Consider the following 288,358-nt stretch of genomic DNA (forward strand, 5'->3'; position numbering starts at 1 on the left):
AGCAATAGCTCTAAAATGTCTCTTAACAAAAAAAGTGATCTTCAGCTTTAAAAGCATCTTGCCAGATATTCAAAGTGATTTAAGAGTACAGGAAAGGCTTCAGACCGCTTAAATCACTTGGGGCAACCCAGCTGCTTATATTCAGTGGCACTTAACCAGGTAGTACCACTGATTATCGTCTCTGACCAGCCATTTCAAAAGTGGGAAGGTCAGGGGCAGTACAGGGAGCAGACTTGGGGAGGAACAGGCAGTTACGTGACCCGCACAGCTAAACAGGTGAATTGAGGACTGCTAAAAAACTATCCAAAACTTGGCTGGTTAGTTATGCAGGTGCCGGCATTGGCCATCACCTACATAGGGTTAAAGTGCTCCTCAGCCTCTCCTCAGCTCTTGTCCCCATTGACCCTGCTGGATAACCAGAAACTCCAGGTAGGCCAAGGCTGCTGAGAGACAAAGGAGGGCCCTGGGAAAACAATCTTCAGGGCCCTGCTGCTGCTGCCCCCCCCCCCATTCCCCCCCCCCTGCAGCAGTGAACAACAGAGAGTGCTCTGCCAGCTAGAGGTCCTTAACTTCATGTTTCTGCATCCTGCCTCCAGTGAAGTAACTTCTTGTTTCTGCATAGGCAGGATGCGGCAGGAAGGACCTGTGGCCAACAGAGAAGTCTCTTGATTGCTGGTGCTGGGCTGGGCCCAGGGAATCTTGACCCCCCTGTCCCCTTCTCGGCAGCCCTGAGGTGGGCTCAGGGTGCCTATCCTGAGTGGTGAGGGGCTTGAATGCAGTACTTGAGGTGAGGTTGCATGGAGCAATACAGAGGTATTATAATATTCTTGGTCTTATTTTGCATCCCTTTCCTAATAATTTCTACCATCCTGTTTGCTTTTTTTTATCCGCTGCCACACACTGAGCAGAAGATTTCCGAGTATTGTCTGCAATGGCACCTATATCTTTTTCTTGAGTGCTGACTCCTAAGGTGTACCCTAGCATCAGGTAACTATGATTCAGATTATTCTTCCCAATGTGCATCAATTTGCAAATTTCATCTGCCATTTGGATGCCCAGTCTTCCAGTTTCTTAAAATCTTCCTGCAATTTTTCACAATCCTCATCTGTTTCTGAAATTTAACAGATCTATAATGGATGCAATTTTCTCAGGCAAAATATTCCAAATACATAGGGTAAACATTGAAAAAGCTCTGTTAGGGGGTTGCCTGCTAATAGTAGTACTACTACTACTTATCATTTCTACAGCGCTACTAGACGTACGCAGCGCTGTACACTTGAACATGAAGAGACAGTCCCTGCTCAACAGAGCTTGCAATCAAATTAGGACAAACAGGCCAAACAAGAGATAAGGGACCATTAAAGTGAGGATGATAAAATAAGGGTTCTGAACAAGAGTTAGGAGTTAAAAGTAACATAAAAAAGGTGAGCTTTTAGCTTAGATAGGCCTTTTACTAACGTAAAGGTATTCAAATGTCATGACAGAACCCAGGATTTTACTGCATAAGGATGTAATAATGAAAACAGAGGACATAAACCTACATGCGATCATTTGCACGCAAAGCCCCTGTGTTCTAAAAAAAAATCTTGTGCATATGCACTGCAGATATCCTGAATCAGGCCAGCTGAGAATCTCCAAGAACTGGGGTTGAAATTGAAAACAGCTGGTAGCTGACTAGGCGCTCTCGTTTACACTGCAATACCCTCCCCAGGCCAGGAGGTGGAGCTGTGACAGGACCCTCTACTTCGGGAAAGTGTGCGTGTCGCCTTCTCGACGCTCTTTGAATCCGTGGCTCCTATAGCCCGTTTAGTCCTCCCAGCGGCCATGGCCATTCCCGGCATTCCCCATGAGCAGCGGCTTCTCATCATGGCGGACCCACGGGAAAAGGCGCTGCAGGATTACCGCAAGAAGCTGCTGGAGCATAAGGAGATCGACGGCCGGCTAAAGGAGCGTGAGTCTGCGCGCAGGCAGATGGGCTTAGCCTCCGCTAGTATAAAGAGAGGCGTTGACAGTCGACCCTCTCCTCGCCGCCGCTTCCTGCCGGGTCGCGCAGGTCGCTGTGTCATGCCGGGCCGGCAGGCTGCGGTGGAGAGAGGAGCGAGGCCCTGCTGAGGTCACTGCCAGTTCTGAATTTTCCAGCTGGGGTGCACGGGCAGAGCTTCCTGCAGCGGTCCATAGGACCGGGTCGTTGTCTCCGTTCCTCTAGTACTGGTGTATTTTCAGTGCGTTACACCGTTTTTGGGACACACTCGGAACAAGTTTGGTGTTTTCCCTGGTTCGGATCAGAATTAGAGTAAAGCGGAACAAGTAGGATGTTTCATAAATAGGGTTTTAGTACAGCAAGTCTTGACACAAATTGGACCATATGAACTAAGCATTTTCCTCATAAAGCGCAAAATGGAGAGGAAAAAAAAGCCCTTTTGAGTAGCCCTTTCGGCTACTCTTCTTTGAACCTGTAAAAGCCGACTGAGATTTATGATGTGGCAATTAAACTAACAAATTGAGCGCTGTGACCTTACCAGTGCACCCTGATTGGTCTTAGAAACCGAGTAATAACACTCCAGTAAATTTTTTGACACAGTATTATAAAACGTGTATGAAACAAAATCACACAAGGTCCCTTCTTCAGATGTCTGACCTATATGATCTTGAAGCTTACAACAAACTCCCAAAGACGAGTTTGTTCCAAGACCAACAAAACTCCTAAAAAGACTCCATACAATAAAGAAGAAATTATGTTGAGAACACACTCACTTTGAGAATATTTAATCAAGAATTCTATAGTATTCTAATTCATCTTCTCTGCACCCAATGTTATAAATCTTTGTGAATTGTCATATGATGTTGTGTTAATTTTTCCGTTTTAGCCCCTTTAATCATTAGACACAACTGCGTTAGCCAGCACAAAATCAAAGAGCAGATTGAATTAAAAAAAAACAGTCTAGTAGACTGGATGCATTCAAATTCCAGTGGTACTTTTATTAGCAACAAAAGTAGAGGGGTACAAAACTGTGCCCGACTTGGCCAAGTTTCATTTGACTAAAGGGCTGCCTCAGGGGCTCTCAATTTGTTACACTCCCTCACATATTCCTGGCAGAAATGGTCAAGATGGCACAGTTTTCTATCCCTCTATGTCTGTTGCTAGTAAAAGTACCATTGGAATTTGATTGGATCTTGTCTACTGAACTGAAATTTTTTTAAAAAATTCGCTCTGCTCTTGATATTGTGCAGGTCTGAATCTTGTGAATCAACTGCCTATGTGTTTCTTAGGACATCTGTGTTAACTACTGCATTATTGTATGTAGTAGTGAAATAGTTCTGTTTTTATTTTAGTAAGAGAACAACTAAAAGAGCTGACCAAACAGTATGAAAAATCTGAGAATGATCTTAAGGCTTTGCAAAGCGTTGGCCAGGTAGGAATGATTGTTTTATTTAAGAACCTAAGACACCATACTGGGTCAGATCAGTGGCTTATTGAGCCCAGCATCCTGCCTCCAATGTGAATTGCTCACAGGAAGTATGTGACCAATTTTAAAATGTTATTTATTTTGCTTGTTTTCACCACAGTTTCCTGCAAAAATTTCCACAACTTAATTCTGTGCAGACTAGTCTTTGTACTTTTGGAACGAGTGAAAAATCGATTTACTTCTATTCGTTCTGCACCACTCAGGGTTTTGTAGACCTCAATCATATCTCCCATCATCCTTCTCTTTTCCAAGTTGAAGAGCCATAACCTCTTTAGCCTTTTCTCATATAAGAGGAGTTCCATCCCCTTTATCATTTCGGCTACTCTTCTTTGAACCTTTTCTAATTCTGCTCTATCTTTTTTGAGATACGGTGACCAAAACTGAACGCAATACTCAAGGTACGGTCACACCGTGGAGCGATACAGAGGCATTATAGTATTTTCAGTCTTATTCACCATCCCTTTCCTAATAATGCCTAGCATCCCGTTTGCTTTTTTGGCCACAGCCGCACACTGAGCAAAAGATTTCAGCATATTATTTACGACGACTCCTAGATCTTTTTCTTGAGTGCTGACCACCAAGGTGGGCCCTAGCATCAGGTAACTATGATTCGGATTATTCTTTCCAATGTGCATCACCTTGCATTTGTTCATATTAAATTTCATCTGCCATTTGGATGCCCAGTCTTCCAATTTCCAAAGGTCTTCCTGCAATATTTCACAGTCCACACATGTTTTAACAACCATAAATAGTGTTGTGTCTGCAAATTTAATCATGTTACTCGTTCTGATTTCCATATCATTTATAAATATGTTAAATAGCACTGGTCCCAGTACAGATCCCTCTGGGACTCTACTGTTTTCCCTCCGGAGTGGAGGAGTAGCCTAGTGTTTAGTGCAGTGGACTTTGATCCTGGGGAACTGAGTTCAATTCCCACTGCAGCACCTTGTGACTCTGGGCAAGCCACTTAACCCTCCATTGCCCCTGGTAGAAAATAAGTACCTGAATATATGTAAACTGCTTTGAATGTAGTTGCAAAAACCTCAGAAAGGCAGTATGTCAAGTCCCATTTCCCTTTCCCTCCATTGAGAGAAAATCTGGATACACTGCCTCAACCGGCTCACCTTTATCCATATGTTTATTCACGCCTTCAAACAAATGAAGCTAATTGGTGAGGCAAGACTTCCCTTGCTGACTCTGTCCCATTAAACCATGTTCGTCTATGTGTTCCATAATTTTATTCTTTATATTAGTTTCCACTATTTTGCCCAGCACCGACATCGGGCTTACTGGTCTATAGTTTCCCAGATACCCCTAGAACCCTTTTTAAAAATCAGCGTTACATTGGCCACCCTCCAATCTTCAGGTACTAGGAACGATTTTAATGACAGGTTACATATTACTAACAGCAGATCAGCAGTTTCATGCTTGAGTTCTTTGAGTACCCTTGGATGTATGCCATCAGGTCCAGGTGATTTACTACTCTTTAACTTGTCAGTTTGGCTCATTACATCTTTCAGGTTCACCAAGATTTCTTTGTTCTTCCGCATCATCACCCTTGAAAACCATTTCTGGTACAGGCAGATCTCTTGCATCTTCTTTCAGTTTCTCTCTGTAATGGCCTTGTTCTCCTTGAGTGCCCCTTTTGCTTCTTCGTGCTCTAACGGTCCCACAGATTCCCTCGCAGGCCTTCTGCTTCTTATTGTGAATTTTAGCCTCTGTGACAAGTTTCTCTTCGTATTCTCTTTTAGCCTTATTTATTATTGCTTTGCATCTGACTTTCCAGTGCTTATGTTGCTTCTTATTTTCTTCATTTGGGTCCTTTTTCCATTCTTTGAAGGACAATCTTTTGGCCGTAATGTCCTCTTTTACTTCACCTTTTAACCATGCTGGCTGTCATTTTCTCTTCTTTCCACCTTTGCAAATACGATGATATTTTTGAATAACATCCACACCTGATTTGATGTCCTAACCTTTGCAGCTGATCCTTTTAGTTTCTTTTTAACCATTTTCCTCATTTTATTATAGTTGTCCTTTTGAAAATTAAATGCAGCTACAGTAGATTTATGTTTTTTCAGGTTCATCTCAGATAGTAGCTCAAACTTGATCATGTTATGAACACTTTCCCAGGGGACCCAATATTGCCACATCTCACACTATGCCACTCATGCCACCAAGGACCACATCAAAAATGTCTCCCCCTCTTGTCAGTCTTTATAACATCTAGAAATTTTATCTCCCTGGAACTCCCTGATCTTTCATTTATCCAGTCAATATTGGGGTAATTGAAATCACTAAATAACTTACATAAGTAATGCCACACTGGGAAAAGACCAAGGGTCCATCGAGCCCAGCATCCTGTCCACGACAGTGGCCAACCCAGGCCAAGGGCACCTGGCAAGCTTCCCAAATGTACAAACATTCTATACATGTTCCTGGAATTTTGGATTTTTCCCACTTCCATTTAGTAGCGGTTTATGGACTTGACCTTTAGGAAACCGTCTAACCCCTTTTTAAACTCTGCCAAGCTAACCGCCTTCACCACGTTCTCCGGCAACGAATTCCAGAGTTTAATTATGCGTTGGGTGAAGAAAACTTTTCTCCGATTTGTTTTAAATTTACTACACTGTAGTTTCATCGCATGCCCCCTAGTCCTATCAAGAAAAATCAGACAGGATTAGAGAAGGAAAAATATCAGTACTTAAAGACAAAATTACCTTTCTTCTATTCAAGGTATGTCTTACTGCCTTGCAATCCCCCAAAAAAGGTGGGGGAAAAAGACCTAAAAAACAAAAGGACTTTAAAACAAATAGCCACAGCTGATAGTAATGAAAAGCTCCCCTTCAATCATTGGTCAAAAAACCCCTCCACAATTATAATAATTACAAAAGATTGCAAACAACAAACAGAGCAACCAAATGAATAGGTAAAAAAAAAGGGGGCCAGTCAACGAACGTTTTCAGCAACCAAATAAATAGGCAAAAAAGGGGCAAGTCAATGAAAGTTTTCAGCAATACAGTTCAGCATATCAACAGTAATGGCAATAATACAGCTATTAAAAACTTTTTTGGTTGCTGCTATCTGTTTCATGTGGGATGTTTATTTTATTTGACTCAATTCTCTCTTTAACATATAGTGACTCGATTCTCTCTTTAACATATCGTTCAACCTCCCTCCAATTTGATCCTCTCATTGCGAAACAGTTTGTACCCTGTTAAGTGTCCCATTGATAGTCCTATTTCCACCAAGTCTCTGAGATGCCTATTATATCTACCTCATTGTTTAGTGCTATATATGCTAACTTTCCCATCTTATTTTTAGTCTTCTAGCATTTCTGTACAGGTACTTCAAATTCTGTTTTTTTCCTTTGATCTACGAGCTGCATAAGAGTTGATGGGGTTAATGTGCTTAGTGAGAGAGCAGGATAAAGGATACACACATGACTTACTTTCAGCACTGTTGAAATATTTCAACTGGGATTCTCCTAAATGTCCTGTTTCAGTAGTATCCTTCAAGGATATGCCACACAAACCATGTGCTCCTGGGCAACTGTCGGCTCTCCCCCCCCCACCCAATTCTAGTTTAAAAGCTGCTCTATTTCCTTTTTAAAAGCGCCAGCAGTCTGGTTCCATCCCGGTTAAGGTGGAGCCCTTCATTTTGGAACAGTCTTCCCATTTCCTAGAATGTCGCCCAGTTCCTAACAAATCTAAATCCCTCATCCCTGTACCATTGACTCAACCACGCATTGAGACTCATTGTGATATTTTTAGTTTTATTTTAATTTCCTTTTCAAATAATTCCCAACATTCTATTTGCTTTTCAGGTTGCTGTGGATTTCAATGTATTGCCTATAATAACTTGTGCTGTTTCTTGAGCAGTAGCTCCTAATGTGAAACCCAAAGCTGGGATTATTTTTCTCTGCATCTCATTTGTAGTGTTCAAAATTAAGGGGGCCTTTTACAGAGCCTCACTAGCATATTGGCTGGCAGTAAATGCTGACGTGCTCGTAGGAATATAATGGGCATCTCAGCATTTACCTCTTTTACCACGAGCTAAAAACACTAGCGTGGCTTTATAAAAGACCAAGATTCTCATTCCCCAGTCTTATAAGATTATCCTGTAGTTTTTATGGTCTGTTAAAATTTTAACTTTAAATCACCTCGAGGCATAATTTCAAAGCACTTAGACTTATAAAGTTGCATAACAACCTATGTAACTTTGTAAATCTAAGTTCTTTGAAAAATACACCTTTGTGTCACTTTACTCATCAGTATATTTTTTAAGATAATCACATATGTTAAGCTACGCTGCTGTTAGGGTGAATACCTGGGACAACTCCATTTTTTAAAATCTCTACCTTTTAGGAAAACTCACTTTCTTATTTTTTTTTAACCAGATATTGATCCATAATAGGACATTACCTCCTATCCCATGGCCTTTAATTTCCCTAAGAGACTTGTTGATCAACCAGGAGAGTAGGGGCTGCCCTTAGATGCTGTGGGAGGAAAGTGATTGTTGCCCTTAAGTGAACTCCAAACTGTAAGATTACTACGTAACCAGGAAATGGGATGGGACTTGATATACCATCTTTCTGTGGTTACAATCAAAGCAGTTTGCATATTATGTACAGGTACTTATTTTGTACCCGGGGCAATGGAGGGTTAACTGACTTGCCCAGAGTCATAAGGAGCTGCAGTGGGAATCAAACCCATCTTATTAACGTTGGACTGTATTTCATTTATTTGTCAAAATGTCTATGCTGATTATTTGAATTACTCTAGAGCTCTTGCTATCTCCCCACCTAACTTGCTGCCTAGATGGATTTAGTTCTAATTGTGTTTTTGTCCTTGGACCATGTGACTTCCCTTTCCCTCCCTGTCTTGGCTAGCTCTGAAATTAGAGCATTGCTCCTTGACCATTCTCCTGGTTGTAGATATTTCTCTGCTTTCAGCTGTACCTTCTTTGCTAACATTATGTTCTATGGATTCTCCTGCACCTCTTAATTCCTGTAAAAGTTAGTCTGGTTTAAAAGATACACCACATGAATTGTGTGGCTTGCTTAAAATTGTGTTCCTTAGTGTTCCACAGATCAATCCAGAGATGAGTGGGTTATGCCCTTCTACCAGCAGGTGGAGATAGAGTACCCCAGAGGTTACTATACTTGGACCCATGCATCTGCCTTAACCTCAGTATTCTCTATTACCTCAGCAGATGGATGGACATATCCTGTGCAGCTCTCTGGATGAGCTTTGCTCCTGAGCTGTTCCCATCAGGTTTAGTTGAGCTGGGGGTATTGGCTGGGCTTGGCCACTTTGGGGTACACTTGTTGGTGCCAGGTCCCTCCCCTACCCCTTCCCTGCCTCTTTCCTTACAGCATGATCTGATTCTGCTAACTGGCTCTCAGGCCTCCTAGGCTCCTTGCCGCATCTCGGTTTGTGGATCAGGATTACAAGCTACCCTGCTGTATTAGGGGTTTCTCTTTCACACGCTCCCAAGTGGTACAGGCAGAATGCTCCATTCCCAGCTGACAACTTAGATCTTGCTCTCTCTCTCTTGCAGGTCCTTTTCTGGATGCAGCTGGATACATTCCCTTGCCTGGCACCTTTGTGTTTGCACCTTGCTGCTCGTGGGTTCTGGTCCTGTGTACCTTTCCAGCGTGGGTTTAGGTGCCGCATGAGATTTCACGCAGGCAGTGGATTGTCTGCTTCCTTCTTTAGGGCGCTGTGGTGCACGCTAGGTGACGGAGAGTATTTCTAGGTACATGGGATTTGCGTTGCAAACCGTACGAGGAGAGACTTGCCAACCTGAACATGTATAGCTTGAAGGAAAGGAGAAACAGGGGTGACATACAGACTTGTAAATATTTGAAAAGTATTAATCCGCATTCAAACCTTTTTCGGGAGACGGGAAGGTGGTAGAATTAGAGGACATGAATTGAGTTTGCAGGGGGACAGACTCAGGAGTAAAGTCAGGAAGTATTTTTTCACTGAGAGGGTGGTGGATATGTGGAATGCCCTCCCGCGGGAGGTGGTGGAGATGAAAACGGTAATGGAATTCAAACATGCGTGGGATAACCACAAAGGAATCCTGTTTAGAAAGAATGGATCTATGGAATCTTAGCGGACATTGGGTGGCGACGCTGGTATTTAGAGAATAAAACCGGTGCAGGGCAGACTTCTGCGGTCTGTGTCCTGAGAAAGGTAGGGACAAATCAAACTCGGATACACATATAAAGTATTACCATGTAAAATGAGTTAATCTTGTTGGGAAGACTGGATGGACCGTTCAGGTCTTTATCTGTCGTCATTTACTATGTTACTATAAGTATTTCCACACTGGGACAGACCAAAGGTCCATCAAGCCCAGCATCCTGTTTCCAACAGTGGCCAATCCAGGTCACAAATACCTGGCAAGATCCTGAAACAAATTCAGTACATTTTATGCTGCTTATCCAGAAATAGCAGTGGATTTTCCCCAAGTTTATGGACTTTTCCTTTAGGAAGCCATCCAGACCTTTTTTTAAACCCCCCTAAGTTAACCTCCTTTACCACATTCTCTGGCAATGAATTCGAGTTTAATTACACGTTGAGTGAAGAAACATTTTCTCAGATTCATTTTAAATGTACTACTTCCATATCATCATGCTGATCAATCCATAGACTGGTGGGTTGTGTCCATCTACCAGCAGGTGGAGATAGCAATCCTTTTGCCTCCCTATATGTGGTCATGTGCTGCCGGAAACTCCTCAGTATGTTCTCTATCTCAGCAGGTGGTGGTCACACACAGCAGCAGCTCTGGCTAGGTCTCCAAACCTAATCTTTAGGTTTTGTTGAGTACCTGGGGTTGAGGGCTCTTCTTGAGCAAGTGCAAACCTGGTGGTGCCAGGTCCCTCCTTTTCTCCCCCCTCCCGCTGGCTCCGTTTAAAAAAAAAAAAAATAAATTTTGGACGTCCTTTAAGGGCGTTTATATCAGCGTTTATTGCAGCTGCTCACTGGGACACCAGTTCGTTACAGCTCGGAGCGAGAAGCAGGTAATTTTACCTTTTTATAGCGGGCAGGGGGTTCCCCGTTCGGTCTCCACGTGGCTTATGGCGTCGGAGGGCGAGGGCGCGAAGATTCGCTCCCCGGACCGCGTGTGTGCGTCTAGCGGGGATGCGGGGGTTTTCAAAGCCTGAATCGCCTTTGTTGGGCATCAGTTTGGAGTCCGGTCAGTGTCCTGGTTCTTCCTCCGGTGCGGCGGTTTTTCCCGCCATAAGCGCCCATCCCCCGCTGCTCGCCCACTCCATGTTGGCCAGCCACTCTGCTCGGACGGCTTCTTCTTGGGCCGCCCTCGAGCTGGGAGACGTTAATGCTATGGTTGCCCTTGATCCGGGCGACAGCAAGAAAGCGGCGAAAGTTAAGCGCCGTTCTTCCCACGCGGCTCCTTCTCGGAGTTTCGCGCCGGACGACATTTTGGATGCGCAGCATGTTTCTCCCCCGCTCTTGCGAGCACCGGTTGAGGGTGCGTCTAGGGCCGTGGCCCAGGCGACAGAAGTGCACAGTCTAGGGGGTTTCTCCCCTGAGTTCTTTTTGCTGCTGCATCAGGCTTTTCTTATGATAAACGCTGCCCCGGCTCTCCCCTCTGATCAAGGGGCTGAGGCCTCCGGAAGCAAACGCCCTCGGGTGGACTTCCAGGCCCTAGAGGACTCGGTCTCCTCTAATGTAGATGAGGGCAGCGTATCTGAGTTCTCCCAACGGTCCTTTGGGGATTCCTTGGAGGAGACGGATTCCCGCTCAGATGGAGCGGATGAACCCTCTGCAGCACGGATCTTTCGCTCAGAGGATTTGCCCAACCTGTTGTTGCAGGCCATGAGCATTTTGAAGAGTTCCTCTCCGGAGGACGTCTCTCCCTCAGCCTCTGTTGGCTCTGCCATTATGCGGGGGACTAAGCGCCCGCCTAGAACCTTCCACGTGCATGATTGCACACATTGATTTCGGCTCAATGGGATTTCCCAGAAGCGAGCCTTAAAGTGGCTAGGGCTATGTCCCGCCTCTATCCTCTGCCTGAAGGTGAACCGGAGGCCTTTCTTGGGCCTACCGTAGATTCTTTAAACACTGCGGTGACTAAGAAAACGGCGTTGCCGGTGGAAGGTGGCACGGCCCTAAAGGACGCCCAAGACAGGAGTTTGGAGGCGGCTTTAAAGTCATCCTGCGAGGCGGCTGCTTTAAGTTCACAGGCCTCAATTTGTGGCTCCTATGTGGCCAGGGCATGCCGGACGCTTGCGCAGCGGGCTTCCCCCTCGGATCCTTCCTTGAGGGCTGATTGGCCAGCCCTCGAATCAGGCTTGGCCTACTTGGCAGGCTGGCTGTATGATGTCTTGAGAGCCTTGGCTAAAGGTATGGCTCAGACAGTCTCTGCACGGCGGTGGCTTTGGCTGAAGCATTGGTCTGCTGACCACGCCTCTTAAGTCTCGCCTGGCTAAGTTGCCTTTTAAAGGCAAGCTGCTCTTTGGGGTCGAGCTGGACAAGATTGTGACTGATCTCGGCACGTCTAAGGGCAAGAGGTTACCGGAGGTCAGGGCTCGGGCCAATGGTGCCCGCCCTGGTTCCTCCAAAGGATGGTTTCAGGAAGCCCGTCGGTATTTCCCGGGCAAGTCGAGCTCCTCTGCCCCCTCTTTCATCAAAAGGAATTTCTCCCCCAAGCAGCATTCCTTTCGCAGAGACCGCCGTCCCGGAGGTGCCTCCTCCGGTCCTCCCCCAGGGTCTCATACCCTACGACGGGGCGCTGGTCCATGGCCCAGAGCAGATTGGAGGACGCCTATCCTCATTTCTGGGCGAGTGGACCAGGGTAACTTCGGATGCTTGGGTGCTGGAAGTCATCAGAGACGGCTACAAGCTAGAGTTCTGCCGACCCTTAAGAATCGGGTTTGTGCACTCTCCCTGCAAGTCTCCGGTCAAGCTGTGGCAGTGCAGCAAACTTTGGACAATCTGATCCGCCTGGGTGCGGTCGTTCTGGTGCCAGAAGATCCTCTGGCAAGGGACGTTACTCCATTTACTTTGTGGTACCTAAGAAAGGAGGTTTTGTCCGGCCTATCCTCGACCTCAAGGGGTCAATCGGGCTTTGGAAGTTCGGCACTTCCGAATGGAGACTCTCTGCTCTGTTATAGCGGCAGTACAGGCAGGGGAGTTCCTGGCATCCTTGGACATCAAGGAAGCTTACTTGCATATTCCCATCTGGCCTCCTCATCAACGCTTTCCGCGTTTTGCAGTTCTGAGGACACTCCCAGTTCAGAGCCCTCCCTTTCGGGTTGACTACTGCTCCGCGGACATTCTCCAAGTTATGGTGGTCATCGCGGCCTTCCTACGCAAGAAAGGAGTACAAGTCCATCCTTATCTGGATAACTGGTTGATCCGAGCCCCCTCTTATGCAGAGTGCGGCAGAGCTGTAGACCGGGTGATTGCTCTTTTGAGTTCCCTGGGGTGGATCATCAACTGGGAGAAAAGCCAGCTGCGCCCGACTCAGTCCCTGGAGTATCTGGGAGTTCGATTCGACCCCCAAGTGGGCAGAGTGTTCCTGCCAGACAATCGGATTGTCAAGCTTCAGGCTCAGGTGAACAAGTTCCTAGCAGCCTCTTCTCTTCGGGCTCGGGACTATGGGCAGCTGTTGGGCTCTATGACGGCCACGATGGAAGTAGTGCCCTGGGTCAGGGCCCATATGAGACCTATACAGCTCTCTCTGCTGCAGCGATGGACTCCAGCTTCGGAGGATTATGCTATGCGCCTTTCCTTGGATCCAGCAGTGCGCAAGGCGCTGAGCTGGTGGCTGAGGCCAGACAAGCCGCCCGCAGGAATGCCTCTTGTGACCCCGGAGTGGGTTTTTCGTCACGGCGGACGCTTCTTTATGGGGCTGGGGAGCCCACTGCTTGGGAAGGACAGCGCAGGGGCTCTGGTCCCCTGCAGAGGCAGAGTGGTCTTTCAACCTCCCGGAACTCAGAACCATTCGGTTGGCGCCTTTGGAGTTTCTCCCGGGCCTGGCGCTGAAGCCAGTACGGGTTCTGTCGGACAATGCCACGGCTGTGGCCTATGTCAATCACCGGGGAGGTACCAGGAGCGCCCCTCTAGCCAAGGAGGCCATGAAGCTATGCCTGTGGGCGGAAGCAACCTGGAACAGCTGTCGGCGGCCCACATTGCAGGAGTCATGAATATTGCTCAGGCGTTCTTGGACATCACGAAGCGCTGGGGCCAGCCGAGCCTAGATTTGATGGCGTCTTCAGCCAATTGCCAAGTGCCGCACTTTTTCAGCAGAGGACGGGACCCTCGATCTCTGGGAGTAGATGCTCTTCTCCCACAGTGGCCGACACAGGAGCTCCTCTTTGTGTTCCCGCCTTGGCCCATGTTGGGCAGGGTGCTAGGCCGGGTGGCAAAGCATCCGGGCCGGATAATCCTGGTGAGTCCGGATTGGCCCAGACGTCCCTGGTATGTGGACTTGATCAGGCTCTAAGTGGACGGACCTCTGTAGATGCCAGCGGAGCGGGGCCTGTTGCATCAGGGTCCCGTGGTGATGGAGGATCCCTCCCCCTTTGGTCTTACGGCCTGGCTATTGAGCGGCAGCGTCGGCGCAAGCAGAGCTTCTCAGACAAGGTCATCGCCACTATGCTCAGAGCGAGGAAGCGCTCTACTTCTTTTTTTTTTTTTTTTTTTTTTTTTTTAAATTTATTTATTTATATGATTTCAATATTACAAACAAACAATCATTTGTAAGGAAATACAGAGAAATTATATAAACGAAAAATACATCTATGTAAGAAGAAACATTTGTATTTACTCTTCCTCAGACCACCATATGGGGGGGGGAGAGTGGTTTTGTAAGTACAACTCAGGGAGTATGTAACAATAAAGTAACTATATAATCTAAAGGTAGTCCTGATCTTCATCCCTATACATCATCGCTGAGAATTATTCAAACCATTTAACTAGAAAGTTTTTTAGAGTCCAGAAACGTCTTTAATTGAAGTGGATCAAAAAATACATATTTAATTCCAGATAGGCGAATTAGGCATTTACAAGGATAGGCCAGCATAAATGTTGCTCCCAATCCTTTAACATCATTCCTCAATTGTAAAAACTGTTTCCTCCTTTGTTGTGTAATCTTTGCTACATCTGGATACATCCAGACTCTTTGGCCACAAAATAATTTGGAGGAATATTTAAAGTAAAGTTTCATCAATAAATTTATATCTTGTTCAAAGACCAAGGTCAAGATTAAAGTTCCTCTTGTTGTAACATCTCCCATGGAATCTTCCAAGATAGCAGTTAAGTTCTGAGTATCAATATCCAATGCACCCTTCGCTGATTCAGAAACATCTCTCTCTTTTAAAACATTTGGCAGATAATACACTCTATTACAAGGGGGCATATCTGTTGAGGAAAAATTCAATATTTCTAGAAGATACTTCTTAAGAAAATCGCGAGGTGTCATAGTTGGCAGCATTGGAAAATTTAGCAATCTCAAAGTTAGTCTTCGATTATAATTTTCTAATTGCTCCAACTTTCGAGCCGAAATTATTTTATCTTTAACCAAAGTGTCCGTTAAACTTTTAATGGAGTTAACATCCATTTCCAATTGCCCAATCTGTTTAGTGTGTTCTTGCTTTATATTATCTAAGGAATCTGACATAACCGTCAGTTTACTCACAACAGTAGCCATTTGCTTAGTTGAATTTGCCACCTCAACCGTCAGCTTCTGGACTGCTTGCCAAATAACTTCCAACGACGCCTCCTTGAGCATTTCCTGCTCCTCGATGTTTCCAACCGCCCCTCCAGAAGGTGAATCGCCAAGCAGGCCCAAACTCGACACATCGGACGCCGCCTGGTCTGCCCCATCAAATCTGGAAGCGGCTGGGCAGGGAGGCGGTCTCAGCGTAGGCGGCGAGAGAGTTGTATCCAACCCCTGAGTCGATGCCGCTCCCTCGACATCGCTCAATGCAGGGCACGCCAATCCTCGTTCAGGAGGTAAGCACCTTACAAACCGATCAAGTGTTAGCTGGGCAGGAGACGATGTTAAAGGAAGCGGCGATTGCCCCCTTGTTGTCCCCTTTCTCTTGGTATGCGGCATATCGAAATTTAGGGGATAAAAAAAGCTGAATCAGGTAAATACCCGCTAACAGAGAAAGTGTTGTAGGTCTAGCTAGGACGCCATCTTGCCACCCCGGAAGCGCTCTACTTCTACTGATTACGCCAGGGTTTGGCGTACCTTTGCATCGTGGTGTGAGGCAGGCTCACTTTCTCCCTTCACTGCTCCAATTTCATCAGTGTTGGCGTTCCTGCAAGAAGGTCTGGAAAAAGGCCTGTCGCTCAGTTCCCTTAAGGTCCAGGTAGCGGCTCTTGCTTGCTTCAGGGGTCACCTGAAGGGTGTTTCCCTGGCATTGCAGCCAGATGTGGTGCGCTTTCTCAAGGGAGTTATTCACCTGCGCCCTCCTCTGCACGCAGTGGTACCTGAGTGGAATCTCAATCTGGTGCTAAGAGCCTTGCAGAAGCCGCCTTGTGAACCCTTGTCAAGGGCATCTCTGAAAGAATTGATGTTGAAAGCAGTCTTTTGGTGGCTATCGCTTCAGCCAGAAGAGTTTCAGAGCTCCAGGCGCTATCATGTCGAGAGCCCTTTCTGCAGTTCACTGAGGCAGGAGTGTCTATTCGCACAGTGCCTTCCTTCCTGCCCAAGATTGGTCCTTGCTTCCATGTGAATCAGCAGCTCTGTCTACCCTCCTTTCGTAGGGGGACTACCCAGAGGAGTACTCTGCTCTCAAATATTTAGATGTGAGACGAGTCATCATCAGATACTTGGAAGTGACCAATGACTCCGGAAGTCGGATCATCTGTTTGTGCTGTTCGCAGGTCCTCGTAAGGGTCTGCAGGCTGCCAAGCCTACAGTAGCATGATGGGTCAAGGAACCCTTTGCAGCGGCTTATGTGGCCGCAGGGAAGGTGCCGCCTATCCAGCTGAAGGCTCACTCCACTAGAGCACATGCGGCCTCGATGGCAGAGGCCGAGTCCGTCTCCTTGGAAGAGATTTGTAGGGCGGCAACTTGGGCATCGGCTCATACCTTCTCCAGACATTACCGCTTGACTGTGGCTGCTCGGGCTGAGGCCCGGTTTGGAGCTTCAGTGTTGCGGTCAGGGATTTCTGTGTCCCGCCCTGGGTGAGTACTGCTTCGGTACTAGAGAGTTGCACGGGGACAGAAATCTTACCCATCCCCGCCCGTCCCCGCTGGAATCTTACCCGTCCCCACCCATCCCCGCAAAAATTTAAACCATCCCAACCCATCCCCACCCGTCCCCGCAAGAATTTAACCCATCCCCACCCATCCCCGTAAGAATGTAACCCATGCCCACCCATCCCCATAAGAATTTAATGGTACATAAAAGAAAATTCCAGTCAGCTCCCTCAGTCTCTCTCTGGATTTGAGACACAGCACTGTAGGCAAGGAAGGAATGGAAGTTGGAACTTGGAACACTCTGGTGCGCACATGTAAGATTTGTCTCTGATTCACTGGCAGTGTGTGCTGAGAGGTCGCCACATGCACGCGCCAGTAGGTCAGGTGACATCTGATTCTCGTGCCTGTGTCAGAGCTGAGGTCTGTGCACCAGCCTGGGAGCAAAGAGGATTAATAGTAACATAGTATGTGACAGTAAATAGACCTGAACGGTCCATCCACTCTGCCCAATAGTCACACTCATGATCAATTCATCATTAAATCAACAAGTGTGATATTATATACTTGATTATGGTCTTTCTTTCGTGTTTCTGGAACAAAGACCACAGAAGTCTATCTGGCCCCATCCTTATGTTCCAACTGCTGGAGTTGCCATCGAAGCCCACTCCAGCCTATTCATGTTCTCATTTGTGGGACACAGACCATAAAAGTCTGTCCAGCACTGTCCTCATGTTCCAGCCCATCCTACACCAGATTGCCATGTATAAGACACAGACCATACAAGTCTGCCAGGTATCAGCCCTAGTTCATCACAGCCAGAGTCGCCATCTAAGTGTCACTTGACACATCCACACACATGCAGCCATTTAAGGTTAGGTTTTTTATAACTTCCATTTTCTAATTAGAGATCCTTTGTGTTCATCCCATGCCTTTTTGAATTCCGTCATCATTTGTGACTCTACCACCTCCTTAATGGAAGACTTTTCACATTTATGCTGTTAAAGCAAGGAGGAGGAGGAGGAGACAGCACTCAAAGAAATTGGTATTCGGTAGATGAGAGGCTGGTGCAGGTGGAGCTTACAATTCCACGGGAAGCCCACAGAACTGGTTCCATCCCCGCGGGAATCCCGCAGGAACTGACTCCGTCCCCACGGGAACCCCGCAGAACAGCTTCCATCCCCGTGGGAACCCCGCAGGAACTGCCTCCGTCCCTGCGGGAATCCCGCGGGTTCCGCAGGATTCCCGCGGGGACGGAAGCCGTGCAGCTCTCTATTCGGTACATCCCACCAGTCTGTGGATTGATCAGCATGATGATATGGAAGGTAAAATTATGTATCATACCTGATAATTTTCTTTCCATTAATCATAGCCGATCAATCCATAGCCCCTCCCAGATATCTGTACTGTTTATATTCTGGTTGCATTTCAGGTTCAAGTTTAGTCTTCAGTTCCTGTTCAGGAGGACTTCGTGTTCAAGTTTTTTCAATTGGATTCTTCAGGAGTTGAGACGATCTTGTGTTACAGTGAGCTGCTGCATTCCTCTCCCCCCCCCCCCCCCCCCCCCCCCGTTTTACGGGGCTGGATTGATACCTAAATTCTGCCGGCGCTCCCTCCCGCTTTGTGCGGCTGTAGGGCAGCTTTGTACCCCTCCCGCTTCGGCGGTGTTAGGGTCAGTCAGCTCCTCCCGCGGTTGCGGTTGCAGGATAAGCCAGATCCCCCCGCATCGGCGGGTGTGGTGTCCCTCCCCCGCTCCGCGGGGATGAGCTGGGTTAATTCCCCTCCCCCGTTTCGGCGGTGGTGAGCTGGGCAGAGTGTCCCTTTGTGGGTGTAATTCTCTAAGTGCTGAGTCCTGCAGATGGAGCTTTGATATCGACATACTGAGGAGTTTCCAGCAGCACATGACCACATATAGGGAGGCAAAAGGATGGCTCTCTATCTCCACCTGCTGGTAGATGGACACAACCCACCAGTCTATGGATTGATCAGCTATGATTAATGGAAAGAAAATCGTCAGGTATGATACATAATTTTACCTTTGTAGCTTCATTGCATGCCCCCTTGTCCTAGTATCTTTGGAAAGAGTAAACAAACGATTCACATCTACCCGTTCCACTTATGTTATAGACCTCTTTTCATAGCTCCCTCAACTGTCTTTTCTCCAAGCTGAAGAGCTTCATGTTTCCTCATAGGGAAGTCGTCCCATCCCCTTTATTATTTTCGTCACCATTCTCTTTACCTTTTTCTAATTCCACTACATCTTTTGTTTTGTTTTGTTTTTGAGATACGGCGACCAGAATTGAACACAATATTCAAGGTGCGGTCGCACCATGGACTGATACAAAGGCATTATAACATGCTCACTTTTGTTTTCCATTTCTTTCCTAATAATACCTAACATTCTATTTGCTTTCTTAGCCACCGCAGCACACTGAGCAGAAGGTTTCAACATATCATCAACAATGACATCGAGATCCCTTTCTTGGTCGGTGACTCCTAACGTGGAACCTTGCAATGACGTAGCTATAATTCGGGTTCCTCTTTCCCACATGCATCACTTTGCACTTGCTCACGTTAAACGTCATCTGCCATTTAGATGCCCAGTCTCCCAGTCTTGTAAGGTCCTCTTGTAATTTTTCACAATCCTCCTGCGATTTAACGACTTTGAATAACTTTGTGTCATCAACAAATTAATTACCTCACTAGTTACTCCCACCTCTAGATCATTTAGAAATATGTTAAAAAGCAGCGGTCCCAGCACAGACCCCTGGGGAACCCAACTATCTACCCTTCTCCATTCAGAATACTGACCATTTAATCCTACTCTCTGTTTTCTATCCTTTAGCCAGTTTTTAATCCACAATAGGATCTCTGAATCGGCTTCCCGGTGGTCTTTTGTCGTCGGCCTCTTCTCTCTCGTGACCATGTTCTGAGTAGCCTTGGGCGTGCTTTCCCTGTTCCCTTGTGTCCTTTTCTGGGTTTTCCTGTGTGGAAGCAGCTTTGGTTGTTCATTGATGGCCATCTGTCCGCGGTGTACCTGTCTTTAGAGATTGTGGTGTCCCGCCCTAATTGTGGACTGCTCTAGTGCATCCCACTCGTCTCTGGATTGATCTGTGGGATCCTATGGAAGGTAAAATTAGTCCTTACCTGATGATTTTCTTTCCATTAGTCCCAACAGATCAATCCAGAGGCTCGCACTTTGTTGATCTTGGTTGACTATTTTTTTTTCCTCACTCTTGTTAGGTTCCTTAAAAAAGAAGAAACTTTAACAAAGCATCAGGCTACAGTTTACCACTTCGGATATTTCTCTCCCGCAGGAGCGGTGGAGGAGGAGCCTTGTTGGGCTTTATAAAGGCAGGAGATGACTTGTATGTTGGATTTATGCTTCATCTTCCATTGCTTTGGTATTGACAATACTGAGGTTAAGGTGGATGCACAGGGCTGCATATAGTAACCTCTGAGGTTCTCTCTGTCTCCACATGCTGGTAGAGAGACATAACCCACTCATCTCTGGATTGATCTGTTGGAACTAATGGAAAGAAAATCATCAGGGAAGAACTAATTTTACCTTATGACTTATGTCAGCACCTTCCCCCTCCTCACTTACCTGCAACAATCTCACTGGGGACTTATCAAATGTCAACCGGCTTATCCTTTTTTGTTGCTTTATTTATAGTTACAAGGTTTTCTAATAATAAAGCAGTTGCTGTTGAGCAAATGGGTACAATGAGTGGATTTCATGCCTTGTTATAGGGGTTAAGATGTAATTGTACTATTTTTGTGACCAATGTTTTTGCTGTATAATAGTTTGTACATGTAATCTGTTAACAGTAGCAATTTTTAAAGATCTATTATCACTGTTTATAAATATAGTATGTTTTTCTTTCTTAGATTGTCGGTGAGGTTCTTAAACAGTTAACAGAGGAGAAATGTAAGTAAGAGTTTTATGTGATATATCTAATATTCATGTCTAACTTTCTATTAACTTTACAAACCATACTACTGTTTATCTGCTGAAATATCTTACCTTGAGACTGGATTTGGAAAATTCACATTACCATGCACATTGTTTCAGTTCTTGCCCCAGGAATGCCTCTCAAGTACAGGTGAAAGAATGCACATGTGGCCTAAATTCTATATATGGAGCTGATAAAATTTCACGATAGGTGCTATTCTATAAAAGGTGCTCAGAGTGGGCTACTGTTTATAGAAGAGCGTTGTGTGCTGGGATCAGCACCCAATTTTAGGCACAAGGATTTACACCAAGTAAAACCTGATGAAAATTCTCACACCTAAATTGCGCATGGATCTCCTTTATTCTATAAGACTGCGTGTAAATTCCAGGATCTGCCCATGTTCCTCCCATGGCCATGCCCCCTTTTTGGATCCACACATGCATTTTACGCGTGAATCCCGGCATCTAAAAATGTGCATTCAAATTTTAATGCCAGTTAGCTCTGAGGATTAGCGCCCAATTATCAGCATTTATTGGCGCATTCAATTAAATTGTGTTTGCAAATTGGGTATGTGTCCATATTTGTGCAGTTTTGAGCGCCATATACAGAATTAGGCCAGTAATGTGTATAACTTGTAACCTGCCTTCAGGGGAGTGGAGGAGTAGCCTAATAGGGCAGTGGGCCTTGCCACTGCTTCACTCACAGAAATGGCTTTTTTATGTGAAAACATGTTTACTGAGTTACCAACAAAATCATACAATGATAGACTTGAATACGTGTTGAGCTATACATCAAACAGACAAAAACCCTTCTCCCAAGACCCCCCCCCCAATTTAGAACAGGTGAAGCAACACAACAGCATCAAAACACATTCTAAAGTAAACACAGAAAAAACAAACTCAAGTTTCTAATTATTTGGCACAACTGAACAAACCCATGTACTAAGGGTGTCCAGAAAAGGAGTCCATAATTTAAGAAATTGTCTCTTGAGCACTCGACTTTGAGTATCTATTGAAAGTCTGTCCATCCACAATAATTCATTCATATGACTCCACCACTGGGCCAGAGGAGTCTCCGCATGAATCCATTGTAGCAGAAGGCAATCAAGAGCTTTACGCAGAAGGAGACCCTTCACGAATCATGGTAACATCATCAAGTAAGCAAGTCTGAGACATAATCTGCCAAGAACAGCGATACATTCACTCCAGATGAGAACAAATAAGCTTGAGATGGGTAGATACATATGTACAGGTGGAACTTATAGTGTAGTTCCTGTAATTGAACACACTCTACTAATTGTGAGGCAGATGCAAACTCTGTAAAAGTTATTAATGTCCTGGTAACTGAAATCGGTAATCCAAGGGGCCACCACTTTGTATGTTTAAATCACTTTTATAAGTCATATAACAAAGAACAAGAATGTACATTATATCAAAGCTGTGACAAGTTACAGCACAGCATCAATAAAGCTAAATTGTCCCCTCCCCTACAAATCCCCCTCCCCAACCCACAGTGGCCCCCACAAACCTATCTGGAACAGCAAAAATAACAAATGTCTAAATGGTGTCGGAGAAAATTAAAGAGCTAAATTCAAGACTGTACTGTGCGCTCTGTCATAGTGTTACAGAATCATTCTCAGACCCTCTGAAAGTGACAACCTTCCAGTGAGGCAATGTCAGTAACGCTCAGTTTCTGCATGTGTAGAAAAGAAAACATTTGTTGCCTCCACAGGGACAAGGAGGGAGGATCTGGAGAAAGCCAGTGGAGAAGTATCACTTGCTCAAGGTCATAAAGATTGCATGAGCCCAAAAACATGAGAGTCCAGGCAAAAAAGATTTAGTAAGACCATACTATCCAAACAGAATCTCAGAAGTACAGCGTAATAGTGAGCAACAAAGTCAATCAAAGTTTGCCAAAAGATGAGAACTCCAGGGCAGAGCGAAAACATATGCCCCAATGACACTCCAGGGCGGGAACACCTCGGACAAGCATCCAGTGTAGAGAAGCCCACCGAGGAGAAATATATAGTCGCAAGACAAATTTGTACTGTTGCTCCCAAAGTTGCATATTAGGTGTGATATTATGAATTCCAAACAGAACGGCTTGCACACAAGCATCATCGAGGGTAATCGTTAAGTCAGTAGTCCACAAGGCAGTAAGACAAGCAAAGTCAATGTCTGGCATTGTATCCAAGAGAAAACAGTGATGGTAAGTCAGCGGGACTACTTGTTGAGAAGCCAAAGAGCACAGAGTTTCCTGTACATCCACACACAGCTGCTTCTGAGGTAGGAAACGAATGTAGTGTTTAAATTGTAGATAATCAAAATAGTCCTGAGTTGACAATTGGTATTGCGTTCATAATTCCGAGAGGGTGAAGTTGACCTTCATCTGTAAGGACGTGAAACAAGTATTTAATGCACTTTGTCCCCCAATCATGAAAAGTCTTGGAGTCACTTCCTGGAGGAAAATCTGGATTCTGTTGCGATTGCCAAAAAAGGAGTCGCTGCAGCAGAGAAATGGTGTCTACGACAGCCAACGCCAAATGGAGCACAGTCATTGGTAGAATAAGCCACAGTGGCAAATCAAAGGGGGAAGCGGATGCCTTGTGGTGTGGAGAATGCAGCTGAAATGCACAGAAGAGGGATATTGTGCTCCAAATACGTGGCTGAGAAATACACTATCCCCCAGTGCCAATCGTTTATATGTCTCGGTCCAAAAGCCACGATGAGATATCGCAAGTTAAGTAAGCCCAGACCACAATCTAGCCTGTCTACCATTCCAAAGGTATGATTGAATCCGATGATGAATCTGTCGCTCATCACTAATGGTAAGGAACAAAGGTAACGTTTGAAAAACACGATACTAGGATCAAGTATCATGCTAATTAAGCTTATGCCACCAATAAGAGATACTGTATATGCCCTCCAAAGGTATAATTTACTACCAATATTCTGCAACAGTAGTATGATATTACAAGAGTATAAGTCAGCCAAATTAGCAAGTACTTATCTGGTCAGTGGAAAAAGTGCCATGCCAATTATGGCGCAGAGTGTCAGTTAACGCCAAGGCCTTGGACTCGGTCAGGTTCAGACAAAAGCCAGACAAGTCCCTATAGGTATGAACCACCTGTATCAGAACATGTAAAGAATCAGGCAAGTTGGTGAGGGTAAGCATAATATCAGCAAAGACTAGCACTTCAATGATTGGTGTACTCACTGGGACCCCTGAAATCTCCCCCATCTTCCGAATAGTGCACAACAAGGGCTCCAAATACAGTAGAAAAAGTAATGGGGAAGGGGGCACCCCTGCGTAGTACCACAGCAGATCGGGAAAGATTTTGTTTTGATCCCATTAATCAACAGCGCACTGCCTGTTGTGCAGAGTATAAAATGTGCACTGCCTGGCCATACCACCCCTGCAAGCCCACTTAGGAGAAAACCTGGAAGAGAAAAGACCAAAGCACTTTGTCGAAGGCCTTCTCTGAATCCAGGCTCACCAACGTAGCCGCGACCCTCCTGACCCTGAATAAATCATGGCCAGGATTAAGCGGCAGACATTAAGTACGGATTGGTGTCCCTTAAAGCCCACTTGATCTGGTCCCACCAGCTGAGACAAATTCACAGCCAGTCTTTCTGCCAGTATCCTAGAGAGTTTTTGTGTCAACGTTAAGGAAATAGGACGATAGGAGTCTGGCAATTCAGCTGGCTTGCCCAGTTTTGGAATCAAACTAATAAGAGTTGTATTCTCAAAAGTGGGAAAGAAGCTGTCCGCCACCACTTGATTAAAGTAGAGAAGCAATGACATCATCTTATAAAATTCTGACCCATACCCTCCGGGCCCGGTGTCTTGCACAAAGGAGAAGCCTTGACGACCTGCTGCTCCTTCGCCTGCAAAGATTTGTTCAACTCGGAGACCTGGTCTACACTAAAGTGAGGTATCCCAAATTTTTCCAAATAAGTGGTTATTTCCTGAGATCAGGTAGGTACCCCACCCCCCCCCCCCCCCCCCCCCCCGACAAACATCGTAGATAAGAATCCATACATGATATCTGAAAGTTCTGCTGCCCTGGATGTCAAAGTACCATCTATGTTTTTTAAAGTTAGGATATGTCTGCCTCGACCTGTAAGCTTAATGACCCTTGCCAGCATATTCCCCGGTTTATTACCAAACACATGAAAATGATGTTTCTGGTATACTAAAATATGGGTAATGTGCTTATGAAGCAAGGTATTAAGAGCCACTTATGTGGAATCAAATGCTTCACAAGTGTCATTGGTGGGATGTCTGATAAAAGCCACCCTGGCCCTCCGAAGCTGACCCTGTAACTGAATGATACCCTAGGAGATTCGCTTTTCTTTTCTTTTTTAATTTGTAAAATTTTTTATTAACATATCGGAACAACATCTGGAGACAAATACTCCTTGGAAATTTCAAAAACAGCAACATTCAAGCAATATCGCATCCAAATTTCCCCCCCCCCCCCCACCCTTCCTCATCCGCATCTTATACCCCAGGTTTATTGCTCCCTTAATCATCTTTCCAAAACTCTGCTAAGTGTAGCCACTCTTCCGCATTCGGATTATAATGACCCCTGCGTCTGTCCGTCAGTTTTTCCAGTCCCATCATTAGCTGAAGTTTACCCTTCCAATCTTGCCCTGTTGGTCCCAACGTCTGCTTCCATTTCGATGCTATAGTTGTTTTTGATGCCGCCAGGCCCATTCGTGTAATTCTACTTTGCCATTTCTTCTCACCCTTTTTTCTATAACCTAGTAAACACCATTTGGGTTCACAAGAAAATTGGATTCCCACCGCTAGTGATATGTAACCCGTAACTACCTCCCAAAATTCCTGTATCTTCGGGCATTCCCACCATATATGAAAATGTGTTCCTTTCCCCTCCTCACACCTCCAACAGGTATCTGAGGTATTAGGATACATAGCCTTTATTCGGTCTGGAGTATAGTACCAGCGACTCAGGACCTTATAGGCATTTTCTTTAATTAGGACACACACTGATGCCTTTTTCACCTCTTTGCAAATGTTCCTCCATTGCCCCTCATTAAATTCCATTTTAAGATCTTGTTCCCAAGCCCTCATAAGAAAGCTTTACCATCCCAGAGCCCCTTATGTGCTCGTATAGCTTTGAGATTCCTTTCCCACCCTCTCCTATTCCTCCCCATAAATTTTCGAACTTCTCACTCTCCAACCTTTTATCTTTGAACCACTTTTCTTTGCTCATGTAATTCTTTACTTGTAAGTACGCATATAGGTCAGTCTGTGGAAGATTATATTCTTGTTGTAGTTTTCAAAGCTCTTAAGATTCCCCTCTTCTATGAGCTCATGAAATCTTATCAGCCCTTTATCAAACCACGTTGCGAATGTGTTATTCTCCCGCCCACCAGGGAATCCTGGTTCTTGAGTTATCCAGGCATAGGTGGAACGGGTCTGCGACCCCCCTCAAATTCTTCTTAAGTTTCCCCCATATTGTAAGTAAGTGGGACATAAAGGGGTTCAGGGTAAGGGATCTATACATGTTATCTGGGGCAGACTCCCACAACAAAGCATCTAGATTTCCCTCCTGGACAAAAATCTGTTCAAATCTCGTTACGGGAGATAGATCTACACTACTCCAAACCCCAATTTGCCTGAGTTGCGCCGCCCAATAGTACCAGGTAATATTTGGCATGCCTCTTCCTCCCTGCTCTATCGTCTTCCACATTATTTTCTTTGATAATCGAGCTGGGTGACCTTCCCATACAAACTCCCCCAGCTCTGTTTGCATTTTCTGTAACTCCCCCTTAGGAACAGCAATTGGGAGAGTCTGAAAGAGGAAGAGTAACCTTGGTAGTATATTCATTTTTACAGCCGCTATGCGGCCCCACCACGATAACCATCCCTTCTTCCATTGGATTAGATCTCTCCTGATTGCCGCTATAAGCAGTACACAATTCAACTGGTATAGTGTATTAAGATCACTTGGGATATGTATACCTAGGTAACGAAAACTTCTGTCGGTCCAACGGAACACGAATCTTTTCATTTGTTCCACCTCCTGCTCTGTTGCTATTATACCCATAAGTTCCGATTTATCAAAATTTACTGTGAACCTGGACATACTTCCAAACATATTTAATTGTCTAATAAGCACTGGCAGGGTACTCCCTGGGGAACCTATATAAAATAATAGATCTGCAAATAAGGCTAATTTGTGTTCTTGCCCCCCCCCCCCCCCCCCATCCGAACCCCCTTTTATGTCTTTAAGCCCCCGGATTTGTTGAGCCAAAGGCTCAACAGAGATGGCAAACAATAACGGGGATAGGGGACACCCCTGTCTTGTTCCTCTTTGTATATTAAATATGCCAGACCATCCCCCATTTACAGTGGGGGAAATAAGTATTTGATCCCTTGCTGATTTTGTAAGTTTGCCCACTGACAAAGACATGAGCAGCCCATAATTGAAGGGTAGGTTATTGGTAACAGTGAGAGATAGCACATCACAAATTAAATCCGGAAAATCACATTGTGGAAAGTATATGAATTTATTTGCATTCTGCAGAGGGAAATAAGTATTTGATCCCCCACCAACCAGTAAGAGATCTGGCCCCTACAGACCAGGTAGATGCTCCAAATCAACTCGTTACCTGCATGACAGACAGCTGTCGGCAATGGTCACCTGTATGAAAGACACCTGTCCACAGACTCAGTGAATCAGTCAGACTCTAACCTCTACAAAATGGCCAAGAGCAAGGAGCTGTCTAAGGATGTCAGGGACAAGATCATACACCTGCACAAGGCTGGAATGGGCTACAAAACCATCAGTAAGACGCTGGGCGAGAAGGAGACAACTGTTGGTGCCATAGTAAGAAAATGGAAGAAGTACAAAATGACTGTCAATCGACAAAGATCTGGGGCTCCACGCAAAATCTCACCTCGTGGGGTATCCTTGATCATGAGGAAGGTTAGAAATCAGCCTACAACTACAAGGGGGGAACTTGTCAATGATCTCAAGGCAGCTGGGACCACTGTCACCACGAAAACCATTGGTAACACATTACGACATAACGGATTGCAATCCTGCAGTGCCCGCAAGGTCCCCCTGCTCCGGAAGGCACATGTGACGGCCCGTCTGAAGTTTGCCAGTGAACACCTGGATGATGCCGAGAGTGATTGGGAGAAGGTGCTGTGGTCAGATGAGACAAAAATTGAGCTCTTTGGCATGAACTCAACTCGCCGTGTTTGGAGGAAGAGAAATGCTGCCTATGACCCAAAGAACACCGTCCCCACTGTCAAGCATGGAGGTGGAAATGTTATGTTTTGGGGGTGTTTCTCTGCTAAGGGCACAGGACTACTTCACCGCATCAATGGGAGAATGGATGGGGCCATGTACCGTACAATTCTGAGTGACAACCTCCTTCCCTCCGCCAGGGCCTTAAAAATGGGTCGTGGCTGGGTCTTCCAGCACGACAATGACCCAAAACATACAGCCAAGGCAACAAAGGAGTGGCTCAGGAAGAAGCACATTAGGGTCATGGAGTGGCCTAGCCAGTCACCAGACCTTAATCCCATTGAAAACTTATGGAGGGAGCTGAAGCTGCGAGTTGCCAAGCGACAGCCCAGAACTCTTAATGATTTAGAGATGATCTGCAAAGAGGAGTGGACCAAAATTCCTCCTGACATGTGTGCAAACCTCATCATCAACTACAGAAGACGTCTGACCGCTGTGCTTGCCAACAAGGGTTTTGCCACCAAGTATTAGGTCTTGTTTGCCAGAGGGATTAAATACTTATTTCCCTCTGCAGAATGCAAATAAATTCATATACTTTCCACAATGTGATTTTCCGGATTTAATTTGTGATGTGCTATCTCTCACTGTTACCAATAACCTACCCTTCAATTATGGGCTGCTCATGTCTTTGTCAGTGGGCAAACTTACAAAATCAGCAAGGGATCAAATACTTATTTCCCCCACTGTACCTTAATTCTTGCCACTGGGTGTTCATATAGCCCTTTCACCCATCCCACGAAAGGTCTACCCAGCCCCATTTCTAACATTACTTCCCATAGGTATTCCCATTCCACTCTATCAAACGCCTTTTCTGCGTCTATTGTGAGAAGTGTCAGAGTCCCCTCTTCTCTGCGCTCCCCAAATCAGGTTAAGAGTTCGTCTAATGTTATTCGCCACTTGCCTTTGACGTATAAAGCCAGATTGATCTTCATGAATAAGAGAAGGCAATATCTCGCTCAATCTATCCGCCATAAGTTTAGCTAGAATTTTTACGTCTACATTCAGCAAGGATATCGGGCGATAAGAGCCACATAATGTTGGATCTCTCCCAGGTTTTAGGAGGACCGATATCCCGGCTTCATGCATGCTTGGTGGTAGGCCCTTTTCTACAAAACAAGCATTGCCCAATCTTACCAACAGTGGCCCTAGCTCTTGATGAAAGAGCTTATAGTATTTGGCCGTGAACCCATCCATCCCAGGGGATTTCCCTCCTTTCAGCCCTTTGATAACTTTTACTACTTCCTTCAAGGTCACAGTGGCTTCAATTTTCTCCCTCTGTTGGGCCGTTACCCTCCGCAAACCCAGGCTCTGTAGGAATTCTCTGATTTCCCCTTTGGAGGCTGTGGATTCCGTGCTATATAAAGTCTTATAAAACTTTACAAATTGCTTTCTAATTTCCCCATCTTGGTGAAACATCAAATCCTTTGGCCCCTTTATTTTAGTAATCGTGTTTCGGACCCTTCTATCCTTTAGCCCTCTGGCTAGCATTGCGCTCGCTTTATTGCTGAATTCAAATAATCTCTGTTGTAGCAACTGCCTGTGGAATTCCATTGCTCTCAGCTGAATTTTTTGCAGCTCTCCCCTCCACTTTTTAAGCTCCAGTAGCTGCTGGGGTTTACCCTCCCTCTGATGTAGTGCTTCCAGTCTCGCCAAGTTACGCTGCACTTCCATCTCATGGGCTGCCCTCTTCTTTTTCAGATATGCTCCTTTACGTATGAGCAACCCCCTCACAACCGCTTTAAGGGCGTCCCACAGGGTCCCCTCTGACACTTCCCCTGTATCATTTATTTCTAAGTACTCTTTAATGGTGGACCGTACTTCTTGGCAGTCCTCGACCTTATCTAAGAGGGATTCATTTAATCTCCAAATTTGACTTCCCCCCTGTTCCCCTAACCCATCTAGCTTCACCCATACCGGTGCATGATCAGAGGCATGGATATTTTCAATTTCTGCTTCTCGCACTTCCCCCCCACTCATTCCTGCTTCCCCAAATGGCATCTATTCTCGCATATGTCCCCTGTACGTGTGCATAGTGTGTAAATTGTCATCGACCCGGATGTTTCAAACGCCATATATCAATCAGATCTAATTCTCTCATCAATCTGTGAAATTGTCGCCCATTATATCCACCCCCTCCCTTCTGACTGATGGAGTGATCCAGTAACCCCACTGAATGGTTAAAGTCCTCCCCCCCCCCCCCATCAACACCCCCACCCCCACAAAAGGGAGCAATTCTTCCCGAAATGAATCAAAGTATTTTCCCTGATCCACATTAGGAGCATATACATTGATAAGTGTAATATTTCGACCATTCAGTTGCCCTTTAATTGCCAGGCATCTCCCCTCTCTGTCCTTGTAAACTGCTTCTTTATTAAACTTCAAATGGTCCCTCATATATATCGATATAAACTACCACAAGGGAACACTTTGTAACTATCCCACCAAATATATAGCATAAAACTTTATAGGAATAGATATTCTTTTAAGTTTTAAGTCTTATCAAATTACTCTTTATTAACACAATTATTAACACATCATTATTTAAAATTCACACTTTTATAGTCCATTTCAGTTGTATTTAAGATCTTCCAAAGTTCACAACACAACACAACACACCCTCTTAGTGTTTTAATTTTTTGTCCATAGATTCTTTGTACAAACAATTCCTTTCTTGCAGCTCTTCACCAACGGCGTCCTCAGGAGCTGTCTATTCATCGCATAAGCACAGCGATATATCATTCAAATTCATCCATTGTGTATAGGACAACTGCAATGGAATAAGCAGATTTTACAATAAGCAGGTTTTACATCCAGCTTCTCTTGACACTGTCTCTCAGATAGGAGATCCATTCAAAGGATTCATCCCGCACACATCCAGTCAAACAGAAACAAACAAGCCCCCTCTTGGTGACCCCAGGCTTCTGTGGGCTTTCTCCAGTTCTATGGGCTCTTGTTCTTGCTGCCCTTCCCCGTTAGGGTCTTGCTGGAATAAAAAGGTGCAAATTTCTTTTACTACCTTTTCTGGATCTTTATACTGATCTTCTTCTGGAATGCCCCGAAATTGCAAATTACACCTTCTTGTGCGATTTTCCAGGTCCTCCAGCGCTATTTCCAGGTCTGCTCTTGTTGTTCAGCTTTAAGAGCTCCCTGGAGTTCTTTCACCTCCGCCATTGCAGCCTCCGTTTTTTCTTCATTTTCAGCCACTCGATTTCCAATTTCTTTTATTTCTTCATGCAGCTCCGTTACCGCTGTTTGGATACTTCTACGAGTTGCTACCAGTTCAGTTTTAAGGTCTTTGAACCAGCGCACAGAGTCCCGTTTGCTCAGCTCCGTTTCACTCTCCATTTGTTCTTCGGGATCTGGGTCTGAGTCACTCTCTTCGGCGGCCATCTTTGCACCGCGTGTCCGGAGGCTCGATCGTTTACTCGCACTGGGCGCATCTGCCCCGAATTTGAATTTCGCCAGCTTTTTCTTCGCTGCCATCGTTCCGATGTTCTCTCTTTTGTTTTGGTGAGTAAATTCTACAATTTAGCGCAGCGGAAGCTTCTATTCTGCTCCGAAGAAAGCAGAGCTCTCAAATTAAGCTGCCATCTCTAGGGCTGACGTCACTTCCTCCCTCAAGATTCGCTTTTCATGCACTGGCATAAGCAATAACATCGCCCTGCAGCACTGCCTTAGCAATGGGTCAAAGCAAAGAAGGATTAGACGCATGCTGCCCATTAAACAAGAGAAACTCCTCCCATTTGACCTCAAGGTTGCTATATAAGTAAGCTGGAAAACCCCAACCCTTCCGCTGATAAGAGGTTGGTTTCCAATGAAACCCAGATCATGTTGTGGTCAGACACTTCCAACAGGACCTGTGGTGGCAACATGGACCAAAGGGAATAAGGACCCCACTCACCAAACTATAATTTAATCTGGACCAACTGTCATGCTCTCTACAATGCTGAGTGAAGTCCCTCTCACCTGGGTGCAGCAACCGCCATGGATCCAACAATTGTAGAAATGTGCAGATACGCTATAACAGTGTTGCATTGCACCTAGAATGAGGAGTCACAGGTCAGGACCTGTTGAGCTCAGGTTCCATTATTAAATTAAAGCCCCCATCAGCAAGCAGAAATTGGTCAGCATATGCTGCACAGAGTCTTGCCAGTTTCCGGTAAAATATGGAATCATGGACATTGGGCCCATAGACCACAAGTAGCATTAAAACAGTGCCTTGAACATTAAGTTTAAGCATTAAGAGTCTTCCAGCATCATCTTTATACAGAGGGACCACCTCAAAGGACAAGTTTTTATGGATAAGAACAGCTACCCTGCCCTTACTCCCTGTGGCTGAGGAATAAAAAATTTGACCCGCCCATAGATGCTATAATTTCTCATGCTCTACACAGTCTTGTTTCTTGGAGGCAGGTGACTTGTGTACCCTGGCGGTTCAAGGCTGCTAAAACCTTTGCCTGCTTCACAGGAGAGGAGATGTCTCCTACATTCCACGAAAAGATCTTATTCCTTAGCGTCCCTCCGGACTGGACCAGGATTGGACTGATGGTCCGGTCCGGAGGGACTAAAGGAAAGCAAATTAGCAGGTAAGATCTAATTTCTCCTTTACTCTGGAGGCATCCCTCAGTAGGGTATACATTTACAGCATAACAAACAAGGAAACAATAAAATGAGAGCTGACCCGGGGTGCCCATCCTCCACCCCAGGACAAACAGCACCCTCCTGACACCCAAACAATAGTTTAGCAAATTCCAGAATTTGCTGTTCCAGTAAATAGTACCTTCCCAATCCAAACAACCCCCCCCCCCCCCCCCCCCCAAAAAAAAAAAAAAATGAAAACACCTCATCCCCACTAATCCAGACTGGCATCTAGTTCATTGGGCATCAATCTGAGAGACATGATGTAATGTCATCAGACCTCTCAACTTCCCACCCCATCCAGCCCTCTAAAATGGAGGTAGTAGTAATAGTACTGCAGGCCAGAAAGGCTAGACAAAAGTCAACAAATAACAGTAAATGGGGATCATCAAAGTCCGATTCCTCAAAAGTCACGTGGAAATTTCTAAGTAAGCCAGAAGCATAATGGTGAAGCTGTAGACAGGAACACTGTGGGAGAGCGTAAATGCGTTGTAGGTCGTTATAAGAGAGGAGGACTGGGTCTCTCTCTCCATCTTCATCCACTACATGTTGGAGCTTTCTTCAGGCCTCAAGCAAACCAGTCTTTAAAACATGCATCCATCTGGCCAGGAAGAAAATCATCATTCCCAATAAAGGTAAATATCAGGATCACCCAGGTGGAAGACCAAAGTGTTGCCAAAAATGATACCAATTCCATTGCAGTGCTTTTCAGTAGCACATGTTTTAAAGATGGAGGAAGTGCTATAGCACAGGTGTGGATCAAGTAAGCTGAAGATAATCGGGCACACAATTGACTGTCATAAGCAATGTCACAGTAGAAGGAGGTGTGAAAGATCCAATCTCTGACTTGTCTCATGACAGTCAATATTATACATTTTTAATTTTAGCAACCTCAGTCCTCCCTCTCAGTAGGACAAACATAGCTGTGATGGAGGAGCCCGGGGGCATTTGGAATGCCACAAAAATGTGCAACGGGTGCCATTCCAATGCTTCATATCCCTATCTTGTATAATCAATGGTAAATGCTGGAGGACATACATCCATTTTGGTGACACTATAATTTTTAACAAGTGGATTCTACACTGTAGGGAAACCGGCAGACAATTCCAATATTCACAGAGCTTTCGAGTCTTCTCTAAAAGTGGGAAAATATTAATATGATACAGCAGAGGAAAAGAGGTTTTAATGATCCTGTATAAGTCGTTGGTGAGGCCCCACCTGGAGTATTGTGTTCAGTTTTGGAGGCTGTATCTTGCTAAGGATGTAAAAAGAATTGAAGCGGTGCAAAGAAAAGCTACAAGAATGGTATGGGATTTGCGTTACAAGACATATGAGGAGAGACTTGCTGACCTGAACATGTATACCCTGAAGGAAAGGAGAAACAGGGGTGATATGATACAGACTTTCTAATATTTGAAAGGTATTAATCTGCAAACGAACCTTTTCCGGAGATGGGAAGGCGGTAGAACTACTAGAGGACATGAAATGAGATTGAAGGGGGCAGACTCAAGAAAAATGTCGGGAAGTACTTTTTCGCGGAGAAAGTGGTGGATATGTGGAATGCCCTCCCGCGGGAGGTGGTGGAGATGAAAACGGTAACAGATTTCAAACATGCGTGGGATAAACATAAAGAAATGTTGTTCAGAAGGAATGGATCCTCAGAAGTTCAGCTGAGATTGGGTGGCAGAGCCGGTGGTGGGAGGCAGGGCTAGTGCTGGGCAGACTTCTACGGTCTGTGCCCTGAAAATGGCAGATACAAATCAAGGTAAGATATGCACAAAAAGTAGCACATATGAGTTTATCTTGTTGGGCAGACTGGATGGACCGTGCAAGTCTTTTTCTTCCGTCATCTACTATGTTACTAGAGTGGGAATAAAAAGGCTCAAATATTTTTTATAATGGCATGCCCAATGCAGGGGGAAAATACCCCGCCAGCAAGCTGGTAGATTCGCCCTGTAAGCTGAGGGCCTCAGATTTATCAACGTTAATCCACAACCCTGAGACCTGACCAAACTCTAACAGTAAAACAAGGGCACAGGGGAGGGAGACCTCTGGCTCAGCGAATGCTGCCAGTAAATCATCTACAAATAATGCCAAAGTAAACGTGTGCGAAGCCACTGGTATTTCTGCTGTGGTGGACTCCCACAGGAGCTGACAAGCCAGAGGCTCTATGTAGAGCACACACAAAATAGGAGATGGGGACAACCCTGTCAAGTACCTGCTGCACCTCGAAAGGCGCAGAGGGGACTCCATTCAGGAGAGCCTGTGCCCAGGGCTCGCAATAAAGGAGATGCACCATAGCTAGAATATTCCTCTCAAAACCAAATGTGTATAAGGTCTTCCACTGGTAAGGCCAGGAAACTCAACGTGGAAATTTAAAAAGAGTAAGACCTTTCTTCCCAAGGATCGTCTTCTGTAACCTGGTACAATCAATGGTACTGAGCCATCTAGACTATTGCAACGCACTCAATGCTGGCTGCAAAGAGCAAATAATCAAGAAACTTCAGACAGCCCAGAACACTGCAGCTAGACTCGTATTCAGTAAAACAAAATATGAAAGTGCCAAACCCTTATGAGAAAAGCTACACTGGCTCCCACTTAAAGAACGCATCACGTTCAAAATATGTACCCTAGTTCACAAAATCATTCACGGAAATGCCCCAGCCTACATGTCAGACCTGATAGACTTACCACCCAGGAACGCTAAAAAATCATCCCGCACGTTCCTCAATCTTCATTTCCCCAACTGTAACGGTCTAAAATATAAACTAACGCATGCGTCAACCTTCTTCTACTTGAGCACACAATTCTGGAACGCGCTACCGCTCAACTTATGTTTAATAATTTTTATTGATGACATCGCACAAACAGGAAATAATACAATCTTCTAATCTCAGTACAATGTGTATATCTATAACCACCTTGAGTCAGATCTACACTTGTCTATGCATCATCACATTTAACATTTTCCAGAACTACCCATCCCCTCCCCTTCCTAAATTATTAGCAAAATATAATGTCTTTGCATGGAAGTACATCTTGACCTTGAAATGTGCACAAGCAATAAATCGTATTTCCCATGTGACAGTCCCCCCCTACCCCCCTCCCCTGCCCCTTGTGAGCTGCTTAGATATTCAAGATATAGCTGCGACCTCTAGAAGGCAAGGTCAGCCACAACGGTTCCCATTGCATGCGAAATTTCTCGCCCGATTCAGTATCCAGGGAGTGGACACCGCATCTCTCAAGTTTCATCTGATAAAGTAACTGTGTTCTCCAGTAGACCACTGGAGGTTTCGAGTCAGACAGCCAAAACTTCAAAATGGTGGAGATCCCATATAGTGTCGCCAAACACACAAAACGCCTGAACCCCTGGGGTGGCGATCCCGAAAATTTATATTTATAAAACAATAAGAGGGGATCGCAGACCACGGTGCACCCCCACATTTGTTGTAATGTTTGAGTGATCTCACCCCAGAATTCCATTACTAAGGGACACAGCCAAAACATATGACCAATACTGGCCTCCCCTCTACCACACCTGGGACAAGTCCCATCACAAGATTCTATCATACGTGCAGCCCTCTTAGGAGGTATATATGTTCTTAATAAAAATCTGTATAGTCTCTCGCGCTGTATGATCGACACTTGCAACCCATACAGTTTTTTTATAAAGTCCTTGCATATGTCGGTCGTGATTACAGCTTCCAGGTCTGTTGACCAATCTCGGGCCAAGCGCACATAGTCTATTTCAGAGGTGGAATCCTTTAATTGTTGATGATGGAACCTGAGGGGAACTGATAACTGGGCACCCAGTGAGTATGTTTCCTTCAGAATGTCTATTACATCCTCTGTTAGGTCAGTCCACTTCAGGGATGCTATGTAATGTTTCAACTGAAGATGTGCAAAATAATTACCTCCCTGTATCCCAAATTCCTCCACCAGTGTCTGAAGGTTTTTTATTTTCCCCTCTTCATCAACTACATGTGACAAATAAAGGATACCCCGCGCTGCCCATTGTCTGAAGACGCTATTCCCCTGTCCTGGTGGAAAGTCTGGGTTGTTCATAATAGGCAGTAGAGGAGTGGTTTTTGCCGTAAAGTAATGTTTCCTACACACCCACCGCCAAGTGTTTCTAAGGGATTGCAACAGGGGGTGCTTCTGAAACGCTCGTCTAGGTAATCGATTACCTGAGTGTAATAAATAACTGAAATGTATCTCCGGAAAGATAGAAGTCTCGACTTCAGTGACAGAGAACTCTTGGGTACCCCGATACCAATCGTTAATATGACGCATCGCACTGGCAATTGCTAAATTCCGCACGCTCAGGAGTCCTATCCCCCCCTGCTCCCTCGGGGTTGTGATCACTGTCATCGGCAATCTGGGGCGTTTCCCTTTCCACAATAACCTCTGAATCTGCCTATCCAAGGCTTTTTCATCTTTTCCTTTCAAGTACAAGGGTAGCTGCTGAAAAAGGTAGAGCCATTTCGGGGCTATAAGCATATTAAAGAGAGCAATACGCCCCCATAGAGATAATGGTAAGGTTTGCCACAAAGATAATCTGTGTTTCGTACTTTCCATCATTGGACCTACATTAATTCTGTACAGGGAGGACATGTCCCGTGGGATCATTATTCCTAAATACTTTAAAGCCTGGTCTGCCCATTGCAACGGAAAGGTTCCCTGCCACCTCTCGCGAACATCGTCATCCACTGCTAAGGCACAAGACTTCTGCAGGTTTAAAGAGAAGCCCGATATCTCACCATACTCTTTCAGAATCTCTAGGGCTCTTTGCAGTGAGGGCCGGGGGTCACGCAAAACCAAAAGGATATCATCTGCATACGCTAAGGTTTTGACCTCCGCCCCTCTCAACTGTACTCCTATAATCTCCCCAGATCCATTTAAGAGCCGTATCAGGGGTTCCAATGATAGATCAAATAGGAACGGGGACAAAGGACACCCCTGCCTCGTTCCTCGCTTGACGGGGAACCACTCCGATCTATTTCCATTTGCTATGATCTGTGCCCCCAATCCTGCATAAAGCGCCCTAATAATTTGCATGGCTTCTCCCGGGAGTCCCACCCATTCCAGTAATTGTAGCAGGTATCCCCAATTGACATGGTCAAATGCCTTAGAGGCGTCAAGGCTCACTAGCACGAGGGGGTCATTGTTGCTTTTACAAGATGCCATGGCAAGGAGGATCTTTCGAATGTGTGAAACCGAGTGGCGCTTGGGTACAAATCCCACTTGTGCAGGGCCTACCAAAGCTGGAATATGTTCTGCCAATCTGTTGGCCAGAATCTTGGCAAGTAGTTTAATATCTACATTGATGAGCGATATTGGGCGGTAGGAATCAGGATCAGTTGCCACTTTCCCAGGCTTTGGTAGCAACGTGACTAGGGCCGTATTTTCATGTTTCGGGAACTCCCCTCTCTCTGTCACTTCCTGAAAATAATCTAGCAAAATCGGAATGAGGTCCAATTGTAATGTTTTATAAAACTCTCCGGAAAAACCGTCAACCCCTGGCGCCGAATTATGTTTCAAACCACCGATAGCCTTCTGTAGTTCTCTTGATTGTATCGGCTGAGCTAATTGCTCCTGAGCTTCTGGTGTTAACTTTGGCATCTCTGCCCTATGTATGAGTGCCTCTACTACTTGTTGTGGGGGCGGACCCGTTGAATTATATAGGTCCTGAAAATGTGCCTGTACAATTTGCAAAATGTCAGTTCTATTCCTAAGCTCACCCTCTTTATTCCTCAAGGCCGTAATGGTACGGTTCCCGGTCCATGGCCGGACCAATTTTGCCAATATACTCCCTTGCCTATTGCCGTGTTTGTGTAATCTGTACTTTTGATATATTATGCCTCTTTGGGTCTGCTCGTGTATTAGTGAATTTAATGTAGCCTGGAGAGCCTCGTAATTGTCTCTGTTAACTTGAGTCGGGGAATTTAAGTATGTGCGCTTGGCCCCCCCCAGCCGATCTGATAAATTAATAATACTGGCTGCTATTTTCCGTCGTCTCGCTGCTACATATGAGATAACTTCCCCCCTCATCACCGCTTTTGCTGTGCACCAAAACAAAGTCGGGTCAGATTTATGCTGTTGGTTATGTAAAGAAAACTCCTCCCATTTTTGGTGTAAAAATTTCACAAAAGCCTCATCTTTAATTAAGTAATTGGGGAATCTCCATGTCCTAGCTGCCCGACTTCCTGCGTGATCTGTCAACTGAAACCACACTGGGGAGTGGTCTGAAATCAGTTCTTGCTCTATGCCAGCTGCTGTTACATTTGAGAAAAGCGGACCTGATATAAACAAATAATCTAACCGGGCCCAAGTCCCATGAGCCCGAGATCGGTGAGTGTAATCCCTTACCTCAGGATATAGGGACCTCCAAACATCTACCATCCCAATATCCGTGATGAACGATGAAAGGATCCCTCGGTCCCCATAATTCCCAGCCTCGGCCTTCCGACTGCCTGTGCAGTCCATACTTGGGTTCATCAGTGTGTTCATATCCCCAGTGATTATTAGATTCTTATCCCTATAAGGTAACAGGACCCGCAATAGCTCTGAAAAGAAATTTAGGGTGGAGGGGGTGGGTGCATATACAGATAACAGGAATATTTCAGACCCCTGTAGGTTTAGCTTGACTAACAGGTAGCGCCCATTATCATCCCGTATTATAACCTCAGATGTACAGACCAGGTGTTTACGGTATAAGATCGCTACTCCTCCTTTCCTCTTACCGGATGACACATAGTCTACTTGTCCCACCCAGTCTCTCTGTAATTTCTGATGTTCTATGTCAGAGAGCCTTGTCTCTTGTATGCAGGCAATGTCCACTCCCATCCTCTTCAAATGTGTTAGGATCTTCCTCCTTTTTATTGGGGAGGAAATTCCCCCCACATTCCATGTAACTATTTTATAGTTAGAAGAGCCAACACACAAATTGTTCCATCAGTAGAACCTTAGTTATATATAAGACAGTGCCAGGGCCCCAGCCCTTCCCCGGCACCCACTTGCTCTTTTTTACCGTTATCTTAGGGAACCTATCTCTTCCCCACCTGGTTAAGATTTCGCAGCTTATCGCCCCATGTTCATAATTATGGCAGCCCACATTCCCACCCGACCCCCCACCCACCCCAAGCCCTTTTCCTTGTCCCAACGTAACTTGTTCTAAACCTTTGTTGCCTCCCCCTTTATGCCCCTTGTCATAGTTATAAGTGAGTGACTCCAATTTGTCGTCACCAGGGTCACCTTTCTGCAAGGGTCCCTACTCCCCTTTAACCTCCTTACTTACTTCAACTTTCAAAACTCAATATTAAACCGTTTTCCAATTGTTTATACTTAGTAGTCAAGTCTACCAATTATTAGGAACAGTATGTCCCAACAGATAAGTCCAGTTAGTCTCATACCAGATCATAGTTCAAGGAACCTCCTCTTGTTGGCCCAATTCTCTGTTTATGTAATCCATGGCCAATTTCTCAGATGTAAAGGAGCTCCACTTCCCGTCTTTCTGGATTTTAAGAATCGCTGGATATGTCAGGGCAAAACGAATTTTCTTCTCTGCCAGCACCGAGCATGCCGGATGGAACCGTCGTCTCTTTTCTTGCAGGCCTGCAGAGTAGTCCGGGAAAATTAAAATTCGCCCACCGTCGTATTGTAGAGTGTCCCTTTTTGATTTAAATCCTTGCATGATCTCTTCTTTGTGGATATAGTTGTGGATTTTTATGATGACCACACGGGGTTTTTGTTTCTCTGCTTGTAATCTCCCCAGCCTGTGGGCTCTCTCAATGCAAAACCCCCCACTGCTGTCCGATAGAGCAAATTCTTGCTGCAGCCACTTTTCCAGGAGGGGACCCAAACTTTTCTCGGCAATCGATTCGGGGATACCGACCAGCCTCAGGTTTGAGCGTCGTGCTCTATTTTCAAGATCTTCCATTTTCTCTGCTTGCAACCTGAGTTGTTGTTCCATTTCCGCCATTCGCGGCTGGTGAACGTTGCACGTGTCCTCTATAGTCAATACCCTTTGTTCTAGTTCATGGGTTCGTTTGGATAGCTCCGCCACGTTCGCGTCCATCTTCCCCAGCTGATTTGCCAGCGATTGGAATCTCGGTTCCAGGGCCTCCACCACCGCCGTGGTCAACTGAGTAAGTTGCCGTTCTGAAAATTCTTCCCGCCCGCCGTCCGCCATCTTGGGCTCCGCGGGTGAGAGTGGTAACTTTCCCTTCTCCACCTTTACACTTCGTTTGGATGTTCCAGCCGGCATGGGGACCAAGAAATGTTCCATACACGCTCCGAAGTTCAGGGTCTTACTTTAAGTCCGGTTTTGCTGCTGTGTTCAGGTATTTATCATGAAATAAGAGGAGCGGGGACCCGGAGCTCAGCCTCTATGCTGTTACCGCTCCCAGCGCATCACGTGACCCCCTACCGCTCAACTTAAAAAACACCCTATGAACTAACTAACTTCCGCAAACTACTGAAGACCCATCTCTTTAACAAGGCATACCACAAAGATCAACAAATGTGAACTCCTATACATATATCCAGAATTGCCTTACGATATTTGCTTGTTAAACCACCATCATGCTTTATCATTATGATGTTACCCAAGATCATTATTTAATACTAAATGTCTATTTTCTTACATATTTCCACTATTCATGATGTATTGTAAGCCACATTGAGCCTGCAAAGAGGTGGGAAAATGTGGGATACAAATGCAATAAAATAAATAAATATGATCAAAGACCTTTTCTATATTAAAATTTACCAATATGGCATCCCATCCCATCGTCTGTATAGCAGAAATAGTACCCAACAGTTTGCGCACATTGCTCACCACATTGCACCCTTTGACAAACCCGGCCTAGTGAGAAGCAATCAGATGGGGCAAAATACCAGATAATTGGGTAGCCAAAATTTTTGCATAAGCTATCAACACAATACAAGTGAAATATTTATTTTATTTGTTAGAATATATTGATCACCTTTTATGAAAAGGTTCACCCCAAGTGGAGTACAATAGGTATAGCATGACGTAAAACGTATTGTTAACAGCATAACAGTAAATTGAACTTAGAAACAGGAAAATTAAATAATAGGAATAACTAAATGTGTATATTTGACACTATTATAACAGCACAGTAGAACAATCATAAAAAGAAATATGATAAATGCCAGGGTGCAAATGATATAAAAGGGAAGATAGAAGAACATTCATTTAACACAGATATGGTACTTAATGATGTTTGCACAATAAAGCCCTTAATTGATAAAGAACTGGAGCATTTCATATGACATAGATATGATAAACATGGCACATCTTATAGATACACAGTATAAAATTAAAATGAGATAGGTATGATGATCATAGTGTTAGTACAATTCAATGAAACATCTTAATAGGCAGCCGAGAGAGTAGGTGCAGTTATGACGGACAAGATGGGTGGAACAAAGTTGGGATAAATAAATGGGTGGCTACAGTGAAAGTAAATTATACGTACAGTTGAATCTACAAGATTATTTATACAGGCAGATGTATGTGTTTTTTGAAACATTACCCAAGAAAAGCAGACACCTTTTCTGAGGCAGGTGTAATTGTATGTTTGTGCTGGTAGGAGTAGCCGCATGTGTGAATATTTCATAAAATATTCACATAAGTGCCAATCCTGCCTCCAGGAATGCATACACATGTATCATGTAAAAGTAGATGCTGTGGCTTTTCTCATGTCTGCTTTATGCGTGCCTATACATTGCTGTTCTATAGGTCGTCTTGTATAAAATTACTTCCTGTATTTGTAAAGTGAAACAATTTTCTTTTTAATGTTTTTTTTTTTTCTAGTCATTGTAAAAGCAACAAATGGACCAAGATATGTTGTTGGCTGTCGTCGACAGGTAACTGTTCACTAACATATTAAAACAGTGGCTCCAACAGGGAGGGAGGGGGGGAGGGTGGGGGAATGGGAAGTGTAGGTTAAGTTTGGGGGGGGGGGGGGGAAGATAAAGGGTGGGTTGGGGGTTGGGAGAGGGAGGGAGGGATTTTATTACAGGGCTTCTCCATGTTGATATACAAAATTCAAAAATGCTGCATGTTAGTTAGCAAACTGTTGTATAGTTATATCAAGGTTTGATGTATGTTATATGCAGAGCCCTGTAGGACAATGTTTATTCTGCTGCAGTATCAATAAAAATCGTTTAAACATAAAACAGTGGCTCCCAAACTTGGTCCTGGAGGCACCCCAGCCAGTCAGGTTTTCAGGATACCCCCAATGAATATTCATGAGAGAGATTTGCATGCACTGCCTCCACTGCATGCAAATCTACCTCATGAATATTCATTGTGGATATCCTGGAAACCTGACTGGCTGGGATGCCTTCAGGACCAGGTTTGGGAACCACTGTATTAAAACGTTTTCCTTTATGTTGCTTTCCGTTTAATTGTGGTTATGCTCTTCCTTGCTTAGTTTTATTGGAAGCTACACAAGGTACATATAGTGGGTCTTTTACTAAAGTGCGCTAGCATTTTTATCTCGTGCTAAACGCCAAGACGCTCATTATATTCCTGCGGGAGTCTTGGTGTTTAGCGCCAGCTGATTTTTAGCATGAGCTAAAAATGCCAGTGCACCTTAGTAAAAGACCCCCATAATAAATTGTAAACAAAGATGATATGCAATAGATCTATTTACAAAACTTATAGCCCACGTTTTCTACAGATCTAAGCAGAGTACAAATAACAAAACCACTAAATTGTAAAACACAGTTTCATGTAAATTAACATATCATCTGACTGCCTCTGCGTAAAAGGACTATAATTTGTTTTTGTGAGCTATCTGTATACAGAAAGGAAAAATTGTTTTCAAACCACGGTGGCATGAGTGGTTTCTATTACACCTGTGAATATTGGTTTAATCATGTCTTGATAAAAAAAATATGACTGTGCTGCAGCCATAAAATCTAGGATTGCCAATTGTACTTGCTCATTATGCCAAAAAAGCTTTTTGCAGGAAGATTTTAATTTTGACAAAAGCCTTGCTTGTCTCTGTTCTTATTCTCTTTTAAAATCTTCTATTTTTAGCTTGATAAAAGTAAACTGAAACCTGGGACTAGAGTTGCTCTGGATATGACAACTCTTACTATCATGAGGTGGGTATTTATCACAGTGTGGTTTAATTTCTGTTCTTTGTCAGGGCACTAAGGGACCCTTTTACCAGACTGCGGTAAAATGTGGCCTTAGCGTGTCCTTAAGCATGTCAAGGACGCTAAGGCCATTTTTACCACCAGGGTAAAATGGCCAATTTTGCTATATTCCGCATTGATGGCCATGCACCAGTTTTCCCATTAGCACATGAGCCCTACCACCACCTGTTTTGTAGGCAGTAGGGGCTCATGCGCTAAACCTGTGCTAATCAGGTTTAGCGAGTGGAGGAGTGGCCTAGTGGAATCAAATGCATTTATTTGGAATAATACCTAATGCATATCCTGATATGCATTAGGATTCCTAATGCATATCAGTTCAGTTGGAAGTAGTAGAAAAGTGGAACTAGATTTTTGGAATAACTGTTCTCATCTCAGTACCAGTGTATATGATATACTTATATACACTTTTGATAGTTTGTACCCCTGACGCAGCCTGAGGGCGAAACGTGACCACGTCGGGTATTATTCCAAATAAATGCATTTGATTCCACTGCTTTGTTGTTTTTTATCTTAAGGCTTATATTAAATTAGAGCTCACCTGTGTTCAGTATTAGTAGTTAAACAAATTGAATACCCATGGATGGAGTATATGTTGTATGAAGTGAATCTAAAGAAGAGGTCTAAATATGCTGAATCATGAAGCCACCAAAGAACATTGGAATAAAGTTATTAAAACCACAAATTGAGGGAAGGCTAAAAAAACATTTCAGTGTGAGTACCCCGTGGACCAGTGTCAGGCTTATTCTAAAGTAGAAACAGGCACCACTAAGATAATTTGGCCATTCCTTTTAAAGTCGGTATCCATGGATTAAGGAAACTGGTTCATGCTGCACAGAATGTGCTTGAATGGTTTAGCTCTTCAGTTTGGTGTTACTTTCTAGTTCTTGAATTAGTGATAAAAATCAAACATAAACGGCGAGTGACCGTACTCACTGCAAATGCGCAGTAGAGACTTCCCTCTCTGTCCCGCCCCCGCGTCAATACGTGATGACGGGGGGGGGGGGGGGCGGGACAGAGAGAGAAACTGCGCCGCCGACGTTGCTACCGCTTCCCCCCCCCCCCCCCACTCGGAGTTGCCGCCGCCACCCCTCCACCCGGCCCGGGCCCTCTCTTCCCTTCTGAACTTACAGATCCATTTGCCAAACGCAGCAACGCACATCAGCTGAGCTGCAGTGAGCCCTTCCTTCTTTGCCTGTGGCCCCGCCCTTCTGTGATGTAACGTCAGCGAGGGCGGGACACACACAGGCAGAGAAGGAAGGGGCAGCTCAGCTGATGTGCGTTGCTGCTTTCGGCGAATGGATCTGTAAGTTCAGAAGTGAAGAGAGGGCCCGGACCAGGTGGAGGGGTGGCGGCGGCGACGACTTCGAGGGTGGGGGAGCGGTGGCGACTTCGTGGGGGGGAGGGGAGCGGTGGTGACCGCGGGGGGAGGAAAACCTCTATACCAGCCCGTTTTTACGGGCTCAACGGCTAGTACAGTAGAAATGGGAGAGAAGATTGTAGTCCATGCTCAGAACTGTAAATCTGAGGTTTCACTGATTAGTATTTAATTTTTCTAATATCCAGGTTTTTACTGTAAGATCTTCAGTATAATTGTCACCATCTGTGATTACAATTGGACAAATATTGTAAAATATTCCCACATTTTTGATGGTTTGCAGTTATGATTGTGATGATCTGTTTTGTTTATTCTATCAATAGAAGATAACAGGCAGCAATTGATCCTGGATTCCCAGAGTTCACTTTTTTTTTTTTTTTGTTAGGAGTTAGATTGGTTTTTGAATATTTTGGCAGTAAGTATATGTTTAAACCATGTAGACCTATCGCTAGAGCTGTCCTGCAGTCCACAGTGCCCTTCTTGGCACTAGTGTAACTAGCTTGAGTGTGGGTTCTCACTATAGGCCTTCCTTGAAAGTTACCACAATTGCTATACTAGATGACTGGCTATTCTGGTTCTCAAGTCTGTTTTGTAAATACTAATCTCTAGATATCTTATTTTTTTATATCTCAAAATAACAATTCTTCAGGTATTTACCAAGGGAAGTGGACCCACTGGTTTACAATATGTCTCATGAGGATCCTGGAAATGTTTCCTATTCTGAGATCGGGGGCCTTTCAGAGCAAATCCGAGAGCTCAGGGAGGTACGGTATCTTTAGTGTCAGAAGAAACCCAGCTATATGTTGGTGCTTTATAAATCACCTTGGGCATTTAAATAGTCTTTTCCAAACAGAATGTTTTTCTTTACTGGGCAACGTATTGAAACGGTATTGTGCCTCTATTTTTGCTTTGTATTTCGAGCTGAACAAGGCTATTGTTATTAAGAAGTGATACCACAACCTTTCTTGGTTGAGGATAGATTGAGGGAAATTGTTGGAAAGAATAATTGGTCTTCTAATGGAGTGGAGGAGTAGCCTAATGGTTACTGCAGTAGTCTGGGGAACCAGGTTTGATTCCCACTACAGCTCCCATGTGACTCTGGGCAAGTCACTTAACCCTGCATTCCTTGTCAGCACTCCAGACCAGTCCAGCTGCTGATGTGTGGGTTATGCACGCCTACCAGCAGATGGAGACTGAACACAATTTCTGAGACCTGTATAATAGCCTTGTGCCAACTCATAGCTATCCAGTATGTTCTCAGTAGGCCTGAAGGGGAAGTAGTTTCTTTGGGTACATATTTTCTTAGGTTGGAGATCTCCTTCCTTAGTTTGGGGGGGGGGAGGGGGAGTGTTTTTTAGCACTGGTATTTTTTTTTTCCTGTCCTCTCTCTGGGACTACTGGTAAGGGGTGTAAAACCGGGTGGCTGGGTCCTTCCCCGTGGAGGAGTGGCCTAGTGGTTAGCGTGGTGGACTTTGGTCCTGGGGAACTGGGTTCGATTCCCACGGCAGGCACAGGCAGCTCCTTGTGACTCTGGGCAAGTCACTTAACCCTCCATTGCCCCAGGTACAAATAAGTACCTGTATATAATATGTAAGCCGCATTGAACCTGCTATGAGTGGGAAAGCGCGGGATACAAATGTAATAAAAATAAAAAGTTACCCCCGACTGCCGGAATGATTTTAGTTCCTCAGCCCCGGTTTCACCAGGTGCCTTGAGAGACATTCCGCGCATTGCAACTTCTGATTGGGGGGGGGGGGGGGGGGGGGAGACATCCTTACATAAGAATAGCCATACTGGGTCAGACCAATGGTCCATCTAGCCCAGTATCATGTTTCCAACAGTGGCCAAGCCAGGTCACAAGTACCTGGCATAAACCCATATTGTGCAACACTCCATGCTACCAATCCCTGGGCAAGCAGTGGCTTCCCCCCATGTCTGTCTCAATAGCAGACTATAGACTCTTCCTCCAGTAACTTGTCCAAACCTTTTTTTTTTTTTAAACCCAGATATGCTAACTGCTGTGACCACATCCTCTAGCAACAAGTTCCAGAGCTTAACTATTCGTTGAGTGAAAAAATATTTCCTCCTGTTTGTTTTAAAAGTGTTTCCATGTAACTTCCTTGAGTGTCCCCTGGTCTTTGATTCACTTCTTCTTGTTCTACACCACTCGAGATTTTATACACCTCAATCATGTCTCCCCTCAGCCATCTCTTTTCCAAGCTGAAGAGCACTAACCTCTTTAGCCTTTCCTCATATGAGAGGAGGTCCATCCCCTTTATCGTTTTGGTCACTGTTCTTTGAACCTTTTCTAATTCCGCTATATTTTTTGAGGTACAGTGACCAGAACTGAATGCAGTACTCAAGGTGAGGTCGCACTATGGAGTGATACAGAGGCATTATAAGTCTTATTTACCATCCCTTTTCTAATAATTCCTAGCATCCTGTTTGCTTTTTTGACCGCCCCCACACACTGGGCAGAAGATTTCAGTGTATTGTTTATGACAACACCTAGATCTTTTTCTTGGATGCTGACTCCCAAGGTGGATCCTAGCATCGGGTAATGATTCTGATTATTCTTCCCAATGTACATCACTTTACATTTGTCCTAATTAAATTTCATCTGTCATTTTGATGCCCAGTCTTCCAATTTCCTAAGGTCTTCCTGCAATTTTTCACAGTCCGCATGTTTTAACAACCTTGATTTAGTTTTGTACATCTGCAAATTTAATCGCCTCACTTATCATTCCAATTTCCAGATAATTTATAAATGTTAAACACCAGTCCCAGTACAGATCCCTGTGGCACTATTTACCCTCCTCCATTGTCCAAGTAACATAGTAGATGATGGCAGATAGAGACCTGTATGGTCCATCCAGTCTGCCCAATGAGATAAACTCATTACATATGGTATGAAGTGATACATGTGTATACTTGATATTGATTTATCCTTGATATTTTTAGGGCATAGACCGTAGAAGTCTACCCGGCACTGGCCTTTTTCTAAAATTTCTAAAGTTGTTGTCAAACCCACTGAATAGCTCCACTCCAGCCCATCCAAATCTATTCAGCCTCGATCAAGGCACAGATAATAGAAGTCTGCCCAGCAACAGCTTTCCTACTTAATCCTCTCCTAAGCTTCTTTGGATCCGATCCTTCTAAACAGGATTCCTTTGTCCCAAGCATTTTTTAATTCCGTTACCATTTTAATTTCTACCATCTCCCGCGGGAGGGCATTCCAAGTCTCTACCACCCTCTCGTTGAAAAAATACTTCCTGACATTATTCCTGAGTCCGACCCCCTTTCAACCTCAATTCACTGGTGAAGCACTTGTTGGAGCATCTGGGCTGAGTGGTCAATTTGGCCAAGAATCACCTGCTTCTGTGACAGTTCCTTGAGTACCTGGGGGTCTGGTTCGACACCCTGGTCCGGGAGGGTGTTTCTTCAATTGGCCAAGTCAGGAAGTTGTAGTCTCAGATTCGACATCTGTCGTTCCAGGCTCCTCAGGCCCGCAAGAACTTGCAGGTGCTGGATTCCTTGTGAGCCTCGCTGGATGTGGTCCAGTTGTCACAGGTACCCATGCAGCCCCTGCAGCAGGCTCTGCTGTCACTATGGTTGTCGCAGCTGAACGTGCAACTGTCGCTCAGGGAAGTGGTGAGGCGCAGTTTGCCCTGGTAGTTGGACTCCAGCAACTTGATTTTGCGGCATAAGCCTGGAGGTGTCGAACTGGATGGTAGTCACTACGGATGCCAGTCTCTCGGGTTAGGGGGCCCATTGCCTCAGTTGTGTGGCACAAGGTCCCTGAACAGCAGAGGAGAGTCGGTAGTCCAACTGATTGGAGACCAGAGCAATCTTTCTTGTTCTGCGGGTCTTCCAGGAGCTGCTGACAGGCCATGCTCTCTGACAATTCCACGGCAGTGGCATACATGAACCATCAGGGAGCACCAGAAGTGCTCAGATAGCGTGAGAGGCTTTGGCACTGATAGCTTGGGCGGAGCTTCATCTTCTAGATCTTTCCACAGCACATGTTGCGGAGTCTGACAACTTTCAGGCAGATTTCTTGAGCCAGCTCACGCTGGGCCCCGCCGAATGGAGTCTAGGTCAAGAGGCCTTCGACGCCATAGTGCGGCCTTCGACGCCATAGTGCAGGCATGAGGCTGCCTAGTGGTTGACCTGATGGCGTCTGTGGGCAATGCCACAGTGCCCCGCTTCATCAGTCATGAGGGACCTTCTCACTGAGGGGTAGATGCATTGGTGCAGCCGTGGCCAACGCAGGGTCTGCTGTACGTGTTCCCTCCTTGGCCACTAACAGGCCGGGTAATTCACTGAATAGAGTGGCATCCCGGGTCGGTGATCTTGATCGCACTGGACTAGTCTTGTTGGCCGTGGTATGGGGATCTGATCTGCCTGGCAGCAGGCCCTCTGCTTCCTCTTTGGGGTGTAGATTGGCTTCTGCTTCAGGGGCTGGTAGTCATGCCGGACCTGTCCATTCTCGCTTACGTCCTGGTTCTTGAGGGGGTGTGCTTGCGGAAGAAAAGATTATCTTTGGTGGTGGATGACGCTATGTTGAAGTCTTGCAGCAGATCTACCTCCCTTGCTTATGTGAGTGTGGAGAATTTTTGAGGCATGGGACCAAGACCGGGGAGGGGGGGGGGGGGGGGTTGCCCTTTTAAAGCTTCGGTAGCAGAGATTTTGGCTTTTCTTCAAGGGGGTCTGGAGAAAAGTTTGGCTTTGTCTTCTCTGAAGGTGCAGGTTGCGGCTTTGGTTTGTTTTCGGGGTCCTGTGGGAGGTAAATCCTTGTCCTCACTGGTGGTGTTGCCTTGATCTCTGCTCCTTTCGAGCCCCTTTTGTCTTCCTCTCTCAAGGATCTGACGTTGCATGATGGCCTTTTTGGTGGTGATTTCATCCGCGTGTAGGATTTCTGAGTTGCAGGGAGCTTTTTCTGCAGGTGTCTAAGGAAAAGGTGGTGTTTTTTTTTTTTGTTTTTTTTTGTTGCCCAAACTGATTTGGAGTTTGCATTTAAATCTGTCTGTGTCACTGCAGGTTCTGGGTGACCCAAAGGGGGATAAGGATCAGATGTCTATTTCACCTGGATGTCTGGCGACTGTTGTTGGCGTACTTGCAGAAGACAGAGACGTTTTGGAAATCCAACCGTTTGCCCTCTTTGGGGGGGGGGGGGCACAGCAAGGGCGCAGCAGCATTCAAAGTATCGGTAGGCTGCTGGCTCAAGGAGGCAATCTCTTCCGTGTTCCTTCTCAAAGGATGCCCTGTTCTTCAGTTGCTTAAAGAACATTCAACTAGGGGGACGGCGGCTTCGTGGGCTGAAAGCTGTTTGATTCTGGCACTAGATATTTGTAGGGTGGCGGTTTGGTCTTGCATGTATTCTTTCATTTCTCATTACAGGATCGATGCCCAGGCAAAATAGGATGGGGTGCTTTCTGCAGGGTTCCACAGTGCCTGGCCATAGCCTGGTTACTACTTTAGTACGTCCTACACATCAGCAGCTGGAGCGGTCCGGAGGGTCGACAAGGAAGGAGAAATTAGGCCTTACCTGCTAATTTTCTTTCCTTTAGGCCCTCCAGACAGTCCAGCACCCACCAGTGCGTTCTGCATTGCTTTCTGGGAGGTAACTTCTGCCTTGATTTCACATCTATTTCAGGGGACTTACTTGGGGTAAGGCTGTACATAGTTTCTTACAACGGTTGCTGTTGTATTTGGTTAAAAGGGGGGGGGAGGGATTTAGCCAAGTTGATGTATGCTTGTGGCTTTTGAGACTTTGGGGAATGGCAAAGTTTCTGTGGGGAGAGAAGACTTTTATTTCTGGGTTTGTTACATACTGGCTAGCTTTGAGGTGGTATAAGGCTATTACACTGGTCTCAGAAATTGTATTTTTAGACTGCATATGCTGTTAAGCAAGTATAACCAATGCGTCAGCAGCTGAACCGGTCTGGAGGGCCTAAAGGAAAGAAAATAGCAGGTAAGGCCTTATTTCTCCTTGCCTCAGGTACAAACTAAGTACCTGTTTGTAACATGTAAACTGCTTTGATTATAACCACAGAAAGGCAGTATATCAAGTCCTCTCTCCTTTCTTTTCCCTTCTAGATTAGTATAATAAGTAGCATTTTATTAATGGACCCTTTTTTAGTACAGCTTAGTGCATGCTAACGAACAGCATGCTCTATGTGCCATGTAGCCTATAGGTATAATATAGAATACACAGCATTTTGCGCACACTAATGTCCATTAGCACATGCTGAGCTTTAGTAAAAGGGCCCCTAAGATATTTGAACATTACAATTTAAAATGAAATCAAGCGAGAACATATATTTAAAAAAAAAAAAAAGAATTGCTTTTAAAAATGTGAAGTCTACATATCTGAAAGAGGGAAAAACAAGAAGAAGAAAATTGTAAAAGTAGAAAGAAAATTCAGGGACATATTAACTTGCATGCATAGGGAGCTTAACCTATATTTTCTGGTAATTGTCTATTTTTTTTTTTATTTATAGTTTTAAACATTTACATTTATAAGATTCACTTATAAACAGAAAAATGGCAGGTAATACTTTGTTCTAAAATACAAAGAAAATTCAAACGTAAAACGCTAAGAGGAAAATAATGGCAGCCTTCTTAGACCACAATCAGAGAATTATGGGGTTGAGTTCGTAAGAGGAGATTGTATAAGAAAAATAAAGAAAAGATACAAAAAACGGAATCCTAAGATTACATTTCTAGCATACGGCCTGGCCTATCACCCGAATATTCTAATATTTTCTCCGACAATTTTATTAATATACAGTCTATTTAGTGATGATCTTAGCATCAATAAAGATCCGTAATTGAGCTGGATCAAAAAATATATATTTGTTACCCTGAAATTTCACACAACATTTACAAGGATACGTCAGCAAAAATGAGGCTCCCATGGTAATTGTCTAATTTTGTGGAGAGAAGAAAAGTCTACTTGAAAACATATCTAAGAGGAAAATTTGATATTTTCTGAATGCATTTTCAGATTTGCTTAAACTCTCTTTAATGCTTTGCCTATGGTTTAATGTATATAATTCCAATTAGAAAAAAATATGCCTGAACAGTACAAATCTATGTTTTGTATATGTGGTAGTATTTCTCTGAAGCAGCAATCAGCGAAATGGGGGTCTTATCTACATTTTTGAATGTAAATTTGAAGCTCTAAGCATTGGAGCTTTAAAAACCAATTTGGAGTTTAAAGATCGGTGATTATGAACTAAGAGCATTACAGCAAAAGCTGGAGTTAAGTGCCTTTTATATCATTTAGGCAATTTTATTTATTTGCACTTAAGTTTGACCCTATCTTTTTTGTTTCTGTCTGTTAATGTATCTTATGCAGAGGTTGTGAAAAGAATGGGGAAGGCAGTGTAGTTGCTCGTCTCAATTTTGAAACCAATCAGTTTGAGAATTTTAAAGTTAGAATAAGTAATTTCTATTTTTTTCTGTTGTCACCAATGTACAGGACCAATTAGTTTCTTTCTTTGCAGGTTATCGAACTTCCTCTTACAAATCCAGAGTTGTTCCAGCGTGTGGGAATTATACCTCCAAAAGGCTGCCTTCTCTATGGCCCTCCAGGTAGGTTTCTGTCCTTGGTTAAAATGTTGCTTTTGTTTGAGATAAATGAGTAGAAGCTTTTGGGAGCGCCAGGATAGAGTATTGGACACCCCTGTCTTTGTGCGCCCACTAGGGATGGAGAAAGTACATGCATATAATATACAGAAACCACTTAGTTTGTACTTCAGAAAGGTGGTATATGAAATCCATGACCTTTGAATTATCTCCCAAACTACGAGTGGTCTTGAAGAATGTTGAGGAAATCTGATTTCCTGCTTACAATATTTCTAAGATACTTTGTAGATCATACGATGCATTTCACCCGAGAGCACCTACAAGTAGAAAAGACCCTTTTTATAGAGGGAGACTTATTTCCAGACTGTATAGTATTATCATGGATATCTGGGCTACTTATCCATTTGTGAACCAGGAGCAGTGGCAAACAGTCCTGGGAGGGCAACAGATTTAGGAATATACTTCTAAAAGTACATATTTTGCTAAACTTAGTTGCTGTGCAAACAAAAATTTTACATAGAGCTCATTTCCCGCTCTTCCAGAGGGGGTTCTGGTGCGAATGGGGAGCGTGGACTGTACATTTTTAAATCTCTCAAGTCCTTCCTGTAACTTTCCTGTATGAATGGAGTTCCCCCCCCCCCCCTTATATCTTTCAACTTAGCTATTGTAAACTGCTCAGATGGAACCCAATGGGCAGTATAACAGATAACAAATAAACTTGGAAATACAAAAATCTCCTTGCTCTGTTGGAGAGGCTGTGGGCTTCTTTTTTTTCTTTTTCTTTTTTTTTTTGGAAGAAAATTCAGGGGCTTATCACCATAATTATAGGAACACCTCTCCAATGTGCCACTTATGTGTAGGTTAAGGAGGGGTCTATACATCCATCTGAAAACACCTTTAAGCTTACCGAACAACTGCTGATAGCTGAAAACACATTTTTGGACTAAGAGAATACCTTATTGGACTACTTTATTTTTTATAATTTTTGTTTATTTAATACAGTATTTTTACAGGATGGTGTGGCGAAACAGGGAACTTTCATACTTGTGATTTATAATGTTGCCTTATGACACTTTTTCCCTTTCATGGTATTTTCCCTATTTGGCCAGCATGTGGTATCTGTCCTCGGCGCTATAGCTGTAGCAGAGGTTTGTTTTCCTTATAGCTTACCTTCCCTAAAGAAAAGGGGAAAACCCTTGAGGGGAAGAGTACTCTGCAGTGCTGTTGGTTAAACACCCTTAGGGCTAATGCTGTATACCCTGATTAGCACTGTAGCCCAAGATCTAGCCCAGAAGGTGCTGTAATTCTCTAGTCTCAGTGGGAGCATGGAGAGGGTAGATCTCTTGTCACGGAACACCTATCACCCACCTGGGGTCATCCCGGCACCCACTTTAGAGGGTCTATCCCCAACACAGCTCAGGTCTGCCTGCACCTGCTGCTTGTGCTTTACACTTGCAACCTTCTCCCACTGACTGGGTCCTAACCGCCTCTGGGCAAATCTGTTCTCAGAATATTCCCCAGTGATTTCTAGGATACTGGGGGTCGCACTCCCAGTGGTCCCACAGTTCCTAGAAAGCACTCGCAGACCCAACACACAAAGCATCAGGATTCTTAATCAGTCCAGGACATCAGAGCCAATAAATAATTGTTTATTCTCATAAAAATATTGAACAGTGAACTATAAAAACAGATGGAAAATAACTGGCAAATAACGGGTAACTGAATAAGAATCAATTATAAAACTATCTAAACATTTTGTCACTACCTGGGTAGTGCCCTCCCTGTCCATTATTTCCAAACGGAATTTAAGCTTCTGGGCCAATCAGAGCCCAGAACAACATTTTTAAAAAGTAGCTGACCACATCACTTTAGGTTACTTCCTCTCTGTGTTAAACTAAAGAAGAAATAGTCATTTCTCTGTAACAGCTTTACATGTAAAACATGCACCACCTGCTGGCCAAACTAGAGAAATACACTTAATGAAATACTATAATTCACATGCTGGAAAACCCACTATTTTGCCACACCTCTGCAGTGAGACGCTGTTCAAATCCTGTGAGCAGTTACTTTTCTTGATCTCCCCAGGTATTATTTAGGTAGTAATAAAATGTTGTTAGCTTTAATACTGAATCCTTGCTATTTTACCTGTTACTGTTAGCTGTTTAAAACTTTTTCTATTCACTGTTCTATTTTTGTATTATAATAAACTTACTAGTTTATTAGCACTGTTGTCCTGGGCTAAGAATCCTGGCAATTTGTGTTCTCAGTCTGGGAGTGTGTTCTGGGAACTGTGGGACCCCCTGGGATTGTGGTCCCAGTGTCCCTAGAAACCACCGGGGAAATAATTTGCGGGTGGGAGACTCGCCCAGAGGCAAGCAGGACCCAGCAGGGATGCTAGGGGTAGCACTCTGGTGTTAACGTGACAGATGGAAAAGTAGGAAGAGTAAGCTAAGTATCGCATTTCTTTTTTTTTTTTTTTTAATCGTTTATTTATAATTTTTCATTCCATATCATCAAGCTGATCAATCCATAGACTGGTGGGTTGTGTCCATCTACCAGCAGGTGGAGATAGAGAGCAAACTTTTGCCTCCCTATATGTGGTCATGTGCTGCCGGAAACTCCCCAGTATGTTCTCTATCTCAGCAGGTGGTGGTCACACACAGCAGCAGCTCTGGCTAGGCCTCCAAGCCTAATCCTTAGGTTTTGTTGAGGCCTGGGGTTGAGGGCTCTTTTGAGCAAGTGCAAACCTGGTGGTGCCAGGTCCCTCCTTTTCTCCCCCCTCCCGCTGGCTCCGTTTAAAAAAAAAAAAAAAAATTTTTAAACGTCTTTAAAGGCGTTTAATTCGACGTTTCTTTAAACGTTCATTGCAGCTACTCACTGGGACACCAGTTCGTTACAGCTCGGAGCGGCAAGCAGGTAATTTTACCTTTTTATAGCGGGCAGGGGGTTCCCCGATTCTTCTCCTCGTGGCATATGGCGTCGGAGGGCGAGGGCGCAAAGGGTCGCTCCCCGGATCGCTGGAGCGCTTCTAGAGGGGATGCGGGGGTTTTACAACCTGATTCGCCCTTGAGGGTGACAGTTTAGTGACCGATGAATGTCCCGGTCGTTCCTCTGGCGTGGCGGTTTTTTCCCGCCATAAACGCCCATCCCCCGCTCCTCGCCTCCGCCATCTTGGCCGGCCACGCGGCTCGGACGGCTTCTTCGTGGGCCGCCCTTGAGGTTGGAGACATTAATGCCATGAACGCCTTTAATTTGGGCGACGGCACAAGCGGCTAAAGTTAAGCGCCGTTCTTCCCGCGCGGCTCCTTCGCGGAGTTTCGCGCCGGACGCCATTTTGGATGCGCAGCATGTCTCTCCCCCGCTATTGCAAGCGCCGGTTGAGAGTGCGTCTAGGGCTGTTGCCCAGGCTGCGGAAGTGCACAGTCTGGGGGGTTTCTCCCCCGAGTTTGTTTTGCTGCTGCATCAGGCTTTCCTCATGCAAAACGCTGCCCCTGCTCCCTCTTCTGATAAAGAGGTTGAGGTTCCCAGAGGTAAACGCCCTCGGGTTGATTTCCAGGCCTTAGAGGACTTTGTCTCCTCCAATGTAGATGAGGGCAGCGTGTCTGAGGTCTCCCAACGGTCCTTTGCGGATTCCTTGGAGGAGATAGATCCCCTGCTCGGATGGAGCGGATGACCCCTCTGCAGCGCGGCTTTTTAGCCCAGAGGATTTGCCCAACCTGTTTTTACAGGCCATGGACACTTTGAAGATTTCCTCTCCGGAGGACGTCTCTCCCTCAGCCCCTGTTGGCTCTGCCATTATGCTGGGGACGAAGCGCCCGCCTAGATCCTTCCACGTGCATGATGCCATGCACACCTTAATTGCGGCTCAATGGGATGTCCCGGAAACGAGCCTTAAAGTGGCTAGGGCTATGTCCCGCCTCTATCCTTTGGCTGTGAGTGAACGTGAGGCCTATCTGTGGCCTACCGTGGATTCTTTAATCACTGCGGTGACTAAGAAAACGGCGTTGCCGGTGGAAGGTGGCACGGCCCTAAAGGACGCCCAAGACAGAAGATTGGAGGCGGCCTTAAGGTCGTCCTTTGAGGCAGCTGCTTTAAGTTTGCAGGCCTCAGTTTGCGGCTCCTATGTGGCCAGGGCGTGCCTGACTATGGTGCAGCGGGCTTCCCCCTCGGATCTTTCCTTGAGGGCTGATTGGCCGGCCCTGGAATCGGGCTTAGCCTATTTGGCAGACTTGCTGTATGATGTCTTGAGAGCCTCAGCTAAAGGCATGGCTCAGACAGTCTCTGCGCGGCGGTGGCTTTGGCTGAAACATTGGTATGCTGACCACGCCTCTAAATCCCGCCTGGCTAGATTGCCTTTTAAAGGCAAGCTGCTCTTTGGGGTCGAGCTGGACAAAATCGTGACCGATCTCGGCACGTCTAAGGGCAAGAAATTACCAGAGGTCAGGGCTCGGGCTAGTACTCGTCCCGGTACCTCCAGAGGACGGTTGCTGGAAGCCCGTCGGTACCGCCCGGGCAAGTCGGGTTCCTCTGCCCCCTCTTCCTTCAAGAGGAATTTCTCCCCCAAGCAGCATTCCTTTCGCAGAGACCGCCGTCCCGGAGGTGCTCCCTCCGGTCCTCCCCCAGGGTCTCGTACCCAATGACGGGGCCTTGGTCCACGCCCCAGTGCAGATTGGAGGACGGCTGTCCTCGTTTCTGGGCGAGTGGACCACTATAACTTCAGACGCGTGGGTGCTGGAAGTCATCAGAGACGGCTACAAGCTAGAGTTCTGCCAACCCTTAAGAGACGGGTTTGTACTCTCTCCCTGCAAGTCTCCGGTCAAGCTGTGGCAGTGCAGCAGACCTTGGACAACCTGATCCGCCTGGGTGCGGTCGTTCCGGTGCCAAAAAATCAGATTGGCAAGGGACGTTACTCCATTTACTTTGTGGTTCCAAAGAAAGGAGGTTCTGTCCGGCCTATCCTCGACCTCAAAGGGGTCAATCGGGCCTGGAAAGTGAGGCACTTTCGCATGGAGACTCTCCGCTCTGTTATAGCGGCAGTGAAGGCAGGAGAGTTCTTGGCTTCCTTGGACATCAAGGAAGCGTACCTGCATATTCCCATCTGGCCTCCTCTCCAACGCTTTCTGCGTTTTACAGTCCTGAGACGACACTTCCAGTTCAGAGCCCTCCCTTTCGGGTTGGCTACTGCTCCGCGGACCTTTTCCAAAGTAATGGGGGTCATAGCGGCCTTCCTGCTAAAGGAAGGAGTACAAGTCCATCCTTATCTGGACGACTGGTTGATCCGAGCCCCCTCTTATGCAGAGTGCGGCAAAGCTATGGACCGGGTAGTTGCTCTTGTGAGCTCCCTGGGATGGATCATCAACTGGAAGAAGAGCCAGCTGCGCCCGACTCAGTCCCTGGAGTATCTGGGAGTTCGATTCGACACCCAGTGGGCAGAGTGTTCCTGCCAGACAATCGGATTGTCAAGCTTCAGGCTCAGGTGGACTAGTTCCTAGTAGCCTCTCCTATTCGGGCTTGGGACTACGTGCAGCTGTTGGGCTCTATGACGGCCACGATGGAAGTGGTGCCCTGGGCCAGGGCTCATATGAGACCACTACAGCTATCTCTGCTGCTGCGCTGGACTCCGATGTCGGAGGATTATGCTGTGCGCCTTCCCGTGGACCCAGCAGTGCGCAAGGCGCTGAGCTGGTGGACGCAGACAGACAAGTTGTCTGCAGGATTGCCTCTGGTGACCCCGGAGTGGATTGTCGTCACGACAGACGCCTCTTTGATGGGCTGGGGAGCCCACTGCTTGGGAAGGACAGCACAGGGGCTCTAGTCTCCTGCAGAGGCAAGTGGTCTATCAACCTCCTGGAACTCAGAGCCATTCGGTTGGTGTTATTGGAGTTCATCCCGGTACTGGTGTTGTAGCCTGTACGGGTCCTGTCGGACAATGCCACGGCTGTGGCCTATATCAACCGCCAGGGAGGTACCAAGAGCGCCCCTCTAGCCAAGGAGGCTATGAGTCTTTGCCAGTGGGCGGAAGCGAACCTGGAGCAGCTTTCAGCGGCCCACATTGCCGGAGTCATGAATGTCAAGGCGGACTTTCTCAGTCGCCATACCTTGGAGCCCGGAGAGTGGCAACTATCTGCTCAGGCGTTCTTGGACATCACGAAGCGCTGGGGCCAGCCGAGCCTAGATCTGATGGCGTCATCGGCCAATTGCCAAGTGCCGCGCTTTTTCAGCAGAGGACGGGACCCTCGATCCCTGGGAGTAGATGCTCTTCTCCAACAGTGGCCGACACAAGAGCTCCTCTATGTGTTCCCGCCCTGGCCCATGTTGGGCAGGGTGCTAGACCGGGTGGCAAAGCATCCCGGCAGGGTAATCCTGGTGGGTCCGGATTGGCCCAGACGTCCCTGGTATGCGGACTTGATCAGGCTCTCAGTCGACGATCCTCTGCGGCTGTCAGTGGAGCAGGGCCTGTTACATCAGGGTCCCGTGGGTGATGGAGGATCCCTCTCCCTTTGGTCTTACGGCCTGGCTATTGAGCGGCAGCGTCTGAGGAAGAAGGGCTTCTCAGACAAGGTCATCGCCACTATGCTGAGAGCGAGGAAGCGCTCTACTTCTACTGCTTACGCCAGGGTTTGGCGTATCTTTGCAGCATGGTGTGAAGCAGGCTCACTTTCTCCCTTCACTGCTCCAATTTCTTCAGTGTTGGCGTTCCTGCAAGAAGGTCTGGAGAAAGGCCTGTCGCTCAGTTCCCTTAAAGTCCAGGTAGCGGCTCTGGCTTGCTTCAGGGGCCGCCTGAAGGGTGCTTCCCTGGCTTCGCAGCCAGATGTGGTGCGCTTTCTCAAGGGAGTTAATCACCTGCGCCCTCCTCTGCACTCAGTGGTGCCTGCGTGGAATCTCAACCTGGTGCTAAGAGCATTGCAGAAGCCGCCTTTTGAACCCTTGTCGAGGGCATCTCTGAAAGACCTGACGTTGAAAGCAGTCTTTTTGGTGGCTATCACTTCAGCCAGAAGAGTTTCCGAGCTCCAGGCGCTCTCATGTCGAGAGCCTTTTCTGCAGTTCACTGAGGCAGGAGTGACTATTCGCACAGTGCCTTCCTTCCTGCCCAAGATTGTTTCTCGCTTCCATGTGAATCAGCAGCTCTGTCTCCCTTCCTTTCGTAGGGAGGACTACCCAGAGGAGTACTCTGCTCTTAAATATCTGGATGTGAGACGAGTCATCTTCAGATACTTGGAAGTGACCAATGATTTCCGGAAATCGGATCATCTGTTTGTCCTGTTTGCAGGTCCTCGTAAGGGTCTGCAGGCTGCTAAGCCTACAGTGGCAAGATGGGTCCAGGAAGCCATTGCAGCGGCTTATGTGGCCGCGGGGAAGGTGCCGCCTATCCAGCTGGAGGCTCACTCCACGAGAGCTCAGGCGGCCTCGATGGCAGAGGCCGGATCCGTCTCCTTGGAAGAGATATGCAAGGCGGCAACTTGGGCTTCGGCTCATACATTCTCCAAGCATTACCGTTTGACTGTGGCTGCACGGGCGGAGGCCCGGTTTGGAGCTTCAGTGTTGAGGTCAGGGATTTCAATGTCCCGCCCTGGGTGAGTACTGCTTCGGTACATCCCACCAGTCTATGGATTGATCAGCTTGATGATATGGAAGGTAAAATTATGTATAATCATACCTGATAATTTTCTTTCCATTAATCATAGCTGATCAATCCATAGCCCCTCCCAGATATCTGTTCTGTTTTTATTCTGGTTGCATTTCAGGTTCAAGTTTAGTCTTCAGTTATTTCAGAAAGACTTCGTGTTCAAGTTCTTTCACTTGGATTCTTCAAGAGTTGAGACGAGTTTGTGTTACAGTGAGCTGCTGCATTCCTCTCCCCTCCGTTTTACGGGGCTGGATTGAGACATAAATTCTGCCGGCACTCCCTCCCGCTTCGTGCGGCTGTAGGGCAGCTTTGTACCCCTCCCGCTTCGGCGGTGTTAGGGTCAGTCAGCTCCTCCCGCGGTTGCGGTTGCAGGATAAGCCAGATCCCCCCGCATCGGCGGGTGTGGTGTCCCTCCCCCGCTCCGCGGGGATGAGCTGGACGGATTCCCCTCCCCCACTTGTGTGGGGATGAGCTGGGTTAATTCCCCTCCCCCGTTTCGGCGGTGGTGAGCTGGGCAGAGTGTCCCTTCGTGGGTGTAATTCTCTTAAGTGCTGAGTCCTGCGGATGGAGCTTTGATATCGACATACTGAGGAGTTTCCGGCAGCACATGACCACATATAGGGAGGCAAAAGTTTGCTCTCTATCTCCACCTGCTGGTAGATGGACACAACCCACCAGTCTATGGATTGATCAGCTATGATTAATGGAAAGAAAATTATCAGGTATGATTATACATAATTTTACCTTTTACAAGGGTCACTTGCAAACAGTAATACAGATATGACTGTACATTAATACAATATTAGAGGAAAACAATCTCAACTAGATAAATGGATTATATACAATCTCTCTTTCTTAGACCACAAAATAAATAGGGAGAGTGAAGCAAGACTAGGAGATCAATTAAATAGTAAACAAAGAAAACATGGTATTAACCTGATTATCCCCAGTTATTATTTATCTGAATCATTATTCTGCATTGATCGTCTGGTTGGCTTTTTCAAACTCAAAACGGTGTATAGTCAATTTATTTCGTTGGAAACATACTTATTGTCCAATATTAGTGGAAATAATACACCTGATTTCATTTTTTTCTCTTTTAAAACCAGAAATTATTTAACAATACAAACACTTGAGTCTCTAATCCAATTCCCACTGATTAAAGTAATCCCAGTTTCACAGGCTTCACTCCTTTTGAATTAATATACTAAGAGGAATCATTTCAGAGGAAAAAAGTCATACCCGGAACTCAGGGAAAACAGCAATCTCAATATTAATAATCTGTAATAATATTCATTTTGTTCAAATATTTCTGGTCTATTATCATTTTCAAAATCTTAACCATTTCCTACTCCTGTAGAACTTCATTTGCAGTATCGCATTACTTTTAAAATAAAATTTGCAGAATCTGGCATGGGACTGCAGCAGAGAAGTTAGGACCTTGAGTATAAGTTAAACCTTTGAGCATTGTTCTTGCCATATGTGCATCAGTATATATTTGTCTTATACAACAGATGTCTCCGAAGAATTTATTTGCAAGAAATACAGCAGATGTAGAGTGCTTTGTATCTTGTTAGTGTTCTGCTCCACTGTAGCAGAGGGGTCTTTTTGCCCTCATAGTTCTAGGTCATAAACTGGCAGCACCAAATGGGATTTTTAAAGTTTATCCCATTGAGTAGGTTTATTTCTGCCATACTACCCTTTTAATTATCAGTAAACCTTTCAGACACTATTGAAATCAGACTGTGGCGTTTTGCCTTTCTGTTTAAATGTTTGTACTGCACATTTGTGGAAGATGACCTGATTTTGTTTTTATTAAAAGGTACAGGAAAAACTCTGTTGGCAAGAGCTGTTGCTAGTCAGTTGGACTGCAATTTCCTAAAGGTAAAAACGGCCTTATTTTCACAACAAAATCAAATTTGTGTTAAAGGGATTTTCAATAGTGGAGGGGGTTAAGAAAGCTATTTTATTTTTGACAATATATTGTTTTTTTTCCCCCCTCCCAAACAGGTTGTGTCTAGCTCTATCGTAGACAAGTACATTGGTGAAAGTGCTCGACTGATTCGAGAAATGTTTAACTATGCCAGGGATCACCAGCCATGCATCATTTTCATGGATGAAATAGATGCTATCGGTATGAATCCTAACTTCTCTTTTAGACATATGCAAACCACTATTCAAGGATACAGATAAACAGGTGTGCCCAAAAGTTACTCATGGATTTAGAAAACAATTTAAAAGCAGCTGGTAGGAGTTATTTTGGGCATCTGTAAAACAGATAAGACAGGTTGAGCCATCTGTGTGGAGTAGCAACTCTTGACACACAGTTCAAACCAACTGTATACATTGACCCCCTCTCTGTATGGCCGCTTAAGCAGTCTAAAATCCACATCTTCAAGTTTGGGTTTTGGCTTTGTGGGGAGGGGAGGGTTGGGGATCGGGAGGGATTTATTCTGGATCTCTGGTTTGCAATGTTGTGGTTGACCAACCACGTTTTGTGATATTATGTTTTTCTTATTAATATTCAAAAATAGTTATGAAAAAAATAAAATCCACATCTTCTGTCTACCCTGAAACATATGATTAAAAATAGACCAGATGCTCCTTATGACCATGGGAAAGTCACTTCACTCACCATTGTCTCAGTTACAAGCTTAGAGTATAAGTTCTGTAGGGACAGGGACTGACTTCTACCGTAAGCTAAATCCAAATGAATAGTTCTTAGTATAGGTTCTTGTGCCTGTGAATAGCCTGGCTGTAAAAGCTGGATAGGCTGGGACGGAGGGGAGGAAAGATACATGCACTGTACTGTTCCTGAAATATGTTATACAGACAGAAGAGCAGGAACCTTCGCAGTCTCACAGACAAACCAAGCACAGCATTTGGCCAAAAGAGAATTGCTACAAGATCCTTAGGTGTGACTTGTCACCGTATTCTTTTTACTTGCTTTGTTAGTAGTATCTAGCATTACTATTTTCAAGGTTAGCTAGCAGTTTAAACATCTGCTAGAAGACTCCTTAAGCCAGCCATTCATACAGACCACTAAGCACCTTCATGATAATCTGTTTAAAAGCCACATTCTTAGTATGGTAACTATAATGTCATAAGCAAACATAAGGGTACCCTGGGGAAGAGATTTTTACATAATGAGGCATCCCTCATGTAAGGCGTAAAGGAGTGGCCTGATGTTTAGTTCAGTGGTTGCGGACCTGGGGAAACTGGGTTCGATTCCCACTTCTGCCTAATGGTTGAGACCCTGGGTTCAATTCCCTGTGCAGGTCCGTGTGACCTTGGGCAAGTCATTTAGCCCTCCATTGCCCCAGATACAATGTAATACTAGATTGTGAGCCCATTAAGGACATTGCCAGTACCTGTAATAAAATTTTAAACTGCTTAGGGCTAGGTGATATATAAATAAATAAAAAATAAATCCCCTTTTAATATTTTAAAATATCTACACAAGGGGAAGGAGAAAAGTGGGAGGGGTTTTCATATACATATTTGTCTTCAGTTTGCTCGGTTGTATGATGCAATTTTGAGTGTAATAAATATTCTGTAAACTAAGCCGCTAACTCGCGACAGGATTGTGAAAAATTACAGAAGGACCTTACGAGACTGGGAGACTGGGCGGCTAGATGGCAGATGACGTTTAATGTGAGCAAGTGCAAGGTGATGCATGTGGGAAAAAAGAACCCGAATTATAGCTACGTCATGCAAGGTTCCATGTTAGGAGTTACGAACCAAGAAAGGGATCTGGGTGTCGTCGTCGATAATACACTGAAACCTTTTGCTCAGTGTGCTGCTGCAGCTCGGAAAGCGAATAGAATGTTGGGTATTATTAGGAAAGGTATGGAAAACAGGTGTGAGGATGTTATAATGCCGTTATATCGCTCCATGGTGCAACCGCACCTTGAGTATTGTGTTCAGTTCTGGTCGCCGCATCTCAAGAAAGATATAGTGGATTCTCCGAGGACAAGCAGGCTGCTTGTTCTCACGACTGGGTGACGTCCGCGGCAGCCCCCACCAACCGGAAAAAAGCTTCGCGGGACGGTCGGCACGCAGGGCACGCCCACCGCGCATGCGCGGCCGTCTTCCCGCCCGTGCGCAACCGCTCCCGCCAGTTCCTTTTTTTCCGCGTCTGGAGAGAGTCGTGCCTCACCGCTCTCTCTGATTCAGCCGCCAGATTTTCGATCGCGTTTACGCCGATCGGGCTTTTCGTTGTTATTTCGGTTTAGTTACCGTCCGGTTTCTTTTAAAAAAAAAAAAAAAAAAAAGAAACCCTGCGCGTGTGGAGCACGCGCTCCCTTTTTTCCCTCGCTTCCAGCGGGGACGCTGCATTGCGGCCTAGTGGCCGCACGGTCGTTTTCCTTTTTCGTGGTGTGATTTCAGCCACCATTGACGACTTTGACTTCGCCGACGCGATTTTTCCGTCGATGTCCTCGAAGGTCCCGAGTGGATTTAAAAAGTGTGGTCGCTGCGGCCGGCCGATCTCGCAGACCGACACCCACGCTTGGTGCCTCCAGTGCCTCGGGCCGGAGCACAATATCAAGTCGTGTTCTCTGTGTCTCGGTCTCCGGAAACGGACTCAGGTTGCGAGGCAAGTTCTGCGGGACCGTCTTTTTGGAACTTGCGCCGGCCCCTCGACGTCGACCTCGAAGGCATCGGTATCGACGCCCGGCCCTTCGGTACCGGTATCGATGCCCGAGACATCGGCACCGATGGCAGCGACCCCAGGAGCACAGGTCCCGTCGGCCAGCCGGTCCTCCGGTGAGAGTGGGGGTGAGAGGCCGCGTGGGCAGTCGGCCCCGGTCACTCCCTCAACTCGTGGGCCACGGGACCGAACCCTGTCTGACCCGGTACCTCGAGACCGAGGGGGATCGACCTCCTCCTCCTCCATGCCTTCCAGCGCCGGTGACGGGCATCGTAAGAAAGATAAGAAGCATCGTCACCGGTCGCCCTCGGTGCATCCGGATATCGGAGAGGAGGCGACGCCGAAGCGTCATAGTCGAGAGGAGAGGTCTCCGTCGGTTGTGGAGGTACCGACGCGTCGGGGTTCCGGCACCTCGGTGCCGTCTCCTGGCCCCCAGCAGCTTCTGGCGCCGACACCCCTACCGGCCCCACCGCCTTTCCCGGCAGCGGGCCTGGACGAGTGCCTCAGAGCCATCCTTCCGGGGATCCTGGAAGGGCTGATGCGCCAGGCTGTGCCGGCGCCGGGGGTGCTTGCGCCCTCGGCGCCGATGACTGTGGCGCCGGCGAGCTCTAGCCCGGCGCCGGGGCCGTCGACACCGCCGCCGCTTGCGGTGCCGGTCTCGACCGCCACGCAGGTGGAGTCCCCGTCGACTTCGATGGAGGGAGCTCCGTCCCCGCCGGCGCGGGAGTCCACCGCTCGACGACACCGAGACCTTGGTGCCTCGACGTCGAGCCGGGCCCGGTTCAGGACTCAGCTACATGAGCTTATGTCCGACACCGAGGATGAGGACTCGTGGGGGGAAGAGGAGGACCCTAGATATTTCTCCTCAGAGGAGTCTACGGGCCTTCCCTCGGACCCCACGCCTTCACCGGAGAGGAAACTCTCACCTCCTGAGAGTCTCTCCTTTGCCTCCTTTGTGCGGGATATGTCTATTAGCATTCCCTTCCCCGTGGTCTCTGTGGAAGAGCCGAGGGCCGAGATGCTCGAGGTCCTCGACTATCCATCACCACCTAGAGAGTCCTCCACGGTGCCGCTGCACAATGTCCTTAAGGAGACGCTGCTTCGGAACTGGGTGCGACCATTAACTAACCCCACCATTCCCAAGAAAGCAGAGTCCCAGTACAGGATCCACTCCGACCCAGAGCTAATGCGGCCACAATTGCCCCATGACTCAGCGGTCGTGGATTCTGCTCTCAAGAGGGCACGGAGTTCGAGGGATACCGCCTCGGCGCCCCCGGGGCGGGAGTCTCGCACTCTGGACTCGTTTGGGAGGAAGGCCTACCAATCCTCCATGCTCGTGACCTGCATCCAATCATACCTGCTCTATATGAGCATTCACATGCGGACCTATGTGCAGCAACTGGCGGACCTGGTCGAGAAGCTCCCGCCGGAGCAGTCCAGGCCTTATCAGGAGGTGGTCAGGCAGCTGAAGGCGTGCAGAAAGTTCCTGTCCAGGGGTATCTATGACACCTGTGACGTGGCATCTCGTGCTGCGGCCCAAGGTATAGTGATGCGCAGGCTCTCATGGCTGCGTGCCTCTGACCTGGACAACCGCACCCAGCAGAGACTGGCCGACGTCCCTTGCCGGGGGGATAACATTTTTGGTGAGAAGGTCGAGCAGATGGTGGACCAACTGCATCAGCGGGAAACCGCTCTCGACAAGCTCTCCCACCGGGCGCCTTCAGCATCCACCTCCACAGGTGGACGTTTTTCCCGGGCCCGGCAGGCTGCACCCTATTCTTTTGCGAAGCGTAGGTACAACCAGCCGGCCCGAAGGCCTCGTCAGGCACAGGGACAGCCCCAGCGCGCTCGTTCTCGTCAACAGCGTGCGCCTAAGCAGCCCCCTGCGCCTCCACAGCAAAAGCCGGGGACGGGCTTTTGACTGGATCCACGGGAACATAGCCGCCCTACAAGTGTCCGTACCGGACGATCTGCCGGTCGGAGGGAGGTTAAAATTTTTTCACCAATGGTGGCCTCTCATAACCTCCGACCAGTGGGTTCTCCAAATAGTGCGGTGCGGATATGCCCTGAATTTGGCCTCCCTGCCTCCAAATTGTCCTCCGGGAGCTCAGTCTTTCAGCTCCCATCACAAGCAGGTACTTGCAGAGGAACTCTCCGCCCTTCTCAGCGCCAATGCGGTCGAGCCCGTACCACCCGGGCAGGAAGGGCAGGGATTCTATTCCAGGTACTTCCTTGTGGAAAAGAAAACAGGGGGGATGCGTCCCATCCTAGACCTGAGAGGCCTGAACAAATTCCTGGTCAAAGAAAAGTTCAGGATGCTTTCCTTGGGCACCCTTCTGCCAATGATTCAGAAAAACGATTGGCTATGTTCCCTGGATTTAAAGGACGCATATACTCACATACCGATACTGCCAGCTCACAGACAGTATCTCAGATTCCGCCTGGGCGCACGGCACTTTCAGTATTGTGTGCTGCCCTTTGGGCTCGCCTCTGCCCCACGAGTGTTTACCAAGTGCCTCGTGGTGGTAGCGGCCTACCTACGCAAGCTGGGAGTGCACGTGTTCCCATATCTCGACGATTGGCTGGTCAAGAACACCTCGGAGGCAGGAGCCCTCCGGTCCATGCAGTGCACTATTCAGCTTCTGGAGCTGCTGGGGTTTGTGATAAATTACCCAAAGTCCCATCTCCAGCCATCCCAGTCTCTGGAATTCATAGGAGCTCTGCTGAATACCCAGACGGCTCAGGCCTACCTTCCCGAAGCGAGGGCCACCAATCTCCTGGCCCTGGCTTCGCAGACCAGAGCGTCTCAGCAGATCACAGCTCGGCAGATGTTGAGACTTCTAGGTCATATGGCCTCCACAGTTCATGTGACTCCCATGGCTCGTCTTCACATGAGATCTGCTCAATGGACCCTAGCTTCTCAGTGGTTCCAAGCCACCGGGAATCTAGAAGATGTCATCCGCCTCTCCACCAGTTGCCGCACTTCACTGCTCTGGTGGACCATCCGGACCAATTTGACACTGGGACGTCCATTTCAAATTCCACAGCCCACGAAAGTGTTGACGACGGATGCATCTCGCCTGGGGTGGGGAGCTCATGTCGATGGGCTTCACACCCAGGGTCTGTGGTCCCTCCAGGAAAAGGATCTGCAGATCAACCTCCTGGAGCTCCGAGCGATCTGGAACATAAGTACATAAGTACATAAGTAGTGCCTTACTGGGAAAGACCAAAGGTCCATCTAGCCCAGCATCCTGTCACCGACAGTGGCCAATCCAGGTCAAGGGCACCTGGCACGCTCCCCAAACGTAAAAACATTCCAGACAAGTGGAACGCACTGAAGGCTTTCAGAGATCGGCTGTCCTGCCAAATTATCCAAATTCGGACAGACAATCAGGTTGCAATGTATTACGTCAACAAGCAGGGGGGCACCGGTTCTCGCCCCCTGTGTCAGGAGGCCGTCGGGATGTGGCGTTGGGCGTGTCGGTTCGGCATGCTCCTCCAAGCCACGTACCTGGCAGGCGTAAACAACAGTCTGGCCGACAGACTGAGCAGAGTCATGCAACCGCACGAGTGGTCGCTCCATTCCAGAGTGGTACGCAAGATCTTCCGAGAGTGGGGCAACCCCTCGGTGGATCTTTTCGCCTCTCAGACCAACCACAAGCTGCCTCTGTTCTGTTCCAGACTTCAGACACACGGCAGGCTAGCGTCAGATGCCTTTCTCCTTCATTGGGGGACCGGCCTCCTGTATGCTTATCCTCCCATACCTTTGGTGGGGAAGACCTTACTGAAGCTCAAGCAAGACCGCGGCGCCATGATTCTGATAGCGCCCTTTTGGCCCCGTCAGATCTGGTTCCCTCTTCTTCTGGAGTTGTCCTCAGAAGAACCGTGGAGATTGGAGTGTTTTCCGACTCTCATTTCGCAGAACGACGGAGCGTTGCTGCACCCCAACCTTCAATCCCTGGCTCTCACGGCCTGGATGTTGAGGGCGTAGACTTCGCTGCGTTGGGTCTGTCTGAGGGTGTCTCCCGGGTCTTGCTTGCCTCTAGGAAGGATTCCACTAAAAAGAGTTACTTTTTCAAGTGGAGGAGGTTTGTCGTTTGGTGTGAGAGCAAGGCCCTAGAACCTCGTTCTTGCCCTGCACAGAACCTGCTTGAATACCTTCTGCACTTATCAGAGTCTGGCCTCAAGACCAACTCAGTAAGGAATCACCTTAGTGCGATTAGTGCTTACCATTATCGTGTGGAAGGTAAAGCCATCTCTGGAGAGCCTTTAGTCGTTCGATTCATGAGAGGCTTGCTTTTGTCAAAGCCCCCTATCAAGCCTCCTGCAGTGTCATGGGATCTCAACGTCGTCCTCACCCAGCTGATGAAACCTCCTTTTGAGCCACTGAATTCCTGCCATCTGAAGTACTTGACCTGGAAGGTCATTTTCTTGGTGGCAGTTACTTCAGCTCGTAGGGTCAGTGAGCTTCAAGCCCTGGTAGCTCATGCTCCGTATACCAAATTTCATCATAACAGAGTAGTGCTCCGCACCCACCCAAAGTTCCTGCCGAAGGTGGTGTCGGAGTTCCATCTTAACCAGTCAATTGTCTTGCCAACATTCTTCCCCAGGCCGCATACCCGCCCTGCTGAACGTCAGTTGCACACATTGGACTGCAAGAGAGCATTGGCCTTCTACTTGGAGCGGACACAGCCCCACAGACAGTCCGCCCAATTGTTTGTTTCTTTCGACCCTAACAGGCTAGGGGTCGCTGTCGGGAAACGCACCATCTCCAATTGGCTAGCAGATTGCATTTCCTTCACTTACGCCCAGGCTGGGCTGGCTCTTGAGGGTCATGTCACGGCTCATAGTGTCAGAGCCATGGCAGCGTCAGTGGCCCACTTGAAGTCAGCCACTATTGAAGAGATTTGCAAGGCTGCGACGTGGTCTTCTGTCCACACATTCACATCACATTACTGCCTCCAGCAGGATACCTGACGCGACAGTCGGTTCGGGCAGTCGGTGCTGCAGAATCTGTTTGGGGTGTAAATCCAACTCCACCCTCCAGGACCCGAATTTATTCTGGTCAGGCTGCACTCTCAGTTAGTTGTTCTTCGTAGGTCAATTTCTGTTGTACCCTCGCCGTTGCGAGGTTCAATTGACCTGGGTTCTTGTTTTGAGTGAGCCTGAGAGCTAGGGATACCCCAGTCGTGAGAACAAGCAGCCTGCTTGTCCTCGGAGAAAGTGAATGATACATACCTGTAGCAGGTGTTCTCCGAGGACAGCAGGCTGATTGTTCTCACCTACCCTCCCTCCTCCCCTTTGGAGTTGTGTGTTTCATCTTTTGCTAGTCATTCAACTGGCGGGAGCGGTCGCGCACGGGCGGGAAGACGGCCGCGCATGCGCGGTGGGCGTGCCCTGCGTGCCGACCGTCCCGCGAAGCTTTTTTCCGGTTGGTGGGGGCTGCCGCGGACGTCACCCAGTCGTGAGAACAATCAGCCTGCTGTCCTCGGAGAACACCTGCTACAGGTATGTATCATTCACTATTGGAAAAGGTGCAGCGAAGGGCGACTAAAATGATAGCGGGGATGGGACGACTTTCCTATGAAGAAAGACTAAGGAGGCTAGGGCTTTTCAGCTTGGAGAAGAGACGGCTGAGGGGAGACATGATAGAGGTATATAAAATAATGAGTGGAGTGGAACAGGTGGATGTGAAGCATCTGTTCACGCTTTCCAAAAATACTAGGACTAGGGGGCATGCGATGAAACTACAGTGTAGTAAATTTAAAACAAATCGGAGAAAATATTTCTTCACCCAACGCATAATTAAACTTTGGAATTAATTGCCGGAGAACATGGTGAAGGCGGTTAGCTTAGCAGAGTTTAAAACGGGGTTAGATGGTTTCCTAAAGGACAAGTCCATAAACTGCTACTAAATGGACTTGGGAAAAATCCATAATTCTAGGAATAACACGTATAGAATGTTTGTACGTTTGGGAAGCTTGCCAGGTGCCCTTGGCCTAGATTGGCCGCTGTTGTGGACAGGATGCTGGGCTCGATGGACCCTTGGTCTTTTCCCAGTGTGGCATTACTTATGTACGATACTTTTGATGCAGCACACAGGATTTCTGCTCAGATTTCTGCATGTCTCTGACTTGGACCTGGCGGTCCAGCTGAGGTTTGCAGACCCCACTTGCTGGGGTGAAAGAGAAGGTGGAAGAGGTCGCAGACCTCATTAAGAAACACACTGATACCATCGACACTCTCTCCCATTGAGTGCCTTCTGCACCCTCCTCATCTAGGAGGTTTTTGGCAAGTTGAAGATGGGTCCATATTATTCTCAAGACATAGGTACACTCTTTCTCACCCTGCTCAGCCCCAGTGCGCTCATCCTCATCAACAGTGTGTGCTTAATCCTCAGCTGGCTCCCCAGTCAAAACAGGGGTGAGTTTTTGACTGGCTCCAGCAGAGCATAGCTGCAGTCAAAGTAACTACCAGATGATCTGCTGGTAGGAGGGAGACCCCCCCCCCCCCCCAAGAAAGGTGGCCTCTTGTAACCTCCGACTGGTGGGTTCTTCAAATAGTCTGTCTCGTTTATGCCCTCTGTTGGCGAAAGAGACCACCAAATTGCTCCCTGCCCTGAGAGCAACCTTCAGCTCTCTTCACAAAGAAATACGTGCAGAAGAAAACTCTGCCCTTCTAAAGGCCCGTGCGGTCAAGTCCATTCCACCAGGAGAAAAAGGGAAGGGATTCTATTCTATGTGCCAAAGAAGAATTTTTTTTTTTTGGGGGGGGGGGGGGGATCTATCCATCTTAGACCTCGGGGTCCTGAACAAATTCTTGCTCAAAGAAATTTCAGGATGGTTTCCCTGGGCACCCTTCTTCCAGTGATTCGTAAACAAGATTTGTTATGTTCCTGGATTTAAAGGAAGCTTACACACACATCCTGATACTTCCAGGCCACAGGAGGTATCTCAGATTTCGAGTGGGAACACATTATGTAAAGTACCGTGTTTTGCCATTTGGCTTCACATCAGCTCCCAGGGTTTTCACAAAATGTCTATCAGTACTTGCAGCGTTGCTACGCAGACTGGGAGTCCATGTGTTGCCCTACCTGGATGGTTGACTGGTGAAGACCACAACAAAGGACAGTGCTCAGGAGTCTATGCAGAAAACTATTCAGGTGCTAGAGCTACTAGGGATCATTTTAAACTACCCCAAATTCCATGTGATGCTTGTTCAACAACTGGAGTTCATTGGAGACCTGCTAGATACAAAGCAGGCGCGAGCAGTTCTCCTGGTGCCGAGAGCGGGCACTCTAGTTGCTCTCACCACTCAGTTCTGTGCCAGCCAGCAGGTCATGGCTCTGCAGATGTTGAGGTTGTTAGGCTGCATGGCCTCCACTATGCATGTCACTTCTTGGCACGTGTCCACATGAGAACTTCCCAGTGGACCCTAGCTTCCCAGTGGAGTCAAGCCTCCAGGAACCTAGCAGATATCAACTGAGTGACACTGGAGTTGGTTCAGTCCCTACTGTGGTGGACAATTTGATCCAGTTTGATGATGGGACTTCCATTTCAAGTTCCTCAGTCCCAGAAGGTGCTGACAACAGATGCATGAAACCTGGGATGGGGAGCTCACTTAGATGGGCTTCACATTCAGGGTTCACATTTAGGGTTCATGGTTAGCTGAGAAGACAGATCTTCCAATCAACCTTCCAGAGCTATGAGCAATCTGGAACTCTCTAAAGGCTTTCAGAGATTGTGTTCAAACAAATTGTGTTCATTCAAACAGACAATCAGGTTGTGATCTATTACACCAACAAGCAGGGGGGTACTGGATCATGCCCTGTGTGTCGGGAGGCCGTCTGGATGTGGCAATGGGCTGTCCAGAAGGGATAGAGCCATATACCTGGCGGGCAGATCCAACAGCCTGGCCAAAATTGTGCAGGGTCATGCAACCACACGAGTGGTCACTCAGCATGGGCATTGCCATGAGATTTTCTGAGAGTGGGGCACCCTTGGTGGATCTCTTTGTCACTCCTTACAATCACAAAGTCCTTCAGTACTGTTCCAGGCTCAGAGCACATGACAGACTAGCATCAGATCCCTCCTCCATTGGGAGAATGGCCTTTGTATGCATATCCTCCCATTCCTCTCATGGGGAGGGCTTTGCTGAAACTCAAGCAAGCCCAGGGAACCATGATCCTGATAGCCCCATATTGGCCCAGGCAAATCTGGTTCCCTCTTCTTCTGGAGTTATCCTCCAAAGAACATTGGAGATTAGTGGTTTTGTTTTACCCTCATAACACAGAACAAGATCTCTTTTCTGCTTCCCAACTTTGTCTCTGGCCCTCACAACCTGGATGTTGAGAGCCTAGAATTTGCATCCTTGCATCTTCCACAGGGTGTCACCAAGGTTTTGCTGGCTTCCAGGAAAGATTTCACTAAGAGGTGTTATTTTTTCCAAATGGAGAAGGTTTGCCGTGTAGTGTGAATGCAAGTCCTTAGATCCTCTTTATTGCCTTCCACAGACCCTGCTTGAATACCCTTCTGCATATGAGTCTGGTCTTAAGACCAACTCTGTAAGGGTTCACCTCTGGGAAATTAGTGCTAACCATCACTGTGTGGAAGATAAACCCATCTCTGGACAGCCTATAATGAAACCTCCACCTGTGTCATGGGACCTCGACTTCATCTTCACCCGGCTGATGAAATTCCTTTTCAGCCACTTGATTCCTGTCCACTGAAGTACTTGGCCTGGAAGGACTTGTTTTTGGTGGCAGTTATTTCAGCTCACAGGGTCAGTGAGCTTCTGCCTTAGTAGTGGATCCACCTTTATACAAAATTTCATCGTAAAGTAGTTCTCCGCACACACCCTGAGTTCTTGCCTAAGGTAGTGTCTGAGTTCAATTTAAATCAGTCTATCATCCTTCCAACATTTTTTCTCAAACCTCATGTCCATCCTGGCGAAAGCGCTCGGCACACTTTGGATTGCAAGCGAGCACTGGCCTTTTACCTGGAGCAGACTAGACTCTATACACAGTCCACCCAGTTTTTTTGTTTCTTTTAATCTCAAATAGGATGTGGGTCACCATCAGGAAACGCAGAATCTCCAATTGGCTGGCAGATTGCATTTCTTTAACTTATGGCCAAGCCGGGCTGTCTCTTGACGGTCATGTCAAGGCTCATAATGTCAGATCCATGGGGGCGTTGATAGCCCATTTGAAGATATACACCATGCTGCAAATGTGGTCTTCAGTCCACACATTCACATTCCACTATTGCCTTGAGCAAGATACCTGCTGTGACAGTCTGTTTGGACAGACAGTCCTGCAGAATTTGTTTGAGGTCTAGAATCAAACTCCACCCTCCTTGGACTGTTCTATTCTGTTCACGCTGCACTTTCACAACCAGTACGTATATAGTTTCAGGTTAATTGAATTTTGAACTGTGTGATTTCTTTTTTTTTTTTTTTTTTTGTAATTTATATATTTTATTGAAAACACAATATCACAACTGCGTTATATCATAACGTAACACTCCATTTCTCATAATAATATAACAATGCTTCTCTATATTTTATACATTTTCTCCCTCCCCTCCCTCCTCCCTCTCCCTCCCTCTCCTCCCCCTCCCCCCCCCCTTCTTTTAATCCTCAGGATTTTATATCAACTTCTTCTTATTCCGTATCTTTCAAGAGTACTTGTAATTGTGTCCATTCTTTTGCTTCAGAATTGTATCTCCCTATTCTTTTGTCTGTTAATTTATCCAACTCTATGAGCTCCCTTAATTTAACTTTCCAATCAGTCTTTGTGGGCCCCAATTTACTTTTCCAATGGCGTGCTATACCCGTTTTCGCTGCTGCTAGCCCTATCCGTTTTACTCTTTGTTGCCATTTTTGCCCTCTGTGGTTTCCCCACCCTAGTAAGCACCATTTAGGTTCATGAGGAAAGGGAATCTCCAAGACCATTGATAATTCGTTCACAATGTCTTTCCAATACTCTTGTATCTGGCTACATTCCCACCATATATGGTAGAATGTACCTTTCTCTTTCCCACACCTCCAGCATTCCGCAGAGGCTCCTGGGTATATTTTATTAATTTTTTCTGGTGTATAGTACCATCTACTTAGTATCTTGTATGCATTTTCTTTGATCAGCACACAAACTGATGTTTTCTTAACTTCGGTACACACCCTCCTCCATTCGGTCTCACTTAATGTCTGTCCCATGTCTTTTTCCCATGCTTCCATAAAAGCATGTTTTCTAAAAATTTGGCCCCGAAGGTGCCCATATACCTTGGAGATTCCCCTGCCTGACACATCAATTTCTCCCCATATATTTTCGAATTTCTCATGATCTACTGGTGGGTGTTTTGTCCATTTTTCTGTTATAATAAAGTGTTGGACTTGCAAGTATGCGTATTTATCTGTCTCTTGTAATTCATATTTCTCTTGGAGTTCTTCAAATGCCCATATGCGACCTCCGTCCATTAAGTCACGAAATCTGATCAGACCCTTCTGAAACCATGTGGAGAAGACCCTTGATTCTTTCCCCGCTGGGAATCCCTCCTCCTGTGTGATCCACGCATATGAGGATCTCTGTTGTGTCCCCCTTAATTTCTTTTTTAAGGTACCCCAAAGTGTTAGTAGATGTGTTATAAACGGGTTTAGAGTCAGTTTCCCATAACTTTGTTCAGGAAGGGAGGCCCACAGAAGACCCTCCAAATATCCCTCTCTGACAAACACTTGTTCTAATGTGGTTATATGTGACAAGTCTACCTTACACCATTCTGCTATTTGTGTGATTTGTCCTGCCCAGTAATACCATTGCATGTTTGGCATTTCTCTTCCTCCTTCCTGTACTCTTCCCCACATTATCCTCTTGGGTAACCTGGCCGGCTTTCTCCCCCAGGTAAATTTCCCTAATTCTGATTGCAATCTTGTCAACTCTCTGGTCGGTACTGGGATGGGTAATGTCTGAAACAAAAATAGAAGTCTTGGCAGGATATTCATTTTTATTACTGCTATTCGTCCCCACCACGACAGCCATCCTGACCCCCATCTATTCAAATCCCTCCTCACTGAACTAAGCAGGGGTTCATAATTCCAAGCATATAGATTCTGTAAATCTTTGGGAATTTTTATTCCTAGATACCGGAAACCCAGTTCCGTTATTTTAAAATTGCACCTTTCCTTTAGGTAATTACTCTCTGCCTCTGTTATTGTAATTCCCATTATTTCAGATTTGTCGTAATTTACTTTAAATCCTGCTTGTCTCCCATATACTTCAAGTTCCTTAACTATGACAGGTAGAGTGTGCATCGGTTGGCCCACGTAAAATAGGATGTCATCAGCGAATAACGCTATTTTATGTTCCTTTCCACCTAGTTTTATTCCCCTCACCTCCTTCATAGTTCGAATTTTCTGTGCCAGGGGTTCAATAGACAACGCGAACAATAGGGGCGATAGCGGGCATCCCTGACGTGTACCCCTCTGGATATGGAAAATTTCAGAGTATCCCCCATTAATCTTTAATCTTGCAGTCGGTGATGTATATAGCCCTTTTATCCATTCTATAAATGGTATTCCCATTCCCATTACCCTCATTACCTCCCATAGATATTCCCACTCCACTCTGTCGAACGCTTTCTCAGCGTCTATTGCTAACAGCGTCAGCGAGTCTCCTCTTCTTTGCGCCCCCCAAATAATATTCAATGTCCGTCTGATGTTATCAGCAACCTTTCTATTTAATATAAAACCAGATTGATCTGGGTGTATAAGTTTTGGCATTATATGGGCTAGGCGGTCGGCCATGACCTTTGCAAGTATCTTAACATCTATATTTAATAGTGATATAGGTCTATATGATCCACAACATGTTGGGTCCCTTCCTGGTTTAGGTAATACTGTTATACCCGCTATTTTCATGCTATTAGGTAGCCCATTTCCTCCAAAGTTTGCATTTCCAACTCTCACCAATATTGGGGCTAATTCCCTTCCAAATACTTTATAAAATTTCCCCGTGTATCCATCCAAACCCGGTGCCTTGCCTCCTTTTAGCCCCTTGATTACCTCTAGTACTTCCTGCAACGTTATGGACTTCTCTAGCTCTAATTTCTGAGCCTCCGTTACCTTGTGGAGTCCTAGATCTCTTAATTGACTTTGTATGTCTTCTTTGGGGATTTTTTCCCCTGGCGCGTATAATTTAGAGTAATATTGCACAAAGGCTTTCCTAATATCTTTATCTTGATATACCAATCTATCCCCTTGTGTTTTTAGTTTAGTGATTAAGCTCCTTGTCTGTTTTTGTCTTAAACTGCGTGCCAGTATGGTCCCCGCTTTGTTACTAAATTCAAAAAATTTTTGTTTCATCAGGGTTCTATGGAATTCCATCGTACTCATCTGTATTTTCCGGAGTTCCCCTCTGCATTGTATTAGGTCTCTGAGCGTTTTTGCATCTCCCTGTAGTTGGTGTTGTGATTCTAATTGTGTTAATTTTTGCCTAATTGTCAATTCTGTTGCTTCTCTTTTTTTTTTTTTTGTAGGTGCCTTTTGCTATCAGATGCCCTCTAATTACAGCTTTTAGGGCATCCCATAATGTACCTTCCGATACATCTCCCCTGTCATTATTTTGGAGGTATTCTATTATCCTCATTCGTATGTCTTGACAATCTTTCTCCGCAGCTATCAGGGATTCATTTAGTCTCCACATCGTTTCCTTTCTCTCTATCTCTATTTTCCCCACCAGTACCCATACTGGTGCGTGGTCTGATGTCTGTATATTTTCTATGTCTGAGTCTTTCATGTCCCCCCATATTGATCTGCTCCCCCAAATCGCATCTATCCTTGAGTATGATTTTTGGGCATGAGAATAAAAAGAATATGTTTTTTGACCTGGGTGTTGCATCCTCCATATATCTACCAGATCTAAATCCTTCATTAATTTAAGAAATTTCCCCCTATGTGTTCTCGGTCCTCCTCCTTTCCCCTGTGAATGGTCCAGTCTAGAGGCAGTCATGTTGTAGTCCCCTCCCATAATTATCTGTCCCCTTACAAATTTACTTAGGCCTAAGCCTAGTTTTGTGAAAAATGTTCCCTGTCCCTCATTTGGTGCATATACATTGATAAATGTGATCAAGTGATTTCCTACCCTTCCTTTAATTGCTAAGCTTCTCCCATCTTCCCCTTTGTATATATCTTCTTGTACAAATCTTAACTGTTCATTAATGTAAATTGCCAATCCTCCCGTCTTCCCTCCCTTGGGATCCGCCAGCTTAGTTCCCTGCCCCAGTGTTTTATAGCTAATCAAGTGCTCATCTCGCCTTTGTATATGGGTTTCCTGAAGCATTATCACATCCCATTTTAATCTTTTCAGTTCTTTAAGAACTATGCTTCTTTTCCCGGGATTATTCAAACCGTTAACGTTCCAAGATCCTACTTTTATTCCCCTCCCTCCCCTTTCCCTTCCCTCCCCCCCTCTTTTCCCTGCCCCCCCAGTGGGCTCCTGTTTTTGGCCCTGGACTCTTCTGGCCAGTGCTACCCTGGAGGAAGTGCATCTGTGCCAGACGGCTGCCCCCACATATTTACATCATCAGTTCCCTCCCCCTCCCCCATTTACATTTCCCTATTCCCCCACACCAAGCATATTGCAACAATTAACCAGCACCATAGTTCTCTCGGAGTATATTACCACAGTTCCATTTAGTTGACCTCTGGTTAATTTCTCAGTCTTTTCCTCTTATTTCTCCCTCAAATCTGGCTTTGTCCGGGGATCTGTTTTTCTTCTCTCTTCCAATTTTCTGCCACCTTTGATTTTCCGGGGTCTGTTGTCTTTGTTGTCGTCTTTGTTCTCCTTCTTTATCTTGTGGAATGTCCGTGCAGCCCATGTCTCTCAGGCTTTTCCATGCGCCTTCCACCGTCTGGATTCGCCTCGACTTGGTGCCCACTGTTACCAGAATTCCTCTTGGGTACAGCCACCGGTATCTCAGTCCTGCTTTTTGCAAATACATTGTGATATCCTTAAGTTCTCTCCGTGCTTGCAGGGTTTTTTTCGCCAAATCCTGGAAGATTTGTATTTTATTATTTTCCCATGTAATCTCTTTCATGGCCCGAGCCTTGCGCCACACTGCCTCTTTGGTGTTATAGTCATGGAAGCATGCTATTATATCTCTAGGCCCCTCAGCCCTCTGTGGCCCTAATGTCCGGTGAGCTCTGTCAATTCTATATTTGTCCGGATTGGCTGAGTCCTCGCTTTCACTCTCCAGATCCATAATAGCTGCACAGATTGCTCTTATTATTTTGGATGCGTCTTTGTATGACTCTACCTCTGGTACCCCTTTGAATCTCAGATTGCATCGTCTAGACCTGTTTTCCAGGTCTTCTAGTTGCATTTCCAGGGCTTCTCTGCATTGATTTTCTTTTTTTATTGCTTGCTGCAGTTCTTTTATCTCCTCCTCTGCACCGTCCACTCTCTCCTCAGTCTCCGCCACTCGTTTCCCCATATCTCTCAATTCCTCCCGCAGCTCTCCTATTGCCGCCTGTATCCCTTTTCTTGTATTCACCATTTCCGCTTTAAGCTCTTGGAACCAGCGTGTAACATCCATTTTATCTGTTTCCGAGTTTTCGTCTACCATTTCCTCGTGCTCCGGGTCAGATTCGGAAACTCCGTCCGCCATTTTGAAATTTCGCGACGCTACTTTCGCGCCCGCGCTTTTCCCTATTCCAGGGTTTTCGGCGGCGTACTTGAATTTAGCTAGTTTCTTCCGAGCTGCCATTACTTCTGGTGTTTAGATTCCTGCTTGGTGGGGATTTTCGCCGCGTTTTCGGGGAGGTGGAGGCTCCTTTTACTTCTGGCTCTTCAGAGCTCTCTTGTTAGGCAGCCATTCGACAGCGCTGACGTCACTTCCTCCTACTGTGTGATTTCTTATTGTCCTAATATTGTTGTTTTCGGTGAGCCTGCTAGCTAGGAATTCCCACGTATGAGAATCAACTGGGCCTGCTTGTCCTTGGAGAAAGTGAAGATACTTGCATGTAGCAGATATTCTCCGAGGACAATAGGCCATTAATTCTCACATACCCTCTCACTTCCCCTTGGAGTTGTCTTCTATTGCTATATTACTGTATTGATGGTCATACGTGATGGGAGCTTCCGTGAGCTCTTAAAGCTGTATTATACTAGGCAGTGTTCCACACCGTGGATGACATCACCCACATGTGAGAATTAATGGCCTGCTGTCCTCGGAGAATACCTGCTATAGGTAAGTATCTTCGCTCACTGTATAAAATTTGATCAATTCGTTTTTTGTTTTTTGTGTGTTTTATTGTTACCCACTTTGGGTTAAGGTGGGATACAAATGTAAAAATAAATAAGAGGACTGTAGTGTTACCTCTCTAAAGGTCTTTGGTGAAATCTCACCTTGAGTAGGATATGCAGTTCTGGAAACTCCCATGACGCAGGCAGAGGTTTGACAGGGAGCTTTGTCAAAAGCAAACCTCTCATGAAGATTCAAAGAAGGGCCCACCAGAGGAAACAAAGGGAAAGGAAAGAAGGTGATGGGACTTGATTATACTGCCTTTCTGTGGTTACAATCAAACCAGTGTACATATTATATACAATTACATTTTTGTACCTGGTGCAATAGAGAGTTAAGTGACTTGCCCAGAGTCACAAGGAGCAGCAGTGGGAATTGAACCTGGTTTTCAGGCCACTGCACTATCCATTGGCTACTCCTCTACTCCAGACAAGGTTCATAAAGAATGTGAGAATACTTGGACTTTTTTTTTTTTTTTTTTTTGCCAAAATGTCCAAATCACTATTTTCAAAACCCATTTTTAAGACAGTTTTCTATGCAGTTCGTCCAAATCACAAGGGGGCGTGGTGAGGGTGAGATTTGGGCGTTCCCAAAACTTGGACATTTTTCTGCCAAAATGGAACAAAGCAAAAACGTCTGGAGCTAAAGATAGACATTTTGGTCTAGACCTGTTTCAATCACAACTAAGTCACAAAAAAGTGCCCTAAATGACCAAATGACCACTGACTCTCACCCCCCCCCCCCCCCCCCCAAGATGTCAAAGAAGCAGTATAGCAGTATATATCAGCCTCTGACAAATTCAGATGTTATGACCAGTCTTAGAGCAGCAAGCAGGTCCAAGGAGTAGCCTAGTGGTCTGTCCAGTGCACTGTAGAAAAGGGGGCCCAGGTCCATATCCCACTCTAACTGGTACACGAATGAGTGATCATGTGAGCCCTCCAAAACCTACTGTAATCACATATAGGTGATACCTGCAGACATAAGGGCTATTGTAGTGGTGTACAGTTGGATACAGTAGGTTTTTGGTGGGTTTTGGAGGGCGCACCATACAATATAAGGGGGTAATGGTGAGAGGTGTACCTGGGGTCTTATGTGAAGTCCACTGCAGGGCCCCCCCTAGTGACCCACTGCTCTGCTGACATGTCTGTATGGTCAGTCTTCTAAGAATTCTTCCTCCCCCCCCCCCCCCCCCTCCCCAATATGTCCCAATGGCTTGTTTTTGTGTGTTTTCCCTTGGAAGGTTTTCTTTTGTTGTTTTTTTCCCAAAAGTGGTCTAAAAAGATGTACTGAGCATAAAGACATTTAGCAAATGACTATTTTCGAAACAAAAAGTTGAATGTTTTTCCTGGTTTGAAAGTGGCTGTGTTCACTACTGGATTTTTGGACATTTTCTGCAAAATGTCAGATTTAGACGTCATATCGAAAATGCTCCTCTTAATGTGAGAGGTGGTGAACACCAGAAACAGGTCTCCAGCAGAGGAATTCATGTATCAGTGGGAGGAGAGAGGGAGAAGACTGATATCAAATAAGACTTGTGAGAGCGCAGTAGGCAGGTGGAAACGGTCAGGCTGGGTGGAGCAATTAATTATCAATATCTGATTCTGTGATACTGATACTTTCCTCATTGACCTTGCTCTTGGAAACCAGGAGCTAGAATGTTGTTAGAAGGAACATGGTTTCATATTTTGTGGGACAAAATAGACTTAAAAAAGAGTAAATCGAATCTGGCTTCCTTAATTAATAGAGGAATATGGTGGTGGCTTTACTTGTGACCCTGTTTTTCATGAACACCACATTTTGTGTTAGATTAGAATTATTTCAGATTTTAATACTATTTTTCCTGCTCTCCTCACTCCTGAAAATGTAACTATTTAGGTGGCAGACGGTTTTCTGAAGGAACCTCAGCAGATAGAGAAATCCAGAGAACTCTAATGGAGGTAAAGCTACTCTTTGTCACTTTGTTTCACTTTCTTATGTAATCTTCCAAATTTGTTAAACACAAACTGGGTACCAAAAATGATTTCCACAATCCGAAATACTACCATAAAGGGGCACTCATAGCTATGAGCAGTATGGCACATCAGTAATTTACTATCATTCATAGAAAAATAGCCCCCAAAGCATGGTGGTATAAAATTTGTTTTTTGGTAGCCATGTTTTTGTCTCTCATAGATAAACCTCAATAATATATAGAAACATGACGGCAGATGAAGGCCATATGACACATCCAGTCTGCCCATCCTCTGTAACCCCTAATTTTTCCTGTTCCTAAGCGATCCCACATGCTTATCCCATGCCTTTTTAAATTCTGGAACAGTCCTCGACTCCACCACCTCCACCGGGAGGCCATTCCACACCTCCACCACCCTTTCTGTGAAATACTTCCCTATCATCAAGCCGATCAATCCATACACTGGTGGGTTGTGTCCATCTACCAGCAGGTGGAGATAGAGCAATCTTTTGCCTCCCTATATGTGGTCATGTGCTACCGGAAATTCCTCAGTATGTTCTCTATCTCAGCAGGTGTGTGGTCACACAGCAGCAGCTCTGGCTAGGTCTCCAAGCCTAATTGTTTAGGTTTTGTTGAGTACCTGGGGTTGAGGGCTCTTCGTGAGCAAGTGCAAACCTGGTGGTGCCAGGTCCCTCCTTTTCTCCCCGCCTCCCGCTGGCTCCGTAAAAAAAAAAATTTTTTTTTTTAAAAAAAAACGTTCAAAAAGGACGTCCATTTGCAGCTGCTCACTGGAACAGGTCATCGCTGCTCGGAGCAAGAAGCAGGTAATTTTTACCTTTTACTAGCGGGCAGGGGGTTCCCCGAACGGTCTCCACGTGGCTATGGCCGCGGATGGCAAGGGCGCGAAAAGACGCTCCCCGGAACGCGTTCGCGTGCCTAGCGGGGGGATCAAAGGTAGAGTCGCCCTTTTTGGGCGCCCTTTCGGAACCGGGAGAGCTCACCGGTTTTTCCTCCAGCGCGGCGGCCTTTCCCGCCTTAGGCGCCCATCCCCCGCTGGCCGCCCTCCCGGTCGTGACCGGCCACGCGGCTCGGTCGGCTTCTTGGGCCGCCCTCGAGATGGGAGACGTTAACAGCTTGGTCGCCCTTGAATTGGGCGACAGTAAGAAGTCGGCAAAATTAAAATGCCCTTCTTCCCGCGCGGCTCCTTCTCGGAGTTTCGCGCCAGACGCCATTTTGGACACACAACACGCCTCTCCCCCGCTACTGGGAGCGCAGATGGAGGGCGCCTCTAGGGCTGCGGCACAGGCTGCAGAAATGCACAGACTGGGGGGTTTCTCCCCTGAGTTCATTTTGCTGCTGCATCAAGCCTTTTTTATGCAGAACACTGCCCCTGCCCACCCCTCTGATCGGGGTGATGAGGCCTCTATGCTTAAGCGCCCTTGGGTGGATCTTCCACCCTCGGGGGACTCGGTCCCCTCTGATGTGGATGACGGCAGCGTGTCTGAGTTCTCCCAGAGATCCTTAGCGGAATCAATGGAAGAGACTGATCCTCGCTCGGATGGAGCGGACAACCCCTCTGCAGCGCGGCTTTTTCGCTCAGAGGATTTTCCCAACCTGCTTGTGCAGGCCATGAGCATTTTGAAGATTGCCTCTCCGGAGGAAGGCTCTCTCTCTCTCAGCCTCTACTGGCTCCACCATTATGCTGGGAACGAAGCGCCCGCCTAGAACCTTCCACGTTCATGAAGCCATGCAGACCTTAATTTCAGCGCAATGGGATGCCCCTGAGGCGAGCCTGAAAGTAGCCAGGACTATGTCCCATCTGTACCCCTTTCCTGAGGGGGAACGGGAAGCCTTTGTCTGGCCCACGGTAGATTCCTTAATCACTGCCGTGACTAAGAAGACGGCGCTGCCGGTGGAAGGTGGCACTGCCCTGAAGGACGCCCAAGACAGGAGAATGGAGGCGGCCTTAAAGTTGTCCTTTGAGGCAGCCGCTCTGAGTTTGCAAGCCTTGGTTTGCGGCTCCTACGTGGCTAGGGCGTGCCTGACTGTTTTGCAGCGGGCTTCCCCCTCGGACCCTTCCTGGAGGGCGGAATGGCCGACCCTGGATTCGGGTTTGGCCTACTTGGCAGACTTGCTGTATGATGTTTTGAGAGCCTCGGCCAAGGGCATGGCTCAGACAGTCTCTGCGCGGCGGTGGCTCTGGCTTAAGCACTGGTCTGCTGACCATGCCTCTAAATCTCGCCTAGCCAAGTTGCCTTTTAAAGGCAAGCTGCTCTTTGGGGACAAGCTGGACAAGATCGTGACGGAGCTCGGCACGTCCAAGGGCAAGAGGTTGCCGGAGGTCAGGGCTCGGGCCGGCAGTGCCCGTCCTGGTCCCTCTAAGGGCCGATTCCAGGAAGCCCGTCGGTATCGCCCGGGCAAGTCGGCCTCCTCTGCCTCCGCTTCCTTCAAACGGAACTTCTCCCCCAAGCAGCATTCCTTTCGTAGGGACCGCCGTCCCGGAGGTTCGTCCTCCGGCCCGCCCCCAGGGTCGCATATTCAATGACGGGGACCTGGTCCATGGCCCAGTGCAGATAGGAGGAAGGTTGTCCTTGTTTATGGGCGAGTGGACCAGGGTAACTTCAGACGCTTGGGTTCTGGAAGTCATCAGAGACGGCTACAAGCTAGAGTTCTGCCGACCCCTAAGAGACGGGTTTGTAAACTCTCCTTGCAAGTCTCAGGTCAAAGCAGCTGCCGTGCAGCAGACTTTGAGCAACCTGATCCACCTGGGCGCGGTGGTCCCAGTGCCAGTAGATCAGCTTGGCAAGGGGCGCTACTCCATTTACTTTGTGGTGCCAAAGAAAGAAGGATCGGCACGGCCTATTCTCGACCTCAAGGGAGTCAATCAGGCCTTGAAAGTTCGGCACTTCCGGATGGAGACCCTCCGCTCCATAATAGCTGCGGTGAAAAAGGGAGAATTCTTGGCCTCCCTGGACATCAAGGAAGCTTACCTACATATTCCCATCTGGCCGCCTCATCAGCGCTTTCTGCGCTTTGCAGTGCTGGGCCGACACTTCCAATTCAGAGCCCTCCCGTTCGGGTTGGCTATGGCTCCGCGGACCTTCTCCAAAGTAATGCTGGTCATCGCGGCCTTCCTCCGCAAGGAGGGAGTGCAAGTCCATCCCTATCTGGACGACTGGCTGATCCGAGCCCCTTCCTTTGCGGAGTGCGGGAGAGCTAGACAGGGTCATTGCTCTTCTGAGCTCCCTGGGATGGATCATCAACTGGGAGAAAAGCCAGCTGCGCCCGACTCAGTCCCTGGAGTATCTGGGAGTTCGATTCGACACCCAAGTGGGCAGAGTGTTCCTGCCGGACAACCGGAGCGTCAAGCTTCAGACCCAGGTGGGCCAGTTCCTAGCCTCCTCTACTCTTCGGGCTTGGGACTATGTGCAGCTGTTGGGCTCCATGACGGCCATGATGGAGGTAGTGCCCTGGGCCAGGGCTCATATTGAGACCACTACAGCACTCTCTTCTGCGGCGGTGGACTCCAGTCTCGGAGGATTACGCTGTACGCCTTCCTTTGGATCCAGCGGTGCGAAAGGCGCTGAGCTGGTGGCTGAGGCCAGGCAACCTGTCCGCAGGAATGCCTCTTACGACTCCGGAGTGGGTTGTCGTCACGACGGACGCCTGCTTGACGGGCTGGGGAGCCCACTGCCTGGGACGGACAGCGCAGGGGCTCTGGTCTCCTGCAGAGACGAAATGGTCCATCAACCTCCTGGAGCTCCGAGCCATTCGGTTGGCGCTTCTAGAGTTTCTCCCGGTACTGGTGCTGAGGCCTGTACGGGTCCTGTCGGACAATGCCATGGCTGTGGCCTATGTCAATCGCCAGGGAGGTACCAGGAGCGCCCTGCTAGCCAAGGAGGCCATGAAGCTATGCCTGTGGGCGGAAGCGAATCTGGAACAGCTGTCGGCGGCCCACATTGCAGGAGTCATGAATGTCAAGGCGGACTTTCTCAGTCGCCATACCTTGGATCCCGGAGAGTGGCAACTATCTGTTCGGGCGTTCTTGGACATCACGAAACGCTGGGGCCGGCCGAGCCTGGATCTGATGGCGTCCTCGGCCAATTGCCAAGTGTCGCGTTTTTTCAGCAGAGGACGGGACCTTCGATCTCTGGGAGTTGACGCTCTTCTCCAGCATTGGCCGGCACAGGAGCTTCTCTACGTGTTCCCGCCCTGGCCCATGATGGGCAGGGTGCTAGGCCAGGTGGCAAAGCATCCGGGCTGGGTGATCCTCATGGGTCCGGATTGGCCCAGACGTCCCTGGTATGCGGACTTGGTCAGACTCTCGGTGGACGGCCCTGGGGCTGCCAGCGGAGCGGGGCCTCTTACATCAGGGTCCCGTGGTGATGGAGGATCCCTCCTCCTTTGGTCTTACGGCCTGGCTATTGAGCGGAAGCGGCTGAAGAAGAAGGGCTTCTCAGACAAGGTCATCGCCACTATGCTGAGAGCGAGGAAGCGCTCTACTTCCACCACTTACGCCAGGGTTTGGCGTACCTTTGCGTCGTGGTGCAAGGCAGGCTCTATATCACCCTTCACTGCTCCAATATCTTCAGTGTTGGCGTTCCTGCAAGAGGGGCTGGAGAAGGGCCTGTCGCTCAGTTCGTTGAAAGTCCAGGTGGCGGCTCTAGCTTGCTTCAGGGGTCGTCTGAAGGGGGCTTCCCTGGCTTCACAGCCGGATGTGGTACGCTTTCTCAAAGGAGTTAATCACCTGCGCCCCCCTCTGCACTCGATAGTGCCTACATGGAATCTCAATCTGGTACTACGGACCTTGCAGAAGCCGCCCTTCGAGCCCTTGCCAAGGGCATCGCTAAAGGACCTGACGTTGAAAGCAGTCTTCCTGGTGGCTATCACATCAGCCAGAAGAGTTTCCGAGCTCCAGGCACTCTCATGTAGAGAACCGTTCCTGCGATTCACTGAGGCAGGAGTATCGATTCGCCCAGTGCCTTCCTTCCTGCCCAAGATTGTTTCTCGATTCCATGTGAATCAGCAGCTTTACCTACCCTCCTTTCGTAGGGAGGATTGCCCAGAGGAGTACCCTACGCTCAAATACCTGGATGTTAAACGGGTCATCATCAGATACTTGGAAGTGACCAATGATTTCCGGAAGTCGGATCATCTGTTCGTGCTGTTCGCAGGCCCTCGTAAGGGTCTGCAGGCATCTAAGCCTACAGTGGCACGTTGGGTCAAGGAGACGATCGCGTCAGCTTATGTGGTGCCGGGGAAGATTCCGCCTATTCAGCTGAAGGCACACTCTACTAGAGCAAAAGCAGCCTCGATGGTGGAGTCCAGTTCTGTCTCCTTGGAAGAGATTTGCAGAGCGGCTACTTGGTCGTCGGCTCATACCTTCTCACGACATTACCGCTTGGATGTGGCTGCTCGGGCCAAGGCCCAGTTTGGGGCTTCAGTGTTGCGTTCAGGGATTTCCATGTCCCGCCCTGGGTGAGTACTGCTTCGGTACATCCCACCAGTCTATGGATTGATCGGCTTGATGATAGGGAAGGTAAAATTATGTATCATACCTGATAATTTTCTTTCCCTTAATCATAGCCGATCAATCCATAGCCCCTCCCAGATATCTGTATTGTTTGTGTTCTGGTTATATTTCAGGTTCAAGTTCAGTCTTCATTTCCTGTTCACGAGGACTTCGTGTTCAAGTTCTTCCAATTGAAGTCTCTTCGAGTTGAGACAATTTTGTGTTACAGTGAGCTGCTGCTTCCTCTCCCCCTGTTTTGGCAGTGGCTGGATTGATAACCAAATTACGCCGGCGCTCCCTCCCGCTTCGTGCGGCTGTAGGGTAGCTTTGTATCCCTCCTGCTTCGGCTGTGTTAGGGTAAGTCAGCTCCTCCCGCGGTTGCGGTAGCAGGATAAGCCAGTTCCCCCCGTGTTGGCGGGTGTGGTTTCCCGCCCACCGCCCCGGCGGTGGTGCGCTGGAATATTTCCCCTCCCCCGCTTCGGTGGTGGTGAGCTGGGCAGAGTGTCCCTTTGTGGGTGTAATTCTCTAAGTGCTGAGTCCTGCGGATGGAGCTTTGATATCGACATACTGAGGAATTTCTGGTAGCACATGACCACATATAGGGAGGCAAAAGATTGCTCTCTATCTCCACCTGCTGGTAGATGGACACAACCCACCAGTCTATGGATTGATCGGCTATGATTAAGGGAAAGAAAATTATCAGGTATGATACATAATTTTACCTTCCTTGGGTTACTCCTAAGCCTATTCCTTCTTAACTTTGTCACATGCCCTCTCATTCCAGAGCTCTCCTTCATTTGAAAAAGGCTCTCTTCCTGTACATAAATGCCCTTGAGATATTTAAACGTTTCTTTCAGGTCTCCTCTCTCCCTCCTCTCTTCCAGCGTATACATGTTGAGGTTCATAAGCCTGTCCCTATAAATTTTAGCGTTCAAGACTGTTTACTAATTTCGTAGCCGCCCTCTGGACCGACTCCATCCTGTGTATATCTTTCTGTAGGTGTGGTCTCCAGAACTGCACGCAGTACTCCAAATGAGGCCTCACCAGAGACTTATACAACCGGCACTATCTCCTCCTTTTTCCTGCTGGTCAGGCCTCTCTTTATGCACGCAAGCATCCTTCTGGCTTTGGCAGTCACTTTTTCTACCTGCTTGAAACCTTTAAGGTCGTCAGACTCAATCACCCCCAAGTCTCACTCTTCCTTCGCACACTGAAGCACTACACCCCCTATACTGTACTGTTCCCTTGGATTTTTGCAACCCAAGTGCATGACCTGCATTTTTTGGGATTAAACCTTAGTTGCCAAATATCTGTCCAATCCTCTAGCTTTGCTAGGTTCTTCCTCATGTCATTCACACCCTTTTGTGTTCTTCATAAAGTTAACATTCTGTGAATATCTGACTTGAATTTTGAAACCTTAGCCTAAGCCTTAAAATGGGGACTCTTCCAATGAACTGGACACAGGAACATGACGTAATTTTAAATGGCATAATGTTCTTTTCTTTTTTTTTTTAAACAAGATATGCAGGATGTATACAGATCTGGTCAGTAGCATAGTTATGTGGGGCCACGGGAGCCTGGGCCCCCTCTAATTTCCTCTGGGCCCCTGGTTTGCTGGCGGGGGTCCTCAACTTACACATGCTGAAGCATTGTCCAGCACCTGTCTCCAGCACCGCCGCGTTACCTGCCCTGCTCTGTCTTCCCCTCACAACCGGCATGCTGCTTTTAGCGAAACTGAGCATGCTCAATTTCACTAAAAGGAGCGTGTAGGACATGAAGGGAAGACAGAGCAGGGCAGGCAATGCGACGCTGGACAATACTTCAGCTGGTGGGAGTTGGGGACTCCTGCCAGCCAAGGTATTTACTGCGACAGTGGGTGGGGAGCAGCAGGGGAGGTGGCGGGGCGGCAGAACAAAATGTGCCCCTACCCCACCTCGGGCTCTGGCCCCCTCCCACCGTGAAGTCTGGCTACACCCCTAGATCTGGTAAACCTAAAACTGAATATGCAGTCACACGGGTTGCAGGATTCCTTTGTAACCTGGAGCTCTTAGTTCCTCTATCCTTCTTTCGTAAAATAAGTGGTTGATAATAGGATGAGCAGGTTTTGAAGGAAAATGTATTTTCTGTTTAGTAATTGCCAGACCTCACATAATGGTGATTATTACTGACAAGTTGTCATTTTTAGAAATTCCTTAAACTATTCATTTTTCACATACAGCTGGTAACTGATTTTTTTCTGTGCAAAACTTACCTAACATGCACTGAACGTAGTTGGTCTATATATATATATATTTTTTTTATTACATTTGTATCCCACCTATTTGTAGGCTCAATGTGGCTTACATAGTACCGGAGAGGTGTTTGCAGACTCCGGTGAGAACAAATACAAAGTGATGTAGTGGTCCGATAAAGTTTGAGTGGCATATAGCCACATTAGGGAAACGTACAACGGAAGAGTTGAGTTTTGTCCATTACGTACTTTTGTTGTGTTGCAGGGAGGCATCTAAGTTGGATCGGTGGGGTTTGCCCTTTTGAAAAGGTTGGTTTTTAGTGATTTCCGGAAGTTTAGGTGGTCGTACGTCATTTTCAAGGCTTTTGGTAATGCGTTCCACAGTTGTGTGCTTTTATAGGAAAAGCTAGATGCGTAAATCGATTTGTATTTAAGTCCTTTACAACTTGGGTAGTGCAGATGCAGTTACAGATGGCATCACATGCTGTATGAGCTAATCATTTTCACTGTAGTGATTTTTAATTTGTGGCTGCCTCAGTAATGTAAATAACAGAAAAGCAGACTATTTCTTTCTGTTCCAAATATCTGTCATGTAAAAGCTCTTCAGACTTTACTCATATTAACTTTAAACTTTTTTTTTCATGCTCTCAGGCACTGTACATGGGTTGAGGGACAGGGTTTGAAATCTGGCTTTCCCAGTCAGCCTGCTGCTCTAACCACTAGGTTACTCTACTCCATTGATGTTCAGTTGAATCCTTTATTCCTTCCACTCGCACAGTATTTCCTTTGCCACTGACTGTCATACAGCTCCAAAGTACAGTAGATCACCTCTGTGCTTAATGTTTGGCACTGGGTTCTTTTCTTCAAATGATTTGGCTTATCTTCAGAGGGAAAAGAATCTTGTGTGGTTATGGCCAAACAGTTTGATTTTCATATCATCAGTCCAAAGTGCTTTGTTACAAAACATTTCAGACTTAACGGTTTTCTTTGACATACTTTAAGCAATATAACACTTGTTGTGAGGTCATGGAAAACGTTTCCTTTTGCAAAGGAAAGTTGTCTGTAGTAAAATGTTTACAATACAAGAATGTTGTGACAAACTATTCCTATATTAGGTATATACAAAAACTAATACATCAGGAGGGAAATCCTCAGAATTGGCACTAACTGTGCTCCTAGAAATTCAGGTCATTGGAAAAACTTTTCATCGTGTTCATTTTATATCAAAATAATTTTTATGTGAAAAAATGTGTAACCCAACTTTTAAATGTGGTGCAAACAAAAATGGGTCCTCTCAATGGCGGCCAGCATTTCACAGTTAAATTAATTGCTGCATCAGAGGATCTCGGGGCAACAATAATTTTCTCAGAGAGCTCTGTCCTGGAGTCTCTCTAATTCTGGAGTGCTGCTCCTCTTCTTTGGTGTGTGTCTTCTTCCAAGAGGAAGAGTAGAGCTCCAGGTACACAGAGAAGCTCCAGGAGAGAGCGCTCTCAAGAAAATTATTGTGATTCTCAAGAGTCTCTGATGCAGCAGTAATCTAACTGTGAAACGCTGGCCACTGTTGAGGGGACCCATTTTCGTTTGCATATTTAAAAGTTAAACATTTTTTCACATAAAAATTATTTTGATATAAAAAGAACAAAATGGAAAGTTTTGCCAATGATCTGAATTTCTATGAGCACATAGTATAATTGTGAGGCTTTCCCTCATGATTTAATAGTTTTTGTATATACCTATAGGTGTGGAACTTCAATATTGTGGAGTTGTGTTATAAATAAATTTGGGACTGTAATATGTACTTATACACAGACATATGCACTCCCTCTTCCCAAATTGTAGTCTCCTATATACCCGCATGGCTCCTAAAATACATTTTTTAAGTTCTGATAATCTGAGAATAAGTTGAATTCTTGAACCAGTGAGATGGATTCTCACGGTATATCTGATAATTTCAGCCAAAGTTAAGCAAGCATGTAGCATAGCTGCTTAAAAAGGATGAAATGCTAATTCCATGTATCCAAAATGTTTAAGTAGTATGCATGTTTTGTGTTCAGCTACTGAACCAGATGGATGGATTTGACACCCTGCACAGAGTTAAAATGATTATGGCTACAAACAGACCAGACACACTGGATCCCGCATTGTTGCGTCCTGGAAGACTGGATAGAAAAATCCGTAAGCTATATAGAACAGTTCCATTGTGACTATAAGACCTTTATTTCTTTGTATACTGGTACATGTTTACATTTTCTGCTCCTCACATTTTTCTGCTTTTTTTTTTTTTCAAGATATTGAATTACCAAATGAACAAGCCAGGCTAGATATCTTGAAGATTCATGCAGGCCCCATCACAAAGCATGGTGAAATAGGTAAATACAGTGTCTGGAACCAAAGACTCGCATATGCTGTGCATGGCTGTGGAACTTCCATGTGGTGTCTTTCTTTCCTTAAAAAAAATAAATTCTATATTTGGGGGGGGGGGGGGGGGGGGGGGGGGGGGGGGGGGGGGGGGGGGGGGGAATGGGTGGAAGCTCATGTGTGTTCTGGTTTGTTGTCTCTTTTGTGTGTGTGTGTGTGTGGCCTCAACACTCTGCTCTGGATGTAGCAGCTGATTCTAGAATTTTAGATACTCAAAATTGTTCCACTCTGAGTTATTTATTAAAAGAAAACTTTCTATACCCCCTCTGTGGCATTGCAAAATACCAATCAAGATGATATACATAGTAACATAGTAGATGACGGTAGAAAAAGACCTGCATGGTCTATCCAGTCTGCCCAACAAGATAAACTCATATGTGCTACTTTTTGTGTATACCTGACCTTGATTTCTTTCTGCCATTTTCAGGGCACAGACCGTAGAAGTCTGCCTAGCACTAGCCCCGCCTCCGAGCCACTAGCCCTGCCTCCCACCACCGGCTCTGCCACCCAATCTCGGCTAAGGTTCTGAGGATCCATTCCTTCTGAACAGGATTCCTTTATGTTTATCCCACACATTTTTGAATTCTGTTACCGTTTTCATCCCATTAAGTGGGCCTTTTACAAAAGCGCATTAGTGTTTTTAGCGTGCACTAAACGCTAGAGATGCCCATATCTTCCTATGGGCGTCTCTAACATTTAGTGTCAGAAACGGGCCTTTTTTTTTTTTACTAGTTTTGAATATTGCATTGAAGAGATGAAAACTAGAGACCTGCTGTCTGTGACATATTTAATGTTCCATATCTTCTTTTTGGCAGTTTGCTTAAGAAGGCACAGCTCTGCATGATTTCAGTCCATTCTTTTCTATGGGATCATTTAGTGCTTCACAAGAGCACTGCATTGCTTAGCGCAGTTAAATGTAAGCCATGATGCTAAAACATAAGAATTAACAACACGTAACCATGCTAAGCACTGTTGTGACAGTACTGTATTATTTGTAGAGGCTTCCTACTATTATAGAATGGTAGGAAGAATTCCTTCAATGGGATTATTGCCAAAAGGCTCTTTCCTTTACCAGTATCCAATGATATATATATATATACCAGGCAGCTCATATGTAAATTTGGCAGCAAGGGTTGAAAAATTCTGCATAACAGCTTTTGAGCTTATATGTGCATATAAATTAACACAAGTCCCAAATTTTAGTGGGTTCAGATTTTAAATGTTAAATATTGGAAACATTTCTTTAATATGCATCTGGGGCTCTTTCATTCGCTTCAGTCTCATTTTTTTTTAAATTCTTTTCCTCACCCCCTCCAGATTTTTTTCTTCTCTCCTTATTCACTAACAGTCTCCTTCCCTCCTTCAAAATCTACACTACCACTTTTGTTTTGGTTTCTCTAGAGCCTCTTCCCAGGATGTTTTTAATTAAGTGCATGTGCCTTCTGTCATTCTGCTTTTCCTTTCTCCATTTTTACTGCTGTTTCCACTACCCACCACCCTTCCTACATGGTATGCTGGTAAAATATAGTTCGGTTTGCTAGGTCATATGCATACCAGCTGTAGCTCTGTTCTTCTACAACAGCATGGGTTCTACTGGCACTGACCAGTTTAGTAAACAGAAGCATATGGTGCTGACAGGAAGTAGAGCCTCTGCATGAGCAGACCTGCTTCATGATGGGGAAGAGAGAACCAGCAGTGGCAAGAGCAGTGCTGCTGAAATCAAAAGGAGACAAGTGGTGACAGTTACATCCAGGGTGTGGTGGGATGGCAGCAGTGTTCAGTCTGTTGTAGTATGTTGTGTAAGTTTGTATCCTTGTTTGTTTTATGTTCTCTCTACCTCTCAAGACAGTTCTCTGTTGATGATCACCTTGCCACAGTACTTGTAATCATAGGGCCTGAGGTCATTATCTTTTGTCACTCCTCCATGCTCCACTTGTCATGATGGACAGGAGACTTAACAGTATATACAGTGATGAACCTATGACTAGAACACAACAGAAAATTGTAATTTACATTCAGACCATCACATCTTTAATTTTGGTTTCTCAGGCATTCCAGCTAGAAAAGACCTGACCATGAGATTATCCTTCTAGCTAGCAGATGGAAGACAGAATAAATTCTTCACTGGTGGCGTCTCTCATATAGATGTATATTGATATAGCTAATCCAAGCTCGCCTGCTTCAGTTTTGTCTTTTATGATTGTTCTGATCTTGTTTGTTGGAAGTATATAGAAAATCTAATTTATAAGAATCTTGGCATAGATTATAAGCCTACTCACCTCAGAAGAAAATGTTGCTGGCAGCATGGCATGGCCCTTGCTCTATTAAACACAGCGAAGGAGACTAAAACAGATCACTAGACAATGCTGAACAAACTAAGGGCCCCTTTTACCAAGCTGCAGTAAAAGAGGGTCTGCGCTGGCGGCTCATGTTTTTTTGATGAATGCCAAGGCCCCAATTTACCACAGCGGGTAAAAAGTAGGTCTGTTTTTTTTCAGGAAATGGCTGTGCGGCAAGTGAAGCACTTGCTGTGTGGCCATTTCAGGGGGAGCCGTTGCCACCAACCATTGAGGTGGCGGTAAGGGCTCTCGCACTAACCCGGTGGTAACCGTTCAGCACACGGCACTGCCCGATTACTGCAGAGTAAACACTGGCGCTACAAAATAAAAATATTTTTGTAGTGCCAGCTATGACGGGCTGTTGTGGTAGACCAGCGGTACTTCCTTTTTAGCAAGCGGTAAGCGATCAGGCGACCCTCAGGGGGAGGAATGCTGGCTTCGGCCTAACCCCTGGTAAGCCTTTCCTCAGCTGAGAGGTACCCACCTCTACCACCGGCTGCCTTTCAGGTGCTGTGGAGGACTTGCAGCTCATCTGCATATCCTTACAGCCTTCTCCGGGGTGACACCCAGGTCCACCCCGATCCACTCAGGGCCTCCGCTCTAGGTGCCCAGCGCTCCCACCAGGTGCTGTGGAGGACTTGCAGCCCTTCTGCATTTCCTCATAGCTGTATCCGGGGTGACTCCAGTTCCACCCCGATCTTCCCAGGGCCTTCTCTCCAAGTGCCCAGAGTTCCCCAGGTGCTTTTTGGCTAGGATCAGGCGACCCTCAGGGGGAGGAATGCTGGCTTCGGCCTAACCCCTGGTAAGCCTTTCCTCAGCTGAGAGGTACCCACCTCTACCACCGGCTGCCTTTCAGGTGCTGTGGAGGACTTGCAGCTCATCTGCATATCCTTACAGCCTTCTCCGGGGTGACACCCAGGTCCACCCCGATCCACTCAGGGCCTCCGCTCTAGGTGCCCAGCGCTCCCACCAGGTGCTGTGGAGGACTTGCAGCCCTTCTGCATTTCCTCATAGCTGTATCCGGGGTGACTCCAGTTCCACCCCGATCTTCCCAGGGCCTTCTCTCCAAGTGCCCAGAGTTCCCCAGGTGCTTTTTGGCTAGGATCAGGCGACCCTCAGGGGGAGGAATGCTGGCTTCGGCCTAACCCCTGGTAAGCCTTTCCTCAGCTGAGAGGTACCCACCTCTACCACCGGCTGCCTTTCAGGTGCTGTGGAGGACTTGCAGCTCATCTGCATATCCTTACAGCCTTCTCCGGGGTGACACCCAGGTCCACCCCGATCCACTCAGGGCCTCCGCTCTAGGTGCCCAGCGCTCCCACCAGGTGCTGTGGAGGACTTGCAGCCCTTCTGCATTTCCTCATAGCTGTATCCGGGGTGACTCCAGTTCCACCCCGATCTTCCCAGGGCCTTCTCTCCAAGTGCCCAGAGTTCCCCAGGTGCTTTTTGGCTAGGATCAGGCGACCCTCAGGGGGAGGAATGCTGGCTTCGGCCTAACCCCTGGTAAGCCTTTCCTCAGCTGAGAGGTACCCACCTCTACCACCGGCTGCCTTTCAGGTGCTGTGGAGGACTTGCAGCTCATCTGCATATCCTTACAGCCTTCTCCGGGGTGACACCCAGGTCCACCCCGATCCACTCAGGGCCTCCGCTCTAGGTGCCCAGCGCTCCCACCAGGTGCTGTGGAGGACTTGCAGCCCTTCTGCATTTCCTCATAGCTGTATCCGGGGTGACTCCAGTTCCACCCCGATCTTCCCAGGGCCTTCTCTCCAAGTGCCCAGAGTTCCCCAGGTGCTTTTTGGCTAGGATCAGGCGACCCTCAGGGGGAGGAATGCTGGCTTCGGCCTAACCCCTGGTAAGCCTTTCCTCAGCTGAGAGGTACCCACCTCTACCACCGGCTGCCTTTCAGGTGCTGTGGAGGACTTGCAGCTCATCTGCATATCCTTACAGCCTTCTCCGGGGTGACACCCAGGTCCACCCCGATCCACTCAGGGCCTCCGCTCTAGGTGCCCAGCGCTCCCACCAGGTGCTGTGGAGGACTTGCAGCCCTTCTGCATTTCCTCATAGCTGTATCCGGGGTGACTCCAGTTCCACCCCGATCTTCCCAGGGCCTTCTCTCCAAGTGCCCAGAGTTCCCCAGGTGCTTTTTGGCTAGGATCAGGCGACCCTCAGGGGGAGGAATGCTGGCTTCGGCCTAACCCCTGGTAAGCCTTTCCTCAGCTGAGAGGTACCCACCTCTACCACCGGCTGCCTTTCAGGTGCTGTGGAGGACTTGCAGCTCATCTGCATATCCTTACAGCCTTCTCCGGGGTGACACCCAGGTCCACCCCGATCCACTCAGGGCCTCCGCTCTAGGTGCCCAGCGCTCCCACCAGGTGCTGTGGAGGACTTGCAGCCCTTCTGCATTTCCTCATAGCTGTATCCGGGGTGACTCCAGTTCCACCCCGATCTTCCCAGGGCCTTCTCTCCAAGTGCCCAGAGTTCCCCAGGTGCTTTTGGCTAGGATCAGGCGACCCTCAGGGGGAGGAATGCTGGCTTCGGCCTAACCCCTGGTAAGCCTTTCCTCAGCTGAGAGGTACCCACCTCTACCACCGGCTGCCTTTCAGGTGCTGTGGAGGACTTGCAGCTCATCTGCATATCCTTACAGCCTTCTCCGGGGTGACACCCAGGTCCACCCCGATCCACTCAGGGCCTCCGCTCTAGGTGCCCAGCGCTCCCACCAGGTGCTGTGGAGGACTTGCAGCCCTTCTGCATTTCCTCATAGCTGTATCCGGGGTGACTCCAGTTCCACCCCGATCTTCCCAGGGCCTTCTCTCCAAGTGCCCAGAGTTCCCCAGGTGCTTTTTGGCTAGGATCAGGCGACCCTCAGGGGGAGGAATGCTGGCTTCGGCCTAACCCCTGGTAAGCCTTTCCTCAGCTGAGAGGTACCCACCTCTACCACCGGCTGCCTTTCAGGTGCTGTGGAGGACTTGCAGCTCATCTGCATATCCTTACAGCCTTCTCCGGGGTGACACCCAGGTCCACCCCGATCCACTCAGGGCCTCCGCTCTAGGTGCCCAGCGCTCCCACCAGGTGCTGTGGAGGACTTGCAGCCCTTCTGCATTTCCTCATAGCTGTATCCGGGGTGACTCCAGTTCCACCCCGATCTTCCCAGGGCCTTCTCTCCAAGTGCCCAGAGTTCCCCAGGTGCTTTTTGGCTAGGATCAGGCGACCCTCAGGGGGAGGAATGCTGGCTTCGGCCTAACCCCTGGTAAGCCTTTCCTCAGCTGAGAGGTACCCACCTCTACCACCGGCTGCCTTTCAGGTGCTGTGGAGGACTTGCAGCTCATCTGCATATCCTTACAGCCTTCTCCGGGGTGACACCCAGGTCCACCCCGATCCACTCAGGGCCTCCGCTCTAGGTGCCCAGCGCTCCCACCAGGTGCTGTGGAGGACTTGCAGCCCTTCTGCATTTCCTCATAGCTGTATCCGGGGTGACTCCAGTTCCACCCCGATCTTCCCAGGGCCTTCTCTCCAAGTGCCCAGAGTTCCCCAGGTGCTTTTTGGCTAGGATCAGGCGACCCTCAGGGGGAGGAATGCTGGCTTCGGCCTAACCCCTGGTAAGCCTTTCCTCAGCTGAGAGGTACCCACCTCTACCACCGGCTGCCTTTCAGGTGCTGTGGAGGACTTGCAGCTCATCTGCATATCCTTACAGCCTTCTCCGGGGTGACACCCAGGTCCACCCCGATCCACTCAGGGCCTCCGCTCTAGGTGCCCAGCGCTCCCACCAGGTGCTGTGGAGGACTTGCAGCCCTTCTGCATTTCCTCATAGCTGTATCCGGGGTGACTCCAGTTCCACCCCGATCTTCCCAGGGCCTTCTCTCCAAGTGCCCAGAGTTCCCCAGGTGCTTTTTGGCTAGGATCAGGCGACCCTCAGGGGGAGGAATGCTGGCTTCGGCCTAACCCCTGGTAAGCCTTTCCTCAGCTGAGAGGTACCCACCTCTACCACCGGCTGCCTTTCAGGTGCTGTGGAGGACTTGCAGCTCATCTGCATATCCTTACAGCCTTCTCCGGGGTGACACCCAGGTCCACCCCGATCCACTCAGGGCCTCCGCTCTAGGTGCCCAGCGCTCCCACCAGGTGCTGTGGAGGACTTGCAGCCCTTCTGCATTTCCTCATAGCTGTATCCGGGGTGACTCCAGTTCCACCCCGATCTTCCCAGGGCCTTCTCTCCAAGTGCCCAGAGTTCCCCAGGTGCTTTTTGGCTAGGATCAGGCGACCCTCAGGGGGAGGAATGCTGGCTTCGGCCTAACCCCTGGTAAGCCTTTCCTCAGCTGAGAGGTACCCACCTCTACCACCGGCTGCCTTTCAGGTGCTGTGGAGGACTTGCAGCTCATCTGCATATCCTTACAGCCTTCTCCGGGGTGACACCCAGGTCCACCCCGATCCACTCAGGGCCTCCGCTCTAGGTGCCCAGCGCTCCCACCAGGTGCTGTGGAGGACTTGCAGCCCTTCTGCATTTCCTCATAGCTGTATCCGGGGTGACTCCAGTTCCACCCCGATCTTCCCAGGGCCTTCTCTCCAAGTGCCCAGAGTTCCCCAGGTGCTTTTTGGCTAGGATCAGGCGACCCTCAGGGGGAGGAATGCTGGCTTCGGCCTAACCCCTGGTAAGCCTTTCCTCAGCTGAGAGGTACCCACCTCTACCACCGGCTGCCTTTCAGGTGCTGTGGAGGACTTGCAGCTCATCTGCATATCCTTACAGCCTTCTCCGGGGTGACACCCAGGTCCACCCCGATCCACTCAGGGCCTCCGCTCTAGGTGCCCAGCGCTCCCACCAGGTGCTGTGGAGGACTTGCAGCCCTTCTGCATTTCCTCATAGCTGTATCCGGGGTGACTCCAGTTCCACCCCGATCTTCCCAGGGCCTTCTCTCCAAGTGCCCAGAGTTCCCCAGGTGCTTTTTGGCTAGGATCAGGCGACCCTCAGGGGGAGGAATGCTGGCTTCGGCCTAACCCCTGGTAAGCCTTTCCTCAGCTGAGAGGTACCCACCTCTACCACCGGCTGCCTTTCAGGTGCTGTGGAGGACTTGCAGCTCATCTGCATATCCTTACAGCCTTCTCCGGGGTGACACCCAGGTCCACCCCGATCCACTCAGGGCCTCCGCTCTAGGTGCCCAGCGCTCCCACCAGGTGCTGTGGAGGACTTGCAGCCCTTCTGCATTTCCTCATAGCTGTATCCGGGGTGACTCCAGTTCCACCCCGATCTTCCCAGGGCCTTCTCTCCAAGTGCCCAGAGTTCCCCAGGTGCTTTTTGGCTAGGATCAGGCGACCCTCAGGGGGAGGAATGCTGGCTTCGGCCTAACCCCTGGTAAGCCTTTCCTCAGCTGAGAGGTACCCACCTCTACCACCGGCTGCCTTTCAGGTGCTGTGGAGGACTTGCAGCTCATCTGCATATCCTTACAGCCTTCTCCGGGGTGACACCCAGGTCCACCCCGATCCACTCAGGGCCTCCGCTCTAGGTGCCCAGCGCTCCCACCAGGTGCTGTGGAGGACTTGCAGCCCTTCTGCATTTCCTCATAGCTGTATCCGGGGTGACTCCAGTTCCACCCCGATCTTCCCAGGGCCTTCTCTCCAAGTGCCCAGAGTTCCCCAGGTGCTTTTTGGCTAGGATCAGGCGACCCTCAGGGGGAGGAATGCTGGCTTCGGCCTAACCCCTGGTAAGCCTTTCCTCAGCTGAGAGGTACCCACCTCTACCACCGGCTGCCTTTCAGGTGCTGTGGAGGACTTGCAGCTCATCTGCATATCCTTACAGCCTTCTCCGGGGTGACACCCAGGTCCACCCCGATCCACTCAGGGCCTCCGCTCTAGGTGCCCAGCGCTCCCACCAGGTGCTGTGGAGGACTTGCAGCCCTTCTGCATTTCCTCATAGCTGTATCCGGGGTGACTCCAGTTCCACCCCGATCTTCCCAGGGCCTTCTCTCCAAGTGCCCAGAGTTCCCCAGGTGCTTTTTGGCTAGGATCAGGCGACCCTCAGGGGGAGGAATGCTGGCTTCGGCCTAACCCCTGGTAAGCCTTTCCTCAGCTGAGAGGTACCCACCTCTACCACCGGCTGCCTTTCAGGTGCTGTGGAGGACTTGCAGCTCATCTGCATATCCTTACAGCCTTCTCCGGGGTGACACCCAGGTCCACCCCGATCCACTCAGGGCCTCCGCTCTAGGTGCCCAGCGCTCCCACCAGGTGCTGTGGAGGACTTGCAGCCCTTCTGCATTTCCTCATAGCTGTATCCGGGGTGACTCCAGTTCCACCCCGATCTTCCCAGGGCCTTCTCTCCAAGTGCCCAGAGTTCCCCAGGTGCTTTTTGGCTAGGATCAGGCGACCCTCAGGGGGAGGAATGCTGGCTTCGGCCTAACCCCTGGTAAGCCTTTCCTCAGCTGAGAGGTACCCACCTCTACCACCGGCTGCCTTTCAGGTGCTGTGGAGGACTTGCAGCTCATCTGCATATCCTTACAGCCTTCTCCGGGGTGACACCCAGGTCCACCCCGATCCACTCAGGGCCTCCGCTCTAGGTGCCCAGCGCTCCCACCAGGTGCTGTGGAGGACTTGCAGCCCTTCTGCATTTCCTCATAGCTGTATCCGGGGTGACTCCAGTTCCACCCCGATCTTCCCAGGGCCTTCTCTCCAAGTGCCCAGAGTTCCCCAGGTGCTTTTTGGCTAGGATCAGGCGACCCTCAGGGGGAGGAATGCTGGCTTCGGCCTAACCCCTGGTAAGCCTTTCCTCAGCTGAGAGGTACCCACCTCTACCACCGGCTGCCTTTCAGGTGCTGTGGAGGACTTGCAGCTCATCTGCATATCCTTACAGCCTTCTCCGGGGTGACACCCAGGTCCACCCCGATCCACTCAGGGCCTCCGCTCTAGGTGCCCAGCGCTCCCACCAGGTGCTGTGGAGGACTTGCAGCCCTTCTGCATTTCCTCATAGCTGTATCCGGGGTGACTCCAGTTCCACCCCGATCTTCCCAGGGCCTTCTCTCCAAGTGCCCAGAGTTCCCCAGGTGCTTTTTGGCTAGGATCAGGCGACCCTCAGGGGGAGGAATGCTGGCTTCGGCCTAACCCCTGGTAAGCCTTTCCTCAGCTGAGAGGTACCCACCTCTACCACCGGCTGCCTTTCAGGTGCTGTGGAGGACTTGCAGCTCATCTGCATATCCTTACAGCCTTCTCCGGGGTGACACCCAGGTCCACCCCGATCCACTCAGGGCCTCCGCTCTAGGTGCCCAGCGCTCCCACCAGGTGCTGTGGAGGACTTGCAGCCCTTCTGCATTTCCTCATAGCTGTATCCGGGGTGACTCCAGTTCCACCCCGATCTTCCCAGGGCCTTCTCTCCAAGTGCCCAGAGTTCCCCAGGTGCTTTTTGGCTAGGATCAGGCGACCCTCAGGGGGAGGAATGCTGGCTTCGGCCTAACCCCTGGTAAGCCTTTCCTCAGCTGAGAGGTACCCACCTCTACCACCGGCTGCCTTTCAGGTGCTGTGGAGGACTTGCAGCTCATCTGCATATCCTTACAGCCTTCTCCGGGGTGACACCCAGGTCCACCCCGATCCACTCAGGGCCTCCGCTCTAGGTGCCCAGCGCTCCCACCAGGTGCTGTGGAGGACTTGCAGCCCTTCTGCATTTCCTCATAGCTGTATCCGGGGTGACTCCAGTTCCACCCCGATCTTCCCAGGGCCTTCTCTCCAAGTGCCCAGAGTTCCCCAGGTGCTTTTTGGCTAGGATCAGGCGACCCTCAGGGGGAGGAATGCTGGCTTCGGCCTAACCCCTGGTAAGCCTTTCCTCAGCTGAGAGGTACCCACCTCTACCACCGGCTGCCTTTCAGGTGCTGTGGAGGACTTGCAGCTCATCTGCATATCCTTACAGCCTTCTCCGGGGTGACACCCAGGTCCACCCCGATCCACTCAGGGCCTCCGCTCTAGGTGCCCAGCGCTCCCACCAGGTGCTGTGGAGGACTTGCAGCCCTTCTGCATTTCCTCATAGCTGTATCCGGGGTGACTCCAGTTCCACCCCGATCTTCCCAGGGCCTTCTCTCCAAGTGCCCAGAGTTCCCCAGGTGCTTTTTGGCTAGGATCAGGCGACCCTCAGGGGGAGGAATGCTGGCTTCGGCCTAACCCCTGGTAAGCCTTTCCTCAGCTGAGAGGTACCCACCTCTACCACCGGCTGCCTTTCAGGTGCTGTGGAGGACTTGCAGCTCATCTGCATATCCTTACAGCCTTCTCCGGGGTGACACCCAGGTCCACCCCGATCCACTCAGGGCCTCCGCTCTAGGTGCCCAGCGCTCCCACCAGGTGCTGTGGAGGACTTGCAGCCCTTCTGCATTTCCTCATAGCTGTATCCGGGGTGACTCCAGTTCCACCCCGATCTTCCCAGGGCCTTCTCTCCAAGTGCCCAGAGTTCCCCAGGTGCTTTTTGGCTAGGATCAGGCGACCCTCAGGGGGAGGAATGCTGGCTTCGGCCTAACCCCTGGTAAGCCTTTCCTCAGCTGAGAGGTACCCACCTCTACCACCGGCTGCCTTTCAGGTGCTGTGGAGGACTTGCAGCTCATCTGCATATCCTTACAGCCTTCTCCGGGGTGACACCCAGGTCCACCCCGATCCACTCAGGGCCTCCGCTCTAGGTGCCCAGCGCTCCCACCAGGTGCTGTGGAGGACTTGCAGCCCTTCTGCATTTCCTCATAGCTGTATCCGGGGTGACTCCAGTTCCACCCCGATCTTCCCAGGGCCTTCTCTCCAAGTGCCCAGAGTTCCCCAGGTGCTTTTTGGCTAGGATCAGGCGACCCTCAGGGGGAGGAATGCTGGCTTCGGCCTAACCCCTGGTAAGCCTTTCCTCAGCTGAGAGGTACCCACCTCTACCACCGGCTGCCTTTCAGGTGCTGTGGAGGACTTGCAGCTCATCTGCATATCCTTACAGCCTTCTCCGGGGTGACACCCAGGTCCACCCCGATCCACTCAGGGCCTCCGCTCTAGGTGCCCAGCGCTCCCACCAGGTGCTGTGGAGGACTTGCAGCCCTTCTGCATTTCCTCATAGCTGTATCCGGGGTGACTCCAGTTCCACCCCGATCTTCCCAGGGCCTTCTCTCCAAGTGCCCAGAGTTCCCCAGGTGCTTTTTGGCTAGGATCAGGCGACCCTCAGGGGGAGGAATGCTGGCTTCGGCCTAACCCCTGGTAAGCCTTTCCTCAGCTGAGAGGTACCCACCTCTACCACCGGCTGCCTTTCAGGTGCTGTGGAGGACTTGCAGCTCATCTGCATATCCTTACAGCCTTCTCCGGGGTGACACCCAGGTCCACCCCGATCCACTCAGGGCCTCCGCTCTAGGTGCCCAGCGCTCCCACCAGGTGCTGTGGAGGACTTGCAGCCCTTCTGCATTTCCTCATAGCTGTATCCGGGGTGACTCCAGTTCCACCCCGATCTTCCCAGGGCCTTCTCTCCAAGTGCCCAGAGTTCCCCAGGTGCTTTTTGGCTAGGATCAGGCGACCCTCAGGGGGAGGAATGCTGGCTTCGGCCTAACCCCTGGTAAGCCTTTCCTCAGCTGAGAGGTACCCACCTCTACCACCGGCTGCCTTTCAGGTGCTGTGGAGGACTTGCAGCTCATCTGCATATCCTTACAGCCTTCTCCGGGGTGACACCCAGGTCCACCCCGATCCACTCAGGGCCTCCGCTCTAGGTGCCCAGCGCTCCCACCAGGTGCTGTGGAGGACTTGCAGCCCTTCTGCATTTCCTCATAGCTGTATCCGGGGTGACTCCAGTTCCACCCCGATCTTCCCAGGGCCTTCTCTCCAAGTGCCCAGAGTTCCCCAGGTGCTTTTTGGCTAGGATCAGGCGACCCTCAGGGGGAGGAATGCTGGCTTCGGCCTAACCCCTGGTAAGCCTTTCCTCAGCTGAGAGGTACCCACCTCTACCACCGGCTGCCTTTCAGGTGCTGTGGAGGACTTGCAGCTCATCTGCATATCCTTACAGCCTTCTCCGGGGTGACACCCAGGTCCACCCCGATCCACTCAGGGCCTCCGCTCTAGGTGCCCAGCGCTCCCACCAGGTGCTGTGGAGGACTTGCAGCCCTTCTGCATTTCCTCATAGCTGTATCCGGGGTGACTCCAGTTCCACCCCGATCTTCCCAGGGCCTTCTCTCCAAGTGCCCAGAGTTCCCCAGGTGCTTTTGGCTAGGATCAGGCGACCCTCAGGGGGAGGAATGCTGGCTTCGGCCTAACCCCTGGTAAGCCTTTCCTCAGCTGAGAGGTACCCACCTCTACCACCGGCTGCCTTTCAGGTGCTGTGGAGGACTTGCAGCTCATCTGCATATCCTTACAGCCTTCTCCGGGGTGACACCCAGGTCCACCCCGATCCACTCAGGGCCTCCGCTCTAGGTGCCCAGCGCTCCCACCAGGTGCTGTGGAGGACTTGCAGCCCTTCTGCATTTCCTCATAGCTGTATCCGGGGTGACTCCAGTTCCACCCCGATCTTCCCAGGGCCTTCTCTCCAAGTGCCCAGAGTTCCCCAGATGCTTTTTGGCTAGGATCAGGCGACCCTCAGGGGGAGGAATGCTGGCTTCGGCCTAACCCCTGGTAAGCCTTTCCTCAGCTGAGAGGTACCCACCTCTACCACCGGCTGCCTTTCAGGTGCTGTGGAGGACTTGCAGCTCATCTGCATATCCTTACAGCCTTCTCCGGGGTGACACCCAGGTCCACCCCGATCCACTCAGGGCCTCCGCTCTAGGTGCCCAGCGCTCCCACCAGGTGCTGTGGAGGACTTGCAGCCCTTCTGCATTTCCTCATAGCTGTATCCGGGGTGACTCCAGTTCCACCCCGATCTTCCCAGGGCCTTCTCTCCAAGTGCCCAGAGTTCCCCAGGTGCTTTTTGGCTAGGATCAGGCGACCCTCAGGGGGAGGAATGCTGGCTTCGGCCTAACCCCTGGTAAGCCTTTCCTCAGCTGAGAGGTACCCACCTCTACCACCGGCTGCCTTTCAGGTGCTGTGGAGGACTTGCAGCTCATCTGCATATCCTTACAGCCTTCTCCGGGGTGACACCCAGGTCCACCCCGATCCACTCAGGGCCTCCGCTCTTTTTCCAGTTGCTAAAGTACCTTAATCATTTATGGCCCCTATTCACATTCTCTTCCTAGCTCTGTCCCTTCCTAATCTTTTCCCTCACCCCCTACCTCTCTCCGCTACAGGAACTCACTTCCCATCCATTGACTTCATCACCTCACCTTCTCTCCTACCCTCTTCCTCCCTCTTGGCTTTTAATCTCCGTCTCTTTCTTCCCTCCATTTTGCCTTCCCCATTCCACCTAAATACCTCTCGCCTTCGACGCCTTCGTGGCCACACCTCTCCTACTCTCCTCCGCTCTCTTTTACTCCTTCTCTTACTCTCAGCTGGTGACATCAATCCCAATCCTGGCCCTCCTCACCAACTATTATCCAAACTCTACAGATCTCACCGTGACCTCTCTAACCTCATCTCTATTCCTCTACTCCCCTCCTCTTCTCTGCCCTTCTCTTGCGCCCTATGGAATGCCCGCTCTATCTGTAACAAACTCCCCTATATCCAGGACCTCTTTATCTCGCGTCACCTCCATCTGCTCGCCATAACAGAAACCTGGCTCTGCCCTGATGACTCTGCTTCAGTCGCAGCCCTGTGCCATGGCGGTTATCTATTTTCACATACTCCTCGCTCTGCTGGCCGTGGGGGCGGTGTTGGACTACTTCTCTCTCCCTCCTCCAGATTTCAACCCCTTCTTCCACCTCAATCTCACTGTTTTTCCTCCTTTGAAGTCCACTCTATCCGCCTTTTCTCTCCTCTGCCTCTTCGAATAGCGGTCATTTATCGTCCCCCTGATAAGTCCCTTTCATCCTTTCTCAGTGACTTTGATGCCTGGCTTGCCTTCTTCCATGATCCTTCCTCCCCCTCTCTCATCCTTGGTGACTTTAATATTCCTGCTAATGATCCTTCCAACTCTTATATTTCCAAGTTACTCGCTTTAACGTCGTCCTTTAATCTCCAACTATGCTCCACCTCCCCCACTCATCAAAATGGTCACTGTCTTGATCTCATCTTCTCTTCCAACTGTTCACCCTCTAGTTTCCTTGCCTCCGATCTTCCCCTCTCTGATCACCATCTTATAACTTTCACACTTAAATCTCCTCCCTCCCAGTCCCGTCCTATCCTATCTAATTTATCTAGGAATCTTCACGACATTGACCCTTCATCTCTATCCTCCCATGTTTCAAACCTCCTCTCTACTGTGGCACCATCCACGTCTGTCAACGAGGCTGTTTCTTCTTACAACAATACTCTATCCTCTGCCTTAGACACTCTTGCACCTTTGATGATCCGCCCTGTAAGGCGTACAAAACCCCAACCTTGGCTGACTTCTAATATCCGCTATCTACGTTCCTGTACCCGCTCCGCCGAACGCCTCTGGCGGAAATCTCGGGCCCTTGCTGATTTCTTACACTTTAAGTTCATGCTGACCTCCTTCCAATCTGCTCTTTTACGTGCCAAACAGGATTATTATATCCAACTGACCAACTCTCTTGGCTCTAATCCTCGACTTCTCTTCACCACATTGAACTCTCTCCTCAAGGTGCCCCCTCCCCCAACTCCCCCTTCATTATCTCCTCAGACCCTTGCTGAATTCTTTCACAACAAGGTTCAAAAGATAAACCTTGCTTTCTCTACCTCACCAGCTCTCCCTCCACTAGTCCGTTCCCCTCTCTCTCCTTCCCCTCATTCCCTTTCCTCCTTTCCTGAAGTTACTATTGAGGAAACTACACTTCTCCTTTCTTCCTCAAAATGTACCACCTGTTCCTCTAATCCCATTCCCACCCACCTTCTTAATGCCATCTCTCCTACTCTTATTCCTTTTATCTGTCACATTCTCAACCTCTCACTTTCCACTGCGACTGTCCCTGCTTCCTTTAAACATGCTGTGGTCACACCTCTCCTTAAGAAGCCTTCACTTGACCCTACTTGTCCCTCTAATTACCGACCCATCTCCCTCCTTCCTTTTCTCTCCAAATTACTTGAGCGTGCTGTTCACCGCCGCTGCCTTGATTTTCTCTCCTCACATGCTATTCTTGACCCACTACAATCTGGTTTTCGCCCTCTCCACTCAACTGAAACTGCGCTTACTAAAGTCTCCAATGACCTATTACTGGCTAAATCCAGAGGTCAATATTCCATCCTCATTCTTCTTGATCTTTCCGCTGCTTTTGACACTGTCGATCACAGCATACTTCTCGATACCCTGTCCTCACTTGGATTCCAGGGCTCTGTCCTTTCCTGGTTCTCTTCCTACCTCTCCCTCCGCACCTTTAGTGTTCACTCTGGTGGATCCTCTTCTACTTCTATCCCTCTGCCTGTCGGTGTACCTCAGGGTTCTGTTCTTGGTCCCCTCCTCTTTTCTATCTACACTTCTTCCCTTGGTTCATTAATCTCATCCCATGGCTTTTCCTACCACCTCTATGCTGATGACTCCCAAATCTACCTTTCTACCCCTGATATCTCACCTTGCATCCAAACCAAAGTTTCAGCGTGCTTGTCTGACATTGCTGCCTGGATGTCTCAACGCCACCTGAAATTAAATATGACCAAAACCGAGCTTCTCATTTTCCCCCCCAAACCCACCTCCCCGCTCCCCCCGTTTTCTATTTCTGTTGATGGCTCTCTCATTCTCCCTGTCTCCTCAGCTCGAAACCTTGGGGTCATCTTTGACTCTTCTCTCTCCTTCTCTGCTCATATCCAGCAGACCGCCAAGACCTGTCGTTTCTTTCTTTACAACATCCGTAAAATCCGCCCCTTTCTTTCCGAGCACTCTACCAAAACCCTCATCCACACCCTTGTCACCTCTCGTTTAGACTACTGCAATCTGCTTCTTGCTGGCCTCCCACTTAGTCACCTCTCCCCTCTCCAGTCGGTTCAAAACTCTGCTGCCCGTCTCATCTTCCGCCAGGGTCGCTTTACTCATACTACCCCTCTCCTCAAGACCCTTCACTGGCTCCCTATCCGTTTTCGCATCCTGTTCAAACTTCTTCTACTAACCTATAAATGTATTCACTCTGCTGCTCCCCAGTATCTCTCCACACTCGTCCTTCCCTACACCCCTTCCCGTGCACTCCGCTCCATGGATAAATCCTTCTTATCTGTTCCCTTCTCCACTACTGCCAACTCCAGACTTCGCGCCTTCTATCTCGCTGCACCCTACGCCTGGAATAAACTTCCTGAGCCCCTACGTCTTGCCCCATCCTTGGCCACCTTTAAATCTAGACTGAAAACCCACCTCTTTAACATTGCTTTTGACTCGTAACCACTTGTAACCACTCGCCTCCACCTACCCTCCTCTCTTCCTTCCCGTTCACATTAATTTGATTTGATTTGCTTACTTTATTTATTTTTTGTCTATTAGATTGTAAGCTCTTTGAGCAGGGACTGTCTTTCTTCTATGTTTGTACAGCGCTGCGTATGCCTTGTAGCGCTATAGAAATGCTAAATAGTAGTAGTAGTAGTAGTAGCATTGGGCTTACCACCACTCTGTAAAAGGGGCCCTAAAATATTTACTGTATCCAAGAGTTGACACTGGCCATATTCTGGCTACTAGGCCTGCATCAGGAGTCTAAAAGCAATCAAAACACATATACATCCATCAATCACCTAATATAATAAAATACAAAGAAACAAAGTACTTCTAAAAATTCAAGAATGAATGATTTTTAAAAAAGGGAAAATGAGAAAAATACAATTGAAATTAAAAACAGAACTGATATATACAATAAGTTCAAATGTAAAATAGCTAAAGGAGTCACCTCTTCAAAGATGTCACAAAGCAGTGCTAATATTACAAAAATTAGTATGTATCATATGTAGTAATAATGGAAGAAGTGAACACAGAACTAATGTGCAGAATAAATTTAAATGTAAGATGACTGATAAGAGCCACCTCCCCAAAAATGTCACAATCCAGTGCTATCACAATAATCAATATGCAACACATACAGTGCTAAAAGGAAAACTAAAACCACTTAATTGTAATTAAAAAAAAAAAAAAAAGCACCGGTAGATAACCATGAGCTAATATTGTACATTTTATCTAAAAATCAGAACTGCTCTAGTGAAGAATATAGTATAAAAGAGTATAGTATATATCAGGGGCGTATCTGCGTGGGGCCTCAGGGGCCTGGGCCCCCGCAGATTTTGCCCTGGACCCCCCTACCGCCATCAACCCTCCCCCGCTGCCGTTCTTACTTTTGCTGGCGGGGGACCCCAACCCCCGCCAGCCGAGGTCTGCTTCCACCTGCCGCTGCCGTAAAAACTTCTTCTTCAGCCGGCGGGGGACCCCAAACCCCCGCCAGCCGCCCCGCGGTGTTTAAAATTCATCTTCGGCCTCCGTGGCCGTGCTGCTGTGATAGGCGCTGTTGAAATCCACTTCGGAGTCTGACGTCGTTGTACGTGCTGCGACGTCAGACTCCGAAGTGGATTTCAACAGCGCCTATCACAGCAGCACGGCCACAGAGGCCGAAGATGAATTTTAAACACCGCGGGGCGGCTGGCGGGGGTTTGGGGTCCCCCGCCGGCTGAAGAAGAAGTTTTTACGGCAGCGGCAGGTGGAAGCAGACCTCGGCTGGCGGGGGTTGGGGTCCCCCGCCAGCAAAAGTAAGAACGGCAGCGGGGGAGGGTTGGCGGCGGGAGGGGGGGTGGAGAGAGTCATTGGTGGCGGTGGGGGCTCGGCGGCGGCGGCGGGGGGGGGGGGGGGGCTAAAATGTGCCCCCTCCCTCTGGCTCTGGCCCCCCCTACCGCCGGAGTCCAGATACGCCCCTGGTATATATAAAAAAGAAAACACAGTATAGAAAGAAACAAAACTAGAAATGTGTTAGGGAAAGAAGACAAAAGTCCAAGAAATACCTCAGAAAGGATGTTTGTAGATTAATCTGTCCTGTGGCTAAAAGGAAACATAGGAATAGAAATAGCCATATGAAGTGAGACTGGAAAATAAAAAAACAAAAGTACTGTATTTCAAAGTTTACGATGTCTCATGTAAAGTGGGGAAACAATGAAAGACAAAAAAATGCTGTGTACTAAAAATTCGCTCTTGCAAATAAATGTGCCTTAAACTATAGGTAGTGTGCAAAAAGTATCAATGAGTGAGTAAAAAATCTCAATGCACCTTGCAAAACAAAAGCTTAGCAAAACTTGACAAAGTCGAAGGTGCCTAAACAAGAAAGTAGTACAATTGTGTGAACATTGAGAGAACATCTCAAAGTGCATGATACGTGTAATATAACTAAAAAATATTTGATATGAAAACACCCCTATCAGTGTTGGTAAACAAAATGCAGATTAATCAGTACACGGAACTGTGACGCAATGACCATATGTGATGCAAATTCTGAGCAGACACAAATTATTTATCTAGACGTTTGCCCTTTGAGCTTAGCTGTAAGTGCTCTAAAAGCTGCCAGTCTATTCCACATTCCGCCCTGTACTGGAACAAACTTGCCACTGCACACCTTGTAAAAAACCTGACAAATGGTGGACGGATATGGGTCTGGTGATATATACTTTAAAAAAAAATATCTCCAACAAGAGTCTATTTAACCAAAAAAATAAAAACACTCAGTTATGCTCGGAAAGCTAGTTTAAAGAGAGATACTAAAAAATATTAAACATAAATAACAAATGCCATTACTCCACAAGCAGTACCACCACTAGATCCGATATGGTTTGCAGAGTAAACCTACTCTGGAAATATCTATTACTTTTGTTTTTTATCAAATTTATTCATACAAAGAAGAAAATACAAGGTATTCTAGGAAAAGAAATTATTTAAGCATCTTGCTCTTTCACATGACAAAGATCAAGTCCACATCAGGGAGAAAGATAAACCACCAAATAATCAATTTAAGCAATAACAAAAAAAATCATGGAGATACAGTCAACCCCTGCCCCCCCCCCCCCCCCCCCAAAATAAAACCTACCTTATAATAAATGAACTACTTTTAGCAGGCAAGAGTCCCTCAAGATGTATAGGATACAAAAAGATATATGAATGATTCTCATAAGTGAGCAGACTTTGGGCAAGATGCACTAAAGACTTGTTAAAGCCCTTTCCTTACCGATTCCCTTAGCGAATCGGTAAGGAACGGGCATGCGTCAAGGAATAGGAATGCAAATGAACTGCTCGTTGTAGCTCACTTGCATTCTCTATTCCATCGTTACACAGTCAGCCAGTCGAGCACGCGCAGAGCAGCCAAACGTTATGCTGGCTGCTCTGCGCATGCCAAGGACATCCTTTATGAACGTCCTTCACTATATATTAAAAAAAAAAAGACGAGCTGTGCCTATGGACGTCCTTTGCTCCCCCTCCCCCCTGCATTGAAATGACAGTTTCCCGCAGCCCCCCCCCCCCCCCCCCCGAGGTCGTCGCCGCCACTCCCCTCCTCCATCTGCCACCGGGCCGGGCCCTCACAGCACCTCTTACCTCCGTGTGAAGGTGCTGCAGCAGGCAACAGCTGATCGCCTCTCTTCGGACTTCCCTCCTTTCCTCCCTGGCCCGCCCTCGTCTGGCCCTTTATCTGGAAACATCAATATAGTCTGATCATGGAAAGGGATTGCCTTCTTCTGAAAATAAATCTTTAACAAGGACAGTTTCTTTTCCATAGAGCGATTTTGTTTCTTTTTGTGTACCTGTATGGTTTTTAGTGGACTATCAAAGCCACACAGATACCACAATGATGTTTAAATGTCATCAGCAGTTTTATCTTTGGGTCTTTAAATTCCCTGCCAAAGTTCAGCCTTGTTTTCACTATCACCAGATTTTAGCGATAAACTGTGACCAGATTGGTAAGGAAATAAATCTTAGAATTATATATGTTTTCATGGCTTAGAAATAGATATTTCCAGAGTAGACTTACTCTGCAGACCTTATTGGATCTAGTGGTGGTACCACTCGCAGATTGTGTTTTTTGGGTTTTTTAAAAATGTTTTAAAATATTTTTAAAAATATTTCTCCTTAAACTAGCTTTGTGAGCGTAATTTTCCAGTTTTTATTTTTAGGTTAGAAACTCAAAGCACATATCACCAGATCCGTATCTGTCCACCATTTGATGGATGCTGGCATGATACTTTTTGCACACTACCTAGTTTAAGGCACATTATTTGCAAGAGCGCATTTTTAGTATACCGCATTTTTTTCTTTCATTGTTTCCCCACTTCACATGAGCACATTGTAAACTTTGATGTATAGTACTTATTTGTTTTTTTTTATTTTTCATTCTCAGTTCATATGGCTATTTCTATTCCTATGTTTTCTTATAGCCACAGGACGGATTAATCTACAGACATCCTTTCTGAGGTATTTCTTGGACTTTAGACTTCTGTCGCTAACACATTTCTAGTTTTGTCTCTTTCTATACTATTTTTTTTTCTTTTATATATATACTATTTTATACTATATTCTTCACTAGAGCAGTTCTGATTTTTAGATAAAATATACAATATTAGCTCATGGTTATCTACCAGAGCAGTTTTTTTATTAATTATAATTAAGTGGTTTTAGTTTTCCAATTAGCACTGTATGTGTTGCATATTATTATTGTGATGGGGTTGCAACGTTTTTGGGGAGGTGGCTCTATCAGCTATTACATTTAAGTTTATTCTGCATTTTAGCTCTGTTCACTTCCTCCATTACTATTGTATATGATATATACCAATTTTTGTGATATTAGCACTGGTTTGTGACATCTTTGAAGATGCAACTCCTTTTAACTATTTTACATTTGAACTTATTGTATATATTCTGTTTTTATTTTCAATTGTATTTCTCATTCTCCCTTTTTTAAATCATTCATATTTGTATTTTTTAATTTACTTTGTTTCTTTGCATTTTATTATATTAAGTGATTGTATGTATATGTTTTTGATGCAGACCTAGTGGCTGAAACACAGCCTGTGTGGATTCGTGGATGCAATAAATATTTTATTTTGATGAGCATCATCTGATGATTTGCTTTAATCTCCTTTACTCAGGTCTCTTAGAACAGCATGCAGGTCCCTGGAATAGTCTAGTTGTGGGTGTAGTGCATTGCAGATAGGTGGACCATGCTCATACCTCTCCGTACCTGTTACACTTGTGGAGGAAACTGTGAGCCCTCCAAAACTCACCAGAAACCCACATATAGGTGCCCCTTTCACCCGTAAGGGCTATGGTAGTGGTGTACAGTTGGGGGGGGGGGGGTGGATTTTGGAGAGCTCAGCAGACAAGGAATCAATGGTGAGATGTGTACCTGGGTGGATTTTATGAAGTCCACTGTAGTGCCCCCTTGGGTGCCCTATTGCTTTCCTGGGATGTTTGGTGGACCAGTCTACTAAAAATGCTGGCTCCTCCTACATCCCAATGGCTTGATTTTGTGCGTTTTGCACTTGTACATTTTTGATTGAAAATGGACCAAAAAAACAAAACGTGCAGATCATAAAACCTTGTTCAAAACAGTATTTTTGAAAACAAAAGATAGACTTTTTTTTTTTTTAATGACCTTCTTTCCTATTTAGATTTTGGATGTTTTTTGCAAAAAACATCCAAAGTCTGACTTGGATGTCATATCGAAAATGGCCCTCCGCATCTCTTAACTGCCCCAGGAGGACTTTAGGATTACTCAGTGAAAGCAGTATTTACTTGAAGAAAAACTATAAAACACTATGAATTAGACATGAAAGCATCCACTGATGCTCTTCTTAAAAATTTTATCAGGTGTGGAATGGAAGGGGCCACAATGGGCCACATGTTCTGGACATGCACAGGGATTGTAAAATATTGGACAGATATAATAGCAAGAGTGTCTGGAATGTGGAATGCGAGATGGCCATGCGACCTGTCCCTCCTGTTTGGATTTCCTGCTCTGCACCCACCCACTCCAAGAGGAATACAAAAATTTGTGAGGAAAGCTATTATAGTAGCCAAGCAAGTTATACTGACAGAATGGATAACCAACAGCTACCCTACAGTGCAGCAGTGGAGGACACGGATGATTGTGCTTTTAAGAATGGAACGAATGGGTATACATGACTTTTCCTCAAGGCGAGGAGAGAACTTGCAGCAATGCTGGAGCCCGTTTTGGAATACCTTGCCCCCCCAATGGCAAGGAGCCGCTTACTGAACAGATAGGTCTGTAATCAATAGGAAGAACTCGCAGCTGAGGTAGTGCAATGGTGTGCATAGAGAAAAGGGTATAGAAAGGGTAAAAAAAAAAAGGGGGGGAGGGACGTTAACCTCACTGTATAACTTACAGATATGTACCTTGTTGATAATAAAAAGGATTGAAATATAAAAAATTTATCAGTTAAGAAAATTGTCTCCCTGCATGATTGTTGTAAGTGGAAGGGCTGGAATATGGTTTTCCTTCCAAATAAAAAGGCTTCTTGAAGCTTTACCAACAAAACAATCCCTCATAAGATTCTATAAGCTGGTAATGAGAAAGTATAACATGAAGTGTTATACAAGTACCAGGATGATTCAGATTTAAAGGTTGGGTCAAGGTGTAAAGAATACTCTTGAGCTTGGAGATATTGTGCCTAAGGCAAGGGAACATGCATCAGTTATGAATTGTAGAGACTCTTCTGTCTAAGACTTTATTTTGTGTTGTGCCAATTGTGAAAACAGTCTCATGGAACTGTAAGAAACCACCTTTCTACAAAGACAGTGATCCTGACTGAAACTTGTTTAATTAGAATTGTCAATCATTCCAGAATATTAAAATATATTTAATTTGTACTTGTAATGAAATTTCACTTTGTTGTAATTATTCCTTCCTTTATTTTTTATGAATAGATTATGAAGCAATTGTGAAGCTTTCAGATGGGTTTAATGGAGCAGATTTAAGAAATGTTTGCACTGAGGCTGGTAAGGAAAAATGCTTGCTGTAGTCATTTCAGGTTTGTTAGCAGAATATCATATATTTTTGTGTTTATAAGTGCACTACTGTCTTTGCCTCAGAGACCAGGAGTAGCCTTCTGGAGGTCTCCTGGAGGGTGGACCCTCAAAACCTTTTCCTCTATTCCTCTCTTCCCCCTACCCCCCCCCCCCCCCCCCCCCCCCCCCCGGCAGAGCCCCAGGCAAGAAAAGCTCTGGCTGCCAGATAAGTATTAGACTTAATAAATGTTTGTTCAAAATAGCAAAAGAAGCCAATAAGTAATTGTTAAAATATTTAAAAAAAAATAAAATCCCAATAGAGTATAATATGTAGCAAATAAAACTTGAGTTTTCCCTGGGAGCTATCAATATGTCCACCTGCTAGTGTAGACACACTGAGGCTCTCCATCCTCAATTCTGTTTCTTCTTATATACCTTTTCTTCCTTTCTTTATTATCTTAATTACCCTTCCTACCTAATGAATATGCATCTTTCCAGAACATTCTATTTCCTTTTATGGTGAATCCTGTTCCAGCACTTTCTACCATCTTCCAACTCTTTTCATTGGTTCCCTTATTGCATGGACAGTTTAAGGCCTGTCATGTACATAAGCATAAGTTTTTATTAGATAATGGTTGACCTATATCCAAGTTATGCATAGCATGATATTGCCTACACCCTTTTGCTGAAGATTCAATTTTACCCAAACCCACTTACTTCTCCTTTTGATTGTTTATCTGGATACTGCAGGTGTCCTTAGTCATAGGAGTCTCTGGTTGTTGGTTGCTGACAAGGAACTTATCACAAGTTAGCTTAGGCCAAATGTCAAACCACAAATTTCTACAGCTTTGGAAGAGTAGTTATTATAAAAAACACTTTTATAGCTGTCTTGCAATTTCAGGTCTGCTCCCAGCTCAAGAAATGCAAGATGGGTATACTAAAATTAAAACTAGAAATATGGAGGGTTTGCACCTTGCTATGGTCTCTGTGATATATTATCTGTCAGTGTAGAGGGGAGAGGGACTTGATTTATTGCCCTTCGTACCCAGATTGACCTAGGGGTTCTGAAATAAGTCATCCTCTGGAGTGGCTTAAACCTTATCCAGATGCTTACCTGACACCAATCTTTTTATATTTGAGATTTGAACAATGAAGGAATCGTATTACCTAAGGGGCTGAATGTGAAATATCTGATTAGGTTGTACCTGGAGTATATACTATTTTGACCAAGTACCACAATTTCACTCTTATTTAGTAGGGTGGACCCCTGTTGGCCCTAATAAAATATAGGGTAAAGATTGGCACCTTTCTTCCCTCCATACAGGTAGAAGTATGGGTGTGCTGATGGCACATGTACTTCTACTTTACTAGAAAAAAGACAGAGGGAGGTTGGGGATGGAAATTAAACAGGCAGACTGCTTGATCGTATATAATTCCTGGCATTTGTTCTGCAATTTTTCCTTTGTTGCAAGTACAAAGTCATATACTCCGTATTCATGTGCCACGTGCTGGCCAAATTGGATACAAAGGAGCCACTGGACTGTAGTCTCTCTATAGGGCACTGCTTCTCAACCCTCTCCTTGTAGCACACTTTGGCAACTGGGTTTTTAGGATTCCCACAATGAGTATGCATGAGAAAAATTTGCATATGTGAATCTATTGCATGCATATTTATTGTGAGAATCCTGAAAGCCTAGCTGAGGTTAAGTGTGCCTACAGGAGAAGGTTGAGAAGCACTGCTCCACAAATAAGCTCATTATTGCCCTTGAATGTAACTTTGTAACCAAATGCCTATATGAGAAGTCCAAAAAGGCGCCCTTGATTCTCCACGGTGAGGTTGCCTTAGTGTGTCTTTACATGGTCTGGTATTTATAACTTTTTTCAGAAAATTATTTTAAAGTCACTCTTTACACTATGTAGTGAGATTTGGCTTGACACTATTGCACTAAGACCGATGGTTTCCCCGAGTCATAATGGGGATAAGTAAAAATAATATGATGGTCCTTTTAATTAATAGTAATGACTTTTCTAGTCTTGCATCTGGTTAGATTTTCTTTAAGCTGCCTTCTACGCCTTCCCGCTTCAACATCTCCTTTTTCAGGTATTCCTCCATTTTATCAAAATCAGTATGTCTGAAATCCAGTACTTTTAGTTTTGTGCGGCGAAGGCACAGTGTGGACGCACAAAACTAAAAGTACTGGATTTCAGACGTACTGATTTTGATAAAATGGGGGAATACCTGAAAAAGGAGCTGTTTAAGTAGGAAGACGTAGAAGTGGAATATCAGTGGTCAAAGCTGAAGGCTGCTATAAATATGGCGACTGATCTTTACGCGAGGAAAGTAAACAAAACCAAGAGAAACAGGAAGCCTATATGATTTTCCAACCAAGTAGCTGAAAAAAATAAGAGCAAAAGAGGCTTTGTTCAAGAAATACAAAAGAATGCAACAAGAGGATCATGGAAAAGATTATCGGATTAAACTCAAAGAAATGAAGAGAGAAATATGGCTAGTGAAAGTGCGAGCGGAAGAAAAAATAGCTAAAGATGTAAAGAGAGGTGACAAGACCTTTTTCAGGTATTTTGGAGAAAGGAGAAAAGATAGGAATGGAATTGCAAGACTGAAAGATAATGAGAGTGGTTATGTGGAAAGGGAGGAGGATAAAGCGAATGTGCTAAACAATTACTTCTCTTTACTGTTCACGGAGGAAAATCCTGGTGAAGGACCGCGGTTGGCTGCTGAAGGAATATTTGGGAATGGAGTGGATACTGCGCCGTTTATGGAAGAAAGAGTTTATAAACAGCTGGAGAATCTGAAGGTGGACAAAGCTATGGGGCCGGATGGGATACATCCCAGGATACTGAAGAGCTCAGGGAGGTCCTGGCGGGACCTCTTAAAGATTTATTTAATAGATCTTTAGAGACGGGAGAGGTTCCACGAGATTGGAGATGAGTGGATGTGGATGAGGGAGGGGGACGACCCTGGCACACACTCTCAATCTCACACACACACTCGCACCCAGTCTCGCTCTCCTCTCTCTGTCACACACACACACTCGCACATTCAGTCATTCTCACACACACTTTCTCAAACATACACACTCCGAGGAAAACCTTGCTAGCGCCCATTTCATTTGTGTCCGAAACGGTCCTTTTTTTTACTAGTTTTTAAAGATTTCCAGAAAGGAATTGGTGGGTAATCCTGAACTGATGGAGAGTACTCCGCTCAGAACTTAATTTCAAGTTCTTATGTTGAATGTATATACACTGCCTGCAGGCCAAGAAGATGGGTATGCCAGTACTTGAGGAACTGTATAAAATGCAACCACATGGGGGGGGGCACCTTAAACCATTGTATGTGGGATTGCACAAGAATTCATGAATTTTGGGCTGCTGAATGGGAACATTGGGTGCCATGTTCAGGATGAGAATAAATGCAACACCACAAATGAGTTTGCTTGACAATGTGGATGATTTGATGGAAGGGGTACAAGCGCTGGCCCTGTTTATCGATCAGGCATGCTTGATAGAGAAAAGATGTATTTTATTGCAATGGATTCCTGATTAATCTCCAACTTTGGTGTTATAGAGAAATCAGATGCATGAATTGTTACATATGGAAAGAATGTCTATTGAAATAGCTAAGTATGGTCAAAGAAATATGTTCTAAACGTTTGGAGCCCTTTTTGGCACTTGAATGATGAGATTTCAAACTGCTTCGTTAAATAAGTTACTTTAAAAAAGGGGAGAGGGGGCTGAATCTGTAGAAGCTGCAGTCTGAGATGGGGAAAAACTAATTTGTCACATAATTTGTTTTTCATGAGGCAGATTATTTAAGATTTGAAAATAAAATTTGACATATGATATTTAAAACACAGTTTTTGGATTTGTTACAGCCATTGCACCCATAAGCATTCTTCACATTTTAGTGACGTGATATGTTAGGAGTACTCTGGGATTTCGTGGGTGAAAGAGATTTTTCTGAGCTGTAGGGCTGGTTCACCACTTTTTTAGGGTTGTTTTACTAAAGTTTATCGTGCACTAATGGAATTAGCACACGCAAAATGCTAAGAAGCCAATTTTATATCTGGGTTTCTTAGCATTTAGGGCCTCTTTTTTACCTAACCATGTGGTAGTGCTGACAAAGCTCTTTCAAAGTAAATGGGCTTTGTTGGCATTACCGCACTGGGACTTTCTAGCAAGGTTTGGTAAAAGAGGCCCTTAGTGCTCTATGGCTATATAGATCTCAACAGGATTAGTGTACTAAATCCATTCTAATATATTGGTGCCTTTGTGAAACATCAATCTGATCCTGTCTAGCTAAAGTCTGAGAATTTTGTGTATTTTGGTTTATGGCTGATATTTCTACAGTTTCACAAATAAAGTGAGTTTTGCAAATTCTTGTTTCCTACCTAAATTTTCCTTTTGATTATAGGTATGTTTGCTATTCGAGCAGATCATGATTTTGTTGTTCAGGAAGACTTCATGAAGGCTGTCAGAAAAGTTGCCGATTCCAAGAAACTAGAATCTAAGCTGGACTATAAACCTGTCTAAGATAACAGTCTAGTTTTTGTTTGCTTTTTGAAAGATGTTTGTAATATTAAATGGGGTAATTCATGTGTCTCTTGGCTGTGGTCTTATACAAGTCTTATGTATAACACTATTCAAATAAAAAAGAAAGTAGTGATTTGATAACTTAAGTCTGCTACTGAAATGTATCTTGTGAACATCTGAAAACAGAGCATTTCAATACAGGCTAAAATCTACTCCTATGAAGTGCTCTGAATTAGAATGAGAAAAATGTTTTAGGGCTCCCACAGCAACCCTGAAATACCCTACTTGATTTTTGTGGTATGGAATGCTAATGGATGCAACCAACAAAGTAGTACTTGGAGCAGCAACTTAACAGAAAACACACCTTATTATTTCCCCCCTTTTCATAAGAAAACATAAGTGCTGCCATACTGGGACAGACCAAAGGTCCATCAAGCCCAGCATCCTGTTTCCAACAGTGGCCAATCCAGATTACAAGTACATGGCAAGATCCTAAAACAGTACAACACATTTTATGCTGCTTATCCTAGAAATAAGCAGTGAAATTTCCCCAACTTTTAGGAAGTTATCCAAACCTTTTTTAAAACCCACAAAGCTAACTGCTTTTACCACATTCTCTGCTAATGAATTCCAGAGTTTAATTACACTGATTGAAGAAATATTTTCTTTGATTTTGTTTTAAGTTTACTACCTTGTAGCTTCATTAAGTGCCCCCCCCCCCCCAAAAAAAAAAAAAAAATCCTAGTATTTTGGAAAGAGTAAACAAGTGATTCATGTCTATCCGTCCTACTCCACTCATTATTTTATAGACCTCTATCATATCTCCCCTCAGCCATCTTTTCTCCAAGCTGATGTGTATAACTTTTTAATATACCCCCACAGTGGGAGCATTTTTAATTAGCCTGAATTAAGCAGGCTATGTTGAAGTGCTACTTTGAGCAATGAGAATGTGGTATGGATTCCCTCTATTCCCCTTCTCCATCAGTCAAAAATGTATGATATGACCAGGTTAAACACACCAAGAGGCTCACTTTCAGAGCACATAGACTTACAAAGTTACATAGGTTTCTATCAGGCATATTTTCAAAGCACTTAGCCTTCCAAAGTTCCATAGGTTTCTATGGAACTTTGGAAGGCTAAGTGCTTTGAAAATATGCCTGATATGTAACTTTGTAAGTCTAAGTGCTTTCAAAATATGCTTCTATGTAACTTTGTAAATCTATGTGCTTTGAAAATGAGCATGCAGATGACTCGCTACTACAGGTTTTGTTTTTTTTAAATATTGGTTCATTTTTCAATCTCCTTTGAGTTGAATAAAAATTTTCACCACCATGTTCCTTTGTGTAGTGCTGGTCTGTTTGTTTATTACATTTGTACCCTGCGCTTTCCCACACACAGCAGGTTCAATGCGGCTTACATAGTAAATAGAATTAGAGTCTTGTAAGGAGAATATTACAAACTGTAATAAACATAATAGTAAGATTTTAAGAATATATGAATTGGATATGGGAAGGTAGACAAAGATAGGATAGGCAAAAGGAAAGGAGATTGGGAGGGGTATGGTGTAGGAAAGAGGGTGTAGGAAAAACTGGGGGGTGAGTATAAGGAGTTTGGGAGACAAGGTCAAAGGTATAATCGGTGTCAGAGTTTAGAAGGGCATGTTTGCTCTCTGAGATGTGATATCTCAGCAACCATACTCTGCTTTTAGTAAACAGTAGGGAGATCCAAGCCATAATATTACAACTGACGTGTTGTAGTTGGCAGTATTGTCAGAATCCAAAAAGGCTGATTTCCATTTGTTTTTTTTTTAATTTTTAGAAGTCTTTATTGAATATTGTTATTCCAACAAACACATTACACATCGCAGCATAATACAAGTAGGTTACCGAACAGAAACTGTGTACCAAACAATTCAACCAACCACATAACAATAGCTTATCTAGAGCTTAATGTACTTCACACATTTTTGGTTTTACATAACTTTCCCTGTCTATTATTCTTAAACCCCCCCCCCCCCCTAACCCAATCATTCCCCTCCCACCCCCCCTCCATTATGTCCTCCCGGTCTGCAGTCCTATACAATCGTTGTCTCATTATTCCAAACACCTATTCAAAAAGGGGTCCCAAATTCTCTGCCATCTAGGCAACATTTTTCTCTTCAGAGCTGTAAGTCTTTCCATTTCACAAATGTATCTGATCTTAGTTATCCATCTCGCCAGTGGAGGGACCAGCGAGGATTTCCAACTTTGCGCTAAGTTCACCCGGGCAGCATTCAGAGAGGCGCGCACAAGAAGCCACTGGTCTGACGTAAGGCCCTCTGGTCGTCCCCCCAAGAGGAAGATCGAGGGATGCCACTGCACAGCTCTGCCAGTCCATTTCTGAAGACGTGCTCGCACCCCCCTCCAGTAGGCTTGCGCTTTTGGGCAAGTCCACCAAATATGCCCCGCTGTTCCCACCTCCCCACAATTACGCCAGCAGTTTTGGGATATCTGGGCGCTCATATGATGTAGCCTAGCCGGAGTCAAGTACCATCTATAGAATACCTTAACGGCGCTTTCTTGCAAAGCCACCGCCGTTGAAGATTTCCAGATCTGTTTCTCAAGTGCCCGCCAGCTAGCCTCTGGCAAGGTAAGTTTTAGCTCTTGTTCCCACCTCTGTCTGTGTAATATAGATGTTTTTGCACCTCTCATTTGATAATCATAAAGAAAAGATATCAATCCCCGTGTACGCCTAGTATCTACACATATCTCCTCCATCGGGTGAGTATCGCGTCTTAAACACCCCCCATATACAGGCCCCTTGAGAAAATGGTGGAGCTGCGAGTAAGCATATCTGTCAGCAAGACTGAGTCCGTAATCCTCCACCAATCTCCCAAAGGGCAAAACAGTCTCTCCCACGTGCAGCTGCCCCAACAGATCCAAACCCGAGGCTGCCCATCTACAAAAAACACTATTCCCTATACCTGGCTCAAATAAGTGGTTGTCCACAATCGGGGCGAGGCCAGATATAACCGGCTGTCTCTCCGGGAACATACAGTCCCAGTAGTAGAAAGTAGTCTGGACTGTCGGCGGAAATCTTTCCACCCTTCCTCTACATCTACCAGGTAACCACATGAGTTGCCCAAGTGCCCGCGATCCAACCAGGGCTTGCTCAATATCTACCCATCTTTTATGCTCTTCCTTCCGAAACCAGTCGATTGCCGCTCTGGCTTGTGCTGCCCAGTAGTACCAGGTGAGATTGGGGACACCCAGACCTCCCTCTCTTCTACTCTTATATAACACTGCTCGGGGCAAACGTGGTCTCTTGTGACACCATATGAACCTGATCAAAGAATCCTGAATCCCGGACAGGAAGGACCTGGACAGCTTCAGAGGCAGTACCTGGAATAGATACAGCAATCGTGGCAAAATATTCATTTTAATCGTGGCAATGCGCCCAAACCAGGATAATCCCATAGATGCCCATCTATCCAGGTCCCTCTGTATTTCCCTTCTAAGGGCTAGGTAGTTATCGTCAAACAAAGCATCTAAGTTGCGCGAAATCTTGACCCCCAAATAACCCAAGGCTCTTTCTTCCCATTTGAAGGTAAAGGATGCCTTCAATGATTCCATTATATTTGAGGGTACTCCCAGCGCCATGCCTATAGATTTGCCCGCATTAAGTTTATACCCGGAGATAGCAGCATATTCCCCTATCACCTTCATTAGATTTGGCAATGAAATTAAGGGGTTGGTCAGGGACAACAGGACGTCATCCGCAAATAAAGCTACTTTATATTCTTGTCCACCCACCTTTACCCCTGTTATGTCTGGGTGCTCCCTAATCGCCTCTGCCAAGGGTTCCATTGCCAGCGCAAAAAGTAAGGGAGACAGCGGGCACCCTTGTCGCGTACCTCGTCCCAGCATAAACGTCTCCGAGTGCCCACCATTTATCCTCACACACGCACGCGGTGCCGAATACAAAGACCCAATCCAGGCTCTGTACTGAGATCCTATCCCCACCCTGGCCAGGACTTTATCAAGGAACCCCCAGTGGACCCTATCAAAAGCCTTTTCGGCATCCAGCCCCAACAACACCACCTGACTGGCCCTTGTCTGGGCGGCATACAAAAGGTCCACCGTTCTCCGGATGTTATCCATAGCTTGCCTATTGGCTATGAACCCTACCTGGTCAGGGTGGATCAGGCTAGGCAACAACCTCGCCAACCTGTTGGCCAGAACCTTGGCCAAAATTTTTACATCGGCATTAAGTATTGATATTGGCCGATATGAAGCACACTCCGTTCTATCCTTACCAGGCTTGGGAATTACTGCCACCCAGGCCTCCATCATCGTCGCTGGAAGAGAGGCCCCTTCTCTCACAGAGTTGGCTATCAAAGTTAAGTAAGGTGCCAGGAGTGGTCCAAAGATCTTATAAAATTCGTTTGTAAAACCATCCAGACCCGGCACCTTCCCTGCTGGAAGTGCTTTAATAACCTGCACAACCTCATCTACTCTCACCGGCTCATCCAATGCCTCCCTCTGCGATTCAGACAGGACCCTCAAACCCCTTTCAGCCAAGTATTCGTCTATTTTTGCCGTCTGTACAGTGGCATCCTCCCGATACAGGTACTTATAGTATTGTGCGAAACAGTCCCTTATCCCCGCAGCCTTGTGCTGAACCTCTCCTCCTGCTCCCTTTATTTTTAATATGTGCCGATCAGATGCTATTTTCCTTAATTTAGCTGCCAATAGTCTACCTGGTTTATTTGTACATTCGTAGTATACCTGCTTGGTCCTTGCATGTGCAAACTTCAAACTATCTTCATGGAGAGAGGCTATTTCCAGTCTCTTTGCTTGCAACGTCCGGTAGTCTGACCCCAACCCGGACAGCCTATATTTACTCTCCAAGTCTCCCAATGCACCCATGCATTGGGCCAAACGTTCTCTTTGGGCTCTAGACTTCTGAGCAGCTTGTTTAATAAAATACCCTCTCGCTACTGCCTTGAAAGCATCCCATACTGTTCCCAGTGGAGGTCCAGAATCTATATTGAGATCGAAATACTCTTTCAAGATTGGGCGAAACCTCGTCACCAGCTCTGGATCTTGTAGCAGGGAATTGTTAAGCGCCCATCTCTTATCCCGCTGCTCAGCTTGTAAGGCTGAAATTTTGGCCCAGACTGGGGCATGATCCGAGATGGTAATATGACCTATAGTGGCCCCCCCCACCCCATCAGACAGTGTCTTATCCATGAAAATATAGTCAATTCTGGAGTAGGAGAGGTGCACCGTTGAATAAAAGGTATACTCCCTCCCCCTAGAATTAGCCAGTCTCCATACGTCATATAAACCCAGCTCATCAACCAAACATTTCAATGCACGGGACAGTCTGCAATCAGTCGGAGCAGGAGGAGCTGATCTGTCCAGACCTGGCTGCATAGTGGCATTAAAGTCGCCAGCGACTATTAGTTTACCCCTAGCAAAATTCTGCAGTTCCCTCCTCAGGCGCAGGAAAAAAGTATCCTGCCTTTCATTTGGGGCGTATACACTGGCCAGTGTACATTCCTCCTGCTCCAATAACACATGTAAAAATAGGAATCTACCCTCCCTGTCCTTTCTGGAGTGCAATATCTGTACCTGGATATCTTTGTGAAACATTATAGCCACCCCACGTTTCTTTGTACCCGTGACATCTGAGGCACAATAGATCTGCTTGTATTGTCTAGATAGCAGAAGACCCTCATGCTTTTGCAGTAAATGGGTTTCCTGTAAAAAGACTATCCGTGGCTGCATCAGGTGCAGCTCACGTAGCAGTGCATGCCGCTTATATGGCGAATTCAAACCCTTTATATTATATGTGCAGATCTTAATGTCTACCATTGAAACTTATCAAGAAAGGATGAGATATAACATGTTGACCAGTGAAGACTGAAATCTAGTACTAACCTCCCCCCTCCCAAACTAACCCCGTCCCCCCTTACTCTGATTCCCCCCAACCCTACCCCCCTGATCCCCTCTCTACTCCTTAAATCCTCTCTACTACCCCCTAATTTAAATCCCCCAGCCAGCGCCACTCGGCACTACCTGGGACTTGAAGGAAGAAACCCCCTTGACCGAGTCACAGAGTGTCTTAACCAATTTAACAAACAAATTGAAATACATCCCCCCAATCCCCTTCCCCCCCAGTCCCCCCTCCCGCTCCTTCCAATCACAGTGTCGCATTGTCATCCACTACCATTTAGTACATTATCTTTTAAATAACTCTCACAAGAACATGTTCTCAACTTTACCCCCGTCTGGGATAGAAAACTGCACAGCTGAATTCAGGCCAAGTCTTTCAGCTTCTACGGTTCAGGTCTGGTGTCTTGAGCTCTTCGCCCCTTTCTCAACTCTCTTCCATCTCTGCAACCGTGCTTTTGTTGTGGGGGCCAATCCCGTAGGCATATTTTCCGTGGGGGTTAAGCCCGCTTCATGCAAGCTTTTCCACGCCTCTCCCACAGACCGGCATCGGAGCCTCTCTCCCTTAAGTTCAAAGCAAATGGCAAATGGAAATGCCCATCTATATATAATCTTCTCCTTGGTTAAGATCTCTATTACCGGCTTCATGGCCCTCCGTAGGCTCAGCGTGAACAAGGAGAGGTCTTGGTAAACTGCAACTTGAGCTCCATTAAATTCCAGGCTAGAGGACTGGCGAGCCTTTTGCCATATTTGTTCTTTACAGGCGTAGGTGGAAAACTTCACCACTATGTCCCTTGGCCTGTTGTCTCTCGCAGGGCCCAGTGCCCTATGCGCTCTGTCCATCACAATCTGGCTAACATCAAACTCTGGGCCCAATAGCTGCGCACATATAGCACGCACTACCGTCGGGACGTCCTCGTTCTCAGCGTTTTCCTGGACCCCTCGAAACCGGAGGTTTTGGCGTCTCCCCCGGTTTTCCAGGTCATCCATTTTAAACTGCAGATCTTCTGTCTTCTCTAAGAGCCTCTGCATGCGCCTTTCTGTTTCGTCGTGCCTCTCCCCCATCTCGTCTGCACGCTCCTCCAGCACTTCTACCCTTCCCCCAAGCTCTCTCAGGTCGACGCTCAGGGCGTCCACGTGCTCCAATATTTCTTCTTTGGACGCTACAATTTCAGCCCTAAGCGCCTCCAAGCTTTTGGTCAATTCTTGCGCGAATTCCTGATTAGGGGCGGGTTCGTGGTGTTCTTCGCGGGCCATGTTTTGGCCCGATTCTGAGATTCTGCGTACCTTGGGGGAGGCGGGCCTAGCTAGGCCTCGGTCTGTTTGTCTCGCCGACAACCTCTCGCTCTCCCTATGCAGCGCGCCGCTTTTTTTACTCATCTTCTTTATTAGCTTGAGAGAGTCGGCGACAGTTTGCAGATCTTGTAGCTGCTGTGAGAGGATTCTTTGTGGTAAGTGGAGCTTTAAAGCAGGAGGGAAGAACGGAGCTCCGGGTTTAGGCGGCCATTCAGTCCCGTGACGTCCGATTTCCATTTGTTTTTAACTAGGTATGTCACAAAAATTATGTTTAATATTGGCAAGAGGCCTGATTTAAAGTACATCTGAATCTACTACAAAAACCTTTTGTAAAATTCAGGACCATAAGACGTGATCATTTTTACTTCAAATATACTGGAACTAAGAAACACTTGGGGGGACATTGAATGCATGTAGCAGAAGGCTGTGTGGTTTGATTTATGATGTTAAACTGCATGTCACCCTTTTAACACCATCTCTACATTAAAACATAGTGGTATTACCATTACATTATGGAGATGTTTTACAGCAGTAGGACCAGGGAGACTTGTGAAAATCTCTGAAAGGGGAGGATTACCTTTCAGAAGGGCAGTGATCTAAGTACCAAACAAGAAGGAAGTGGACATTCTCGAGTGAACCAGTCAAAGCCCAGATCTGAATCCAATAGAAAAGCTGTGGAAAGACTTAATGTACTTTTTAATTCTATTTGTAGACTAGTATATGAAGAACATACCAGGGTGTGAAGACCTATTGCATGACACTGTAGAGCTACTCGTAAGACAAAACAGTGAAGATGACTCAAAAAGTGGATGACTCTCCAGATAAAAATAACTTTATTGAATGATGAACAAGACGAAACAGCTGTGTTTTGGCCTATATGGCCTGCATCAGGAGTCTAATTACAAAATGACATATACAATGACTAAATAACATAAAAATAACATTAAAAGTGAAAATCTGAAGATAAAATATTAGATCAAATTTTGACACAGTAATGATAAATAGTACAGGTGGGACCAGGCTGCTGGCATCGGCATTTAAAAAGGAGATAGAGCAGCTTTTAAACTAGAAACTGGGGAAAGGCCAACAGTTGCTCAAAAGCGCATGGTTCGGGATAAGGTATCTTTCAAAGATATCACCAAAACAGGGAAGATAGGGTATTCTGATAGGTTGCAAAAGAGACCATAATAGATCAAGTGTCCTTAAATAAAAATCAGACAAAAATTGCAAATTAATACTGTCAAGTACTAAGTATGATGTAAATAGGAACAATAAACATACTTTAAAATGTCTATATGCGAATGCCAGGGGCCCAAGAAATAAGATGGGAGAGTTATAATAAACTAGTATAAAAAGGCATGTTTCTCATTGAAATGAAACAGGCGCTAGCAAGGTTTTCCTTGGAGTGTATATGTTTGAGTGTATGTGAGAGAGAGAGAGTGAATGGGCAAGTGTGTGTGTGAGAATGAGACTGTGTGCCAGGGGCTCCGCTCCCCCTCCCTCCGAGTTCCAGGGTTGTCCCCCCTCCCTCCCTCTGAGTTCCATGCCCCCCCCCCCCCCAGTTCCAGGGTTGTCGTCTCCGAATTTTAAAAGTCATCCTGACTTACGCAGTCGGGGTTACGGCGGCCGGCAGCAGTAAAAGGCTTGCAGGCTCGGCCCTTTTCTCACTCTGAGCTCTGGTCTCGCCCTTGCGGAAACAGGAAATGAGGGCGGGACCAGAGCTCAGACAGAGAGAAGGGCCGAGCCTGCATGCTTTTTACCGCTACTGCCGGCCGCCGTAAGTCAAGGTCAGTGTTGCTGGGCTGGTGAACTGAGACGGGGTGGTGGAGAGCTTGGAGGGGGGTCAGCGTTGCTGGGGGTGCTGTATGAGGGAGAGTGAATGAGTATGCAGCCTTCCCTTCCCTCCGAGGGCGGGGCAGTGAGAGCGAGTGCAATTACGAACCCAGGAACACTACATGGCTTCACTGCCACGGAGTCAGTTTCGCAAAGTTGGAGGTGCGAATTATTATATTAGATTGCGCTAAATGAAAAATTATATATAGGCATCTCTGAGACCTGGTGGAAGGATGATAACCAGTGGGACACTGTCATACTGGGGTACAAATTATTGTGGTGATAGGGTGGATTGAATTGGTGGAGGGGTAGCATTGTCTATTAAGGAGAGCCTTGAATCAAATAGACTGAAAATTCTGCAGGAAAGAAAACATCTTGGAATCCCTGTGGATTGAAATTCCATGTGTAAAGGGGAAAAGGATAGTGATAGGGGTGTACTACCGTCCGCCTAGCAAGGATGAACAGACAGATACAGAAATGTTAAAGGATATTAGGGATGCAAACAAAGTGGGCAACATGATAATAATGGGTGATTTCAATTACTCCAATATTGACTGGGTAAATGTAACGGGCACGCTAGGGAGGTAAAATTCCTTGACGAAATCAAGGACTGCTTTATGGAGCAGCTGGTACGGGAGCCAACGAGAGAAGGAAAAATTCTAGACCTTAGTGGAGCGCATGTACTGGTGCAGGAGGTAATGGTGCTGGGGCCGCTTGATAACAGTGATCATAATATGATCAGATTTGATAATTAGCTTTGAAGTATACATAGAAAATCAAATACGTTAGCGTTAAACTATGACAAAATGAGAAGAACGGTGAAAAAAAAACTTAAGAGGAGCAGCTGCGAGGGTCAAAACTTTACATCAGGCGTGGATGCTGTTCAAAAACACCATCCTGGAAGCCCAGGCCAAATATATTCCAAGTATTAAAAAAGGAGGACAGAAGACCAAACGACAGCCGGCGTTGTTAAAAAGTGAGGTGAAGGAAGCTATTAGAGCTAAAAGAAAATCCTTCAGAAAATGGAAGAAGGAACAGACTGAAAATAATAAGAAACAACATAAGGAATGTCAAGTCAAATGCAAAGCACTGATAAGGAAGGTTAAGAGGGACTTCAAAAAAAAGATTGTGTTGGAGGCAAAAACACATAGTAAAATGTTTTTTAGGTATATTAAAAGCAGGAAGCCGGCAAAAGAATCGGTTGGACTGCTAGATGACCAAGGGGTAAAAGGGGCGATCAGGGAAGACAAAGCCGTAGCGGAGAGATTTAAATTAATTCTTTGCTTCGATCTTCACCGAGGAAGATTTAGGAGAGATACCGGTGCCTGTTATCTGTTAGATATCTGTTAGAGGGGCAGCCTTCTATACCAGTTTTTCTTGAGAAATCCATCTTTTTTACAGATTAACTGGCTGTGCTGCAGCTCTGTCTGTACATTTTAGACTTAGATCCCTCCCACCCACCCCTCTACCCACCCACCCCTAGGGTGATAGTTCTTATATACCCTCCCAAGCAACCTAATCTGCCTGCAGATAACTGCTCTGTCTCTGTGTTCAGGCTCTTCACCTCCTTTCCTCCCACATTTTTCAAACATAGTGGGTGTGACTTGTTCTTACTGGGCAGTGCCTACCTGCCTGCTGCCTACCATTCCAGTTTTAAGCCTCTAATCCAGCTCTGCCGTTCTATCTATCGCTTAACACCTCAGTCACTACATATATACCCATAACACCTCAGTTACTACTTATGGCCCCTTTACACATTCTCTTCCTTGCCCTGTCCCTTCCTAATCTTTTTCCCCTCCCCCTACCGCTGTCTACCACTGGAACTCACTGCCCACCCATGTCCTCTCCCATCTTGCTCACTACTGCAATACCCTACTCACCCCCGTCCCTCACCACCTCACCATCTCTCCTGTCCCCCTCCTCCTTCCTAGCTCTCAACCTTCAACACTTCCTTCCTGCCATTAACCCATCCCCATTCCTCCTAAGCGCATCCCGTCTTCGTCGCCTTCGTCGCCCTACCTCCCCCACCCTCCTCCGCACTCTCTTGCTCCTCCTCCTGCTATCCGCAGGAGACATCAATCCCAATCCAGGTCCCCCACACCTGTCTTCGTCCTATCCATGCAAACGTTTCCGGGATGTCTCCAATCTCATATCTATTCCCCTCCTCCCCCCTCTTCCCTCCCCTTCTCATGTGCACTGTGGAATGCCCACTCGGTCTGCAACAAACTTCCCTTCACCCACGATCTCTTCATCTCTCATTCCCTTCACCTGCTTGCCCTAACTGAAACCTGGCTCTCCCCTGACGACTCTGCCTCAGTTGCGGCTCTATGCCATGGAGGCTATCTCTTCTCCCATACTCCCCGCCTAGTTGGCCGTGGAGGAGGCGTCGGGTTACTACTCTCGCCCTCCTGTAGCTTCCAACCCCTCCTCCTACCACAGTCTCACTGCTTCTCATCCTTTGAAGTCCACTCCATCCGTCTATTCTACCCGTTGCCACTCAGAGTGGCAGTCATTTACCGCCCCCCTGATAAATCCCTCCCTTCCTTCCTCACCGACTTCGATGCCTGGCTTTCTGTTTTTCTTGAACCCTCATCTCCATCCCTCATTCTCGGAGACTTCAACATACACGTTGATGACCTGTCCAACTCTCACGCTTCTCAGTTCCTCACTCTAACATCATCCTTCAACCTCCAGCTTTGTTCCACCACCCCTACTCACCGTAATGGCCATTGCCTTGACCTCGTCCTCTCCTCTTCCGGCTCACCCTCCAATTTCCACACCTCAGCTCTTCCTGTCTCTGATCATCACCTGATCACCTTCACACTTCTTCACCCTCCCCCTCAGCCCCGCCCAACATTAACCACTACTTCCAGGAATCTCCAGATTATTGACCCTCCCACCTTATCATCTAGTATTTCTAATCTCCTCCCCTCCATCATGTCCTCCGAGTCTGTTGACGAGGCTGTCTCCGCTTACAATGCCACTCTCTCCTCTGCTCTGGACACCCTTGCACCATCCACCTCCCGTCCCACAAGGCGTACTAATCCCCAGCCCTGGCTGACCCCTTGCATCCGTTACCTTCGCTCCTGCGCCCGATCTGCTGAACGCCTCTGGAGGAAATCTCGCACCCATTCAGATTTCCTTCACTACAAATTCATGCTATCCTCCTTCCAGTCCTCACTATTCCTTGCCAAACAGGACTATTACACCCAATTGACTAATTCTCTCAGCTCTAACCCTCGTCGTCTCTTCGCCACCCTTAACTCCCTCCTCAAAGTGCCCTCCGCTCCCACCCCCCCCGTCACTCTCTCCTCAATCACTGGCTGACTACTTCCGCGACAAGGTGCAAAAGATCAACCTTGAGTTCACTACCAAGCCACCTCCTCCTCTTCACCCTTCAACCCTCTCCCTCAACCAACCAACCCAGACCTCTTTCTCCTCCTTTCCTGATATCTCCGAGGAGGAAACCGCCCGCCTTCTTTCCTCCTCAAAATGCACCACTTGTTCCTCTGATCCCATCCCCACCAACTTACTTAACACCATCTCTCCTACTATCACCCCCTCCATCTGTCATATCCTCAACCTCTCTCTCTCCACTGCAACTGTCCCCGACACCTTCAAGCATGCTGTAGTCATGCCACTCCTCAAAAAACCATCACTAGACCCTACCTGTCCCTCCAACTACCGCCCCATCTCCCTCCTACCCTTCCTCTCCAAGACACTTGAGCGCGCAGTCCACAGCCGCTGCCTTGATTTTCTCTCCTCTCATGCCATCCTTGATCCGCTTCAATCCGGTTTTCGCCCTCTTCACTCGACAGAAACAGCACTTTCTAAAGTCTGTAATGACCTGTTCCTTGCCAAATCCAGAGGCCACTACTCCATCCTCATCCTCCTGGATCTATCCGCTGCTTTTGACACTGTCAATCATGACTTACTTCTTGCCACACTGTCCTCATTTGGGTTCCAGGGCTCTGTCCTCTCCTGGTTCTCCTCCTATCTCTCCCACCGCACCTTCAAAGTTCACTCTCATGGATCTTCCTCCACCCCCATCCCCTTATCTGTTGGTGTTCCCCAGGGATCGGTCCTTGGACCCCTTCTCTTCTCAATCTACACCTCTTCCCTGGGCTCCCTGATCTCATCTCATGGTTTCCAGTATCATCTCTATGCTGATGACACCCAACTGTATCTCTCCACACCAGACATCACCGCGGAGACCCAGGCAAAGGTATCGGCCTGCTTATCCGACATTGCTGCCTGGATGTCCAACCGCCACCTGAAACTGAACATGTCCAAGACCGAGCTTATCGTCTTTCCACCAAAACCCACTTCTCCTCTTCCTCCACTTTCTATCTCAGTTGATAACACCCTCATCCTCCCCGTCTCATCTGCCCGCAACCTCGGAGTCATCTTTGACTCCTCTCTTTCCTTCTCTGCGCATATCCAGCAGATAGCCAAGACCTGTCGCTTCTTCCTCTTTAACATCAGCAAAATTCGCCCTTTCCTCTCTGAACACACCACCCGAACTCTCGTCCACGCTCTCATTACCTCTCGCCTGGACTACTGCAACTTACTCCTCACCGGCCTCCCACTTAGCCATCTATCCCCCCTTCAGTCTGTTCAGAACTCTGCTGCACGTCTCATATTCCGCCAGAACCGATATACTCATATCACCCCTCTCCTCAGGTCACTTCACTGGCTTCCGATCAGATACCGCATTCAATTCAAGCTTCTCCTTCTTACCTACAAATGCACTCAGTCTGCTGCCCCTCACTACCTCTCTACCCTCATCTCCCCTTACGTTCCCGCCCGTAACCTCCGTTCACAGGATAAATCCCTCCTCTCAGTACCCTTCTCCACCACCGCCAACTCCAGGCTCCGCTCATTCTGCCTCGCCTCACCCTATGCTTGGAACAACCTTCCTGAACCCTTACGCCAAGCCCCCTCCCTGCCCATCTTCAAGTCTTTGCTTAAAGCCCACCTCTTCAATGCTGCGTTCGGCACCTAACCCTTACCGTTCAGTGAATCCAGACTGCCCCAATTTGACTGCCCCGATCGGACCGACCGTTCACTTGTCTATTAGATTGTAAGCTCTTTGAGCAGGGACTGTCTCTCTTTGTTAAATTGTACAGCGCTGCGTAACCCTAGTAGCGCTCTAGAAATGTTAAGTAGTAGTAGAAATGGTATTCGCAGCTGACGAGTCGGAGAAACTGAATGAATTGTCTATAAACCTGGAGGATGTAATGTGGCAGTTCTACAAACTGAAGAGTAGCAAATCTCCTGGACCGGATGGTATTCATCCCAGAATACTAATAGAACTGAAAAATTAATTGCGGAGCTATTGTTAGTAATATGTAATTTATCCTTAAAATCGAGCGTGTAATTAAACTCTGGAATTCGTTGCCAGAGAATGTTGTAAAGGCAGTTAGCTTAGTGGAGTTTAAAAAAGGTTTGGATGGCTTCCTAAAGGAAAAGTCCATAGACCGTTTTTAAATGGACTTGGGGAAAATCCACTATTTCTGGGATAAGCAATATAAAATGTTTTGTACATTTTGGGGATCTTGCTGGGTATTTGTGACCTAGATTGGCCACTGTTGGAAACAGGATGCTGGGCTCGATGGACCTTTGGTGTTTCCTAGTATGGCAATATTTATATATATATTTTTTACTTTTCTGTATATACAATTTGTACATTTTTATGCTAGAAGTGTTTGTATATGCTTGATGGTTTCTATAGTTGCATTATATTTATTTACAAGTGTTCATATATAATTATTATTTTTGATTCCTAAGGCAGGCATTTGTTGCCGAAACACAGGTCCAGGCTGAGTGTATTGACAGTTAATAAATATTGCATTTAATACACCTTTGCCCCTTGGTTTCTTGTAAATAGCTATCCCATATCCCTACTCCTTTTTTGGACCTTCTGTTTTTCTCCATAGAGGCTTTTGTGTTCCTCCGCCATTTGGTGGTCTTCTTTCTGAAAATAGCAAGGACAGATAAAGCATGGGTATTTAATTTTACATTCATATCATATGGTTTATCTCAGAGGGGGACAAATGAAAATGCATACAGAAATTAGGAAAGCTGGCAACATTATTATAATAGGCGATTTCAGTTATCCCAATATTGACTGGATAAATGTTACATCAGAGAGTGCGAGTGAGGTAAAATTTCTAGATGTAATAAATAACTGCTTCTTGAAGCAACTGATCCAGGAACCGAATACAGGGGAAGCTATTTTGGATCTAATTGTTGCTGGAATGTAGGGCATAGTATGAGAGGTAACAGTGTTGAATCTGCTGGGAAACCAGTGATCATCAGAACATGATCAAATTTCAGCTGATTTCTGAAGTAATTGAAGAAATCTACTGTAGTAGGTTTTAATTTTCAAAAGGGTGACTATGCGAAAAATGGTTAAAAAGAAGCTGAAAGGGTCAGCCACAAAGGTTAGGACTTTAAATCATGCATGGACATCGTTTAAAACTACCATCGTGGAAGCTCAGACTAGATGAACTCCACGTGTTAACAAAGGTGGAAAAAGAGCAAATGACAGCCAGCATGGTTAAACGGAGAGGTGAAAGAGGCTATTAGAGCCAAAATAACGTCCTTCAAAAAATAGAAAAAGGTAAGAAAATATGAAGCAACAAAAGCCAGATGTAAAGCATTGATAAAGAAGGCTAAAAGAGAATATGAAGAAAAACTTGCCGTGGAGATGAATACTCATAGTAACACTTTTTTCAGATATAGCAAAAGCAGGAAGCCTGTGAGGGAATGTGTGGGACTGTTAGATCAGGAAGGAGCAAAAGGAGCACTCAGGGAGAAGGCCATAATGGAGAGATTTAATTAATTCTTTGCTTTGGTCTTTACAGAAGAAGATGTAAGATATATCTGTACTGGAAATAGTTTTCAGGGATGACGATGCGGAGGAACTGAAAGAAATCTCAGTGAACTTGGAAGATGTACTGAGCCAAATTGACAAGTTAAAGAGTGATAAATCACCTGGGCTGGATGGTATACACCCAGGGTATTAAAATAACTCAAACATGAAATTGCTAATCTGCTGCTAGTGATCTGTAAACTGTCGTTAACATTATCCATAGTACCTGAAGACTGGAGGGTGGCTAATGTGATGCCAATTTTTAAAAAGGGTTCCAGGGGTGATCTGGGAAACTACAGACCAGTAAGCCCGACTTCAGGGCCGGGCAAAATAATGGACACTATTAAAGCCTAAAATTATAGAACATGTAGACAAACATGGTTTAGTGGTACAGAATTTATTTATTGCATTTGTATCCCACATTTTCCCACCTATTTGCAGGCTCAATGTGGCTTACATGATTATGTTAATATTGTCATACCAGGATATCAAATACAGTAGAATTGTGCATAGTTTAAGTAAGGGAAGATAGAAGAAGGAGGGAGTGATTAGGGTAGTTATAGAGGGTGGGCATAGAATCAGCATAGATTCAGCCAAAAGAGGTGATGCCTAGGACAGCAAACGTGATCCAATCTAACCTCGTCAAAGGCCTTTTCCACGTCTAAACTAATAGCCAACGCTGGTAAATTTAGCTTCCAACAGTGGGCCATTGCTATTAAGATTTTACGAACATTGTGTACAGGCTGCCTGTTACAGATAAACCCAATTTGCGCGTCTCCAATCAAGGTTCATAAGTAAACTGCCAAAGTTATATATATAAAGCTGGTTGATCTGCAAAACCAAACAGCTCTATACTAAACACTGCTAGAAAACCATCCACTAGCAAGTCATTTCTCTCAACTCCTCAAACACTCTTCCATCTTCTACTAAATTTCCTTAAATAGTTTTAGTTCATATTTCTGCCTACCTCAGAAATGTTCCCCTTTCCCTCCCTTTTCCAACTGTTGACTTGTGCCAAATCACAATATAGTTGGACGTGTGTGTCTTTCCACATTTTCTTGGTCTCTGATTGCAGGTATTGGTAATCAGAGAGCTTGACTTTTTCCATATATACTACAGAATGGTCACTTGGACCTCTATTAATAAGCCATTCTTGTATGTTTCTCCTTTACCGCCATGTCTGATTTTCTTACATTAAGCTTTTTATTGGTATAAATGGGAATGTCCCAGGTGATAACAGCTTAATTCTTATCAGTTCTGTCAGTCATGAGCCCAATGCTCTTTTGACACAGCTGTTACTGTTTCTGGTGGATGAGATGTATTACTTTATTCTGCCCCTCCAAACTGAAGCTACACTTATCACTCATCTTGAGACTGAGGTTCACCTCTCCTTAACTATTCCTTTGTCAGGTTTTGATCAACTTATGATTTCTAACACTATAGCCACACTGTATTCATAGTGAATGCATTTTTTGTTTTCAATTTTCTTTTTCTCAGGTGTTGGTGGGATTCTCATTCTGTGTAATGGAACACTTGTCCAAGCTTAAGTATGGAGACCAATTATGGATGCTTGCTTTCGTATTTCAGCAGGTGCTCCTCTGCTAAGTATGGCTTGGAAGATTTATGACAGTTTTATCCAGATGTTTCTCAAAGAATTCCACTTAGGTTTAGAAACACAATCAGGCACATAATTTTAACTTGTAACCTAATATTTATTTTTAAATATTACAAGTGGTTGTATTTATTGAAGAGGATATATTGATTGAGCACGAGGTAATTTTAATAGATTCTATTTTACTATTTTTTTTTATTAAGTATCATAGCTCTAAGGTTAAATTGTACAAAGATTTGAAGCTGTTCAAAGAAACGATTGTCGTAAGTTTATAATTTTACTTCGGAATAATTATAGCTTTATTAATTATCCACAAAACCTTTTCTGAGATAATACCAATTATCTATTGATACCCTATATTGATCCTACATGAGTACGTAAGTATTGCCATACTGGGACAGACCAAAGGTCCATCAAGCCCAGCATCCTGTTTCCAACAGTGGCCAATCCAGGTCACAAATACCTGGCAAGATCCCAAAAACGTACAAAACATTTTATACTGCTTATCCCAGAAATAGTGGATTTACAGTGGTCTACAGACTTTTCCTTTAGGAAGCCATCCAAACCTTTTTAAAACTCAGCTAAGCTAACCGCCTTTACCATGTTCTCTGGCAACAAATTCCAGAGTTTAATTACACGTTGAGTGAAGAAAAACTTTCTCTAATTAGTTTTAAATTTACTACTTTGTAGCTTCATCGCATGCCCCCTAGTCCTAGTATTTTTGGAAAGCGTGAACAGACGCTTCACATCTACCCATTCAACTCCACTCATTATTTTATAGACCTCTATCATATCTCCCCTCAGCCGCCTTTTCTCCAATCAGTACAGACAAGGTAAGAAAGGATTAGCCAGGTAGAAATGAGAGGGAGGGGAGGGGGGAATGCAGAAAATGTGGCTTATCTCAGACAGTGAGGTTTCAATCCAAAAGGCAGATCTTAAAGAAAGACCATGTGTTTGTAGTAATAATATTTAGTGCATTTTTATAATATGGGGAAAGCGACTTGATATACTACCTTTCTGAGGTTTTTGCAACCACATTCAAAGCGGTTTACATATATTCAGGTACTTATTTTGTACCAGGGGCAATGGAGGGTTAAGTGACTTGCCCAGAGTCACAAGGAGCCGCGGTGGGACTTGAACTCAGTTCCCCAGGATCAAAGTCCACTGCACTAGCCACTAGGCTACTCCTCCATATACCACTGCATGCTACAAAAGGAGCAAGTTCCCACAAACTATCTTTCTCTTTTGATCTAGGCAAAGGGAAAAAAAACTAATTCATGTTTAATGTGGGATATAACTGCCATAAAGGGGAAACAGACCAATAAGTGGCTTCAACTTTTTGATGTCATGCAGTCTCCTGCAAACCTCCCAGAGTACCAGTCTTGACATTCAGAAGTGCCCCCTTAAAATCCCACTGCTGCTCCTGGTGATCTTGGGCAACACACTTAACCCTCTGTTGCCTCAGAAGTAGTAGTAGTGAGCCCTCCAGGGACAGGGCAATATCCAGTGTAGTTGAATGTAACTCACCTTGAGCTACTACTGAAAAAGGTGTGAACAAAATCCCCAAATAAAAATAAGACATTAGCACACGGTCATTAATACAAGAAATACAAAAGGTAATTTTATAGCTGCAGTAAAAATGACCTTAGCACGTAGGAAAAACCTGTACAAGGTTATACTAAGGCCACTTTTTATTAGAGCTTAATAAAAATGCCCCTAAGTGACTTGCCCAAGATCACATGGTACTGTAGTGGGATATGAGCTCTGCTCCCCTGGTCGCGGCTTGCTGCTCTAATCATTAGCCTATTTCTCCACTCCAGTGCTAGAATTAAAAAAGGTGTGACATAAACACATAGGATCCCATATAGGACGAGGGTAGAAACCGTAGCCATCTTACTAGCCACAATAAATGAGTGATGATGATTTTTATCGTTTACTATATTACCCAAAGTCTACGTAGCAAACCACAGAACCAGTATAATTCTATGATACGAACAAGTGCCCTCAGTGCTGTTGTCGTCTCAGCTGCCGTAGGCCAAACAAAACAACTGAGTTGAGAGCTCTCTACCGTTAGTAGTCTGCAATTATGCGGAAGTGTAGCTAACAGACAGCCAATCCCTGTACTGGAGTGGCAGGCGGCAGCAGGGTGGGCGGGAGAAGAGGAGGAGCAGAGGCGGTGGCCGTGGACGTTTGGTGACGTCATTTCAGAGACAGAGCGAGGCGTAACCCTACCGTACGCATGCGCAAGAGAAGAGGCAGCATGGCGGCCCAAGGCGAGCCGTTGGGTGCTGTTGTGTGGTATTATCGGGAGCTGTTGTTTCTTTTTAAATAGATGTTGAGGTGTTCTCTTGGCCCTCAGCCTCCCCTCTAATCTCCGAGAACTATAGGCGCTGGGGTGGCTTTCCCTGGAGTGGCAGACGGGCTGACACAGGGAAATGGATGACGTGAAGATAGAGTTCCCTTCTCTGCCGCGGTCTAAGGAAGAAGCCGAGGTGAGGGCTGAGGGAGGTCGGAGCTCCTGGAGGGACTGCAATGGAGATGTGGGCTCGGGGCAATACTTAACTGTGAGAGCTCCTAGATGTTCGCCTTAATGCTTGGGGTTACCACGTGCTATCTTCAAACGTCTCTTGTAACATAAGCTCCCTACCCCCCCCCCCCCCCCCCCCCCCCACGACTTGGTGATGATGTGTGAATGGAAGGTAAAAGTGAACGCTAAAACTGTACAATCCCTTTTCCGTAGTTCAGACTTTTCAATTCGATTGGATTTTTCTTAAGCAATGAAGCAAGAGTGAAATGATTATAAGTTAATGCGAAACTAACTTCGACAATAAATTGAGAGAAAATCCAGGCTGTACGACAGTATTAACAGAAAAAAAGCCACTTGTGTTAAATTGAAAATTAAGCAACTGTTATGTCATTTACTTTGATACTTGTCTATTTGTAGTGCAAGTATGTAGTTTTAGTATATAATGTGAGAAATATGACGGCTGTTTCACACTGGGTGAAGTCTTTCAAAGTTTTCAATACATGTCCGACAAGTACTATTGGTATTTGAATGGAATGGATCACCGTCTGCACAGGTTGTGTTGTTTTTTAATGACAAACTGAGTGATGTTCAATGAAAAAGCTATCTCTAAATACATTCGTTCTTTAATATTTTAAATCATTAACGCATGACGTTTTACCTTATCAATGTAGTAAATGACAGGTAAAATTCAGAGGGCTCGTTTTCCCCAGGTAGAATCATTGCTCTTAATTTAATTTTTTTATTTTTAGCTGAGTAACTTCTTGGTTATAGTTTCTGAAAACTTGTGCTATTTTGGGAGCAGATAAGCCCTCTAGTTATGTTTAAGCTTTTTATTACATTATTCCAGAGATTCCCAAACCTGGTCCTGGAGGCACCCCAGCCAGTCAGGTTTTCAGGATGCCAACAATGAATATTCATGAGATAGATTTGCATGCAGTGGAGGTAGTGCATTCAAAACTCGCTTATGATTATTTATTTGTATCCTGAAAACCTAGGTGGCAGGGGTGCCTCCAGGACCAGGTTTGGGAACCACGGCATTATTCATAGATGCATAGAACACATCTATCCAATCTATCCATTCTGTTTTGTTTTTAAAGGTGGTATATTAAGTATGTGAATAAATTAAACATGCAAAACCAAATAAAATGAGACAACTAAAAAAATTAGGATTCCAGTAGCATTTCACTTTGCAGCAGGGTCACTGGTTTTCTTGCACAAGCATTTCATCTCTGGAATTCTTGTTTTGTTGTTGGTTATTTATTTATTTATTTATTTTGTTGCCTCACTTTCTTTGATTTGCAGTTGCACATTCATGAGGACTTGGACCTCCTTCTCTTCTCAATAAAGTAAACATGTTCAGTTGTACAATTCCTTCCTCTCCCCGTCCCTAGGAGATTCTGTGCTGTATATTCAGATAGTTTTTTCGTTTCTACCACCTCCACTAGAATGCTCTTCCAGACTTCCACCACCCTTTCTGTAAAGGAAGTCTTTTTTAAGTTATGATTTCACATTTATCCTATATCTTGTAGTTCAGAACTATGTTTCCCTTAAGAGGCTGGTCTTGTATGTGTTTATACTTGGAGATAAATACATACAGTCATGTTGTAAGCCAGGCCAGCCATTGTCGGAGACAGGATAGGATGCTGAACTCAATGGACTCAAGTACCTGGAAGATCTCTAAAAATAGATGTTTTCTGAAGCTCATTTCCAGAGACAGGCTTGGGAGAGCCATTGCTGATCTGACTAATAGAAAAAAAAAGTATTCCTCCAGGAACTTGACCAAACCTCTTTTAGATCCACTGTTAATTGCTTTGAGCATGTCATCAAGTAACAATTCCACAGCTTAATTATGTGCCTCATGGACAAGTACTTTTCTACAATTTGTTTTAAATCTGTGGCTGTTCATGGCGTGTCCTTATGTTTTTCTGCTCATATTGCCTTTGCTGAAACCGTGCTATCTCCCCTAGCTTGTCTCTTACAGAATTATACACATTTCAGTTTTTATCCCATTTTGTCTCAGATTTTTTACTATTTCAGTAGCTGTTTTCTAGACCAGCTCCATCTGGTTTACATCCTTTTGAAAGCGAGTTCTCCAGAATTGTACACAGTACATCAAATGAGGACTTGCTAGAGATTCTCTTTATGTAATCAAGATTGACAGGTGCAGTATTAAATCTGAGTTGAAGTTGTGGAAATCTGGAAGTGCTCATTTTTATAGTGATATATCTGTTTTTGAAAGATGATTAATTTTGTGCCTGAAATTGTGGGATAAATTTTGTGACTTCACTAGTAGAGAGGTGTGGTAGCCTTGTTAGTCCACTCTTAAGGTTATCAATAGAAATCAAACAAAATAAAATAAAACATGGAAAAGAAAATATGATGATACTTTTTTTATTGGACATAACTTAATACATTTCTTGATTAGCTTTCGAAGGTTGCCCTTCACTAGGTTGTGACTTCACTAGAATTTGAAGCAAAAATGTTGAGAGCCTGTTTTGAAGAAGGAGATAAAGAAGAGAGAATTTAGGGCCAGATTTACTAATGCTTTCCCCCTATTTTTTTATCCATGGGGGGAGGGGTTAGAGCTTAGTAAATATAGGCTCTTCATGAGCTGCTCAATTTAATCTTTGATGGGAAGAATGTATGTAGGTGGGTGGAATGAGGGGTGAAGTATTCATGGGAAATTGATTTCTAATGGTCATGATGTTCGCAAGCTGTCACTGCAGGAGAATCATGGAGTGAGTAGGAGTTGCAACAAACATTTGTTCCATGTTTGAACTGTTATTGTGTTATAAACCACTTTAGGTCTCTCTCTGTGAGAAAGATGATATGTAAGTATTAATATAATACATGTAGCACTATTAGAAACAAGATTTGTGCTATCTCAGTACCACATTAAGGGGGGTCTTTAACTAAGCCGTTGTAGTGTTTTTAGCTTGCGGTAAACGCCGAGACACACACGTTCCTATGGGCATCTCAGCATTTACTCCAGCTGACCTCTACCGCGAGCTAAAAACACTACCGTGGCTTATTAAAAAGACTCCCTAAGAGCATTAGACAAACTTTTTGGAACAATGCTATTTACAAAATATCACCCTATGGTAAGTGCTAAATGTTTGATTACAATAAACTCTGGTGTGGTGTGACTCAATATTAGTTTGGTTTGATTTGGAACTGTCATTCCAGCAGTGAACCTAGAGATTAATATGTATGATTTTGTGGACCTAACTGCACAGTGGGACATCAGTAGGAACACTTGGTTTCCCTTATTAATTCATATATAGTGGGGGTTTTTTTTTTAAGTGTTTTCTCTTTTAGGGGCTCTTTTACTAAGCTGTAGTAGGCCTACCACGTGCTAAAAGAGCACTACCACAGGATGTGCTGAGGCATCCAGCGATAATGTTCCATTTAGCACGAGCTAACCCTAAACTGGAAAATATTTAATATTATTTATTTTCCAGCATGGGAGGCATGTCTGAAGGTGGAGAGTAAGTGTTCCTGTAGCTAATTGGGTAGCCTGGGCACATTACCGTGCACTACCCAATTAACACAGAGGTAGTCCAAGAGCCCTTACAGCCACCTATTTAGGTGGCGGTAATGGCCACAAGCTAATGGGGAAATATCGTGTGACGACTTCTATTATATATATTATGAGCTAGAGAGCGTTTACCATGGGTGATTAAATATATGAAAAAGAAAACGTGGCAGTACCGGATGCCTGCCAGAACAGTGAAAACTATCTGCTATGGACCCTGAGGAAGGATCGGAACTCTGTAACCAAAAACAGCGAAGATGACACACAAAAAAGGAAAAGAAAAAAAAAATAATTAAAAAAAAAACCAAACAAACAGATGACACAAAAATAATGATAAAACTATGGATTTATTAAGGTGGTATGACTCGACACAGCTGTGTTTCGGCCCAACTGGCCTGCGTCAGGAGTCTGTTACACCATGTGCCTATTCTCTGGTTGTATCAATATTTCTGTGAAGAATGTTCTGTTAAACGATACCTTATTGTAATCACTCTCCCTTAAAAACGGCTGTGTGCGCAATCTTGCAACAATCGCTATAAAGAACTATGGCTAGAAAACGTCTCACTGGAGTGGCTGCAGATGAGCTTCTCATTCACTGCCAGTGAGACGGTTTCTAGCCATAGTTCTTTATAGCGATTGTTGCAAGATTGCGCGCACAGTCGTTTTTAAGGGAGAGTGATTACAATAAGGTATCGTTTAACAGAACATTCTTCACAGAAATATTGATACAACCAGAGAATAGGCACATGGTGTAACAGACTCCTGACGCAGGCCAGTTGGGCCGAAACACAGCTGTGTCGAGTCATACCACCTTAATAAATCCATAGTTTTATCATTTTTGTGTCTGGTTTTTTTTTTCTTTTCCTTTTTTTTTTGTCATCTTCGCTGTTTTTGGTTACTGTTGTTTTTTTGCGAAGACTGGTTTCTTCTGTGTTTTGGATAGGATTGGAACTCTGGCCATAGTCCTCCGTGGCGCTTTGAGAACACTGAGCAACGTGTACAGATAAGTCGTGTTACTAAGAAATTGTATTTGAATTAAAATTGCGTGACAATGGACAGTTAGTGGTGGATGGAAGTTTTTTGCCTATGATGAGAAAGTAAGCTCCTCAATACGGAAGGCTTTTTGCCACATTGTATAGGAGTTACACTTTTGAGGCTTTTTCCTCCACATTTTTCTTTTTCATATATTTAATCACCCATGGTAGATAGGCTTATGATTGAGAGAGTTAAATTGTAAAAGCTAAAGGAGAGTCATGTTTTGAAGGGGACTATTTAATTGGGTATCATGTGGCCATAAAAAAAAAGCTGTGTTGAAAGTGGCTGGAGCGTGAGGCAACCACACATGCTAATTATTATTATTTATTGCATTTGTATCCCCCATTTTCCCACCTATTTGCAGGCTCAATGTGGCTTACAGAGATTTGTTATGGCGTTGCCATTCCAAGTTATCAGATACAATTGGTAATACAAAGAAATAAGTATGATACAGTGAGTTGGTACAGAGATTTGTTTTGGCATTGTCAATCAAGGTTATTAGATACAATTGGTGATAATAAGAGATTAAGGATAAGAAAGAAGTTTTAGGAAAATAGATATTGAAAGATGATTTTCAGGCTGGGTTGGTGAGGTGATATATTTAAGCTAAGGGTCCTCTTTGTAGGCCTTGTTGAAGAGAGACGTTTTCAGAGCTTTACGAAAGTTGGATATTTCATTGATTGACTTCAGGTCAGCTGGTAGTGCGTTCCACATCTGTGTGCTCATGTAGGAGAAGGAGGTCGCATGTGTAAGTTTGTATTTTAGGCCTTTACAGCTGGGGTAGTGTAGATTAAGAAATTTTCGGAATGATCTTTTGGCATTTCTGGGGGGCAGGTCCTCAAGGTTTGACATGTATGTCGGGGCGTCTCCGTGTATGATTTTGTGTACAATTGTGCAGATCTTGAATGTGGTTCGTTAGTGGGAACCAGTGAAGTTTCTCTCTTAAGGGTTTTGCACTTTCATATTTTGGTTTTCCAAATATGAGTCTGGCGGCAGTATTCTGGGCTGTTTGAAGTTTTTTGATGGTCTGTTCTTTGCAGCCAGCGTAGAGTGCGTTACAGTAATCCAGGTGACTTAATACCATAGATTGTACCAGTATCCGGAAGATAGATCTCGGGAAGAAGGGTTTTACTCTTGAGTTTCCACATGGATTGGAACATCTTTTTCGTAGTATTCTTTGCGTGGGTTTCGAGTGTGAGGTTTCGATCAGTGATGACTCCAAGAATTTTCAAATTGTTTGAGATGGGAAGAGAAAAGTTTGATGTGGTTATAGTGGTGAAGTTGCTTGTATTGTACTGTGAGGTGAGTACAAGACATTGTTTTTTTTCTGCGTTAAGTTTTAGCTGGAATGTGTCCGCCCAGGAGTGCATGATTTGGAGGCTTTGGTTGATCTCGGTGATTTCATTTAGATCATGTTTAAACGGGATGTAGACCGTGACATCATTTGCGTAAATGTAGGGGTTGAGGTTTTGATTAGCTAGTAATTTAGCTAGGGGTATCATCATCAGGTTGAAGAGGGTTGGTGAGAGGGGAGATCCTTGGGGGACTCTGCATTCGGGTGTCCATGGGTCTGATATATCCGTGCTCGTTGTTACTTGGTATGATCTCGTGGTCAGGAATCCTTTGAACCAACTGAGAACTTTACCTCCAACTCCGAAGTATTCTAGTATATGTAGTGGTGTTCCGTGATTGACCATGTCGAAAGCACTGGACATTGTAGGAGGAGTATGTTATTGCCACTACTACTGCTATTTAGCATTTCTATAGCGCTACAAGGCATACGCAGCGCTGCACAAACATAGAAGAAAGACAGTCCCTGCTCAAAGAGCTTACAATCTAATAGACAAAAAATAAATAAAGTAATCAAATCAATTAATGTGGACGGGAAGGAAGAGAGGAGGGTAGGTGGAGGCGAGTGGTTACAAGTGGTTACGAGTCAAAAGCAATGTTAAAGAGGTGGGCTTTCAGTCTAGATTTAAAGGTGGCCAAGGATGGGGCAAGACGTAGGGGCTCAGGAAGTTTATTCCAGGCGTAGGGTGCAGCGAGACAGAAGGCGCGAAGTCTGGAGTTGGCAGTAGTGGAGAAGGGAACAGATAAGAAGGATTTATCCATGGAGCGGAGTGCACGGGAAGGGGTGTAGGGAAGGACGAGTGTGGAGAGATACTGGGGAGCAGCAGAGTGAATACATTTATAGGTTAGTAGAAGAAGTTTGAACAGGATGCGAAAACGGATAGGGAGCCAGTGAAGGGTCTTGAGGAGAGGGGTAGTATGAGTAAAGCGACCCTGGCGGAAGATGAGACGGGCAGCAGAGTTTTGAACCGACTGGAGAGGGGAGAGGTGACTAAGTGGGAGGCCAGCAAGAAGCAGATTGCAGTAGTCTAAATGAGAGGTGACAAGGGTGTGGATGAGGGTTTTGGTAGAGTGCTCGGAAAGAAAGGGGCGGATTTTACGGATGTTGTAAAGAAGAAACGACAGGTCTTGGCAATCTGCTGGATATGAGCAGAGAAGGAGAGAGAAGAGTCAAAGATGACCCCAAGGTTTCGAGCTGAGGAGACAGGGAGAATGAGAGAGCCATCAACAGAAATAGAAAACGGGGGGGAGCGGGGAGGTGAGTTTGGGGGGGAAAATGAGAAGCTCGGTTTTGGTCATATTTAATTTCAGGTGGCGTTGAGACATCCAGACAGCGATGTCAGACAAGCACGCTGAAACTTTGGTTTGGATGCAAGGTGAGATATCAGGGGTAGAAAGGTAGATTTGGGAGTCATCAGCATAGAGATGGTAGGAAAAGCCATGGGATGAGATTAATGAGCCAAGGGAAGAAGTGTAGATAGAAAAGAGGAGGGGACCAAGAACAGAACCCTGAGGTACGCCGACAGGCATTGGGATAGAAGTAGAAGAGGATCCACCAGAGTGAACACTAAAGGTGCGGAGGGAGAGGTAGGAAGAGAACCAGGAAAGGGCAGAGCCCTGGAATCCAAGTGAGGACAGGGTATCGAGAAGTATGCTGTGATCGACAGTGTCAAAAGCAGCGGAAAGATCAAGAAGAATGAGGATGGAATATTGACCTCTGGATTGCCAATTGCTATTGTTTGTTTGAATGAGTTCATTACAGACACTAGTACAGTGCATCACTGGTCACTTTTCTAACGCGCCTTAGTAAAAGGACCTCTTAATTTTTGTCTTTCACTGTATCACATCTGTTCTCTATTATTTCTCCTAATATTGTGGTCAGCTTTTCCTACCACACCTTACTTAGTTCCCCTTTGGCTAGTAGACCTCCAGCTTTTTAACTAGCCCTAGCTAGTTCAGGGGCCTTTATACTAAAGCTTAGCACGTGCGAAAGGACATTAATGTGTGCTAAGTACCACATGGCCCATATAAAATAGAATGTGCAGCATTTAACGCCCACTAAGCTTTAATAAACGGCTTTCTTAGTGCGTATTTTCTAAATGATAGATGTAGACACATTAGGAAGACGCAGGACAGTGTTTTTTTTCTTCCCTCTAAAGGTGATTTAACAGCATGATCAGTTCTGCCCACAACTTCCAAAAGAACAATCGAGTTGACTGTGCAGTACCAGAATATCAAACTAGTGTTTGAAGTGAGCCATTTTTCTTTAGATGTTATGACAGTTCTGTTTACTCCCTGCAGAAGTTTTGGATTAGTATGCCCTGGATTGTGTCACCTGACACTTTCTGTGACAGGCATCAGGGTTTCCATTAAAAGGATTCCCTGTCCAGGAGTGAGGGCTTTTTGGGAGAGAATTAGGAGATTTCTAATCACAATGTTGGGGACGCCTGTGACGGATACCTGGGATCACTTTGTTCTGGATACGCAAAGGGCTTTTCGTGCCCAATCTAAAGGCACTCGCCTCTTGTCGTAAGGTGAGCTTGGTGGCTCGGAAAACCATATTACAGTATTGGACAGTCCTGGAGTCACCCGCCTTTTGGCATTAGAGGAACCAGGTGCACCAGCTAGCGTTGTCGAAGGCGAGGGAGGTGAAAGGTTCCCCGAAGCGGTCCATGTGTTTCACACAGATTTGGGATCCTTATTTGCGAGTGTTGAGTCCCAGAGGGCGCAGTCTGCTTCTTATTACGTTATAGCACAGTGATTTAGAGTAACTTTTTGGGTTTCCTCAGGTACACACAGTTCAATTAACAGCCATCCCCGGGGGGGGGGGGTCCCTTGGACTATCGAGAATACAAGTCCAAAGGGAAATAGGGTAGGAGGGGTGGTTTGGGAGAGTGGGTGAGGGGAGGCGGGACAAAGGGGAGGTTGGGTTGAAGGGAAATGGAGGGGGGAGATAGGTTTTAGAGTGAGGTTTGTTAGTGAATTTGTGGTAGGCGGGGGGGGGGGGGGGGGTGGATGGATAGGGGGAGGAGAAATGAAAAATGTAATGATCGTTTTTTTTTTCCGCTTCTTTACATTCTACCCGACTTGAGTCTTTCCTTTATTGATATTATATAACCCGGTATCATTTGGATGTTGGAAGAATGTATATTGTGTTAATAAAAATATGAAAAACTAAACCAAGGATTCCCAAGTCCAGTTCTGGAGAATTGCCAACAGGTTTAGAGTTTACATAGCAAAAATACCCAAATATTTATCTAGGTTTTTGGTAGATACATGCCCGTACGTCTTAAGTATTCAGTGTGGAGAAACCCAAAACTGCTAGAGGTTATCAGAAACGAAGGCGTCACTTCTTAGGACTTAGGTGCTTTTTCTCAGATGCATCCAAGAAGTAGTTGGCCTTCTGAGGTTTGTTTAAAAATATATATATATTTATTTGAGGAGGCCTATTTGGGTTTGAGGTAATAAGAGTCCAGACCTCGACTGTGGTTTTCTCTGTCTAATGTTGTCTTGTTTTCTTGAGTGGTGGGTAGAGTTGTATCATTTATGCTTGGTTTGTTAATAGATTTTATTTTTCCTATTGATATAGCTTTAATAAAAAGATTTTATAATAAATCTGTGTTTGATTTCTACCTTGATAGCTATTCTTTTGTTTTTAATGCCCTTTTTATTTGCCTGATCAATATAGCCATCATTTTAGTGTGAGGGAATATAAATATTATGTAACTATGCAAATTAAAATATTATGTCTGACAGAGGTTTAAGCAAGATATAGGTCTATGAAAGACAGTTAAAAGGACTACTTCATGTGAAATGGCCATTTTACATTGTGTTTTGACAGCTGCCCAGCAATACCTTAACTTTAAAATAGATTTGCATGACTGCTAGCATGTACTAAAAGCTATCCATGGCTTAAGTTGCTATGAACCTCCAGTATTGTACAGTGTGGCAGAATATCCCCCCCTCATTTTATCTCTAGGTATTGCTTCAACTTGCACCAAACCCTTGACAAATTCATGTCTGCTGTTTCTAATTGTTGTAGGTTTCTTCATTAATACATTCAATTAAATATTTATAAAACTTAGTTATTGTCCCTTTGTCTCTTCTGAGATATCCATACCCAGCTCCATAAAGGATAAACCTCCCTCGCTTTGCAAACCCATTCCTTTCTTTTGGATATAGTTTTGAACTTCATTATTCTGATAGACTACTCCAGACCAGTGGGTTATGTTAACCTACCAGCAAATGGAGACAGAGAATGTGAACTTTCCAGTGACATCCCCAATAAAAGAAGTGGTGCAGCCTGGAACAACTCAGCATTTTTCTGCCTCCAGCAGAGGTTGTTGCAGGATTTGGAGATAGGCCTGACTCTGTAGGGTGCAGCCTGCAGCCCTCAAATAGAGTTTGTGACCAGTTCTCCAGGGCACTGCTCCACAGACCACCACCCCCCTCCTCTTGCTGTGTAGCCGAGAGCTTTCACTGTGGATGGTCAGTGTGGCAGTTGGCTCACAGGGCCCCTGCTAGCAGAGTGAGTCACCTTTTTGTTTTCTCTTATAGCCCCCCCTCACCCCTTGATCTCACTCTGCTGTATAAAGAAAAAAAGGGGGGGTGCAAACTACGGACAATTTGAAGGTATGGGGGTAGGGTCAAAGGACTTGGCAGACAGGATTTTGTAGCCCCCAGGGAGTTGGAGTTTGGGTCAGTTCAGAAGTCCCGAGGGCGGTCACTAAGACTACTCTTCCAGTGGAAGGTGGTGTGGCACTTAAGATATGCAAGACAAATGGCTAGAGGCCTCTTTAAAACGTGCCTTTGAGGTGGCCGCTTTGACACTTCAAGCTTCTGTTTGCATTTCTTATGCGGCTAGAGCTTGTCTCAGTTGGCTACATTCTGTCATGGATTTGATTTCGGATTCTGATATGCCGGGAACTCCACAGATGTCTCTGATGGATATTGGGCTGGCATACTTGGCGGATGCCTTGTATGATTTGGTCCATGCTTTGGCCAAACTCATGGCCTTGACCGTTTCCTCTCGACGTCTTCTGTGGCTCTGTCATTGGGCCGCAGATATGGCCTCTGAGCAACGGCTCATTAAATTGCCTTTCCGAGGGAAATTGCTTTTGGGGGAAGACCTAGAAAAGGTTGTTAAAGATTTGGGGGATTCCAAATCTCAGCGTCTTCCAGAGGATAGACCCAAGTCTACTTCCAGGCAGGGAGCCTCGAAGTCACGTTTCAGAGAGACACGACGGTATCTCCCGGGGCGGTCCAATGCAGCCTTTCAGCGTCCTCGTTTTGGGCAGTGTTCTTCTTTTCGCAACGAGAAGCATCCAGCTGGACCCCCCTCTTGTTAGGGGGCTCTTTCTCTGGCCTCCCAATGATAGGGCACTGGTCCACTCAGGAGGAGAGCAGATCGGTGGTCGGTTTTCTCTGTTTCTTCCAGAGTGGGCCAGAATTACTTCGGACCAGTGGGTCCTCGATGTGGTGCGAGAAGGTTACAAGCTAGAATTCTTCTCTCCCGTCACAGACTTTTTTTCTGGAGTCCCGCTGTGTATTGCGGGCCAAGAGGACAGCGGTTCTGCAGTGTTTGCGAGACCTGCTAAGGATAGGGGCTATTGTACCTGTTGCTCCTCTCGAAAGGCGCACAGGTCGGTACTCCATCTTCTTTGTGGTTCCAAAGAAGGGAGGGGCTTTTCAGCCTCTTCTCGATCTCAGAAAAGTAAACCATTTTTTGCGGGCTTGTCACTTCCACATGGAGACATTGAGGGCAGTTATACCTCCTGTTCAACCAGGCGAGTTTTTGATGGCTCTCGATTTGGGGGAAGCTTACCTGCACATTCCCATTTGGCAGCCCCATCAGAGGTTTCTCAGATTTGCAGTGCTGGGTCAGCACTTTCAGTTTCGGGCCCTTCCTTTCGGAATGGCCACTGCCCCACGCACTTTTTCCAAGGTCATGTTGGTGGTGGCGGCGTTCCTGTGGAAGGAGGGGATTTGAGTGCATCCATGTCTCGACGACTGGCTGATTTGGGTGACGACAGCAGAGGAGAGTCGAGTGGTCACCAACCGAGTGATTGCGGTGTTGCAATCCTTAGGTTGGGTGGTCAATATGGACAAGAGTCATTGGTTCCTACTCAGAGTCTGGAGTATCTTGGAGTTCAATTCGATACGAAGTGGGGGAAGGTGTTTCTCCCCGAGGGGCGAAGGATCAAATTGCTTTTTCAGGTACGGACCTTATTGAGTCGTTGCGCTCCCTGAGTGTGGAACTATGTTCAGCTCCTCGGTTCCATGACGGCGACCTTGGAGGTCATTCCACGGGCAAGGGCTCATATGCGGCCTCTTCAGAATTTCCTTTAGAGCAGATGGTTGCCAATGTCGCTGGATTATCAACGACGCCTTCCTTGGTCTAGCTGGGCTAGGGACAGTCTCGCGTGGTGGCTTCGGTCAGCCAGTTTGCTGAAGGGTGTTTCTCTGGCGTCTCCCAATTAGGTGGTAGTTGTGACGGATGCCAGCCTTGCGGGCTGGGGAGCCCATTGTCTTTGAGTAGCCCAGGGATCGTGGACCCCTTTCGAAGCGACTTGGCTGATAAATCGTCTGGAGTTGCGAGCAGTCGTGAATGCGTTGCGGAGTTTTCAGGACCTTCTGCAGGGGCAGGCGGTTCGTGTATTCTCAGACAACACCATGATGGTGGCCTACATCAATCGGCAGGGGGGCACTCAGTCTTCCCTTGGCAGTGGAAGTGTCCCGTCTTCTAGTATGGGCGGAAGCGCATGTTCAGTCTGTCGGCAGCGCACATTGTGGGTCAAGACAATGTTCAAGCGGATTTTCTCAGGCGGACTCATTTGGACGCAGCGGAATGGACGCTGTCAGACTCGGCTTTTCGGCTGATCTGTCAACGTTGAGGAAGACAAGTAATGGATCTCATGGCCATGGCTTGCAATGCCAAAGTTCCCCAGTTCTTCAGCCGCAAACGGCAGCCAGGATCTGCAGGATTGGACGCTCTTCTCCAGCCGTGGCTGGAACAACAGCTACTGTATGTTTTTCCTCCGTGGCCTCTGATAGGGAGAGTTCTTTGCCGCATAGGTCGGCATCGGGGGCCGGTCGTTCTAGTGGCCCCAGACTGGCCCCGACGGCCGTGGTACGTGGATCTCATTTGAGCACTCTCAGAGCCACCATTGCGACTTCCGGTGACTCCCGATCTGCTGCATCAAGGGCCAGTTCAGATGGAAAATCCCTCCCGCTTTGGTCTTATGGCCTGGCTATTGAGAGGCGGCTGCTGAGGAAGAAGGGATTTTCAGGACCAGTCATTGCCACTCTTTTGGGGACACGGAAGCAGTCTACTTCAGCAGCGTACGCACTAATGTGGAAAGCTTTCTTGGCGTGGTGTGCTTTGCGTGCTGAATCACCTTTTTCGGCGGACATTCCAGTTATTCTGGAGTTCCTTCAGGATGGTCTTCAAAAGGGATTGGCATATAATTCCCTTCGAGTGCAGGTGACCGCGCTAGCTTGTTTTAGGGGCAAACTGGATGGTTCCTCTTTATCAGCTCATGCTGATGTGGTCTGTTTCCTACGCGGGGCTCTTCGGCTTCGGCCTCCTCTGCGGAAGCCGTGCCCGGTGTGGCATTTGAATGTGGTACTGCGAGCCCTCCAGGCCCCACCGTTTGAGCCATTGAATAAGGTTTCTGAGAAGGATCTAATACTTAAGACAGTGTATTTGGTGGCCATTGCTTTGGCTAGGAGGATTTCTGAAATTCAGGCTTTGTCTTCCAAAGATCCTTTTTTGCAGTTTTCTGAATCAGGGGTGTCGATCCGGACGGTGCCGTCGTTTCTACCTAAAGTGGTTTTGGCTTTCCATGTCAATCAGGCGGTTTATCGTCCGTCTTTTCGAAGAGAGGATTATCCGGGGGAATTTGCCTCACTATGTTTCCTGGACGTGCAGAGAGCCTTGTTTCGGTACTTGCAGATCTCTAACGAGTTTCGATGCTCGTATCATCTTTGTGCTCTTGTTGGGATCGAAAAGAGGTGAGGTGGCTTCTAAGGCTTCCATTGCTTGCTGGATTAGGGAAGCCATTGGGAGCGGTGTATCTGCTACAAGGACAGGTGCCTCCAGTGACCCTGAAAGCGCATTCTACTTGGGCACAGGCAGCTTTTTGGCGGAGGCGTCGGCCTTATCTCTGGAAGAGATTTGTCGGGCGGCTACTTGGGCATCCCGTCATACTTTTGCAAAGCATTTCAGGCTAGACGTGTCTGCTCGGGAGGATGCGAGTTTTGGGGTGGGAGTGTTGACGTGGGGAGCGTCGGCTTCCCACCCTACTTAAGGAATGCTTTGGTACATCCCACTAGTTCCTGGATTCATTTGCTGCAAGTGACAAGGAAGGTAAAATTATGTCTTACCTGATAATTTTCTTTCCTTTAACGCAGCAGATGAATCCAGGATCCCTCCCTAGTTCAGCCAACGTTTTTTTTTTCATTTTCCGCGCAGTGTGGCTATTTTTTTCCTTCCGGATTCTCTTTTGCAGAGTTCAGACAGATATGGGAACACGGAACGGATTCCGATTTGTGGATCAAGTTGCAGTTATTTCAAAGTTCTTATTTGGTTTTCTGTGTTTCATAGTGAGGATGGTTTCTGGTTGTTGTTGGTTTCATATTTTTGGCCTTGGCAAATGCTTATGAATTACATACTAACTGAGGAAGGAGCTGGCAGTCTGGCATCACTGCCTTTAGTTTATTTATCTCTGTCTCCACCTGCTGGTAGGCGGACTTAATCCACTAGTTCCTGGATTCATCTGCTGTGTTAATCAGGTAAGACATAATTTTACCTTCCATGTGAACCAGGTGGTCTGTCTGCCCTTCTTTGTGGATGAGCGATCAGACATTTCTGATTAGAGGCTTCACAAGCTGGTCTTTCACAAGGTTCTACTCAAGTACTTATGAGAGACAAATGAGTTTCTCCTCTGGGTCATCTTTTTGTTTTCTGTGTCCCTTAGAAGGATCATGTGGCATCTAAGGCCTTCATTCTGCATTGGATTAGGGCAGACATTGAGGCCGCTTACATCTTTAGGAATAACAGAATGGAGCGGAGGAGTAGCCTAGTGGTTAGTGCAGTGGACTTTGATCCTCGGAAACTGAGTTCGATTCCCACTGCAGCTCCTTGTGACTCTGGGCAAGTCTCTTAACCCTCCATTGCCCCTGGTACAAATAAGCACCTGAATATACTATGTAAACCGCTTTGAATGTACTTGCAAAAACCACAGAAAGGCGGTATATCAAGTCCCATTTCCCTCCCAGGTTGAGAGCTCACTCGATTTGGGCTCAGACGACATCCTGGGCGAAGGCCTGAGCAGCCTCTCTGGAAGATATCTGTCTGGTAGCAATATGGTTGTTGGTCCATTCCTTTTGTAATCATTACAGACTGGATGTGCTGGCCATAGCCCATTCAGACTTTGAAAGAGCCATCATTCAGTGGGTCATTGTCTTCACCTGCCCAGTGATTCTGCTTTGCTACATCCCATTTGCTCAGGATGGTACAGCCCAGACGCTAAAGAAAGTGAAATTTGGTCATGCCTGTTATTTTCTTTTCTTTAGTTAGGCTGTACCATCCTAGGACCCTCCCTCAGAAGACTAAGGCTGCTGGGACTCTTAGGTTTCTTTTTCTGCTGTTCTCCCCTCCCACCCCCACCCCCCAAAAAAAGAAATTGGAATTTGATTCATTATAGCTGCAGTGATTGATTGTTCCTTGTCATCAAGCAGATGAAGCCATTACGTATGGGTTGTGTCCATCAACCAGCATGGTGAGATAGAGAGCACTCAACTTTTCACAGTGCCTCATGGATCCTAAGGAGCTTAGCCGAGATTGGGTGGCAGAGCCGGTGGCGGGAGGCGGGGATAGTGCTGGGCAGACTTATACGGTCTGTGCCAGAGCCGGTGGTGGGAGGTGGGGCTGGTGGTTGGAAGGCGGGGATAGTGCTGGGCAGACTTATACGGTCTGTGCCCTGAAGAGGACAGGTACAAATCAAAGTAGGGTATACACAAAAAGTAGCACATATGAGTTTATCTTGTTGGGCAGACTGGATGGACCGTGCAGGTCTTTTCCTGCCGTCATTTACTATGTTACTATGACTCCGTGGCAGTGAAGCCGTGTAGTGTTCATAGGGTTCGTAATCGCCCTGCCCTTGAGGGAACTGTGTGTAGTTGCCAGCCTCCCTCCCTCCCTCTCTCTCTCTCTGCCCTCCAAGCACGACCTGTCCTCCGGCAGCCCCTCACCTTCCTAAGTGCTGGCTATATTTTAAAAATTCTTAACCTTGGGTTGTGGTGTCCACAATGAAGGCTAGCGGCGCTTCAGACGGCCTTCGCATGTGTCTCAGCTCTGCCTCTGGTGCCGCCCTTGTGGAAACAGGAAATGAGGGCGGGACCAGAGGCAGCGCTGAGACACATGTGAAGGCAGTCTGAAGCGCCGCTTGCCTTCATTGTTGGACGCTGCACCCCAAGGTAAGAATTTTTAAAATACAGCCAGCACTTAGGAAGGCGAGGGGCTGCTGGAGGACAGGTTGTGCTTGGAGGGCAGAGAGAGGGAGGAAGGTGCGGGGGCGTGGATCTCGGAGGGAGGAAGGGAGGGGGCATCCTGCAAGTTGAAGGGGAGGGGGGGGGCCTTGAACTCGAAGGGGAGGGATGGAGGCGCGGGAGTGTGGAACTCGAACGAGAATGGGGGGTATGGAACTCGGAGGGGAGGGAGGGGGGGACCTGGAACTCGAAGGGGAGAGAGATGGAGGGAGGGGGGCCCTGGATATGGATGGATGGAGGAGAGGCCAGGGGAGAATGCAGAGTTGATGCTCAAGTAGGGGGGGAGGGCAAGGGACAGGAGTATTGCTGCACCACGATGGATGGAGGGGGCAGGGGAGAGATGCTGCACTTGGATGGATGAAGAGGGCAGGGCACAGAGGATGTTTGCTGCAAGTGGAGGAGTGGCCTAGTGGTTAGGGTGGTGGGCTTTGGTCCTGGGGAACTGAGGAACTGAGTTCGATTCCCTCTTCAGGCACAGGCAGCTCCTTGTGACTCTGGGCAAGTCACTTAACCCTCCATTGCCCCATGTAAGCCGCATTGAGCATGCCATGAGTGGGAAAGCGCAGGATACAAATGCAACAAAAATAAAATAAATAAATATGGATGAATGCAGGGGAGAGAGCATAATTGGTGCACACGGGACACACTACACTCACACAGACAGTCTCTCTCTCTCTCTCTCTCTCACACATACTCTCTCCTAACAGTTCCCTTAAAAACATAATTGCCATTAGAGGACAACCTTGCTAGCGCCCGTTTCATTTCTTTCAGAAACAGGCCTTTTTTTTTACTAGTAGTATATATAGGAGAACTGAATAACTTTGACAGTGATGAATTGGATTAATAAAATGTTATTACAAAATTTAAAAGGTCAGTACATTTATTGAAGTGATTTCTTTTTTCCTGTACCTGGTTTTGTGTATGACCTTGCTGTTTTATGTGTATTCTGTTTCTTTTGTGCTTAAAAATTCTAGGACTGGACATATCCTATGAGAAGAGAGATGCAGGTATGTTTCTTCTTAGTTCAGTTTGAAATGCTAATTACTTAGCTTATTCTTGCTATATACCACCTTGAGTGAATTCCTTAAAAAAAAAAGTGGTAAATAAATCCTAATAAAAAATAAAATAAAAATATTTAAATGTTTGGTTTAGCCCAGCAATTTTTTCCTCCTCCACCTTTTGATGTCTGGCACCATTGAAGAGGTGAGTTCCAAAACCTGTTAGGTACATTTTTTTTTCTCAAAAATGAGTTCATACCGGAAACAGACTGCCTTTATGAATAACCATAGGTTGTGTGAAGTTTGCACTAAAGGCATTTATTCATAAGGTATATAATATTCAGTGAAAAAATGTATTTTTTTTTTTTGTTGGATAGAGTTCTTGCTTACATTTATCCAGAAAACAGCTTTTTGTTCTTAACAGGTTTTGGAGCTCACCCCTTCAATTGTAATTGGATTACAATTCCTGGAGCCCTCATTTGGAACACTTTGGAAGTTTTTATTCATTTTTTTCATAACTCGCTCTTCCCTTGTAGCCCAGCCATCACAGCAATAGCTGTTCTCTGTAGTCCCTGGCTCATTGTAGAGCCCAGCAGTATACATATATCCTGAGTTAGCCGTTAGGTATCATTGTTGTGCAGCGCATGGGACACTTCTCTCGTCATCCGCTGTGAATTCTGCTTTTACGGTATCCCTGTCCCAGCTTTTATTTTCTAAATTTAAGATGGCCCTTAAAACTTATTTAAAACTGCTTTTGGGGACACTTGCTGAACACTTTTTTTTTTTGCACAGAGCAGCTGTGACCTGTGTTCTGTTCTGGATGTGTGTGGTTGATGTTTAGTTTTTTAAGATATTGTTTTGGACCGGTTGATGTTTGTCTCTTTCCTCTGTTCTGTTTGAATTGTAGCTGTTTTCTGTTTCATAGATTTAGTCTTGAAACTGTAAACCACTGTTTTATAATTTTTATGAACGGTGGTATATCAAATTTTAAACATAGACCAGGGACCAAGTGCTGGAAGTGAGAGGTATAAGGGACATGACTCTTTGTTTAACAGCATTTAATTTGTCAAAAAATTAAACTAGAATTTCTAAGGGAATGTTTTTGTTCAGATATTTTCTATTTTCCCTTTAGGAAATTTTGCCTGGGTTGTTTTTAGGTCCCTATTCCTCAGCTATGAAAAGCAAGGTATGATTTACAGAACTTATTCCTGGGCCCATATACATTTTCTGTGCATTGATTGTTATATTATGTACTTTAGTTATTACACAAATGGGTGCAGGGTAAACTTGTATACATGTATTCACAAAACAGAATTCTATCTGGCTTTCTAATTCTGCTTTTTTTCCCCTCCCATTTTACAGTTACCTATGCTTCAGAAATGTGGCATAACCCATGTAGTATGTGTACGGCAAAATATCGAAGCAAACTTTATTAAACCAAATTTTGAACAATTATTTAGGTAAGACTTTAGTGATGGTGGTAAGTTATGTTTGGATATGTGGTGCTAATTTGATCTTTTTTTTTTTTCACTTTATTTTTCAACTGTCAAAGTACAATTAAAGAAAAGTATGCAATATTACAAGCAATAATATTTACTATAGTCCACATCAGGAGTGAAGAAAGCAGAAGACAATTTCTCAAAAATACTAATATTTAAGTTAATCTAGATTTAAACCCCAATCAACTTAACCACCAAGAAAAGTACAGGAAAATTGACACGTGACTACTTTACTTCATTTCCCCCCAAAGGGATTTTAATTTGTCAAATGTTTAGGTATTCTCCTAGTAAGTAATAACACACTTTCAAGGACACCTAAGAAAAAGTTGCTTCCAGCTGCAACACTTTTTAGGCTTCAGTGTCACAATGTCTCCTATGCACCTGTGTTGCCCTGGACACATCAGGGAAAATGTTAACTTTTTGACCACAAAAAATTGCATTCTTATATTGAAAAAAAAACATTATAGCTATTTTATCTTCCTCTTTAACAAAGCAAACCAAAAGAGTAGGTCTGGTGGAAATCACATCATGAAATGCTGACGCTCCATCCACCAGGTCTCAAGTTTAGTAGAAGAAATATAATCCATGTTAGAAATCAAAATAGAATCGGCCTTGGGCAACTCCAAGGCATCCTTTAAATATTTATTAAACAGCTCCTTAGGGGCTAGTAAATAAAATTTAGGAGTCTTAGATTCCTTGCCCAGTATGAATTTTCTAAAAATTCATTCTGCCTTTGCAGGAACAAGCTATCATTAATAAATGAATCATTAGCAGACTGAATAGCTGAGATCTGGTTCTCCAAAGTCTCCAAAGAAAATTTGAATTAGCCAGCCTAGAGTCCCATTCTTCAAGCTTATTCAGACTGCTGAGAGAATTGAGCAACTTGGGGGGGGGGGGGGGGGGGAACCTGTTGAATCATAGTTTTTGTCTGATACAAGAGTACAAATATCCTTCAAGGAAACATCCACTTGAGTATCTTCATTAGGAATGTTCTGGCCCTCTCCTAATCCATACAGTATTTCAAGAACAGATGGCAAGGGAACCAATTCCTTTGGTGAGGACACAGAATGAGCAGACGGGCATGGGGAGGTAGAAATCTGCCCTATCTTTGGAGTAGATATATCTTCCTCACCACTACTAATGAACTGGGGTGGTAAAAGAGGGTTCTGTCAATAGGACTCAGAGAAGCACTTGATGCAGAGGAAAGTGAACCAGAAATACCCAGTACATTCTTAATTACTTGAGAAGCAGGAACAACATTCTTAACCCTAGGACCAGTACCTATAGGAATTGAAGCTGGAGATATACACTGGATTTAGTTTTTCTTTTCCCTAGTATTGCTAAGTTATTCTGGGTCTCACAAACTTCACACAAGCGCCAAAAGAGTGGGTTGAAACCCTTAGATCATACACTCGTGACCATGCCATGGGGAGACTGCTGTTTTTCAGTGCAGGCTGGTATACTGATGTCTTTGGGGGGGGGGGGGGGGGGGGGGGGGCGTGGGGATAGAGTGCACTCCTCAGTGGCTCTACTGTCCACAAGTCCTCTGGTGTTCTGAGGCTATTCTATCACCTGGCTCCCCACTGAAAACCAGCATCTGTGCTCAAGGTAGTATGCTCCTTCCTCCTTCAGGCATTGACCTTATTTGCTATGTTTTCTCCATTTTGCATTTTTGCTTTCCTGGCTACTTTACCAGCTTCTGTTAGCTGTTCCAGATATTGTCGCCTGTCATCTATTTTTCTGCAAACACTTATAGTTTATGAAGGCTAACCTCTTTCCACTTTTGAGAGCCCAAGTGGCCTTCTTTTCTCTTACGTTTATTTACTTTGCTCACAAAAAGGTTTGTTGCCCTTAAAATAGCTCTCTTCAGTTTTGCCCACTGTTTTCCTCCTCCTTCCAGATGTTCTCATCCAGCTAACTTTCCTGCATCTCAACAAATGAATTTTTTGCACCTGTCTTAATACTGAACCATACCATCTGGTGATTGCTGGATGCCAGATGATCTCAATTTTATAGCATCAGAAACACTCTACTGATGTGTGAGCGGCAAGTCCAGTATGGCCCCATCCCATGTGAGTTCCATTACCAACTGCCTGAACAGTTTTCCCTGTAGAGAATCCAGGATCTCCCTACTTCTAGATCACACTATTCGGGTGTAGAAGGTCTTTGAGCAGTGGTTTGCTGATCAGGGTCTGTGCCCTTGGAAGGCTGTATTTAGCCTTTCTACAGTTTGGAGAAGGTAAAGGTGGTTAGCTTAGCGGGATTTACAAAAGGTTTGGACTGCTTCCTAAAGGAAAAGTTCATAGACCATTATTAAAATGGACTTGGGGAAACTCCACTGCTTATTTCTGGGATAAGCAGCATAAAATGTTGTACTTTTGGAGGATCTTGCCAAGTATTTGTGACCAGGATTGGCCACTGTTGGAAACAGGATGCTGGGCTTGATGGACCTTGTTCTGTGTCTGTCCCAGTATGGCAATACTTATCTACTATAATAAAACTCACCCTCAACGTTCTGAAGTCACTCAGTCACTCCCTGAAGGGTTCGTCAGTTCATGGTGGTGAAGCCACAACACTGACCATGTCTCTCTGCCCCGCCCTCGCATGACGGACCAATCAGAAAAAACACCCTCAACATTCTGAAACACAAAGGACCATCACAACACCATTCCCAGGCAACGCTATGCAACATAAGATGGACCAATCAGAGGAAACTACATCACAATAAGGGAGGAGCATTCACCAGCAGAACGGCTCATTATCTGTACAGCACGGAGAGCACAGAACCACCGCTGGAATGAGAGAAGAATATTCCTGCTGTGGGTATGTGCAAAAATAGACCGGGGGGGGGGGGGGGGGGAGAGAAATTTTTAAATGCCTAATGCCGGTACTAAAGAGTGCCGGAGGGCCTATAGCACAGAATATATTTGGGTTCGCTTGACATGGAGTCGGAGGAGCCGGAAAACAATGTGCCCCTCACCATCTGGGACGTGGGCGAACAGGACAAGCTGCGGCCCAGCTGGAAGGATTACCCGTGACCCAGCCAGCAGCAAACAGCCACCAAGGAAGGGGAAGGAGTAGGGAGGAATCTCTGGAGACTGGCTGCCAAACTAACGAAACAACCGCACACCGACGCACCACCTCCATCATTCGAAAGGCATCCACTCTTTCTTCAACAGAAATGCAAACTAATACAAAACAAAGAATACCCAGTTTCTCACGTGGCTGCAGGTAACTCCCCTCCCCCTTCCTCTTCCCCTTTTGCCGAAGCGGCCAAGGACGTGCCCTACCATCTCCAGCCTCAGGCAAGTTGTTTCCCACCTCGGGGATTCACCGAGCACCCGGAAAAAGACGGCGCTGATTCCCGCAGCGCATAAATGTTCCAGCATTCCCCTGCAGCCGACCTGAAATGGACTGAACATACCGGATCACCCCCCGACGGCCCAAGACCGTGCTCTTCTCCCTTCCGCCAACTTAAAACAACCATCCCCGTCCTCAGGCAAGCTGTCACTCACCTCCAGGATGCCCAGAACCCCAGCCCAATGGAAAAAGACGGTGCTGCTTCCAACAGCACATTTCTCTTCCAGCGTTCCCCTACAGCAGCCCTGAAACGGCAAAAAAATACTGACAGACCAAGAACGTGCTCCTCTACCTTCCACCCATCTAAAACAACATTGCTGCCTCAGCACAACACACAAAAAAAAAAAACTGGAAAAAACAATCCACCACTCAGCAAAGGCTGACCCTCCTACAACCACATTTACATTTCACCAACAGAAAGACCCCCCTCCACAAACCTCCTTGACAGACAAAACCACACACACACAATACAACAGAAACACACCCTCAAAGCCACACACCAATCCATCCCACTTTGCCAGCACAGCACATCCCCAACCCCCCCCACCCAAAAAAAACAAAAACAAAAAAAAAGACACATCAACAACCTGCACACACACTCCACACTCACACTCAAAATAACTCTGTGACACACACACACACACAAAAAAAAAGCCACATGCTAGCGCCCGTTTCATTGGTTTCGAAAACGGGCCTTTTTTACTAGTGTATAAGGGGTTGGCCTTGAATTCTCTCAAAGTTCAGGTTGCAGCCCTTTCTGTTTCAGGGGAGAGGTTCAGGGTATGTCCCTAGCTGCCCATTCCGATGTTGTGTAGTTCTTGCACAAAGTAATGCATCATCATTCCCTGCTTAGGGCAATCCTTCTCCAGTAGGACTTAAATCCAGCTCTTAATGCTTCGTCAGGAGTCGGACTTCCATTTGGTCTACTAAAGAGAGCTATGATGAAGGATCTTATTCTCAGAGTACCCTTTTTGTTGGCAGTTCAGCTACATGGGTATCTTAATTCCAGGACCTTTCCTGCAATGATAGTTTCTACTTGGACTGGCCCATCCTTTCTGCCCAAGGTGGTCTTCCTCTTTCATGTCAATCTGGTTCACCTGCCAGTATTTACAGAGGTGGGATTCCAATGTAAGATTCATAAGCTAGATGTCTGAGAATGCTGCTGCACTCTCTGGAGTTCACTAATCTTTTCAGCAATTCAGATGAACTTTTGTGTTTTATGGGCTGCATTGGTTTCTGAGGCCTCCATAGTGAGATGGATTAAGTCTGCTATTGAGTTGGCTTATGTAGTTTGGAGTGAAGTGGCTCTGAAGGCACACTCCACCAGAGTACAGGTAGTGTCCAGGTCAGAAGCCAGGTTTTTCTGCATGGGATATTTGCAAGATGGCAACCTGGGTATTGCAGCTCTCCTTTGTAAGGCATTACAGGATTGATGTTTTGGCCGGTGGTAATGCTTGCTTTGGCAAGTTGTGTAATAGTGAGCTTTGTCTTCCCTCACCTCCCCCCCCCCCCCCACCCTGTAAGGGACTATTCTGGTACACCTCATTCATTAGACTGGTTTAAGCAGGATGAAAAGGAAGGTGAAATTTATTCATACCTGTTAATTTCCTTTCCTTGAATCTTTCTAGTCGCTTGCTCGTTCTATGTTAATTTGTGGAGAAACTGATTATATGTTGTTCCTGGTTCAAGGACTGTTTACTGAGGGATAGGGATGTAGTTAGGGGATATTGGGGGGAGGGTGAGATGGGATGGGATATAACTTGAGCAGTTTGGGAATGGGAAGGAGAGATGGTATTTTGAATATATTGTGTGTTTGTTTCAGATTGTTTTGTAACTGGTATTTTGAGAGTACCACTTCACTATCATTTTGTACTGGTTGTTTTTCAGGTTACACTCAAAAATTATTCAAACATAACTGTTTGACCTTCGAGGTCCTTAAAGGAAATGGTCCAGAGTTCTTGAAGAACAGTATCTCCCTTTACTCACCACCAAGGTCACTAAGGTCCTCCCAAGGAGTATCCCTAACCACACCCTCTCCAAAGGACATCACACAGTGTGAAGCCCACCAGCGAACCTTCTCCGAAGTAACCCCCACACAATGCACTAACTCCCTGAAAGACTTCTCTTAACACGACTATCTCTATTTTCAGGAAGCAGGTGAAAGTTTGGCTCTTCAACCAGGCCTTTAACAGAAGAAGTAAATGAATCTATATGTTTCATTTTTGCTTATACCCTATGCTGTCTATTAAATGTTTTATTGTGTATTGTGTTTGCATTATAATATAGTACACTATGCCATACTTTGTATTTGAATATTTTTACTTCTGTAATTGTCTATTGATTATGTTTGACTTATTCTTGCTGTACACCGCCTTGAATGAATTCCTTCAAAAAGGCGATAAATTAATCCCCTGGAAGACTAAAGCGGTGCAGGTTCTGGGAACCTCTTCTGCCTCCTTTCTTTGAAAGGCAAGTTTAGATTGTTTGGGTGGGGAGATTTTGGGGTTCTGTCGTGGTTTTACCAAGGGATTCGCTTTGGTAATGTCCTTTGTTTAGCTTTAGCAATAGAATACTGAGGAATTCCAGCCTGTTCTAGCCCTTATACTGATGTCATCAGAATAGATAGTGTCGCTACCTTCATCTGCCAGTTGGATAGGGATGTGTAACCCATCTGTGTGAATTGGTCTATCAGTATTCGAGGAAAGAACATTACATTTTACCATACACCTGCATTAAGAGGAAGAATATGTACTGAGCAGTCTGGATGAGCTGTTTTGCTTTTTGTCTGATACCATTTGTGTTTCATCAGATTTTTATTCTTTGCCTGAATCCACTCAAGATGAGTTAAATGTATCCAACCACCATCAAATCTTTTTGGAGCTTAGTTTTTAATTTTGCTGGTCTTTCTGTAAGCTTCAAGCTGAGGGGGACATCTGTTTCTGACAGGAGCAAGACAAAATCAATGCTGTTGCCTTCATCAGGCAAAAATTCAAGTTCTCTTGTTAGACTTGGAGGGAATGGTAGGGAAGAAGTGACGTCACCCACCAGCATGAGTTCAAGCTCCTGCCCTTCACAGTAAAATTTGACTGTAATCCTCCACCATCGTAGCGTACTTTAGTGAATTTCCAGGAAATACTTTTATACTAATGTCTTGGATAAAGGATTTAGTGCAAAGGAGGCCCTTCAGTAGTTTTGTCACTTGGCTAGCGTGGCCTGCTCTCAGCTGGTGTCTCCCAAATACTGCGTGGACTCCAAGTTGTCAGAGAGCTCGAGCAGTGAGGTGGAAGAGAGAAACCCGCAGGGTCCTGCTCGAGCTATGCCAGCTGTTTCGGGAACTAAACACTGATCTTAAAACCATATGCGATTGATATTTCTAACAAAATTGATTAATTAAATCTCAAGACATGCAAGAGATAGGAGCCCAAGTTGAGGGCCTTGAGACTCAAGTGGATGAACATGCCGATGTGCTGCTAGAAGTGCAAAGCAATCATGACACGCTCATGTCTAAATATGAGAAACTTTTGTATAAATTGGACAATATAGGGCATCGTGGCAGGTGCAACAGCCTGCAAATTAGAGGTGTCCCGGATAGAGGAGAGCAGTAAAATGTGATGTATTTAGTTCAAATTATTTGTAAGCAGGTACTTCCATAGCGTCCCACAGATAAATCCAGAGACTTGTGGGGTTATGTCCCTGGTGGAGATAGAGAGAACTTCAGAGGTTTACTATATGTGGCCATGTGCAGTCACCTTAACTTCAGTATTCTATGTAGCAGGTGGATCTGTGCAGCTCTAGATTGATTGGCTCCTGGCCTGGTCCCCTGGGTCTAGTTGAGCTTCTGAGGTCTGAGGTGTCTCGTTCCTGGGACTTGTGTTCTCACCTTGTGGTGCCATGTCCCTCCCTTCTTCCCTTTTCAACCCCTCCTCTCTGCCTGACTGGGGTTTGTGGGTATCACTCTCCTGACTTTAAAAGGAATCTGAGGTTTCTTTTGTTCCGGCGTCCTCTCCTGCCTTAAAAAAAAAAATGTTGTTTGAGCACTGTTTAAAAAAAAAAAAAATGTCTGAGATTTGTCCCGCACGGCAAGCTCATGCCGGTTTGCAGTACCAGCTGAATGGTGTGAGGACCGACTTGGCATGCGACAGTGATTCCCATGGGGGTGAGTAGTCATTATCCTATCTGCGCCAGTGGGCAGAGCAAAAGTGGCTCCCAGTGTGGGAGCCACTGGGCTGCTGCAGTTTCCCGTGTTGGAGATCCACTGTACAGCCCAACTCCGTGGAGCGGTGTGCTCCTTCCCTTCCAGCTCATTTTGGTGGGCACAGGGCAGTTGTTTTCTTGGGTGTGTGTGCGCGCTTGATGGCGCCATCTGAAGCCCCAGCGCTCCCCTGGGTCCTGATTTGCTTGCAATTCAGGCAGTTTCAGGCTTTTCAGAAATGTGACTGGGGAACTGGTGTGGATCACTCCCAGTTTCTTCATATTTGTTATTTAAGGGCTTCTAAGAAAGGAGACCTGAGGGGGTTTGCAGACTCCTATGGGAGTCCTCGGGTCTCCCACAGCTTTCCAGGGGCAAGTTCAGACACCCATTAGTCCCCTGCAGCTGTTCTGTGACAGCGAGAGCCTTAAGCTGCAGCTTGGAAAGTTTTCTGGTAGTAGTGCTATAGAAGTGATTAGTAGTAGTAGAGATGCCTGTGCTTCACTAGGTGATTTCCACTAAGAATATTTCTGGACTCTCCTTGAGGAGGTTCAGGGTGTGTGTACATCATTAATGGAAGGGAGAAAGGGATCAGGATTAGGGATCCTACTCTAGGCTTTTCACTCTTTCCCTCGTCCCCTTTCTCAGAGCATGGCAGTACAATTTGTTTAGTTAGTTAGGCTTAGAGTTGTTGACTCCATGTTTCTGTGAGAAATGTTACATTTTGAGGCTAGTGCAGGCCTTCGGTTTCCATGGTAATCCTGCACCCTCTGTGCTTCCCTGGTGGCATTTGCTCTGTGTGTATTGTTTACATCAAACTAGTTTTATTCAGGAGGGTGGCTGGCCTTTCAGCCTGAAGGTTACAGGTTCAAGGCTGGTTTTAGCCATCCTATTAGAAACTGGGCTCAGCTAGGTTTCCAGTGGGGCATATTTTATTTAATTCTTTCTTATTGCTTGCGTGGCCAAGTAGTTCTTACATGACTGGAACAGTTACCAGAACTCTAAAGTACTAAAGATTGCCCTTCTCTCTTTCTTTGCACACTGATACTGGCCACACCTTTGCATACTAGCCTCAGCTACCCCGGTATCTGCAGCGTACCCGGTACCTCTAATTGCTTCTGTGGTATTTTTGGCATCTTTTCATGGAATGGGGTACCTACATTTCATGAGGAGTGGTCCAGGAGCTACTAAGGTGTAGAGGTAGCTTAATAGTTGTTGCAGTCAGCTGAGAGTAAGCATAGAGCTCTAGGGGTGCTGCTTCACGACCCACTGCAGCTTGCTATCTGTAGTGCACAATGGTGCAACAGCCATATTCTGCTACGCCATCTGTCTCTGGTTCTTATCCGCACTTGTTAGCTCCAATGCGCAGCAGTTATAGTGCACAGTCACACCAGCTAATTCTTGTCCCTAACGGCAAGAAGTTAGCATTGGCTTAGGCATCAGACCAATGCGGCTTCCAAGTCACATTTGTCAACCTGCCTTTTGGAAGTAATCTTGGGATTGGAGAAGATCTAGGGCAGTTGGGTAAAGACCTGAGGGACTTCCAAGTCTCAGAGATTGCCAGGGGATGAGTTTAAGGATGATTTTTAATCCGCTTGGTTTTGTCGTAGGTTTTGTGGGGCCAGGAAAACCACTTTCAGGATTTCCACTTCGACAAGCCACCTGGCTGCTGGTAGAATGAGCTCTTGTTTCAACTCCAGGTCAGCCTATGCCTGCTGCATCTTCCAATGATGGAGTCTCAGTTCACTTCTCAGGCAGGACTCCTGTACTGGTTTCAGGAGGAGTGGACCAAGATTACCTCAGCTCAGATGTGTCTCAGTTTTTCTGTTGCACAGTTACAATCTGGACTTCACTACAGATTTTTTGTGGAGTCTACATGCAAGCTCAAACACTGTCAGGCAGTTCTTGCCACCTTGCCAACGTTTCTTACTTTGGGCACAGTCGAGTCTGCCCCCAGTTGCAATTGGGGAATGGGAAGTTCCCTTTGCTTTGTAGTTCCAACCAGGGAGCTTCCTTCCAGCTGAGTTTGGACATAATAAGAGTCTAGGGTACGGTTCAGCTTTTCATAATGGGAAACTTGCGGTATGTAATAGTTCTGTCTGGTGGGGAGAGTTTCTAGCCTCCCTGGACCTCAAGGAAACTTATTCCCAGTGCTCCTTGCTATAGAGGGATCTTAGCAATTTGACATGTCATTCAGCCTTTCCATGTTGCCAAGGACATTTTTGCAAGGTCATGGTGGCAGCTTTCCTTCGTGAGGATGGATTGCAGGTTCATCCATACTTCATGACTGGCTGATTTGTGGCTCTCTCTATCAAGAGACTCTGCAAACTTCATCCAAGATACCTACTCGTCTTCAGTCCTTAGGATTGGTAATCAGTGTCACCAAGAGTCAGTTGTTTCCCTCACAAATCTTGGCTTATCGGGGAGTGTTGTGCCATATAGGCATGGGAAGTCCTTTCTTTCTTTTGCTCCTCAGCAACAGTTGCCAACCCAACTCAGGTTTTACTTTCTCTACCAGGTCCAGGATATGGGAATAGGTTCAAGTTATGGGCACAAGGTTCTCTTTTTTTGGACATTCCCCCATGGGCCTGAGTCCATATCAGACCACTTCAGGAGTTCCTTCTCTGCTTTGGTCCCCATCTCTATGGTTCCCTTCAAGCCAACTTAGTCTCAATGGTTGATTTCAACACAGCTTTCTGTTGATATTTCAGTTCTGTCTCCCTGAAGGTGGCTATCTGCAGCTTGTAGGCTGCTAGGCTGTGCCGTAGCTGGCGGCAACAGATTTCTGATCCCTTCCAGAAGGCAGGCAGTCAAACACCTCCTCACTTGCCAGATGTAGAGTCGAGGCTGGCTTATTTGCCAGTTTTCTTCTATGATTTGTTTCGGGCGTCAGATAAACAGACGTTTTTGGCAGTCACAGCCTGCCATTTGATGTGGTTGCGCTGCTGGGTGGTGAATGCAGCTTCTAATGATGGCTGGTTCAGCTCACTTTTCACGGCAACTATTGTTTGAGGACTCCATGAAGTTGGTGGAAGACCTGGGTGACTTATAGACCCAGTGTCTTCCTGAGGACATGTCTACAAGTTCTTTTCGGTTGGGTCAGGCGTGCCCTTATCTTTACGATACCATGGCTATTGCCCTGGGCAGCCTAGTTTTCTTTAGCAAGCCAGTCCAGGCAGGTTCTCTGAACTCCCGACTTCATCCGTTTGACGGGCGCACAGTACTGTCTTTTCTGCATACGGTGGTTTCTGCCTTCCATCCCTTTCCACCTTTTCTCTTCCTGCTTCTTGGATGTTCACCATATATTCCTATACTATTTGGAAGTGGCCAGCGAGTTCCATTGGTCAACTCTTTGCTTCTTGCTTTGCTCGGGACCATAGGAAGGTACCATGAGAAGGCTCGCCATTTTTAGATTGGCAGATGTGGGCATAGCGGTTTTGATGTCAGGAGGAGCAGACCTTTTGTAGAATAGGCGTCATCGTGAAGCTGAAGAGCTGTTCCACATAAGTGCCATTTTATTCAAAATCCTTTTAGGGGAGCAGCTGCTCCCCTTGCACCCCACCTAGCTCCGTCTCTGCATAGTGGGGCAGTGCCTGGGATGACCCACTGAGCAGAAGTGACTTCCTACATAGCCTTATGCACTGCTAAAGACTGTAGTGGTCGTCTAGTGCTCTCCATTTTAAGATTAGTAGATGTAGTGGTGGCAGGATCAGAAGCAGAAATATTCAGAACCTGGAGAGCCTTAGGTATATAGGAAGGTGGCGACTCCTTACGAAACACCCACACTGCGGTAGGATCATCAGATTCCTGACCTGCTGAGCAGAAATGCCTCCCAGCATACCCTCATGTTGTCGTCTGGCTAGTCTTAAGAAAGGGAATCTGGCTTCAAGCGCTGCAGTGGCCGTTGGCTGAGAGAGGCAGTTTCTTCAGCTGGCCTCTGTATGGGACAGTCTCTCCTGTTGTGGGTGGCAGCGCTTTCTTCCAGAGCGCAGTTGACTTCCTTTTCCGTGTCCCGTCTGGCTTTCGTGGCTGCCCTTTGCAGTTCGACCACTTGGTCCTCTGTCCTTCCGTGGATGGCTTTTGCAGATCGCCCACTTGATCTGCTGTCCTTCCCTTGCCAGGCTTTGCAGGCTTGGTGTGGCAGCGCTAAGCATTCCAGATTTGAAGTGGCAGCGCATGTAACCATGGCCTGTGGATCATTGCTCCAGTCTGCTGAGGTTGTAGTGCCCCGTCCCACTTGGACTGCTTTGGTACATCCCACAAGTCTCTGGATTGATCTGTGGGACGCTGTGGAAGGTAAAATTAGTTCTTACCTGATAATTTTCTTTCCATTTGTCCCAACAGATCAATCCAGAGGCCCGCCCTTTGTTGTTCTGGGTTGAGTGTTTTCTTCTAGTTGCCTCAGTTTCATCAGATTCCTTCATTTGATTTTTGGATACAAAAAAAAAAAAAGGCAAAACAAATCAAAACATAAAGGAAACCTTCTGTTACCCTCCCTCAGGAGCGGTTGAGGAGTTTACATGGGCTTTATGCAGGCAGGAGAGGACTTCCTCTTTCGTCTTCCACTGTTTTGGTATCGACAATACTGAAGTTAAGGTGACTGCACATGACCACATATAGTAAACCTCTGAAGTTCTCTCTATTTCCACCTGCTGGTAGAGGGACATAACCCCATAAGTCTCTGGATTGATCTGTAGGGACTAATGGAAAGAAAATGATCAGGTAAGAACTAATTTTACCTTGGCAGTGAGGACCTGATCCCTGAGCTGGAGAGAACTCATTACGCCCTCAAGCAGCCCCTGCCTAACAAATCCTTTGACATTATCTGCTTTTCTAAATATGCAGATAAGGAGAGACTTCTACAGAAGGCATGAGCAAGTAGGGCGATTCAGTACAATGGCCAGGCAGTTCATATCTGTCAAGATCTCTCCGCCTATACCCCAACTAAGTGCAGAGTGTTTTGACCGTTATTGGAAGTCCTTCAAAGGTTCTTTTCCTTTTCCCTGGGCACTATTGTTTCCCACTTAAGGATAGAATGCATAGACTGAGAAGACCCAATGAGGCCTGGCCCTTATTGTGAAAGGCTGGGATGGTATCTATAGAGAGACCTGCATCATCAATGGGGAGCCCCCGAGTTCTGAGGCCAGCTGCACAGAATCGGGTCCCCAACAAAAGAGCCGACCTCCTCAGACAGCTGCACAAACCTGACCTGGTGTGGTTTGAGTGCTTTGGATTGAAGTCTGCCATTTTGGATCTTGCTACATTTTAGTGTTGGCAGGTTTTTCCTCTTCTGCAGATGAGTGGCACCTATGTTACATGGCCCTTTAGGGCAGTGTGTGGTAATTTGATACACTTCTGATTTCCACGCTTTGGACCTGCAGAGAAACACTTTACATACATCCTGGTTTTCCATTTCTTAGTTTTAGGTGGGGATAGTGTGTTTGCTGTATGAATGGTGTTGGGGGGGCTGGGGGATGGTTACTTGTAGCTTCTGTGCTATCAGGGAGAGTAGTAGATGTATATGGAGTGCGGGTGGGAGGCAGGTTGTGTACTTTCTGTGATTCTTTTGGAACCCTTTGTGTAGTGTTTCAGGTAGGAGAGTGGCAGTATTTACTGAGTGAGTCAACATTGAATGCTCTTACCTGCATTTGTTATGGCTGTCTGTATTCTTACCCTTAATGTCAAGGAGTTGAATTCTCCTGCTAAGCGGAGCCTGCTGAAGAGGGAGCTGGAGTCTAAAGGGGCACATGTACTCCAGGAAATCCACTTTAAACTGTGTCATGAAGCTGTATTACATTGTAGACCCTACCCAACTGTCTTTTTTGCTTTTGACAGGAGTGGGAGCAAGACCAAAGGGGTGGCAGTTTTTTCATCACAGCTTAGCTGTCCAAGTAATTGAGATCTTGAGGGAGATATCTTTTCATGCAGATAACAGTTGATCAGAATACATTCATAGCTAATGTATGTTCTGCTAATACAAATCAAGTGGATTTCTTTGTTGCGATAAGGCAAGGCCTGTCCACGTTCCTGGGGGGGGGTCCCTTAATTCTGGCTGGGGGGGGATTTTAATTTGGACCCAGCCATGGACTTTGGGGAAGGACATTGCAGGAACTGCTAAAACTGCCAGGGTATTGTGGGATCATTGGAGTTGGTGTTGGTGAATAGTTGGTGGGATAGTCATCTCACCCAATGTGACTTCTCATTTTATTCTCCTGCCCATCTTATGTACTCTAGAAGACTACCTGGGAGGCTAGAGAGAAGCGTTGGTCCCCGAATACACAATTGCTTAAGAATGAGGTTATAGTTCAGGGTTATAGAAAAGTCTTACAAGAGTATTTGGAACATAAACTGAACTCTGTCCCCTGCTACAGTGTGGGATGCTATGAAGGTGGTCACCCTTGGCTATTTTATCAAGGAGACTGCCCAGTGTAAAAGGCAGAGAGAGAAAGCTAAATTACACCTTGAGCAGCAGATTGCAGTTTTAAAGAGACAGCATAAACTGACCAGAGAGAAATCCACATGGACGGAGATCCAAGGGGCTCGTTTGTCTTTGGAGGCCATTAGGCAGGATGAACTGGCCCTCTGGATGGAGAGGGTTAGGCACATTGGATGCTGGTCAGTCCACTTTGTAGAGCCTGAGTGGACAGACATACAATGACATCCCAGTCTTTAATTTTACCTGTAAGTCAGTGGAAATACGAGAGATTTCGGGAGTACTTGGGGGGGGGGGGGGGGGGGGGGGGGGGAATTGTATACCAGAGATGGGGGTATCTCGACATCCACTATTGACACCTATTTGGCCTCTGGACAGCTGCCTCGTCTCACTCCAGACAAACAGAAACTACTAAATGTGGATGCTACTCCTAAAGAAATACAGCAAGCAATTAAGGCTTTGCTGGTAGGGAAGGCTCCAGGTTTAGATGGGTACCCCCTGGAGTTGTAACGTTCTTAGGGGAGGTGGCACTCTTGCTGGCAGAGGTCATGAACAGTGTTAGAAGGGGGGAAGCTTTGCCCGCTACCATGTTAGAAGCGTGGATCACAGTCATTCCCAAAGAGAGGAAGGATAGGCATATCTTGGTGTTAAATGATGATGTCAAAATAATATCTAAAGTGTTAGCCACACAGCTAGGGGGGCTTCTGCTTGGTCTAATACATGCTGACCAGTTTGGGTTTATTCCAAAAAGGCAGGCGGCAGACAATATTGTTAATTCATGTGGCTAAAGTGAGGAATATTAACACCTCTCTGTTGGGAATAGATGCCGAGAAGGCGGTTAGGGTTCACTGGGGTTTTATGGAAAGGGTATTAGGCTACATTGGGGTGGGAGATGGATTTCATACATGGGTGGGAAGACTTTATTCTGAGCCCTAAGCCTGTGTACATGTTAATGGGGGGAATTTGGGGATGTTTTCTTTGACTCGGGGCACATGGCGGGGTGCCTTTGTTTCCCCTGCTTTTTGCCCTGACGATAGAGCCTTTTGCAGCTGCAGTGAGGGAGAATCCAGATGTAGGAGACCATGATTACAAAATAAGTTTGTTTGCTGACCTTAACGAATCTGATAGTGACTACTTTAATTTGATGGAGGCCTTTTCCTCGCCCTCGGTCTTCAAGGTCAATAAGAGGAAAAGAGGCCTTCAACATTTCTTTGTCAGTCTCGGTGGTAGCTGTGTTGCAATCATCCTTTCCCTTTCGTTGGGTAAATGACAGGCTGTGATGGGGGTTTGGCTATCGGCTTCTTGGAATTATTTGAGTTAAATTACCCTAGGCTTCTTGGGGTGGTGCGGGAGGACCTGAATAAGTAGAAGGATTTAACCCTTTTGTGGTTTTGAACTCATTACCACTGTCGAGATGAATATCATGTGCCGCTTTCTTTATCTGTTTCAGGTCCTTCCATTAACTGTCTAGGAGATTCTTGGACACTGCAGGATTTATTTTTAAAGTTCATCTGGGAGGGTGGAAATACAGTTTTAGCAGAAAAAATGTATTCCGCACTAGGGAAAAGGGAAGGTTGGAAGTTCCCCACTTAAGCATATATTACAAGGCAATTCAAGCTTGTGCTGCTGTAGAATGATTTCAGAGCCATCCCTATAAATTTTGGATAGGACTGGAGCAGACCTTGGTTGGCAAGATTCCATCGAGTGATCTCGTTTGGCTACCTAGACGGTGTCAGATACTGGTACCTTCTACATGACATAGACTTCGTATTTGGAATTCCCTGGGTACCCATACAGATTTTCCTATATCTAGGGACACTCCCTTAAGGTATAATTCCTTGTTCCAGCCTGGGAGTCCACAGGGTGGTGCAGCTGGGGTAGTTTGTGGATAAGTATATGCTCTTCGGAGACTCTGGCGGGGGAATTTCAGCTTCCAGAAGTGCACTGTTCTTATTGTCCAGTGATACACATTCTGCAGAGTAAAACTGTCAAACCTCACCTATTTGGGGTATATACTGAGTTGGAAAATATATGTGAGGATTTTAGATTCACTTGACAGCTCTGTATAGACATGGTCAAGATTTGTCGCTAATAGTCATGAACCATCGAATGAGATGGGAATGTGAGCTGGGAGTTAAATATGAATTAAGTGACATGGAAGCAGAATTGGGCACAGTTGCTATAGCTGCCAATGTTTAGGAAAATAATTACAAACTTATGGAATCCCAGGCCAAATATATTCCGTGTATTAAAGGAGGATGGATGACCAAACGACAGCCGGCGTGGTTAAAAAGTGAGGTGAAGGAAGCTATTAAAGCTAAAAGAAAATCCTTCAGAAAATGGAAGAAGGAACCGACTGAAAATAATAAGAAACGGCATAAGGAATGTCAAGTCATATGCAAAGAGGGACTTCGAAAAAAAAAAATTACGTTGGAGGCAAAAACACATAGTAAATTTTTTTTTGGTATATTAAAAGCAGGAAGCCGGCAAAAGAATCGGTTGGACCGCTAGATGACCGAGGAGTAAAAGGGGCAATCAGGGAAGACAAAGCTGTAGCGGAGAGATTAAATGAATTCTTTGCTTCGATCTTCACCGAGGAAGATTTGGGAGTGATACCGGTGCCAGAAATGGTATTTGAAGCTGACGAGTCGGAGAAACTTAATGAATTCTCTGTAAACCTGGAGGATGTAATGGGGCAGTTCTACAAACTGAAGAGTAACAAATCTCCTGGACCGGATGGTATTCATCCCAGAGTACTGATAGAACTGAAAAATGAGCTTGCAGAGCTATTAGAAATATGTAATTTATCTTTAAAATCGAGTGTGGTACCGGAAGCTTGGAGGGTGGCCAATGTAACGCCGATTTTTTAAAAAGGTTCCAGAGGAGATCCGGGAAATTATAGACCGGTGAGTCTGACGTCGGTGCCAGGCAAAATGGTAGAGACTATTATTAAGAACAAAATTACAGAGCATATTCAAAAGCATGGATTGAGACAAATAGGCATATTTTCAAAGCATTTAGCCTTCCAAAGTTCCATAGAAACCTATGGAACTTTGGAAGGCTAAGTGCTTTGAAAATATGCCTCTTTCTAAAGTCAACATGGATTTAGTGAAGGGAAATCTTGCCTCACCAATCTACTACGTTTCTTTGAAGGGGTGAACAAACATGTGGATAAAGGTGAGCCGATTGTTACTGTGTATCTGGATTTTCAGAAGGCGTTTGACAAAGTACCTCATGAAAGACTCCGGAGGAAATTGGAGAGTCATGGGATAGGAGGTAGTGTTCTATTGTGGATTAAAAATTGGTTAAAAGATAGAAAACAGAGAGTAGGGTTAAATGGTCAGTATTCTCAATCGAGAAGAGTAGTTAGTGGGGTTCCGCAGGGGTCTGTGCTGGGACTGCTGCTTTTTAACATATTTATAAATGACCTAGAGATGGGAGTAACTAGTGAGGTAGTTAAATTTGCTGATGACACAAAGTTATTCAAAGTAGTTAAATCACGGGAGGATTGTGAAAAATTACAAGAGGACCTTATGTGACTGGGAGACTGGGCGTCTAAATGGCAGATGACGTTTAATGTGAGCAAGTGCAAAGTGATGCATGTGGGAAAGAGGAACCCAAATTATAGCTATGTCATGCAAGGTTCCATGTTAGGAGTCACCGACCAAGAAAGGGATCTAGGTGTGATGATATGTTGAAACCTTCTGCTCAGTGTGCTACTGCAGCTACGAAAGCAAATGTGTTAGGTGGTGTTAGGAAAGGAATGGAAAACAAAAAGGAGGATGTTATAATGCCTTTGTATCGCTCCATGGTGCAACCGCACCTCGAATATTGTGTTCAATTCTGGTCGCCGTATCTCAAAAAAGATATAGTGGAATTAGAAAAGGTGCAGAGAAGGGCGACGAAAATGATAAAGGGGATGGGACGACTTTCCTATGAGGAAAGGCTAAAGCAGCTAGGGCTCTTCAGCTTGGAGAAAAGGCGGCTGAGGGGAGCTATGATAGAGGTCTATAAAATAATGAGTGGAGTTGAACGGGTAGATGTAAAGTGTCTAGGGCTCTTCAGCTTGGAGAAAAGGCGGCTGAGGGGAGCTTTGATAGAGGTCTATAAAATAATGAGTGGAGTTGAACGGGTAGATGTAAAGCTTCTGGTCACGCTTTCCAAAAATACTAGGACTAGGGGGCATGCGATGAAGCTACAATGTAGTAAATTTAAAACGAATCGGAGAAAATGTTTCTTCACTCAACGTGTAATTAAACTCTGGAATTCGTTGCCAGAGAATGTGGTAAAGGCGGTTAGCTTAGCGGAGTTTAAAAAAGGTTTGGACGGCTTCCTAAAGGAAAAGTCCATAGACCGTTATTAAATGGACTTGGGGGAAATCCACTATTTCTGGGATAAGCCGTATAAAATGTTTTGCACTTTTTTGGGATCTTGCCAGGTATTTGTGATCTGGATTGGCCACTGTTGGAAACAGGATGCTGGGCTTGATGGACCTCTGGTCTTTCCCAGTATGGCAATACTTATGTACAAGTGGTACTTCACTCTGGATAGAATCTCAACACTGGTTACGCAGGTACCATTGGACTTTTGGAGGCTTTCTGGCTGCAGAGGTACCCTTGGTTATGTTTGGTGGTCTAGTCCCAAGGCCTTCTGGAAGAGCATACAGTACCAGATTTCTCGCTGTATGGGTTTGTTGGGTACTATGGGACTCGGGGATATTTCTATTCAATAGTTATGCTGGGTTTGAAGAGGGCCCAGGTACAATTGGTCTGTCATTTGTTCAATGCTGCGAAGCTGACTTTGATGACGTTTTGGAAAAGGGTGGAACTGCCCTCTATAAGTATTTGGACAGCTAAACGAGCTACATTTATGGATGGAGAAGCTCATGGCTAAGAGACTCAACTGAATGCCCAGATGGAGGAAAGTGTGTGGTCCTCTGAAGAATTGTCAGTTATCCTGAGGTTGTTTGAGTGTACTCATGGGTGAGTTGAGGGGGGAATTGGTTTCTTGGGGGGGGGGGGGAGGGGGTAACATAGGGAGTCTGTTACATGGGGTTAAAAAACAAATTGTGAGGTTGATGTTAGCATTAATGTTTGAGTTTTGATATCTTTGTTGCAGTTTGTGTATGCTAGTTACATTGGAATATTTTGTACCTTTGACTCTTTTTGTCAAACTTCCTTTAAATTAAAAAACAAAAAAGGACTTGAAGGGAATGTTTTTGAAATTCCCTTGTGCTCCATAGTATCAGAGAATTATATATTGATATGCTAGAATAATTTAACTAGTGGTACTGTACTGCATCTCAGGTGTTTCTCACCTTGTCTGGAGTAATACCCACAGATCTATTTAACCCCAGTCTTTCTCTGCTTCCCGTTTTTCCTCGCCAAAACCCATGGCTCTTTGCCATGTGGTTCTCTGTTCCCCTCCTCCCCCACCAATAGGCAAACAGCTCCATTTTTCTTTCTATAGCTCCCTCTCCAAAGCTTTCTGTCAACCTCCCCTCACCTACATATACTCTTTCTTCTCTCAGGCCCAGATGCACAAAACCTAACTAGCCAGCTGCAGACCTCCCCTTAAATTTGAGTGAACTTAACACAACAAAATAGGGCAGAGGGACTGCTTTTAACCAGAACACAAAAAAGTGTGACAAAATTGGGCTGCTCTGTGTATGCTCAACTGGCTGATTGGCTTCCTCTGTATCGCATGCAAATGAGCTGGGTTGTAAAAGCAAGGAGCAGCTCATTTGCATGCCATTCTCTTTGGGAATCCACCTGTATTTCCAAATCGGTAATTTTTACTGATTTGAATATACGAATAGATTCTTAATGGGGATCTTAGTTCTTCTGGGTCTCAGAGCTAGGGTGACTGGGAGGAAGAGGATGCGGACTGATGATCAGATGCTCTTTTCTGCCAAACGGTGTATAGAGAGAATGAGCTGGAGTTGCCTACCATGGTTGGTGGCAGGGAAGGGAGCTGTTCTGCTTTCTGTTCCCTGTGCAGAAACATAGAATTCCTAGGCACTAAAACAGGCTTGTCAAACCTTTTTCTTTCAAGGGCCACATTTTATATTTTGCAGCATTTAGAGGGCCAAAACACGCACCGTTGTATTTTGCCACATGTTTTATCTCTCATGAACTCGTCTTCACCCAGTCTCTTTACCCTCACCTGGTATCAGCTGCAGAAGAATCAGTAAGATTCCTGCTTCCCCACCATGACACGTCTGCAAGCTTGGGTTATGTGAGACTTGAAACCGCAGACCAACCCCAATTTCCAGCACCACATGGCTCAAGCTTACAGAGAGCTGAGGCATGGCGGGGAAGCAGGAATCCTGCTGTAATCATCATCGCAAGAATTTCCAAGCTTCCAAAGGCCAAAAAACAGCACTTGGTGGGCTGGAGGTTGAACAAGCCTGCACTAAAAGGTCACAAGCTAAAATTCTGTTCATGTTAACCATTCAGATTTACTTAGAAGTGTGGTATCAGATTACATAAACATGTATATGAATGACAGTATCTTAATGATAATCTACTGTTTTTTATTTTCAGGTATTTAGTTCTGGATATAGCGGATAATCCAGTTGAAAATATAATACGTTTTTTTCCAACGGTATGTATGTTCATAGTGAATTAATACAAGCCAAACTTGGTTGGGCTGGCTTAGTGGCAGTGGTCTGCCAAGCGGAGGAAGGTCTTCAGTTTTATCTGAGTTGGGTTTTCTGTTTGGAATGCTGTGGAGGTGGTTCACAGAGAATGATATGGGGACAAATTTGCCCCCAGTCCCAGCGGGCTCTGTCCTCATCTGCAGAAGCCTTGAACACTTATGATTTTATATTTAAACCTTTTTATTAAAGTATAAAAAGGAACAATATTCTCAGCAAATGTTTATAAATCACAAATAGAAAATAATAATAACGAGCAGCTATAATAACCGCACCACCACCACCCTTTACCCTTCCAACCCCAACAATAGCTGACTTCTACTATCCCAAAGAACCCTAATCTACCCTGTTAAAATGTCCATAATACAACCTGCTCTGTATTACCTAGCTGGAGAAGAAATATGCCCTACGATGCACTTTTATGATTTGTTTAATCTGTGGATGAATAGGAAGTCGTCAATAATCTCAGGATTCAGTCTAGCTCTCCTGTCTTCCACAGTCCTTCCTGCAATAGAAAATGTCTTCTCAGAAGATGTGCTGGTAGCAGGAACGCATAGGATCCCTGTGCAAATTTTGTTGGCTGTGGCCAGCACTTTTGCTTGTTTTTCCAAAAAATCAAAACATCGTCGTCTGCATCACTCAAACGTAACTGTCCAATTCATTAACAGCCTTCAAAGTAGAGAATGACAAAAATACAAAGTTTGTCCGCAACCCCGCAGGCTCTGTCCCCGCCCCATCTCTGTGTCATTCTCTGATTCACAGCCCCCAAGAGGAGGGACTCGTGGTCATTGCTTAAGGGTGACACCTAGTGGCTTAATTCAGGAAAGAAAACTGGTGCATGACCCCTGGCCTGAGATTTTTGCTGTAAAGACCCAGGTTAGGAATATTGGGTAGGGAGAACTCCAAAATAGGGTGAAGAATTCCCCCGAGTAGTTGCAAATGAAAACATGTGGTGCTAAATTCCAGTCATATTAAGATAGACTTGGGGAAATTCACTGCTTACTCATGTCTGCTTTTTAGGATCTTGCCAAGTACTTGTGACCTGGATTGGCCACAGTTGGAAAAAGGATACTGGGCTTAGTGGATCTTTGATTTAGCAGCTCTTAAATTCTTACCAGCTAAAACTATAAAGAAGCAGGAGGAACATGCAGGGTCTAAAACTATGGGCCTGGTATTTTAAAGGACTTATGCACTCGGCACCTGCGCCAATCGCAAATCATTTTTGCTAAATATGTCCCACTTATTTGTATGCCAAGCAGCAGGGTTAGGGCTGGGCTGACACAAAAGTTATATGGAGAGCGACAAAATTCAGCCACTTTCCTTGTAACATATGTATGAGTTAGGCCTACTTTTGTGTGAACAGGAAAGTAGTTGCCTCTCGTATGCATATTCAGTAGCTTCATTTAAAGGGGCCAGCACCACGTGATATACACAGAATTGATTGGGCACTTTCAATATCTGACCCTACTTGATTGCTAAGTACTGCAGGGACATTCTTTTCCTTTGCCACAAAACCATGCCAGACCAATGAAATCTTTGTTTGAATTCCTGTGAATAAAATTGAATTTAAATGAACTATACTCCCTGAAGCTGTTCAGTCTGCAGATTGTTAGCATTTCTTGGAGGGGGCTGGTAAAGTATCCTCATGCTCCTCAGTTTTGTGTGTTTAATGAAAGTCTGTATACTGTGCTTTGAAAAGGCCAGCAGTGTGGTTTACAGACAGTAACTTGCAGGAAAAGCCCAGTATCTCAAGCTTTTACCCTATATTGTATGTGTGGACAGTTAAACCCATAGATTTGTTATAGTATTATCATGACTTGAACTCTTTATTGTTAGATTCAAGTTGCATTTTAGGCTGTTCCAGAGGGTAAGAACAAAGGTGGAGGACTGGGTTTGTGTGTTCCTGGGTTTGTGTTTTTATAATGGTGCTGTTACCTGGTTTTTAAAGAAACCACCTGAGGACTAGGACGTGATGTTCCTGAATTGTACCCAGAAGGGGTCTGGGAAGGGAAGAATTAATTTCAGGATGCTGTTCTATATATAGCCTATAAACAAACTGACAGAAGGATTATTGATAGCAGACAGAACCCCCTCTGCTGTTCTTTCTTCTGTAAAGGTAAGTGGGAAATATTATGCTGTGGAATTGGTATATTGAGTGCTGTTGAATTTGTGGCCCTAGTAGAGGAACTGATCTAGAAAAAGAGCACAAGGGGCTCTCAAGAATGGAACAAGTGTGCTTTTATTGATGACCCGACATGGATCGTGTTTCAGCATAATATACGCCTATCTCAGGGGTCAGTTCTTGATTACTGCGTTCTTTACGTCATGGAATAAAATCCTCCCAACTAAGGAGACTTCAAATCAGGGAGAACATATCTGTTAAATTTCTCTCCCCATCAGTCCCTCTATAGCAGAGGAAGAAAAAGGCATCTGCGATAATAGCGACCACAGTTAATCCAGAGGTCCTCTCCTCAATGAAACTAAGTAGAAAGCAAATTTACAAGACAATCATAAACCAGAAGCGTGCGGTAATCAAGAACTGACCCTGAGGCAGGTGTATGTTATGCTGACAAAACCAAGAAGTAAGGGGTGGACCAAGAAGTCTCGCCAGCCAAAGGTTGATTGAAGTAACCTTATTAGCACCAAATATGTGTATGAAACACGACCCATATTGGGTCACCAATAAAAGCACACTTGTTCTGTTCTTGAGAGACCTTTGTGGGGGGTTTTTCTGGATCATTTGTGCTGTGTACTTGGACCCTCCTGTTGGATATTGTCCTATTAGAGAAACTGGCAAAACAACCTGGCTTGTTGTGTAAGCTTCTGTGTGAATGACATGTTAAATTATTGGAACCGACTCAGACTATTTTCTTTAATAAACTTTCAAGTGTCACTCAGATTTTTATATTGTACTAGCTCTACCCGACCACGCGTTGCTGTGGCTCAGTCTGGTTAAATGGAAAAGAAAGAAAAGAGGAAGTGCACGTTTCTAATATGTTTAATTTCACAATGCTTGTGGGTATACAATATTTTTTGTTGTTCCATTGTGTGTGCAGAGATAGAGATTGTCTGGTTTGCCGACTGTGGAACATGCAACATATAATTGTCCATGTGAGAAGCAATCCGTGTGTAGATGTAAATGGGTGAATTCTAAAGACTGGCCCTGAGCTTTGTTGATGGTGATGCAAACGCCAATCGAATTGGGAATTGCAATCTGTTAAATTGAAATGGCATATCTGTTGGAATCATAGGAATGCGAGGAACGAGGACATGTTCACCTTTGAAAGGTCCTGTCAAGATTGTTGCTTGTACGACATTGCTCATAAATTTTTTTTTACTGCAAGCCGCGTGCGGTTGGAAAGCTTTGGCTGGTTGATATTTCGCAACATGATAATTGGCACGCCGATTTTCAATTGCAGTACGTGCGGTGGCATCCCTGGCAGATCGAGTGAATTGAAAAAGTCTGTTGGTTAATTAAGCGCTTCATCTGCTTCCAGAACAGTGTCGATGTACTTGTATGTGAGTGGCTCGCTTTGAATGTTAGACTGAATAATATTGTTCAGTTGGTAGACGTCTTTGTTCTTGGCCACAAGAATAGCTCGTTCACTCAGCAAATCGTGATTCTTATAATTGGTTTGAATATTGGGAAATACTTTTTCAACCAATTGTTCTTTTGAGGTCACTAAATTGTAGAAGTTATGAGGCAATGAAATTCGTCCTGAGGTCAGATCAACCGGCACCTTTCAGTTCCCAATTTTCAGCAATTGATGTGAGAATATCTGAGCTGATTGATCGTTTTGCAGCTGGACACGCATATTTGTAGTTAAGTTTAACGTCTTTACGTGTTGCCACAAAGTAGAGTATTTTAGGCAAGCATTTATTTCGTCCGCTGGTGTCGATCGAGGAACTACAGGTAATGTTTGCCTGAAATCTCGTGCAAGCAATATTAATGTGTTCCCAAATGGTCTGATGTTTCCACGCAAATCTTGCAATGATCGATCAAGAGCCTCGAGCGATGTTTTTCGCTGTGCTGTTTCCTCGGCACGTATTTGAGCCATTCTTTGTCTGTTTTGCTCGTTCGCTGATGCCTGTTTTCCTCAGTTTGATTTGCAATTGTAGGTATATAAAAACACGCGTGTATTCGAATGCAACGTTGTGTCGAAATTTCAAAGCGATCGGTGAAGAACTTTTGGAGATTTAAGCCACTCTCGGCCTGTCGTGTTGATTCTGTTGAGAACGAAGCAGATCTGAAGCTGCAGAACGCGATCGCCATGCTCGCAACTGTGCATCGTCAAGTCTGGCTGCACATCGCTCTGCTGCTTCCTCGGCACGTATTTGAGCCATTCTTTGTGTGTTTCACTCGTTCGCTGATGGCCGTTCTTTCTCAGTTTGATTTGCAATTACTTGTCACACTGCTTCCGCTCCACGAGTACGACAGCTGTGACATCTATATAATAGTAGGTATATAAAAACATGCACGTAATTTCAAAGCGATCGGTGAAGAACTTTCAGAGATTTAAGCCACTCTCAGCCTGTCGCGTTGATTCTGTTGAGAACGAAGCAGATCTGAAGCTGCAGAACACTATCGCCGTGCTCGCAACCGTGCATCATCAAGTCTGGCTACACGTCGCTCTGCTGCTTCCTTGGCACATATTTGAGCCGTTCTTCCTCAGTTTGATTTGCAATTACTCGTCGCACTGCTTCCGCTCCACAAGTACGACAGCTGTGACATCTATATAATAGTAGGTATATAAAAACATGCGCGTATTCGAATGCAACGTTGTGTCCAAATTTGAAAGCAATCGGTGAAGAACTTTCGGAGATTTAAGATTTTGAACAAACAAACATTTACATTTTTATTTATATAGATTGAGCAAGAGGGTAGGTAAGTGTTATTCTCAAATGTCACAAGCTAGGTGCTCAAGACATCTACACTGAAGGTGCATAAGATTAATTTGTTTGCACTGCCTCCATGTGTTTGCAAACAAATTGTATGTCTTAGCTCTTTTTCTTTCTTTTCTTTTAATTGACTGGTTTTGTAGGTGTGGGGGTTTTTTGTGGGGGGGGGGGGGGGAGGTCTTTATGGGAACACATCAGCCCTGCTAGCTCAAGTCATTTAGACTGAAATTCTTCCCTGAGGGTATATTGTGTTGAGACACTGCTGTAATATTCATATTGGCAATTTTTAAAAATACACATCTGTTGCCCTGATTCAGAGGATTAGTGCACATCTTTGGGAGGGCAAAAGTACCTTCTTGCATCCCATACTTAGAAAAGGCAGTATAATGCATTTATCTTCACATTGTTGGTGTGAAACATTTCAAGTTAGCCCACACTTGGTTTGCGTAGTGTTCATTTAAAGATAAGCTGTGAATAAGTTATTTTCTGGATTCTATAGGGTCTCTGGATTATAAATGTAGAGAGACATAATTTTGTTGCCGCGTGGTGTCTGGTTAACGTGCTTATTGTGATGCTGTGTATGTAGTTGATGTAAGATACCAGAGTTTTTGCAACAGCTCACTTCGCATATTATGACTCCCGGTTTTAATTACTGCTGTACAAAAGTTATCTTTGCTATTGTATTTTTCAGTCTCGTTATTGTAAACATTTTTATTAGAAAGGTGAAGAAATGCACATATGCAGGTGTTTTTCATATCTTTACCCCTCTAAGCACTATTTTTGCATAATTGCTGAACACTTTTTCTTCCAGACTAAAGAATTCATTGATGAAAGTTTACAGACTGGAGGTAAATTTATTTCTATTGCTATAAAATATGATTGCATGCAGATGCCTAGACTTGCATTGCTTATACATAAATATTAACAATTACAGTAGTAAAAAGATTGAAATGGTTTTCAAACCACTCAGTGGTACTTGATTTCTAGGGTGCTCTTTGCAGTGTTTGTGCCTGAAGTCATTTTTGATTTAGAACTGCACAGAATGCATTTTTACAGCTTTTTTTCTAAAATATTTTTAATTGTATTTTGCTTCCTGTGTGTAGAACCGTTCTGTTTAAGGGGGTCTTTTACTAAAGCTTAGCTCGAGTTATCTGCAGCAGGGCCCATTTTGTTCCTATGGGCCATGCTGCAGATAATTCGAGCTAAGCTTTAGTAAAAGACCCCCTAAGTGACCAATTTTTCAGGACTGTATATGTATATAAAAGTTGGTAACCAAAAAAGCTTGTTTCAGTAATACTTATGAATCAAGATAGATTTGTACTCGCCAGCGTGGTCAAAAGCAATATATGCCCACCAAGACAATGGCTTAAATATTTAAAGCAGAAAAAAATGGTGAAATAAATTTAAAAAGGGTTTTTTCTTCAGAGAAACGTTCACCACAAGATGTCTGTATCCTTTCACTATAGACAATATTGACACCTTGTAATTGTTTTGAGATACCCCTGTACAGTCTGCAGTACTCAATCTTCCCTCGTCCCAAAGAACGATATTGAAGGCCAGATGGGGTAACACTGAGATTGAAGAGTGTGTAGAGGTGGGCACAATGCCTTCTAGCATGGTGTACATATCTCCATGCATAGCCTGCTATACTTCCTGGCCCACTGGCGCTACTGAGGAGCAAGAAGTGATAATGTGAGGAGAGGGGGACAGGTTACTACAGCTGCACAGATCTCCAAATACTCTTGTTGGTTCTTCCCCCCCCCCCCCCCCCACCACACAAAACAAAAGCCTTTAGAACAGCCCTGTGTAGTGGTGGTGGCACCCGTCTTTAAGCCAACTTAAATTTTGAATTTTATAAAGAAAACAAACGATGGTTTGTTCTCCATTTCTTGTTTGGATTCTAGTGATGTCTGAAGGCACAGTTATATATAAAGTTAGTCTCATGTATCCAGATCAGTATTCTACGTTCTCTCGTTCCGTATTAAAAACTGAGGAGCATATGCTATTTCGTTGAGATGATAAACTGCAAAACCAACTGGAAGAAATGGTTAGAGCAGTAAACTGTGAATTACAGAAGCTGAGGTTCATAGCCTACTTTACCCTATGCTGCTCCTTGGGAAATCATTTAAGCATGTGTTCTTTCAGATACAAAGTGTTTTAAATTGTAAGCTCTCTGGGCCAGGGAAATGCTGGCTGAACCTGCTTATAACTCACCTTGAGTTGGAAAGGCAACTGAAAATCCAAATCTGTACAAATTTTCAAGGAGCCAAGATATTATCTGAGTAATGTACCTCACAACACCATGTGTGTTCCTAATTTTCCCTATAATTAAGTAGATGGATTGCCAGAGGATCTACCTTGCAGCTTTTATAGACCCTGTCAGCTTTGGCCCAGTTGACCCTTTATCAAGCATGGATAGGCTGTGTTCAAAGAACAGTTATGGGCTACTTTTTTTCTTTCTTCAAACTGGAAACGCTTTAAATAAATCTCCAATGTTCTTGACGGATTACAATCATTAACGTACATAATTTCTAAAAACACATACATATAACAATAATATAACATCAGATCTCCATTTTCCTCTTCACAAATAAAAAGATCTTGCACCTTCATTTAGTAAATTATAACTCATCTCAAACTCCTAGGTATGCCTGCTGAAACATCAGTTTTATGTTCTTTTTTAAATAATCCCAAGCTTTGCATCTCTCATTTCCAGTGGCAGATTATTCCAAAGGTGTTGTCCAATAACATAAAATATTGATGAACGGTATTCTTCTGACTTCATTTTATGATGGAACTTCCAAAACTCTATTTGCGGACCCTAACGCTTGCAATGATAAATATGTAACTTGGAAGCGATGATCATAGAAACTTGCTTTAAAAAGACTTTAAAAACATATATAGCATTTTAAATCTAATCCTATACTGTATAGGGAGCCTGTGAAGTTGTTTTTTTTTTAAATAGGGGAAATATGAATAAACTGGCTACAACCCATTAAGACTCTTGCTACTGAACTCTGTTCTACCCGAGGAGCTTTCAACTGATTCTTATGTATTCCCATAAGGAAGCTAATATAATAGTCAAAACAGGGAGGGGTATTACTTTAGATCACCATATTAAAGTTCTCAGGACTAAATCATTTAATCATCTTGAAGTCGCAGTTTGAAAAAGGTAACTTTAACAATTTTACTAACTTGAAATTACACACTAAGTGATGAATCTATAATTATCCCCAAATTATGAATTTTATCCACAGTAGGGGATGATAATTTCACATGTGAATGAAGTTGGATTATTAGAGCAGGAATAACTTGATAGAAATCTGAGTTTTAGCAATATTTAATTTCAAGTGATTAGCTCTAATCCATTGTCTGAGTTCAACTACAATGTTCTCTGAATGTTGCCTCTACAGATTTATCAACAGCAATGATAAAATGAATGTCGTCAGCATAGATTCTGAACTGCAGATTCAAACAGTTCAGCAATCTGCACAATGGCAAAAGAAAATATTAAAATAGCTGATCCCTAGGGAATTCCTGTGGGATTAGGCAAATTACTTGAAATGTCTAAATCCCTTTTCACACACATCTCTCATGAAGAAAGGATGAAAAGCATTTCAGAACAGACCCATTCATACCAATAGATATCGCTGTACCAAAATCACATGATTTATGGTGTCTAAAGCTGTGGATATATCCAAAGTTACCAGTAAAAAAAAACATACTCCATCAAATCCTATTTTGATTACATCTAAAAGAGAAATCAATAAAGTTGATTTGTGTCTAATATATCTTATTTTTCCAAAAAATCAATTAGCTGATCATAGACCACCTTCTCCATTACCTTAGCAAGAAATGATAAGGAGTAGATTGGTCTATAGTTGTCAACCAGATTTGAAACAAAAACCTTATTTCTCCCTCCAACTCCCACGCCAGATATAAATACCAACTCTGGAGAAGACAGTATGTTTGTGGATATTAAGGTACCAATACAGTTAGTACCTGTGGCTAGAATTTATTACCAGCTTTTTCCTGTTTCTGATGGCTTTGGAACATCGATCATAATGTTAACTCTGGATCTGGACAGAAAATGGCATTTAAAGCTATATTTCAAGCATAACCAATAATCTAGCTTAGGTAAGAAAGTCAGTCTACCTAAACATGTCCTTTGTAATGAGACCAGCATCCTGTAGATAGGAACTGTGGCCTCAGAAATTCCTTGCAAATGTGGTGTCTATTACTTTTGTATATGCTTAAACATTTTTGGAAGCTAATTAGCTTATTGTTTCTCAGCAGTACAGTAGTACAGGAAGGGTCTTTCCTCTGTACACTTATTTCCTAACTTAATGTCCCTTTATATTAATCTCTCTCCCTTCAGATCATGGATTTGTCTTTGTGGCCCTGAATGCCTCCATTCCTGTAATCTGGGGTCGGAGATTTTTGATTCTGCCATCTTATTTAGTCTCGTATCATAGAACGATATTCCTCTTGCACTGGCTCGCTCATTCTTAACGTGATCATCCGGTTCAGCGAGTACCATACATGTAGGACTTCTAAATATTCGCTCACTTTGAGGTAAGCAGTTTTTAATACATGATTTTATAATTTCCCAGGGTCTAGATATCCTATGCCTAGTTGAGACATGGCTACAAGCTGGGGATTTAGCATATTTTTTGACTCGAGCAACCCCCAATCCCCCAGGATTATACATGCGATAGTCGTTTCCGTATTACAGGTAAAGGTGGGGGATTGGCTATTATCCTCCGCTCGGGCTTCAGAATTAAGACAGAGCCTTCTGGTCAATTAAAGGGGATAGAATGCTTTTTTTTGTGCCTTCTATCTCCATTGCTTTTCGATCTACTTCTCTGTCATCCCCCACCACCTACAACTAACTCAGTTACAGTCTTACTGAGCATTATTGCTCAACAATCTCTTGACTCTCCCAGCTTGTTTTGGGAGATTTTAATATTTAAACTGACGATTTAAAGGCATCTTTTTCTAGAGAACTTTTGACATTTTTCCATGACCTGAATTTTTCTCGTCATAGCTTTCAGCCTACCCATCGGGATGGTCACTTTAGATAATTTACCAAATTTGACTCTTACTGGCTTCCTCCTACACACAGTTCCCTCTCCCTTTCCCAGATCATCAACTATTACAATTCACCTTGAGCACTGCTTACCCATAATGCCCTTGTAATTAAGGAACAGCAAACAGAACCTCTACATTGACCAAACTAAACAACCAAGAGTAGAGGCTGACCAAAAGACAAATCCAGCTAAAGAAGTGGTTCTTGAAAGATGCTTTATTTGCTGCTTGGACAAAGGACCATTCATGGTCCGTGTTTCGGCATCACAAAACGCCTGCCTCAGGGGTCACAATGGTGTTCACAGGATATACTAAACAGACAAAGTTGCCAAAAGGCATGCGCTCAAAGGAAGAAACTGGAGAAACACGCATGCCCAAAAGATATAGAAGATACCACTGTCAGCCAAATGCCCTTGGATACTCAAGCGGAGACCTTAGATCTCGCCCTTCAAAAAGCAGTGGATGCTGTAGCACCTAGGACAACAGCTCGTCCTTGGGTTCCTAATAAACTCTGCTGGAATTCAGCTGATCTTAGACTACTGAAGACACAATTATGTCACCATGAGCATGCCTGGAGGAAGTATAAGAGCCAACAATCACTATTAAACTATAAACATACAGTTTATTTGTACAAACAAAATATTTAGGTAGCCAGAAGGAAATGTTCACAGCATATAACACAGGTCCATGACTCCAGGACACACTGTAACATCTTGAGGTCCTGTACAGACCCACCAGCCTCCTTGCCCTCAATTGCTTACAGTGACAGATTTGACTACATATTTCTTCCAGAAAGTCAAATTAGCCCACATATCTATGCTTTAGACTCGGACCCTCAAGGTGATATTCAAACTTTAAACTGAAATATATTGGCTCTTTCATTCTTTGACTCCTCCCTATTTGTCCTCTGTATCCCAAGCTATTCAGTCTATTAGACCTACTACTGCATCACATGATCCCCGTCCCTCCAGTTTAATTAAACTTTCAATCTTTGCTCTTCATTGCTCAATTACCACTATTTATCCACTAGTTGCACTTGTGGTCAGTTTCCATCTCTCCGGAAGATGGCAGTTATGGGACCCAAGCAGAAAGATATCCACTCCGCAGATGGAGAAGCATCTAACTACCGCCTGAAATCTAATCTGCTATTCCTCGCTAAAGTAATACTCTTGTACTGATGCACCTATCAGATTATGTTAATTAAGTTTCTGCTCTTTATCCCAATCAGACAGGATTTTGTCCCTTTTATAGTACTGACTGCCCTTATTGCTTTACTCACTTCAGTGCAGACTGCCCTATCTCGGAATTTGGCTGTTTTTTTAAAATATCCATTGACTTTTCCTTGGCGTTTGATCTTGTGGATCATACCTTACTTTTAAAGAGGTTATAGCACATTGGAGTTACTGGTACAGCATGACATTGGTTCCAGTCTTACCTGACTGATCACTCCTATCGCATTCTTTGGTAAAGCACCCAACTTGACCCTTCTCCAATACACTATGGAGCCCCTGAAGGATCCCTTTTAGCTCCATTACTGTGCTAACATCTTTATGGTGCCTTACTGATTCTGGCTTCACACCTTTCATTTATGCCAATGACATACAAATCTTGGTACCTTTTGATCTTTCTGATCCATCAGCACAATCCACCCTGATGTCTAAACTGGAAACAATCCTGCATTGGATTCACCTTCATAGAATGATGCTAAATCTGGCAAAAATGAAAGATATGATATTCTCTCGTACTTCTGCGCCTACTATCCTAATCCGGATATACTTGCTTGACACACTCATCCCCATTTCTGACTCCATTAAAATTTTGGGAGTTACTGTTGATGGTAATCTGTCCTTTGCTTTTCACATTTCTGCTATTATGTTTAAATGTTTCTACTGACTCCATTAAATCCGGTCTATTCATCTTTTTCTGGAGCTCAGCACCCTATGTGTTATTATACGTGCCTTAACCCTCACCAGTGTTAATTACTGAAACGCATTCTTTAATGGCTTGTGCCAACACAAAATACAATGCCTTCAAGTAATACAAAATGTGACAGTTAAGGTGGTCACGGCAAGTGGCAATATGACCATGGACAGGAGCATTGACTCCTTGTGAGCATGCGTATTCAATACAAGGTATTAACGTTAATTCATAGAACTCTTTACCCTGGCCAAACCCTATTTTGTCATGGTGCTTACTGCCTTACTCCCCCAGTTGGACACTTTGTCCTTCAGACCAATATCTCCTTATCGTTTCTACTCTACATAAGGTGACTGTGACTATATTCTGGAAAACTACGTTCTCGGTTTCTGGACCTGTTCTTTGGAACCCACTTCCCATAGGTTTGCGACTGCTGCACTCTTGAGTTCAAAGTGGCTCTTAAAATCCACCTATTTAGGCAAATATATGGGCCCACTACTTTCTAGGACCAATTTTCTGGAGAGGTATATTCCTAACACATAGCCTATTGGACTCTGTTACCCTGTTTCTGCAGTAATCCCTCTATTCTTTCTCCTCCCTTCCCAGTTTATACCTTTTTCCCTACCTCTTTCTTGACTGTTCTATAAGTATATTATAGTTTCTTTTCTACTATGGCTCCTCTTATTGATATTGTAAACCACTAAGATGGTATATAGCCTTGGGGTTATATCAAATAAAGAAACCTGAAACCTGTTGCTCCTGCTTGTAACTTTGGAATTTTAATGACCAATTTCTCTTACATTGGGACTTAGCGTGTCCATATTTCAGTTTTGTAGGGTGTGTTCCTCTCTCCTCCCCCCCCCCCCCCCCCAATTGAAGCTGTAATAAAAAAAAAAATGTTAAAAAATCTGCAGATGGGCTTGTGCATATAAGTTGATATCTGTACCTTTATATGCAAGCCTATGAATACGAAGCACTTGTGCTCTTTTACAGGAAAGGTTCTTGTCCATGGAAATGCAGGGATTTCGAGGAGGTAAAAACAATGTAATTCTTGGTCTAAATATTTTTTGCGTAATATGTAGCAGTTGAACAACATATTTTCTTTTTCTTTATAGTGCTGCCTTAGTTATTGCATATATTATGGAAACATTTGGTATAAAATACAGGTAAGTGGAGTGGAGGAGTGGCCTAGTGGTTAGGGTGGTGGACTTTGGTCCTGGGGAACTCAGGAACTGAGTTCGATTCCCACTTCAGGCTAAGGCAGCTCCTTGTGACTCTGGGCAAGTCACTTAACCCTTCATTGCCCTATGTAAGCCGCATTGAGCCTGCCATGAGTGGGAAAGCGCTGGGTACAAATGTAACAAAAAAAAAAAAAAAGGAAACAGATGTCAAGTGCAACTATTTCAAGACTAGATGAGCTTTATTCATTTTATTACAAAGCAAGAATCAGTTTCTTAAGATGAATGCTTTGACATATGGCAAAATGTTATAAAGGGTCAAATGAAGAATACAAAGAAGAGACACAGAGGAATATTGTTTTCAGAAACAATTTCAGCATGATTCCATAGATCAATTCGTATGAAGTCAAGGTGCTGTATGTTCTGTGTGCCAGTTCAGCGACATAACTCCTGAGTTCAGTTTCCAAGTCTGTTTGCTCGTCAGGTGGGATGGGAATACTTCTTCAGAAGCACCATTCACGCTACTTGGGAGGAGAGCCACAGACACCATGGTATGAACTGCAGTTTGTGGCCCCAGCCAGTTATTTTTGCTGCAAAGAGTGGGCTAGCTGGAAATGAGAGAGTTTGGATTCAGCTGAGATGAAAGCTCAAAGGATCAAGAAGAAAGCACTAGTTATAAAAAAAAAAAAGAAAAAAGTGCTTTCGCTGTAGAAGCTTTAGGGAAACTAAAACACCCAAGATGAAAGTACATTTAAAAAGAAAAATACAAAATTATTTCTGAATCTTTAATTTGTGCCCCAAAAAAATGAAGTTGAAGAAATTAGTGTGAGTTCTTGTGCAGGTTTGTGTAATCATTTATCCAAGTGAGCCTAGCCTATAAAGAATTAACCTGGCTTATGTGAATGCTTTATAATCTAGATAACAGATGTAGATGGTGTATTCTCTGAGGACAAACAGGCTATAATAGTCTTTCGTGTGGGTGATGTCATCCACTAAGCCTGGTGCGGAAAACACTGCCTAGTCTTTAAAAAGAGTTTTAGGCAGCGCTCCCATTGCGCATACGCAGGTGCTTTCTCGCCCGAGTTGTAAGCGTGGGACCAACAGTTTTTGTTTTCCCCCACCCGTGGTGAAGAGGTCATGGTCGTCTGAGGTTCTCTTCAGCTTGTTGGTTTTTTCATCTGGTACCTTCCTCATGGGGATTTTTGGCTTTGTTCCTCATAATTTTCTTTTTGTACCAAGTATACCTTTCCTGTACCCTTCTTAGAATTTTGTCCTTATTTTTAAATTTTCTTTCTTTTTCGGCTCTGAAGGCCTGCTTAGGCCTGAGCACCAGCAGGGTAACATTGAGTTTTTTTAATCAATACCCAAGAAGCATCTGCACTGGGGAGGTGCCTTTGTGCTGGTCTCCAGGTAGCCAGGACCCAGTTTCTACCATGACACTGGCAATTCTTCAGGCTATCTCCAGCCCAGCATCCCAGCCTTTACCCATGTTGGCCCTCAAATGGATCTGGGCCATGCTCCAAGAGCACTTGGCGGGGCTTCTACAGGCGCGGAGTTCATCGGCATCATGTGCACTTGTGCCAGCCTTGACTGTGCTGTTCCCCTCCTGTGGTGTCATCACTGATGCCAGTGCCATATGAGACATCGGTGTCAATACCTGCCCATGTAGTACCCCATCAGCATCTGTGGAGGAAGCTTTATGGAGTCTGGGGAGAGCCTACATTTCGGCACCATTCCAGGCCTGGACATGGTTCCTCTCATCTGAGGCAGGTGCAGACTCGACCCTCCCATTCGAAGTATTTTACTGACACTGATTCGGACTGTTTATGGGAGTTTGATGATGATCCAAGTGGAATTCCATCAGACCCCCTCTCCTCCAGAGGAGAGATGTAAATTTGCACGTGTATCTCTTTTTGCTTTTGTAAAGGAGATGGCTGTTGCCCTCCCTATTAAGTTAGAGATGGAAGATGAGCCCAGGGCTGAGATGTTTGAGGTTCTGGATTACAGTTCACCTCCTAGAGAGGCTGTGACTGTCCTTCTGCACAGAATCTTTCAAGATGTTTAGATAAAGAGTTGGGTCCCTTCTGTCTGTCCCAGTTATGCCCCCCCAAAAATTCACATCATGTATTGGATTCTAAGATTTGCATCATCATTCCTTGGTGGTTGAATCTGTGCTGAAGCGGGCCTGGAGCTCCATGAACTTTGCCTCTGCTCCCCCAGGCAGAAAAGCCTGGACACTGGATTCGTTTGGGCATAACATGTATTGGGCCTCTGCTCTCCCATATTAAATCATACAAGCTCTACATGAGCCTGTACTTGAGGTCCTTGGTACGCAGTATGTTAGACTTGGCAGATACTCGCCCTCAGGAGCAGGTGGAGTCACTTCGCTAGTTGGCCAAGAAGCAGAAGGCCTGTTGTAAATTTTGGCCAGGAGCACTTTTAACAACTTTGACAAAGAGTCTAGGATGACTGCTCAGAGTATAGCAAAGCACAGATTCTCATAGCTGCATGTCTGACTTGGACCCTGCAGTCCAGCAGAAGTTGGCAAATGCTACTTGCTGTGGAGATAACCCTTTTTGGAGAAAAGGTGGAAGAGGTTGCTCACCTGATCAAAAAACATACTGATACCATCGACACCCTCTCCCCACAGTCAGCTTCTGTGGGGAGAGTAGCCTGGAGTGGAGGAGTAGCCTAGTGGTTAGTGCAGTAGACTTTGATCCTGGGGAACTGAGTTCAATTCCCACTGCAGCTCCTTGTGACTCTGGGCAAGTCACTTAACCCTCCATTGCTCCTGGTACAAAATAAGTACCTGAATATATGTAAACTGCTTTGAATGTAGTTGCAAAAACCTCAGAAAGACGGTATATCAAGTCCCATTTCCCTTTCCCACCTTTCCTCATCTAGGAAGTCCCTACTACTCTGAGGCACAGGTACACTCCTCACCCCGCACAGACTGTTCAGCTCCAGCGTGCTCATTCTCGTCAACAACATGTGCAAAACTCCCAACCAGCTCCCCAGTCAAAACAGGGGATGAGTTGTTGACTGGCTTCAGGATAGCATAGCCGCTGTCAAAGTGACCATTGCGGATAACTTTCTGCTGGGGGGGGGGGGGGGAGGCTGAGTTTTTACCAAGAAAGGTGGTCCCTTGTAACCTCTATAATCAGTGGGTTCTTCAAGTAGCCTATCTCTGTTACACTGTACATTGGCACGAGAAACCTCCAAATTGCCCACTGCAAATGTCTTTCCTCCACTCTTCTCAAGGTCCATGTGGTCAAACCTGTTCCACCAGGGGAAGAAGGGAAGGAATTCTGTTTCAGGTATTTCTTGTGCCAAAGAAAATGGGGAGTGGGAGAAAATGCATTCCATCCTAGACCTGAAGCCCTTGAGCAAATATCTAGTAAAAAAAAAAAAGTTCAGGATGATTTCCTTGGGTACTCTTCTCCCCATGGTTCAGGAACAAGATTGTCTATGCTCTCTAGACTTGAAGGATGCCTATACTCACATCCTGATACTTCCTGTGACTTGTAAGTATCTTCAGTTTGGAGTGAGGACATATCACTTTCAGTACTGTGTTCTGCTGTTTGGCCTCATGTCAGCTTCCAGGGTACTTGCAAAGTGTCTAGCAGTATTCGCAGCATTGCTATGCAGACTGGGAGTCTGTGTTTCCCTGTCTGGACAATTGGTTGGTGAAGAGAACTGTTCAGGTGCTGGAGTTACTAGTGTTCATTATCAACTATCCCAAGTCCTATCTATCACCAGTTCATCAATTGGAATTCATAGGAGCCCTGCTAGACCCAGTTCAAGCGCAAGACTTTCTCATTCTCACGGGCAGACACTCTCGTTGCCGAGTGGGTTTGCAGCAGCCAGCAGGTCATGGCTTAGCAGATGCTGAGGTTTTTAGGCCACATTGCCTCCATGGTGCATGTCGCCATATAAAAACGGCCCAATGGACACTAGTTTCCCAGTGGTCTCAGGCCAAGGGAAACCTAGCGGATGTCATCTGAATTACCCTAGAACTGGCTTGATCTCTCCTCTGGTGGACAACTTGGTCCAATTTGACCTTGGAACTATCATTCCAAATTCTTCCACCCCAAAAGGTGTTGACAACGGATGCATCCAACCTAGTTGGGGAGTTCTATTTAGACAAGCTTCGTACTGAAAGTTCTTGGTCAGCACAGGAGAGGCAGCTGCAGATCAACCTCCTGGAGCTCTGGTCAGTTTGGAACACTCAAGTCTTTCAGAGATTGGCTGCTCAACCAATCAGGTTGTAATGTATTATCTCAACAAGCGGGGGGGGGGGGGGGGTACAGGATCCTACCCTCTATGTCAGGAGGCTGTAAAGATGTGGAACTGCGCTGTCCAGCATAAGCTAGTCCTCAGAGCCATGCACCTGGTAGGAAAGTGCAACAGCCTGGCGACAGACTGAGCAGGGTAATGCATCCTCATGAGTGGTCTCTCAGCATGAGCATTGCCTGCGAGATTTTCAGAGAGAGTGGGGCATTCCCTCAGTGGATTTCTTTGTCACTCATTACAATCTCAAGGTCTGTCAGTACTGCTCCAGGCTTAAATCGCATGGCCGACTAGCATAGGTTGCCTTCCTCCTTCATTGGGGGGGTAGGTCTTCTGTATGCATATTCTCCCATCCCGCTAGTGGGGAAGACTTTGCTGAAACTCGAGCAAGACTGGAGAACCATGATCCTGATTGCCTTATATTGGCCCAGGCAGATATGATTCCTGCTTCTTTTGGAGTTATCCTCCAATGAACCATGGAGATTGGACTGTTTTCCGACCCTTATCACAGAACAAGAGATCTTGTCTGCGCCTCAGCCTCCAGTCTCTAGCTCTTCTGGATGTTGAGAGCATAGAATTTGCTTTCTTGAATCTCTCAGAGGGTGTCTCCAAAGTTTTGCTGGCTTCCAGGAAATATTCTACTAAGAAGTGTTATACTTTCAGATGGAGGAGGTTTGGTGTGAGGACAAAGCCAGGGGATGAAAGATCCTCTTTCATCCCCTACACAGAACCTGCTTGAATACCTTCTACACATCTCAGTCTGTTCTTAAGATCAACTCTGTAAGTACAATTAGTTCTTATCATGGACAGCTTCTAGTTGTTCAATTCATGTGAGGTTTACTTTTAACTGAGCCCCCTGGTCATACCTCCGCCAGTGTCATGGGTCCTCAATGTCATCCTTATCCAGCTGATGAAAGTTCCTTTCGAGCCACTGGATTCCTGTCCTCTGAAGTTCTTTACCTGGAAGGTCTTGTTTTTTGGTGGCAGTTACTTCAGCTCACAGGGTCAGTGAACTTCAGGCCCTAGCAGCAGATCCACCTTATATGAAATTTCATTGCAACAGTGTAGATCTCCCCACACACCCTAAGTTCCTTCCTAAGGTGGTGTCGGAGTTCATCTTAACCAGTCAATCCTTCTACCAGTATTCTTTTCTAAACCACGTGCTTATACTGGTGAAAGTGCAGTGCACAGCTTGGACTGCAAGCGAGCCTTGGCGTTTTACCTGGAGCGACTAGGCCCTATAGACAATCCATTCAACTTTTTCTTTTGATCCCAACAGGATGGGGTAACCATCGGTAAACACATTCTTTCAGATTGGCTGTCAGACTACATCTCTTTACTTATGGGCTCATAACATCAGAGCCATGGCTGCGTTGGTAGCCCACTTGAGATCAGCCTCTATTGAAGAAATTTGCAGGGCTGCAACATGGTCTTCAGGCCATACATTCACATCCCACCCCACTACTACCTTGAGCAGGATAACCCATGGTTTGGTCTGACAGTCCTGCAGAATTTGTTTGGGGTCTAGAATCCAACTCCATCCTCCTAGGCCCATTTTATTCTGTTCCAGGCTGCATCCTCACAACCAGTATGTATATAGTGCTAGGTGAACTGACTTTTTGGTTGCACCGTTGAATGCCTATTGTCCTCCATACTGGGTCAGACCAATGGTCTATCTAGCCCAGTATCTTGTTTCCAATAGTGGCCAACCCAGGTCACTAAACCCAGATAGTAGCAACATTCCATGCTACCAATCCCAGGGCAAGCATTGACTTCCCCATATCTGTCTCAATAGCAGGCTATGGACTTTTCCTCTGGGAAGTTGTCCAAACCTTTTTTTAAACCCAGGTATCCTAACCATTGTTACTACATCCTCCAGCAACAAGTTGCAGAGATTAATTATTTGAGTGAAAAATTATTTCCTCCTATTTGTTTCAGTGAGCCTAGGAGGGATTCCCACATGACTATTATGGCCTGTGTTATCCTTGAATAAAGTGGTTACTTACCTGTAGGAGATGTTCTCTGAGGACAGCAGGCCAATTAGTCTTACATACCCTCCCACCTCCTCTAGTTGGATTTATTATTAGCTATGTTATAGTACTGTTGGTCCTGCGCATGTGACTTGGGCATGCGTGGTGGGAGTACTGCCTCATGCTTAAAGTGAAACTACACTAGGTAGTGTTTTCTGCTCATGACTCTTTGGATGATGTCATCCACGTGTAAGACTAATTGGCTTGCTGTCCTCAGAACATCTGCTACACATAAGTAACTTTGCTTTGTCTGTAATTAGGATTAGTGAAAGCAATTGGATAATTGCAGTTCTGTTTTTGTTAAGGGATGCATTTACCTATGTTCAAGAAAGAAGATTCTGTATTAATCCTAATGCTGGATTTGTCCATCAACTTCAGGTACTTTTTATCTTTCCCGTTTTGAAGCAACCGAGCAGTGGTTAGTTAATCCACAAATTGGTGGAAGTGGTCCTTTTAAGTTGTAGCAATTATAAGAAACTCTTTTAACATTTTGCCCTTTTTAGGGAGGAAGGGGGTGTCTCTATCCTGTTGCTGTGTCAGAGTCTGGAGATTTCCCACTTCTCTTCAGGCTCACGTATGAAGCAGGGATTCAATGTTTTGTTCTACATTCATCCCAAGATATAGTGGCACAATTAATATAATGTGGGTTTATCAGATGCATAATCTGGCTGTTAGATAATATTATGGATGCATATATATAACCAGGACTGAATCCGTAATATTATCTAACAGCCAGATTATGCATCTGATAAACCCCACATTATATTAATTGTGCCACTATATCTTGGGATGAATGTAAAACAAAACATTGAATCCCTGCTTCATACGTGAGCCTGAAGAGAAGTGGGATTTGGATATATAAAAGAAGATGTCTATACTTGTGTTCAACATTCAAGGTGACTTACTAGCCAAAGAAGCTTATGGTTGTTTTTAGGACCTTCTTGTTGGCTGAACCAAATATGCTTTCTCTGATGTACAAAAGTCATCACTTTTCTCTTTGAAGGAAGCAATATTTTTTTGTGGCTGTTGCCCAAGGCCGTTTTCTGCTTCTGCAGCCTAGATAGTAGATGACAGTGACGGCAGAGAAAGACCTACACGGTCCATCCAGTCTGCCCAACAAGATAAACTCATATGTGCTATTTTTTGTGTATACCTGACCTTGATTTGTATGTGCCATTTTCATGGCACAGACCGTAGAAGTCTGCCCAGCACTAGCCCCGCCTCCCACCACCGGCTCTGCCACCCATTCTCCGCTAAGCTTCTGAGAACAGGATTCCTTTATGTTTATCCCACGCATTTCAGAAATATTGAGCTGTTGATCAGGCCTGAGAGAAACTGCATTGGTTTCCAATTAAGGAACATATCACCTTCAAAATCTGCACCCTAGTCCACAAAATTCTTTACGGAGAAGCCCCTGGATACATGACAAACCTAATCAATTTACCTTCCAGGAATATATCCAGATCATCCCATTCATACTTAAACCTCCACTACCCTAACTGCAACGGTCTCAAATATAAATCCATTTATGCATCCACCTTCTCCTTTATAAGTAGACAACTATGGAATGCACTGCCAAAAGCTGTGAAAACAATCCACAATCATCTTAATTTCAGGAAATCACTCAAGACCAGCTTATTCGGAAAGGCCTACCCCAAGGATCCAACATAAGTCCCTATATTCTGCAACGCAGCAAATTAATGGACCATATTGACCACTTTTACCCTTTCACCTTTTGCTCTTATACCCCGTTTGTTTGTTTTTTTTTTTTTTAATCTCCCTATACTCTAAACAGTGTTATCTGTATAGTTACTGGATTGGCGACTGCCTTTACGGTTTGATGTTAGCCACATTGAGCCTGCAAATTGGTGGGAAAATGTGGGGTACAAATGTGTTAAACAGAGCTGTTCTAACGGTGTAACTTTCCAGTTGTGGCAATCAAGGATGGAACTTGCTATTCTCTGTTGTACGATGAGCTGCATGTTCACAGAAAAACTTTACTAAAACATTTTTTGCTTTGAGTGGATACTATTTATTTATTTATTTGGATTTTGCTCACACCGTTTTCAGTAATAGCTCAAGGTGAGTTACATTCAGGTACACTAGGTATTTAGTTTAGCATCTTATACCAGTAAAGGGCATTTTAGCCTAGCTGCTTCACTTTATATCTCCAGTGGATCAGAATTGCCACTACAGTCCTTGCCTGCAAGGGGGAAGAGGACGAGAGGTAATTCAGTGATACCTGTAGCAAAGACCTGGTGTCATTAAAGGGCATCTAATTACTATGCTCATTGAATGGTACAAATCAGCAGACATCTAGATGTAAAACTAAGAAAGCACTCAGTCTGTTCAGGTTATGTGACCCAATGTTTTTCATAATTGGCAAGTGTTGCTAGAATAAAGTTTTCTTACTAGCGCCCTCTTGGGGGTATTTCACTTTGTATGGGAAGGAAAAGGAAACCAACAAAATTAGATTTTTTTTCAAATTTGTTGTCCTTTTTTAACAACTAAGGCCATTTGTGAAAACTGTTGTTAGAATGTTTGAACACAAATGATGGAAGCTGGAAGATCTTTGCATCATGAGCTATCAGTTGCATATAATTTTCACTCTTGTATAATTTGGTAGTCTTACTACGCTTTTTTTTTTTTTTTTTTAAATGCTAGGAATATGAAGCCATTTATCTAGCAAAATTAACGATCAAGATGATGTCACCTTTGCAGATGGGAAGATCAATAAGCGTTCAGCCAGGCACAACAGGTGATCTTTTTTCTTGTAACTCTCCAAGAGCATGTACAGCACACTGAAATTTACACACTGATACTTACGGGATAGCTATAAAGGAATTCCACTCGATATGCAGAAGATTTTTGAATTAAAGTTTTAAGAAAGCTATTTCTGGCAGATGCATACATTTGCCACCAGACCATGACCATATCTTCATCCAGTAATGGGCAACCATCTTTCCTCTCTAGGATCAGGTTTACTGTTTCCATGATGTACCTCATCTTTGAGATGGGCCACCCTTGGCATCTCTGAACTCCTTTACCTTTGCTGGAAGGGATACCGAGCCCTGCCAGCCAAATAAATGGACTGCCACTGCTCTCCACTGCTTGTTTTTGGCTCTGAGCAGCATGCCAGGACTTAATCATGCAAGTATTATGCGAGACTTCCTGGCATGCTACTCAGAGCCAGAAACCAAGCAGTGGGGAGTGGCAGTAGTCCATTTATTTGGCTGATGGGGCTCCGCATCCGTAGCAGCAAATGTATGCCTAGCGTGCCTGCATTGGGGGAGGAGGGAAGGAATGCATTGCATCCTAGTCCCCATGCACCCCCCCCCCCTCAAGTTGCAGGGCTGGCTACACCAGGAGAGAGAGAGCCTGTTAGAAATTTCCAAGCACACCACTGCTGGATATCCACATGAGTATGCATGAGATTGATTTGCATACACTGCCTCCATTGTACGCAAATCTTTCATGCATATTCATTGTGAGTATGGCAAGGGGGTACTCCAGGACTGACTTGGGAAACACTGGTGTACCTGATCCAGTCAGACAGGATCTGAGGCATGAGACTGTACCAAAGCATGTTAAAGCCACAGGGGGAAAAAAAATTATTTGCAAAACTAAGTAGTTGAGCGTTTCATGATGAAACATAGGCCATGTTTTGTTTTGTTTTTCCCCTCTCGTCATATTCTGTCTACTGCAGAAGACCTGGCCTCCTCCTTAGATTGAAACCCTTCAGTTTTCAGCACAAGTTGTTGTCGGTCGAAGAGAGAGAGGAGAAGGGGGAGGGGGATGGACATGGGTTTCAATGCTGCTAACAGTACTGATCCTTGTGGTAACCCTGTATTCTCCGAGGACAAGCAGGCTGCTTGTTCTCACGACTGGGTGACGTCCGCGGCAGCCCCCACCAACCGGAAAGAAGCTTCGCGGGACGGTCGGCACGCAGGGCACGCCCACCGCGCATGCGCGGCCGTCTTCCCGCCCGTGCGCGACCGCTCCCGCCAGTTCCTTTTTTTCCGCGTCTGGAGAGAGTTGTGCTTTGCCGCTTTCTCTGTTTTCAGCCGCCGGAATTTCGATCGCGTTTACGCGGATCATCGCTTTTCTTTTTCTCTCTTGTTTTTGGGTTATCGCCGGTTTCCCTTTCAAAAAAAAAAAAAAAAACCTGAGCGTGTGGAGCACGCGCTCCCCTTTTCCCTCGCTTCCAGCGGGGACGCCGCGTTGCGGCCTAGTGGCCGCTCGGTCGTTTCTTTTTTCGAGGTGTGATTCCAGCCACCATTGACGACTTTGACTTCGCCGACGCGATTTTTCCGTCGATGTCCTCGAAGGTCCCGAGTGGATTTAAAAAGTGTGGTCGCTGCGGCCGGCCGATCTCGCAGACCGACACCCACGCTTGGTGCCTCCAGTGCCTCGGGCCGGAGCACAATATCAAGTCGTGTTCCCTGTGTCTCGGTCTCCAGAAACGGACTCAGGTTGCGAGGCAAGTTCTGCGGGACCGTCTTTTTGGAACTTGCGCCGGCCCCTCGACGTCGGCCTCGACGGCATCGGTACCGACGCCCGGTCCTTCGGTACCGGTATCGATGCCCGAGACATCGGCACCGATGGCATCGACCCCAGGAGAACAGGGCCCGCCGGTCCTCCGGTGAGAGTGGAGGTGAGAGGCCGCGTGGGCAGTCGGCCCCGGTCACTCCCTCAGCTCGTGGGCCACGGGACCGAACCCTGTCTGACCCGGTACCTCGAGACCGAGGGGGATCGACCTCCTCCTCCTCCATGCCTTCCGGCGCCGGTGACGGGCATCGCAAGAAGGATAAGAAGCGTCGTCACCGGTCGCCCTCTTTGCATCCGGATATCGGAGAGGAGGCGACGCCGAAGCGTACTCGTCGAGAGGAGAGGTCCCCGTCGGTTGTGGAGGTACCGACGCGTCGGGGTTCCGGCACCTCGGTGCCGTCTCCTGGCCCCCATCAGCTTCTGACGCCGACACCCCTACTGGCCCCACCGCCTTTCCCGGCAGCGGGCCTGGACGAGTGCCTCAGAGCCATCCTTCCGGGGATCCTGGAAGGGCTGATGCGCCAGGCTGTGCCGGCGCCGGGGGTGCTTGCGCCCTCGGCGCCGATGTCTGTGGCGCCGGCGAGCTCTAGCCCGGCGCCGGGGCCGTCGACACCGCCGCCGCTTGCGGCGCCGGTCTCGACCGCCACGCAGGTGGAGTCCCCGTCGACGTCGATGGAGGGAGCTCCGTCCCCGCCGGCGCGGGAGTCCACCGCTCGACGACACCGAGACCCTGGTGCCTCGATGTCGAGCCGGGCCCGGTTCAGGACTCAGCTACATGAGCTTATGTCCGATACCGAGGATGAGGACTCGTGGGGGGAAGAGGAGGACCCTAGATATTTCTCCTCAGAGGAGTCTACAGGCCTTCCCTCGGACCCCACGCCTTCACCGGAGAGGAAGCTCTCACCTCCCGAGAGTCTCTCCTTTGCCTCCTTTGTGCGGGATATGTCTATTAGCATTCCCTTCCCCGTGGTCTCTGTGGAAGAGCCGAGGGCCGAGATGCTCGAGGTCCTCGACTATCCATCACCACCTAGAGAGTCCTCCACGGTGCCGCTGCACAATGTCCTCAAAGAGACACTGCTTCGGAACTGGGTGCGACCGTTAACTAACCCCACCATTCCCAAGAAAGCAGAGTCCCAATACAGGATCCACTCCGACCCAGAGTTAATGCGGCCCCAATTGCCCCATGACTCGGCGGTCGTGGATTCTGCTCTCAAGAGGGCACGGAGTTCGAGGGATACCGCCTCGGCGCCCCCGGGGCGGGAGTCTCGCACTCTGGACTCGTTTGGGAGGAAGGCCTACCAATCCTCCATGCTCGTGACCCGCATCCAGTCATACCTGCTCTATATGAGCATTCACATGCGGACCTATGTGCAACAACTGGCGGACCTGGTCGAGAAGCTCCCGCCGGAGCAGTCCAGGCCTTATCAGGAGGTGGTCAGGCAGCTGAAGGCGTGCAGAAAGTTCCTGTCCAGGGGTATCTATGACACCTGTGACGTGGCATCTCGTGCTGCGGCCCAAGGTATAGTGATGCGCAGGCTCTCATGGCTGCGTGCCTCTGACCTGGACAACCGCACCCAGCAGAGACTGGCCGACGTCCCTTGCCGGGGGGATAACATTTTCGGTGAGAAGGTCGAGCAGATGGTGGACCAACTGCACCAGCGGGAAACCGCCCTCGACAAACTCTCCCACCGGGCGCCTTCAGCATCCACCTCCACAGGTGGACGTTTTTCCCGGGCCCGGCAGGCTGCACCCTATTCTTTTGCGAAGCGTAGGTACAACCAGCCGGCCCGAAGGCCTCGTCAGGCACAGGGACAGCCCCAGCGCGCTCGTTCCCGTCAACAGCGTGCGCCTAAGCAGCCCCCTGCGCCTCCCCAGCAAAAGCCAGGGACGGGCTTTTGACTGGATCCACGGGAACCGCCCTCAAAGTGTCCGTACCGGACGATCTGCCGGTCGGGGGGAGGTTAAAATTTTTTCACCAAAGGTGGCCTCTCATAACCTCCGACCAGTGGGTTCTCCAAATAGTGCGGTGCGGATACGCCCTGAATTTGGCCTCCCTGCCTCCAAATTGTCCTCCGGGAGCTCAATCCTTCAGCTCCCATCACAAGCAGGTACTTGCAGAGGAACTCTCCGCCCTTCTCAGCGCCAATGCGGTCGAGCCCGTACCACCCGGGCAGGAAGGGCAGGGATTCTATTCCAGGTACTTCCTTGTGGAAAAGAAAACAGGGGGGATGCGTCCCATCCTAGACCTGAGAGGCCTGAACAAATTCCTGGTCAAAGAAAAGTTCAGGATGCTTTCCTTGGGCACCCTTCTGCCAATGATTCAGAAAAACGATTGGCTATGTTCCCTGGATTTAAAGGATGCATATACTCACATCCCGATACTGCCAGCTCACAGACAGTATCTCAGATTCCGCCTGGGCGCACGGCACTTTCAGTATTGTGTGCTGCCCTTTGGGCTCGCCTCCGCCCCACGAGTGTTTACAAAGTGCCTCGTGGTGGTGGCGGCGTACCTACGCAGGCTGGGAGTGCACGTGTTCCCATATCTCGACGATTGGCTGGTCAAGAACACCTCGGAGGCGGGAGCCCTCCGGTCTATGCAGTGCACTACTCGACTTCTGGAGCTGCTGGGGTTTGTGATAAATTACCCAAAGTCCCATCTCCAGCCAACACAGTCTCTGAAATTCATAGGAGCTCTGCTGAATGCCCAGACGGCCCAGGCCTACCTTCCCGAAGCGAGGGCCACCAATCTCCTGGCCCTGGCTTCGCAGACCAGAGCGTCTCAGCAGGTCACAGCTCGGCAGATGTTGAGACTTCTGGGTCATATGGCCTCCACAGTTCATGTGACTCCCATGGCTCGTCTTGACATGAGATCTGCTCAATGGACCCTAGCTTCCCAGTGGTTTCAAGCCACCGGGGATCTAGAAGATGTCATCCGCCTCTCCACCAGTTTCCGCACTTCACTGCTCTGGTGGACCATCCGGACCAATTTGACCCTGGGACGTCCATTCCAAATTCCGCAGCCCACGAAAGTGCTGACGACGGATGCATCTCGCCTGGGGTGGGGAGCTCATGTCGATGGGCTTCACACCCAGGGTCTGTGGTCCCTCCAGGAAAAGGATCTGCAGATCAACCTCCTGGAGCTCCGAGCGATCTGGAACGCACTGAAGGCTTTCAGAGATCGGCTGTCCTACCAAATTATCCAAATTCGGACAGACAATCAGGTTGCAATGTATTACGTCAACAAGCAGGGGGGCACCGGATCTCGCCCCCTGTGTCAGGAAGCCGTCGGGATGTGGCGTTGGGCGTGTCAGTTCGGCATGCTCCTCCAAGCCACGTACCTGGCAGGCGTAAACAACAGTCTGGCCGACAGACTGAGCAGAGTCATGCAACCGCACGAGTGGTCGCTTCATTCCAGAGTGGTACGCAAGATCTTCCGAGAGTGGGGCACCCCCTCGGTGGATCTTTTCGCCTCTCAGACCAACCACAAGCTGCCTCTGTTCTGTTCCAGACTTCAGACACACGGCAGGCTAGCGTCAGATGCCTTTCTCCTTCATTGGGGGACCGGCCTCCTGTATGCTTATCCTCCCATACCTTTGGTGGGGAAGACCTTACTGAAGCTCAAGCAAGACCGCGGCACCATGATTCTGATAGCGCCCTTTTGGCCCCGTCAGATCTGGTTCCCTCTTCTTCTGGAGTTGTCCTCCGAAGAACCGTGGAGATTGGAGTGTTTTCCGACTCTCATTTCGCAGAACGACGGAGCGTTGCTGCACCCCAACCTTCAATCCCTGGCTCTCACGGCCTGGATGTTGAGGGCGTAGACTTCGCTGCGTTGGGTCTGTCTGAGGGTGTCTCCCGGGTCTTGCTTGCCTCTAGGAAGGATTCCACTAAAAAGAGTTACTTTTTCAAGTGGAGGAGGTTTGTCGTTTGGTGTGAGAGCAAGGCCCTAGAACCTCGTTCTTGCCCTGCACAGAACCTGCTTGAATACCTTCTGCACTTATCAGAGTCTGGCCTCAAGACCAACTCAGTAAGGAATCACCTTAGTGCGATTAGTGCTTACCATTATCGTGTGGAAGGTAAAGCCATCTCTGGAGAGCCTTTAGTCGTTCGATTCATGAGAGGCTTGCTTTTGTCAAAGCCCCCTATCAAGCCTCCTACAGTGTCATGGGATCTCAACGTCGTCCTCACCCAGCTGATGAAACCTCCTTTTGAGCCACTGAATTCCTGCCATCTGAAGTACTTGACCTGGAAGGTCATTTTCTTGGTGGCAGTTACTTCAGCTCGTAGAGTCAGTGAGCTTCAAGCCCTAGTAGCTCATGCTCCATATACCAAATTTCATCATAACAGAGTAGTGCTCCGCACCCACCCAAAGTTCCTGCCGAAGGTGGTGTCGGAGTTCCATCTTAACCAGTCAATTGTCTTGCCAACATTCTTCCCCAGGCCGCATACCCGCCCTGCTGAACGTCAGTTGCACACATTGGACTGCAAGAGAGCATTGGCCTTCTACTTGGAGCGGACACAGCCCCACAGACAGTCCGCCCAATTGTTTGTTTCTTTCGACCCTAACAGGCTAGGGGTCGCTGTCGGGAAACGCACCATCTCCAATTGGCTAGCAGATTGCATTTCCTTCACTTACGCCCAGGCTGGGCTGGCTTTTGAGGGTCATGTCACGGCTCATAGTGTCAGAGCCATGGCAGCGTCAGTGGCCCACTTGAAGTCAGCCACTATTGAAGAGATTTGCAAGGCTGCGACGTGGTCATCTGTCCACACATTCACATCACATTACTGCCTCCAGCAGGATACCCGACGCGACAGTCGGTTCGGGCAGTCGGTGCTGCAGAATCTGTTTGGGGTGTAAATCCAACTCCACCCTCCAGGACCCGAATTTATTCTGGTCAGGCTGCACTCTCAGTTAGTTGTTCTTCGTAGGTCAATTTCTGTTGTACCCTCGCCGTTGCGAGGTTCAATTGACCTGGGTTCTTGTTTTGAGTGAGCCTGAAAGCTAGGGATACCCCAGTCGTGAGAACAAGCAGCCTGCTTGTCCTCGGAGAAAGTGAATGATACATACCTGTAGCAGGTGTTCTCCGAGGACAGCAGGCTGATTGTTCTCACCTACCCTCCCTCCTCCCCTTTGGAGTTGTGTGTTTCATCTTTTGCTAGTCATTCAACTGGCGGGAGCGGTCGCGCACGGGCGGGAAGACGGCCGCGCATGCGCGGTGGGCGTGCCCTGCGTGCCGACCGTCCCGCGAAGCTTCTTTCCGGTTGGTGGGGGCTGCCGCGGACGTCACCCAGTCGTGAGAACAATCAGCCTGCTGTCCTCGGAGAACACCTGCTACAGGTATGTATCATTCACTTTCACTGGATGCATATCTGATACAACAAGCAGGCAAACATAGTGAAGGTGACGACAAAGATGATGAAAAAAAGTCCAACGGACTGAGTGAGTTCACATCAGAAGTTTTATTCACAAAATGCAGTGGTCTCGACACGAATCGTGTTTTGGCCACAGAGGCCTGTGTCAGGAGTCCCTGAAGTGTTAGCATTAGATTTCTGAGCGCTCAACAAAGCCCGGAGACAGTGCGCCTAGTAACTGATGTGAAAAAACAAGAGCGTTCACAGCCAATGTCACCAAAATTGTACAGCAATGATAATTCTGTCCCCAATATATTTACTAGCTAAGCGAGTTGCATGCATCATTTATAGAGTAGTAAGTGTACACTTGCCCATTTAAGTGCTAGTATTCTATAAATTTTTGTGTGCAGTTGGCATGTCAATTTAAGTGCCATGTCATAGGCTGAGGAAGTCCAGTGTATTCTTGAATTTGCAAAGTGTGACTCCATAGTAGAGCTTTGTAATTCTTATCTTTTGACATAAGTAGGCTGAGTTTTGCAGTCTCCAAAAGGATTTTATCTAATTTGAGTTTATTTTGTTATAAGCACCCATCATCTACAAACAAAAGACACTTCAGTCTGTTGTTTGTATAATTGTTCCCTTATGGACATCTGGAAAGTAGCAATGGCTTTGGTCAAAAAGTCCTGAAAGTTGTTTCCTTAATAGCCCCAATTTTTCATATCCTGTTATCATTTTCCCTGGGTTGTGGCTGCTTCTAATCTATAGTTAAATGTATTGCACCACTAGCTTCAGCTTGGGAGTCTACACTTCTGTGGCTGGTTTTATCCTGTTTGTGAACCACAAAAATGGTTGCTTACTTTGTAACAAGGGGAACCTGTAGACAGGATAAAACTGGCACAGTCCCTCCTACCTTCCCCCTAAAAGCTAAAACAAGTTTAGATACAAAATCAAGGTACTTCTCTAGGCTAGCTGTTTTTCTGAGCACAGAGAGTGGCTAATTTATTCTGTCTGTAGAGAACCCATGTTACAGGTTTTTGTGCTTATGTTTGGTTATTTGTAAGTTTTATGTTAAACTGTACCTGCTGTACACCGCCTTGGGCGAATCTCTTCATAAAAGGTATTTAGTTTCTTTTTAAGAATGCACAATTAAGTATGAAAGAGAGGGTCTGGGGCTTGAGTTGGTACAGAACTGGGAATTAACCAAAAGTCACCACCTAAAATCTGGTTTATCTGGAATGATATATTTGGCTCAATCATTGTGAACACCTGTACAATCACAATTTCATGCTAATACCTTGATCAGCAGCCACAGTGGAGGGCAAAAATTGGTCTGACCCAGTATAGCAAAGGTTCATCTGTCTTACATGCTTCTAACAGTGGCTAATCCAAGTCTCAAGTAACCCACAGAGAATGGTAGATTGTGTGGGCTTTAAATTTTTAAAATGTATTCTATGGGTGACTTATATTCCACAATATCTCCATTTGGATTCATTGCTGATTGCAATCAAGGAAAAGAAGCACCCTAGTCTGGTGGAATTACATTTTATAAAAAGGCAGAAAAACATAGCAAACAAAAAAAATTATATGTAAATTAATCAATACCAATGGCAGAAAACATGAACTTTCAGGCGTTTCCCAAAAGTAGCAAGATTCAATGCTATTTAACCCCCAGGGATAAGCAGTGACTTTCCCCATGTCTGCCTTTATTGCTTTATAGATTTTACCTCCAGGACTTGTCCAAATCTTCTTCAAATGGAGCTCCGTTAACTGCTTTTACCACATCTCCAGCAATGAGTTTCAGAGCTTAACTATGTGTTGATTAAAATAATGCTTTTATTTACAAATTCTGTAGTTTGCTGCTGGAGATTTAATAATAACATGGTGTAAAGTGCTTATAAATTTAACATTTGATAGCCATGTTCCTAAGTGGCCAGGGGTGTATATCAATATAAGACATACGATTTATAAGACATTTTATTTTACTTCTAACTTCTGCTATTTTAGCACAGGTCCCATTTATTGCAATGTGACTTAATTACTAATATCTGATAGTAGAAACACATTTTAATAGCAAACCACATTGATGACAACCCCTCCCCCTTCATGTCAGTGTATTGTGAATGGCTTGAGCTGCTGGAACAATGTGAGTTATTTAGTTGTGTGATTACCTGTTGATACATTTTTAAATAATTATTTGTAAAGTATGTTGTTTCAAACAACTTTTTACAGGGCATTTGAAACGGACACATGAAGAAGATGATGAGTTTGGAAACATGCAAGTGACTGCTGCACAAGATAGCCATCTATATTCATAGATTTGGGCTCTTGTATATGATGTGAAGACACCTAAAAAAGGAGAATTAATGATGTAATATGGTAAATCACAAGTAGTGTTGATGATTGCTGCTTCCAGTCAGGTGTCTAATTCATCGAACAGCATTTTGAGAGGACATTGAACTTGTTAAATCTTGAACGAGAGAGTGGCACAGATTTTTACCCTCCCTTTTTTACACTTTACAGTTTTATTGTAAGCCAAGATTTGTGGGTTTACAAAGAGGTATTACTGCAAAAATGCACCTTTCATACTTGAAATTTATTTGTATGATATAAACTTATTTACATTAAAAATACAGATTCCTTTGGGGAAGGGAAATTTGTTTATAAAGATATTTGTAATTTATAATACAAGGCTTTAGTAAAAAAAAAAAAATTGCTAAAACTTGCTTTGTGTTTTGTATATACATTTTTATAGATTTAGAATTTGATCCAAATTTTTTAAACTGCCTTTAGCAGGAGAGTTTGTATTAGAACAGTACTCTGGAATTTCTTTGACAATTTTTTTTCAGAATAAACTGATTGTTCTTCCCTGCCTGCTGAACAATATTCATAGGATACCAATTTTTTTCCATCTCTGATAGAGCTATGCAGAAATGTTTTATATATACACGACACACTGAACATTCTTTCCTATATACTAGGTTCAAAGCTAGAAATGTAGCGGAAGCAAACATGTCAGTGGAAAGGATGTTCTAGAACAGGGGTGGCCAGCTCTGGTCCTTGAGGGCTGCAAATGAGTGTGGTTTTCAAGATATAGATGTAATGAATATGTAGATCTCATGTATGTTTGTTGTGGGCATATCCTAAACACAGTCGGATGTTCTTGTTCTGGGACAAGAGGCCATCTTGTTAAGCTCCAAAGATATACACTCAGAAAACATTCACAGATCCTTTTGGTGACAATGGTAGAGGCAACTGTCTAGGGAAGTTGGAAACCACCTAGGCATTGGAATAAGAAATAATTTCAGCAAACTAGTTAGATCTTCTGATCTTTATCTGCTGTCAAATTCTGTTTCTATATTGAATCCAAACTTGACCGGTCTACTTTTTCCGATACAGTGCTCTGTTTGGATCTTGCTGACGTTCAGTACAGGAGTATGTAGTGCCTCTTTTAAACGGATATTAGTATGTTTGGCATGGAGTCTTTCCCTATGGATTTAATGTTCTGTCACTTTGTTCTGCCTCAGTACTGGTTCTTAGGGCCATTGGCTTCCTATAAAGCTTCACATTTTATATCAGAAGGTCATGAAAGTCTGTTAACATATTCAGAAACACACATGAGATGGAAAAGGTTTGCTAGTTAAAATTATATATAGTCCACAAGCTGTGATTGGCTGTCAAAATCTGTTCTCAATGATTTTTGCAGTGGTGCTGTGCAATGATAGTGTTATTCTTCTACATTTTGTATGCTTGCCCACATGTCAAAATGCAGAGAATGTCTCTTCCTATGAGTAGGATGTTTAGTAGTTTTCCATCTATGCTATGTATATTTTGTAGACACCTCCCCCACCCCCTTACTTGATGATCAGAGTGTGCATCACAAAAGGAGCAATGGGGAGGTAAAACAAATTTTCTGTACTAGCCAAAATAATATTTAATAAGGTGAAAACAGCAATCAGACAAAAACCTGATATCTATGGTTTGAGGGTATGCCTGCATCAGGCACTGTAAACACTTAAAAATAACTACAGCAGAATTACGGTTATCCTTTGTGACTATTGTTTATGGTTCAATAAAGACTTATTAAAAAAAAAAAAAAAAAAAACTACATCAGAATAATGAGACTAAAACTAGTATATGATTCTCTAAATCCATAAGTACAACTACAGCAAATGAGACTCCAGAGCCATCCAGCACAACCAAAGCAGGTCCTGCTCCTGAAAGGTTATGGAATGTTTTCCTTTACAAGCTGGAAGAGAGTATGGAAGTCTACCTACTGAAAGCTTAATTTTATTCTCCGAGGACAAGCAGGCTGCTTGTTCTCACGACTGGGTTGACGTCCGCGGCAGCCCCCACCAACCGGAAGAAGCTTCGCGGGACGGTCGGCACGCAGGGCACGCCCACCGCGCATGCGCGGCCGTCTTCCCGCCCGTGCGCGACCGCTCCCGCCAGTTACTTTTTTTCCGCGACTGGAGAGAGTTGTGCAATTGCCTCTCTCTCCGTTCAGCCGCCGGATTTTTCGACCGCGTTTACGCGGATCGTTGCTTTGACCCGTTCGGTTCCTCTTTCTTTCTTCGTATTGTTAAAAAAAAAAAAAAAAAAAAGATTTTCGCGCGTGTGGAGCACGCGCTCCCCTTTTCCCTCGCTTCCAGCGGGGACGCCTCGTTGCGGCCTAGTGGCCGCTCGGTCGGCTAGTTTTTTCGTGGTGTGATTTTAGCCACCATTGCCGATTTTGACTTCGTCGACGCGATTTTTCCGTCGATGTCCTCGAAGGTCCCGAGTGGATTTAAAAAGTGTGGTCGCTGCGGCCGGCCGATCTCGCAGACCGACACCCACGCTTGGTGCCTCCAGTGCCTCGGGCCGGAGCACAATCTCAAGTCGTGCGCGCTGTGTCTCGGTCTCCGGAAACGGACTCAGGTTGCGAGGCAAGTTCTGCGGGACCGTCTTTTTGGAACTTGCGCCGGCCCCTCGACGTCGACCTCGACGGCATCGGTATCGAAGGCCGGATCTTCGGTACCGGTATCGATGCCCGAGACATCGGCACCGATGGCAGCGACCCCAGGAGAACAGGTCCCGTCGGCCCGCCGGTCCGCCAGTGAGAGTGGGGTTGAGAGGCCGCGTGGGCTGTCGGCCCCGGTCACTCCCTCAGCTCGTGAGCCACGGGACCGAACCCTGTCGGACCCGGTACCTCGCGCCGTCACCGGGAGCCCTCGGTGCACCCTGAAGGGGAGTCGACGCCGAAGCGTCATCGCAGAGAGGAGAGATCTCCGTCGGTGGTGGAGGTACCGACGCGTCGGGGTTCCGGCACCTCGGTGCCGTCTCCTGGCCCCCAGCAGCTTCTGGCACCGACACCCTTACCGGCCCCACCGCCTTTCCCGGCAGCGGGCCTGGACGAGTGCCTCAGAGCCATCCTTCCGGGGATCCTGGAAGGGCTGATGCGCCAGGCTGTGCCGGCGTCGGGGGTGCTTGCGCCCCCGGCGCCGATGACTGTGGCGCCGGTGAGCTCTAGCCCGGCGCCGGGGCTGTCGACACCGCCGCCGCTTGCGGTGCCGGTCTCGACCGCCACGCAGGTGGAGTCCCCGTCGACGTCGATGGAGGGAGCTCCGTCCCCGCCGGCGCGGGAGTCCACCGCTCGACGACACCGAGACCTCGGTGCCTCGACGTCGAGCCGGGCCCGGTACCGGACTCAGCTACATGAGCTAATGTCCGATACCGAGGATGAGGACTCGTGGGGGGAAGAGGAAGACCCGAGATATTTCTCCTCAGAGGAGTCTACGGGCCTTCCCTCGGACCCCACGCCGTCACCGGAGAGGAAGCTCTCACCTCCTGAGAGTCTCTCCTTTGCCTCCTTTGTGCGGGATATGTCTATAAGCATTCCCTTTCCCGTGGTCTCTGTGGAAGAGCCGAGGGCCGAGATGCTCGAGGTCCTCGACTATCCATCACCACCTAGAGAGTCCTCCACGGTACCGCTGCACAATGTCCTGAAGGAGACGCTGCTTCGGAACTGGGTGCGACCACTAACTAACCCCACCATTCCCAAGAAAGCAGAGTCCCAGTACAGGATCCACTCTGACCCAGAGCTCATGCGGCCCCAGTTGCCCCATGACTCAGCGGTCGTGGATTCTGCTCTCAAGAGGGCACGGAGTTCGAGGGATACCGCCTCGGCGCCCCCGGGGCGGGAGTCTCGCACTCTGGACTCATTTGGGAGGAAGGCCTACCAATCCTCCATGCTCGTGACCCGCATCCAATCTTACCTGCTCTATATGAGCATCCACATGCGGACCAATGTGCAACAGCTGGCGGACCTGGTCGATAAGCTCCCGCCGGAGCAGTCCAGGCCATATCAGGAGGTGGTCAGGCAGCTGAAGGCGTGCAGAAAGTTCCTGTCCAGGGGGATTTTTGACACCTGTGACGTGGCATCTCGTGCTGCGGCCCAAGGTATAGTGATGCGCAGGCTCTCATGGCTGCGTGCCTCTGACCTGGACAACCGCACCCAGCAGAGACTGGCTGACGTCCCTTGCCGGGGGGATAATATTTTTGGCGAGAAGGTCGAGCAGATGGTTGACCAACTGCATCAGCGGGAAACCGCTCTCGACAAGCTCTCCCACCGGGCGCCTTCAGCACCCGCCCCCGCGGGCGGGCGTTTTTCCCGGGCTCGGCAGGCTGCACCCTATTCTTTTGCGAAGCGTAGGTACAACCAGCCGGCCCGAAGGCCTCGTCAGGCACAGGGACAGCCCCAGCGCGCTCGTTCCCGTCAACAGCGTGCGCCTAAGCAGCCCCCTGCGCCTCCACAGCAAAAGCCGGGGACGGGCTTTTGACTGGATCCACGGGAACATAGCCGCCCTACAAGTGTCCGTACCGGACGACCTGCCGGTCGGAGGGAGGTTAAAATTCTTTCACCAAAGGTGGCCTCTCATAACCTCCGACCAGTGGGTTCTCCAAATAGTGCGGTGCGGATACGCCCTGAATTTGACCTCCCTGCCTCCAAATTGTCCTCCGGGAGCTCAGTCTTTCAGCTCCCATCACAAGCTGGTACTTGCAGAGGAACTCTCCGCCCTTCTCAGCGCCAATGCGGTCGAGCCCGTACCACCCGGGCAGGAAGGGCAGGGATTCTATTCCAGGTACTTCCTTGTGGAAAAGAAAACAGGGGGGATGCGTCCCATCCTAGACCTGAGAGGCCTGAACAAATTCCTGGTCAAAGAAAAGTTCAGGATGCTTTCCTTGGGCACCCTTCTGCCAATGATTCAGAAAAACGATTGGCTATGTTCCCTGGATTTAAAGGACGCATACACTCACATCCCGATACTGCCAGCTCACAGACAGTATCTCAGATTCCGCCTGGGCGCACGGCACTTTCAGTATTGTGTGCTGCCCTTTGGGCTCGCCTCTGCCCCACGAGTGTTTACAAAGTGCCTCGTGGTGGTAGCGGCCTACCTACGCAAGCTGGGAGTGCACGTGTTCCCATATCTCGACGATTGGCTGGTCAAGAACACCTCGAAGGCAGGAGCCCTCCGGTCCATGCAGTGCACTATTCAACTTCTGGAGCTGCTGGGGTTTGTGATAAATTACCCAAAGTCCCATCTCCAGCCAACTCAGTCTCTGGAATTCATAAGAGCGCTGCTGAATTCCCAGACGGTTCAGGCCTACCTTCCCGAAGCGAGGGCCACCAATCTCTTGGCCCTGGCTTCGCAGACCAGAGCGTCTCAGCAGATCACAGCTCGGCAGATGTTGAGACTTCTGGGTCATATGGCCTCCACAGTTCATGTGACTCCCATGGCTCGTCTTCACATGAGATCTGCTCAATGGACCCTAGCTTCCCAGTGGTTCCAAGCCACCGGGAATCTAGAGGATGTCATCCGCCTCTCCACCAGTTGCCGCACTTCACTGCTCTGGTGGACCATACGGACCAATTTGACCCTGGGACGTCCATTCCAAATTCCGCAGCCCACGAAAGTGCTGACGACGGATGCATCCCGCCTGGGGTGGGGAGCCCATGTCGATGGGCGTCACACCCAGGGTCTGTGGTCCCTCCAGGAAAAGGATCTGCAGATCAACCTCCTGGAGCTCCGAGCGATCTGGAACGCACTGAAGGCTTTCAGAGATCGGCTGTCCTGCCAAATTATCCAAATTCGGACAGACAATCAGGTTGCAATGTATTACGTCAACAAGCAGGGGGGCACCGGATCTCGCCCCCTGTGTCAGGAAGCCGTCGGTATGTGGCGTTGGGCGTGTCGCTTCGGCATGCTTCTCCAAGCCACGTACCTGGCAGGCGTAAACAACAGTCTGGCCGACAGACTGAGCAGAGTCATGCAACCGCACGAGTGGTCGCTCCATTCCAGAGTGGTACGCAAGATCTTCCGAGAGTGGGGCACCCCCTCGGTGGATCTTTTCGCCTCTCAGACCAACCACAAGCTGCCTCTGTTCTGTTCCAGGCTTCAGACACACGGCAGGCTAGCGTCAGCTGCCTTTCTCCTTCATTGGGGGACCGGCCTCCTGTATGCTTATCCTCCCATACCTTTGGTGGGGAAGACCTTACTGAAGCTCAAGCAAGACCGCGGCACCATGATTCTGATAGCGCCCTTTTGGCCCCGTCAGATCTGGTTCCCTCTTCTTCTGGAGTTGTCCTCCGAAGAACCGTGGAGATTGGAGTGTTTTCCGACTCTCATTTCGCAGAACGACGGAGCGTTGCTGCACCCCAACCTTCAATCCCTGGCTCTCACGGCCTGGATGTTGAGGGCGTAGACTTCGCTGCGTTGGGTCTGTCTGAGGGTGTCTCCCGGGTCTTGCTTGCCTCTAGGAAGGATTCCACTAAAAAGAGTTACTTTTTCAAGTGGAGGAGGTTTGTCGTTTGGTGTGAGAGCAAGGCCCTAGAACCTCGTTCTTGCCCTGCACAGAACCTGCTTGAATACCTTCTGCACTTATCAGAGTCTGGCCTCAAGACCAACTCAGTAAGGAATCACCTTAGTGCGATTAGTGCTTACCATTATCGTGTGGAAGGTAAAGCCATCTCTGGAGAGCCTTTAGTCGTTCGATTCATGAGAGGTTTGCTTTTGTCAAAGCCCCCTATCAAGCCTCCTACTGTGTCATGGGATCTCAACGTCGTCCTCACCCAGCTGATGAAACCTCCTTTTGAGCCACTGAATACCTGCCATCTGAAGTACTTGACCTGGAAGGTCATTTTCTTGGTGGCAGTTACTTCAGCTCGTAGGGTCAGTGAGCTTCAAGCCCTGGTAGCTCATGCTCCATATACCAAATTTCATCACAACAGAGTAGTGCTCCGCACCCACCCAAAGTTCCTGCCGAAGGTGGTGTCGGAGTTCCATCTTAACCAGTCAATTGTCTTGCCAACATTCTTCCCCAGGCCGCATACCCGCCCTGCTGAACGTCAGTTGCACACATTGGACTGCAAGAGAGCATTGGCCTTCTACTTGGAGCGGACACAGCCCAACAGACAGTCCGCCCAATTGTTTATTTCTTTCGACCCTAACAGGCTAGGGGTCGCTGTCGGGAAACACACCATCTCCAATTGGCTAGCAGACTGCATTTCCTTCACTTACGCCCAGGCTGGGCTGACTCTTGAGGGTCATGTCACGGCTCATAGTGTCAGAGCCATGGCAGCGTCGGTGGCCCACTTGAAGTCAGCCACTATTGAAGAGATCTGCAAGGCTGCGACGTGGTCATCTGTCCACACATTCACATCTCATTACTGCCTCCAGCAGGATACCCGACGCGACAGTCGGTTCGGGCAGTCGGTGCTGCAGAATCTGTTTGGGGTGTAAATCCAACTCCACCCTCCAGGACCCGAATTTATTCTGGTCAGGCTGCACTCTCAGTTAGTTGTTCTTCGTAGGTCAATTTCTGTTGTACCCTCGCCGTTGCGAGGTTCAATTGACCTGGGTTCTTGTTTTGAGTGAGCCTGAAGCTAGGGATACCCCAGTCGTGAGAACAAGCAGCCTGCTTGTCCTCGGAGAAAGTGAATGATACATACCTGTAGCAGGTGTTCTCCGAGGACAGCAGGCTGATTGTTCTCACCTACCCTCCCTCCTCCCCTTTGGAGTTGTGTGTTTCATCTTTTGCTAGTCATTCAACTGGCGGGAGCGGTCGCGCACGGGCGGGAAGACGGCCGCGCATGCGCGGTGGGCGTGCCCTGCGTGCCGACCGTCCCGCGAAGCTTCTTTCCGGTTGGTGGGGGCTGCCGCGGACGTCACCCAGTCGTGAGAACAATCAGCCTGCTGTCCTCGGAGAACACCTGCTACAGGTATGTATCATTCACTTTCACTGGATGCATATCTGATACAACAAGCAGGCAAACATAGTGAAGGTGACGACAAAGATGATGAAAAAAAGTCCAACGGACTGAGTGAGTTCACATCAGAAGTTTTATTCACAAAATGCAGTGGTCTCGACACGAATCGTGTTTTGGCCACAGAGGCCTGTGTCAGGAGTCCCTGAAGTGTTAGCATTAGATTTCTGAGCGCTCAACAAAGCCCGGAGACAGTGCGCCTAGTAACTGATGTGAAAAAACAAGAGCGTTCACAGCCAATGTCACCAAAATTGTACAGCAATGATAATTCTGTCCCCAATATATTTACTAGCTAAGCGAGTTGCATGCATCATTTATAGAGTAGTAAGTGTACACTTGCCCATTTAAGTGCTAGTATTCTATAAATTTTTGTGTGCAGTTGGCATGTCAATTTAAGTGCCATGTCATAGGCTGAGGAAGTCCAGTGTATTCTTGAATTTGCAAAGTGTGACTCCATAGTAGAGCTTTGTAATTCTTATCTTTTGACATAAGTAGGCTGAGTTTTGCGGTCTCCAAAAGGATTTTATCTAATTTGAGTTTATTTTGTTATAAGCACCCATCATCTACAAACAAAAGACACTTCAGTCTGTTGTTTGTATAATTGTTCCCTTATGGACATCTGGAAAGTAGCAATGGCTTTGGTCAAAAAGTCCTGAAAGTTGTTTCCTTAATAGCCCCAATTTTTCATATCCTGTTATCATTTTCCCTGGGTTGTGGCTGCTTCTAATCTATAGTTAAATGTATTGCACCACTAGCTTCAGCTTGGGAGTCTACACTTCTGTGGCTGGTTTTATCCTGTTTGTGAACCACAAAAATGGTTGCTTACTTTGTAACAAGGGGAACCTGTAGACAGGATAAAACTGGCACAGTCCCTCCTACCTTCCCCCTAAAAGCTAAAACAAGTTTAGATACAAAATCAAGGTACTTCTCTAGGCTAGCTGTTTTTCTGAGCGCAGAGAGTGGCTAATTTATTCTGTCTGTAGAGAACCCATGTTACAGGTTTTTGTGCTTATGTTTGGTTATTTGTAAGTTTTATGTTAAACTGTACCTGCTGTACACCGCCTTGGGCGAATCTCTTCATAAAAGGTATTTAGTTTCTTTTTAAGAATGCACAATTAAGTATGAAAGAGAGGGTCTGGGGCTTGAGTTGGTACAGAACTGGGAATTAACCAAAAGTCACCACCTAAAATCTGGTTTATCTGGAATGATATATTTGGCTCAATCATTGTGAACACCTGTACAATCACAATTTCATGCTAATACCTTGATCAGCAGCCACAGTGGAGGGCAAAAATTGGTCTGACCCAGTATAGCAAAGGTTCATCTGTCTTACATGCTTCTAACAGTGGCTAATCCAAGTCTCAAGTAACCCACAGAGAATGGTAGATTGTGTGGGCTTTAAATTTTTAAAATGTATTCTATGGGTGACTTATATTCCACAATATCTCCATTTGGATTCATTGCTGATTGCAATCAAGGAAAAGAAGCACCCTAGTCTGGTGGAATTACATTTTATAAAAAGGCAGAAAAACATAGCAAACAAAAAAATTATATGTAAATTAATCAATACCAATGGCAGAAAACATGAACTTTCAGGCGTTTCCCAAAAGTAGCAAGATTCAATGCTATTTAACCCCCAGGGATAAGCAGTGACTTTCCCCATGTCTGCCTTTATTGCTTTATAGATTTTACCTCCAGGACTTGTCCAAATCTTCTTCAAATGGAGCTCCGTTAACTGCTTTTACCACATCTCCAGCAATGAGTTTCAGAGCTTAACTATGTGTTGATTAAAATAATGCTTTTATTTACAAATTCTGTAGTTTGCTGCTGGAGATTTAATAATAACATGGTGTAAAGTGCTTATAAATTTAACATTTGATAGCCATGTTCCTAAGTGGCCAGGGGTGTATATCAATATAAGACATACGATTTATAAGACATTTTATTTTACTTCTAACTTCTGCTATTTTAGCACAGGTCCCATTTATTGCAATGTGACTTAATTACTAATATCTGATAGTAGAAACACATTTTAATAGCAAACCACATTGATGACAACCCCTCCCCCTTCATGTCAGTGTATTGTGAATGGCTTGAGCTGCTGGAACAATGTGAGTTATTTAGTTGTGTGATTACCTGTTGATACATTTTTAAATAATTATTTGTAAAGTATGTTGTTTCAAACAACTTTTTACAGGGCATTTGAAACGGACACATGAAGAAGATGATGAGTTTGGAAACATGCAAGTGACTGCTGCACAAGATAGCCATCTATATTCATAGATTTGGGCTCTTGTATATGATGTGAAGACACCTAAAAAAGGAGAATTAATGATGTAATATGGTAAATCACAAGTAGTGTTGATGATTGCTGCTTCCAGTCAGGTGTCTAATTCATCGAACAGCATTTTGAGAGGACATTGAACTTGTTAAATCTTGAACGAGAGAGTGGCACAGATTTTTACCCTCCCTTTTTTACACTTTACAGTTTTATTGTAAGCCAAGATTTGTGGGTTTACAAAGAGGTATTACTGCAAAAATGCACCTTTCATACTTGAAATTTATTTGTATGATATAAACTTATTTACATTAAAAATACAGATTCCTTTGGGGAAGGGAAATTTGTTTATAAAGATATTTGTAATTTATAATACAAGGCTTTAGTAAAAAAAAAAAAATTGCTAAAACTTGCTTTGTGTTTTGTATATACATTTTTATAGATTTAGAATTTGATCCAAATTTTTTAAACTGCCTTTAGCAGGAGAGTTTGTATTAGAACAGTACTCTGGAATTTCTTTGACAATTTTTTTTCAGAATAAACTGATTGTTCTTCCCTGCCTGCTGAACAATATTCATAGGATACCAATTTTTTTCCATCTCTGATAGAGCTATGCAGAAATGTTTTATATATACACGACACACTGAACATTCTTTCCTATATACTAGGTTCAAAGCTAGAAATGTAGCGGAAGCAAACATGTCAGTGGAAAGGATGTTCTAGAACAGGGGTGGCCAGCTCTGGTCCTTGAGGGCTGCAAATGAGTGTGGTTTTCAAGATATAGATGTAATGAATATGTAGATCTCATGTATGTTTGTTGTGGGCATATCCTAAACACAGTCGGATGTTCTTGTTCTGGGACAAGAGGCCATCTTGTTAAGCTCCAAAGATATACACTCAGAAAACATTCACAGATCCTTTTGGTGACAATGGTAGAGGCAACTGTCTAGGGAAGTTGGAAACCACCTAGGCATTGGAATAAGAAATAATTTCAGCAAACTAGTTAGATCTTCTGATCTTTATCTGCTGTCAAATTCTGTTTCTATATTGAATCCAAACTTGACCGGTCTACTTTTTCCGATACAGTGCTCTGTTTGGATCTTGCTGACGTTCAGTACAGGAGTATGTAGTGCCTCTTTTAAACGGATATTAGTATGTTTGGCATGGAGTCTTTCCCTATGGATTTAATGTTCTGTCACTTTGTTCTGCCTCAGTACTGGTTCTTAGGGCCATTGGCTTCCTATAAAGCTTCACATTTTATATCAGAAGGTCATGAAAGTCTGTTAACATATTCAGAAACACACATGAGATGGAAAAGGTTTGCTAGTTAAAATTATATATAGTCCACAAGCTGTGATTGGCTGTCAAAATCTGTTCTCAATGATTTTTGCAGTGGTGCTGTGCAATGATAGTGTTATTCTTCTACATTTTGTATGCTTGCCCACATGTCAAAATGCAGAGAATGTCTCTTCCTATGAGCAGGATGTTTAGTAGTTTTCCATCTATGCTATGTATATTTTGTAGACACCTCCCCCACCCCCTTACTTGATGATCAGAGTGTGCATCACAAAAGGAGCAATGGGGAGGTAAAACAAATTTTCTGTACTAGCCAAAATAATATTTAATAAGGTGAAAACAGCAATCAGACAAAAACCTGATATCTATGGTTTGAGGGTATGCCTGCATCAGGCACTGTAAACACTTAAAAATAACTACAGCAGAATTACGGTTATCCTTTGTGACTATTGTTTATGGTTCAATAAAGACTTATTAAAAAAAAAAAAAACTACATCAGAATAATGAGACTAAAACTAGTATATGATTCTCTAAATCCATAAGTACAACTACAGCAAATGAGACTCCAGAGCCATCCAGCACAACCAAAGCAGGTCCTGCTCCTGAAAGGTTATGGAATGTTTTCCTTTACAAGCTGGAAGAGAGTATGGAAGTCTACCTACTGAAAGCTTAATTTTATTAGCTGCATGTGGAGAAACATTTCTTACGTATAACCATGGCTGATTTCGGCAGAATAACTTAGGGCAGCTGTAAATTTATCTAACTGTTGTATGTTTTGTATTTTTGTTTTTATATGCCCTGAAATTTAAGAGGTGGTGAGTGAGGAGGAAAAGCCTAATTTTAAATGCATGCAAGTCTGTCACATTTACACAACAAAACAGAAAACTTTCAAGGTATAGTAGACTTTGTAGCCACTGTACCCTCTCAGCCTGCTTTGGATACTAATTTCTGATGAAGGTTGGTTGGTTTCAGGGGCAGAATTCAAATTCTTCCTCAAACTAATTTCATAGTTTCACATTTCCTTCCTAAGCATTAAAAAAAAAAAAAAAAAAAAAGTATAAAAACATGCTGTCCTGCCAATTGAATGAGGTTGCTTGTGGTGCTCCAGTAGGCTTTCAGTACTACAATGAATGATGCTCAATTTCCCACTCCAAAGGCCATACATTCTTAGCACTAGAGAGATGTTAGTCAGCAGGGCCGGTCTTAGCAAGTGCGGGGCCCTATGCAGACCAATTTGGTGGGGCCCCATCCTAGCCCCACCCCCACCATAGCCCCGCCCCATAAGATTATTCCATTTTTAGAACATTTTTTTATTTATGAAATTTCAAATAAAGACGAAGCTAAACTTGTACAAAAAACTGATTGAAATAATAAGCACAATGCTATCATGAAACCTCCCCTCCCCAGAAATTATTCAGTTCAAGTCCACTACAATTAGTAGTTCCAATTCTCATAACAAAGGAGAATAAAGGAAAAATATTAAAAGATTCAGTACTTTCAAATTCCCCTATTACTCTGTAACCCATATATGCAATAAAATAAAAATGAAAAGAAAAGATATACAATAAAATAGTGATATGTAAAATATAATGTACAATATAAAAACATATAGACCACCAAGGTATTAAAATTGTTTTAAAATATATACCACAACTCTCTGACTCAAGAAGACTCTGACTCTGTCATCCATAATTGTCTGACAACACACAGAAAAAAAATAAGTAAGTTCTGAGAGAAGAGGACATTTCTCTGGTAAGTGAACACTACTTTGCTTGTGCTTTGGGAACTTAAAGATTGGGGTTTAAAGGAGGAATTGTAGGTTAGTGTTAGGCAAACTTAAAAAGCAAATTTCAACAGCTAACAGAAAACAGCTAATCTCTATAGTCTTTTCCACTTAGTTTTAAAAGCCTTGTACCACAGCATTAACAGAATCTAACAGCCACTGCAGGATCTAATTTAGTATTAAGGGCGAATAAAAAGAGAGGGGGGAAAAGCAAACAGGGCCTAGTTTAGAGGAATAAAAAGAGAGAGAGAGAGAAAGCAAGCACCATTAACTAGTGGCCATAGTGTATAAACCCCTTCCCCACAGTTTTAAACTGAACTTTTCTCTAGAAATAGGCATTTTCCACATAGTTTTAAACTGAAACTTTTCTAGAGGTAGGAACTCCTTTGTTCTAAACGGCAGTTATTTTTCTTTTCCTTGGCTGCTGGAGAGTTAGCTCATCCAGTGACCTAGTTTTAAACTGAAACCTTTTCTAGAGGTAGGAACTCCTTTGTTCTAAACGGCAGTTATTTTTCTTTTCCTTGGCTGCTGGAGAGTTATCTCATCCAGTGACCTCAATTAAGTGATAATTAAGGTGTGGGGGAAGTAGAATACTTGCATAGGTTGCTCAAAAGAGGCCCCTTAGATTCAAAAGTATATAAAGAGGGAAGGTCCCACTGAACTTTCTTTCTGAGAAGTTCTGAGAGAAGAGGACATTTCTCTGGTAAGTGAACACTACTTTGCTTGTGCTTTGGGAACTTAAAGATTGGGGTTTAAAGGAGGAATTGTAGGTTAGTGTTAGGCAAACTTAAAAAGCAAATTTCAACAGCTAACAGAAAACAGCTAATCTCTATAGTCTTTTCCACTTAGTTTTAAAAGCCTTGTACCACAGCATTAACAGATAGAATCTAACAGCCACTGCAGGATCTAATTTAGTACTCCACCCCTAGGACAACTCCTCATTTATAGTCAGTTATTGTAATTAGGGTAACAAGCAAGGAGTGCTCTTATAGAGTTTTAAATACATTTCATTACCATCTAAGAAGGAAATACTAAAATCATACAATACACTATATAAAGTAAAAGACACTTTTATATTAGGCTAATATCCTTAATACTGTAGCAAGTTTTAAAATATTGGAAAACTCAAAAACATAGCGTGCAGATGACAAGGCACGATTGCCTCAGGTAGGCGCGAGACTGCGACTCCAGAGTCCCGACCCAGGAGGGCAGGGCAGCAGACAGCCCGACTGGGTCGGGACTCTGGAGTCGCAGTCTCGCGCCTACCTGAGGCAATCGTGCCTTGTCATCTGCACGCTATTGCGTCAACATATCGACCCCTGAGGCAGGCGCCTTTGTTAGCGCCGAAACACGGCCCGTGTCGGGTCACTGATCAATAAAGTACTCCTGTTGTCCTAGTTCTGAAGGCCCAGTGTTGCTTTTTTCTTTGGACTTGCTTGCTTGTATACTGTAGTACCCTCTCTGTCTGTATTGACTTCAATTATCCAAATATAGACTGGGTAAACGTAACATCGGGACATGCTACAGAGATACAATTCGTTGATGAAATCAAGGACAGCTTTATGGAGCAACTGGTGCAGGAGCCGACGAGAGAAGGAAAAATTCTAGACTTGGTCCTTAGTGGAGCGCATGATCTGGTGAGGGACGTTATGGTACTGGGGCCGCTTGATAACAGTGACCATAATATGATCAGTTTTAACATCAACCTTGAAGTAACTGTACACAGAAAGTCAAATACGTTAGCGTTTAACTTTAAAAAAGGAGACTATGATAAAATGAGAAGAACGGTAAAAAAAAACTTAGGGGGGCAACTGAGAGAGTAAAAACTGTACAACAGGCGTGGACGCTGTTTAAAAATACCATCCTGGAGGCCCAGGCCATACATATTCCGCGAATTAGAAAAGAAAGACGGAACTCCAAAAGACACCCGGCCTGGTTGAAAAGTGAGGTGAAGGAAGCTATTAGGGCTAAAAGAAACGCCTTCAGAAAATGGAAGAAGGAACCGTCTGAAAATAACAAGAAACAGCATAAGGAGTGTCAAAGCAAATGCAAGGCGCAGATTAAGAAGGCCAAGAGGGAGTATGAAAAAAAGATAGCATTAGAGGCAAAAAAACATAGTAAAAAATTTTTTCGGTATATTAAAAGCAGGAAGCTGGCAAAAGAATTGGTTGGGCCGCTGGATGACCGAGGGGTAAAAGGGGCGATCAAGGAAGACAAAGACGTAGCGGAGAGACTGAATGAATTCTTTGCTTCGGTCTTCACCGAGGAAGATTTGGGTGGGATACCGGTGTCGGAAATGGTATTTCAAGCGGACGAGTCGGAGAAACTTACTGACTTCACGGTAAACCTGGAGGACGTAATGGGGCAGTTCGGCAAACTGAAGAGTAGCAAATCTCCTGGACCGGATGGTATTCATCCTAGAGTACTGATAGAACTGAAAAACGAGCTTGCGGAGCTACTGCTAGTGATATGCAACTTATCCTTAAAATCGAGCGTGGTACCGGAAGATTGGAGGGTGGCCAATGTAACGCCCATTTTTTAAAAAGGCTCCAGGGGAGATCCGGGAAATTATAGACCGGTGAGTCTGACGTCGGTGCCGGGGAAAATGGTAGAGGCTATTATCAAAAACAAAATTACAGAGCACATCCGAGGACATGGATTACTGAGACCAAGTCAGCATGGCTTTTGTGTGGGGAAATCTTGCCTGACCAATTTACTTCAATTCTTTGAAGGAGTGAACAAACATGTGGACAAAGGGGAGTCGGTTGATATTGTGTATCTGGATTTTCAAAAGGCGTTTGACAAGGTACCTCATGAAAGGCTACAGAGGAAATTGGAGGGTCATGGGATAGGAGGAAATGTCCTATTGTGGATTAAAAACTGGTTGAAGGATAGGAAACAGAGAGTGGGGTTAAATGGGCAGTATTCACAATGGAGAAGGGTAGTTAGTGGGGTTCCTCAGGGGTCTGTACTAGGACCGCTGCTTTTTAATATATTTATAAATGATTTAGAGATGGGAGTAACTAGCGAGGTAATTAAATTTGCTGATGACACAAAGTTATTCAAAGTCGTTAAATCGCGACAGGATTGTGAAAAATTACAAGAGGACCTTACGAGACTGGGAGACTGGGAGACTGGGCAGCTAAATGGCAGATGATGTTTAATGTGAGCAAGTGCAAGGTGATGCATGTGGGAAAAAAGAACCCGAATTATAGCTACGTCATGCAAGGTTCCACGTTAGGAGTTACGGACCAAGAAAGGGATCTGGGTGTCGTCGTCGATAACACACTGAAACCTTCTGCTCAGTGTGCTGCTGCGGCTAAGAAAGCGAATAGAATGTTGGGTATTATCAGGAAAGGTATGGAAAACAGGTGTGAGGATGTTATAATGCCGTTGTATCGTTCCATGGTGCGACCGCACCTTGAGTATTGTGTTCAATTCTGGTCGCCGCATCTCAAGAAAGATATAGTAGAATTGGAAAAGGTGCAGCGAAGGGCGACTAAAATGATAGCGGGGATGGAACGACTTCCCTATGAAGAAAGACTAAGGAGGCTAGGGCTATACAGCTTGGAGAAGAGACGGCTGAGGGGAGACATGATAGAGGTATATAAAATAATGAGTGGAGTGGAACAGGTGGATGTGAAGCGTCTGTTCACACTTTCCAAAAATACTAGGACTAGGGGGCATGCGATGAAACTACAGTGTAGTAAATTTAAAACAAATCAGAGAAAATTTTTCTTCACCCAACGTGTAATTAAACTCTGGAATTCGTTGCCGGAGAAAGTGGTGAAGGCAGTTAGCTTAGCAGAGTTTAAAAAGGGGTTGGACGGTTTCCTAAAGGACAAGTCCATAAACCGCTACTAAACGGACTTGGAAAACTCCACAATTCCAGGAATAACATGTATAGAATGTTTGTACGTTTGGGAAGCTTGCCAGGTGCCCTTGGCCTGGATTGGCCGCTGTCGTGGACAGGATGCTGGGCTCGATGGACCCTTGGTCTTTTCCCAGTATGGCATTACTTATGTACTTATATAAAAAAGTCACAATTAATACCTTATACACCAATATACCAGCCATACGGAAAATGCAGATTATCAACAATATCAAGCTAGCAAGGGATCATAATACCACAATTCTCATGCAGAGCCACAAAACACCCTTTTAGAGATAGTGTGTCATGATTTAGGCTCTACACCCTTTCCGATGTTTGGTGCCACCTTAGTAAGGCCAACACACAATCTCTCCACTGCAAAACACTATACACAAACGTGTGCAAACACACACTCATAACCTTAACAAACCATAAACAGCACTAATTCCAAGGACAAGACGAGCTACAACCTTATGCGTGGCGTGGAAAGACAACTGTAATTACACCAGGCTCTAAAACATCAGTGCACAACCTAGTGAAAAAAACAAACAAAAAGGGCTGCAAACTATACGCTAGCAGAATACTGCACCTTCCTTGATCACACCTGAAAAAACACATGAATGCAAAATAGTGAACTGGAAAGTTACCTCAAGAAGTCAGACTCAGCATGTAGCAATACTACAAAAATTAAAACTTACATGAAAAATATCACAGATGCACATTTCCAAAAACTAACATATTCCAATTAATAAATCCTGAATAAAATAGTTTTTTCTACCTTTGTTGTCTGGTGACTTTGTTTTTCTGATCATGCTGGCTCAGTATCCGATTGTGCTGCTATCTGTCCTCTTAACTCCGTTTCCAGGGCTTCCTTTCCATTTATTTCTTTACTTTCCGCCTTTCTTCTTCATTTCTTGCCCTACATCCGTAAGTAAAAGCTGGGTCCTCCGCAGACTTGACTGTCCAGTGGATCCAGCTTCTGCCTATTTTCTATATCCATGTGCACTTTTTCTCCTCTCTTCCTTTTCCCTCACCTCATCTCCTTCCTCACTCTTCCCTCGCCTCCATCCATGTCCAGCATTTCTTCTCTCTCCTCCATCTACCCATGTGTAGCGACTCTCCTGTCCCCCCTGCCATCCAACTATGTCCAGCAACCCCCCCTGTCCCCTCTGCCCTCCCCTGCCATCCACCTATGTCCAGAGACCCCTCCCCTCCATCCACCCATGTCCAGAAACCCCCTCCCCTGCCATCTGCCCATGTCCAGCGACCCTCCTGTGCCCCCTGCCCTCCACCTATGTCCAGAAGCCCCCCCCTCCATCCACCCCCATGTCCAGCCACCCTCCTGTCCCCCTTGCCAACTGCCATTCACCTATGTCCAGTGACCCTCCTGCCCCCCTGCCACCCATGTCCAGCGACCCTCCTGTGCCCCATGCTCTCCCCTGCCATCCACCTATGTCCAGAAGCCCCCTCCCCTCCATCCACCCTCCTGTCCCCCTTGCCAACTGCCATCACCTATGTCCAGTAACCCCTGTCCCGCGACACGAGTCTCCTCATTCCCTTGCTGCTCCCCCTCCCTCCAGCCACCTGAGACCCCTCCTGTCTGAGCCCCCCCTCCCCGCCAAACGACCCTCTTCTGCCGCCCGCACCTCACCTCACCTGACCCGACCCAGCATTTTTAAAAAACCTCCAAGCAGCGGTGCCGGTGCCTCACGTCTGAGCGAAGAAAACTCGTTTCGTCGTTGGCCGGCCTTCCCTCAAGTCCCACCCTTGCGAGTTTTCTTCGCTCAGACACGAGGCACCGGCACCGCCGCTTGGAGGTTTTTTAAAAAATGCTGGGTCGGGTCAGGTGAGGTGCGGGCGGCAGAAGAGGGTCGTTTGGCGGGTCGGGGAGGGGGGGCTCAGACGGGAGGGGGCTCAGGTGGCTGGAGGGAGGGGGAGCAGCAGGGGACCGAGGAGACTCGCGTCACGGGACATGGGTGGAGGGCAGGCGAGCGTGGTCGGAGAGGTGAGGCAGAGGCGCGCCGCGCGGGGCCCTATGCGGCCGCCTCGGTCGCCTCTGCCTAAGACCGGCCCTGTTAGGGTGAATTGTTCTCTAATGATATCAGCTCAATTATAGCATACAAGCAACAAAGCCTGTTTCATGAAAAATGAAACGGGCCCTAGAAAATCTATCTAAGCAATTTCTCTCCCCTCCATGGCCAGCGATTCCCCTTGCATCCAATCCATGTCCAGTGAGGTGCCCCAGCCCCCACCTGCCTCTGTTTTAAACACCCAAGGTCGAGTTGAACCCCAGCCCTCACCTGCCCGCCATTGTCTCCCACAACAGCCCTCTTGTCCTTCCTGCTGCCCTGCCTTTAAACCATTCATGTTACCTCAGGTTGTAGTTGTGGCAGGCTCAGCTTGCATCGCCTCCAGCCTTCCCTCTGTGTCCTGCCCTCCTCTGAAGTCATTTCATCTTTCTGTGAGGGCGAGGGCGAGACACAAGAGAGCAGGGAATGCTGGAGGTGAGCTGATATAAGCTCATTAGCATACAGTTAACCCAGCCAGCCAGGGAGGCAGATTGACCAATTATTATATAGATAGTTTGGAATGTAATAGCATATTTTATTTTAAAATTCTGTATCCTAAAAGTTTATAGTTTACCCATATGCAGAAGTCTAGGTGTGGTTCTGGTCCTAGTCCTGAACCATATAGTACATCCTTGCTGGGTGGAATTTGGTGGGTTTTTTTTTTTTTTGCTTCCATTAGCTCTACCTGAAACTGCTTGTGTAAATCTAAATATACTTCTAGTGTGTATAGTACACTAAATTTATTTAACGTAGAGAAATATAAAATGTTTCACATAAGGTTTTCCTGATGGTCCTCAGGATAAACTGTGTTGAGCTCTTCATTTTGATTATGACTTTCACCCAGCATATTTTTCGGCCTATTTTTGTAGCTGGCTGTAATCTCAACCTGGTTTTGGCCTACACTAGTTATACAACCACTACACTCCCTTGGAGTGATCACTATTGCATAACATTTCAGGTTGAATTATAATCGGTACTAATTCCTCCCCCCCCCCCCCCCCCACAAAAAAAATCAGTGCGTAGAGTCCATTTGTGGGTTATGAAAGCAAAATGAAAAACACAGGAAACTAAAAACAAATATTTTTGCCTCCATACCCTACTTTAAATGCCAATATGTATAGCTGGACATATAAAGTATGGTGTTGACCAAAATATTCCAGTTCTAAAGAAGGGAAAATAGCCCCCACCCCCTCTGAAAGCTTTCCTGCCTGTACATTTGTTGTTGCTTGGTGATTGTGTTGGTTTTTGGAAGACGTTGTGGTGCCTTGGTTGAGCAGTCAAAGGTTAGAAGCTTTGTATGATCAGCTAATAGAGAAGAAGTAATTGGCTAATAAGGAAGAGACCCCTGGGTGTGCAGAGGTGAAAGGCAAATATTTCCGCACTGTCTCCAAATTTTGTATTTAGTCATGGTGGCTGTTATTAAATTATTTACAACAAAACCTTGGCTACAGCTGTATAGAGTTATACACAGATTTTTTTTTTTGGGGGGGGTAGGGGAAGGGGAATTTATTGGTCATGTTAATGACAGGAGAGTGCAAAACTGGCACAGTGAGACAGGAACAAAAGGGGCTGATTTGTAGAAGCTGAGGATAGAGCAGAATTGCTTCACAAATATTTCTGTTCTGCCTTGAGATGAAGAGCCAAGTGGAAGACCACAGAAGACAAACATGAAAGTGACTGTCAGAAGACTGTGTTCATTAACTAACTAAACTAAAAGTAGATAAAGCAATGTTGCAACAAGAAACATGGATGGAAGGGTATTGAAGGAACTGACTGCGCCACTGTCTGACCTTTTCAAAGCCTCTTCAGACTCAGAGTTGGGTGTGGTCCTGGTTCCTCTTCACAAAAGAAGTAAGGAGGAGGATGGGAACCACAGGCCAATTAGTCACCTTTTTTCATGCCTACGCCCATAGGCAAGTGACTTTTTGTGTGTGTGTGTGGGGGGGGGGGGGGGGGGGGAGGAGGCTGAAGGGGTGGGTCCCAGGAGACACAGACAGCCCCCTCAATGATGTGACTAAAGGTGGATCATTAAAAACCTTGTCAAATGTACATGTTTTTACCACTGTCCCTATGACATATTTTATAAAAATAGAAATAAACCAACTTGTTTCAATATGGATTAATTTCTTCTGATTTTTTTTTTAATCTTTATTGGTCTATAACATGTACAAAGGCAAAAATGCATAAGTGCAATGTACATGATAGACAAAATTCTGGAGTCACCTCAGTAACAGCAACACTCTCCACTAGCAAGCAAAAACAAAACAACCCCCCAGAGCTATATGGAAAAACAGGCACTAATGTTCAGGACTCAATAAGGTTTAATTAAAACTTTATACACTGCCCACCATTTTCAGACCAGAGCAGTTTACAATAAACAATCCTACCTAGAAAAGGTAGCACCTTTGATATACTTACTGCTGGAAACACAGAACAAGTAAGACTGCTACAGAAACTAAACACTAGCAGAATACAGACAGCCTCAAACACAGAAAAGCAACAACCACAAACTAGAAGTAGGAACTCTGAGAAGTCTGAATACAACACAACACTGGAGAAAAATGCATTTCCTTCTGTACTGTGAAAAAAAAACAGTTATCAAGATTGCACATTTTAAAACCCCCAACCTAACAAGTTACAATTAAAAATGAAGAGCTATAGTCAGTAAATGGAGCTCAAAAATCATCACTCGATGCTATTCTATAAGGGGCACTCAAAGATGAGCATCCATTGTAGAAAAACATTTAGTGCTGATTTGGATGCCAGGACTTATCACGTCTGCTGAAATCAGATGTCATTCCCGGTGCACATCCCCAGTATCCTATAACACTGTGTGAAAATCTCAGGCACGCCCCTGACCCACCCATGCACTTCCTGTAGCCACGCCTCTTTTGGGTTTTGTGCTGTGTGACTTGGTAGCACATTGTTACAGACACGTAGGCAAAATGTGTGCCCAATTATTGGCACTAATTGGGTTGCTTAGCCAATTTAATTAGATGCACATTGTGTCTTGGCACCCAACAGAATCTGGGGAGCAATGTGTTCTACCTTTGGGAATGTATTTTATTACTCCACTTGGTCCCAGTATCTCCTTTCGACTTTCCTTGTGTTGTTTTCATCATAAGTTCTTTTCCAGTGTCTTGTTTTAACTTCTTCTTTATCTTGTCTTCCTTTCCTCTCTACATCTTTCTCTGACATATGTTTCCTCTCATAGTTTTTCTCTATTTCTCTCTTCTCTACATCTAAACTCAGAAGGTAGATTTTATCCTTCATTCTCTAACCCTTCAGTCCTCATTTTATTTCCACATCTCACCTTCTCATAAGCCTCCTCAGCCCTCATTTGTTTTCCTCCATTTCTTTCTCTCATCAGCCTCGGCTCCTGTCACTCATCCCCTTTATTCTTTCCCTTAGCTGCTACCCAGTTTCCTCATTCCTTTCTCTAAGCCACATCACAGATCTGTCCTTTTTGTCTGTTCCTTTCAGTGTATCTCAACCCTTTAGCCCCTCTAGATCTTCACACAATCCTACCCCTTCCTCTCACTCCCTACAGTCTTCTCTCTTCTCACCCTTTCCTCCTCCGTACTCTCTTCTCACTATTTCCTTCTCATTTTGTTCCATTCTGACTTCTTCTCTCCTCCTCCTCCTCCTCCTGCTCCACCCTACACTTCTCCCTCATTCCCTGCAATCTGAGCCCCTTCTTACCCTCTGCCATTTTCTATTGCCCATTCCTGGTCCCTGAATTTGCCCCTAGCTGCCTCCTCCCAGCCTCAGCATTAGACCCATCTCCAAGCTTCCAGCCCGAGCAGGAACCTTTTTCTGTCACTTCCACTATCTGCAAAGACACCCATCCTTATGTCAGCCCCAAGACCCATTCTTAGCCCCTCTGTCAAGCCTCAGCCTCACCTTTCTCCTTGCTGTTCTCTCAGCACCAGCCCACTTCTGCTCCCTCTCCAGCATCTCTACATTGACTGCAGGAGCTTCCTTCTTCATTCCCACCACTCTGCTTGTCCTTTCTGGCTCTGGCTGCCAGCACTGCACAGGGGATAAAATCAGAGAGCCCCCCCCCCCCACCCACCCCCACAATTCCATGGCACCTACAAAATTTGTTTTAAAGTGCCTATTTCATAGGAGGAGAAGCTACGTCTGAAAAGGTGTTAAAAATCTATATAAATGTTAGGCATCTATATGCCTTTATAAACTAAGGTTTGTACAATGATGACTCCCCCCACCCCCCACCCCCATACTACTACATAAATTCTTGCACAGCTTAACGTTTGCTCTGAAGAAGCACACAATGATGATGCAAAAGCTGAATGGATTGCAAAGAATTTGTTTAATACTGACTAAACTAAATGCATTGTCTCTGATTTGACTGGCCGAGGCACCAGTGAGAAGTAGAGGAATGATGCAAGACCATTGATAGAACAGAAAAATGAACTTGCAGAACTATTGTAATATGTAATTTATCTTTAAAATCAAGCATGGTACCAGAAGATTGGAGGGTGACCCAATGTAATGCTGATTGAACAAAAAAAAAAAAGTTCAAGAGGTTTTTCTGTGAAATTTATGGACCAGTGAGCCTGACGTTGGGGCCAGGCTAATAAAAATGATTTATAAAAAAAAAAAAAAATTTACAGAGCATATTCAAAAGCATAGATTAATGAGACGAAGCCAACATGGATCAGTGAAGGGAAAATCTTGCCTCACCAATCTACTGCATTTCTTTGAAGGGGTGAACAAACACGTTGATAAAGGTGAGACAGTCGATATTGGGTATCTGGAAGTACCTCATGAAAACCTCCAGAGGAAATTGGAAAGTCATGGGATAGGAGGTAGTGTTCTATTGTGGATTAAAAACTGGTTAAAGGATAGATAGAAAACAGAGAGTAGGGTTAAATGGTCAGAATTCTCAATAGAAAAGAGTTGATAGTGGGGGTCTGTTGGGACTGCCACTTTTTAACAATTATAAATGATCTAGGTATGGGAATAATTAGTGTGGTAATTAAATTTGCTGATGACACAGTTATTCAAAGTTGTTAAATTGCAAGACGACCTTACAAGACCAGGAGACTGGGCATCCAAATGGCAGATGTTTAATGTGAGCAAGTGCAAAATGATGCATGTGGGTAAAAGTAACCCGAATTATAGCTACGTGATGCAAGGTTCCGCATTAGGAGTCACCGACCAGGAAAAGGCTCTAGAAGTCATCATTGATGATACTTTGAAACCCTCTGCTCAGTGTGCTGCGCTGACAAAGAAAGCAAATAGAATGTTAGGTATTATTAGGAAAGGAATAGAAAATAAAAACGAGGATGTTATAATGCCTTTGTGTAGCTCCATGGTGCAACTGCACCTTGAATACTGTGTGCAATGCTGGTCACCACGTCTCAAAAAAATACATTGGAATTAGAAAAGGTACAGAAAAGGGCGACAAAAATGATAAAGGAGATGGGACAACTTCCCTATGAGGGAAGACTAAAGCAGCTAGGGCTCTTCAGGTTGGAGACAAGACAGCAGAGGGGAAAATATGATAGAGGTTTATAAAATAGTGAGTGGAGTGGAACAGATAGATGTGAATTGCTTGCTTACTCTTTCCAAAAATACTAGGACTAGGGGACCCGCAATGAAGCTACAAAGTAGTAAATTTAAAACAAAGCAGAGAAATATTTCTTCACTCAACATGTAATTAAACTCGAATTCACTGCCAGAGAATGTGGCAAAAACAGCAGGATTTAAAAAAGGTTTGCATACAGTGGGGGAAATAAGTATTTGATCCCTTGCTGATTTTGTAAGTTTGCCCACTGACAAAGACATGAGCAGCCCATAATTGAAGGGTAGGTTATTGGTAACAGTGAGAGATAGCACATCACAAATTAAATCCGGAAAATCACATTGTGGAAAGTATATGAATTTATTTGCATTCTGCAGAGGGAAATAAGTATTTGATCCCTCTGGCAAACAAGACCTAATACTTGGTGGCAAAACCCTTGTTGGCAAGCACAGCGGTCAGACGTCTTCTGTAGTTGATGATGAGGTTTGTACACATGTCAGGAGGAATTTTGGTCCACTCCTCTTTGCAGATCATCTCTAAATCATTAAGAGTTCTGGGCTGTCGCTTGGCAACTCGCAGCTTCAGCTCCCTCCATAAGTTTTCAATGGGATTAAGGTCTGGTGACTGGCTAGGCCACTCCATGACCCTAATGTGCTTCTTCCTGAGCCACTCCTTTGTTGCCTTGGCTGTATGTTTTGGGTCATTGTCGTGCTGGAAGACCCAGCCACGACCCATTTTTAAGGCCCTGGCGGAGGGAAGGAGGTTGTCACTCAGAATTGTACGGTACATGGCCCCATCCATTCTCCCATTGATGCGGTGAAGTAGTCCTGTGCCCTTAGCAGAGAAACACCCCCAAAACATAACATTTCCACCTCCATGCTTGACAGTGGGGACGGTGTTCTTTGGGTCATAGGCAGCATTTCTCTTCCTCCAAACACGGCGAGTTGAGTTCATGCCAAAGAGCTCAATTTTTGTCTCATCTGACCACAGCACCTTCTCCCAATCACTCTCGGCATCATCCAGGTGTTCACTGGCAAACTTCAGACGGGCCGTCACATGTGCCTTCCGGAGCAGGGGGACCTTGCGGGCACTGCAGGATTGCAATCCGTTATGTCGTAATGTGTTACCAATGGTTTTTGTGGTGACAGTGGTCCCAGCTGCCTTGAGATCATTGACAAGTTCCCCCCTTGTAGTTGTAGGCTGATTTCTAACCTTCCTCATGATCAAGGATACCCCACGAGGTGAGATTTTGCGTGGAGCCCCAGATCTTTGTCGATTGACAGTCATTTTGTACTTCTTCCATTTTCTTACTATGGCACCAACAGTTGTCTCCTTCTCGCCCAGCGTCTTACTGATGGTTTTGTAGCCCATTCCAGCCTTGTGCAGGTGTATGATCTTGTCCCTGACATCCTTAGACAGCTCCTTGCTCTTGGCCATTTTGTAGAGGTTAGAGTCTGACTGATTCACTGAGTCTGTGGACAGGTGTCTTTCATACAGGTGACCATTGCCGACAGCTGTCTGTCATGCAGGTAACGAGTTGATTTGGAGCATCTACCTGGTCTGTAGGGGCCAGATCTCTTACTGGTTGGTGGGGGATCAAATACTTATTTCCCTCTGCAGAATGCAAATAAATTCATATACTTTCCACAATGTGATTTTCCGGATTTAATTTGTGATGTGCTATCTCTCACTGTTACCAATAACCTACCCTTCAATTATGGGCTGCTCATGTCTTTGTCAGTGGGCAAACTTACAAAATCAGCAAGGGATCAAATACTTATTTCCCCCACTGTAGCTTCCTAAATGAAAAATCCATATGCCATTATTCAAATGAACTTGGGGAAAATCCACTGCTTATTTCTAGGATAAATACACAACCTAGAGCAGACAAAACAAATTTACTACAACAGGAAAATATTGATTATTGAAGGTGTCTCATATCATCATATAGGCATATTAATGCCAAATTGCTCTTAAGCTCGCAAGCTTATGGCTTGGTATAATCACAGACCACCTCCAGCCAACCAATAGTGCACGTTAGCTGCCAATTGTGAATACCTAAATGTCCAAGTGTTTACTCAAAAAATTTTTGCTGGAAAAAAAAAATATATTTAGTTAAGTGCACTACTGTTCAAAATGTACACACTGTTGCAATAAATATACTACTGATACAAAAATCAACTTGATAGCTCCGGGCATTACACGCCGTTTTCTTAAGCTGGAGCTTATCACATTTCCAGAGTTCAATGTCTCCAACGTTCATACAGTCTCCGGTATCGCTGTGAGCCCGACAGGACCCTGTTTCGCGGTCAACTGCTTTCTCAAGGGCATATCATTCTGAAACACGAAGAACAAAACTTTACCATCGACATCGTCATAATTTCAGCCTACTTAGTACATCAAGGCGATAACTAGTCTCACTTCAACAGCATCCAATACCGGTCTGTAACCAGTCAAAATGGCGCTGGCATTTTTGTTTTAAAGTGTTTAAGCCCCGCCTATCACCACATTACGTCACAATCAGCTGATTTGTTAAAAGAAACAGTTCCATTGGAGATGTGAGTTCAGACCATGAGGCTCTACAGTGTTTAAACGATAAATCCACTGAGTTTCTTTTTGCAGCAACAGTCTGTTGATATTACCGCCACGGGCATTTGGAAAAATACAATCTATCACCACACATCTTAATGACTCACTGGAGTGTTGTTTTGTGATGCAATGTTGCACAAGTGGAACTCCAACATAGTTGGCGGATATTCTCGATCTATGCTCCACCATTCTAGCATTTAATGACCTGTTGGATTTACCAATATATACCTTGTCACAAGGACATCTAATGTAATAAATGATGTGTGTTGTACGGCAGGTAGTTTGGTGTCTAAGCTGGAAAGTCTGGCCATTATGACAAAGGCTGATAAAGGTGGAGCTGTCGTCGTACAAAATAAGTCCCAATATCTGGCTGAAGCGACTTTACAACTATCAGACAACACAGCTTATGCTGAATTACAACATGATTGCACTCAGCAGTTGCAACAATTGATACAGGATATTACCAAGGAGGGCTTAGAATTAGGCTTCCTTACCAATAAGGAATTTCAATTTTTGAACAACAAAACCCCCCTGATACCGGTCATGTATTTATTACCCAAAATTCATAAAGATCCGAATAAACCACCAGGCAGACCGATCATTTCATCAAGGGGATCGCTTTTGGAGCCTCTTTCCATCTATTTAGACACATTTTTGAGGGACAATGTCCAACTATGCCCCTCATATATCAAGGATACCAACCATTTCTTGCAGATTTTGCGTGATGTAAGTCCACTGCATTCTCACTGTATAATGGCAACATTGGACATCAAATCCTTATACACGATGATCCCACAAGAAGAACTGATCGAAGTGGTGAATACAGTGCTAGAGGACAGACAGAGACCACACGAGGTTCCCACAAAATTTTTAATGTCCTTGTTGAAATTGGCGCTATGTAAGAACTTTTTCAAATTTGGCAGTAATTTGTATCTGCAGACCTCTGGTGTGGCTATGGGCGCTACGTTCGCCCCGACCCTGGCCAATTTATACATGGCAGCGTTTGAAAAGAAATGGTTGTCTAATTCTTCTTTTAATCACAACTTATTGATTTGGCGCAGATATATTGACGACATTTTCGTCCTTTGGAAAGGCACAGTAAGCGAATTAAAAGATTTTCATCAATGGCTAAACAGTTGTCACCCACGCATACAGTTTACTGTTACCTCTTCAGACTACAGGATCCATTTTTTGGACATTGAAATCATTTTAAGAGATCATACCGTTCAAACAAGGGTATATACAAAATCTACAGATAGGAACACGATCCTAGAATACGGCAGTTGTCACCCGAAAACGCTTCGTAAAAGTTTGCCTTTTTCTCAATTTTTACGCTTCAAGCGGATATGCACAGATGAAACTGATTTTCGTCAGCAAGCACACACATTTGGCTCTAGATTATTACACCGTAGTTATCCTAAGACAGTTCTTAAACAAGCGTATACTAGAGCCAAATACTTAAACCGTGACCTATTATTACAAAGCACTATACCAGAGCCACAAGAAGATTTGGTCATGACCTTTATTATGAGATACGTACAAGGAGGGGAAGCAGCATCACAAATCATCAAACAACATTGGGATATTTTGTGAGTTCATCCCATTTTTGAGAACTACCGATTAAGAATGGCTTTCTCTCGAGCACGTAATCTCAGTGAAATTTTAAGTCCGGCTGATTTCTCTGCCACTGCAATTACTGATGTTACCAGCCAGGGCAGCCATAAAAAATGTAACAAAAGCGGATGTAAAACATGTCCTCTATCCATAGAAACGTCGAACTTTTGTCATAATGGCCAGACTTTCCAGCTTAGACACCAAACTACCTGCCATACAACACACATCATTTATTACATTAGATGTCCTTGTGACAAGGTATATATTGGTAAATCCAACAGGTCATTAAATGCTAGAATGGTGGAGCATAGATCGAGAATATCCGCCAACTATGTTGGAGCTCCACTTGTGCAACATTGCATCACAAAACAACACTCCAGTGAGTCATTAAGATGTATGGTGATAGATTGTATTTTTCCAAATGCCCGTGGCGGTAATTTCAACAGACTGTTGCTGCAAAAAGAAACTCAGTGGATTTATCGTTTAAACACTGTAGAGCCTCATGGTCTGAACTCACATCTCCAATGGAACTGTTTCTTTTAACAAATCAGCTGATTGTGATGTAATGTGGTGATAGGCGGGGCTTAAACACTTTAAAACAAAAATGCCAGCGCCATTTTGACTGGTTACAGACCGGTATTGGATGCTGTTGAAGTGAGACTAGTTATCGCCTTGATGTACTAAGTAGGCTGAAATTATGACGATGTCAATGGTAAAGTTTTGTTCTTCATGTTTCAGAATGATATGCCCTTGAGAAAGCAGTTGACCGCGAAACAGGGTCCTGTCGGGCTCACAGCGATACCGGAGACTGTATGAACGTTGGAGACATTGAACTCTGGAAATGTGATAAGCTCCAGCTTAAGAAAACGGCGTGTAATGCCCGGAGCTATCAAGTTAAGTTGATTTTTGTATCAGTAGTATATTTATTGCAACAGTGTGTACATTTTGAACAGTAGTGCACCTAAAAAAAATTTTGCTGGAAAAAAAAAAATATATTTAGTTGAGTAAACACTTGGACATTTAGGTATTCACAATTGGCAGCTAATGTGCACTATTGGTTGGCTGGAGGTGGTCTGTGATTATACCAAGCCATAAGCTTGCGAGCTTAAGAGCAATTTGGCATTAATATGCCTATATGATGATATGAGACACCGTCAATAATCAATATTTTCCTGTTGTAGTAAATTTGTTTTGTCTGCTCTAGGTTGTGTGTTTGTGCAAAGATACAATTAGACAAAGCAGAGCCATTTTTTTGTTTTATTTTTTGTATTTCTAGGATAAGCAGCATAAAATGTACTGTTTTAGGATCTTACCAGGTACTTGTGACCTGGATTGTCCACTGTTTGAAACAGGATACTGGGCTCGATAGACCTTCTGTCTATTCCAGTATTGCAACACTTATGTACTTATGACCAAGTAGCCAATTTCTGAACACTCTAGATAAGCTGTTTCAAGAGAACTGGCAGCAGCTCTGATTTAATGAGGCTTGACTGTATGGATTAGAATCAGAATTGAATAAAGGACACTAACAAGTTAGGTAGTGTACACTTAGCTACTGTTGTTGTTGGAGACTAGAAGCTACATCAACTACCTTATATACCCTGTTCTTGTAAGACAGTAAATGACAGCCTGTTTGAAACCAGAGTATGGGAGCACCTTCTCAAGTTGGTGCATAGTACTTATCGACCTTCTCTCCTACACCTCCTATGGTGCATCACTTTGCACTGGTCCTCATTAAATTTTCTTTACCATTTGGATGCCTAGTTTTCCAGTCTACAAGGTCCCCCTGCAATTTTGCACAAGCTAATATTAGCCCTTGCTTCAAGTCACTTTATTGGCTCCCTATCAGTTTCCACATACAGTTCAAACTCCTCTTATTGACTTACAAGTGAATTCACTCTGCAGCACCTCAGTACCTCTCCACTCTTCTCTCCCTACACTCCTCCCTGGGAACTCTGTTCATTGGGTAAATCTCTCTTGTCTGTAGCCTTCTCCTCCACTGCAAACTCCATTCATTTTATTTTGCTGCACCATACACCTGGAATTACTACGCCAAGCTCCAGCTCTGGCCAGCTTCAAATCTAGGCTAAAAGCCCATATTGAGGCTGCTTTTAATTCCTAACTTGTATTCACTGGTACAGTAACCATGTCTGTTTTATAATTCCCACCTTAAGTAATTCCATTATCCCTGATCTGTCCTGATTAAGTTGTAAGCCCTGTCCAGCAGGTACTGTCTCTTACATGTTCAGTGTACAGTGCTGCAGATGGCTAGTAGCACTATAGAAATAAGTAGTTGCAGTAGAAGATTTAACTGAGTAATTTTGTGTCATCTTCAGATTCTCATCACCTCATTCATTCCCATTGCCATATAATTTTTATAAATGTTAAAAAAAAACACTATACTCATTACAGTTCCCAGTCTACAATAGAACATTGCCTCCTGTTTCATGTCTCATTTATTTCTTCAGGAATATGTCATGGCATAATTTGTCAAAGGCTTTCTGAAAATCCAGATCCACCATAGCAACTGGCTTGCATTTGTTATACCCCTGACACAGTGACAGGGCAGAGGGAGATACCAGCACAGAGATATATAACAAGAAAAAAAAGAGCAGTAGGCCGAAGTTTAGTTGAAGACTGAAATCTGACACAGCCAGTGTTTTAGCAAATTAGTGCCTACCTCAGGGGTTAAAAATTAGTCTCCTCACTCTGGTAAAAGAAAAAGTGTAGAACATCTCAAGTAGCATTGCTCTAATATTCTTATGTCATATTGAGACAAGTGGCTCCTGTATCGCCCACACATAGGAAAAGATGAATAGCCATACTGGCTCAGACCAATGGTCCATCTAGCCCAGTGGCCTGTTGTAGGTGTAATAAAATTTTCAATGTGTTAGAGGAGCTGTTGAAAAACTATTTTTTTCTGTAAATTTGGATAAATAACAGAGGTTAGAGATTAAACAATAGTTACTTGGTAGTCTTGGATCAGCTTTAGCTTGTTTTAGAATAAGTTTGATTGTGACATTGTAACATATGAGTTTAATCATAATTAAAAGTGTAGCATAATATTGATTATGCTGAACCAGATATAAAAATGCAGCTTTTAAAAGACATATTGAAACGGCAAAAGAGAAACTGGCTTTCATTTCAAGTCCCTCTTTCTCCCCCCCCCTCCCCCTCCCCGCTTTCCTGGGAACTTCTGATAGCAGGGCTAGTCAATTACAAACACTTAACAGAGACAAAAGGTACTGGGATATAGCTTCCTTCTCCTCCCACTTGAAGGACTGGTAACAAAAGCATGACTAAGGTGAGTACCTGAAGGCTCATCAAAACATCTCCACCAGCAGAGAGTCTGGAAAAGTGTAAATCCAGATACTGAAAACAAAGGAAACCATAAACAAGGCATTTGCTTGTCAAACCATTTGCTAGTTACCTCAGATATGTATATCTTTCCCCTCCCACCAGCTATCAGACATGAAGATGCCAGGACATGTGTAGAAAGGAAAGACTTATGTGATCATGTGAACAGACTACAATAACCATAATGCCTTGCAAGTTATCCAGTGCAAACCAGGAAGCAAGTGCTGGGATTCTGTGATCATATCCTCCTGCAAACTTGCAAGATATAAAAGGAAGAAGTGTTCCACACAACACATATTCTTCTCTTCAGCTGCAACCCAGATCCATCTCTGCTGATGCCTTGCTCCTGACCATGTGCTCATCAATCAGCTGGACCACAGCATGCTCTGTAACAAAGACTCTCCTGTAAGTTAAATTATAACCTTAACTTTTAAACCGGCTACCTTACTTTAAGCACAGATTCTCTGTAAGATCTCTTATGTGTAAACTGTTTTATTAACGATTCTCACAATACAAAGTAGTGTAGAATATGCATATAGCATTGCTTGATATACAAAACAGCATTCTTACAACATATTCAACTTCACCAAACACTTTTCGTCCCCATTTTCTCCCCCTTCCCCTCTTAACGATTCCTTGGCCCATGCTAACATTAGGTTTTAAATGGCTCTTGTTCCCAATAACATCCACTTGAATACTTCATTAGGTAAAATAGTGCTTATCACAAAATATCATAAAACTAAACATCAAAGCTCTAGAGTACTGCCAAGCTTTAGCCATATACATCTCACTCAACCCCTCCAACCCCCCACCCAATACCTCCCCCCCTTGCAAGCAGAATTCCACTTTAGACTAAATTACTACTCCAGGCTACCCATACTCTCCATTATTCCACTATTTATCAGGCATTGACAAGCAGACTACGTCCCCTTGGGCTGAGCATTTGCAGGTATGGTGTCCAAATCTGCAGAAAGCGCACTCTATGTTTAGGCGATTGTTTTGAATCCCTAGCCTCCCAAGAGGCCAGGAGATGCACCTGATTGCGCCAATGCCAGTAAGCTGGCCCTTCCGATGAGACCCAGTATTGCATAATGCATTTCCGCGCTACCAAGCTCAGCTTCCTGCATAACATTATAGCGGGGGCGCCTAATGGGGCAAACGCTCTTGGTTGATCCAACAGAAACTGCCGCTCCGTTCCTTGAACTCTGTTCCCCAATCGAATCAAAAACCCTCTTACCCTCTGCCAAAACATGCGCACCTTGGGGCATTGCCATAATGCATGATATAACGAGCTGGGACCCCCTCCGCATTTAGAACACCCCGAGTTGTCCGGCCCCAACATATGAGCCAGTTGTGTTCTAGACATATACCCCCGTAAGACCACTCTATAACCACACTCCCTCAGCCTCTCATCTGTTACCAACGCCCGTATGCCCTTCAAGGTAGTTGACACATCCCATGTTGCCAGGGAGGTCCCCAGATCTTGTTCCCATTTTCGCTTAAGATCAACATATTGCCTCTGAGACCTACGCCTAGCCAGTGCCCCATACAATGCTGATACAGATTGTTTCTCTATCTGCAACTCCTCAAAGAAAACCCTTAGCAGCTCCCCCATCCGCCCTCTCAGGGGTACTTGGCTCAGGGATTTCACATAGTGTCGGACCTGTGCATAGGCAAATCTATTGCCCCAAGCTGATCCCACTATCTTGAAGAGCATCAAATGTCATCATTTCCCCATTGTCCAATAATAGGTGTTCCAATCTTGTGATGCCCAGCCCTTGCCATCTGCCAAATGTCGGGTTATCTATCCCTGCTTCAAAAACAGGATTGCCTACGATTGGGATTTGATCTGTAACGTGTGGTTGGCCCCCCATTTGCCGCATCCACCACTGCCACGCCTCCCGAAGGGGTTGTAGTATTATACTTTTTTTAAATTTATAAGGGAGCTGACTACGAGGTAAATGGAGCAATGCTAATATATCATAGGGAGCAAAAAAAAGCTTCCTCCAAGCCCATAGGTGTGTAATACTGCGTGGCATTCACCACATCTCCTAAGTGGCGCAGCAAACACGCCTGATTATATAGGAACACATCCAGGATACCCATTCCCTCCTGTCTCCAGCTCCCTATTAACAGGTTTTGGCTAACTTTAGGCTTTTTGCCTGCCCAACAAAATCTACTAAAAAGGCGCATCATCCGCTTCAAATCAGACCGCGATAGGCGTATGGGTAAAGTTTGAAGAACGTACAACCAGCGCGGAAACAACACCATTTGTACTACATGTATCCGTCCCATTAATGACAGTGGCAGACTCATCCAAGAGTCCAATTTAGTTTTAGTATATTCCAGTAAGATTTTAACATTCAACTGATATAAATCTAATGTATTCATTGTGAGTCGGATTCCTAAATATTTAAAAGACTCTCTGGCCCATCTCAACGGAAATTCAGGAACCCAGTCCCTCTGGTTCACCTCTGGCGAAGCCAGCGCTTCTGACTTGTCTAGATTAATACGGAAACCTGAGTAGTCGCCATATTCACGAAAGGTTTCCAATAACGTGTCTAAGGATTCCCTTGGGTTTGTGAGATGTACCAAAATGTCATCCGCAAATGCTGCAATCTTAAACATGTGGGTCCCTAAGCCAACTCCCCGGATCAAAGGGTTTGCCATAATATCTCTGATAAGGGGATCTAAAACCAAAACAAAGAGAAGAGGGGACAATGGGCACCCCTGCCTTGTGCCCCTCCTAATACAGAAACTTTCCAATTCTATCCCGTTTACTCTCAGAGTGGCACATGGGTTGGCATATAAAGCATGAATTGCCTCAACAAATCTCCCTGAAAATCCATAATGTTCCAGCGTATCAAAAAGAAACTTCCAGTGAACCTTATCAAAAGCCTTTTCCGCATCAAAGCTGATCAGCAATGATGCTACCTTCGCCTGCGAGCTGTGTTCTAGTGATGTCAATATCGCTCTCAAGTTTTTACTCACTGCTCTACCTCCCACAAATCCCACCTGACTTTCATGAATCAACCTTGGGAGCAGCCTCGCCAGTCTATTAGCCAAGATTTTTGCCAACAACTTGGTATCATAATTTAACAGGGAGATAGGCCGGTACGATGCCGGCTCTAGAGGGTCCCTCCCCGGTTTCAACAAGACTATTATTTGAGCCCTATTCAAGTCTGGGGGTAACCTCTGTCTCTCTATCAGTTGGTTCAAAAATCTAGTAATTGCAGGTATAACTCCTCCTTCCATTAATTTATAGAATTCTCCCCTTAAACCATCAGGTCCCGGGGCTTTCAGTCGCGGGCTGTGGGCAATAACTAGACTGACTTCATCCTCAGTAATTAATTGATTGAGACTGTCCAACTCTTGTATTGTAAGCTTTGGTAAAGCCAGATTTTCTAAATACATCTGATTTAACAGACCGTCTTCCTCTGGGGAAGCGTACAGCTCTTGATAAAAGGCCTGAAAAGTTTCACATATTGCTTTGTCTGATGTGTGGAGCCCTCCCCCCCTTTGCCTCAGTGCCAAAATGTTCTTAGTCCCTCCCCGGGGGTTAATTATTTTTGACATCAACTTGCCTGTTTTATTACCATGTTTATAAAGCATATATCTATAGTAGAGCTGTGACTTGTGTGCCCTTTCTTGCAAAAGTACATTTAAGGCGGTTTGAAGCTCTAACACTTGTTGTTTATCACCTATCGCGTGTGTCTCCCCATATCTCTTCCGTGTCTTACAAAGTTGGTTACTTAAACGTAAGATCTTTCTATCTCGTGTCTTCCTCACAAAGTGCGTGTGACTTATAACTTCGCCTCTAAGAACCGCCTTAGCCGCTTCCCAAAACAAAACTGGGTCTTCTATGTGTTCTTGATTATGAGTGCTATATTCCGCCCAGCGAGCTTGTAATCTGCCTTTAAGCACTGGATCTGAGCTGAACTCCAGGGGAAATTGCCATTTATATTCCTGTGGGGTTGTACAGCTTGGTATCCATTCTATCTTAACCCAGGCATGGTCCGACACCATGTACGGTCCTATCTCCGCTGTTGTCACTTCCCCAAACATCTGACGTGATGTCAGAATATAGTCAATTCTCGACTGAGTGGAGTGGGCCCGCGACAGGTGTGTATAATCTTTCTCACCTGGATGCAGCACCCGCCACACATCAACCAGGCCCAACATCTGGCTCAATTGTAAGAGGCCTCTATTATTATAACATGAAGAGGCCGTCTCCGGGGCCGATCTGTCCAGAGAGGGGTCCCAAGCTGCATTTAAATCACCCCCCAGCACTATAGCTGCGTGCGGTTGCCTAAGCAAAAAATTAATCAAAGTTTGATAAAACTTCCGATCGTATCTATTTGGAGCATAAACATTACAGATTAGCAGTTTCTGTTTCCCAACTACCACTTTCAATATAACATAGCGGCCTTCAGTATCAATCAGAAGTGGATTAATTACAGAGGCTATGTCTTTTCTAATTAGTATCGCTACTCCTCCCTTTTTACCTTGTGCATTTGCTGCTATACAATCCCCAACCCACCAGGTGCTGAGCTTGGCATGTTCAATCTGGTTCAGATGCGTCTCCTGCAAGAGTGCTATGTCTGCTTTCTGCCTATTTAATTGTTGTAAAATCTTAGAGCGTTTGATTGGCGAATTAACTCCGCCTACATTCCACGTTAGTATTCTTACTATTCTTGGATTTGAAAGTGTGTGCCTATATCCATAGATGTCCACTGTTGTAATCGAGGGGGACATCCCAGCCTCTGCCCCCCCCCCCACTTGCACCTCCACTATGTCAGCTTCACTGCTATGTTCTACATCCTTCCTAGTTAAGACTTGTGCCCTGCTTGCATCCCTCTTCCCTCCCCCCACCCCCAAATCCTGTATCCCTTATTCTCAGGTCCACCAATTAGGACCTCGACTTCCTTACGTCTCTCCCTCCCCCCTCCGCATTATACAATCTGTAAGATCTCTTAAAAGAACTCTCTCTCTCGCTTGTAACCTTATACGATTGCATTAATCATATTATAACTTAATAAACCCTTTTGAAGCTAAATATATATATGGTCTGTTCTTTCTTAAACCTGGTAATGCAGGTTAATGCAATCCAATAAATACACTTAATTCCTTTTATTCTTGCAATTGTAAATCATTCTTACCTTATAGGTAAGTGGTGGAGAAATATTAGCGAGTGCTCTTAAAATATTCCCTGCTCTTTGTTCTTAAATATCATATTAGGACTGTGACAATTTTGTAACATTTTTAATGGATATTAAGAACATTTAAATTATTCCTTGTAACAACATGTTTCTGTGAGTGGGGTAGAAAACCTGAACTAAGACTTATTGATCATCACAAGGGAGAACTGCCTGTTTTGTGATCTTAAACCATGAAGATAGAATGGGGTCAAGTGAACAATTTGTGGAGCAGGTAGAGTTCACAAGTTTGATCAGAGAAGTTTAGGATGACAAAGTAAAAGAAGATGGTGTGTGTGTGAGGAAGTTTGGAAACTGAAGAACACGGAGCTGAAAAAGGCCCAGCATTTACATTCTTCTCTACCTCTTTGATTCATGCCTGAGAAGCAGGTTGAGAGAGGAGAAAATGCAAGAGAGCTTGAATTAAGTCTGCTACCTTTGTAGCAAAAAAAGATTGCAAGGGTTTCTGTGGGTGGGATCTCACAGCATAAAGCCTTACTTGGACATGTCAATTCTGGTAAAACTGCTAATTTTTTTAGTTGATTTATAGCACTAGAAATCCAAGTTGTGTAATAATTTTTATTTGCTTTTATGACTTATTCGTATGAGGATTGATAAACGTTTTAGCGCATCTAAGTTTTCTCCAACATTGGCACAGACTTTATTTCTTAAGACAAAGACCACATTCTAGAACATCTTACCACTTTATGTTAAGAACATTCATTTGATAGGTTTAAAACGGCCCTTATAACCTATCTGTTGAATGATGCGTTTAACTGACTGCCTCCAAATTTATACCTAATGGTCTAGTTCCATGGCTGGCATTTGAGGGTCTCTGCACTAGAAATCTGCAGTGTCACTGCTCTTCTTTACTATTTGAATTGTATTTCATTTTCTTAGCTGAGGTGAGTTTGAATTTTAATATTTATTTTGCTATAAACTGCATAGACAGTCTCTATAAAGTGGGGTATCATAATAAATGGAACTTGGACATGTAGTAAATAACAAGTCAACTTAAGGTTAGAGAAAACCAACACAGTACCACACTTTGGTAAATCTAACCCTACATGAGTTGTTAAATTACCTTTCATTGCTATCATTCTCCCAGACACTGAATTTATCCACTGTGATTACAAAACATTTAAGGGCCTCTTATCAAGCCACACATCAAAGCCGACAGAGCCCATTTAAAGTAAATGGGCTTTATTGGCATTACAGCACCGGGAGCCACTTGTGCGGCTTGATAAAAAGAGGCCCTAAGGACGATGAAACTGGATATTTTTGGAATCTTTTTGTTCTCTCCCTTTGCCTCATAGCAGGATGAATGTGTCCGATAGGTTCTTCCAAATCCTGGAAACCATTCAATATTAAGCCAACCTACGTAAGGTACAGAAGACCACCTTTGTCCCTGGAGCTTTTTAGATATATGATATTTAAGTACTTCATAAACCTGCTTGGTTGAGTTTCCTCGACCTTTGCAACTATGCCAAGAAGAGTCACAAAGGATATTACACAGCTATTTGGCTCATACACTGAATGTGATGTCATCTATGATATACTCAAATCAACAAGATATCAACTATGATCTAATTTGGGACACTTAAATCTTCCCAGGAAACTACATTTTAAAGAGGGAAAGCATTCCAAAAATTGACATTAAAATGTTTCACTGAGTAAATATTACTGTATACAGTTCTCAGATGTTGCTTGGAAAGCTGAGGGTAGATTCCTGTAAATTTATCCATTAAATGTAAGCAATATCCACATTACTGGGTACTAAAACTGTTGTCTACAGAGATAAGCTATAAATGAGTTTACTTTTGAATGTTCTAACAGATCTATCATGCGACTCAAAACTAATAAAATGGACTGTAGATGCCCTTGTGCATTTTCACATCATTAGGGGTTAATAACACCAGGAACTAGTAGCACTACTCACTGCTTAATGTATAATGTCAGTAGAACTGAAATAATGTTATTCCCACTTCTCTTCCGATTGAATACAGACTATCAGCATCAAGAATTTAGTAAAGTGCTTCAACAATGAATAACTTCCTTCATACCAATAATAAAAACACAAATGGGAAAAACATATAAATAAAAGGTTTTGCTTTTATTTAAAATAAAATGCATTTATACACAGTCTTTCAACCATAAAATACTGTAGCACACCACCAGTTGCTCCTTGGACAAAGGCAAGCGAGGACTCCAGATACTACTGTGGACTCTGCATACGAAGCTCATGTCTTGAATCTCTGGCTCCCTGCACCAAGGAACTGAGGACATGTGTGGTGTAATTAAAACTCACAAGGACATAAAATTTGGTACTACATAGGGATAACAATTTATTGTATTGCAATTAGCTATGATAAAATCGATGCATGTCGTTGAAAGCATAGAATATCTAATGCGGACATACTAGACCTATGCAATGTTCTAGCTAGCCTGTGGCAATAGTTTAAAAAAAACAACTGTACAAGTTAATAAAATTTGTGAGGTTTTTTGTTATGTTTTTGTTTTTTTTACACATTAGTTACACAAAGTATACTTCATAGACCTTTACTTCATATTGTAATGAAAAGGTTGCATATCCAAGGTGAAGTGACTATGCTGGTGAGTACTATATAATACTATCTGGTGTACACATTAAAAAAATATAAACGTTTACGAAAAAAAAAATAGTTAATCAAATAGATAAAAATAGGCTATAAGAAAAGTAACTTCCTTCAAGGCCACATAGTGTGTCATCCATTTCAGGCGTCAGTAGCCTGATCTATGTAGTGTGAAACTTTTAAAAATGTAGGCCTTTAAAACATGAGGTCAGATTTACAAAGCCAGAGCCAAAAAAAAACCCCACATGCATTAAAAACATGATAAATAGACTTCATACAGTCTGAACCCTGGACAATTATAGTAGATGGCTTAGAATTCTCAAAATTTGGTTAGCTTATCTTAAAGTCAAATTTAATTCTCACTGTCCATAATGTTGCCATATTTGATGGCTATAGGCACAAATTGCTACATAGTCATAATTGCATATTATTGGAAGTGCTCTTTAGTGCACATATTGTATACTGTTAACTGTTCTAGTAATGCAAAACTTCCCATGATAAAATATTTCAAGCTTACTTTTTAAGCAGCAACATTAATAAAATCAGCTCTTGAAGTTAAATATTCATATGGCCATGGAGTTCCTTTCAATTTACAAACTCACACCCAACCACTTGTCAGTTTGTAGAACATCTCTTCATCTAAACTTTCATTCTGGTCCTTAGCACGTGTAGACAGGAAGATGTAGCCACCAATGAATTCATGAACCACCTTGCAATCCACTTCAGTACATATGAAAGACAGTCTTACGTCATCTGCAAATTCTACCGTGACCTGTTATGAAAAAAAATGTTTAAGACATGAAGATTCACTATATCTTAAATACAGACGTATTAAAACACAGCAGAGATGAAACTAGTTTATTAATATTCACGCTTACTTCTTGCTCCAATGCCTTTATTGAAAAGTGAAAAATATGTTACATTAAAAGATTTAAACATTTCCAAAATGCATGAAAAAAAGAAAAAGGATTAACCCCTTGATGGCATTTCCAACAAATAGGGGTGTCCAGCTCTCCTGCTTTAAACACCCGCTCTTGTGTGAAATATGCATGTAACAATCGAAACTGGCATTCCCGGAGTTCAGCACTAATAGAAACCTCTGGAATCTGTCTAACCAACCTACACAGACACAGCCCTGAATCCCAGCACCACCAGTTTAAATGACTGCTCCCAAAGCAGCCTTGCATTTTTTTTAATTTTAATTTCTTATATCCAAATTTAAGAATTTTTAGACTTGTAGTTCTTGTGCTCTCAGTGAACTCACTAACACAGGACCTCAGTATTTGAAGAGTGCACAGTGAAAGGAGATACTGGAAGGAATCACAATTTTACTACTGGTAATTAAACACAACAAGGTCTGGGTTTCCTTGGGAAAAAAATATAGGCTGGTGAGGACTGCAGGTACAGAAGTACATACAGCCATTGTGCCTGCTCTACAATGCAAAGTATGTGATGGCATTTGAAAATGTAACCCGGGGGGGGGGGGGGGGGGGGGGGAAGAGAGAGAGAGGGAGTGTGTGTGTGTGAGAGTTTACATATCCATGCAAGATTAAGCAGACCATTTGCACATACCTCTGGTCAGTTGTAAAAATATTTTGGTGGGGTTCAATTTATAAAGTCACAATATGGATCCTTTATATGTACCAGTCTTCACAGTCTAACCCCTGTTCTTAAATTGCTCCCACTGCAAATGTATTGGGCTGGGGAGGAACAGTTGTTTGATAGCTGCACTAGCCAATTTCAAAATGGCTAGATTCTGATAGATGTAAAGGCAGTGGGCCTCAACCCAGTCCTTCGGACACACAATCATTTTTGCAGGGTACCCACAATGCATATGCATGATTTAGATTTGCATACAGTGGAGGTAGTGCACACAAATTTATCTTCATGCATATTCATTGTGGGTTTCCTGAAAGCCTGACTGTGTCCTGAGGACTGGGTTGATAGCTCCTGATTGAAAGTGTTTAATATTCCCTAGGAACAAAAAAAAGTGTTTCTTATACTTGACATGCAGTTAGGTTTCCCTTTTGCAATTAACAAGCTAATCATTCTTATAGGTCAGGCCCTGATTCATATCCTTCTTTCCTGTTTTCTCTGATGGTTAGCAAAATGATATCTTCATGCTAAAGATTAGATCTATTTAAGACATTTACAGCCTGTTTTAGACAAAACGTAGCAGTCAGAATTTCCATTTTAGAAACAAATGTGTATTTTCCCAGCACTGTCAAGAGCCAGTATCCCTTGCTACTGGGGGATAAAAAGGAGCATCCTCCCCTAATTCCTCCAATAGACTGTGCTAAATAGGAACAAATTGCCATAACTTAAACACACTTGGTGGCAGATGTAACTCTCAATGTCTACCTTTTAGGATAATGTCTATTAACTTGCCACACCCTTCTCTACCCACCAAACACCCAGACCACACCCCCTTGTGTTTCAGACATGCATATCCTGGCTTTGTAAAATGGGGACTTAAACGTTTATGCAACTGTCAGTTTATGCACATTTCAAACATGAATAGCCCTTCTAAAATGACTGCCTTCAGCTATTTATTTTCACCCCTCCTGCCTTATTTATTGGTCATTACACAGGTCTCTTACAATATGGGTCATCTAGTGTCTTACATTTTTACTCTTCATGTTGAAGACTATTTTGTGAGGGTCAGTGGCAAGTACAGGTAAGGAAATGAGTGTCTACTCTAATGTTGATAGGATGCTCCTTTAGCTAGGTGGCAAGAATCCTCTGTTTCAGAGATAGAAATTCACAGGTTTGAACCTGAAGGTTCTTGATTGTTGAAACAGGCTATACAGCAGCAAGTATAAAAAAAAAAAAGGGCATATTTGTCATCAAATGCAGAGAATTAAAATTAATGTTTTGGTAGTCTGCATACTATATATGTAAGGTGTCAAACTGCATAATTATGGTAGTCTCACCAAGAAAGCTAATTAAACCAACATCAACACCGTGCACTCCTGCCCCACACCAACCACCTGGGGGTTGGGCAGCTAGGGAGGCACTTTCATTGGGATAGGGGTAGGATCAGACTGGCGCACAAAGAAAGCTGTCTTGTACAGAACAAAGTGATAGATTTGGAATATAAAACTGAAGTCTGCCAAGGTGAGGGCCAGTATTAAAGTACTTTAAGAACGGAGTACCTCAAATTTTATCCTAAATGAGTCAATAGACTCATTTAGTGTGTCTTAGGCCCAACACAACACAGAGTTCCTGTAAAATTCCCCTCCTAACCTCTTAGTTTTTATAACACACTGGTTCCCAAACATACAGAGGAGGCAGTGCATACAAATATCTCATAAATATTCATTGTAGCTATCCTGAAAACCTGGCTAGCTGGGGTGCCTCCAGGACCAGATTTGGGAACCACCAATATAAAGGTTTATAAATTAAAAATCGAGGTGATGGAGGAGGATGGTGAGAATCAAATACCACTACTTTATAGAACGAGGTTTACATTTATATGTGAGTTACCTGGACTTTAGCAACAGACTAACTGGAGTCCTTTTATCTCAATACACTAACTTAAAATCTCTTAAATTATTTTAAACATCCCCAGACCTATATTAACTCTCACATTAAAACAGAAATCCAGCAGGAAGATGGGGCTACCCAGTATTTTGTACCAACTGCCACATATTATGATTAACACAGTTGGTAAGAGACTGTGTGCATCCAGTGCAAAAAGCTTCTGGCCATCAAGAGGATGAGGCGACTTTCAGGGACACAGTAGAGAAGTCTCATCTCCATCCATATGGCCTATGTGCTGCCTTGAACAAACAAGATTACTAGGAAAGAAAGTTATCACCTTGGTATGGCAGAAGTGATCCTATATCTAGGATCTGTCATCCAGGTGATACAGTATCCTTCTCCTACACAGGTGTGTGCCTAGGAAGGGCAGAGGTTAATGCTGCCATTAAATTTTATGATTAACTTACAAATTTGATACAAGCATTTCTTCACACCTGCACAGGCTGATGCAGGCACCAAACCCTCCCTGTAGACTGCTATGCTGCTCCTGTACCTGCTGTCTCTTGGTCCCACGATGAAATCTCAAGAGCAAATACAGACTTCTGCACAGGTGGGAAATTATATGCAAATTTTGCACTGCACAGAGAACTCCCCCAGTGTTTGCAAGCGGAATGGACACTGTTTAAAAATACCATTTTAGAAGCCCAGACAAATATAATCTATATATTAGAAAAGGTCAACAAGACACACTCCTGGCATGGTTAAATGGTAAGTGGAAAGTGGAAAGAAGCTATTGAAATCAAAGACATCTTTGAAACTATAGAAAGGGGATCCAGATGAAAAAAAAAAAAAACAAGAAAAAAAACTTGAACAATGACAACTTAAAACAAAAATTTAAGACACACCAAAAGAGAAATTTGAAAAGGTAGCCATAAAGTCATATGATAAAAAAAACTGTTAAACTATATTTTTAAGCTAAATGCTGTAAGGAAGTCAGTTGGACTACTAGCCATTAAAAAGGGGCACTTATGAAGGACAATGCTTTACATAAGAACACAAGTGTTGCCATACTGGGACAGACCAATGGTCCATCAAGCCCAGTATCCTGCTTCAAACAGTGGCCAATCCAGGTCATAATTATTTGGCAAGATCCCAAAAGAGTAAAACAGATTTTATGCTGTTTATCCTAAAAATAAGCAGTCGATTTTCCGAAGTCCATCTTAATAATGGCATATGGACTTTCCTTTTAGGAAATTATCCAAATTAAAAAAAAACTCTGCTACCCTAACTGCTTTTACCACATTCAATGGCAACAAATTCCAGAGTTTAATTACATTGCAGAGTGAAAAAATATTTTCTCCAATTTGTTTTAAAATTTACTACTTGGTAAAGAAACAAATTAGGTTAATATGGGAAAGATATTCAGTTGTGTCCTCCAAGGCAAGAAGTATGGTGCTTAACAGTCTAGACCTCTAAAAGTTTATTCACAGCTCCTTTCGTGGGGCAAACTCTATGGGGGAGTATATATTAAGGGAAGGGTTATTAGCTAAGTGATTGGTATTATGAGAGGTTATCAGAGAAAAAAAAATTCTCATTTTGGGTAGATTATCTCTTTGAACATTTCTTCGTGATCAGTTTAATTTATGTATGAGAAGCTGGTGTTATGTTAAGGGGGGAGGGATGGGAAGACAAGATAAAGTAAAATTGATTGCTGAAGGGCTGATTGTGTATCTTTATTGGTATAGGAGGGCCAGTTTTGCATTGGTTCAAGGGTTTCTTGACTTCAAGGTCCGACCAGGTCATGGTGAACTCCTACACTTCTGAACCGTGGAATGCTTCCTGTGGGGTCCCTCAGGGCTCTCCCCTTTCACCTACCCTATTTAATATTATGATGATGCCTTTAGCCACAGCACTTGCAAACCTGGACCTCAACCCTTTCATCTATGCGGACGATATTACAGTCTACATCCCTTTTCACTCCACAGTATCAGAAGTTGCCAACCTTATAGATGCCTGTTTCCAACCTTATAGATGCCTGTTTCTCCACTTTAGAACATTGGGCCAGGGTGTTCTGCTTCAGGCTAAACAGGGAAAAAACTCATTGTCTCATCCTCTCGTCCACGCATGCTCAGGTATCTGACACAATGCTTCCAGTTCTGGGCTCTGCCCTCCCGATTGCCAACAGCCTGCGGCTTTTAGGAGTGCATCTGGACTCACATCTCCAGCTGGTTGATCATGTACACTTGGTCTCCAAAAAAATGTTCCAGGCCATGTGGAGGCTTCGGCGCATCAGATACCTCCTTCCCAGAGACTTGTTTCGTACCCTTGTCCACTGGCTTGTCCTATCCCATCTGGATTACTGTAGTGGTATTTATGTGGGTTGCCAGGCCTCCTTATTGAAAACGTTCCAAACGGCTCAGAACACTGCGGCGAGGCTCATCCTTAGAGAAAGGCGTTTTGCACACGCCGAACCCCTGCGCTTTAAACTTCATTGGCTGCCTGTACAGGAGCGCATTGCTTTTAAGATCTGCTCCCTAACACATAAAATCATCTATGGGGCTGCCCCGGATTACATGCTCCCCTTGATCAACCTTCCGCCTAGAAATGCCAACCCTGCTGCTCGGTCCTATCTCCACCTCCATTTTCTGAATTGTAAGGGTGTCAAGTACAAGAAAATCTTCGCCTCGTCCTTCCGTTATTGGAGTCCCAAACACTGGAACACGTTACCTCGTCACCTTAAAGCTCAAGTGGACCATGCCCTTTTTAAGAAGTTGTTAAAGACATTCCTCTTTGCTAAGACTTACCCCTCAACTTACCATGTTGATTGATGCATCCCTTGTCCCTTACCCTGCCTAGTTCACGCTGTTAGTTTCTCCCCTCCTATTGGCTTCTTTTATGCTTGCCTAAGCTTTTAACTTTGTACTCCTATTTAATTCTCTGTAAGCCACATTGCGCCTGCATGAGTGGGAAAATGTGGGATATAAGTAACAAACAAATAAATAAATAAAATAAATAAATGTTCAATAAAAACTGTTTTAAAGTATATTTACTACTCGGCAGCTTCACTGAATGCCCTTTAGACCATTAATTTTTGGAAAAAGATAAACAAGCAAATCAAATCTACCTGCTCCCCTCCGCTCAGTATTTTACAACACTTTTTATTTTCAATAATTTTTACTGAGGACATATTACACTCTCAAAATCAACAAAATGAACCATTAACAATGGGCAATCCGTCATCAGCTTTTCTGTGTGGCATAAATATCTTTTACACCACTTCGTAATAGTTAACTACAGTCAGCAATACTTAACATTAAACAACAGTACCCCACCTCCCTACCTCCCCATCCTCCAACCCTTCCCTCCCTTATAATGTATACATTGATCTTAAATGTACATGCTAGTATAACAATTCCCTATCCCGACAGTACAATTAGCTAGTAAGCTTAGAAATTGTTCACAGTAATACTCTCCCTTGTACAGACCTACCTATGTCCTATGTTCGTATATCCCTCCTACCCAAGGTATAGTATTATAGGTGAGCACGTATCTAAATCCAATCAGCCCCCCTATTACAGGGGATATTGATTCATTAAAAGGCTTTGCACCTTAGGAGATAGAGCCAATATATAGGGTTCCCATACAGATCAAAACTTTTTTCTTTCTTTTCAATGTTACATTTGCTTCATGCCCTTCCATGAGTAGCAAATTATGGAAGGAATTCCTCCAATGCCAAAAAGTAAGCATTGTACTTTTGTATCCAATGTTGGAGTACACATTTCTTGCCCACCACCCCTGTCTTATAAATAAGAATGCGCTCTTTCAATAACAGTGAGCTGCATTGTCCCGTTTGACTCAAAATAATGCTCTTAGGAGAAGCCAGGATGCTCTCATGAATCATTTGCTCCCAGAATTGAATTAGCTGAGATCAAAAGCAATAAACAGGGGGACAGTACCACAGTGCATGGGCTAAGGTAGCTTCGGAGTTTCCACATTTTGTACATTTTGGTGATTCTACACAACCCGCATAAAATGCTTGTTTAGGGAAGAAATACGCCCTAGTTAGAATTCAAAACTGACACTCTCTATAATTTGCACTGTGTATATGTTGGGGGATCATTTGTATCAATCGATTTATCTCTCCTTCTCTGATACTTATCCTATGGTCTTTATGCCAACTTTGTATCATTGTCGTATAATCCCCTACCCGGGGTCACCAAGATCAAGCCCTTATGAAGTGTGGCCACTGATATGCAACCACAACTTACTGGCTGAAAGAATTTCTCCAGCAAGGGTTATTATCCCCCGCAAGCAATTTCCTAGATGGGACTTAATATAATGAGATATTTGCAGATAAGCAAAATAGTTTAACGGGTGTGGCTGTATAATTTGCATTAGTGAGTCAAAAGGCAATAATCTGCCGTCTTCCCGTAACAAGTCGGCAACATAAAATACACCCTGCAGTGCCCAATTATGGGCCAGGTTCAAAATCTAAATTGCCTATGATTGGTAGAAAGTCTGTGCACGTCGGGTCTTGTTTTAAATATCTCAGTAACATTCTCCAGGCATAACGCATTGAGTGTAATACATGAAATTTCCATCTCGGGGGTAGCTTCTGTTGTGGTGCACGTAAGAGATAGTGGGGGTGTAATGGTAAAAAAAAAAATATATATATATATATTTTTTTTTTTTAATCATTTTACTTAATTACATTCACATTTATCATATAAATGTAAGGAAATACAGAAATTAATATAAAAAGGAAAACATTTTCTCTCAACAATATATATTTACATAATTGTCCACAATTGGAAGATCTAAGATCAGGAAAACAATCAAAGAAAATAAGAAAAACTCAAAATGGTTAATCTTACACTTCACATTTTCTGAGGGAGGAAGGTTAATTAGTTATTGCAGCCGGTACAGTGGTAACTGAAGGAAGTTGCTGCAGAGGATTCTTCATCTGTTTCCACAAACTCTTATAATTTCTTAGGTTCACTACTACTACTACTACTATTTAGCATTTCTATAGCGCTACAAGGCGTATGCAGCGCTGCACAAACATAGAAGAAAGACAGTCCCTGCTCAAAGAGCTTACAATCTAATAGACAAAAAATAAATAAAGTAAGCAAATCAAATCAATTAATGTGAATGGGAAGGAAGAGAGGAGGGTAGGTGGAGGCGAGTGGTTACAAGTGGTTACGAGTCAAAAGCAATGTTAAAGAGGTGGGCTTTCAGTCTAGATTTAAAGGTGGCCAAGGATGGGGCAAGACGTAGGGGCTCAGGAAGTTTATTCCAGGCGTAGGGTGCAGTGAGACAGAAGGCGCAAAGTCTGGAGTTGGCAGTAGTGGAGAAGGGAACAGATAAGAAGGATTCATCCATGGAGCGGAGTGCACGGGAAGGGGTGTAGGAAAGGACGAGTGTGGAGAGATACTGGGGAGCAGCAGAGTGAGTACATTTATAGGTTAGTAGAAGAAGTTTGAACAGGATGCGAAAACGGATAGGGAGCCAGTGAAGGGTCTTGAGGAGAGGGGTAGTATGAGTAAAGCGACCCTGGCGGAAGACGAGACGGGCAGCAGAGTTTTGAACCGATTGGAGAGAGGAGAGGTGACTAAGTGGGAGGCCAGCAAGAAGCAGATTGCAGTAGTCTAAACGAGAGGTGACAAGGGTGTGGATGAGGGTTTTGGTAGAGTGCTCGGAAAGAAAGGGGCGGATTTTACGGATGTTGTAAAGAAACGACAGGTCTTGGCAATCTGCTGGATATGAGCAGAGAAGGAGAGAGAAGAGTCAAAGATGACCCCAAGGTTTCGAGCTGAGGAGACAGGGAGAATGAGAGAGCCATCAACAGAAATAGAAAACGGGGGGAGTGGGGAGGTGGGTTTGGGGGGGGAAATGAGAAGCTCGGTTTTGGTCACATTTAATTTCAGGTGGCGTTGAGACATCCAGACAGCAATGTCAGACAAGCACGCTGAAACTTTGGTTTGGATGCAAGGTAAGATATCAGGGGTAGAAAGGTAGATTTGGGAGTCATCAGCATAGAGATGGTAGGAAAAGCCATGGGATGAGATTAATGAACCAAGGGAAGAAGTGTAGATAGAAAAGAGGAGGGGACCAAGAACAGAACCCTGAGGTACGCCGACAGGCAGAGGGATAGAAGTAGAAGAGGATCCACCAGAGTGAACACTAAAGGTGCGGAGGGAGAGGTAGGAAGAGAACCAGGAAAGGACAGAGCCCTGGAATCCAAGTGAGGACAGGGTATCGAGAAGTATGCTGTGATTGACAGTGTCAAAAGCAGCGGAAAGATCAAGAAGTATGAGGATGGAATATTGACCTCTGGATTTAGCCAGTAATAGGTCATTGGAGACTTTAGTAAGCGCAGTTTCGGTTGAGCAGAGAGGGCGAAAACCAGATTGTAGTGGGTCAAAAATAGCATGTGAGGAGAGAAAATCAAGGCAGTGGCGGTGAACAGCACGCTCAAGTAATTTGGAGAGAAAAGGAAGGAGGGAGATGGGTCGATAATTAGAGGGACAAGTAGGGTCGAGTGAAGGCTTCTTAAGGAGAGGTGTGACCACAGCATGTTTAAAGGCAGCAGGCTCAAACAAATAAGTAATAAGGAAATAAAACACTTACAAGGGAATCGCGCTAGGAAGGTCCCACCTAGGGCAATGATTCCTGGCTTAAAAGCCAAGACCTCACTCCTCCCAGTCTGCGATTCCCTTGATGTGTCAGGAAATATATCATCTTTGAACCCAAAAAAACTATCAACCATGTATCGGAAATACAATTTCAAAACATTGTTCCTATCTAAATCAAAGACCAAAGTCACTAATAATAACTATCTATAACTTCTGAATTTTCCAAAATGTCAGTTAAACTTACAACTCTTTTCTCTGATAAAGAAGATTTTAAAGGAAATATAATTTTAGTCACCAAAAGGTGGCTATCAGAAGGTATTAGCAAAGTATCAGAGAAATATTTCTTCAAGAATTCAGTAGCTAATATATAGGATATTATAGGTAAATTTATCACAAGTTATTTTCCCTTAATTGGTTCTCCAGAAATTTCAATTTTTACAAGAAAGATAACTATTCTTCATTACCAAATTATCTGATTTTCATAGAGAAGCCATTTCCGTAATCAAAGTCTCTATTTTTATATCTTGGACTTCCACTTTGTTAGATAAGTATTAATATAAATTCTTTAACCCACATAGTAAAAATTTTTAAACATCTGAAGAAGAGAGTTATTCACATTCTGCTGCAGTTCCTATAGTACATCCATTATGATATTATTGGCTTCACCTAATCCAATTTCTCCACAGAAACCGCTCCAGATATCTTCGGGGGGGGGGGGGGGGGGGGGGGGGGGGAGAGCTCACTCTCCAATCCCCCAGTTGGTTTATTATCCGAGTCGATGCTGGGCCAGGACCTCCTCGGGTCACATGAAAATCCTAATCCACTTCGGGCGTTTCCATTATTGACCTCCATAGCGAAGCATTACTGTTTCTGGGTCTTGGAGGGGTCGTGCCAAGAGGGGGACTCAAAGTCACTCCTGCCACTGAAATTTGGCAATAAAGCCTTGCTGTTCCCCGAAGTAAAGCGAATGCTACATACCTGTAGAAGGTATTCTCCGAGGACAGCAGGCTGATTGTTCTCACTGATGGGTTGACGTCCTCGGCAGCCCCCTCCATCGGAAAGTTTACTAGCAAAGGCCTTTGCTAGTCCTCGCGCGCCCATGCGCACCGCGCATGCGCGGCCGTCTTCCCGCCCGAAACCGGCTCGAGCCGGCCAGTCCAGTATGTAGCAAGACAATACACTTCAAGGGAAGACACAACTCCAAAGGGGAGGCGGGCGGGTTTTGTGAGAACAATCAGCCTGCTGTCCTCGGAGAATACCTTCTACAGGTATGTAGCATTCGCTTTCTCCGAGGACAAGCAGGCTGCTTGTTTTCACTGATGGGGTATCCCTAGCCCCCAGGCTCACTCAAAACAACAACCAAGGTCAATTGGGCCTCGCAACGGCGAGGACATAACTGAGATTGACCTAAAAAAATTTACCAACTGAGAGTGCAGCCTGGAACAGAACAAACAGGGCCCTCGGGGGGTGGAGTTGGATCCTAAAGCCCAAACAGGTTCTGAAGAACTGACTGCCCGAACCGACTGTCGCGTCGGGTATCCTGCTGCAGGCAGTAATGAGATGTGAATGTGTGGACAGATGACCACGTCGCAGCTTTGCAAATTTCTTCAATAGAGGCTGACTTCAAGTGGGCTACCGACGCAGCCATGGCTCTGACATTATGAGCCGTGACATGACCCTCAAGAGCCAGCCCCGCCTGGGCGTAAGTGAAGGAAATGCAATCTGCTAGCCAATTGGATATGGTGCGTTTCCCTACAGCCACTCCCCTCCTATTGGGGTCAAAAGAAACAAACAATTGGGCGGACTGTCTGTGGGGCTGTGTCCGCTCCAGATAGAAGGCCAATGCTCTCTTGCAGTCCAATGTGTGCAGCTGACGTTCAGCAGGGCAGGAATGAGGACGGGGAAAGAATGTTGGCAAGACAATTTGACTGGTTTAGATGGAACTCCGACACGACCTTTGGCAAGAACTTAGGGTGAGTGCGGAGGACTACTCTGTTATGATGAAATTTGGTGTAAGGGGCCTGGGCTACCAGGGCCTGAAGCTCACTGACTCTACGAGCTGAAGTAACTGCCACCAAGAAAATGACCTTCCAAGTCAAGTACTTCAGATGGCAGGAATTCAGTGGCTCGAAAGGAGGTTTCATCAGCTGGGTGAGAACGACATTGAGATCCCATGACACTGTAGGAGGCTTGACAGGGGGCTTTGACAAAAGCAAGCCTCTCATGAAGCGAACAACTAAAGGCTGTCCTGAGATCGGCTTACCTTCCACATGGTAATGGTAAGCACTGATTGCACTAAGGTGAACCCTTACAGAGTTGGTCTTGAGACCAGACTCAGACAAGTGCAGAAGGTATTCAAGCAGGGTCTGTGTAGGACAAGAGCGAGGATCTAGGGCCTTGCTGTCACACCAGACGGCAAACCTCCTCCAATGGAAGAAGTAACTTCTCTTAGTGGAATCTTTCCTGGAAGCAAGCAAGATGCGGGAGACACCCTCTGACAGACCCAAAGAGGCAAAGTCTACGCCCTCAACATCCAGGCCGTAAGAGCCAGCGACTGGAGGCTGGGATGCAGAAGTGCCCCTTCGTCCTGTGTGATGAGGGTCGGAAAACACTCCAATCTCCACGGTTCTTCGGAGGACAACTCCAGAAGAAGAGGGAACCAGATCTGACGCGGCCAAAAAGGAGCAATCAGAATCATGGTGCCTCGGTCTTGCTTGAGTTTCAACAAAGTCTTCCCCACCAGAGGTATGGGAGGATAAGCATACAGCAGACCCTCCCCCCAGTCCAGGAGGAAGGCATCCGATGCCAGTCTGCCGTGGGCCTGAAGCCTGGAACAGAACTGAGGGACTTTGTGGTTCACTCGAGATGCGAAGAGATCTACCAAGGGGGTGCCCCACACCTGGAAGATCTGTCGTACCACACGGGAATTGAGCGACCACTCGTGAGGTTGCATAATCCTGCTCAACCTGTCGGCCAGACTGTTGTTTACGCCTGCCAGATATGTGGCTTGGAGCACCATGCCGTGACGGCGAGCCCAGAGCCACATGCTGACGGCTTCCTGACACAGGGGGCGAGATCCGGTGCCCCCCTGCTTGTTGACATAGTACATGGCAACCTGGTTGTCTGTCTGAATTTGGATAATTTGGTGGGACAGCCGATCTCTGAAAGCCTTCAGAGCGTTCCAGATCGCTCGTAACTCCAGAAGATTGATCTGCAGATCGCGTTCCTGGAGGGACCAGCTTCCTTGGGTGTGAAGCCCATCGACATGAGCTCCCCATCCCAGGAGGGACGCATCCGTGGTCAGCACCTTTTGTGGCTGAGGAATTTGGAAGGGACGTCCCAGAGTCAAATTGGAGCAAATCGTCCACCAATATAGGGATTTGAGAAAACTCGTGGACAGGTGGATCACGTCCTCTAGACCCCCAGCGGCCTGATACCACTGGGAGGCTAGGGTCCATTGAGCAGATCTCATATGAAGGCGGGCCATGGGAGTCACATGAACTGTGGAGGCCATGTGGCTCAGCAATCTCAACATCTGCCGAGCTGTGATCTGCTGGGACGCTCGCACCCGCGAGACGAGGGACAACAAGTTGTTGGCTCTCGTCTCTGGGAGATAGGCGCGAGCCGTCCGAGAATCCAGCAGAGCTCCTATGAATTCGAGTTTCTGCACTGGGAGAAGATGGGACTTTGGATAATTTATCACAAACCCCAGTAGCTCCAGGAGGCGAATAGTCATCTGCATGGACTGCAGGGCTCCTGCCTCGGATGTGTTCTTCACCAGCCAATCGTCGAGATATGGGAACACGTGCACCCCCAGCCTGCGAAGTGCCGCTGCTACTACAGCCAAGCACTTTGTGAACACCCTGGGCGCAGAGGCGAGCCCAAAGGGTAGCACACAGTACTGGAAGCGGCGTGTGCCCAGCTGAAATCGCAGATACTGTCTGTGAGCTGGCAGTATCGGGATGTGAGTGTAGGCATCCTTCAAGTCCAGAGAGCATAGCCAATCGTTTTGCTGAATCATGGGGAGGAGGGTGCCCAGGGAAAGCATCCTGAACTTTTCTTTTACGAGATATTTGTTCAGGGCCCTTAGGTCTAGGATGGGACGCATCCCCCCTGTTTTCTTTTCCACAAGGAAGTACCTGGAATAGAATCCCAGCCCTTCCTGCCCGGATGGCACGGGCTCGACCGCATTGGCGCTGAGAAGGGCGGAGAGTTCCTCTGCAAGTACCTGCTTGTGCTGGAAGCTGTAAGACTGAGCTCCCGGTGGACAATTTGGAGGTTTTGAGGTCAAATTGAGGGTGTATCCTTGCCGGACTATTTGCAGAACCCACTGATCGGAGGTTATGAGAGGCCACCTTTGGTGAAAAGCTATCAACCTCCCCCCGACCGGCAGGTCGCCCGGCACTGACACTGGGATGTCGGCTATGCTCTGCTGGAGCCAGTCAAAAGCTCGCCCCTTGCTTTTGCTGGGGAGCCGCGGGGCCTTGCTGAGGCGCACGCTGCTGACGAGAGCGAGCGCGCTGGGGCTTAGCCTGGGCCGCAGGCTGTCGGGAAGGAGGATTGTACCTACGCTTACCAGAAGCATAGGGACCAGTCTTCCTTCCCCCGAAAAATCTTCTACCTGTAGAGGTAGATGCTGAAGGCTGCCGGCGGGAGAACTTGTCGAATGCGGTGTCCCGCTGGTGGAGAGACTCTACCACCTGCTCGACTTTTTCCCCAAAAATGTTGTCCGCACGGCAAGGCGAGTCCGCAATCCGCTGCTGGAGTCTATTCTCCAGGTCGGCGGCACGCAGCCATGAGAGCCTGCGCATCACCACACCTTGAGCAGCGGCCCTGGACGCAACATCAAAAGTGTCAAACTCCTCTGGCCAGGAATTTTCTGCACGCCTTCAGCTGCCTGACCACCTCCTGAAAAGGCTTGGCTTGCTCAGGGGGAAGAGCATCAACCAAGCCCGCCAACTGCCGCACATTGTTCCGCATGTGTATGCTCGTGTAGAGCTGGTAAGACTGGATCTTGGCCACGAGCATAGAAGAATGGTAGGCCTTCCTCCCAAAGGAGTCTAAGGTTCTAGGGTCTTTGCCCGGGGGCGCCGAAGCATGCTCCCTAGAACTCTTAGCCTTCTTTAGGGCCAAATCCACAACTCCAGAGTCATGAGGCAACTGAGTGCGCATCAGCTCTGGGTCCCCATGGATCCGGTACTGGGACTCGATCTTCTTGGGAATGTGGGGATTACTTAATGGCTTGGTCCAGTTCGCAAGCAATGTCTTTTTCAGGACATGGTGCAAGGGAACAGTGGACGCTTCCTTAGGTGGAGAAGGATAGTCCAGGAGCTCAAACATTTCAGCCCTGGGCTCGTCCTCCACAACCACCGGGAAGGGGATGGCCGTAGACATCTCCCGGACAAAGGAAGCGAAAGACAGACTCTCAGGAGGAGAAAGCTGCCTTTCAGGAGAGGGAGTGGGATCAGAAGGAAGACCCTCAGACTCCTCGTCAGAGAAATATCTGGGGTCTTCTTCGTCCTCCCACGAGGCCTCACCCTCGGTGTCAGACACAAGTTCACGGACCTGTGTCTGCAACCTCGCCCGGCTCAACTCCGTGGAGCCACGTCCACGATGGGGGCGTCGAGAGGTAGACTCCCTCGCCCGCATCGGCGAAGCTCCCTCCGCCGACGTAGTCGGGGAGCCTTCCTGGGAGGTGGCCGCGGTCGGCACCGCACGCGGTACCGACGTCGGGGACCTCAACCTGGGCGATGGACCAGCCGGCGCCACGCTCGACGGTACCGGAGGCGCAAGCACCGCCGGTACCGGAGGGGTAGGGCGCAACAGCTCTCCCAGAATCTCTGGGAGAACGGCCCGGAGGCTCTCGTTCAGAGTGGCTGCAGAAAAAGGCTGAGAGGTCGATGCAGGCGTCGACGTCAGAACCTGTTCCGGGCGAGGAGGCTGTTCCGGGCTGTCCAGAGTGGAGCGCATCGACACCTCCTGAACAGAGGGTGAGCGGTCCTCTCGGTGCCGATGCCTGCTGGGTGCCGAATCCCTCGGCGACCCAGAGCTCTCGGTGCCGACACGGGGAGGAGGCCGGTGTCGATGCTTCTTCGACTTCTTCCGAAGCATGTCACCGGAGCTCCCCGGCACCGACGAGGAGGACGTAGAATCCATCCGTCGCTTCCTCGGGGCCGAGACCGAAGAGGGTCGATCCCGGGGGGGCTGTACCGCAGGAGCCCTCAGGGTAGGAGGAGACCCACCCGAAGGCTCACCGCCACCAGCAGGGGAATGGACAGCCCTCACCTGCACTCCTGACGATGCACCTCCGTCCGACGACATCAGCAGACGAAGTCTTGGTACCACCGACGTCGATGCAGTCGCCCGATGCCTCGGCACCGATGCAGAGGTCCGATGCCTCGATGCAGTCGATGGAGCGGCAGCCAAGGAAGATGGTCCGGACGCTGACGACGTCGATGCACTCGATGCCTCCGGTGCCGATGTCGACGAAGAGCCCGAGAACAAAACGTTCCACTGGGCTAATCTCGCTACCTGAGTCCGCCTTTGTAACAGGGAACACAGACTGCAGTTCTGAGGGCGGTGCTGGGCCCCTAGACACTGAAGACACGCAGAGTGCCTATCAGTGAGCGAGATTACCCGGGCGCACTGGGTGCACTTCTTGAAGCCGCTGGAAGGCTTCGATGTCATGGGCGGAAAAATCACGCCGGCGAAATCAAAGGCCGAAATGGCGAAAATTGAAGCACCAAAATTTAAAGGGAGAAAAATCTCGACCGAGGCCAAACTAGGCCTACCCCGACAACGAAAGAAAACTTACGGGGCAAAAGTTGAAAATTACGGGAAGGGCAGAAAACCCGAAAGGGTCTTCCGGAACACTTCCGGAGCGCTTCCCGAACTTTTTTAAAGAAAAACAAGGAAAAAACACGTCGAAAAGGACGCGCGAGGTCGACTCTCTGGGGCACGAACGGCGTAACACGACCGTACCGAGCGCGGACGAAAGAAGACTGGCCGGCTCGAGCCGGTTTCGGGCGGGAAGACGGCCGCGCATGCGCGGTGCGCATGGGCGCGCGAGGACTAGCAAAGGCCTTTGCTAGTAAACTTTCCGATGGAGGGGGCTGCCGAGGACGTCAACCCATCAGTGAGAACAAGCAGCCTGCTTGTCCTCGGAGAAGAACCGATATCCCCAACGTTATGACCCCGAATCTCTCCAAAATAGACTGAGAAGTGGTGAGAACCCCAGCCATGTTCGAGGAGGACAGCACCACGGCTTTGCCTTTTCTCTTCCCATACTCTGGGGAGCGCGCCCTCTTCTTCAGGCATTCTGGTGTAAAACGGAAATTCAACTAGCGTAGTCCTCCCTCAACGCCATCTTGGATCCTCCAGGTTGGGACACTCTTTGTCTGGTTTCTCCTCAGAGGCCTGTCTGATATGGGTTAACCTACAGCATAGCCCTCTGAGTCATTGAAACACGGAAGCCCCTCCACCACTTACAAGGTGGTGTCCTTCGGAGGGGAAAAATATTTCTTTTTCTATAGCCCAACAGGTAAAATGTTCTGTACCTAATATCCAATCAACTAAATGATGCAACAGACAGGCTAAATTATAGAGACGCATGTTCGGGAAACCCAACCCCCCTTGTGTCCAATTGCCAAATAAATATTCTAATTTTGGGCTTTTTACCCCCCCAGCAAAAATAAGTGACCATCTTCCGTAGGCGTTTGTAATCCCATTGTAATATGCACAATGGTAGCTGTCTTAATACATACAACCACCTAGGAAATATGATCATGCGATATAAACTAATTTTACCACTAAGAGATAAAGGCAGCGAATGGCAGATTTTTAGCTGCTGTTTAGAGTCTTGCAACAAACGATCCATATTAACTCTGTACAACTCCCGAGGGTTAGCTAAAAGTATAATGCCTAAGTACTGAAAGCTCCCCTTCGCCCACTGAAGAGGAAACTCCCTTACCCATCCAGTGCGTGTCTCCAGCATTGTTGGCAAACCTTCAGATTTATGCATATTGAGCCAAAATCCTGAAAAGGAACCATATTCAGCGCTCTCCAGAAACCTTGGAAAGGATCGAGCCAGTGAAACCAAATGTACTAAAAGATCATCAGCAAAGGCCGAAATCTTGAATTCGTAAGTCCCCAAATTGACCCCCACTATTTACTGGATTTACCATAATTTCCCTAATTAAAGGATCCAAAGTGAGCACAAATAATAGTGGGGATAACAGGCATCCTTGCCTAGTTCCATTAGCTATGGGGAACGTCTCTGACGCACAGTCATTAACAATGACCTTAGCTGTTGGTGCGGTATACAAGGTCCGAACTGCCTGCTCATAAAATCCTTCAATACCATAAGTACGTAATACTGTAAACAGGAAATCCCAATAAACCCTATCAAATGCTTTCTCAGCATCAAAGCTAATGAGAAGTGATGGTAGTTTAATTTCCTGTATTCTTTCCAAAGAGGCTAAAATAGTGCGGACATTTTTCACCGCCTGTCTTCCCCGAATAAACCCTACCTGGGGATCCGCGATGATTGATGGTAGTAATCGGGATAAGCGATTAGCTAAAATAGTTGCCAATAATTTTGCTTCATATCCAATCAAGGATATCTTTCTATATAAAACGCACCTCCAACGTTCTATTGAAGCCTCACTTTCCCAACGTTCTAAAGTGAGGCGGCTGAGACCGCTTTTCGTCCATTAGTGTCTGCCCCGCCCACGCATCAAACGTGATGACGTCGAGGGCGGAGCAATGACACAACCAATGAAACGAACTAGCGACCCAGGCAGGGGGAGGAGAATACTCCTCCCCCTGCCTACGATTCAGCTGTCACTGCCCGCTCCACGGACCTTAAAACTAGTCCCTCCCTCCCAAAGCACATAGCTCCCCAGCCCCAAGATTACCCACATGCTGTGCAATACGGAGTCAGCCTTGGCATTTTCAGACGGAACACATGTCGTTCTCCGGGAAAGGACTCACGTTCGATCACAAGAAACTGAGCCTGCGCACACTCACGAGAGTCACAATCAACCTCAAAAGGACCAAGACCATGTGCTGCGGCGCCGCTATCAAAGCACAAGAAAGGATCAAACAGGGGAATGCACAGCTTGATGCCCAGCAACGGCGCACGCCTCCACACCCACAGCTGATTCAAAGTTTGCTGTCTACACACAGAGGAAGGTTCGATGGCCCCAGCAAACGAACAGGACCCGAATTACAGCAACGGATTATGCCCATCTGCCGGCCCCAATCAAACAATTCAGTATAGAAGCAGCAAAAGACAAACAGCTCTCCCAAGCTTGCCAAAAAAAAAAAAAAGACACTGTCTCCAAAATACATCCAGCTCAAGCATGAACATGACTGTGTGAGAGAAAGAAGAGGGGGGAGGGGTCCAGAGGGGGAAAGGGGGTTCCTGAGACATGACAGAAGGGGGAGAGGGGTCCTGCAACCACACAGAGGGAGGGAGGTATCTCTGGCACACACACAGTGTGTCTCTCTCAATCTCATACACTGACCACCACACACTATGTCTCACACAGTGTCACATTCACACACTCGCACACTCTCATTCTCACACCCACACTCTCTCACAGACACGCTCGCACCCACACTCTCTCTCTCACACACATACATTCACTCTCTCTCTCACACACACTCTCTCAAACATACACACACCCAGGAAACCCTTGCTAGCGCCCGTTTCATTTGTGTCAGAAACGGGCCTTTTTTACTAGTAGATCTATAAGATTCCGGATAGCTAGGATCCTTCCCCGATTTTGGGAACACCACAATATGAGCCATGCGAAGAGAGCTCGGCAACCTTTGACTATCTATCACTGCTCGAAACAAATTTACTAGCACATGTTTTATGTCCGGTAGTGCCTTATAAAGTGGACTTCTCCCCACCGCCCATGTCACTTCATCAGCACTGATTGGCTTGTTACGATCCTCTAAGTGGGTCTGAGTTATTTCTGGCAGGTCAATACTTCCTAAATAAGCATTTGAGTCCAACTCTAGCGTCCTAACCGGAGTATACAATTTCTCGTAATTCCGAAATGTCCGCGCAATCTCTCCATCAGAGTGGACCAGCTGTCCTGAAGCCTGATGCAGAGCCAAAACCTTCTAAGATCCTTTCTTCTGTCTCACCAACCGGGCCAATAACTTCCCCCCTTTGTTACCATGTTTGTGGAGTTGATATTGATAGTACAGGGCTGACTTTTTGGTCCTCTGATGTATTAATTCATTGAGCATTCTGAGCTACTAGGTATTTATCTCTATTTTCAATCATTGGTGATCTCCCGAAGAATTGACGATAATGTAAAACTTCTCTAGCTGTAATATAGCGGCATCTCTTTTTTTCTTTTTCATGCTACTATATGCTACAATCTCCCCCCGGAGTACCACCTTAGCTGCTTCCCAATACAGTACAATATTAGAACTGTGCTGGTCATTAAATCTTCTATATTCCTGCCATTTATCTCTGAGATATTCTACAAATGTGTTATGATATAGTTCTAGGGGAAAGGCCCACCATCAAAACGGTCTAACTGTAGTATTCCCCCTATCTCCACCCATATGGCGGCGTGATCTGATGATATAGTGGCATCAATTGTTGCTGTTTAAATCTGTGAGAAAAGGTTCTCGGCCACTAAAATGTTATCAATATGGGAGTGTGTCTGATGTGATAAATGAGTATAGTCTCTCTCACTTGGGTGGAGAGTCCGCCACACATCCACTAGACCCAGTGTTGAACAAAGCAACGGTATCTCCTTGGCATTATTTAGTCGGGATCTCTGCCCTGGGTGGGACTTCCGGGTTCACCACCATATTAAAAATCACCTCCCAAAATAATTGGAAAACCCACAAAACATTGTAGAATATTAATGATTTTGCCTACATATTTTTTTTAATTATAAACATTGGGGGCATATACATTACAAAACACACAGGGCACTCCATCGATCATCACATGCACCAAGACATATCTGCCCATTGGGTCAATCTTTACTACTTTCTTCTCCATGTGTAGTTTTTTTATGGAACATAATGACCCCTGCTTTCTTCTTCTGTGCAGGAGCCTCGACAATCTCAACCCCACCATGTATGTAATTTCTGATATTCCACTGTAGTTAAGTGTGTCTCTTGTAACATAGCAATAGTGGCCCCTTTATGGTGCAAGTAGTGCAGAATCCTTTTCACGGGTGAATTAATGCCCCCCACATTCCAAGAATAAACCTTCCATCCCATCACGTGATAACACCCTGATACGTCCTAAATAACTGACCAAAGTGCCATTGATCTCGGACATGTTGCCCCAGCCTCCAACATGCCCCAGCAAGATCATTCTGTGTCTAATATCAATTGCTCTCCTATATCTATTCAATATCCTAGTCCCTTTTATCCCAAAGACCCACCTGCCCACCCCTGTGCCTTATCCCTACCCCCTCTATCACCACCTCCTCCCAACCCTCCCCCCTATCTCCTCCTCCCCCCTGTATCCTCAACATCTTCTAAAGACTGTCACATGTATATCACCTTCCCCCCTGACCTTACTAGCTCCCCCCAAACCTATATATTCATGTATTAAACCAAATCTAGTATTCAGTAATAATGAAGCCATATTCAATGCATATATAATGGTAATACCCAAATGAGCAATGATCCCAGCCCAACAAATAACAAAATTATTAGAAAGATATCTATTAACATTTGACATTTCCCTGCCCCAACCACCTTTGCAGGTTACCATCCTCCCTTCCCAATACCTTACTCCACACTTGCTATATATCTTTAAAAAAAAAAAAAAATGGGGGGAATGGGGGGAAGCCCTCTTGCATATAACGTTACTGACTAATATACTGAATACAAAAAAACAAATATGAGTGCCATACAATCCCCCTCCTCCCTATAGCATCATTTCTACTTTTGACAGACCCCGTGCATCATTCAGTCATCTGCATTATCATACAATTGCATGACAAAGAAGGGATTTAAAAAAAAAAAAGAACACACGAATTAGGAAGGGAGTCACGTAATGAACAATAGATCAGAAAGAGTATGATGACAATCATTACTTGGGTGTATGCAGCGCCGACCCCCATGTGCGCTCAACTCAGGCTGTACGAACACCCCACACTGACTTAGAACCACATTCTTCCACTGCGTACGCCTTGTAGCGCTACAGAAATGCTAAATAGTAGTAGCAGTAGTAGTAGTAGGATGACTTTGATAGCAATTCCAAGAAGGCAGTTACCTCCCCTGGTTGCAGAAAATAATGATTTCAACCTTCATGTTCAACGTGGAGTTTTGCTGGGAACATCAGAGCAAACCGCATGTGAAGTTTAACCAGGGAGGCACAGACTGTTGTGAATTTCTTCCTCTGCTGCTGCACCTGTGAAGAGTAATCCTGGAAACACAAAATATTTTGATTTTGGTATTTTAGCGGTTTGCCTCCTCGAATAGTACAGTATGATTAACTGTTTGTGATCACAGTTTAACACTCTCAAAATAACCACTCTAGGCTTCTCTCTTGGATCACGCTTTGGGCCCATTCTGTGTGCTCGTTCAATCTGAAATTGAGGCAAGTGCAACTCTTGGCCTAGCATTGATGGTAACCATGTTTCCAAGAATCGTATTAAATCCGATGTTCCAGGTTCTTACGGTAGGCCGATCAATCTCAGGTTACTGCGCCTCGAATGATTTTCAAGGTCATCTACTTTCTGCTCCAATTCAAAAACCTTGTTTTGTAGCCTCTCCTGTTCTACTGATAATTCCCGCACCTGATCTTCCAGCTTGGAGGTACGTTGCAATCCTTCATCCAACTCCAGGCAAACACTGTCTCTATCCACTCGTGAGCCTCCTCTGTTCGATCCAAAATTTGCTGTAGTTGTGTGTCCAGTGCTGCCTCAACTGCTGCTTTAACTTCAGCCACTAATTCCGCCGTCATAGCATTTCCCCCCTCCGGGCTTGTGGATACTCGAGAATTCGCCATCTTGGATTCTATCCCCTTCTGTTATCGATCTTTCTGTGGCAGTTTTGAAGCCATATTCCACTCTACCCTGCTCTCGACACCCCCAGCAGTAACTGTCGGGATCTCCTCGTTTTCACACCTTCGATCTGGGAAGGATTTCAGATTTTTAAGCGGTTTAAGTGCCGGTCAGCGGGTTAAGCACAGGAGCTACAGTCTTTTGTGACTGCTCCTTGCCACAGCGATCACATGACTCCTCCACTCAGTATTTTAAAGACCTCTATCATATCTCCCCTCAGCAGTCTCTTCTCCAAGCTGAAGAGCCCTAGCCTCTTTAGCCTTTCCTCACAGGGAAGTCGTCCCATCCCCTTTATCATTTCTCATCTTTCTCTGTACCTTTCTAATTCCGCTATATTTGAGATGCGATGATAGAACTGAACTCAGTATTCGAGGTGTAGTCGCACCATGGAGCGATACAAGGGCATTATAATATGGAAAAGTTACATTTTACCTGGTAACTTTTGTAGAAATATGCTAGCCTTTGCTCTCAGTAAAATACAGGCCAATGGCTCAGGCTAAGAGCTGGGCCTCTTAAAATCAAAAATCATCTCGGATACAAAATATATTTCACTGCAGCTCAAGCTGAAGTGAGTTCCCAGAGAGCTGGCAAGGGAGGGGGCATTTGCTCTTGTCAACAATCCTAGGACTGGCACCTGCGAGAAGTCATGAGTAAGATGTTTTGGCTAATGCAAGAATTAGTAATCGGTCAGGTGCAAGTAGAGGGAGGGGGAGCTGAGGAGGGCAAAATGACCTGTGACATTATTTCTTCGCAGATGTTGTCCTAAACATAATTTCTTTATACTTAGAGTTTGGGAACATGTGAAGTCATTCTGATCAACTGATAAGGGCAAACAGCTCTGGTGAGAAAGCTAGGGTCCATTGAAATGAATAACGTCAAAATGGTATAAAAAGGGCAGCCTAGAGGGTATTCGATCAGAAGACTGCAGAGAGAAGACCAGAGAAGGCTAGAGAAAGAGGACGTGTCGTGTAATGCTGTTTCACCATGTGACTGCCTGATTTGCCTGTACTGCTATTGGTGAGATTGTAATAAACTATCTTACTATATCTACTGAATACTGGGTTTCTTTCTAATTGGAGTGTTTCCTACTGCCTAGACTGTTTAAAACGGTCATGAGCAGATACAGGGTTGGGGTAATTGGGTATTTAGAGGGGATATGCAATTCTTTCCAGGATAGTAGAAAGGCCATAGCTTCCGCTGCGCTACAGAGGTGGCAGACCTAATTATTAATCACTTTCTTTCCTTTAGTCCTATAAGATCAGTCCAGACCAATGGGTTGTGCCCATCTACCAGCGGATGGAGACAGAGGATAATAGTAGTTCTGAAGTGATTAGCCCCTTAAGGTTATTGTGCTGCACAGAATGTTCAGTATTTCGAATTGCCAAGCAACGGTGCTCAAAATTCGCCTGTCGCCAATATTGAAACAGAGACCAAATGTCTCAATCCGATCAGAACCTTACCAGCCATTGCAGCATATAATCTGCTGACATGCAGATATTTCACCAAATCAGGAGACATATGACATACAATTGGTTAGGAAACTTAAAAGTAGAGTCATTGGTATCTGAAAAACATAGCTTGTAACTAAGAGAAAATTAATCAACCAGGGAAGGGTTCTAGACTGGTCTGATAAGAAGGAAAGAAAATCATCAGGTAAGACATAACATTTCCTTACACAGCATCCTATCAGACCAATCCAGACCAATGGGCGGTAGTAAAGCAGTGTACACAATATAAGGTGGGACTAAAATATTGGAACACTTAAAAGACTGAAACTGGAATAGCCTTAGAGATCCCTCCCAGCAAAGCCCAGTAGAAAGAACCAAGACCAATTAGGAGGACTCTGGAAAGACAAAGGGTATGGAAGGAAGTGAGTTACATGATAAGTAGAACAGAAAATAGCACTGACAGACAATGGAAGAGATGCATAAAGCAAGAAACAAACCCAACTGGTGATTTTTCTTGAATGGGTCTTTGAAGGAAACAGCCTAAGACCAAAGCACATCTATGAAGGGAATATTGTAACTGAAGAATTGAATATTCAAAAAAGGGAATATAAGAAAGCTATCAGGAGCTGCAAAACCACTGTGCTTCCCCATCTACATCAGTGACAACAAGGAAAACCCAGAAGCAAACTGAAGAGAATAAAGGTAGACCAATGGGGTCTAAACAGAATGGCTATTGACTGACCTGGTGCCAAAGAATGCCCTATTCAGACATGAAAATCGAAATGTCATCATAAGAGAAAGACAGCATAAGGGCCCTGAGATATGCCTCATGAAATATGAGACAGACAGGACAATCAAGAATGGGAGCCTACTAGGCTCAGAATAAAACCACAATAGGAGTGGCCTAGTGGTTAGAGCACTGGTCTTGCAATCCAGAGGTGGCCGGTTCAAATCCCACTGCTGCTCCTTGTGCTCTTGGGCAAGTCACTTAACCCTCCATTGCCTGAGGTACAAACTTAGATTGTGAGCCCTCCTGGGACAGAGAAATATCCAGAGTACCTGAATGTAACTCACCTTGAGCTGCTACTGAAAAAGGTGTGAGCAAAATCTAAATAAATAAATATCATCAGAGACTTCCTTAAGTTTTGTAACAGTGGTGGCTAATGTCGGTGCTATCGAGTTAACTGCGCAAAACAGCTAGAGTACAGAATCACACAAAGTAGGTGGTTTATATAGCCTGAGCCATATGAGTGACTGGTGAAACTGTTCTAAATAGATGTGCAGAGTAGATGAGGCACAGTCAGCTACCAAAACTAGAGAAGACAGTCAACTGATGCAGTCAATCACCATAAGCAAATGCATCAAGAGATCATGTTACACATGTGGTAACTGGAGCTAAAGATATGGCTGTCAAAACTGGAAACATCCATGCTACCACTGTAGCAGGAGTTATAGAAGCGAGTGCGCAGCTATTTCCATACAGGTGTCCGCAGTAGTTAGTGCCATATAGTCAGCCGTGACAGGCAGTGCCATACAGGTAGCTATGGTATCCGGTGTCCCCGCCTAGTTGACCGTGGAGGAGGCGTCGGGTTACTACTCTCGCCCTCCTGTAGCTTCCAACCCCTCCTCCTACCACAGTCTCACTGCTTCTCATCCTTTGAAGTCCACTCCATCCGTCTATTCTACCCGTTGCCACTCAGAGTGGCAGTCATTTACCGCCCCCCTGATAAATCCCTCCCTTCCTTCCTCACCGACTTCGATGCCTGGCTTTCTGTTTTTCTTGAACCCTCATCTCCATCCCTCATTCTCGGAGACTTCAACATACACGTTGATGACCTGTCCAACTCTCACGCTTCTCAGTTCCTCACTCTAACATCCTCCTTCAACCTCCAGCTTTGTTCCACCACCCCTACTCACCGTGATGGCCATTGCCTTGACCTCGTCCTCTCCTCTTCCGGCTCACCCTCCAATTTCCACACCTCAGCTCTTCCTGTCTCTGATCATCACCTGATCACCTTCACACTTCTTCACCCTCCCCCTCAGCCCCGCCCAACATTAACCACTACTTCCAGGAATCTCCAGATTATTGACCCTCCCACCTTATCTAGTATTTCTAATCTCCTCCCCTCCATCATGTCCTCCGAGTCTGTTGACGAGGCTGTCTCCGCTTACAATGCCACTCTCTCCTCTGCTCTGGACACCCTTGCACCATCCACCTCCCGTCCCACAAGGCGTACTAATCCCCAGCCCTGGCTGACCCTTGCATCCGTTACCTTCGCTCCTGCGCCCGATCTGCTGAACGCCTCTGGAGGAAATCTCGCACCCATTCAGATTTCCTTCACTACAAATTCATGCTATCCTCCTTCCAGTCCTCACTATTCCTTGCCAAACAGGACTATTACACCCAATTGACTAATTCTCTCAGCTCTAACCCTCGTCGTCTCTTCGCCACCCTTAACTCCCTCCTCAAAGTGCCCTCCGCTCCCACCCCCCCGTCACTCTCTCCTCAATCACTGGCTGACTACTTCCGCGACAAGGTGCAAAAGATCAACCTTGAGTTCACTACCAAGCCACCTCCTCCTCTTCACCCTTCAACCCTCTCCCTCAACCAACCAACCCAGACCTCCTTCTCCTCCTTTCCTGATATCTCCGAGGAGGAAACCGCCCGCCTTCTTTCCTCCTCAAAATGCACCACTTGTTCCTCTGATCCCATCCCCACCAACTTACTTAACACCATCTCTCCTACTATCACCCCCTCCATCTGTCATATCCTCAACCTCTCTCTCTCCACTGCAACTGTCCCCGACACCTTCAAGCATGCTGTAGTCACGCCACTCCTCAAAAAACCATCACTAGACCCTACCTGTCCCTCCAACTACCGCCCCATCTCCCTCCTACCCTTCCTCTCCAAGACACTTGAGCGCGCAGTCCACAGCCGCTGCCTTGATTTTCTCTCCTCTCATGCCATCCTTGATCCGCTTCAATCCGGTTTTCGCCCTCTTCACTCGACAGAAACAGCACTTTCTAAAGTCTGTAATGACCTGTTCCTTGCCAAATCCAGAGGCCACTACTCTATCCTCATCCTCCTGGATCTATCCGCCGCTTTTGACACTGTCAATCATGACTTACTTCTTGCCACACTGTCCTCATTTGGGTTCCAGGGCTCTGTCCTCTCCTGGTTCTCCTCCTATCTCTCCCACCGCACCTTCAAAGTTCACTCTCATGGATCTTCCTCCACCCCCATCCCCTTATCTGTTGGTGTTCCCCAGGGATCGGTCCTTGGACCCCTTCTCTTCTCAATCTACACCTCTTCCCTGGGCTCCCTGATCTCATCTCATGGTTTCCAGTATCATCTCTATGCTGATGACACCCAACTGTATCTCTCCACACCAGACATCACCGCGGAGACCCAGGCAAAGGTATCGGCCTGCTTATCCGACATTGCTGCCTGGATGTCCAACCGCCACCTGAAACTGAACATGTCCAAGACCGAGCTTATCGTCTTTCCACCAAAACCCACTTCTCCTCTTCCTCCACTTTCTATCTCAGTTGATAACACCCTCATCCTCCCCGTCTCATCTGCCCGCAACCTCGGAGTCATCTTTGACTCCTCTCTTTCCTTCTCTGCGCATATCCAGCAGATAGCCAAGACCTGTCGCTTCTTCCTCTTTAACATCAGCAAAATTCGCCCTTTCCTCTCTGAACACACCACCCGAACTCTCGTCCACGCTCTCATTACCTCTCGCCTGGACTACTGCAACTTACTCCTCACCGGCCTCCCACTTAGCCATCTATCCCCCCTTCAGTCTGTTCAGAACTCTGCTGCACGTCTCATATTCCGCCAGAACCGATATACTCATATCACCCCTCTCCTCAGGTCACTTCACTGGCTTCCGATCAGATACCGCATTCAATTCAAGCTTCTCCTTCTTACCTACAAATGCACTCAGTCTGCTGCCCCTCACTACCTCTCTACCCTCATCTCCCCTTACGTTCCCGCCCGTAACCTCCGTTCACAGGATAAATCCCTCCTCTCAGTACCCTTCTCCACCACCGCCAACTCCAGGCTCCGCTCATTCTGCCTCGCCTCACCCTATGCTTGGAACAACCTTCCTGAACCCTTACGCCAAGCCCCCTCCCTGCCCATCTTCAAGTCTTTGCTTAAAGCCCACCTCTTCAATGCTGCGTTCGGCACCTAACCCTTACCGTTCAGTGAATCCAGACTGCCCCAATTTGACTGCCCCTATCGGACCGACCGTTCACTTGTCTATTAGATTGTAAGCTCTTTGAGCAGGGACTATCTCTCTTTGTTAAATTGTACAGCGCTGCGTAACCCTAGTAGCGCTCTAGAAATGTTAAGTAGTAGTAGTAGTAGAGGGGCTGCAGCGGTTAGTGTAATACTGGTAGGTGCAATGGCTGTTATAACGCTGTTGGCTGCAGTGGTTGATGTTATACAGGCGGCTGTGGTGACTGGTGAGACAGCTGCAATAGCTGGAACCATACAGACGGCAGACTAGCAGTGGTAGCTGTGGTAACTAGCATCATTCAGGTGGCCGCTGCATCTGAAGCCATATCTAAGTTGCTGCATGTAATATGATAGCTATGGCAAGTGCGTGGATACTGCATCTGATACCCTATTTATGGGTAGTGCAGCTGAGGTCATACAGTCAGCTGCTGCTTGGGAAGCCACACAAATGTGCATCTAATATCCCACCAACAACTAGTATATTTGATACCCCATAGGTAGCTTTGCAACTGTCCCATATACACAGCTTCCATAACTGAGCCATACAAAATCATGAGTGGATACATAGGAAACGGTTGTTTATCTGATCCAAAAGTACCAAGACTAGGGGACAGACTATGAAACTAATAGGTTTCACATTTAAAACAAATTTGAGAAAGTTTTTTTTTTTTTTACACTAAATACACTATAAATTATAGAACTTGCTGCTCATAGTACCACAGCCAAATGTAAAAAGGGTTAGCTTCTGGAGGAAAAGATTATGCCCAGAGTCATGTAATCTCCATGTCAGAGCAACAAGGAATGGATTTACTTCTTGGGATCTTGCTGAGTACATGTAATCTGGATTGGTCACAGACAATGGCAGACCATTGGTCTGACTCACTATGACATGTTATGGTTACTTGCTCTGAAAAATTTACCACAAATTTACTATCATTGTGATTTGCTGGTGATTGAGTAGGTGTCATTACAATAAGCCAAAGATGAAATCTTCTGAAACACATAACATTGTTTCATACATTCATAATAGAGATTTCTTCTTCTTAAAAAAAAAAAAAAAAAAAAGTTTTACCGGCATATAATTAGTTAGTTTGAAAGGCAAGATAACACAACTTGTTATGCACAGGTCAGGAAAGCTATTTATCTGTGTATCCTATAGATAAGATGCCCTTGCTTACCATTTTGATTTCCCAGTTTACATTCCACTGCTTCATGTTGCTGAAACGCCATGTTTTGATTGCATCACCAGTGCTTGCATCCATTCTTATGAGTCGGTTATAAGCAATACCTATCAATTCTTCTTTCTTGCCACCTTGGAACCTAGGAAAATTGAATTAATTTTTTTTAAAAAACAAAAAAACCCACACAGCATGATTTTACAAAAAAAAAACAAAAAACCAAAAACGAACCACAGAACACTTTCTACTATATTTGTTATGCAATGATTAGGTTGACAATTGTACAAAAGATGTGAGCAAAATCTAAATAAATAATCAATATGGAAATGAATTAATACTCTCAATATGTGACACATTGCTTTATTATGACTTAATAGTTCTCTGCCCCCTACTTTGCTTTATTAATATTTAACAGTTCTCTGCCCCCTACTTCTCTTTTTCCTATCTAAAGGAGGACCCTAATTTAACACATTTGCAACAGTTTACACCAGTTTAGGTCTCTCTGCTAGTGTGGAGAACAGCCAGCCCTACTATTTAACACTGTAAACTTCTACAGCATTTCCAAACTAAAGCATCTCAGAATGTTACTTGGTAAATGTGGCCCCACCTATAAATTCCCACCAATAAGAAAACAGTTCAGCTCATAAGAGACAATAGAGGGAACAGGCTGAAATATCGAAAAGGGATGCCTTACCTGATAATTTTCTTTCCTTTAGTTGCAGCAGATGAACCCAGAGACTTGTGGGTTGTGACCATCTACCAGCAGGTGGAGATAGCGCTCTGTCTTCTAGGATAGAATGCTACTTGGTCTGCCAGTATTTCTCATAACAAAGCAGAAGGAAACAGAACTATAACATTTCTCCTTCCCTACAGGGAAAAGTGATAACCCCATAACTGCAAATAGGTAATCCGATTAAAACAGTTCACCTAAAAAGTAAAAATGCGGCAACAAATCCCAACTGAGAGAACTGTCAGAAAAGACAGGGTGGGCCTCTGGATTATCTGCTGCAACTAAAGGAAAGAAAATTCTCAGGTAAGAATTTTTTGTTCCTTAGAGTCAGGAGCAGATGAATCTAGAGACTTGTGGGATGTGGCAAAGCAGGGGGGGGACCCAAAGCTTTGCAGACAGCACCGATCCAAATATGCATCTGACTGAGCGGAGACATCTAAACAGTAGAGGCTGGAGAAGGTATGCAAGGAAAACCATGTTGCCGCCCTACATATTTCCTCCAGGGAGAACAGATGGGCCACCCAAAACAAAGCAAGCAAACCTATGAGCTACTGTATCCATGTTGTCATCCTTTATTGTTAGTAACATTTTTATTTGATCTCGCTTATATTTTCAAACGTGTCAGCTTTGCAACATGTGGACGTACACAGAGGAAGTATTGAGTAATTAGTTCTAAATTGTAAATCATTGTGTCATTTGGAGGGGCTGCTACTATGGAGCTCATTTTCAAAGCACTATTTACAAACTTCCATAAGTTGCTATGTAACTTTATAAGTCTAAGTGCTTTGAAAATACAGCTCACTGTCATCCCACAAGTTTTTAAACTTTCCTTGGGTATCCAGATAATTTATTTGTGGGTTTTATTTTAGGGTAGAAAGTGATCTTGTATTTTGCTCCCTACAGTAGTTAATCCCTTTTTATTTCTCCTGTACTGCTTACAGTGTTTCCTTTTCTAATTTTTGTCCTTTACTCTGTAATTGGTGAGAACTGGTCTGTATTCTGAGTGACCAAGGTGAGAGATTCTGCTGGCATGTAATTTGTGCATGGATCCATAGGAGTCTGACTTGTCTGGCTTTTCCAATAGGAAGCATATTGCGGTTCTGTATATTCACTGCTGCCTTTTTAAAGGTACAGTTACTGATATTTGTGTGTTCAGAATTGATGCTGTAACGCTTCCTATATAGGCTCTGAAAAGCTTCTTTGCAGGATTTAGTTTTACTTCACAAAGTAATTTGGCAGACAATCCTTTATTTGTCTGCTCCTTCATAAGGAGAAGGGGGTGGAAGGAACACAGTCAGGAAACTCTAGGGGCTTGAACTGGCTCATGTCAGCTTCAGAAAGAAGAGAAAGCAGTAGAACCAGAGGAAGGGACAAGACAACTTATTTTATTAATACAGCTTAATAAGGTACTTTAGATTTCTTATAAAGTAAAGTTGAGGGATATGTGCCACTGCAGTAATTATTTTCTAGGATACTGTGATGTGTGTTGAGAGGTTGACTACACTCAAGTCTACTATAATAGTAAAGTTTAAGTTATGGGGATAATGTAACTTCATTTCAAAATGCCAGTGTTTCCAAGGTTTCCATAAGTGTGCATGTGTTTTATGCTGATGCAGGACAAACTGTTTACTTGGAAATCCTTTATCACGTGCACTCTAAGGCATTATTTTGGCATATACCAAGCACTACGCATGCCTATATGCTTAGTGCCCCCATGTTAACTCTGCACCCCCCCCCCTAAAAAAAGGGCAGGTCTGGTTATGCCCCTGATTTCAGGATTAATAAGGGAGGGGGGACTTATAAATAGTAAGACTGATTGTTAAGCAGCACCTGATTCTCATAACATGTCTGTGTTGTTGGCCCTTTAGGTGAAAACTGCATGAATACAAGGAGTCCCTATAACCAGCCCCACTAAATGACACAATGATTTACAATAAATTACTATAACTGATGAAACCGATACATCCCTCTGTGTACATCCGTATGCTGCACAAGCCAGCATGTTTGAAAATATATGCGAGATCAAATAAAAATGCTAACAATAAAGAACAACGCGGTGGCAGACCCCCCTCACGCTATCTCCTGTTCCCAATTTAACCTCCGTCCTTGTGTACAGCGGCAGGAGGCCGTTGCGCCCAACCCACAGCTGCAGCGTGAAAAAGCACCCAAAAAGCCCCAACCTGCTGCTTTCATAAAAAATCCCACAGGCGGTCACAGGAACCCACCCAATTTGGCAACTCTGATACTGGGAATACCGCAAATTGGCAACTCTGATACTGGCTGACCAAGGTAGAATTCTGTACTAGAAGACAGTTCAGTGCTAGAGAATAACATGGGGACAAAGTTTATCCCCGTCCCATCCCCACGGGCCCAGTCTTCATCCCATAGGCTCTGTCCTCATCTGCAGAAGCTTCTAACACTTTGTGAGCCTGAGCAGACACACCTTTGTGGGGTTCTGGAGCACCCTTAGAATCTGCCTTAATTCTCAATGATTGCTGCATATTATCCCCCCAAAACTTCACCCTAAGCTGTCCGTAAATGTGAGTGGATGTCAGGTAAAGGACATAACAAAGACGGAGGGAAGCCTCCTCCACAGCTCTACGTGACAAAATCACCAATGAGGTTGTGAAGGCCTTAGATCCCCATTTCTCACAGCTGGCTGAACAACTTACCTCAGTGCAGAATTTACTCTTGGATGTGTCCCGACGTATGAGGGAACTGGAGGTGAGAGTCTCCGACATAGAAGATCAAGCATAGGCCAGCTGCCAGATCTGGAAGCGCTTCAGTCACGACTTAGTACAGGCTGCAAAGCTATATCTGGAGAACTGTGCAAGGAGGGATAACCTCTGCTTCACTGGATTCTCTTGGAGAATCCAATGAAGCAGAGGTTATCCCTCCTTCCGGATCGTTTGCATGCGGCGCTAGAGGCTTGGCTTAAGGCACAGTTCCCACTGGCTCATGACACGGCCTTACCGCCTTGAACGAGTGCACCGCTTGGGAAGGAGGCAAGAGGCCGAGTCCTTGCCGAGACTGGTCATCGATAAGTTCCACATCTATACTTAAAAATCTGAATTACTGCGTCTCTACAAACAGCATACCGACACAGTGAAATATGAAGATATCCATCCATACCTTTCAGGATTACTTGATGGAACTCACTGAACGGAGAAGAGCGTTTACTCCTCTATGTGCTCAACTGTCACAGGGGAAGCTCCTTTTTAGGTTACTATACCTGATTCAAATTAAAGTGTTCTCGAATGGTGCATGGAGGTCTTTTACTACTGTGCAATGTGCACAGGATTGGATTAACACCTCGCTGGATGCTGCTCCCACCACTGATGACTGATAGAATTTCCCTTGAAAGACTTGCAGACATGTGATTATGGCTCTCTGTGAAAGCAGAGTGAACTCTGTGGAGTATGAGATAGATCTCAGCCTTTTTTTAAAGTTGTTTTGTTTCAATCACCTAGAACCAATGGTTTGGGGTACTGTACTGGGGTGCTTCAGTAGCATCTAGAAGTGAAATAGATCGGAGGGGACAGGGGGTAAGGGAGGGAAGGAATGGGTACTGTTGTGGATACTGGGGATGTTGAGGTTGAGTGTAGGGTGGGGAGGGAAGTGGTTAATCTGATACACAGCTTTAATGGACACTGGTACCTTGACTATTACTGGTGGCCATTGGTGCTTGGATTCTAATGCTCAACAGTCCGGGGGGGTTCTTGATTTATCTTTATGGTATTTGCACTGTTTTGCTTGACATGTTCGTACAATACCCCGGTAGTGGCTGGGACACTGGGACCATTATATATGCTTGGCATTTTGATATGTAGAGCTCATCTTTGTTCTTTCAGGGTGTGACAACAAATTAAATGTTTTGTCCTGGAATGTGTATGGGATCTCATCCCCTGAAGTGTACTAAGATTCTTTCTGTGCTTCAGTGCCAAAATGTGGATATAGCCAGCCTTCAGGAAACTAAATTAACTGACTCAGAACATCTTAAGTTGGGGAAGGGATGGGTTGGATCAGTACATTACTCCTCAGCAGTACATAAGAAGGGTGGAGGGGTAGTCCTAGTACTTAAGCATTTACCTTGTGAAATTAAAGAACTTGGGAAGGATACTATGGGAAGCTATATTCTATTACAAATCAGTTTTCATGGATTTAAGTTATATCTCCTAGTGGTATATGCCCCTAATGCGTACGATCACCCATTTTTTGTCTCTCTGGCACGCAAGGGCATGAGGGATTTTACAGTACCTCTCGTGCTCACAGGATCCTAGACCCTTCCATTGATTGTTCACAGGGCAGGGTTCTCACAAAGAGCACAGTAAGGTCCAGGGTATCCATTATTTGTGTAATGCTCTCAATTTGGTGGACCCTTAGAGACTGCTGCACCCAAGGGGAGAGATCACACATTTATCCTGGGCCCACGTTTCCTGGTATTACAGTCCTTATTTGCAAATGCCCTTGTGGCTGAGCTGGGACCCCAGGGGTTATCAGATCACTCCGTTAAGAGTACAGCTAGAACTAGGAGATCCGATATTCCCATATAAGATTTGGTGTTTCCTGGCTTACTTGCAGGGGGATAATCACTTTAGGGAGTATTTGATAAAGAAGTGGCAGAAGCATGCAGAATTCAAACAACAATATGCTGATTCGCCTCATTTATTTTCGGACACTGCTAAGGCTATTCTTAGAGGGGATATTATTGTTTATGTGGCAGCCAAAATCAATCAAGGCATACTGCATTTGGGGAACCCCCCCCCCCGCCACAAACTCACACCGGTTCAACAAGCCTATATCCTGCATGCTTTGCCTTCATCGAGAGAAGTCTTTATAAACATACAAGCTATGTTAAATAATTTAATTAATGAACGGACTCAAAGAATGCTGGTATTCTGCAAGTACCACTATCATCATTTCAGGAATAAGCTAAGGAGGTTGCTAGTGCAACTTACGAAGCATAGTCAGGGTTCGTGCTATGTAGCCCATTAAGGCTCGGTGGTGAATGCCTCTTAGGAGACTGCCCATCAGCTTTACTTATACTTCCAGCAATTTTACACAGCCCAGTCGTGTAATGCAGGCCCTTCTCTTGTGGATTATTTGTAAGAATCGGGCTTGCAGGTGTTGATGCCGGCTCAGCAAGAATTGCTGTAAGCTCCACTGCAAGCCAAGGAGCTACATTTTAGTTATTAAACAGCTGAGTAAGCATACCACTCCAGGACCTGATGTTTAATGCTCACGCCATCACTGGTGGGTCCGTTACTAGCATATTATGAGGAGAGTCTTGACAAAGAGACTTTCCCAGCTTATGCTAACATGGCATTGATTTCACTGATTTTGAAACCAGGGAAGCAAAGTACGAGCTGTGATTCTTACCGACCGATTTCTTTGTTAAATTCAACTGGAGTTCTACAGAACCTAATAGGTGACCATCAAGTGGGTTTCCTAACAGGTTGACATTCTGTGGCAAATGTCCGAAGTGTTCCTGGCAACGTCTGCTGCACAACAGAAGGGTATACAGGGTGTAGTGGTAGAAATGGATGCTATGAAAGTTTCTGATCAAGTTGATTGGTCCTATCTTTTTCAACTTCTACAGTATGCAGGTTTTTCTGGCTGGTTTTATAGGGCTGTATAACTTTTGTATACTAAAACAGCGGCGGTGATGGTTAATGGGAGTCCATTCAGCCTCTTTTCAAATAAAGCGTGGAGCACAGCAAGGCTGTGCACTCTCCCCTCTTCTCTTTGCACTTTATCTAGAACCACTGCTCCGTATGATTAGACTGAACCCAGACATCAAGGGGTTACCTTTGGGACTTCACATTTAAAAGTTCTGGCTTTAAGATCTCGGCCTTTGCTGATGACCTCTTAACTATAATACAGGACCCCCAGGTGTCCTTAC

At 45.5% G+C, this 288,358-nt stretch overlaps 3 protein-coding genes across 4 annotated transcripts in view; 2 read left to right on the forward strand and 1 right to left on the reverse strand.

Moving 5' to 3' along the window:
• The first annotated feature begins 1,777 nt into the window (after nucleotides 1–1,777).
• Nucleotides 1,778–120,641, forward strand: PSMC6 (proteasome 26S subunit, ATPase 6). Its single transcript, XM_030214737.1, has 14 exons — nucleotides 1,778–1,951; nucleotides 3,334–3,413; nucleotides 20,544–20,583; nucleotides 42,373–42,425; nucleotides 43,606–43,673; nucleotides 45,752–45,866; nucleotides 52,614–52,701; nucleotides 62,145–62,206; nucleotides 62,333–62,456; nucleotides 82,142–82,203; nucleotides 92,014–92,134; nucleotides 92,248–92,328; nucleotides 115,544–115,615; nucleotides 120,057–120,641. The coding sequence occupies exons 1-14, from the start codon at nucleotides 1,825–1,827 to the stop codon at nucleotides 120,173–120,175; spliced, it is 1,212 nt and encodes a 403-aa protein (XP_030070597.1). The 5' UTR covers nucleotides 1,778–1,824; the 3' UTR covers nucleotides 120,176–120,641.
• A 19,335-nt stretch (nucleotides 120,642–139,976) lies between these two features.
• Nucleotides 139,977–212,027, forward strand: STYX (serine/threonine/tyrosine interacting protein). 2 transcript variants are annotated; one of them, XM_030214480.1, is made up of 11 exons: nucleotides 139,977–140,221; nucleotides 157,702–157,734; nucleotides 158,858–158,911; nucleotides 159,088–159,185; nucleotides 179,752–179,812; nucleotides 185,575–185,611; nucleotides 192,762–192,801; nucleotides 192,884–192,934; nucleotides 199,572–199,644; nucleotides 201,931–202,024; nucleotides 211,393–212,027. In XM_030214480.1, exons 1-11 carry the CDS (start codon nucleotides 140,165–140,167, stop codon nucleotides 211,476–211,478), a joined length of 684 nt encoding a protein of 227 aa, XP_030070340.1. In that variant the 5' UTR covers nucleotides 139,977–140,164; the 3' UTR covers nucleotides 211,479–212,027. The 2 variants fall into 2 exon arrangements, with proteins under 2 accessions (XP_030070340.1, XP_030070342.1); XM_030214482.1 differs by lacking the exon at nucleotides 192,884–192,934.
• A 39,550-nt stretch (nucleotides 212,028–251,577) lies between these two features.
• Nucleotides 251,578–288,358, reverse strand: part of FERMT2 (fermitin family member 2) — a gene marked incomplete in the record, with an annotated part of 189,979 nt that continues 153,198 nt past the window's right edge. The window contains 2 exon segments of the mRNA XM_030213706.1: nucleotides 251,578–252,450; nucleotides 281,727–281,868. Of these exon segments, the coding sequence (XP_030069566.1) occupies nucleotides 252,277–252,450; nucleotides 281,727–281,868 (316 nt within the window).

The sequence above is a fragment of the Microcaecilia unicolor genome, chromosome 9, assembly GCF_901765095.1.
Source record: "Microcaecilia unicolor chromosome 9, aMicUni1.1, whole genome shotgun sequence".
Lineage (NCBI taxonomy): Eukaryota > Metazoa > Chordata > Amphibia > Gymnophiona > Siphonopidae > Microcaecilia > Microcaecilia unicolor.

What these genes read in the sequence shown, in the direction of transcription:
- PSMC6 (XM_030214737.1), top strand. Translation starts at nt 1,825, where the DNA reads ATGGCCATTCCCGGCATTCCCCATGAGCAGCGGCTTCTCATCATGGCG. An exon ending in GGATGAAATAGATGCTATCG is followed by an intron (nt 62,457 to 82,141) that starts GTATGAATCCTA and finishes GTAACTATTTAG; the next exon opens with GTGGCAGACGGTTTTCTGAA. An exon ending in AAGACTGGATAGAAAAATCC is followed by an intron (nt 92,135 to 92,247) that starts GTAAGCTATATA and finishes TTTTTTTTCAAG; the next exon opens with ATATTGAATTACCAAATGAA.
- STYX (XM_030214480.1), top strand. Translation starts at nt 140,165, where the DNA reads ATGGATGACGTGAAGATAGAGTTCCCTTCTCTGCCGCGGTCTAAGGAA. An exon ending in CCTCAGCTATGAAAAGCAAG is followed by an intron (nt 158,912 to 159,087) that starts GTATGATTTACA and finishes CCCATTTTACAG; the next exon opens with TTACCTATGCTTCAGAAATG. An exon ending in ACATTTGGTATAAAATACAG is followed by an intron (nt 192,935 to 199,571) that starts GTAAGTGGAGTG and finishes GTTTTTGTTAAG; the next exon opens with GGATGCATTTACCTATGTTC.